Below are 288,358 nucleotides of genomic sequence, written 5' to 3' on the forward strand. Positions count from 1 at the left end.
ACAAAACAAAACAAAACAAAGATCCCTTTGATTTTGTGAGTTCAGTGTGACTTTTTTTTTTGTCCCCTCTGTCATTTTGGTGGCCAGTAAGGAGGTATCTTTTGAGTTAATTAAAAATATGAATGCAGCATCATAAGTTCAGATGGCTTTATAATCAAAGAATCTTATATAGATTTTAGTCAGTCAATAAACATTTTAAGTACCTACTATGTGCCAGGCCCTGGCTAAGTTATGGAGATATAAAAAAAAAAAAGACAGTCCCTGAACTCAAGGCACTAACAATCTAATGTAATGAGACAATACATAAAAAGAAGCAAAAGGGGGAATGGGGAAGATACCCAACTGCGGGTAAGTTGAATCCAAAGGAGTGTAGTTAGGTGGGTAATTATGAGATGGCTACCCTGGCACCTTCCTTAAATGGAGAATTTAAGAAGAGCTCTACACTGTCCTCTCTCCACCTTCTCCAATTAGAAGGAGGGAGAGGCCCCAGGGGCAAGGGTACTCACTATCTTTAGTGATGGAAGAGACCTTGAAGGTCAGCACTTCTAAGCCCCTGATAATTTGTAGATGAGGAAACTGAGGCCCAGGACTGTCAAGTAACTTGCCCAAGATCCCACAAATAATATCTAGCATTTTTTGAAAAACATGAATTTTATTTATTCTATTCATTATATTAAATATTTACTGATTACATGTAAGAAAATTTTTAACATTCATTTTTTAAAAATTTTGAATTTTTTTATTTTTAATTTAATTAAATTATCAAAAAATTGTTTTACTGAGTTAAAAAATAATAGCAAAATTTATTTGGAAGAATAGATTTTGAGTTCTAAATTCTCTCCCACCCCTTGAGAAGGCAAGCAGTATGATATTGATTATACATGTGAAGTCATGTAAAATGTATTTCTATATTAGCCATGTTGCAAAAAAAAAAGCAAGAAAAATGAAGTGAAAAAGGATGCTTCTATATACACTCAGAATGCAGATATCTGAACGCGGATATCATTTTTATCATGACTCCTTTGGAGCTGTCTTGAATCATTGCCCTGATCAGAGCAGCTAAGTCTTTCACAGTTGATACTCATTATAATGTTAGAGTTACTATGTACAGTGTTCTCTTGGTACTGCCCACTTCACTTTTATCCGTTCATAGAAGTCTTTCCAGGTTTTTGTGAAACCATCCTGCTCGTCTTTTCTTATAGTCCAATAGTATTCCTTCACAATCATATAGCACAACTTGCTCAGCCATTCCCCAATTGATGGACATCCCCTCAACTTCCAATTCTTTGCCACCACAAAGAAAGCTGAATAGCTAGCATTTAATAAGTAGTAAAGAGTATTCAAATTCAAACACAAGTTCCTTCCAAATCAAGTGCTATTTCCCCCTCGTCAGAATATTTCTTGATTGACTAAAAAAGACAGGAATTGAAAGAATGAACCAATCAGTTCAACCAGAGAGTTGAAGATGGGATATGGGTATGGGTTGATGAATCTCAAAGCAAGAAGACTGGTTAATTTATACTCTGGAGGCCAGAGGAGATGGATACTCATGCCTGGAAAAGGAGAATCAGGATGGATCATTGGCCATGTTAGTCCTAGGGAACTTTAGATTAGGTTAGAAAGCATAGGTGCCACTCAGTCTACAATTAGTAGATTTATTTTATAAGCACTTCTAATTACCTTACCCTGTTGCATTATTTTTAGATTGCTGTATTCTATTTTCTTCAGCCCTCACAGGAATATCAGGGTTTATTGACAATAATAGAGTGAACAGATTCAGTAGCTAGGTGGCACAGCGCCCATGATTCTGAGCCTGGAATCAGTAAGATTGGAATTCAAATCCAGTCTCAGTTACTTACTAGCTGTATGATCCTGGCAGGTCACTTAATCCGTGCCTTGATTTCACAGTGCTTAGCACATACTAAGCACTATATGGATGTTAGCTATTATTATGAAGATTGAAACAGAATAGGAAGTGGGTACCCTGGTTCAGTGGCAGAAGAAATCAAGTTTGGATATGACAGAGTTCTAAACCCAGGAAGTTCTAAATGAGGAACCCTCATTACAAGAAGCCAGAAAGAACCAAGAGGTTCAGTGGCAGGAACTGATTAAACAGCAAAGTTTAGAAAGTAGAGCTGAGAGTTCCAAGTCTTTTTCAAATGAAGGATCTTGTGCCCCTGAAGAGCCTTTAAAACTGAGGTGTCAAAAATCAGGCTGAAACTGTGACTGGTAATAGTGTGACCTGAACAAAGTTAAAATATAAGGGTGAAATTGAAGAAAAATAAATAACAATTCAACAGAATTTAGATAATGTTAATATATGATTTTCTCAGTCAGGATGCAGGTGGCAAGTGTCTTATGTATGGTTTGGTGGGCCCACTTTCTCATTCAGTTATTTTAACACCACTGCTTTAAGGGATACAAAAACTAAAAACTCCCATTTCCCCAACAGAAATGGAAAAGATTCTGTTAATAACTAACATTTGCACTTCAAAACATGCTGAGCACTTTACATACATCATCTCATTTGAGCCTCACAACAATGTTCACACTGTGTGGCAGGTATGGTGTCTATTTTACAGAAGAGGAAACTGAGGCAAAGTGAAGTTAAGTTACTTGCCCAGGATCACAATAGCTGCTAAGTTTATGAAGCAGAATTTGAACTCAGGTCTTCCTGACTCCAAGGCCAGTGCCCTAATAAGTGTCAGGATCGGGAATATGAATCAATCAATCAGAAAACATTTATGAAGCTCCTAGATTCAGATGGCTCTGAAGGAGAAGCGAGACTGGTGACCTGCACAGCCCTCCCTCTCTCTAAACGAAGTCAAGTGCAAGTCATGTCATCATTTCTCTGATGGCGTGGTCTTCTTTGGCAATGAAGGACGAACACAGTCCTGTGAGTAGATGCAGCTTGCTGAATGGGGACCTAGCTAGCTGGGTAATTCAACTCCTCCTCTCCTGTCTGCCTCCCCCTGCACTTCCTTCTCCTCTCCAAAGGAAGGTAAATTTGGATGGCCAAAAGATGCCCAGTTGACTTGGGTATTACTGGCCCCTTCCCTCCCCTCCCCTTTCCTTCCTTTCTCTTGTCCTGTTCTCTCTCAAAACCTTAAACCTACTGCACTCTGAAACAGGCCCAATATGCCCCTGCCTAAGGGCTCTCTGGACCCTCCTAGCTTTACACTGATTATCAATAGTAAGAGTTGCTGTTTCCCACCCAACCTGATGGCTTTCTTTTTCTTGGCCTCATTAAAGGGGCCATGCCCTGGCTACTTCTTACACAGGCCTATTCAATGAATGGCCATTGCCTCACCCTAAGTGAGTACCTGTGAAGACCTCTGCCTAAAGGGCCCAAGGCCTCCCAGTGCATCCTGGCTCATCTCCAGTCATCCTGATGAATATCTGGTCTCTGGATTCAGATGGTATTGGAGAAGAAGTGAGGCTGGTGACCTGCACAGCCCTCCCTCTCTCTAAACAAAGTCAAGTGCAAGTCATGTCATCATTTCTCTGATGGCATGGTCTTCTTCAGCAATGAAGGACAGGCACAATGAAGCTCCTACTGTGTGCCAGGACCTGTGCTAGACATTGGGAATGTGAAATAATCCTTGCTCTCAAGGAGCCTACATGCTCAAAAAAAAAAAAAGAGGGGTGGGAGTGGTGGGGAAGAACACATGTGCGTAGAGTATATCTTAGGTATGTACCTAATAGAGGCAAGGTAACATGGAGGTGACATTTCAGTCTCTTATTCTGTGATATTATTGTGTGGTAGCTGGAGAGATAACGAAAGAGTTCATGGACAGTTAGGATTGGGAATTGGTAAAAAAATTCTGGAAAATCATTTGGAACTTAAGTCGCAAAGTCGGTATCTCCTCCTTTCACACAGAAATGCCACTACAAAGCATAAACTCCAAAAGGTCCAAGAGAGAAGGCAAGGACTCAAGAATGAAAATGTGTATTGAAGCATTTTGTGTTGCAACCAAGAACTGAGAGGAAAGTAGGCACTCAGGGGCTAGGGGGGACAACGACACAACCAAACAAACAATGCCATGTAAATGTAATGAAATATTGTTGTACGTTAAGAAAAGATGAAAGGAGGGGCAGCTAGGTGGCGCAGTGAGTAGAGAGCACCAGTCCTGAAGTCAGGAGGGCCTGAGCTTAAATTCGGCTTCAGACACTTGACACACTACCTGTGTAACCTTGGACAAGTCACTTAACCTACCACCCTCCAAAATAAATGGAAAAAAAAGAAAACGATGAAAGGAACAGATTCAGAGAAGCCAGGAAAGACTTGATGAACTGCTACAGAGCCAGGAGAACAATTTATACAAATGACTATTATAAAGGGAGGAAAAAACTTCTAAAAGACTTAAGAACATAGTATACAGTAACAGCAATCTTATACAATGATCAACTGTGAATGACTCAGCTGTTCTCAGCAATACAATGATCCAAGACAATCCCAAAGGACACATGATGAAAAATGGTATCCACCTCCTGAGAAAGAATGGATGGAATCTGAATGAACATCAAAGCATACTTTTAAAACTTTATCATTCTTGCTTTTTTTTGGTATACGTTTCCTTTTGCAACATGGTTAATATGGAAATCTATATCAAATTGTCGTTTCAAGGAGGGGGCAGAATTTGGAGCTCAAAATTTTTTTTAAATGAATGTTAAATGTTAAAATTTTAAATGAAAGACTTAAGAACTTAGATCAATATAATAATTCCAAGAAGACACCAGAAAACTGATAATGAATCATTCCTTTCACTTTTGGGATGGGCTAGATCTACAGAATTAAACTTAAGTTCTCAGACATGGCTAATATGTAAATTTGTTTGGCATAAATATACCCATTTCTTATGAGGGTAGTATTTTGTTTTTCAGAAGGGAAGAAAAGTGATGAGACAGGGCAAGATGAAAGAGAGAGGGATAGTAAAAGTGAAAGAAAGGAAAGAAAAGAAAAATAAATGAAACATTAAAAATATAAAGAGTCAATGAAACATTAAAAATATAAAGAGAGCAGAAAGTTCAGAAAGGAACACAGAAAAGCAGGGTGTTGCTGGTACTCTTCAATTAGAGTTACTATGTATTGCATTTTTTAAATTAATTTTTTTCAAACAAAGATCCCCCTTTTCTTCCTCCCACATCTCCCAACCCCCAACTGAGAAAGTAAGGAAAATAAAAGTCCTGTTACCAACATGCATAATCAAGTAAAACAAATCCCCATATTGACCATGTCCAAAAAAAGAAAAAAATATACCTCAGTCTTCTCTCTGAGTTCATTACCCCTCTATATGGAGATGGGTAGCATATTTCATCATGATTCCAATAGAAATGTGGTTGGTCATTGTGGTAATCAAAGCTCCCAAGTCTTTCACATTCTTCTGTCTTTATAATGTTATTATTATTTTATAAATTCTTCTCCTGCTCTTCCAGAGGTAACTGGGTAGCGCAGTGAATAGACCACCTGTCCTTGAGTCAGAAAGACCTGAGTTCAAATCCTACCTCAGACACTAGCAGTATAACCCTGGGAAAGTCCCTTAATCTCTGCAATCCTCAATTTTCCCATTGGAAAATAGAGATAACAGTATCACCTACCTCTAGGGTTATTGTAAAGATCAAATGAGATCATCTGTGTAAAGTGCTTAGTAGAGTGCCTGACACATAGTGGGTGTATATTTCCTTCTTTCTTTCCTGGTTCTGCTCACCTTGTTCTGCATCAATTCATACGAGTCTTCTCAGGTTTCCTTGAAACTGTCCCTTTAACATTTTCTACAGCACAATAATATCTTTATATACTTTAGAAAGCAAGTCACATGTAATATGGCTTCATGGTCTCATATACAGTCATCTTTTTCTGTTCTTTGTTCATGTTCTCTGAAGGTTTGCTAAATAAATAATAATAAATTAATAATAAAATATTCAAATGCTGGATGTAGAAATTGGCACTTGAGCAGTGCTTGAAGGAAGCTAAGGATTCTAAAAGGCATGGGTTTGAGGAGAGAGAGCCTTCCAGACATGGGGGACAGCAGCTGCAAAAGCATAGAGATAAGAAATGGGGTATCATATATGAAGAAAAGTGAGGTCAGATTGACTGGACCATTGGGCATATGAAGGGAAATAATATAAATAAGATTGAAAAGGTAGGTTGGGACCAGGTTAGGAAGGATCAGAGAGAGGAGGTTAAATTTGATTTTAGAGGTAATAAGGAGCCACTGGAGTTTATTGAGTGGGGGAATAACTCATTGCCCTTTTGGAAATTGACTTTGACAGCTGTGTTAAAGGATGGGGATGGATTGGAGTGGAGGTGAGGCTTGAGACAGGAAGACCAATCAAAAGCCTATTTCAATAGTTCAGGAAAGAGGTGATGAAGTACTGAATCAGAGTGATGATTATATAAGTGGAGAGAAGAGCTTAAATGAGTCATGTCATAGAGGTAGAAATAATAAGATTTGACAATTGTTTGAATATGCCAGGGCTTTCAGTTCCCGTGTCTAGAGCCCGATCCGTTAAGCCTTTGTAGCTGATTAGTAAGTGAGGTTCCAAAGAGAGCTGCTTCAGTCACAAGTCCTAATATTAATGGTTTAACATAATTGGTAAGCTTTAAAAGCTGTTTGCTTTTATAACTACCTTGGAAAATGAATGGCCTTGAGCCAATGGCTCTTCTATACTTATGCAATCAAGCAGTTTCCCTTGGGGTTTCAGTGATAAGCAAGATAGCACTCTCACTTACCCTGGGATTTTGGAAAATTGTTAACCAGGTTTCTACTTTTCTCATTTAGAAATACAGTATTCATTCCACTTTAAAGGATAAATCATTATTTATATTAATTCTTTTTAAAAAGGGAATTAGCCATTTAATTATGATATTGATGTTTTCTTTGCCTAATTGGGTAGGTCGAGGCATTCATTTGACTCACAGCTGTGGCAGGTTTCTATAGACTTTGGTGAACTTTAATTGCTATAAATATTGGATTTTGTAACAATGAGCATTCAATGGAATTCTGTTCAGCCCCATCTGCTTTCAAACTTTTGACAATGTGTTGTCCATTTCAGGAGAATCGTTCATTCCAAATAACCCTGAGGGTAAAAAAAGAGAGGAAGATCACATATGGCTCAGGCAGTTGAAATCCATTAACAAATTTTCAGCTGACAGTGTCTAATGAGTTATTGTTAGTGAAAATATTGTAAATAAGTCTTAACTTGGTTAATAATGATAAAATCAAACTACAACAACACACATACACAATTTTATTCTCTGTAGTGTTATTTTGAATATTAGCTCAAATATTAAGAGAATTTGTGATTCCAGGGCTAGTACTCTCTTAATTAAATGAAAATGGTATACTTATCCAGGGTGATAGTTTGGGATATTTGAGGGGTGGGGAGAAAAGGAGGAAAAAATCAACAGAGCTGGCTTGGGAAGGATTTGACCTGCCTCAGATCATCAGATCTCAGAGTTAAGACAGAAATATACATGCACACACATGTTATATACATATGTACACTTACTCCTGTTTATATATATATATAATATATGTATATACCTTTGTACATGTGAGTGCATGCACACATACACACACATACACACACACACACACAGATGCTTGTTGAGTCACTCCCAGAATAAATTTGCCCATTCCCAACGTAAGAGAAGGTATGGTCTTCTGACCTCTCTGGTTTCTCCTCTTGTCCATTTGCAAGGGGCAGGGGCCTTGGGTAATGTCATTTAGCTACAACACAGTTGGGGTGACAAAGGAGAATAATGGGTAATTGGGGCATAGATACACACTAGCTATTTGAGACTGGCCAAGTAAATTTTCTTCAGCCTCAGTTTCTTCATACATCAAATGAGGATAATAATAGTGTTTCTTTCACATGATTGTTGTCAGGATCAAATGAGATTACATCCATAAAGCCCTTTGCAAACATCAGAACATTATATGAATATCAATTGTCATAGAGGTTATAATTATTATTATCAATATTTTCTGTGAACCTAGTCCTTGCAGCTTTAATATAAAAATGTCTTTCTAGGAATGACTCACTAATAGAGCCATAACTAGATTTTTTTTTACTTACCTGTGGCAAAATTGATCATGAATTGTCCTCTGTACCTCATCAGCATCAGAGGTGTAGAAAACAACCAGGGAAAGGGGAAGGTCTGGCCCTCACCTCCACAAGAGTTTGGGAGGAAAAAGTGGCCCTTGGACAACATTGGGACACTAGGAATGGTGACTGTGCCTTAAAGGTATGAATTGGGAGAGGACAATGAGATGAAGTACAGGGGCATTGTTAAACATGAAGAGAAAACATGCTCCCCTCAGATATGGACATCCTGTGGCAAAGCCCTTTTCATCTCATACCAGTTGTGTTTCTGCTTATTAGCCATGTTTTTTATGTACTCTCTGAGCAGCAGCTGTGACCCACCTCAAGGTAGAACCTTTACTTCATTCCATAGATACAGAAGTTGGTAATGCTAACCTTCCCATACTATATAGTTTTCCCTATGCTCATAGCTTGGCAATAGTGTTTTCTTCCATGCCAAAATACTCTTTTCTTGTCATCCCAGTAACAAAGTCCATTGGCATAAGCTGGGTAAAGCAAATTTTCTTTAGCTCATTTTCTCTGTCACCAAAGGTAAGGAGTAAGTAGATCTGTCAAAGGCAAAGTAGGTGGTAGATTGGTAAATGAAAAACACCTAGGGCTTAGCCCAACATAGATCATGATTTTGGAGATTTCTTGATGTAGGTTAAATATAAATGTAATTCAGCAATGAAATTTTTCAGAATCCAGAGAACAAATCTCTCTTTTAGAAGTGATTTGTAAAGGATCTGATTGCCGGGGGGAAGGGGAAGGTGATTTCTCAATGATTGCAATTTGCATGTGTGCTTGTTTTATGTGTCTATATATAGATACCATGTGTCTATTGAAATACATATTACAAACACATATGTACATGTAAATCTTATACATACATATATATTCATGAAAACAAACTGACAAATTTTTTTGTAAACGAATGACATTCTAACAGTTTACTAACTATACATTCATTTTTAAATAAAGACTTTTATCAGTTTCCTTGGACTATGAATCATGGAAGTTGAAATAGTTTATTCTTCTCATGCTGGCAACATGTTGTTTGTTGAAGTCATTTTATTTGTAATATGACTGACCATGAGGAACTCTTAAGTTTTCATTTTCATTTTCCCCATTCTTTCAGAGTTTTTTGAAAACTAGGGTTTTCCCATGAATGGTCAAATTTCCATTATTCATGCTAACGGTGATAAATGATGATGAAACAGAAAATCATTGAAAAACCAAAATAAAGATAATTTTTAAATGTTTGGTTATTAAACACAAAGGATATCTTTTTTCTAACAAGTAGACCTTAGTATTTACTGACATGTTTCTCTTGGGCTATCTCCAAATTACCCCTTCTTGCCAATAACCCTTAGCCACCCAAAAGAGCCCTCTCACTTTGATGACTTACTCATCCACAGTGGAAAAACAAAGTAAATGAAGAATATATACTATCTAGATAATGAAATGCACTTAAATAGGCAATCCATTGATCTATTTCCTTGACACCTCTGTCTTAGACGAGTGCTACAGATAAAAAATTACTCAGGGCCATAACTGAACAGGAAGAGGAGAGCACATTGGATTGCATTTGGGAAACCAAAGCACTTTTGCCAACCCTGAATTGCTCACTGACACAAAAACCTATTTTTTTCAACTCTGCCTTAATAATAGTATTAATAATAATGAGCATTTATATTATATGCCAGGCACTGTGCTAAATGCATTACAAATATTCTCATTTGATCCTCACAACAACTCTGGAAAGATAGGTTTTACTATTATTCTCTTTTTACAGTTCAAAAAACTGAGGCAAAGGGTATTTATGACTTGCCCAGGGTCACACAGCTAATAAGTGTCTGAGGACAATCTGAACTCAGGTTCTCCTGATTCTAGGTCTAGTACTCTATCTACCATGCTACCTACTTCACAGTCTTTAATATTTTCCTATATGGTTTCAAAGCACAAGACGCTATGTTTTCAGAAGTATCATACCTGCAAGACTTAAAAAGCAGCAGGAAGTTAAATGATGGATGTCAATAACTATGATGCCTGTAAGCTGTATGACCTTGAGCTAGCCAGTTAATTCTCTAAAGCCTTAGTTTCTTCTGTTATAGAACAATTGAATTGGACTAGATGACCTCCAAGGTCCCTTCCAGGTCTAAACCTATGATTCTAAGATCCTTTTTTGTTACCAGTAATGACTTGTACATGCAAAGTGACAAGAAAAAGTCTAAGACTCTGTATAGCCATATAAGGAGGAGCCTCGGACACATAGCCAAGACAAATCATAATGGAACACAGCATTGATACCCAGGAAAGAGTTAAAGAAACAGGTGAAGTCTCTACTGCCTGGATAAATTTTCTACAGAGGATAGATAAATGAGAGAAAAGAGACAGACAGACAGACAGACAGATAGATAGATAATGTTGCTTGTTTAAACAAACAACATATTTCTTAAGATGTCAGGGATCAGTTATATAATTTGTGTCCATGAAAGGAATATCTATATGCCATTGAAAATACAAATCCATTGCAGTATTTGAAATTTATGGTTCAAATTAGCTCCTAGTCCTAAACAGTGCACTGCAGAATGAGAGAAGGTAGCTTATGACTGAAAAATTCACAAAGGACTTAGCCACAAAGTATATAAATCTGAATAAGAATTGACAGCTCTCTTGGGAAGGCCAGTGGTGAATATCTTTTATAATATTCATACAATATGTCTCATTTCCAATTATGAAATGCCAGGACTGTAAGGGGTCTCAGAAACTACCTACTCCAGCACCTTCATTTTTCAGCTGAAGTTAATGAGACCCTAGAGAGGTCAACTGATTTGGCTTCAGTTTTCTGATCTCTAGATTAAATGATCTCTAGAGCATTTTCTGACTCTAAATCCTGAATTTGGTTGAATTCCCTACAACATAACCATATAGGTAGAGAAAGGGGCTAGAATCCAGGTTTCTTGATTTCTTAAAATAATTCATCATTTATATAATTTCAATAAAATTATAACATATGTAAGTTAATCATATTAAGTGTGTGCTATGCCTACACACTAGGAACATAAAAACAAAATGGAAAAGCTGTCTTTGTCTTGTAAGAGTGTACAGTCTAGTGGGATATACACAAGTGTGGGGAACCTGTTGCCTTGAAAAAGGGGCGGCACTTGACAACCTAGAGGGCTAGATGTGGCCTGGAGGCTGCAGGTTCCACAATCCTGGGACCCTGGTTATGCAGCTGGGTGGCGCTAGAGTGCACAAAGTGTTGGGACTGGAGTCAGGAAGCTTCATCTTCCTTAGTTCAAATCTGACCTCAGACACTTACTAGCTAACTTCTAAACCACATGCCCACTATGCCATTTTTTTAGGGGCAGTGAAGTGGTGCAGTGGATCTAGCATCAGGTCTGGGGTCAGGAAGATCTGAGTAATCAAACACTTAAAAGCTGTATGAAGTTGATAAAATCACTTAACCTCTGTCTGCCTCAGCTCCTCATCTGTAAAATGGGGACACTGGAAAAGGAAATGGCAAACCACTTTAGCATCTTTGCCAAAAAAGACAAAGTCCATGGGGTCACATAGAGTTGGATGGGATTTCCTGTCATCCTTCAACAAAGAGGATACATGTTTCTATGTATAGGAACAAGTGTTGGAGATGAAGCCTTGCATTGTGGAATATCCTATGGTTTACTTTGGCTGGACTATAGATGATACGACAAGGAGTAATTGTCAGAGGTCCCCTTGCAATATAAAAGGTCCTAGGTATACTTTGGCAAACTCTCGATGCTATGGTTCATTGCATTTACCCAGGTAGAACCTGAAAAAATCAATATCTAGTATTTCCCAAGGATTCCCTTACAGACATATAGATTCATACGGTTTGAAACATAAAATGATTTTATTTAAAAATTAAAGACATGGAAAAGACTTCCATTTATGCTCTCAAAGAATCAAGACACTTCCCTGTCCCCAGGGGACAGCCACCCTGTTCCCCAAAACCTTAAGACTTATGGCTTAAATTGGTGCCCTGAGTTGGGACTTCATTTGAGGGGTTTGTTTTTCCACATTACTTGGTCTCTTTTGTCTTGCATCATGTTGTTTTTCCCTTAGCGAGTCTCACAAGTTATGCTTCCTTCCTTTTCTAATGGGTGGCCAGCTCCCTAGAAGTCAGCCCAATTAGAGATTTGATCATGGAATTTTAGTTCAGTGTGTTACAGCTCAAAAACATACTTCCTAACTAGATGGCTGCCATTTTTTGAAAATGTCTGTTTCTGTATATGATCTTACAGCTTTTGACTTCCTACTTGGAGAGTCTTAGAGAATGATATGCTCATCCTTCTCATTTTCTCTCCTTCAAAATAAAGACAGTGTAACTCATGTCAGCATGTCCCTCTGTGTCTTGGGATTCAGAGAGGAATCCCACTCTCCTCACTTGTCATTTTGTCCCATAATCCTTTAACGCAGTTAAATAGAGTTATTCAAACTGTCCCATGGTTGCTTCCTAAAATGATCTTTAACAAGGAAAGGGAAGGGCAGAATCCATTGATCTCAAAACCTGTGGTGCAAGAAAAGACCCTACCTAGAGAGAAAGGAAGGCTGGAGGGATGGTTTTTTTAAAAAATAGTTTTTGATACATTTACTATATACAAATGACTATATTTCTATTGACAATACAACGTTATGCCGGGTCTCTCTGTGAATTTTTAATACAAAAACTACTAAGGAAATTTTCTGCTTTCATTTCATTAGAAATTCTAGGAAGGAATGAGCATCTTTCAGCATGTCTATCTTGAAATGATCCATAATGTTAAATTAAACAGATAATTTTCCTTTAGAAACCTTATATTTCATATTTTAGTCACATTGGATGAATAGTGCTAATCTTAGGTTTGTCATTAATTAGGGATGTGATCTAAAAGAAGTAACTTCCCTAGGTGTCTTTGTTTATTCATCTGCAAAATAGGAAAAATACCTTCCCTGTCTATTCTACTGAATTCTGAGTGAACAGCAAATGGTGAAAAGTGACATATTATACAAGTAAAATTATATTAACTTTACAAAATTAGCAATTGAAAAATCATTCAAATAGTTGGCCAAAATTTTCTATTATCTATTATACTCTTTTATCACCTATTATTCCATTATTTTCTATTGCCATCTATTTATTGCCTATATTCTTTTTTTCTAATTTGGTAAAAATGGATAGACAACAAAAATGAAAGAAGGCAGCAGAATGGAGAGAGCACTAGATTATGATTCAGGGAATCTGAGTTTGAATACCAGCTCTGCTATTTAAGGTAAGTTATTCAGGGCAAGTCACCTAAACCCTTCTGGCCTCAATTTCCTCATCTGTAAAAGAAAGGAGTTGGACTGAATATTCTTTAATGTCTCATTCATCTCTAAATCCTAGATTAAAGGTAACATAAACAGAATATTTGTCACAGAGAGGGGAATATTGAAATAAAAGTTGAATAATATCCTTTTAGATAGTTCTTTAGGTATGATATATGGGAAATGATTATGATTTCAGTAGACAGACAAAGCTAGAAGTAGGCTGCAAATACAGTTCTGTGGTCACCTGCTGTTTTCTCTCAACATTAGTCAGCTGGACTAAACAAATAGCTGGGGTAGTCTAACCACACTTTGAAAAAAAAATAAAGCATAACCTTGGTGTATGCATGGAATAAAATGTAGCATAAAAAAAATTTAATGATTGCTGAAGCTGATTGATCCATCCCCAGAGCTTACCCACCAAGGAGATAAAACAACAAATTATAGGAGAAATTTTACAAGTTCATTGAAGGTTTATGAGTGAAATTCTGGTGCTACTTAATTCCTAATTTCTTTTTTCTAGCTCTTCTCTGGGTCAGCTAATCCTTTCTTCTCTCTAGGTCATCTGGTTGATCTATTCCAGCTCTGTAGCTAACAGATTCATAATGATAATCTCATATTCAAAAGATCTTTCAGTCTTTATGGAATGTCCTCATCCAACCCTGACCAAAGTCCAGACACCTTGACTTTGTCACATATTTCTGTTCTTATGTGCCCTGCCCAAATGACCTCAAACAGGGAACAACTCCATCTTGATTGTTGGATAACTGGATTTTAGGGAAGAAATGCTTCCCTTTTGGACCCCTGAAAGTTCTACCCTTGGGTTTCAGGCTGTCTTGATTTTGTGCATCCATCTCATCTGCTTTCTTCAATGTTTTGAGGATTTAGCCATCCATTCTTTATTTCCCTTAACCTATTCCATCTTAACTAGTTGGTTTCAGGGACTTCCTCTAGCCATTTGCATGAATGTCAGTACCTTTGGTTTAAAGCTTGCCTTTCTATCTTCTGGTCCTCAGATTGGCATCAAAGCCATTTCTTCAGATCATAGTGTTGCCAACACAAGGGAAGCAGGACAATTGAACTTTGGAGATAGAAAGGCAACAGCTGCTACTCCAAGGCTGAAACTGTCTACATCCTGCATGTGTAAGCAACACATGCTGTAGCAGACTTCTTGTACTGCATTTCTAAAGCCTAATCCCTCATGGAGAAGATTGTGAACCAAAGGAGACTTCTTCACAGTGGGGCAGTGTGGTTTTAAAGGTCTAGTTTTCTCTACATCTTTCTATTTATGCTTCCTGGCATCATGCAGGCTTCAGAGGAAGCATGATCTGTTGAGACCTTTTGAAAGTTGCCTAAAATCTTCATCACATAGGCCAAAGAAGGACTTCATGGTGGTAAATCAGTGACCAGAGGTAGGTTACTTACACCTCCATCTTTGATAACACCTTCCAAGGATTTCCTATTGTATTAAGAAAAACTAATTACTATTTGCCTTTCTCAGAGGGCAAAGGACATTGCCACATGCAAAAAGGAGAATTAAATTGAACAAAAAAGTAAACCTTTCTTTATATTTTCTTTGTAAACTATGAATGGACCCTTCCCAGTTTGAATACTTGTTGATCTATGAATGTCACTCAGTGTAGCCATTCAAAATCAGAAATAGCCTTTGTTCCATATTCTTACATGTGTCAAATAACTATTGTTAAGCCAAGCACTATGTAGAATACTGGAGGAGATGCAAAATTTAGATAAGACATCAGCCTATCCTCATGGAACTTACAATCTAAATAGAAAGCTTAAAAATCATTTGACTTCTGTAGTGTGTTTTTGAGATAGAACTCAGTATGTAGGTAGGGAAATGTGTTTGGAGCCCAGTTTCATGGTTTCCTGGGAGAAATAGAGTGGAGGAGATAGCGTTGTTTTCTTCCTTTCCTAGAAGAGCCTTCAGGACTCTCATGGGAATAATGTGTAGAGACAGGGCAGGGATTTTTAAAATGGAAACAATAACTATGGCAGCCATTGGGGCTGGGGGAGCAGCAGCATGGTGCCTGGAAAGAGAGACACATGGATTGAGGAGGAGCTAGATAGTAATTGTGCTAAGTCTCCACCAGCATGGCTGGTATCCTCATCCTTGGGAAAAATGAGATAGTTGTGATCAGAGTATGGGGAGTGTCCCATCACTGGCAGATGGTCCCCAGGTTGCAAACTTCAGGGCAGCTGGCAAAATATCACTTACACCTTTGTTGCCCCCCCTTTTATTTTTAAAGTTATTTCCTTGGCTGTTATAATTAATATCAAAGTGGGCCCATTTGATATAAAGGATCTGTCCTAATTGCTGTTGAGATATATGTTTTCCTTGTTTGGGAATAAGAGACTACAATAAAGAGGAACTATGTTTGGTCTTAGTACACAGGGATAGAGAAAGGTTTAAGGTTCAAGCCCCGGTCCAAAAGTCCCACTCTCTCTCTGATCTTGGGTAAGAGTAAATCAGAAGAAAACGATGTTAAGTAAAAATATATTGGATCCAGGGTTTGTTTTTATTTTTATTTCCCCTAATGAAAGAAAAAAGCTGAGTTAGAACACCATATTACTTGGCACAAAATACTGTTTCCATGTTCTTTTGATTGAATATAAGTACTGGGGGGAAGTGAGACACCTCTTTTTCCCATTTCAGGGAATCGTACCTGTTCACTCTTCCCCTCCCAATTTACAAAGTGCCTAATCTTTCATCCAGCTAGAAATCAGTTTAACTAATTTTGTGTCCTGGTTAATTGTTTGCTTTTAATTAATTGTTTTTAATGCATAAAAATCTGTCTTCCTCTGCATTCATAGTCCAGTGCCAAAGCTGAGGAGACCTAATCCTGATGTGTTATGTAGGTGGCATGCATTGCTTAAGAAATAGAACCTTTGTTTCCTTAGTCATTTCATCTTTTACCCTCCACAAAAGTCAGCTCCCATTTTCTTGTTCCCTTCCCTTTTCAGTGACTAGGGAAAAAGGAGACTGCCTGGTGAAAGGTGAAAACTTGCAATTGGACCTGGGCAGTAACCCTCACATTCAAAAGTAGGGGCCAGAGGAGGCGAGTAATTCTTCAGCCTCTACATTCAAATCTTTATCCCGATAGGGATAGAAGACTGTGGTTAAAGAGGCTAGCAGTCAATTGAATTTATTCCAATTCTAATAAATGGCATTAAAGGAAATGGACCTAAGCTATAACTCAGGAAATTTAACTTTTAACTTACCAGCTCAAAGAGTCTTTTAGAGACACTCTAACCCAGAATTTAACCTGGAATTCATGAACTTGTTTTCATTCTTACTGTTAAATATTTTGATAACTATATTTCAATATAATTATAATTCTATAATTCAATGTATTTAAAAATATTATTTTGAGGAGTCATAGGTTTCACCAAACTGCCAAAGAGATCCAGAACAACAAAAAGTTAAGAATCCTTTCTCTCACCCAGGCTTCTTTATTGTATAACTCAGGACACTGAGACCCAGAAAAGTGAGGTTAAGAAGTCACAAAAAGCAAGAGGCAAAACCAGGTGATGGACTCCAAGCTCTTTTTCATGAAACCCAACTGATTGTCTAAGTTGCCATGATCTCCTTTTCTGAGTATGATCTACCATTGCTACTACCTACTAGGATGGAAACCTAGGTTTAACAAGAGCTTTTGTTTCAGGTTTTCCTTTGGTGCCACTCATTGGTAAGGTTTTGATAATAGACATGCCCTAGACCCAACCAAAAAAAAACACCTTTCTTTTGGTCATTATTCTTGTTCCAAGCCCAACCTCTGACCCTTAATTCTCTGAGTGATGTCTCAGAACAGTCCTCTGAGGATCAGGAAGTAATATCGCTCTCTAAACTCAGGGGTCACAACAAGGAAAAAATATATAGTACCTACAATACACAATAGGATGCATATTTTATCTTTCCCAAAGAAAAGCAAGGTCAAGTCAGACAGTAATTAGAATGAAGAAAGACTTGCATCTGGGTGGGTAGGGGGCATAAGGATATTGGAGGGAGAAAGAATGAATAAATGGAATAAGAAAGCTATAAGAGCTGGAGAAGGATAAGTAAAGGTTTTAACTTATAACACTGTTATGTTAAAATATTTTCTATCTTTATTTCACCTTGCTTCTTAAAAATAAAAAAGATCAAGGTGATGGACTGAAGCATTCAAGACAGTAAGATAAGTGTAGCCTTCCTTTCCACCCCTCCACCCCTCAGTCAGGCTGTTAGGGGAGAGGAAAACTGATTTCTGCCTCTCATGGGGGACAAAGAGGCAGTCGGATGGCAGAAGTCCTTCACTAGCCTCAGGTTTCCCATGGTTGCATTTCTTAGTCAAGATGTTCACAGTAATGGAATGTTTTCTGCCAGAGTTCCAGCTTTGCAGCCCCCAGGAGTCAAGATACTCAAAACCTTTTCTTAATTGACAAAAGAAGAATCTGGAATGCTCCCAAAGAATTAATGTGTACAACAAATTGCATAGATGATGAAGAGTCCATTTTTGACTGAAGAAGGTATAGTGTGTGTATGTGTGTATCTAAGTGTGTGTGAAAGCCCCAAGGATACATTATTTGATTAATAACTAAATGCCAACCAGATGCTTGGTGATTGGTATCTTAGAAATAGAACAGACACATTTAGAAGAGAGGTAAATAACCCAAATCTAACTGATGTATTTAGATCTTTCTGTCTCCTTCACCCTTGTTTTCAATTTGCATTATGAAATTGACTAAAATATCAAAAAACTTCCAACAAAAAAGCAGTTTTAAAACATATCAGATGCTTCATGTGGAAATCTACAAACAAAGATAAATAAACATGTGACAATCCTAGCAAGGTGCTTTTCTGGTATTCATATCTGTGACTGATGCTGAAAAAGATGCCTGTTGGATTTGGAGTAATGCTAGTTCCCCCTAGTGGTCAGTAATAATTGATGCAGTTTTGTGAAGTCTGTTTCTAATAGGGTCTCTACCTAACATCCAAACCAAGTCTTTTTATTATTGTAAGTTGTTCGTTATTATGATTATTATCACGATAACTACTGATACTACTATTACTATTGTTCAGTTATTTTCATTCACGTCTGACTCTTTGTGACCCCACTTGGGGTTTTCATGGCAAGGATACTGGAGTGGTTTGCCATTTCTTTCTCTAGCTCATTTTACAGCTGAGGAAACTGAGGCCAGAAAAGGGTCACATGAATTGCACAAGGTCACACAGCTAGTAAGTGTCTGAAGCCAAATCTGAACTCAGGAAGATGAGTCTTCATGACTCCAGGCCTGGCACTCTATGCATTGTGGTGCCATCTAGCTATCCCCACTACTACTGGCACTCTAGCTGTAGAACAGGAAAGTATCATGGTACAAGGGAAAGAGCACTGATTGACTCTGGAGTCTAAGGTTTTGGATTCAAATCCTATCTCTCATATTTACTGTCTATAGGATCTTGGCTAAGTCTTACTGGGTTTCAATTTCCTCCTTTTTAAAATGATTATGTTGGTTCTATGATCTCTCTCAGTTCCTTCTAGCTCTAGAGCTATGAGCTTTAAAAAATATAATTTTTAATCCTTCAGGGCTTCTAGAAAGGACCTAGTTTCTAATTCCAAATCATAATGGACTAAAATCCTAGCAATTATCACCAAACTGATCATCATTTTAAAATATTCATTTCAACTCAATTTAACAAGCATTTACAATATTCCTACTGTAAATGACTACTATTATTATAAAATAGCATATTATAGCATATTCATATATTTTAAATATTAGTAACATATTATAACAATGTGATATTTTAACAATAACATGTGATGTGGTTGCATCATTATATGAGGAAAAGGCTCTTTTTCATAATCATCCAGATAAAAGTTTTTCAAGAATCTTATATAATTCTGAGTCTTTTAGAAAGCCTTGTTTAGAGGAAGTAAAGCCAAAATGGCAAAGAAAAGGCAGCAACTCTCCTGAGCTCTCCCCCCAAACTTTCTGAACACCTTTAAATAATAAATAAATAAAACAAATTCTGGAACAGCAGAACCCACCAAAAGGATGGGGTGAAATAATTTTCCAGCCAAAGACAACTTGGAAGGTTGGTAGGAGAGGTCTGTAGCACTGGGGTGAGAGTGGAGCATAGTTCAGCACAGGCCAGGCCAGCACAGATCTGGTACCAGCAAAGCAGGAGCAGGCCTTGAGAGCTATTGAATGAGCAACAGCAGTGGCTGCTTTTAAACTTCTCAGTCAACAGACAATAAGGGGTTGAACAGCCAGTCAGGAAGAGATTACAGGGGTCTCTTTGCTGGCTCTGGGGGTAGGACTCTATTACTTTGCCCATACTCAGATTTGGGGCACAGTCCTGGGTAGCAGTCCAAGAATGAGGAGGAACCCTAGCACACCAGAGCTTGCAACTGCAATGGAGCAGGGACCCTCCTCACAGTTCCAGGGCAGGAAAGAATGCTTGTGATCGCCCAGAGACCAGAGCATGGGCCAGGAGAGTGGTGAACACACCTCTTCTTAGATCGTACCACCTTGAAAGAGCTGAAAACTTACAGGTCCCTAGAAGTTCTCTAAAAACAGCTGACTTTCAAATACAAGATGCGAAAGAAACATGAAAAGGTAAACAGGAAAAGGAAATCCTAAAGGACTTCTAAAACTGTTTACATTTCTACATGGGAAGATAATACTTGTAACTCATAAGGATTTTCTCATTATTAAGGCAATTAGAAGGAGTATATATAGACAGATGGCACAGTAGTGAGTTGAATATAAAGGAATGATGTCTAAAAAGAAAATAAAATTAGGGGTTTAGAGAGGAATGTACTTGGAGAAAAAGAAAGAAAAAAGGTAGGATAGGGTAAATTATATGACATGAAAGAGGCAAGAAAAAGCTTTTGCAGTGGAAGGGAAGAGTAGAGAGGTAAGGGGAGATGAGTGAAACTTACTCTCATCAGAATTGGCTTAAAGAGGGAATAACATACACACTCAATTGGGTGCAAAAATTTATCTTAGGAGGAAAAGGAGATAGAAATTACAGGAAAGTAGGAGAGAAAGGAGATAAGAAGAGGGAAGACTAATATAAGGGAGGGCATATTTGGGGAGAGGGTAATCAGAAGCAAAACACTTTTAAAGAAGGACATGATGAAAAGAAAGAAAAAATAGAATAAACTGGTTGGGGGAAACAGGCTGGAGGGAAATGCAGTTAGCAATACTAATTTCTCAAAAACATAGAGAATTGAGTCAAATTTATAAAAATGAAAGCCATTCCCCAATTGATAAATGATCAAAAGATATGAATAGTTTTCAGATGAAGTAATCAAAACTATCTCATATGAAAAAATTCTCTTGCTTGCTATTGATTAGAGAAATGCAAATTAAATCAATTCTGAAGTACTACCTCATATTTATTAGATAAACTAACAGGACAGAAAAAGAAAATAACAAATGTTGGAGGGGATGTGGGAAAAATGAGATATTAATGCACTATTAGTGGAGTTATGAACTGACTCTACCATTTTACAGAGCAATTTGGAACTATGTCCAAAGGGCTATAAAATCATGCATACCCTTTGACCTAGTAATACTATTATTAGGTCTGTAAACCAAAAGAGATAAAAACCAAAAAGATAAAAGATACATATATATACATATATACATATACACACACACACACAAATATTTATGGCAACTCTTTTCTGGGGGCAAAAAATTGGAAATTGAGGGGATGCCCATCAGTTGGGGAATGACTGAACAAACTGTGGTATGTGATTATGATGGAATACTATTTATTATACTATAAGAAACAATGAGCAGGATGCTCTCAGAAACACCTGGAAAGACTTACATGAGCTGATGCAAAGTGAAATGTAGTGCGTACAAAGTAACAGCAACATTGTAAGATGATCCACTGTGAATGACTTAGCTATTATCAGCAATACAATGATCCAAGACAACTCAGAATGACTTATGATGAAAAATGCTATCCATGCCCAGAGAAAGAACTGGTGGTATCTGAAGACAGATTGAAGCACACTTTTTTTAACTTTATTTATTTTTCTTGGGAGTTTTTTTGCTTATATTTTCTTTCACAACATGATTAATATGGAAATGTTTTGCAGGACTACACATGGATAATCTATACTGAATTGCTTGTCTTCTTAATAGAGTGAGGGGAGGGAAGAAGGAAGAGAATCTAGAACTCAAAGTCTTAAAAATAAATGATAAAAATAGTTTTTACATGTAACTGAGGAAAAATAAAATACTAAAATACATTCCTAGGAAAAAAATGTCTTCCCTCACTGCCACTTACTATCTCTGGGCCTCTATTTCCTCCACTATAAAATGAAGGGGTTTGATTAGACGACCACCAAGGACTTTCCCAACTCTCAATCTATGCTATCTTCTGATGTTTGTTTCCTTTGGAAACAAATAATAATAATGATAAAAAAAATAAAAGTTGAAGTTGTTCCTTCTACGGTTGTTAAATAGAAGGCCTTTGTTTTTATTGGTTATCCCTTTACCTCTTGATATATGACCTCCACAGGCCTCAATTTCCTCACCTGTAGAATGAGGGGGTTGAACTAGATAATTTCTGAGGTCCCTACTAGCTCTAGATATGAATTTGTAAAAGCAAATAACCTTTAAGGTACATTCATTAATAGATTTTACTAAGGGCAGGTAAGTGGCACAGTAGAAAGCCTACTGGGCCTAGAGTCAGGAAGACCTGAGTTCAAATCCAGCCTCAGATACTACACGTGTGATACTGGGTAAGTCACTTAACCTTGTTTGTCTCCATTTCCTCATCTATAAAATGAACTGGAGAAGGAAATGGCAAAGCACTCCAGCTTTTTTGTTAAGAAAACTCCAAATGGAGTCACGGAAAGTTGGAGATAACAACAAAAAATTTACTAAAATATCCTTACATGCAGCAAACAGTTCTATTGTTCTTAAGAATTCTATTCTCTTTAAAATGAGGGGATTGAACTAGATCATTTCTGAGGTCTCTACTATCTCTCAATACATGAGTCTATGAAAACCAATAACCTTTAAAATGTATAGATTGGCATATTTTACTAATGCATACTTCAATGCAGCAAGCAGCCGTATCTTTGTTAGGGTAAGAATTAAACTAGGAATTCCATTCTCTTGAGAAAGAGTTTGGCATTCAATAACTCAACACTGAACTATTGAATTCAATAAATTCAATTAGACAAACATTTGATTAAATAAAAGGACAAGCTGTAGTAAACTTGAAAGTTGGCTCCTAATGAGAATGAAATGGAATAGTGTACCTAAGTCCAAATTCCTTTCTTCAGTCAATTTATATGCATTCACTCTTTATAAACAATTATTTATCACCTTCCCTGGAATCAGGAGAACATGGGTTGAAATTCAGCCTCGGATAATAGCTGTGTGATTCTGGGCCCCATCTGCCTCCAAAACAAATCCCCCAAAACAATTAAGGTATTTTCCATTTCAAGAAAATCAGCTGAATAGCATCTTGGCCTCTCCGGGCTAGAAAGACTTTTCCACTAGAAATGTCAAGGTCCAGAAAAATACAGTATTTATTTAGTACCTACTGAGTACAGAGCACTAAGGAAGAGATGGGGCTGAGGGGGAAAATTGATAGGATGCCATCTTTGTCATCAATTCCTTTATAATGGAATAAGACAGCTGCACACACAAAAAAATCTTAATTGTTGCTGTTGTGTTTGTCCTTCATTCTCAAAGAGGACCATGACATCAGGATGATGACATGACTCACAGTTGGCTTGATTTGAGTGAGGGAGGGCTGCACAAGGTCACCAACCTCACCTTCTTCTAACTCTAAATATGTATTATAGAAGTGTACTACAGAGTTGAGAGGTAGCATGGTATAAAGGATAGTCACCCTTAGCTTCAAGAAGATCTGGAATCCTGCCTCTTACACATATTAGCAACAGTGACAATAAGTAAATCATTTGCAGTATCTAGAACACAATCAGTGCCTGGGGGAAGTAAGAAAGTTCTGTTGTCCACATTCCTAAGTGATAAGAGTTGTGACCTAGCATGGACAAGTTAGAGGTCAGAAATTAATGCACAGGCCCGAGGAGCTGTGTAAGGAAGGGCCTATCAGAGAGGAGAACATGGAGTCATGTGGCCAGGGGACCATGTTGTGGGAGATCCAAAGCCCAGAAAACAGTATAAGAAGCCCCCATCTTCCTGCACGTGTTGTAATGTTCCTGTAACCTTACTGAGGAGGCTACCGGTCCATTCAGGGGGAATGGATGTAAAGATTAATAAAGGCTTTCCTGATTTCACAACAGGCATTGTTCTTTATTTAAGGTGAGCATGTCTCTCACTGTTGGGTGCTTGTTAAACTGACTAACTTCTAACAATTCTTGGGAACTCGTCTCGTTTCTTTAGCATCAGAAAGGTCAGGATGGAATCTTGCTTGTGGGGATGGGGAGCCCACCCATTGATTTTTCAGTGGCCCAGACGCCCACAGGCCGGGTTCCCTTCTTCTGACTGCTAACTTCTCTGGGACTGTTTGGAATTGTTGGAAACTCAGGAACACAGCGAAAACAATGGATTGAATGGCCCAGAGGCAGCGTAAATCAGGGACCAGAGCAAGGGCAGGAAAATCTGTGGCTAAGTACTGCCTTGTCTGCCTCGGGATCTTAGGCAGGACCAGTTCTAAGGGGGCTTTCAGAGTATAAGACCTAAAATGGAGAGGGGGCGCCCTTAAAACAATGGTACAAGGAAGGGGAAGAATAATCCTCTGGATATTTCTTCGGAAGCCCTTTTGAAGGAATGCTGCCTATATTCCTTCCTCTGCTCTGGAGAGAGAGCAGAGAGAAAGAGGGGGAGGGAGAATCTAGATCTGGGAAGGATCCTTTTGAAATTGACTTGGAATCAGTCAGAGTAAATTGACATAAATCGTTGAATTTTGACTGGTCTAATCTAAAATTAGTTTATTTCCTAAAAAGAGAGGAACTGTATTGCACTATCTGTTCTGTGTTTGTCTGTGTATTTGTGAAGCGTTTTATTAAATTGTAAATGCAGCCGTGCAGCCAGTCTGAGTAGCAAGGAGTTGCCTTGGAATTCTGCTTTCTCTTACTCGTCCCCTTTCTGAGTACAGAAGCCTCAGAGGAGTGAGTGGGCTGGAGAGAGAGAAAGAGAAAGATGTTTTACTGTTTCCCTTGATAATAGTGTTAATAGAAAGTTTGAAAACTTTTAAGAAGTTGTTTGGCCAGGTTCCGTGAAAGGGAAAAAGAAAGATTTTTGCTCTTTGCAGAGTATTCAACTTAAAAAACGTGACTCTATTGATAAGCTAAATTGTTAGGCTCTTCTCAGTTTCTTTTTAAGGAACAAAGCTGGAAGAAATGGTGACTATTTGGTTTATTTGAAGAGGAGGATATGGGTAGGATGGTGGTCCATATCTTGGACTTTGTACTTCCTTTCCCCTCCCCCATCCTACTTAAGAAAATATTTAGCCTGACTGGGAAACCAACAGACAAAGTCATAGAAGGTTATTGGATTTAAAAATTTTTTAATTGTTTACTGTGATTTGTAATTATTACTACTAGTTAGTAAGCTCCCAAGCTTCATGCTTGGAAGTCACACTTTGTCATTATTAAATTATTTAGACCCTTTTGCCTGGGCAAGGAGGTTTTTTTTTTTTTAATTAATCTGACTAACAACTTTTTGAATCTGGGAAAGTCTTTCTCCCTCTGTGGAGTGGCAGACCTCACCTAAAGGAGGATCTCCTTTATAATGGAAATTAGCAGAGTAAAAGACAGGAAGTCTGTAGTGAAAAGGTGGGTTTTAATTTGATGAAACCTCAAAGCTAAAATCTGTACTTTAGGTTTGAATTGGGTCAACGTATCTGATACCAAAGACAATGTGTTTAAAATTGAGAATTCGCTTTAGAATTTCTGTGATTTCTTTTAGAAGCATTAACTCTGTCCGTGTGCTCTGATCCTGTGGACAAGGGGGAGGTTGCCTCCTCCCAGCCTGAGTTAATTGGTTAAGCTCCTGGTCTGGTAGACCATGGAAGGGGGAGGGGAGGTAGAAGATGGCTTTTCAGATCTTTAAGGAAGTAGAGTAAAAAGAGATTATGGGAAATTATAAATGAAGTTTTCTTTTAATTAGCAAGAGTATTTTTTTTAAAAAGGAGGGCTAAAATGTTATCATTAGTGATTATAAATCCAGCTTTGATATGATTTCAAGTCAAAATCTGTCCTGAAGGAATACAGAGTGTTGACCTGAAAACTTTGTTAAGAAAAGGCAGCAGGCTGAATGCATACATTTTATGATTTAATTAATTAATTGATCAATTCCCTATTAAAGAAAACGGTAACATAATGCATTATGGAGCCAGAAATATTCTGGCTACCCAGTACAGAAATCTTCTGGCTTATATACATTTTGCCATGAGAAAGGAGTTCTCTTAGATAAACACACTGAAAACAAAGTAGCATCAGTTGGGTTTTATGATCCCAAGCTCTGGGCATCTTCTTTCCCTAGCATGCCTTTGAAGTTGTTTATCTTAACAGAGTTGACAAAACTGAAGTTACAACCCAAGGTATCTGTGTTTTTCTCTTATCACTAGAATACTAGAAGAAGGGTCTGGTAAGGAAGTCCCATTTGCTTGACATCAAAAGGCATCCTCTAAGTTAAACAAAGGGGACTGTTAGGTTCAGGCTCTTCTTAATTCAAACTTTGAACCTTATTAAAGTCTAAAATTTATATTAAATATTATCAAGAGCAACCTCTGAGAATGCTCTTCCTATCAGGATTAAGAAGAAAAAGGTATTGTTATTTAGCACTTATGATTGTAAAATACTTAACACAAGGATGGGTATAAGGGTGGGCATGTTAGATGCAACATTAATCTAGAGAGTCAGTTCACGTGGGACAAAGTAAGATTTCCCAGGGCCCTTTTAGACAAATGAGACTAAAACCCTTTTGGGTAAGGGACAAAGGCCCCAACTTGGAATAAGGTCTTTACATGTTACAAAGACTTGAGTAAATTGAGCAAATACTATTGATTGAATCAAGTTACTGAGACTAAATCAGAGACATCTTTAGTCTGGGGAAAAGAATTTCAGTCTAAGTTTCCTAGAGGCAGGTAACCTCTGGTAAAATTTGGCATTGATGGAAAAGTTAGATGTCTCTGTTTCAATTTGAATTCATTTCATGAACATAAATTGAAGTTAGTGTTTGAACTTATCATATGTGTAACTTGAGCAGGATTTGAAAGGGACAGAGTAGTTTGGGAAAGAGATATAAATCTATTAGAACATAACATGGTTTTAATGGTAAATTTGATTTTATGATTGTTATTTAATCAGGAACTAGAACATGTATAGAAAGGCATGTAAGCTACTTAAGACTTGCTTCAAAAGATGTTCCTTAGCCAATGTGAAGTTATAGTCATATCTGAGACTGATTATTGCGGCTTGTTATTCTAAGATTTTGTAGGCTATTAACTGACTGCTCTTTTCAGTCTAACTTCAGGTATGAACAGCAAGAGAGACTGTCTGAGTCACTGATCCATGATGCCAGGGAGCCTGTGAGATGCTGGTATGAACTTCAAAAAGGTGATCTCAATGGAAGGTTTTCCCCAGACACCTGGCAGACTTTAAGCCTAGCTGAAAGTCAGTTGAAAATCTACTCCTGCCTGGAACTGACATGAAGTTAGGGAGATGTTGTTTCCCTGAAATGTTCCTGCTCTTAGTGGTAATTTCCTATAATCAAAAGTTTTGTAAGCTTAATACCAGATCGATTAAACAATAGATTGTTGGTGGGGAAACATTTCAGTTTAAGTTCAAAAATTAAGCTATTAGGCTTAGGATTTTAGACCAACAACAATAAGTTAGGGTCCTTTAATTCTTAGTAATAGTGTGGAAACAATCAGGTCAAGGAACTGTCAGGTTAGCATACATAATTATTATTTTTGTCTCAGTTGGTAAATGTTAAAAGAAGAAATTTGTGGTCTATATTGCAAATGCTTTAGAAGAAACATCATATGACAAAAAGTTGGAATTGTTTTATGATGTGATATGTACTGTGTTAAAAATGATTATTGTATTTATGTAACTACTGGAGCCTGGTATTGACTCCTTAGTAAAATTTCATCTTCCTGATGTGGGAAATGAATAGTGAATTAATGTAAAATGTAAAAACTGGGTTATAATGTGAATTTCTTAAACATGACAATTGGCCAAAGTTCCAGTTTTTATTTTGTAAGAGTAATAAGAGTATAAAGCTTTTAGTAATCTAAAATTGTATGGAGGGCAGTTTTGTAGAAGAGTGGACATCTGGATTTCTACAAGAATATAATAGGAAGAAGATGCAGAGATGCGGTCCTGAAGATGGCTTGAACAAGCATCCAGACTAGAAAACTGCCTCAGCTGTTGTTCCTCCCCAGACGGCTATATGAGATGGAACCTCTGAATAGACAATTCATTAATCTACCTTTGTATTTGAATCTCTGTATTTGTACTTATGAAAGGGGACTGTCCCCTTGTAATCTGTCAACACATTGGTCAACTTTGCTCCCTTCCCATGCTCATATAAAGGGAAGATAGATAAAGGGAAGAATTCATAGGGGAAGGAAGGTGAGGAGGTATTTATTGGATTTAGGGTGTGGAAACAGAAATTTTAGTGAAGAAAAAAAGGGGAAATTTTGTGGAAAGTAAGAAAGTTCTGTTGTCCACATTCCTAGGTTATAAGGGTTGTGACCTAGAATGGACAGGTTAGAGGTCAGAAACTAATGTACAGGTCCAAGGAGCTGTGTGAGGAGGGGCCTATCAGACAGGAGAACATCGAGTCACATGGCCAGGGGACGGTATGGCTAGGAAAACTGTATAAGAAACTTCATCTTTCTGCACGTGTTATAGTCTTCCTATGGGGAGGCTACCAGGCCATTTAGAGGGAATGGATGTAAAGATTATTAAAGGCTTTCCTGATCTCACAACAGACATTGTTCTTTGTTTAAGGTGAGCATGTTTCTCACTGGTGGGGGCTTGTTAGACAGGCTCACTTCTGATGGTCAAAAGGATACTGAGCCTCTGACAACTGACTTACCCACAGGAGCTCAGATAGAAAGCAGTGAAGGTGGGAGGTGAAGCCAGCTTTTGGATTCCAAGTCCAGAGTTGGAAGTCACAAAATTGTGATGAAGAAAAAAAATCTGCCTAAAAAAATCTACCTAAAATTTTCCTAAAGCAATAAAGGAGTGAACCCAGCAAGAAGGGAGCTTTTATGACCCTAGAGAGAATTACTCTAATCAAAGGATTACTGAATTTTAGAATTGGGAGAGCCATAGAGACATTGCTGTGCTCTGTCAGAAATTCATGCATTTGGATAGGGGAAAAACATACATCATTATTTTCACTGACCTTCTTTTTCTTTTCTTTTATTTTCTCTTATTTTTCTCAATTACATACAAACAAAAAATTTAAACCTTTTAAAAAATATTTTAAACATTTTTTTTCAACTTTTTAAACATTTTTTTTCAGCTTTTGAGTTCCAAATTCTCCCTTTCTCTCACTGCTCTTTTAGAAGGTAAGCAATTGCATATAGACTATAATCAAGTAGTCAATCAAAATATGCCCATATGAGCCACACTACAAAAGAAAAAGCAAATCCAAAAAGAATATAAAAGTTTTTTTTAAAGCATGCTTAAATCTGCTTTAACACTCCATCAGTTCTTTCTCTTTAAATGGATACCATTTTTTATCATAAGTCCTTCAGGATTGTTTTGGATCATTGCTTTGAGCCTCCTCTATTACAGGTTTAACCCTAGGATGTCATTACTCTACAATGGCACTCTGACAGGAGCCAGTGCAGACATCCTTGACATCAGGAGAGCAATAGTACCCTGTTCCATCAAGACAGTAGTTAAGGGAATTCAGATTTAAGGGAATACAGGGTCAACAATTTTCTCATAGCAAAATAGATTTAGGCAGTTTGTAAGCAGCAAGGAGATTAATATTGACCTAACTTTAAGTAGGCAGCCAGGGGGCTCAACGCACAGAGTGCTGGGCTTGGAATCAGAAAGACTCATCTTCTCGAGTTCAAATCTGACCTCAGACACCTAGTAGCTGTGTGACCCTGGGCAAGTCAACCAACCCTGTTTGCCTTAATTTTCTCCTCTGCAAAATGAGCTGGAGAAGGAAAGGGCAAGCATCTTTCCCATGATAATCCCAAATGGAGTTACAAAATGACTGAACCAGCCAAACAATTCTTTAGTAAGGAGGAAGTAAGCTGGCCCCTTTGTTAATTAGGCATTGAAATCACGGGGGATCTGCAGTAAAATCCCACCCTTAAGCAGAATTCCTGGATAATTAATTCAGCAGAGAGATTTGCCATTGTTTTGGTTGCATTCTTGAGTTCACAACAATTCCAAAAAGTCCTGGAGAAGTTAGCAGTCAGAAGAAGGGAACCCTGCCTGTGGGTGTTTGGGCCACTGAAAAATCAGTGAGGTTGTTCCATGCCCCGCAAGCAAGATTCCATCCTAACCTTTCTGATGCTAAAGATCCCGGATGAGCCCCCAAGAATTGTTAGATGTGACACTGTCTAACAAGCCCCCAACAGTGAGAAACATGATCACCTTAAACAAAGAACAATACCTGTTGTGAAATCAGGAGAACTTTTATTCATCTTTATATCCATTCCCCCTGAATGGACGAGTTGTCTCCCCAGTAAGATTACAGGATGACTACAACATGTTGAGAAAGATGGGGCTTCTTATCCTGTTTTCTGAACTTTGGATCTCCTGAGCTACCTTCCCCTGGCCATGTGACTTTATGTTCTCCTCTGACAGGTTTTTCTTCACACAGCTCCTTGAGCCTGTGCATTAGTTTCTGACCTCTAACCTGTCCATATTAGGTCCCAACTTTTAACACCTAGGCCTGTGGAATTTCCTTGTTTCCCATGGAGGCATACCATGAGGTCTCTGAGGGCCTTCTGCCTCTAGAGAGACAAGACATTATCCTAAGAACCAGGGTTTGTTGGTATTTGGTAGCCTCAGGGCACGGGCAGTACAAAGTGGGCATGCTTTGTGTTCAAAATCAAGAGGCTGCCAGAAACACCTTGAATTCATTAGGCATTTTATTTTTAGTTAGTATTTGGTCATTGCCTGTTCAGAAACCTTTTACTGTTGCTAAGTTTTTCCAGATTCCACAAGTGGTCAAGACCTATAGTTGAAGATGCTGCAGATCCCATGACTGAAGTAAACTTCACATTCAGAAAGAAGCTGACTCTGTCCTTTATGGTTTTGGGCTCCTTCATCTAATTTTTCTGTATTAGGATTCTGATAACCTCTTTTCTGAAGGCCAGAAAATCTAAAATACTCCTGATCCCTTTCTTTGGGTGTCTAATTCCTAGGTTGCTTCTAGCTTCCAGTCCCCTTTCTGTCACTCAGTTTCTCCCATTTTGATCCTTTTGTCCAGCATTTCTCTTGCCAATTCCTTTGGCTCTCACCTGAAGGTAAAGGCCCTGAACACAGAGCCACTCTGGGCTTAGTGCTCAATCGTACACGCAGGCTGAGATACTTATTCTCCCATAGATCTCTGCTTTTAAGACGAGCCATTCTCAGATGCTTCTACCCCTCTTGAAGCGAATGTTTTACTTGGATCATAGACTTTAGAACTGGAATAACCTCAAAACTGTTTTACTCAAGGATTCTTTACCCTTTTTGTGTCCTGGTCCCCTTTTGACAGTCCAGTGAAGCCTCTGGACCCCAGATTCAGGTAATGATTTTAAATAATTGAAGGAAATGCAAATATTCTTTTAGCTGTTAGTGTAAATGAAGATGCTTTGAAAAAAACTGAAGGTCACAAAACTGCTGAAATCTATTCATTGACTCCCTGGGGGTCTGGGACTCCAGGTTAAGAACTCCTGGGTTAATCCAGCCCTAGAATTGTAGTAAAATAAAACCAAAGCTCTGACATCTGAGTAACTTGCCCACAGCAGGTCAGACAGAAAGCAGTGAAGGTTAAATGTAAGGCCAGCCTTTTGACTCCAAGTTCAAGTCTGGAAGTCACAAAATTGTGACAAAAATATATACATACTTTACATTTTCCCAAAGGAATAAAAGAGTTTCCCCAACAAGAAGGGGGCTTTCATGACCCTAGTGAGAGTTACTCAGCTCAAGGGATTAAGGAATATTAGAACTGGGAGAGACCCAGTTACATCATGATTAACTATCTCAAGCTGTTCAGAGATTCAGGCATTTGGATAGGGGAAAAAAATACACAATTAGTTTGACTGAGCTCTAATTCAATAACTTCAATTATTTTAAAATTTTATCCTGAAAAAGAATCTACCAAAGGGGTCAATTTCCAGAAGACATTAGGAGCCCCTCCCCAGATCCTACCAAGATCCCACTACTTTTCACTATTCAGCACCCCAGCACTTTCCTTTTTCTATCCTCAGGGACCCCTTCCACTCCTCTTTCCAATCAAAGATCATCATCACTTCTGGATAGAGAAGGATAAAACAGAATAAAATAGCATCATTGACTCCAGAAAGTTTTGCCAGAAACCACCTTAGAGATAGTTTAATGCAGTAGTGGGGAACCTGCAGCCGCCAGAGCACAACAGGTCTTCTAGGTCCTCTGCAGCAGCTTTTTCGGAGTCCAAATTTGACAGAACAAATCCTATTAATGAGGGTACTTGCTGTGTTTAGTTTGGATTCAGTCCAAGGTCTGCACTTGGGGACCTAGATGACTACATGTAGGCTCAAAGGGCCAGGTTTCCCACCTCTGCCCCAGTGCAAAGATTTCATTGAACAGAGAAGTCATTTGTACAAGGTAACACAATCAATAAGCAGGAGAATGTATTCTAATGAAGCTCAACCTCTTTTTTGAACTTGACCTCCCCAGTTCAAAGCTCTTTTGTGCTATGTTGTATGTTATATTTGGGGGTATGCTTTGATGGGATGAAATAATTTTTAGATACTTTGTATAAATAAGATAGACTCTATTCTCATTGTTTTTTATAATCATACATCACTTTGTTGATCAACATGAGTTCCGATAAAGACAAACACTTGCAGTGTCATGTTCAATCACTTGCCATACACAGTCAGCTTAGCCATCAGCATCGTTGACAGCTTCCATGTACCTTAAAATTATTCCCCTGGGCAGATAATGAGTAATCCAAGACTACTTTCTTTACTAGGATGGCAAGGAGAGAAGTAAGGGCAAATAGGCCCTTCAAAGGCTAGGTTGGAGAGACTGCAGACAAGGGATCCATATGTGACATCATAAAATGCTATGTGTCCCTTTTCATATTGTATGATTTTTTTGTATGATCTTTTTAGGATAGAGCCCTAGAAATGCTATCACTGGGTCAAAAATTATGCACATTTTTATGGCCTTTTGAGTATAGTTCTAACTCTCTCTCCAGAATATTTTGATCAGTTCTCAAATCCATCAGTAATGCATTAGTTGTTCCAATTTTCCCACTTCTCCGGCATTTATACTTTCCTGACAGTTGTGATGTGGTAACAAAGAGTTTTTTCTATTTGCTATTAATCAACAGTGATTTGGAACATTTTTTATATGACTACAGATGTCTTTAATTTCTTACTCTGAAAACTGCCTCTTCATAACCTTTGACCATTTATCAAATGGGGAATGACTTGTATTCTTATAAATTTGACTTACTTCCCTACGGTTTAGAAATGAGAGCAATAACAGAGACACTGATTGAAATGATGAGCAGCCTGACTTCCAAAAAATCTGGAAAGACTTTTATGAACTGCTGCTGAGTAAAGTAAGTGGAGCCAAGAGACTATGAAACAATATCCTTACGGCAAGAGGGAGTCACCTGAGATTTTTAGACAGTAAGTAGCCTCTTTTTAATATTCTTTTTTCCATCTTATGTTCATGTCACCTGTGTGACTACAAAATCCATGGATAGGTTTTGAGACATTCACTTCTACACCTCCCATAGCTTCAATATTTGACCACACTTTGGTTAGAGCAGAAAATTAGTGATCTTCTGCTGGCTTGTTTGCTTCTTTTAGAAGGCCACCCCTTGTCCCCTAAACCAATCGTAGCCCTGGGATTTAAAAATATGAGAAGAATAAGAGACCAAGATGGTGTGGTATTTAAAATAACTTTCAAGACAGTAAAAAAAAAGAGTGCTAAATTTGAAGTTAGAAGTCCTTGGTTCCCATTTTGGCTTCATCACTTACTACCTGTGTGACCTTAGACAAATCATTTGTTTCTGGGTCTCAGTTTTCTTATCTGTAAAATTAGGTAGGTTAGATTAGATGCCCTTTAAGGTCCCTTCTGGGCAGAGAGATGATGTGGTGGAGAGGGTGCCAGGCCTGGAGTTGGGAAGATTCATCTTCAGGAGTTCAAATCTATCCTTGGACTCTTACTAGTTTTGTGACCCTGGCCAAGACACTTGATCCTGTTTGCCTCAGTTTCCTCATCTGTAAAATGAGCCGGAGAAGCCAATGGCAAACTACTCCAGTACCTCTGCCAACAAAACCCCAAATGGAGTCAAGAAGAGTCAGACATGACTGAAAAGTATAACTGAACAGCAACAAAGGGTCCCTTCCACCCTTAAATCTAAGATCCTGATACAGCATCCTGATTTATGGGTATTTTCTTTTCTTCTCTTACAACTTGTGGACTTAGCTTCCTAAGACTAATTATGATAATGTATTCCTAAATCAAAACAATTAGAGAGAAAGGTTGAAATGGTGCCACCATTTCAGCTCTAGATATGCATGTCACTGGCAGTTTGGCTAGTCTTAGGCCTTTATCCAAGATGAATGACCTCAAAAGTCCCTTCCGGATCGAAATCCATGATTTAATATGACCTGAAGAAAGAGTAGACATTTCCCTTGGACTAGCCCTCAGGTACCTTTTTTTTTTTTTTAAACAAATTTCATTTATTTTTTCTTGTTACATCACCTAATTTCTCCCTGTATTCTTCCTCTTCTCCTCTTCCAGGCAGCTGTCCAATAAAACAAAGATTCTTAAAAGAAAAAGAAAGAAGGGGAAAAAAATAAGTAAAATTGATCAGCACATCCAAAAAAAATCCAAAAATATCTGCAATATTCCACACATTATAGGCCTGCAACGTAGGAGAAGGAGGTGTTTTCTCATATCTTATTTGGGGTACCTAAGAAAAAAGATGTGGCAAACAATTGAAAAAAAACTCCACTTTATTTGATCAAGTTATTGAGAATGAAAAAATGGGTAATGGAAAGGCGAAAAGGGATCAACACATTATAATCATGTGAATTAGAAATTTTAAGATAGGGAGGGATAGGGACTGCTCCTGTGAGTTCAGTGATTTGAACTCCCAGGCCAGTGACTCCCTCCATTCAGGGCAGCACAATTCTCTGAAATTCATGGACTTAGAAAGTTATCTCAAGCAATGGTTCGGAGATGGGAAGTGAACTCAGATCTTCCTGATTTTAAGATCAGATCTTGATTACATCCCACTGCCTCTCCACAGAAATTAAACTTACATTTAATATAAATAAAAGTTATTTCCCATTAAATTTTGTTCATTTTTATGCATTATTTTCTAATATTGTTTCTACTGCTTTACCGCAGTGAATTTCAACCACATGATCTCCAGGTAAAGCTCAACTCTGACACTTCATCATGGTACAGAGATCTTTAGAACTTGCATTCTTTTTTATATACTTTATAATCACTTTATTATAATAATTATACACTTATAATATGATAATAATTTATGTTAATATAACAAGCTTTGGAGAAGTGTTCTCAGGTTACATATTTAATCCTCATAAAATCCTCATATCCTAGGATAGAGGCAGAAGAGTCATTATTATCCACATTTTAGAAGGAAGAAAACAAGCTAAAGTAAGAGATATGTCATTTCTAGCTATAGCACTAATAATGGATAGGGCTAACATTTACACACGGGATTTGCAATTCTAAATTCTTTACTCGTTATGATACAACAATCACTCCCAACTGTAATGACAAGTTTAAAAAAGCAGATATAAATTTAGGTTTCATTTATTGAGATGCAGTACCAAGAATGAAGGAGGTAAAAGTTCCAGTGAATTTTGTCCTGACTAGACCAAATTGGTATTATTATATTTAGTTCTGGAAATTGTATTTTTGGAGGAACATTAGAAAATTAAAGCTAGCCAATATTTAGCACTGGCATTCAACAGGTTATCCCAGAAAAAAACAATTCTCAGGTAGGTTATGCTAACAATATGGGCCAATGCTAAATTGTGGATATGTTATCTAAAGGCCACTCCTTGTATATGACAGGCAATAAATAAATGCTGAGTCAACCACGCTAAGTTCTGAGAGGCTCATCATTAGATGGTTTGACCACAAGGTGATTATTTTTTTCCCTATCATAGACTGACCACCATGTAATTATTTTTTTCCCTGACACAGATTGACCACTAGGTAATTATTTTTCCCCCACCACGGATCCTGAAGACCATCTACTAAGGCATGAAGGGATTTTAGTCTTTATCAATGGAGGAAATAGCCAAGCAAATAAAACACAGGTGTAACATATTGAAATACACAGACCAAATAAGATTTCATAGACGAGGCTGGGAACAAACGCCATTTACAAAAATGTGCCACTTAAAATACCATCACCCCAGGAAGTCTCTGCTAAGCCTCCAAACAGAAGTGATTTTTGCTTCCTTTTAAGTCTCAAAACAGTTTCTATTTACCATTTTTATTCATTTGTGTTCTGATTTCTATCTATATCTATTTCTGTATGTGTCTTATTATCCCTAGCTAGATTTCAGGCTCCTTGAGGCCAATGACTGTCTAGTTTATCTTTGTATCTCTCTCCAAACCTGACACATAATAGGAGTTTAGAAAATGTTGAAATGAATTTCTCTCTCTCTCTCTCTCTCTCTCTCTCTCTCTCTCTCTCACACACACACACACACACACACACACACACACAAACATTCTCTCCCACTCCAGAAGTGTAACAGTATTTTCTCCACCACAGAAAATGCATGAATACAGAATACATATAACCGTCAACTAGCCTATTCCATTCATTTGACTCAGTTGGTTTGCATTGAACAAGTATTTCCCATTCACCTCAAACCTCTATCATCTGAGCGACACTAGGATGATTAGAAAGGTCACTCACCAACAATAGTTGTTTAAGTATTTACTATGTTCCAAGCGTTGCTCTAGGTTCTGGGTGTCCTGGTCCATATATTCTGCCTCGATAAGGCCAGGCTTTAGTCTGGCAGCTAAGAGAGATGTCATCCTCTCCTCTGAGGAGTACACTGTTAAGGAACCTTAAGTGATTTTTCCAAGTCACTTACCACACTGTGACAGAAAGGTCACAGTCATGTTGGCGATATTTTCTCTGGTAGTCTCTCCCTCCCTCCTCCTTCTTTCCATCTGAGTCTTTTCACATAGTCTCTAGGGAGCTCTTAGGTCTTTTACTACTTACTAAAAGAGATGGGCCAGGAACAGGTCCAACAGTCAAAAAAACCAAAGGGATATGATTTTAAAAAATGCCATAACAAATAAAACCTAGGCCTCTGCACTCTGAATACTTTGCTAAATCCCTGTGAAGCAGCAGTGATAAATCAAATCAACTTTTCTATTAAGGCAGCATTAATAACAACTGAAGACAGTCACAGCTCCCTGCTGGTAGCCCAGCCAACAAAAGGCTCACGTTTATGTAGGTACTTCTGTGGCAAAGCAGTTATAGCACTGGACCTGAAGTCAGGATAGACCTGAGTTCAAATTCAACCTTAGATATTTACTGTGTAACCCCAAGCAAGTCACTTAATTAGACTCAGTTTCCTCTCCTACAAAATAGGAGTGATAATAGCACTTACCTTACAAGGTTGCTGTGAAAATCAAAAAAGATTGTGTGTGTGTGTATGTGTGTGTATATGTGTGTGTGCATACACACATATATGTATGCATATACACACATACATGTATACACATTATCTTTTTGGCATATATAATATATACACACACATACATATACAGTAGTTACATATATATAATTTATATAGTCACACAATATGCAATATTTATATATTTACATATAATATGAATATATGAAACTATATAAATGCTAGTTATGATGATGATGGTGATTATTAGTTACTATTACTATTTTATGAAACAAAACCATTGAGAGCTTTTACACAGAACCCCTAAACTATGTAGGTGAGGCCATGCCTTCGAGCATTGTTGTTGGAGCTATCAAATTCAGCACAAAGGTCTCATCACCATGCTGGCTATTCAAATAAACATATTATCGGAGGTGTTTTGAAATAAGATATGTAAAGTGCTTTGCAAAACTGAAGTATATCAGTGCTAGCTTTTATTGTTATTACTACTGGTTATTATTATTGATCTAGCTATTCTCCTCCTAGTTTTGCTAGGGAATTGGTTTTCGTGTTCGTTTTTGCTGGGGGGGAAATGATTCTTAGTGAGCTAGCCTAAATGAGCTTGTTTCAGATCTTTTCTGCTAAAGAATACAATACCTGCATGGCCTGGTGGCAGGTTCAATCTTCCCTTCACAAGTATGTGTTTTCTTTTGGACCAACATGCTCCGCGCTAGTTCATAGGGCATGTATCTCATCCTTCTTGTTCCTGGGAGGACATGGATGCTGGTGGGAGCCCACTGATCTTCATAAATCTTCCTGGGAACAGGAGCAATTTGAGAGCAAGGATTTTGTTGTACTATTCTCTCTGGACTCACAGAGAGGTACAAGGGATAGAACTGACTGTGGGTTGTGGCCAAATGTCTCCTAGGAGAGAGCCAGGGTAACCTCAGTTGGGCAAGGTCTTCAATAGCACTAATGCTTCTAGTGAAACCAAAACCACAAATGCTCCTGGTGAAACCAAAGGGTCAAATATCCCCAAGCAATAACCAGTTGGAAGATCCAGGGACAGGAATGACAGGTTGAGAACACAACGTTGAAATTCAAAGGTAAAAACCCACAAGTGGAGTCAACAATGTAGGCTCCTACATGGGATGTGAGGTATGATAGGAGAGAGAAGGGTGGTCTAAGGTAGGACAGTAGCAGAAGAAATTAAGTATGCAAATAGTTTTGAGTTGATCCAAATTGGAGATTTCTCCATGTAAACCACTCAGTACAAGGATTAGACCTAAAGCTATAGATCTAAGGACCCTTGAACTTAAAGCTAATCTTCTCCAACCCACCCCTACCCACTCCCATTTTCTATTTGACTTTCAGTGAGGGATAGCCTCCTGTGTTGCTAGCTTTCCAAATTAGAAACTGAGTTTTTATGGTGCTATATATAAGTTAACAAGAGTATTTGCTGATGATTGAAACTGATTTCAATCTAGTCTAAAAGTTCTTAACAATTTTTTGGGGGGGAGAGTCATGGCCTTCTTTTGCAGTCTAATGAAGCCAATAGACCCCTCCTCAGAATAATGTTCTTAAATGCATAAAATAAAATACATAGAATTATTAGGATCACCAATTATGTTGAAATATATTGAATTAAATTGAAAATTCTTTTTAAGTTCCCAGATCCCAGGTTTGACCCAGTCATGGACTCATGCTTAAGAATGTAGTTCTCAGGCTTCACCTATAACTCAATAGTGAAAGATGCCATTGGGGAAAACAGGAACTTCAATCAGATACACATAAAAGATAAAAAAGGAGGAAAGCTGTTATCAGGTATAACCTGCAGAGCAGCAAACTAATTAAACAACTTTTCTGAATCACTTACCATCCTAAGTCATAGAACTAGAATTCGAACTCAGGTCTATTGTGCTTTCATAGTCAGTGTTGTCATATTATCAGTCTACCTCTGCCTGTTGTTTTTCAAAGCTATTATTTTTTTAATTGTTTTAATTTAATTTTTTTTCCAAACTATTCTTAGGAATTTCTTAATTTTGTTAAACTCCTTAAAATGGTCCAAATTACTCCCACATCTGTGTCAGACCTCTACCACAATTATAGATCTGCACTTGTTATTTGATAAGGTGTAGATTACATAACAGTGCCATTTCTAATGGGGGAGCCACATTTGTCTCAGTTGAGTTGAAGGAATTTCTAAATAGGAACTTTGTTCCAACTCAAAGGTGGTACAGCTAGGTGGTGAAGTATACAGAGAGCTGGGCCTGGGATCAAGAAAACCTAAGTTCAAATCCAGCCTCAGTCACTTACTAGCTGTATGACCCTGGGCAAATCACTTAATCCTGTCAAGGGGTGTTATCCAAGGAAGGTACCCAGAGGGAGAAAGGAGATAAAGCAAGAGAAGTACCAAATTAATACAACCAGGTGAGAAATAAGATGTTTTGAGATGATCTGCCTCCTTAAATGGAAGCTTTAGACTTCATGTCTCCACCCTCCAATCAGAGAGAGAGGGTGGTAATGAGGCTGACTATCAAGGTTGATGATGAGATTTTTCCAATAATGAGCTTGTCCAACAGTGTATATATCTAGAATAAACAACAAAAATTATCAATGAACTAGGTCCAAAGCTGAAAAGGAAGAAGAGAATGACTGCATAGCTTTTGGGAAATTGCAAAGTTCTTTCACCAACTACTCCCACCCCCAGCTTCTCATTAAAGTGTAGTGAAATTTGGGGGCATTTAAGACTGTTGGTACTCACCACTCTGGGTTCTTGAGATGAGGATCAGATAATAGCAATAAAGAATCATTTGATAGAGAAGCAAGAAGCCTTTTATTCTGGCCAGCCACAGTAGATACCAAGGTAGAAGGCGTCTACAATGAGCCCAGCATGTGTTCCTAAATAAAAAATTTTAGGGCAGCATTCCTCAGCCAGACATTATTCAGTATATCATTATGTGAAACAAAAGAAATATGGCTATTCAAAAAACATAGGTGGTTATACAAAAAATATAGTATTGTTGAAAAATATGTATTTATAGTTACAGGAAAAAGATAGGAGAATTATGATCTTGGTATAGTTTAGTTTCACTAATTCAAAGAAAACTGCCAGTCAGGTCAGACAGGGAGAAGACCTTTCCCAGGACCCTTTAATTCTCAACTTTTATAAAGTAAGTCTTTTTGTGTCCATAAGCGGTGAAAAGGCAACACTAAAGGTTGCTAACTGTGGCATCTGGTACTGCAAATGTCTGATTCAGAACAAGATGGAGTCAGCTTGCCTTGAAGTAGGGTTGTTTCTAAGAAGGGATAGTCTGTGTTACGTAAACACGTCAGGGAAGTTCATATAAAGGGGGAAGAGAGTTAATAAATGATATTAAAGTGAGGGCCCTGAGAAGACTCACTGGAAGCTGCCCATCTTATGATTGCTAGAGGCCATCTGGGGAGGATAATTTAGTCCACTTCCCTCACAAAAGCAAAGGTCCATCTTTGCATTACAAATATTTTACCAGAAGCACTATATGGCAGCAAAATATGGTGACAACACTGAAAAAAATATAAAGTTTAATGTTTACGAAAACTCTCTCCAGAAACTTGGAGCTCACTTTCCCATAAATACAAATCATGTCCATGTAAAGAGTGGTTAATGAGGGACACATGTAGGATATTTGTGTGGCAAAGGCAACTCATACTTTCTGGTACTGCAAAGCCTAGAAGTTCCCTCTCTGCTAATAGAGTCCTCCCAATTGATTCCCAAACAGCCCACCTATCCATTGTCAGTGATCAAAATCCTTGAAGATATTTCCTCTCTGTCTCAATATTGGACAAAAGTTTGTGGCTCTGCTCGTCAATGGTTCAGTAGTTCCCCATCAAGACCATATGGCCAATGTGGAGGGCCCATCACAAGAATCTCTTCCACAGGCTACATCTTGCATCATCTTCAACTCTTGAACTGCTGCATGACTAAAAAGGGGAGAAAAAGAGAAAAATCTCCTCCTTCCTCTGCACAGAGAAGTCTTCCTGTGCAGCCTTCTAACTTATGGTACAACTGACTGCTAGCTCTTTAGGATTTAGCTACTTAGAGATGTGGCTAAATTGTTTTCTCATCCAATTAGAGTTCCATTGTTGACTCAATCTGAGAGGAGTTCACACCTCCTAAAAGGACTGGGGCAGAGCTACATCTTTTCTAGCTAGTTTAACACTTCAGTAATTCCTTATACTGTAATTATATTCTTCACCCTTTTTGACAAAATAAACTGAATTGGAGGGAGGAAAATCATCTCCTCCTTTCCTTGTATTTACCTTACACAATATTCTAAATTTATTTATAATGACTTACTAATTATCAACATTAAAAAGAGATTTAATGATTTTTAAAATAAGGATGATAGATTTAAATTGTTAATTGATTATATGTCTGTCTTGCCAAACAGAGAAAGATAAGCACTTGTAGTATGTTTTTGTTTTAAGGTTGTTCATTGATTTCTACAATTCAGTATGTGATCCTAGGCATAAGTCGTTAAATTTGTAGACAACAAAGTTTAATCAATTCGAATTGTTGGTGTGGGAGCAACATGGGTACAAGAAAAGCAACATTTGCTATGATTTATCTTCTTTTTTGTGTGTGTGTGTGTAAGACTAACTATATTTCCCTCCATCCTATCCTGCCCCCCATTGCTTCTATTCTCTCTTTTTTTCCTGTCCCTCCCCAAGAGTGTTGACTTCAAATTGCTCCCTCCTCCCATTGCCCTCCCTTCCACCATCCCCCCCACCCTGCTTATCCCCTTCTCCCCCACTTTCCTGTATTGTAAGATAGGTTTTCATACCAAAATGAGTGTGCATTTTATTCCTTCCTTTAGTCGAATGTGATGAGAGTAAACTTCATGTTTTTCTCTTAACTCCCCTCTTTTTCCCTCCACTAAAAAGTCTTTTGCTTGCCTCTTTTATGAGAGATAATTTGCCCCATTCCATTTCTCCCTTTCTCCTCCCAATATATTTCTCTCTCAACATTTAATTTCATCTTTTTAAGATATGATCCCATCCTATTCAATTCACTCTGTGCTGTGTGTGTGTGTGTGTGTGTGTGTGTGTGTGTGTGTGTGTGTGTAATCTCATCCACCACCCAGATACTGAAAAGTTTCAAGAGTTACAAATATTGTCTTTTCATGTAGGAATGTAAACAGTTCAACTTTAGTAAGTCCCTTATGACTTCTCTTTGCTATTTACCTTTTCATGCTTCTCTTCATTCTTGTGTTTGAAGGTCAAATTTTCTTTTCATCTCTGATCTTTTCATCAAGAATGCTTTAAAGTCCTCAATTTCATTGAAGACCATTTTTTTCCCCTGAAGTATTATACTCAGTTTTGCTGGGTAGGTGTGTTGGGATTGGAAGCTCAATTCTGTGTGGACAGTCTCGGGCGGGTAAAGGTGGGAGCTTCTAAATCTTAGAGCTCTCACAAGACCCCCCCAGGAAACGGCTGGGAATCGAGGTGAACCGAGCTATCTCGAATAATTCCGCCTCTTCCCGTGAGAAACGTGATGGGAGAGAGATCTCCCCGCCCTCGAGATTGTCCTGGATCTGGGCACACCTAGTTACCTAACAGCACGGTATTCAGATGCAAACTATGCGGCTGAAGGTTAAGTAGGATTGAGGAAGCCTGAAAGCTCTCTTAGCACGTGAGGAGCCAAGAGGACAGTAGGCTCCGCTTCTCTTCTTTCCTCTCTCCCCTCCCCCTCTCTCCCCGCTTGTACTTCTACTTCCAATCCCTTAAGATCTTAGCCTCCTTAGGAAATCTCCCCCTCTTCCTCCTAAGGAAGACCCCCCTGCACTTGTAACCGAGACCCTGAAATAAAGCTCAACCCTTGTTCGACTCTGGAACGTCCTTTCTCTCATATGAGCATCCGGTTTTGGCCAACCGAAGACCTCGGAGGTGAGGTAAGAAGACTCGGGTAGCCCACACAGGCCTCTAGGCCTGGCATAGGTGATTCTTGGTTTTAGTCCTAGTTCCTTGGACTTCTGGAATATCATATTCCACTCCCTTCGATCCCGTAATGTAGAAGCTGCAAGATCTTGTGTTATCCTGATTGTATTTCCATAGTACTTGAATTGTTTCTTTCTAGCTGCTTGCAATATTTTCTCCTTGACCAGGGAACTCTGGAATTTGGCCACAATGTTCCTAGGAGTTTCTCTTTTTGGATCTCTTTCAGGTGGTGATCTGTGGATTCCTACTTATTTTGCCCTCTGGTTCTAGAATCTCAGGGCAGTTTTCCTTGATAATTTCATGAAAGATGATGTCTAGGCTCTTTTTTTGATCATGGCTTTCAGGTAGTCCCATAATTTTTAAATCTCTCCTGGATCTATTTTCCAGGTCAGTTGTTTTTCCCATGAGATATTTCACATTATCTTCCATTTTTTCATTCCTTTGGTTTTGTTTTGTGATTTCTTGGTTTCTCACAAAGTCATTAGCCTACATCTGTTCCATTCTAATTTTGAAAGAACTATTTTCTTCAGTGAGCTTTTGAAACTCCTTTTCCATTTGGCTAATTCTGCTTTTGAAAGCATTCTTCTCCTCATTGGCTTTTTGAACCTCTTTTGCCAATTGAGTTAGCCTATTTTTCAAGGTGTTATTTTCTTCAGCATTTTTTTGGGTCTCCTTTAGCAAGGTGTTGACCTGCTTTTCATGCTTTTCTTGCATCTCTCTCATTTCTCTTCCCAGTTTTTCTTCCACCTCTCTAATTTGATTTTCAAAATCCTTTTTGAGCTCTTCCATGGCCTGAGTCCATGGAATATTTCTTTTGGATGTTTGGGATACATAAGCCTTGATTTCTACGTCTTTCCCTGATGGTAAACATTGTTCTTCCTCATCAGAAAGGAAAGAAGGAGATATCTGTTCACCAACAAAGTAACCTTCTATGGTCTTATTTTTTTTTCCCCCTTTTCTGGGCATTTTCCCAGCCAGTGACTTGACTTCTGAATATTCTCTTCACACCCACCTCGCCTCCAGATCAGCCCAGCCAGCGTTTGGGGTCTGAGATTCAAATGCTGCTTCCCAGCCTCAGGGCTTTCAGCGGGGGCGGGGCTGCTATTCAGTGTGAGATTAAGTTCAGGTGCTCAGGTTGGGGCAGGGCTGCCACACAAGGGCTCAGTTCCCTCTGGGGATTTATGTGGAGACCTTCAACAATGGATCCAGAGCTCCTGCCTGCTTTGGGAGCCTTTGTCTGCTGCTGCCTCTGCTGCTGCCTCCTGAGGGGGCCTGAGTCATGGGGACACCCCACTCCCCTCTCAGGGAGCCAAAAAGACTCTCTCACCAACCTTTGGCGTCCGTGGGTGGAGGGACCTGCGTGGACGCTGGAGATTCTGTCCCTAAAGCCTGCTTGGATGTGCTCCTCTTGGTGCCTCGTGGCCAAGGCAGGGCTGGGCTCTGCTCTGGTCCGGTGCTTGACTTCAGGTCTCTCTGGAACAGAAATCTCCTCTGCCCTGTTGTTCTGTGGCTTATGCTGCTCCCGAATTTGTTGGGAGTTCTTCTTTACAGGTATTTTATGGGCAGTGGGTTCTGAGCTAGCATATGTATGTCCTTCTATTCTGCCATCTTGGCTCCTCCCCCTATGACTTATCTTCTTAAAACTAAAAAGAATTCTTACTTACATGACATATGACACTTATATGACAATAATAATGTCTCTCAATATAGACCATATATTTATATATCTTTAGCAAAAAAAATACCAAAATTGGTAGTTACATTTTTACCCTTTAACACTCACAAATTTGTTAGCTAAGTATGAGTGGTTAAATGTAATGAAATACAACTAAAGGATAAGTTGAAAATTGAAAGAACTGAAGACAGTACCATTAACAATCCTTTTAAACTTCAGCATTTTTCTGAATGTAGGATCTAAGTCTAATAACATAAGCTATTTTTTCCCTCTTCATAATTATTTCATTAGGATTTAGTCACAGAATATTTTAAATTAGAGTCACAAGAAGAGTATAATGTCTCCATAGAATACTCCATTAAATTTCTGTTTAATCACAATTTAATATAGTCTTAAAAAGATAAGTTGTAGAGAACATGGAATATTGTGCCTTAGACAAGGCAAAGTGGGAAGATTTCTAGATTTGTAGCCAAAGGAAATGACTTCCAGTGTTGCCTAATGCTTACTCTCTACCTGAAAATGCACAAGTAACTTCATCTCTTGTCCTTGATTTCATCATCTGTAAAATGAGCATGTTGGAGTAGATGACTTCTGAAGGCCTTTCCAACTCTAAGTGAATGATCCTCCAAATTTAACAGTGTTAAAAATAACTGCACTTTAGAACCTTTTTGTTGTTTTCTCAGTCCTAAACATGTTTAAATGTTTGCTCACACTAGATTTTTTTTAAATAGCTGAATAGGACATCAAAAAAAATCTCATCTATCCTATAGAGAGGTCATCTTCCAAACAGGTCAATTATTCTATGCAACAATGTAAATATCAAGAAAAACAACCCCAAAAAATTGAAAATAAAGATTGCAAAATTCGTAAGTACAAGTTTGGCTCCAAAGAAGAGATATGAGAAGATACCTCCCTAAACTTTTGAAGAGGCAGGAATCTATGGGTGTGGAATATTGAATAGATAAGAATTTTTTGATGTATTGGTCAACTTTACTGAATTTTTTTCTCTTCTCTAGATATCAAAATGATCTTTTTTAAGGTACAGTTCTGACCATCTCTCTCTCTCTCTCTCTCTCTCTCACTCTTTCTCTCTCTCTCTCTTACACATACATACACACACACACACACACATCCTATTACCTCAAGGATCAAATATAAAATAACTTGTTCAGTTTTCAAAGACCTTTACAAGTTGGCCCTTTCTACATTTCCCACCCTCTTACATTTTACTATCCTCTCTATATTCTATAATCCAGTGACACTGGTCTCCTTGTAATTTTCCCATCTCCTGACTCCAGAGGCATTGTCATTAACCGTCTTCCATGCCTGATGTCCTCTCCCTTTTCATCTATGCTTCCAGACCAGCCTGGCTTCCCTTCAGGTCTCAGGTTCTGCAAGAAGTCTTCTCCCAGGATGTGGGAGAGTTGGAACACTAATTCATTGTTGGTGGAGCTGCGAGCGCATCCAACCATTCTGGAGAGCAATTTGGAACTATGCCCAAAGGGCTACAAAAATGTGCATACCCTTTGACCCAGCAATATCGCTACTAGGACTGTATCCCCAAGAGATCATAAAAATGGGAAAGGGTCCCACATGTACAAAAATATTTATAGCAGCACTCTTTGTAGTTGCCAAAAACTGGAAGTCAAGGGGATGTCCATCAATTGGGGAATGGCTGAATAAATTATGGTATATGAATGTAATGGAGTACTATTGTGCCATAAGAAATGATGAACAAGAAGACTTCAGAGGTGCCTGGAAGGACTTATATGACCTGATGCTGAGTGAAAGGAGCAGAACCAGGAGAACTTTGTGCACAGCAACGACCACAGTGTGCGAGAGTTTTTTCTGGTAGACTTGGAATTTCATAATAACGCAAGAACTTCTTAAAAAAAAAAATCCCAATGGTGCCTCTCAAGGCAAAATGCCTTCCACACTCAGAGAAAGAAATATGGAAGTCATTCGCAAAATGTAGCAGATCATGTTTGTGTATGTGTAAGTTTTTGTGTATCATGTTTTGATTTGTTATATGATTTCTTTCATTTATTTTAGTCTGACTACATAGCATGACTATAATGAAAATACACTCAATAGGAAAGTATATGTAGAACCTATACAGAATTGTATGCAGTAGTGGGGAGGGAGGGGGGTAGTGGGGGGTAGGTGTGGGGGGGATAAAATCTCAATTGTATGGCAGTGATTGTTAAACTTTAAAAAATAAAAAAATAAAAAAAAATAAAAAAAAAAAAGAAGTCCTCTCCCTACTCTCCTTAATTTTAGTGCCTTGCCTTTGGAAATATATATATGTGTGTGTGTGTGTGTGTGTACATATGTATATATGCATATATATAGGTCTTGTTTGTATACAGTTATTTGCATGCTTCCTCCCTGCCCTTTCCCATTACACAGTGTACACCTTTAGAAAAAGAACAGTTTCTGCTTTTCTTTGTATACTAAGCACTGAACACAGTACCTGTCACAAAATGAAGGTGGTACCTCATAAATGTTTCTTGACTTTACTTTTTCCTCTTTTTCATTTAAATATTAAATATATACATATATACATATATATGTACACACACACACACACACACATATGTATTTGTTATAAGAAATGGAGGTGCCAGCTAGATGGAGAAGTGGATAGAGAGCTGGAACTGGAGTCAGGAAGACCTGAGTTCAAATCCAGCTGCAGACACTTCCTAGCGGTGTGACCCTGGGCAAGTCACTTCACCCTCTTTCCCTCAGTTTCCTCATTTGCAAAATGAGCTGGAGAAGGAAATGGCAAACAACTCCAGTACCTTTGCCAAGAAAACTCCCAAATAGGGTCATAAAGAATCAAGCACTACCAAAATAATTAAATAACACCACCACCACCACCACAAGGAGCCTTTCTTCTGCTGCGCACTTTAACAGTCCGTGCAGAATTTTTACTGTTAGCACATCTTTCCTATTATTTCCTTCCTGTTATTTCTCTTCTTATGAGGAAGAAACAGCCTTTTCTACTCTAACCATGAAGCAGAGTGACAGTCCTTTTCCAGCTGAAATGGGTAAGACTTTCCCGCTCTCCTCAGGTATTTGGCCACTAGGTGTTTACAGGTTGATTTCCCCTATCTACGTACACTGCATTTCCTTCCTAAAAGCTTCAGGTTCCCTGAATGAGTTGGTTTTCCCCCTTCTCTCTCCCAAGCCTGACCTCTTCTAGAGAGTTCTTGCTGTTCAAACAACCTTTTCTATACAGCCTTTTCAATCACGTTTATACAAAACACAAGCAGATTTTCAGAAAGGCACATGCTTTCTATCCTCTGGATAAATAAGCCTTAGATCTAGACCTTCATCCCCTAAATTACAAATAGATACATAAATAATATATATAAAATAGATGTGTATATATATAATATATAATTATAGTTTGTTCTATAATCTATAATTTATATGTAAATAAACTATTGGTGAAAACTCTTCATAATAGCACTAATCATAAACTCCACCTACCAACATTATGGGTGGTTCATAGCTAAGATCTGTGGTCAGTCCTCAAGAACTGGTTATGTTCTATAAGTTGTTTTTCTCCGTTGTTTATAACTCAGAACCCATGTTTTTCCTAGAAATATGATATGTAGAGCTGAGATTCTCAAGGAATTCCACAAAGCCTATCTATTTCATAATCTATATAATCCTGTGCTCTGAGTCTTGGAAATGGAAAATCCTGCGGTATAGGAGAGAGAATTTCCTTCTTCCTTACAGACACTGAGCCAGCCCTAGTCAAAATTTTGAAATTAGTGATGCTTTTAGTAACCTCCCATTTCCCTTTCCACAGCCCTCTTGTAACTCTGAGTGCCTCTCTCTCTAGGCACCTGTAACCTCATGAAACTCTTAGACTTCTACTTCATTAACCCTGTCCCCAACTCTGCCATGTTCCCCCCAGGTTTGCCCTGCTCACCAAAAGCTCCATGCTTCAAAATTACCCACTTTTCCCTTCTTCAAGTCCAAATTCAGACCTTTCATTTTGTCAACAAATTTGTCATTTCATCAAGGAATCAGGAGAAAAACAATCAGAACGAACTAATTCATAACCATGTATTGATGAGCGGTAGCCCTCTACCCTTGAAGAAGTATTCACATATTTTAAACGAGTTTGTTTACTTGTATGTGAGATTTCATCAGTGTAGAGAGAGGAAACTTCCTCTGTCTATGCAGTTTGGCAACGTTTATGCAATTGGCAGTCTTTGACGTTGGCCGGGGGCATGGAAAGGATAAGCTAGTGACTTCCCCAGGTTTGCCCCGGTGGTGTATGTCAGAAGTGGAGCTCAGGCCCAGGTAGTCCTGACTCCAAAGTGGATCCTCTATCCATTACTCTTTGTTGCTTATTAAATCAAGTTGATATTTCATCTGAGGCAATCCCATGCAGTAGAACAAATAGTAAAATTTCAGGTACTGTGAGGGCAGACATTTTGGGGTAGGTAGACCACCACTAAACAATCTCTCCAGGGAATCTGTCAACTTTCATAATACCTTTACTCCAACTAAGCTATTTCTGCTTTTCAAAGTTTCCTTCCTTCCCTCACTTCTGAACCCAAATTGAATGAAAATACCTGCCTTTCCCCTTCTCCCCCAAAATAGCTCCTCAGACAAAGGATACGGTAATGTTGACTTCATCTGTGCAGAAAAGAACAGAGGTGGCAGCAATCATGAATGGATCATTTGTAAATTGAGAGTCTGCAAGTAGAAGGCATTCTGTTTATGTGTGCATGTGTATATATATACATATACATACACACATATACATATATATACATACATACACATATATACATATGTGTGTGTATTAAGCCTTTCTGACATTCCTTTAATAAACTCAATAGAGTATCATTGATAATGACATTCCATGGCTTTTCCCTGGTCCTCTCCAACTACTGTTACCCAAGCTGAATAAGTGAGGCATAAGGATCCATTTCTACAAACACTGAGGAATGGTGGTCTCCTTAGTACTGCCCTCAGCGTACATGAAGATGGGAGCCTTTTACAGAGCCAATTACATAATTTTACTCGTGGAGTATCATAAGACCCTCTTGCCCCTAAATGCCTCTCTCATGATCTACAAGAATACCAGCATCTCCTGATATGGGGTCTAAAATTTCCATCTTTATAGTCACTTCTGTGGGTCAGAAAGTAAAGATGGGAGCTGTTGCTCTAAATGTGACATTCTATAAGTAAAAAAGAAAGTAGAAATTGTTGTCAAGTAGCCAATAAAATGAGTTATCAAGACAGATGTTTGTTTAAATAAAACTTTTTCCTGGACAGAGAGTTCCCTACAGCCTTAGTTCATCTGTTTATCAGATTAGGTCCCTACAATTGGCAACTTCTACATAGAGATGGCCAGAGCCAGATGCCATGTAAGATAATTAAATTTCAACTGATATTTGGGACAAACCCTGGGACTCTAGCAGTGAAGTAAAATGATTCTAGGCCATGGGCAAAGTGACCAGACTATATTCCCAGAAAAGGCAACAAAAGTTTAGACAGTCTCCATTTTGGCTGAAACCTGATAATTTCTCTTGCCACTCATTATTTGAGTAGCTCTCCTAGAAAGAGAATCCCTTTCACTTTCCATTGAATATGTCAACATGTAAATAAGAACATGAAAAAAAATAAAACACAAAAGTTAAAAGGTGGCTCTATGCAAACACAAACTCAAAATAAAATATAGACATTTTGACTTTAACATGGCGGTAACCAAATTGTTCATGAGCATTTTAAAACTTTTCTCTGCGTAAAATGAGTTTATTACTCTTATTGTTGTCTGTAATTATATAGCTGTAGTCAGTAAGTCTAGAATTCATTTGATTCTGTTCTCTTATCTCTTAGCACTTCATATGACATCCCCTATTTCTTTTCAGTATTCATATTTCTCATTTCTTATGGCACAATAATATGCTATTGTATTCGTGAACCATGATTTGCTCAGCCATTACTCAATTGTTAACCACCTAGTTTGTTTTGCTTTTTCAAATAGTGTTGCTAGGAATATTTTTATAGCTTGATCTAGTCTCTCCCACCCCCACCCCTGATCTACCCAATAGCTTCTTTCAGTTATGATTCCAGTATTAGGACCACTGGAACAAAGATTATGAACATTTTGTAACTTTTACTATATAATTCTATATTACATTTGTAAAGGGTTGAAGCAATTCATGGCACCACTAGCAAAGTATTAGAATACTTTTTATTATTTCATATTTCTTGACATTATCCTGAATTGATGGTTAAGGACTAAAGAACAATTTCCATGGCTCCCTCGTGGTGGCTTCGGCTATTGGTAATTCATTCCCTGAGAATAACCTTTATTTAACCTGTTGCCTTGGTTGTTTTTTAATAAATATTCAATCTTTTCTTCTTCTTTTTCTTATTCTTTTCCTTCTTATTTTCTTACTCCTCTTTTTTCTTTTCCTTCTCCTTTTCCTTCTCCTCTTCCTCCTTCTCCACCATCTCCTTTTTATTCTTCCAACTTATTGTACAAATATGTTAAAATATTTTTTTCTAAGCAAACTGCTCAGTACCATCTCTTAAACAAAACAATGGTTAATTTAATAGAAATGCTATTCAAAATTAAAAATGTCATAGTTCTGCTGGACTTTGTTCTGGTCAGACATATTTAGAGTATTATATTCAGTTCTGGGAACCATATTTCATTAAAGGCAGTCCATAAGCAAGATGGTGTGAGATGTGAAAACCATGTCATCCAAGAATTCATTGGAGAAGAGATGACAGTTGTTGGGATATGATAAGCATCTTCAAGTATTTGAAGTATGGAAGAAAAACTAAATTTGTTTTACTCAGACCCAGACAAAATACCTAGAAAAAATGGGCAGAAGGTAAAGAAGGGCTGAGCTTGGTTCTCTATATAAGGGAAAATGTCCTAATAAGGCAGTTAACAAATACAATGGGCTACCTTAGGAATCAATGGGTTCCCCATCACTACAAGTATTCAGGTGAAGGCTGGATAAACTGCTTGCTGGGGACAGTCAGGAGAGAAATTTTTCATCAGCAGCAAAAAAATATTGATTGGGTGGCACAGAAGACAGTCCAACAATAAGTTCAATTGCATCAGAAGAAAGGGAATGAAGACCTTAAAAGAAGGACACTATGGTAATGGGACCCCACGGGTAGTTTCTGAGAGCTGACAGGACTATGAAGTGAAGCACAGGGATAATGGTCACCAGGAAGAGGAATTATGTTTTCCCAAAGATGAAGTACACCTTCCGCATATATCAGCCCACTAGGACACAGCCCCATTTATCCTGTGCTCTGATTGGGAACATTGCATAAGAGATTCCTGTTCATTTACAGGGTAGACTGGGTGGTCTTGGTAGTCCTTTCCAATTCTCAGATTCTATCACTACTTGACTCATCCTCCTTTCCTTTAGTTTTGGATACCATTTAGTGATAAAGTTCCTGAAGAGCAAACTGATTCCTTGGTGTACACGCAGGATACTCAGTGAAAACAGGTCCTACAAGTAAGAAGGTATATAGTTTTCTTAGATGTTTTTTGGAAAGCCAACATAAAGGAACCTAAGTCTATTAAGTCTATAAATCTCATAAAACATACATTTTTAAAACTATATCTCCTTACAGCTGATATACTGTGAGTTTTTATGACAACAATTTTGTTATAAATTATATAGATTTTGTTCCCAAATGAATCTTATGCTGTAAAGGTGTTTTGACATCCAGTTTCAATAACCAAGAATAAAGACAAGATACATTTTATAGCATCTAGAATCCGGTATTTAATCTTGTTTCTAAACTAGATTCTTTGTGGAAATGGAGACATGTGACAAATGGCAATTGTATTGCATCTTACAACTGAGCATATCAAGCTCCTTTGCCTCAAGATTTTTCTTTTTCTATTTTTGAAAGGTTATTCATTTTTTGCTCCAAGGAAAACATTCAAGTTTTTTTTTATTATTCCCTTATTGTTTCAAGTGATCCAAAATATTTTTCTTCTGCTATTGATTTTTACATGGAACTCTTCCAGATGTGAGATTGAAGGTTTTACTTTAACCTTGCCTACTGACCTTTTCTTTTCACACACTTATGAAATTGCTTTCAGCTTCTGAAGACATGATGTATTGTTAGGGTTTTATTTTTATGCTGCTTGGAATAAATTTTAAGAATTTATGTTTGGAGATATTCCACATTCACCAAATATTCCATATATACTTAGAATATGTATATGCATATATACATATACCTACTATATATATATACATACAAATATTGTTTTGCTTCTATGGAAAATAATGTGTATATGTGTGTGTATATATGTAAACATATATAAACACATATGTGTATACACACATACAACTTTTTTTTAAAAAAAAGAAATTCAAAGGAAAGGAATTGGGACCTAAAGTTCTTCACATTCTGGCTCCAACCTAAATTTTCAGATGTACTTCACATCTGGAACATGAATATAACCATAATTCAAAGGCAAATGATAAGAATGTTTCTGGCTAAAGATGTCTAACAAGGACTGATATACAAAGGACATTTCTTTCCTGAAAAATACTTATTGACTGACTGACTGACTTCCTTCTCTTAAGAGAGTTTAGTACAGTCAAAGCTGAAGCTTTAAGTACTTTCTGCATTTAAAATTTAATGGAGTCGGAGTAGCAGTTACAAAACATCCCCTTCCCTATATTTAGGATGCACTCTTCCATTAATACATAAGGCTGTAGGTGTTAAGAGTGGGCACAAACTTAAGAGCATAACAATAGAGGGGCATACATGTTAGGAAATGATGTGGCCAAGTCTACTTACTCTTCTTTTACTTCTAGGCTTTTCTCTTTTCTTGAAGTGTTCTCTGCAGCTCAGCTCCTGAATGCCAGGGCTAGTTCTTCCTTAAGCCCAAAGCCAGCTCTCTTCTCTGCTGCCAGAGGTACTATTCCTGAAATTTACTTCTGGCCTCAAGGGACTGCAGCTCTGCTTTCATGTCTGGCTGGAGCTTATTTATTTGAAAAGTCCCTGATCTTTTAACTATGTCTTAAACTCCAAGTCCAGCACTCTCTCTACCTTCCTACAGTGCCCCCTCAGTATCTGAGATAGGACTTGAACCCATGTCTTCTAGAATTGAATCCAATGCACTTTCCACTATCTTACCCTTAATAAACCCATTCTCCATATTTAATGTATAAAGACTGGGTTACCCTGACTTACTGAAGGAGAGGGAAATAAAGAACTTAGAAGAGGGGATATTATTACTATAATCTGGAAGGCAGGGAAGGTGAGCTATAAGGACATGAAGGTAGCATGCTCTAGCAATAGCCCGAATGAGGATTTTACCCTCTCTCCCATCTTGGGGTTTCTGATGGCTAACACGTAAAACCTAGGAGAAGAATGTTTAAAAGCTTGTGTTTAGAAGTAGGCCCAAAATATTCATGCTGCACAGCTAATTATCCTTGGAGGAGGAAGGAAAATGGTCGCATGAATTCTATTTGTCATGACAGAGTACTATGAAAATAGGGATTTGGTGTTTCTAGGGGACTTCTCTTGTGTACATCTGTTTCTGTCCCTTGTGTTGAATATATCAATATTTAATAAACATTTATTAAGTGCTTACTATGTATCAGATGCTGTATTGTGTTGGAGATACAAATACCAAAAGAAAGGCAGTCTAATGGAAGAAGACCATGCACACACACACATATACACACACACACAGAAAACTGAAAAGGAAGGTGATCTGAAAAGTAGGTGATGGGAACTATAATGCAGACTTATAGAGGTCTTCAGCACAAATTAAAGAACATCCAAAGAAAGCTAAAAATCTGTCAAAAGTTTAGAGATAGTTATGTCCTTGATAACATCCTCTAAAACATTCCCCATGCTCCCTTGCCCAGGTTACAAATGTGTAAAAAGTCGCATAACTGGGATCATTTAAGAGGTTGAAGCAAGTGTGACTTTCTAGTAAAACCTCTAATTAAGTGCTAAACTCAATTACTATTTCTATTTGTTGAAGTACCAGAGTCATTAGCACCTCATTCAAGTCTAAACTTATGAATTTCAGTAATTGCATGTGGTAAAGGGAATTGCCTGTACTGACAAAGTTATGATTAAAAAAAAAAATTGCTACAATTCAGTCAACTTGATTTGGAGTCTAAAACTAAGAATTTAGACTTACCTTCATCTTTTTTGGCAGATCGGTACAAGAAAATTCCACTAGAGATTGAAGAGAAGCAGCTTCCGGTCTAAGGTCTACATTTGCCTACTTCGTTTCTACTGGTATGATTTTTTGGCTAAGTCACTAAGTTCCTTGTTCCTCTGTTTCCTCATCTGAAAAAATGAAAAGGTAGAATTAAATAATCTGTTAGGTTCATTACAATTTTACAATTCTATGTTTTATGCTCTTATCTAAGGTGTGATATGAAAATATCCAGGGATTGATTGATAGGTATTGCTTCTAACATGCTTATCAACACTAAGAAACATTTTAATTATGGTTTATTATATGCTCAGCAAAGGTTCATAGTTCCAAATAACCAGTAACCCATGAGTAGAATTTCCAAAACTCTTATATTACTTACATGAGCAGGAAGGATATGGTGAGAATTATTACAGCTACAGTGGGCAAAGGAAAGGGAAAGGTTTGTATATTCAAACGCAGAATGAGAAGATGTACTTTAGGTGAAACTGTAAATTTATCAGTAAATACCAGGATATCTGTTCTGGAATTTGTGACTAGCCAGTGCTCGTCATGAAAAAAATAAACCTGACCCAGAAATTCTTTTTTCAATAACCAGTTAATTACCTGGGTTAAATTTTTGGAGGTCTCAGCTAAATTTAAAAAGCTTCAGTGAAGTACAGGACCTGCTATTTAAGGCAAAATGGTGGCTATACTGAAATTCTCCTTTGACGTACCATTATAACACAAAGATTTTATAAATTCTCTTTTTTTGTTCCATTCTCCCCAACTGGCTCTCCTTTCTGACCCCTGAAATCCTTTCATCTTTTCCTTCCTCTTCATTCTCACTGCCACATCACAGTGGTCTCTTGACCAGTCTTCTGGCTTCTAGTCTTCCTGTCTCCCTGGCCATGCTGAACCTCGCTGTCTCTTTCATCTTCCAAGCTTTGCTTCTGGCTCTCTAGATTTCATCACCATGCCTAAACTGCACATACCCTGGAGCTTCACTCAGTGCTTTGGCCTTCTTGCCTTGGAACATCCTTCTACCACTGCAGCCCCTTCCCCCATTGTTGAGTTCTCGCTGGAACAGTTCTTTTGAGGGAGGGCCCAGGGAACCAGGCCAGCTTCATCACTTTCATAATTCCTCTCCCCAGGCCTCCTCTGCATCCACGTTTGAGCTCTTTTTTTAAAGTATTATCTTTCCCCATTAGACTTTTGATCCAGCAATATCACCGCTGGGTCTTAACTTCAAAGACCTATCTATACCCATGAGATTTATAGGATCATAGATTTATCATAAGATCATAGATATAGAAATGGAAGGAACCTGAGAGATCATCCACTAGAAGCCCTTTTCTTTCAGATAAGGAAATGGAGGCCTAGGGAGGCTAAGTGGTTTGTCCATGGTCACAGAGGAAGGGTTTGACTTTGTTCTGAGTCATCCTTTCTTTCCTTTCTACGCTCATTTTTTTGGTAACCTCAAAACCCCCTGTGAGTTTAAGATCAAAGTGACATCCCTAAATCACAGGCTTGATCATGTCACCTTCCCTCCTCTCCACTGGCTTTCCATCACCCCAGGACTGAATATGGAATCTTCTGTTTGGTTTGTATAAACTCTTTATAACTTGGTTCATTCTTATATATTCAGTCTCTTTACCCTTTTCTCCCCTTCACACACTCTGCAATCCACTAACACTGGCCTCTTCGCTATTCATAGAACAAGACATTCCTTCTCCCCACTAGAGATAACCCTAGGCTTGGAATCCTCTGTTCCTTGGCTTCCTGGCCTCTTCTAAATCTTACAAAGATGCCTTTCTTGGTGCTTCTTAATGCTAGTATCTTCCTGTAGAGTTTACCTCTTTTTATCTCATACATATCTTATCTGTTGTAGTTCTTGTTCATCCTTAGAAAAGGACCGGTGACATCCCCAGGTGATAACTTGACTTTCTCATGAATTGGATATAAGTGAGATAGAGATGAACAGACTCATTCACTCTTACAGAATTATCAAAGTCCAGGGGACAAAAGTCAAGATGATGGTGGTGGCCCAGGATGCAGTGGATGGCCTTGCCATAATGCCATGTCCAACCAAGCTCTAAGCGTTCCACAGTGCCCACTTTGGCTGTCTTTATGACTGTTGGGACAAATTGTTCTAATCCAACCATTCTTCCAAGGGAAGTCTTCACATGTTTGGAGTAGATACCCCCCTAACTCACTGATGGGTTTGAAGCCTGTTGGCTTCAGGTTTATCCCACCTGCTGAGACAGTTACCAGATATGGCTGCAGCACGTGCTACAACAAGAAGCAAGTCTTATTCATATGTAGATGCTTGCATATAATCTCCTCCATTAGACAGTGATCTGCTTGAAGGCAGGGACATGTTTTGCCTTTCTTTGCATTCTTAGTGCTTTAACCTATAGGAAATACTTAATACTTTATTTCATCACTATAGTTTATCACTAGGCAATTTATTTTATCACTATTATTTATCACTATGCAATGTATTTTATCACTATTATTTATCACTAATAATTTATCACTATACAATGTATCACTATTATTTATCACTAATAATTTATCACTATACAATGTATCACTATTACTTATCACTAATAATTTATCACTATACAATGTATCACTATTATTTATCACTAATAATTTATCACTATACAATGTATCACTATTATTTATCACTAATAATTTATCACTATACAATGTATCACTATTATTTATCACTAATAATTTATCACTATGCAGTTTATTTTATCACTATTATTTATCACTCTGTAAAAGATTCTGGCAGGAACCTCCCCTTTTGCCCCCAAGATTGAATGACAGGCCAGTCTCTGGGGCTGGCAGACTCGGGTGCGCCTCCCACCTCTGACCCATCCTCAGCTTCTCAGGGCTCTAGGTCAAAAATCTGAATTCCACTGGCTCAAAGTTACAGAGAAGGTGCCAGCCTTGGTTGGCAGGGGTGCTTGCCCAGCCGGGAGTACCCATCTCAGCATTTTCTCCAGCTGTCTCTCATTCCGAAGTGCTCTCCCTCCCCCGCTCTTACTGCTAACCACTTCTCCGGCTTCCTGCCCTTTCAGTAGCGTCCGACTCTCTGTGACCCCTTTGGGGCTTTCTTGGCAGAGATCCTGGAGAATCTGCCATTGCCTTCTCCAGCTCTTGTTACAGATGAGGAAACTGAGGCAGGCTCACGCAGCGGGCGGGTGCCTGAGGCTGGGCTGGAACTCGGATGAAGCCCCGCTGTGTGCCCCTCACAGAGCGCTGGGCCGGTTCCTTCTCCCCATCTGCATGGAGCCCTTTAACGGGGTGATGACCCCTTCTCAGGGGCGCAGGGACTGTACCCCCAGAGCTCTCTGGCTCAGTGCCTGGCAATGGCTGGCATTTAATAAATACTAAATGAATGAATGAATGAATGAAGGGTTCGCAGCTAGAACACCGACTTAGGGTCGCGGAGTCCCGAGTTCAAATCCTGTTCCAGCCTCCGGCTGCGTGACTGCTCACTGCCAGCCTCAGTTTACTGGTCTGTGACAGGGCGACAGTAACCGTAACAACTACTTCCCTTAACTGGGAGGGTCGAAGCTTTGCCAACTTTAAAGCGCTGTATAAATGCTTTTATTCTTATGAGGGTCACTGTTCACTCTCCCTGGCGCTTGGTGAACTGTATCAGGAAAGATGTAACGATCCTGGGCGTTACAGCCCAGAAGGAAAGTAAGCACCCTTGGAGCGAACTGAACCGAGAGAGGCAGGCGGGAAGGCCCAGGGGCAGGGTCGCTCCTCCCCTCCCCCCCGCCCCGCTACACGCCTGCGCGTCTCGGAGCGGTGCGTGCCCGACCACGTGTCCCAGGCCCGCGGCTCCTCCTCCGCCCCGCTAGCCCCGCCCTTCCGGCTGCTTCTATAACAGCCTGGCAGTAAGTAAGTGACGGGGCTGAGTACCCACGTGGAGAGCTCACGCGCCTCTGACTGCGCTGCGGGGAGGCCCTGACGGAGCGCACGGGCGCCCCCCTGCTGTTGCCTCGCCCCTCGCTTCCTGAGCCCCCGAGAGAGCGCGCGCGCCTCCCGCCCGAGAGGCTCTCCGACGGCTGCCGGCAACATGGCCTCCCGCCAGCTCGGTAATCACCTGCCCGCAGGCCCCCAGCCCGGGGTCCCCCCTGAGCCGGGCGGCGGCCGCGTCCCTCCCCCCACCTGGCCTGGCCGCGCGGACCCTGGAAGGGGGAGAGGCGGGAGGGCGCGGGAACCAGGCCGAGCCTGGGCCCGCTGGGGCTGGGGGAGGGGCGCGCTCCTTAGCGCGAGCTCGGTCCCGTGCCCAGGATCTGTGAGGCCCAGGCGTTGCCGCTGGGGACCGTCCCTCCCCTCCGTGGCGTGTGGGCCCCCCCTCCCCCACCTTAAGCTGGGAGCGTGACCCTTTCTGCCTTTCTCTGGGCCCCGGCATCCAGCAGGCGCTTAATAAATGCTTACTGACTTGGCATAGCCCCAATGTGGCGTCTCTTTAGTCCTGAGATTAAGCTTCTTAGGATAAGATTGTTCTCCACCCTCTCACACGTGGGGAGCCGGCGGCCTTGATCGCCACGTGTGGCCCTTTTACGAAGGGCTTTGTTGTGGGAAGCTTGGATTCAGGCCAAGGGCCTCCCTGGAGGACGTAGAGGGCAGCCTCGAGGCCGCCGGCTCCCCACCCCGGCACTTAGACGCTTGGATGGACGAGGCGATTTGTGTTCCAGATAAGTCTGGGGGGAGGGGGGGATGTTTACAAACAACGTGAACAACAAAACAAAGAAAGCCCTTCTGCTTTGTCAGCCCTGCTGAGTGTCTCGGACAAGACGGGGCTGCTGGACTTCGCCCAGAAACTGCACGCGGTTGGGTTGATGCTGGTGGCTTCTGGAGGGACGGCCAAAGCTCTGAGAGACGCGGGCCTCGCTGTCAGGTAAGACGAGGCTGTCCCTGTCCGAGATACAAGGTGGCAACATTGTAAACTTGCGAGAGATACAGGACAGAGGCTGTGTCTTAATCATCTTCCCCGCTAGTTTACCGTAGGAGACTTTGTAACTTGTGCTTTGGGACACGTTGGGGTATATCCTTGGAATCGACTGAGGCAGGTTTGACAAACCCTCAAGTCACATATAAACTGAAAGCCTCCAGACTGTAGAGTCTACAAGGCCACACGGTCTGCATGGAATAGGAGGATCATAACGAGGGCTAACTCCCCAATTCACCATGTATTTAAGGGGCTGATGTGTGCCAAGTGCTCTTGAGTTTCCAAGGGGAAAAACGACAAAAACCAAAACATTCTGTCCTCAAAGAGCGCTCAGTATAATGGGAGAAAGCTAAGAGCACTGATAACAAGTATAGAATATGTACACAGTAAATACAAGTGCTAAGCACGATGTCTTGTTTGAATAAACAAAATAATTTTGGGGGGAGTTAGAGTAGGGATACACTGACGATGGGGCGCTCAGAAAAAAAGCCTAAAGTTTGCAAAATTGCTCATTAACTTTCCCCCTAAACTCACTCTTTTCCTGAAATTTCTGTTTAGGGCATCACCATCCTGCCACCTAGGTTCACAACCTCAGTGTCATGTGGCACTCCTCATTCTTTATAACATTACATATCCACTCGTTCGGGAAATCTTGCTTTACTCATGTGTTTACCAATATACACTTCAGGCGCTCATTGCACCTCTCCTGAATTAAGACGATAAGCTAACTGATCTTCCTTTCTTAGTTGTCTCCTTTTCAGTCTACCCTCCACATAGTTGCCCAAGTGCTTAAAATGCAGGTCTCCCCAAGTCATGTAATTCGGTTGACTCTAAGTGACCTCTAGGATCTCATAAACACTGTTTAAAGCCCTCTGCAACCTTATACATTACCCCCCTTTCCAGTCCCCTTCTGGTCTAAATCAAATTGCTTTTTACTGTTTCTCCCACATGATACTCTATCTTCTCAGTCCATGCCTTTGCACTTCCTGTCTCCCATGCCTGAGGTACCTTCCTTCCTCACTTGTACTTTTTGGAATCCCTTTTTACTTCAGGACTTAGCTCAGACTCTTCTACATAACCCTTCCCAATTCCCCCAGCATCTAGGGACCTTCCTCGAAAAATTAAGTGCTCTGGGTGTGTGGTCTCTGTGCAGAATATGAGCTTCTTGATGGCAGGAATTCTTTTGTTTCTTCTTTTTCACCCTCATTGCCCAGCATATGGTAGATGCTTCATAGGGACTATTTGATTGAAAAAGCTGTGCCAAAGGAGAGAGAAAGATAGAAGATGGAATGATGTGTAAGGGAACAACAGTAGGCCAGTTTGGCTGGAAAAATACATGAAAACTGAGTGATGAGTCTGGAAAGAATGACTGCAGCCATGTGAAATTTATCCTAAAGGTGGTTGTGAGCCACAGGAGCTTCTTAAGTAAAAGGGCAACATGGTGTATTGCTAAGGCAATATTCACAGTATTGAGGGCCACTATGAATATGCCAGCCTAATTCTGAATTGCACAGTGTAACAAACTCTCCATATGGAAGACAGAAGAAAAACATTTATTCAAACACCAGAAAGCCAGATCAGTCACAGTATCCAGGAAGTCAATATACCTTAGCACCACAGGGGACAAAGGCATTCCCAAACCTCCTTCCCACGCTGGGGCCTACCCACTAGTAAACACTCAAAATCCTTCCAGTGCTTGCACTCACTTCCACCCAGTTATGCTCCACCCTTCCTTCCACCTGTTCAGCTAGCTCCTTCCACCACATGTGACTTAGGCTTCCCTGTAATTTCAGCAGGTCACATGAGCCTATTAATGAATGGGGAAGATCTTCCCATTTAAATTACCATCACACTTGGTCACCTGTATTTTAAGAATATCAGTGGTAGAGTATCTGATCAGAGGTTTAAATGTCCTTCTTAATAACATGATATTGAATACTTTCTAGAAGTTGTATAAAAGAGCAAAGAAAACGACTCTGAAACTCTGCAGTAAAACTTGATGGGGTTAGGTAAAAATGTTTTTTGGTTAATTACATGCAAACACACATAACCAGCCAGAAAAACCCTTTAATAAAGGGCAAGATTATAAAAAATAGACTTCATGAAGATTTTTTTTTCCTTTAACATATAGAAACTCCCTGAAGATTCTAAAGACAATTTCTTAAATAAAAGTTCCATGTGCATCAGCACTCTTCCTTACTATGATGGTTTAGATCAAATCTGATTAAAAGTATAGGAGTAAGTAAAATATTTGCTTTAAAAAGTGTCAGTTTACGTTTCTCTGCCTCAGATTTAAGTTACACATGCAGAAATATTAGCGATGAGGATTGTTAATTCATTGTTTTACAAACCAATATGCTTGCTTAGAATTTAAAATTTTCATGGAACTTTCTAATATGTTGTTGAAAATAGAACATCTTCAGGTGTTTGGTGTGGGAATAGAATCTGGCCTTTAGATCCCTGCCTAGGTGGTGGCATGGCATAACTCAGCTCTAACTCCCCTTGCTCTTTTATCCTTTTAAATGTAGGTCTCCATGTTCTTCTGTTTGGAAGTAGAATCAATTCTAAGAATGAGCTGTTAAATGGGGCAGATAAAACTTTTCCCATCCATATAAACATTCAGTGTTCAGAAGTCTCTGATCACCCATTGTGGGTTGGGAGTTACGCTATGAAAGTGACTACATGTCCATACCCTTCGATTCAAGGATCCCAGTACTAAACGTACACCTCACAAAGGCTAAAGGTAGAGAGGAAAAAGAAGACCCTTATACACCAAACATTCTAATTTTAGGAAAAAAGAAGATACTCATTAATTGGGTAATAGGTGAATATTATGGTACATGAATGTTAGAGAATATTATTGTACCATAAGAAATGATGATTGAAAAGTATAGAAAAGAATAGGGAGATTTTCAAGATGCAAATGAAGTAAGCAGAACCAGAAAAACTTTCAGCCATGTAAATGGAAAGAACAATAACAACCAAAATTACTAATAAATAATAATGAACAGGGTTTGTCCCAAAGAAGAGTTGAGAAGATACCTTTCTCCACTCTCTTTTTTGTACTGGGTGGGGACTATGCATGTGGAACACCACATAGAATGTCATACTTAATCTTTTTCTTTTTTTTTTGTTATTTTTTTTACATGGGATGGGGCAGGGGCCTTAAAGGTTAAAGCTGTATTATAACTTTTGGGATTCCCTGTATCGGGAAATACAAATGATATGATAACAATTTTTAAGGAAAGAGTAATTTCAGCTATTGACAATCTGTTAATACTGTTGAAGTAAACATGATTCAGTGAGAATATTTTAATTAAAAAAAAAACAAAAATTTATAATCTGGTAAAAATTAGATTTAGACCATTCTTAACTTCTATTCCACAATAAAATCAAAATAGATGTGATCTGAATATTAAAAGATTACTGTATACCCTAAAAAAGTGAGAACAGATTTCATATCTATGCAGCTATCAGTAGGATGTGAATTCCTAATTCCAAGAAGGCATAGAAACAGTTACAAAAGATAGGAATATAATTTTGTTTACATGAAATTTTTAAAAGCTTACACACAGGAAAAAAAATTGCATCTAGTGCCTGATAGGGAAAAAGATATTTGTATCAGATATTTCTGAGAAGGATTTGTTATCCAAGACACAGAGAACAAAGGATATGAAAAAACTGTTATCAAAAAGAAGAAATGCGAACTATTAAAAAACCACATTAAAAAATGCTCCAAATCATTAATAATATTTAGGTTTTACCTCAAATCCAACAAATTATTTGGTAAAGATGACCACATTGAGGAATATCGGTGTTTATGGGAAGGGAATGTGAGAAGACAGTCACATGTGTATTGTTAGTGGTTCCAAGCATCTTTGGAAAGCAATTTAAAATTAGTTAAATTAAGTGATTCAAAGGTCTATAATCTTTGGTTCAGAGATTCAAGTAGTAGCCATAAACTTTAAGGAGGTCTGTGGCCAATCAGGTTCCTTATACACCAAAATATTAAATACAAACACTTGGTGATAACAAAGAACTGGAAGCAAAGTACATACACTGTGATTTTGTGCTGTATGAATGTAATTGGATATTACTATGATATAAGAAGTCATGAACATGAATTCAGAATAGGTGAACTGATAAAAAGTGAAGTAAGCCAAACCAGGAAAAATAAATACAAAAGTACTACAGCAGTGTAAATGGAAACAACTGCAAAACAATTGAAAGTAAATATTGTGAAATTGTAAAGAACAAGATTGGTTCCAAAGAAGAAATAAGGGAAGACATACACCATCCTGCAAGGGTGGGGAAGGGATCCATGTGTATGGAAAAGTATGTGTAACATCAGGTTTTTTCCAATGTATTGATAAGTTTTGCTGATTTTTTTTTCTTAAAAAAAGTTTCTTGCTATAAAAAGTGACTGTACAAGGGCAGAAGGGAAGGAGATGCGGGAAATCTAGGAGATGTAAAAACAATGGCTGTCAGTAATAACCTATTTTAAAAGTAATAACCTATTTTTAAAAACCCATTTGTATGTGTTTGTGAACCTGTCAATTGTATGTTTCATTGAGTAGAAGCCATTGTATTGTTCTTTTTACTTCTTTCCAGGGATGTTTCTGAACTGACAGGATTCCCAGAAATGTTAGGAGGACGTGTGAAAACACTGCATCCTGCAGTTCATGCTGGTAAGTACTAACTTGATGGACCTATAACTTGAAATGTACAAGAATGGTTTCCTAGAAAATTCTTGAATGACTTACTTAAAAGCATTAGTGGATAGAATGGTCATCCTCACCTCCTTCATATGGTCACTTTCCTTCTTCTAGCCTCATAACTGCAATATCCTCCTAATTGGTCTTCGGTCACTCAGTGTCTCTCCTTTCACGTTATTGCAAAATTGATAATCCTTAAAATACAGCTTTTTGTCTTTCTGTTCAAGAAGCTTCATTGGTTTCCTGTTGAGTCTGGGGATACAAGCTACTAAGTTTGCCATTTAAAACACTTTATAGTCTTACTTTACATCTCCATCCTCTGCTTAACTGGGCTGCTTCTTTTTTTTCATTTCTTGCCTCCCATATTTTGTACAATCCTAGAGGATACTCCTTCACCTTAACTCCAAACTCAAGTCTGGTGTCTCCTCTTCCTATGGGAAGCCCTTGGGGTGATGACAAAGGACCCTGTAAGCTACCAGAATGTATTTATCTTGCCTACTTGCTATGACTTTATTCCATATTTCCCTGCCCTGTCCCACCCCTGATGAAGGCCAGTTGCTGTAGCTTTCCTTCTCTGTGCACTACCTTATGTTTAGGGTTCTACTGTGATTTCATTTGGACTTAGAGTCCTATCAAGATTCACTTGTAGATTTGTCACTTGAACCAGTAAAATTATATTTTCCACCATTTATCCCTCCCTCTCACCCCCCTTGCTTTGATTGTGACTAAAAGGTGAGGAGTAGAGAAAGTGATAAGAGTGATTGGTAGAGGACTCCTGAAAAGTGGTCAAATACTGTGATACTGATTTTTTTTTTAAAAAAAATAGGCAAAACTGTGAAACAAGTAACTTTTTGTTAATTTTATTTTTTAATTTCTCTGTCATTTTAATAAATTAGGAATCTTGGCTCGTAATTCTCCAGAAGATCAAGCTGACATGACCAGACTTGATTTCAGTCTTATAAGGTAACTTTTTAAGGCACTATAAACTTCACAAGATCAACTAGAAAAGTGATGAATATGAACAGGCCCCTTTCTCATAAAATTTTAGAGCTCAGTTGCTATTGCTTCTTTGTTTAGTGATCACTTAAACATAAGTTTATGTATATATACAGACATAGATACACAACATTTTGCTATGCAGATAATCTAGATTAGAAATTAGAAATTACAGAATTTATAATTGTTCAAAAGGTAATTTTGATTATCATGTTATTATTATCTGAACTGACATTTAATTTTAAAACAGTTTATTGATAAAGTTCATTTTGACAAAACTTTTTTCAAATATACATCCTTATGTTCCCCAGGTAACAATCTATTTGATTAAAGGAAGAGCTGTGTCCTTTGAACTTTGAACTTAAAAGGATTGATGACTCTGGTCTCAGTTTTGTTGCCTTTCTGTGTTTAACTTCATTTATGTTGTTGAAGTAATTACATTTTTCTTTTACCTTGCTTTCTTCCAAGGCAAGTTTTCCTGTACATCTGCTAAGCCATACTTGACATTTCATATGGCATAATAATATTTATATGCCACAACTTATTCAGTCATGTGTCAGTTGGACATTTGTTTTCTTTACAGGTTTTTATTATCCCAAGTAATATGTTGCTTTAGACATTTTTGTGTGTGTGCTTCTTTTCTTGCTGTCAGTAACCTGGACATAGTTGTGGGATTGATGTGACTATAGCACAGGCCATGTCAGCTTCTTAAGAAGTTCTACTGACTCCATCTTGTCTCTAATCCGTGCACCTTTGAATTCCAAGCCCCTTTATCCTTTGATTCCTTGCCTGCTTTTCCATCTGTATTCATCCTCAGCCAAATTAACGTACTTCCTTTGCCTTTGTTTCTGGCCTCCCATGATTTGTGCAAGCTTGGAATACAGGTCTTTGTCTTACCTTTTTTCAGGACTTTATTCAGGTGTTGCCATCTGTGAGAGGAAATGGTATACAGTGAACCAACTCTAGCTTTCTTATATATTGAATAATTCCAAATTGTATTTAAAAAAGTTGAACCAGCTCTGTTAGCAGCCATTTAACAGTTCTTTTATATAGATAAGATATAAAGATACAGATATATATATATATATATGTATATATACATATATATAGATTAGATATAGATATATATATAGATAAGATAGATAAGAGGTGAAAACTCAGGAGTGCTTAATTTGCATTATTTTTTTAATTTTATTTTTCGTTTTTGACACAGTTTATAACAGATGAAACAATTCAAACTTTTGGTCAGGTGATACTTCTTTTTAAAGCATTTACAATATGGACCACAAAAGAATTGTTTTTTAAACATTAACCAACTGAGACACAAATAATATTTATGTTGCTCACTTGACGTAGTTGTCTCCACACTATTACTAAGAATTAAAGGACCCTAACTTATTGTTGTTGGTCTAAAGTCCTAAGCCTAATAGCTTAATTTAGACTTAACCTCAGATGTTCCCCTACCAATATCTGTAATTTAATAGATCTGGTATTAAGCTTACAAACCTTTTGACTATAAGAAATTGCCACCAAGAGTAGGGACATTGCAGGGAAACAATATCTCCCCAACTTCATGTCTATTCCAGGCAGGATTAGATTATCCACTTGCATTCAGTCAGGCTTAAAGTCTGCCAGGTGTCTGTAGGGAAATTGAGTCAGGAGAGTCCTACCTCAGCCCAGGCTGAACAGCCATTCTCCCACTCTTCCCATGAGATCACCTTTTGCAGTTCTTACCAGCATCTCACTGGCTTACTGGCATCATGGATTGGAGGCTCAGACCACCTTTCTTGCTATCCATACCTGGAGTTAGACTCAGAAGAAGTCAGTTAATAGTCCCATAGCATCTTAAAATAGCAGGTTCCAATAACCAGGTTTCAGATATGACTATAATTTCACTTTGGCTAAGGTACATCTTTTGAGGCAAGTCTTTAGTGGCCTACATGCCTTTCTATACGTTTGCTAATTTCATAAGCTCTTGACCTAATTGACCTGATTAAATAGCAATCATAAAATCAAATTTACCATTAAAACCTTAACCTTTCCATCAATGCCAAATTTTACCCAAGGTTACCTTCCTCTAGGAAATTTAGACAAATTCTTTTCCCCAAACTAAAGATGTCATTGATTTATTCTCAGTAATTAATTCAGTCAATTGTTTTAATACTAATTGTTTTTACCTCACTTTGTAACATGTCCAATTTTTCTCCCCATCACTCCCCTCCCCCTGCTTCCTAATACCTTATATTCTGATTACTCCTTCCCTCAATGTACCCTCCCTTCTGTCACACCCCATGTTTCCTATATCCCCATCTTCTCTCTTTTCTTGTAGGGCAAGATTAATTTCTATACCCCATTACCTATGTTTCTTATTTCCCAGTTATATGCAATAAAAATTCTCAACATTTGTTGCTAATACTTTGAATTCCAACTTCTTTCCCTCCCCCCCTCCCTCCCTAACCCCACTGAGAAGGCAAGCAATTCAATACAGACTAAATATGTGTCGTTTTGCAAAAGACTTCCATAATGAACATGTTGTGTAATACTAACTATATTGCCCTCTGTCCTACTCTATCCCCCTAATTTTTTCCCCTTCAACTGACCTTGTCCCTTTTCGAAAGTGTTTATTTCTAATAACTCTCTTATCCCATTTGCCCTCCCTTCTGTCATTCCCCTTACCCCATGTGTCGCCTCCTCCCCTACTTTCCTGTGGTGCAAGATAGATTTTCATATCAAATTTAGTGAGTATGTTATTCCCTCCTTCAGCCATACATGGAGAGAGTAGCTTCACTTTTCCCCTCTCCCCTTCTCTCTTTTATCCTCCATTGAACAAGATTTTTATTATCTCTTTTATAAATTATAGCCTGCCCCATTCCATTTCTCCCTTTCTCCTGGTATTTTCCTCCCTCACCCCTTAATTTTTATTTGATTATTTTTTGTGTGGATATCATCTCTTCTGATTCAACACACCCTGTACTCTCTGTCTATATTTGTGAGTGTATGCGTGTGTGTATGTATGTACAATCTCTCCTTCTACCCAAATACTGAGAAGAGATTCAAGACTTATAAATATTTTCTTTCCATGTAGTAATGTAAACAATTCAGCTTTATGATTTTTCTTTCCTGTTTACCTTTTCATGCTTCTTTTGATTCTTGTATTGGAAAGTCAGATTTTCTATACAGATCTGGTCTTTTCCTCAATATGAATGCGTCAAAGTCCTCTATATCATTGAATGACCATTTATTCCCTTGAAGTATTATACTCAGATTTGCTGGGTAGGTGATTCTTGGTTTCAATCCCAGTTCCTTTGACCTCTGGAATATCTCATTCCAAGCCCTTTGATCCCTTAATGTTGAAGCTGCCAGATCCTGTGTTATCCTGATTGTATTTCCACAGTACTCAAATTGTTTCCTTCTAGCTGTTTGCAGTGTTTTCTCCATGATCTGGGAACTCTGAAATTTGGCCACAGTATTCCTAGGAGTTTCTCTTTTCAGGTCTCTTTCAGGAGGTGATCAGTGAATTCTTTCAATATTTATTTTGCCCTCTAGTTCTAGAATATCAGGTCAGTTTTCATGGAAGATAATTTCTAGGCTCTTTTTTTTTTGATCATGGCTTTCAGGTAGTCCCATAATTTTTAAATTTTCTCTCCTGGATCTATTTTCCAGGTCAGATGTTTTTCCAGTGAGATGTTTCACATTATCTATTTTTTCAAACTTTTGGTTTTGTTTTCTAACTGCTTGGTTTATCTCATAGTCATTTATTTCCCTGAACTCAATTCTCTCTTTCAATGAAATATTTTGTTCAGTGAGCTTTTGAACCTTCTCCTCCATTTGGCTAATTCAGCTTTTTAAAGCCTTCTTATTGGCTTTTTGGATCTCTTTTTTTCAATTGAGTTAGCCTCTTTTTAAAGCTGTTATTTTCCTCAACCTTTTTTTGGTTCTCCTTTAATAAGCTGCTAACTAGCTTTTCAAGCTCTTCTTTTGCCTGAGTCCAGTTTAAGTTCCCTTTGGAGGCTCTGGAGGCAGAGGCCTTGCCTTCCTCTAACAGTATGCCATCCAAAAGGATGGGGGGAGACACCTGTTCTCCAAGAAAGTAACCTTCTGTGGTCTTTTTTTTTTTTTTCAACTGTTTTTGGGCATTTTCCCAGCCAGGTACTTGACTTCTGAGTTTCCTCTCCACAACCACTTGGCCTCTCCAGTTCGACCAAGCCAGCCTGGGGGTCTGAGATTCAGATGAGCTGCTCCAATTCCCTAGGGGCTTTAGGTGGGGGCAAGGCCACTATTCAGTGTGAGATTAAGATCAGCTGCTCAGGTGAGAGCAGGGGAGCCACACAGGGCTCAGTTCCCTCAGGGGCTTTCTGATGAGACCTTCAACAATGGATGTGGGCTGCTGCCTGCCTTGGGAGCCCCTGTGCTGTTGCTGCTGCCTCTGCTGCTGCCACTTGAGGAGGCCTGAGTTATGGGGTCACTCTGCTCCCTTCTTGGCCAGCTGAAAAAAACCCTCTCACTGACCTTTTGCGTGCGGGTGGGTTAAGGAATCTGGGCTGCCACTGGAGATTCTATCTCTGAAGCCTGCTCGATTCTGATCCTCCTGGTGCCATGCGGCCAAGGCTGTACTGGGCCCTTCTCCACCTCTGGTGTGACAGACCTTTCAGGTCACTGTGGGCTAGAAATCTCCACTCCGTTGTTCTGTGGCTTCTGCTGCTCTAGAATTTGTTGAGAGTTCTTCTTTACAGGTATTTTATGGGCTGTGGGGTAAGAGCTAGTGTATGTGCCTCTTTCTACTCTACCATCTTGGCTCTGCCCCCAATTTGCATTCTTTTGATTATTAATAGTTGTGAACCTTTTTTGGGGGGTAGTTATTGACAACTTCATATCCTGTGACCATTTGTCCTTTGAGGGATAACTTTTAATCTCATATATTTTATGTCCTTGTAAATTTTCAATACCAGGTTTTTCATAGGCCTATACAAGATTTCAACCCCAACACATAACTTTTTGTTTTAGCAGCATTGATACTTACTTTGTGCAAAAGAGTCCTGACCAAGGTCATGTGAATGGTACAGGAAGGGCAGACGTGGCGTCCAGTTCCAAGGGCATTTTTTGTGGATCACACTGGCCAAACCCAAGTTACTAAAATATCAAAAAGGAAATTTTTTGATACTTTTTTCCTTCTCACTTTTCTTGTTTTTGTCCTTATCTTCTCAGGCTTTTATACTTTGGGAAGGGACAGACTTTGTAGCATGTAAAGCCCTTAATAATGGTATTTATGTAGTTCCTTAATGTTTGCAGAGGACATGTCATGTTAGCACCTTTTATTCCCCATAGCAACTTTGTGAGATAGGTACTAATTATTACCCCTGTTTTTCAGATGATGAAGCTGAGGCTGGAAAAGGTTAATTGATCTGCTGAGATTCATACTTCTAGTTAGTGCCTGAGGCAGAACTTCACTCCAGGTTCAGGCCTCTTTGTACTACATACTCAGACCCTCCTCAAGGCAGTCATGGGTAGGACCTTTTTGGGAAGGGAAAGAGAACTTGGGATATGGGGCAAGTCCTCCCAGCTTACCCTTCTCCACAGCACCAAATTTGGTTCCCTAAGAGGCAATAACATTAAATGATTATGTCAAATTTTCCCCCAGAAGACCTCAGTGGTTTGTCTTTGGACAGAAACAGCAATTAGGATGTTAGCCCCTTGTTCAGTTTGGGGTATTTGAATTCTTCAGTTTATAAACACTTTTACAGCTGAGGAGAAGACTGAGGCCTAGAGACATGAAGGAGTTTGTTCAATCACATAACAATTGAGTCCTGTTGTAAGAATTGTCAGGGTTGGCTAGGGACAGCCAGAGTAAGGTGGCACAGGATATAGTCGGATAGTAAACTGTGATTCATTTATCCACTCAAGATCACTCCAGGAGTGGATGATGGACATGTGTGTCTCACAGTTCCACAGAGGACACACAGACACTCTCCTGCTGAGCTTTAGGATCCATTTTTTAGGTAGAATCCATTAGGTCTTGTGGACAGGCTTACAAAGAAGTTATGGTTAAGATCCACTTAGGGGATACAGAGAGGGAAAGGTACGTTTCTAGGAAAAGGAGACAGTTATCTTAACTGACAGGGTTGGTTCCTCTAATCAGGGGTACTAACAGGTGGGAGGAGTTCAAGGCAGAGCTTGCCCATAAAGGTAGGCCATGTGTGAAGCAAAAGAGGCCCCATGGGCCTCAATGAGCCAACCCCTTTGGGGGTGGAGGAGGGTGCTCCAAAAGGTCCTCTCTGCCTGGATCGTGAGGCCCCACGATCATCCTTTTCCTCTCTTCACTCAGGCCCAGAAACTCATATCCCTGCCTTCTTCTCTGCCCCTAGTCTTCATCTCTCTCAGCTGCAATGCCATGACTAGAATGACCCTTCTTGTGCCTTGACCTTCTCCTAGTCCACCAACTTTCACTGTGAGACTCAAATTCTACCTGGGCCAAAATACAAGTCTGGTTCCCCTTGAGAGCCCCTCTTCCTTCATCTGTCCATCAACTCTCATTCTCTTTGGGACTCAGACCCATCTCCTTCTAAGTAGAAAGATTGCCACAAGAAGAGTTCAGTTGTATACTGACCCAAAGGAGTGGGTCCTATGTTCTGACATCCTGTTCTCAAATGGAATTACATTTGTCCTAAACTAAATTACAATATGGTCTTCTTTAGTGTCACATATGTTCTCCTCTCAGGATGCTTGTGATGTTTAACCCTTTTTAGGTGGGTTATATCTTAATGAAAAATATTCTTCAAATGTGGCACTGAAACAGTTCCTTTAGAAATTATAAAGATAAGAATTAAGAGCAGTATTGGATCAAAATGACTGTATCCTGGTATCTGAATACCATCAGTCTAGACTGTCAAGTCAGTAAATGGATTAAATGATTTTCTAGGTAAGCAAATTCAGAAATGTTTTCAACTGAATTGATTTGATCCACAATAAGTTTACATTATCTATTTTGTGGCAGCTAGGTGGTGCAGTAGATAGAGCACCAGTGCAGGAGTCAGGAGGACTTGAGTTCAGATCTCACCTCAGACACTTGACACTCACTAGCTGTGTGACCTTGGGCAAGTCACTTAACCTCAATTGGCTCATCCTGGGTCATTTCCAGTCATCCTGATGAATATCTGGTCACTGGATTCAGGTGGCTCTGGAGGAGAAATGAGGCTGGTGACTTGCACAGTCCTCCCTCACTCAAAACAAAGGCAAGGGCAAGTCATAACATCATTTCTCTGGTGGAATGGTCTTCTTCGGCACTGAAGGACGAACACACAGCAGTTGAACCCTCTTGATTCCAAATCCAGCTTTTTGTTGCGCCATGTAGAACTTCATCCAGCCTGAGAAGGCCTGTATTAACTGTGATTTATGCACACTAAATTTAGAGTCTGAGAAGGTAGAATTCATGGCAAAATGCATCAAATACTTTAGAATTGCTGATTTTAGTCTTTTCAATCTATTTATATTGATTAATTTTTTAGACATTGTATTGCTTTTTTTTAGGTTATGAGAAATTTGATAATTTCCGTTTTTAGTGAATTCTAATTTTTCTTCCATCTTCAGAGTTGTGGTTTGTAATCTGTATCCCTTTGTGAACACTGTGACTTCTCCAAATGTAACTGTTGAGGAAGCTGTTGAGCAAATTGATATTGGTAAGTTGAGGAGGATTTTTGGTAGAGCATATAATGAGGATGGTTCTGAGATTTGATTTTGGCATTCGTTATTAATGAATGAAGTTAACTATTTTCTACCCATCTTAGTCTGTTCTTGTAAAGAATCTTCTAATCCTTTAGTGAGTCTTTTTTTTGTAAATAGGATCTAGTCTTCATCCCAAGGGATGAATTGAAGTATATCTTTTCAAATGGCTTAAGATTTTATTTGTTTGATTTGAAAAGATGTTTTTATGGGTAAGTAAAATTGACTTTGGATACTTTATTGCAGGTGGAGTAACCTTACTTAGAGCTGCTGCAAAAAACCATGCTCGAGTGACAGTTGTGTGTGATCCAGGAGATTATGAAGTGGTATCAACTGAGATGCTAAACTCTGATACTAAAGATACTACCATGGAGACTAGACGACAGCTAGCCTTAAAGGTATGAAAGCACTTTAAAAGTCTTTTTGAAAAATAAAGTGGTTATATTATTATACAAATGTCTATCGTGTTGTTTGTAGGCCTTTACTCATACTGCTCAATATGATCAAGCAATATCAGATTATTTCAGGAAGGAATATAGTAAAGGAATATCTCAGCTTCCTTTGAGATATGGAATGAACCCTCACCAAACCCCTGCACAGTTATATACGGTGAAGCCCAGACTTCCTCTTACAGGTAAAGTTCTAATTTTGTGTTTGTCCAGTTTATTTGTTTCTGTGTTTGCAGAAATATCTGAAGTTGTTTTACTTTTTTAAACGATAATGTTTTGGTTTTATTAGTAATGTTTTATGAGAAGAGAAGCCCAAGAGTTTTTCATTTATGATGAGTTTTCATTTTTTAAAGTAAGATTTTCTCATTGTCAGTGTCTTTTGCTTTCTTATATCACATAATGTCCTGCAGCGTTTCTGTCCCTCCCAGAGAGAACAAATAGTATTTTATAAAGTTAAAAAAAAAAATCAGTGTAATTTACCAACATATTGAAAAGCTCTGAAAATTTGTATGATGTACAGTATTTTTGACCCTCTTCCCTCCACAAAGGGGAAGGGTGGGAGTATCTTCTCAGATGTCTTATTCTAAGCCATGGTTGTTCTGTATAATTTTGCAACATTCACTGTTGAGTTTTTTTGGTCTTTTCATTTACATTGCTTAGTTATTAGGTCTCTGGTTTTCTTGGCTCTGCTTACTTCACTCTATTGGTTTATGTAGATCTTTCCATGCTTCTCTGTATTCATCACATTTGTGAGTAGTGTTCCATTAAATTCATGCACCACAATTTATTTAGCCATTCCCCAAATTGATGGGCATCTACTTTGTTTCCAAAGAATTAAAAATATCAGCATTACACTTAAATGGTCCAAATGACTGTTTTTCTCAGTCTTTGTTTTTGTGGCTCCTTTCTCCTTCTGATGAAAAGCTTTTAAAGATAATAGTGAATTTGTAGGGTTTTTTTCTTTTTAAATATTTACAATTTTTCGTTTCTCATGTCAGTGTCTTTCATTTTTCTCTAGCAGAACCATCCAGTATAAAAAAAGTCAAGAACAACAAAACAGATTGTGTGTGAAAGCTTATGTTTAGTTCCACATTTGTAGTGTGCCACTGCAGAGGCGTCATTCACTTTTAGTCCTGTGAAGTCACAGCTGGCCACTACCTTGATCAGAGAGCTAAATGTTTTACTATTTTCTTTTACTCCATTTGTAGTCATTGTGTAAATTTTCATTTCATTCTGCGTCAGTTCCTATGAATCTTTCCTAGTTTCTCTGAATTATCAGTAGTTGTAATTTCTTATAATGCAATAATATTCCATTATGTTGGTATGCCACAGTTTTTTCAGCCATTCCTAGTCAGTGGATACTCAGCTTTTCCAGTTCTTTGCTATTTGGAAAGGTGCCTCTATAAATATTTTCATGTATATGAGGTCTTTTTTTTTTGTCTGTTTCTTACTTCTTTGGGGTATTTGCCTAGTTGTGATAACATTATTTTGTTTTCTTATTGGCTTTGCTATTCTTTTCATGGCTCAGTCAGAGACAAGTATAAAATCTAGTCTAGTTAAAATATTGTAAGATTTCTTCAGTTTTCTTGTTTAGTATGTTAATGCATTTAGACTGTCTCTCCATATGTATATGTACATATACACATATGTATATATATATCCCCCCATTTTCCTTACTAAAAAGTATTTAGTATATATGATCACATAGCCAAAAAATATTTTAACATATTAAATATAGAATTCTATCGCAAGAAGAAGCAAGTTAATTGTACCATGACTAGAAATCAATCCACTTGGGACATGCTTCACCAATAAAAAAGAGGGCAAGGTATTCTTGAAAAGGAAAATTTCTGTTTTTAGTTTATGACAATCGTTTTTGGAAATACAACCTTCTTAATAAATTCTAAATATGGAATTCATGGATTTGTGTTAAATCAATGAAAAGTTGAGTAGAGAACAGTTAATTCCCAATTATCTACAACTGTTCAACAGATTTTCATTCTCATTTAATATTTCTATGACCTGGTATGTGCTGCTCCTCATGTACTACATATAATCCAGAGTGCATTTAATGAAAAGCTAAATTTACTAATATGTAATACTTCTCTTCTCATGCCTCCCCCCCCCATTTAAATTCTAGCACAGTGTAGATCTGTTTCCTTCACCCATCACCCCTAAATTATTTGTAGTTGTGTTTGATTTAATTCAGATTGTCACATTTATTATGCTTATGATCCCTATGTTCATCAAAGATCTGTGATTTCATTTTAGTCACTCCTTCTACTTGATGTGGATTGAAACTCAGGTGTACTTCAGTAGATAGCCCCTAGCTGCTATGGACAAAACAGTTCATCACACTAATGATAAATTTCTCCAGTTTTAGGTAGGCCAGTCCTCAGATAGCAGAAACTTTTATACACATACATGATATGTCACTGACATAGTACTCAGAGGCTTTCCAGCTGCTTGGTAGGTTGTGCTGTCACTTGGGTTATATTGCACTGGTACAGACTGAGAATGCAGAATGCTTCCGTGAATGATGGGGGTAGGACTTGAATGGAAGATTGGAAAGGAAATCAGTTTTTCTATCCATGTTTTATATTTTCAGCTTTTTTTCCTCACTAGCCCTTGGGTGTTGCAGTTAAGGGTATTTCTGCATGATCTCTGGAAACTTGCCTTGGCAGATGTTGTGTCATTAGTTGAAAGAAAAATGTTGTCTTAAGTGCTTCAGGATTTGAACATTAGACTAATTTAGAAGAAAACAAAAAAATCTCATAACCTTTTATGTAACCTAGAAGTTTTGTTCCATGTTTAATTTGTCCACATGTTTCTATAAATAGGGATTTTACCTGAAACCTTTTTCATTCTTTTGCTTCCACTAGTATTTTCTGGGGAACATATTAGTACTTTACAGTTGTTGCTTTCTTTTAAAAATGAAAAAGGAAAGCATCATAATTCTATTGGTCTTGATTTATAAATTTAGTTATCCATCTATATTTGGAAAGATCGACAGAAAGTGTTATTTATTTCTTCAATAATATCCAACCTCTTGTTTTCCTAATTGTTAATTTGGTTCTATATAAGTTCACATGTTTATCTTTGAGCAGTTTATTCCTTGCTTTCAGCACCATTGTCTGTATTCTTCAAATCTTTAATCTGCTGTTTTTTCATATAATGTGCACATAGATGCCACCTTCCCCAATCATTACATTTTATACTACTTACCTCAAAATTGAGAAGGAAAATGTATTTGAAGAGATTTTTGGGGCAGGGAAAAAATTCGGTCTTGTTTTTGTCTCAGTAAACATAAAAATAGTACTTTTATAGTTTGGCAGCGATTTGCGATTTAAGCAACCTTCAATACCTCATTATTCTTACTACACTTGAAGTGGTTGTGAAAATTTTAATTCTCATTAGTAAGGGATAGGGTAGGAATATTAACTCTGCAATCTTTTGGGGCAGTATTATACATCTCTTCCCTATGTCTCCATTTAGCCTTGAAAAGAAATGAGTGAATTTCCTGTCCCTTGTTCATTTTGCATGTTAGGTATGTTTTGTTGTTATTTTTAATTAAGCAAAATGACCTGTAATTTATTTGTAAGATCAGTAATATCTTAAAGTAACACTTCGGCAATGTTCTAGCATAGCTTTAACTTCTACAGCAAAATTATTTTTATATCGATTTGTGCGTGTGCATGTGTGTACACCCAGTAAAGAGGACATCAGAAGAAGTATGCTCCCCATTTGAACTTTGTAGTTTGATGTTTAAAATGTGTCTGTATGTCTCATACGCAGTTCTGAATGGATCCCCTGGGTTTATAAACCTGTGTGATGCCTTGAATGCCTGGCAGCTGGTAAGAGAACTCAGAGAAGCTCTAGGCATTCCAGCAGCTACCTCCTTCAAGCACGTCAGTCCAGCAGGTAATGTGCCACAAATATTTTACCGCAGAGATGCTCAGAATGCTTCATTCTTACTTTAGTTTCTCTCTTTAACATCTTGAGTACTTAGCTGCTGTTAAGGTCGGTGACACCTGACGCTGTATTTGCCGTGTGCTTGTGAGTTATACTATCAGTTTATGTGGTGATTTTGTCCTGAGCCGTACAAAGCACTTCACATGTTATTAGATTTACTGTTAAAGTGCCTCTTTGTCATGGAAAGGGCGGGTGACATAACTTATCTTACAGATCAGGATCCAAGACAGGAAATGGAGAAGAAATGCAACTGAGGTTATAGCAGTTTATTGAAAGTCCAGTTTTTGTTCTGTATTTTTAGAATGACTGAAGATTAACATGTCATAAAACAAATGATAAAGAATGTGATAAAGAAGGGAAACCTGACCTACAGTAGGATAAATGAGGAACTAAGCGACAGATGGACAGAAAAGGAACCCATAGCCTGTATTTCACACAGGTTTCCCTCTCGCCTCTCAGAACCAGCTTGTCAAAAATAAAGGCATATTGGAAGGAGCTGAGCCCACCTCATTCTGCACAACATAGTTAGAGTCTAATGGGAGAACTTTGTTCCTCAGAGGTTAGGAAGGGGAGGCACCTAAATGAGAGATGATTATTTACCACTTACGGAGAATATATGGTAGTGGGTTTAGCCCAGGGACTAAACATTTCTTTAGCACCCAGCCTAGACCCACTAAAACTCCTGTTTTTTTCCCTTGCTATTTACATACTGGTCAGCTGGTGCCTTTTCACTTGGACTAAACGATGGATAGGCCTGAGTATGAATGTTTAGATTTTGTGATGCTCAGTTGAATTTTTGAATGGTTTTGTCCACCAGGTGCTGCTATTGGAATACCACTTAGTGAGGAAGAGGCTAAAGTCTGCATGGTTCATGATCTCTACAAGAGCCTTACTCCATTGTCAACTGCGTATGCAAGAGCAAGAGGTAGAACTGGAAAAGAAAAACTAGTGGATAGTGGTGTGATAAGAAATTAATGGTGCTTTCTTAGAAAAGATTATTTCAGGATGTTATTTTTAAGTTTTTCAGGCATATTGTTTAGGTAAATGTTATTTGTAAATTTATTTCCAAGTATTAAGATCTTGATGAAGCAACGTGGTACAATAGAAAAACTGTTGGCTATGGGCTATGGATTCGGGGGACTTTACTGCCTGAGTGACACTAGGCAAGGTACTGATCTTTCTGGGCTTCAACTGTTAAAAAGGAGAGCAATTGGAATAGATGTTTTCTAGTGTAGATCTAAATATCTGTTTATAAATCCAAATATCTGTTATGTGATCTTGAAACTCTATTAGATATTATCATTTGGTTAATCACCCATTTATAATCTCATTCTTAGATAATCTAATGGTCCCTTGTAATGGTTTATTTAATGTTCTGTTTATAGAATGAATTGATGTTAGGTGTTTTAGTAACTTAGAAGTACTTCTTGAGTACTTTTTTGAGGGTTTTGAATAATTTGAAAAACAACCTTTTATGGGGGTTGGGTAGGAGAATAGATGGTCAGTCATACTTATTGCTTCAGTAATGATTTGTGTTACGTGGAGTCTGCTGTAAACGATTAGAAGGGGAAGTGAGATGGTGAGAACAATGAGTAGAGGTTGAAAAGGATAAGGTTAGCCAAAGGAATACTAAGAAGGAGTCAGAGAACATCTAAGAATGGAAAGGTAGCCATGTTGTGCAGGGCCCTGAAGCCTAATGAGAAGTTTGTACTTTGTGCTGTAGGTAGGACAGGACCAAAGGGGTGGAGGAGACTGGTGAGAAAGCTCTTAGAAGAGTCAGACATGGGGTAAAAAGGGAAGAATGGATGTTAAGCAACATTGTGGAGGTAGAATCACAGACGTGGTCGCACACTTGAATCAGAAGAAACATTCATGGTCATATCCATCCCCTTCACTTTACAGTTGTGGAAACTGAGGCCCAGAAAGATTACATGACTTTGCTAAGGTCACAAAGACAGAAGTGGCAGAATCTGGATCCGGATCTATCTAGAAATCATAGATGCAGGTTGAAATCATGGTGACTGGGATTATGGTGCTGCTGTCCATAGATATTGGTTAGTAAGAAGAGGAGTCAGGTTTGGGGATTTACATTATGAATGTGAACTTTAGAGTAGTTAAGAAAGTTTTTCCTCCCCAAATGATATTTTGTAATTCTTACTTTGACTCCAAGAACTTGTCTTTTCATATTACCTACAGACTTTGTGCCAAAGTAGCGTAGAATAGCTTTTAGCATATATATATATATTTTTTTTAGCATATCTTTAGTATTTTGAAAATGACATAATTTTGTATTTTATTTCCAGGAGCTGATAGAATGTCATCATTTGGTGACTTTATTGCTGTGTCTGATATTTGTGATGTCATTACTGCTAAAATCATCTCCAGAGAGGTGAGGAAAAGATTTTGTCCATTTCTTCAATAGCATTGGCAAATCTTCTTTAAAATAAAATATTTGAAACAGTCTTCTAGAAATTTTACTCAAAGAACAAGCACATACAGACACATATACTCTTCTGCCATTTACAAGTCAATGCTATGTTTTGTCATTTAACATCTTTCACAGTTACCAAAACTTGATTACCAAATTGTTGACTTACTCTAGAAATTAGCAGGTACTTTTGTAGAAGGGTAAATTTGTTTTTCAGAATTATCAAATTCATCAGTAGTCAGTTTTGAAAAATTACTAATGTATCATTTCCCAGTGTTAATAATAATTTAAAAAACTTTTAGTCTGACTTTTCCTAGACTCAATGTATGTTAACCATAGAGCTATTTAATAACCTAGACTTAAAATGCAGAGTAACTCTTTATAATAACCAAACATGTTTGAGAGACAGACCAGTATCAGTCAGAAAGCACTTATTAAGCATCTATTATGTGCCCCACATAGTGTGCTAAGTCTAAGATATAAAGAACCTTATAAAACACTTAAGATTATTAAGAACTTTAAATTCCAAACAGGAGTTTATATTATATTTTGGAGGTGATAGGCCATCAGAATGTATAGCGTAGGAGAGGGGAATGATCAGATCTACAACACAGAAAAAATCATTCTGGCAGCTTAGTCGAGGATAAATTGGAATGGGGTTAGACTTGAGAAAGGTGACGAGTTAGAAAGGTGTTACTGCACAGTACTTGGAGCATAGCACTTACTAAGTGTTTGTGAAATTTAATAATCCTTGTAAGAGGTGATTAGAACCTGAATTCAGCGGTGAGTGTGAATGGAGACATGGGCACATATGTTAGAGATGTTGTGAAGGTAGAAACAATAAGATTTGTCATTGGATTGGATAGATGGGGTGAAAGTGAGGAGTCAAAGATGACATTGAAATTTAAGCCTGGGTGACGGAGAGAGTAACTCAGTGTCACAGACTAATTCCTGTAATTTCTACGAAAAGGAAAAAAATTGACTTGCAGAGAAGAACTGTTATAGGCCTCTTACATTTTCCCTTACGGAAGACCTAGAATAATTCTTGGGCCAGGGGCCTTTAGTGTTTTATAAAAAACCAAAGTTGTGCCTGCCAGTTATCAGCCATAAGGGGGTAGGGCTACTAGAAACTGAAAAGTGAGAGCTAGAACATGGCTGAGGCAGCAAACAGATTTAGATGTCTCAAAATTCCTAGGGCACTTTACTGAGTTACAGCCTAGTACATTAATGTTCCAGCAACTACCATTAAAATAATTGATGTTCGTATTAATAGCCCCAACTTATCAAAAAGTTTAATTATCTTGTTCTTTCTTGATGCCTTATTGAAAGTGGCAGTTACCTGGGTATGGTAGCGCTCTCCAGTAATTGCTGTTGCTGGAGTGGCTGAGGCTGGTAGATTGCTTGGGTGTTCTAATTCATATAGTGGGTTAAGTTGTTCAGGCATCTGCAATAAGTCTACCAGTATGGATGGGGAGGGCCAGGTCACCAGGCAGCCTAAAGAGGGGAGGAACAACTCAGGTTGGAAATAGCCCTAGTGCCAATCATTAGGGGCTAGTAGCCACAAGTAACCCCTGTACTTCCACCCTCACTCCTCTCTAAAAGCTTTTCTTTTTCATTAGGCTTTGCACAGAGCACTCAGTTGTTCTTTGGGGTATAGTTTGTGGAGAGATCTAGGTCCTGCAGGTTTAGAATGATTTTTAGTAATGTGTACTCAATACTTCAGTGGAACTGTGATCTTGCTTCCATTAATGCTTCTTCCACTGGTGCAGATGTAAATTAATCTATGCCATCTTATCCTGAATGATTATTTTATATCCCCATCAATAAATGTTCCATAAAATGTCTAAGCTGCACACATTGGACTTTCATGCAACACAGTGCAGCATTCTGAATGTTTGTTTTCTCTTTACCACCTACTTCCCCTCTTTTTTCCCTTCCTTTTGCTGATCTTAAATATCTTTAGTGCTGTCTTTTATACCATTTTCCTATGCAAGTCATCATTGGTAACATACTCTATACATACTTAAACCTACCATGTAGCTTTCCATTGATTGCCCCCTGATGTTAATTGGTCGTTTTTGGTAGTAGGGAGCAGCTTGAAATCACTGAAAGTGCAGTGTTATGTCCCAAAAGTAGCAATGCCTAATTTTTTCCTCCTGTTCAGTTCTGAGCTCAAGTTCTTTTTTTGGTGGTAACACTCATCATTTTCATTCTTTTTAGAATCTTCTCTTTTGAGAGATCTTGAAAATTGATTCTTGTGTACCTTTAAAATTGTTATTTCTAGCATGAATTGTGATTTTTTTATTAATTAAATTTATTTAATTTTATTGGGCAATTTCAAACCTATTAAAATGCAATAGGATTTCAGAAATGAGTAGGAAAACTATTTTGAGTTATTTCTAAGATACTTAACTGTAAAATATCATCCATGCCAAATTTAAGTTTTAATCAATTCACACACACTAGTTTTTTAAATAAGTTTTGAGGATACTCTGCATCTTTCATGTATGGTCACATTTGGGCTTTCATAGGAACTAAACAGATTAGCTATTTAAGAATTGGAACATAGACTTTGGCTTTTGCTTTTATTGAGGGATATTATACTTAATTTAGAATCAATTGATTTTATGTAGATAAAACACAGATTTAGATTTGACTAGGATTTGGTCTTTGTCCTTTGAGCAAAGAATGATGCTATTTATTTATCCAGTAGCTTTTTGAATATACAGCAGATTCTAAAAGCACATCAAGAATGTTTTTGACATGAAATATCAAAATATTAGGCTTCCAGTTAATGGTCAGCTTTTGTGATTAATATTATTTTGATGCTAATTTAAATATAAAATTTTAGTGTATTAGGTTTTGTCCTTGTTGAGACAGGTAGCTGATTTGCACGTCTTTTTAGGACAAATATCAGATAATTCTTTATACTTGATCTGTTTTATCAACTTCCTATCTGTATTAACTGGAAATAGAGTGGAGAGAGTAGGATTTCTTTTATATACTTATCAAACAATTTAATTCAAAAAACTTGATCAGGTTCCACGTTTGTGCAGAATTCTCTGAACAGCACAAAGAGTATAAATGGGAAACACCAGTGTAAAGTCAGATGGAGGCCTGTGACCTCAGTCCGATAACTGAATGAGGTGATGGACAAAGAAAGCTCACTTTCTTTGGAAACTCGGTGAACTTCATCTAGTAGTTTGAATTTATTGGGACAAGGAAATGTAAGACTTTGAAGAACATTTATAAGCCCACTGTGTTTGGAATGAGAGTTTATGATGAAAGGAGCATTGTGAAATAGGGCTGGAAGGATAGTTCAGAAACATGATAGAAGGCCCTGAGTGCTAGGTTAGCGTCTTTATTTTAGCCTATAGAGACAAGAGAGCAACTGAAGGAGTTCACAGTTCAGAAGATTAATTAACTGTGTGAAGGATGGATTGCAGAGTGGAAAAGGCTTTTGTAGAGATTCAGTGAAGAAGTAATATGGATTGAACTAGGGTGATGTCAGTGTGCTTTGAAAGGGGAGGACAGATCAAAATAGATTCTGGTGTCAGGAACAGTCAGGTTTGACAATGGAATGGGACTGGAGAGGAAAATCATACTTCAAGAGACAGTGTGGTCTAGTGAAAAGCAAACAGTTTAAAGTTTGGTTCTGCCAGGATTTACAGGCTTTGAAACTGTGGGCAAGTCACTTAATCTCTCTGGGCCTCAAGTTCTCACCTCTTAAATAAGGAAACTGGTCTAGATGACCTTAAGGTCCTGTCCCTTCCACCTCTAAATTTACTGTACTCTGACTTGGAGGACCAGTAGAGATGCGGAAGTATTCTGAGGCAGAGCAGGGGGTTTTTTTGGAAGGAGTGGTGGTGAGAGGAAATGCTAGTGAGACATTTCTTAGGGTAAATTGGAGGCATAGGAGTTTGGATGAATGATTAGAATTAGGTTTATCAAGTCAGTGGTTCTCTATATAAAAATGAGCATTCAAACCAGAAAAAAGGAGAATGAGGAAATGTTCCAATGAGAGAAGTTCTTGTAGTACCAAACTGGAAAAAGTAGATCCCTTGCAGGAGAAACATTCAGGGTAGACTTTTCCCCCTTATTTTAAGATTTACATCTGTCTATCTTTATACACAGAAAGTAATTAAGAAGCCATATGGTAAGGTGATTTCTCTTATTTTTCTAAGCAAAGCAATCCCTTTTTCTGTATCTTTACAGGTATCTGATGGTATTATTGCGCCCGGATATGAAGAGGAAGCCTTGAAGATTCTTTCCAAAAAGAAAAATGGGAATTACTGTGTCCTTGAGGTTAGTGCAGATGACAAGGTTAGGGGTGCTGGGACTCCAACGTGTTGGTACAAGGTAGGGTTGACTGGAACGAATTAACCTCTCAAGCCATACTCCAGGCAAGTTGCAGAGTTCATTGTGATACTAATAGAAATGGGCAAGGGTTTTTAAGGAACCTGTAACCTTATAGGAGTGATTTGAAAGCTAATATGGAAGAGGAGTGGTGAGAGGATGCCAAGTAGGTGATGGGGGTGAGGAGGTGAGATTAGGGAGTGGTCATCATATGCAAGTAGTCTAGGTGCTTTGAGATTCTGAAAGCTCCTGTGATCTATGGGTGGGAAAATACTAGGAATCTGCAGAGGTAACTTTGTTGATACCAGACATTGAGGGAGAAAAGACAGGTTGGTTTGTTTGTTTAGCTGTCGGAGGCTGATCCTTGGGGGTCTGGTGCCAAAGAGAGAGTCCTTGGGTCAGTATCCCTGTGTCTTGTACTGATAACCTTTTATCCAAGGAATTACAGGATCAACTTTGTGCCTGCAACAAGGAGAGAATTTTCTGTGGGGGAGGGGCGGGGGGGGGCCGGGCCTGGGCCAGGGTTGCCTCCAGAGACATGGTCTTTGCTCTTGGGGGTCCAGGTCCCACCACCCCATCACAGATATGTATATTTTTTCCTAGCATATTTTGTTACTCTCTCCTTCCCCTTCTCTCGTTAAACTCCAACATACTCCACACACCCCTTATGAATGAATTTTCCCTTTGTATCTATGCCCCTTGGCTCTGTTTTCCTTTTTAAAAAAAAACAAAACCCTGGAGACAGTTGGTCATTGCATTGATTAGAATTCTTAAGTCTTGGAAAGTTATTTTTTCTTTATAATATTATTCATTTCACTTTAGTCAGTTCATACTGCCCAGGATTCTCTGAAAATCTGTTTTGTCATTTTTTATCTTTGAGTAACATTGCACCACCTTCGCATTCCGCAGTTGGTTTTACCTTTTCCCAGTAATCTAAAGAGACAATATAAGGTGTATCCCCTTAGGTTCTGATTCTTTGCTTTTCCCCCTTCAGTTCCCCCCTTCAGTATTATATTCCCTCTTACCCATCTCATCTTATTCCCCAATTATTTTTCTGTTGAATTTGATGTATTTTATACACACACAGTATGTGTGTTTTGAGTCTTCAAACTACTTCAGTTTCATATAAATGACTTTATCTGATGCTCATTTCTCCACCTTTTGTATGTATTTCTCACTGACCCCATTTGTGAGAAATAGCACTTTCTCCTACACTAGTGTATTCCTTTTACCCTTCCTTCCTTTCTTCCTTTTTCTTCTTGAAATCCTTGGAACAGAACCATTTCATTGCTGGAAACTTTGTTTTTCTTATTCAGTTCCCTTTGAAGATAGTGAGGTTCTGAAGGGACACTTGTTTCTTATTTCTGTCTCAGAATATTAGCAGTATATCATCATCTTGTGCCTTCCAGTTGTTAAAATAAATTTATTTTTCTCTTGACCCTTTTGTTTATATTTAATTGTTCCTTTTTAGTTTTAGTCTTTTTATCAGAAGTACTTGTAAACCTTGTATTCCATTAAAAGTCCTTTTTTCCTATCAAGCTAAAATAAACAAGTTCACAGTGAGAAAAATGAGAGCAACTACTAAAAGAATTAAATTTTGCATCCCAAATTGTTAAGGCACGGATAACTAGTCATCATCAAATGTATATTAGACTTCTTGTGCAATTAGGAGGAAAGAAATTTGATTCACATTTTGTCATCTAATTTTGGCTACCAAGTCTAACCTGTTCACTTTCTCTTACAATTACATATTTTCACTTTTCTTCTAATACTTGGCAAGGACTATTGTGTTTACCTTTTCCTTTACAAGTCTTAAGATTTGAAGAAATATAAAGTGCGTTAGCATTGTTTTTGAATAGTAAGGCTCAACTGTCTTGCCTTATACTCCTGCTGAAATGACTTGTCAAGTCCCTTACTGTGATAGGTATGCCAGAAATTTTACATTATTGAATTTATTTTGCTTAGAAAGAATTATTTTGAGAGCTGTGTATTTCCTGTTACTTTCATAAAATTATACAAGAAGAAAATTTTAAATTTTTATTGTTTCTAGATGGACCCATGTTACAAACCAGATGAGGATGAAATTCGGACTCTTTTTGGATTACATCTAAGTCAGAAGAGGAATAATGGTGTTGTTGACAAGTCATTATTTAGCACTATTGTTACAAAGCATAAAAATGTAAGTTTGAAGTATAATTTATTTCAGTTATATTAACATTTTATCCTAGATGTTAAAGGATTAACTGGTATGAATTTTTTGAATGCAAAAGCCAGCCTCTAGTCTATGAAAAAAATGTGTTCCAAGGAGTCAGTTATTTGTTTCTGTGGGGAAAACAGCATTTTCTTGGTTTTTGTGTTCATATAAGTTAAGTTTTCAGACCACACTCCAGAAGTTTGGTGCACTACAGAATCTAACCTCTGTGGCAGTGCTTTTGTTAGAAAAAGTACTTAGTGTTCAAGCTTTAAGAATGCAGGAACAAATCTCCCCTCAGTAGCCATCTACACCGTGGGATCAGGTGCTTCTTCCAGACCATTGAAGGTGGCTTCTTGTAACTTTGAGGCATAGGTGAAAGTGGGAAGACACAGCAGTTGGATGGGACACATATCAGGTATAAGGCACCTGGAATAAAACTCAGGGGCAGATTTTTAGCTGGCCAACTTTCTTCTGCCTCATTAATTTTCTTCTATAGGTCGCAGGCATTCACTAACAAATATTGTTTCCCCCTATAGCCTTTTGTCATAGGTTTAGAATGCTAAAAACAAAAGGGAACATTAACATGGAGTTTTTCCCTTTTTTTCCTCTTTTCATTTGAAGTGTAGAGGGGAAATTATTTTGAATTTTGTTTTAACTTGATCCTCTGTCTACACAAAAACATTTCATTCAGAAATGGGTCCTATGTTTTTTGTGACATTATTCAGTGTTTGCTGCCAGGCCTAGAGGCCTGTATTGGGCTACCCGAGTCTTTCTTACCTCACCTCCAAGGTCTTCGGCTGGCCAAAACCGGATGCACATATGAGAGAAAGGACGTTCCAGAGTCGAACAAGGGTTGAGCTTTATTTCAGGGTCTAGTTACAAGTGCAGGGGGGTCTTCCTTAGGAGGAAGAGGGGGAGATTTCCTAAGGAGGCTAAGCTTAAGGGATTGGAAGTAGAAGTACAAGCGGGGAGAGAGAAAGAAAAGGAGTGGAGCCTACTGTCCTCTTGGCTCCACACTGCTAAGAGAGAGCTTTCAGGCTTCCTCAATCCTACTTAACCTTCAGCCGCACAGTTTGCATCTCAATACCGTGCTGTTAGGTAACTAGGTGTGCTCCAATCCGGGACAATCTCGAGGGCAGGGAGACTCCACCCATCACGTATCTCCCGGGGAGAGGCGGAAATACCGAGCTAGCCGAGCTAGCTCAGTCTGACCTTCTCGAACCCCCGCTGTTCATGGAGGGCCTCGTAAGACACTAAGATTTAGAAGTCCCACTTTTACCTGCCCGAGACCGTCCACACGGAATTGAGCTTCCAATCCCAACAGTTTGCTGTGTCCATTGCTTTACAAGTGTCAAGAAAATATTCATGGTAAGGATGCAGGAATAACCTGAGAACCATCTGAGAAGCTTCTTTGATTTCTTTATCCTGAATGATATTTTTTTGTAGTCCTGACCCTATGCCTTCCATCAGATATGAAGCCATTAATTCTTAGTTCTATGTGTTGACTTGTTTGGGAATATTTTGTCATGGTCTTAGTAGGATTTCTCATTCTCATACTTTGAAATACTTGTTTTGTTTTATTGTTCCCTGTTTTTTCTCATCAAGGGGCAGCTAAGTGGTGCTCTAGAAAGTGATCAGGAAGATCTCAGGTCAGATCCTTTAGACACTGGCCCTGCCCAAGTTACTGACCTCTCTGTTGGCTCGACTATAGTATGGGAATAATAATGGCATCTGCCTTGTAGAGTTGTGAAGGTTAAACAAGATAGCATCTGTAACTTTGTAAACCTTGAAGTCACCATACAAATGCTATTTTATATTATTAATAGTACCGTCACTATGAACACTAAAAGGCCCCACGACCAAATGTACCTCAAATATTTCTTATTTCCATTGGGTGCATGATGAAACCAGTTCTATCAACTTGTTAGCTGTTTACTTGCAATTTCTTTATGTCTTCTAATTTCACTTACTGTTAGAATGTCATTATTGATAGTTTTGGTTTTTTCAAAAGTGTATAATTTCAATCACTTAACATTCGTTTATCAGGCATATAATGTGCTGGGACTGAGAATACAGATAGAATGTGTTAAAATTTGTTTATCTTTGGTCAAAAATTGCACACTTAGAGTTTCAAAATTAAGTTTCTGTTTTTCTTCTACCACCGTTACCAAAAATCAAGTACTTTTATTTTTCTTTTTATTCTTTTTGGGGTACAAAAAGGAGCTTAACAGCAAGGCCAACAAGATTCTAGTGTATGTTCAGGATGATAATGCCTTGACATTTTCAAGCATAATCAAATAAAAAGCTCTGCCATGTACAGGGTTTTCATAGAGTACATTTTCAGTTATTGATGGTCTCATTGTTTCCAGTGACTATCGAATAAGGAAAAGTCTTTGCTTCCTTGTTGACCTTCTAGGTGACTTGACAATTCCCTGAAATTGTTTATGCTCCAGTTTTTGTGAATAAAATGCAGTTAAACTTACTTTTTGCCATGAAAATAGGTTAAAGGTTCTCTTAACTGCTTCTGTGAGTCTGTGATAAAAATATTCATTACACTGATCAATTTTTGAAATTAGAGACAGATTGGTGGTTTGTCTTCCCTTTTCCTCTCCGGCACTCCTGTTATTTTGGCCCTGATTGAGACAAGATGTGAGTTGGTGTGGAAAATATATAGAAAATGATCTCTCTGAAGATGGGATGTAACAAAATCCCAAGAAGACTTTGTTTTTTGGTGTGAATTATAAAATAAACAAATCTGCACAGTATGGTGTCACATAGGACATCACAATATGACATGGATTGTGAGTGTTTTAAGGTTTGCAAACAGGTTCTTTATATTAAGCCACATTTATTGAGTTCCAAAAACAGTATATTTCCTTAAACCAGGTATATATGTACATTCTCAGATCAATTAAAGTGTTTCACAGATACCTGAATAGATAAGGACCCTAATAGCATTCTATTGCTTCAGCAGCAAAAACAACCAAAGTATTCGTGTGTATCATTGATTTCATTTACTTTTATTTGTAGCATTAAATGAGTAAGACACAATGAAGAGCTTGAATGCATTTGTGAAGTGTAAAATGATCATTTTTTTTCAGTTGCCTGAATTTGCTGTCAGAGACCTCATCGTAGCCACAGTTGCTGTCAAATACACTCAGTCGAATTCCGTGTGTTATGCTAAGAATGGTCAGGTAAATTACTTGAAGAATGGCATACATATATTTGCTTTTGTGTCACAGCTCTTTTGGGGGGGACGGTTGCGTAAAAGTCATTTTTCTTCCTAAATAGATAAGATTTATTCTGTACCTTATTTTACCTAGTTATCAGTGTTTGCTTATGGAGTAGTGATGTAAAGTACCAGTCTGCCACCTTTCCTTGTAGCAAGGGTTACGAGCCTATTAACTTAAATCATTCAGTGATCTCTGTGAAACCTCAGACTCAGTGTATTTGGGATTGCATTATGATGTTAAGATATTGACTTCATTCTGAAGTAGATATGGCATACTTTTCTTGAATTTTCAGAAGTAGAACCTTTTTGTGTACCACGAATGTGTGAAAAGCAATTGAATCCCAAAAACTCTTTGCTTCTTTAGTATTTTAATTTCCAAAACCATGAAATGGTGGCACATTTACATACTCATTTTCCTCTCACAATATTATAACTAGCCTTCAATGTATTGTAATTCTTATTTGCCTATAAAGTATCTCAGACATCACAGTGACTCAAAGAGCTGAGATGAATGGTAGATAAGATAGCTACTTAGTTTGTAATTAGAGATTTTAAAATATTTTTAATGTGCATGTTTTTTAAAAAAGTTCTACGATCTGTGGCCTGTGATCATTTGTTTTGTGACAAAACAGTTCCTGTAACTGCTAAAAGTGAAGACTTGAAACCTCTAGTTGATACTAATACTGGAATAGTTTGGAAACATGGAAGTTTTCTCACTTTGTTCAGAAAAATGCATTGTCAGAATTCTCCTGGCCTATGTGTGCAGTAGTTATGTGCATATATGTGTGTGTAAATAAACTTAGTTGGCTTTAAAAATGGAATTAGCTAGAGAAACCTTGGTCTTTATCTTCATAAAACAAGGGGAAAATTAATATTTTCCTAATTCTAAATTGAATGAATGAACATAGTTGTGGACATTAATCACTTAGCTATCATAGTCTTTCATTTAATTAAGGAACATGCTGCATTTTGTTTGATTGTGCTATAAGGTAAACTTAATGAATGAGATTGTATTATTTTGTTGTTTTCCCAGTTTATGGTTTTAACATCTGTTGCTCAGTAGCTTACTTGTAAAATCTGACATTTTTCTGTTCTCAGTGCTGAAGTTAATAAATTTGAGTAACAAGTACTTTTTAAAAAAAGTTATAAATAGTAAATAATGAAGAAAGAATTATTTTTGTGGTTATAGAATTTGTTCTTCAGACTAATTTATCACCCTTGTGTATTTGATGCATTTCTAATTTGTATAGTATTAAAATTACTTTGAAAATTATTTGGAAAAAAAGGATATGAAAGAAAAACCACTGTTTTGTGAAAAAGTGTTGATCATTTTAACCAACTTGTGTATTTCAGGTAATTGGTATTGGAGCAGGTCAGCAATCCAGAATACACTGTACACGCCTTGCAGGAGAGAAGGCAAACAATTGGTGGCTGAGACATCACCCCCGGGTGCTTTCAATGAAATTTAAAGCTGGAGTAAAGAGAGCAGAAATCTCTAATGCTATTGATCAGTATGTTACTGGCACCATTGGTGAGGTATGTGTTGTATAGGGTCTCTCTCCATGGAATTCTTACCATGTTTCTCGATGCTGTTTTGGCTTAAACAAATGAATGGGGCAGTGGATAGAGGTCAGAAAGACCTGAGTTCAAATCTGACCTCAGACACTTACTAGCTGTATGACCCTTAATGCTATTTGCCTCAGTTTCCTCACCTGTAAAATGAACTGGAGAAGGAAGTAGCAAAGCACTTCAGTATCTCTGCCAAGAAAACCCCAAATAGGGTCATGAAGAGTTGGACATGACTGAAACAACAGAATAATAGTGAAAACAAATGAGTAGAAAAGTGAAGAGGAAGTAGGCATTTTGCCAGCAAAATTTTTCTTACCTGGAACACTTTATCAACATGTTCTTATCATTTTTTCACATTCTTTTTTTTCTCTTCCATGGATCACTCATAAGGAAGTACACCTAATAATTGGTAACAGTTGAGACTTTTTCTTTCCTTCTTGGTTTTAACCAGGGATTGATTGTGTTAGGGAGATGTTGTGTTAAATTAGATAAAGTAATAAAAATTTCATTATAGTCTTTAGTTTTATCTGGTCTCCCAAAAAAATCTACTGCTACTAAAAATAGTCATGAGATCCTGTGATTTACATGTCAACTACTTGAGTGCTTTTGTCCTTCTAAGGTATTAGTAGTCATTGGAATGCCAAATGAATGCAGAAAAAAGAAAGGAAGCAAATGTTTACATGATTGATATAGGCATTAGGTGACCCCCTGAATAATTGATTAGGAGTTGTACTCTTGAGCTCACCATTTCTCTATCCCTGTTGAATAAGGACAGTCATTGCATGAGGTTAGAAAATAATGATTCTCTCTTGTCATACATTATATAGTTCACTACAACTGCCAAATGAAAATCTTTGAAGTTGATTTTTTTTCTTTTAACTTTAAGTATTTGCTTGTAATTTGATTTTGCCCATGATAACCCCAATTGACCAGATTCCTGGCGGCTTAGTGACCTTTCAAAGTTGGAAACCATTGTCCAAAACATAAACTTTTATTAAACAATAATGCTGTGAAATAGCGAACCACAATATGAATCATGTCTTGTAAGTGTTTACTTAAAAAGCTGGTAATTAAGTATAGTTCATGAAAAGGAATTGTAATTAGGATACCTGCTTATCAGTTCTGATAGCCCTTGAAAATTCTTTATAGTATTAAATTCTGGTTTATGTACCTATATAATGTCTGTATCACCTAAACAAGCAGGGATTAAAGGACAAAATTTGTGAGTAATATGTGGATTAAAAATAATGTAGTTATGACTATATTTGATAATGACCTGGAGCTCCATTATTAAATGAGAATTTTTCCATGTAGAAATTGGTTTGTGGAAAAAAATGTTCTTTTTCCTATTAGGAATGAAGCAGGATGGAATTGTGGATAGAAGAAGACCTACCTATGTCCACATCCTACCTGTACCATACAGGTGGTCTGATCCTGGGCGAGTCTCAAATTCTCATTTCTGCAATTTAGAATGAGAGTATAAATTGTGAGATAAACTTTTTCTTTCTTTTCGTAGGATGACGATTTGGCCAAATGGGAAGCAATGTTTGAGGAAGTTCCTAAACTTTTAACTGAGGTAGAAAAGAAGGAATGGATTGATTCTTTGAAACAAGTATCTCTCAGCTCTGATGCCTTTTTCCCTTTTAGGGATAATGTTGACAGGGCTAAGAGGGTAAGTTTCATGATTGAGGGAATATTTTTAGAATGTAGGTATTTTCATTATACCTAAATTAATTTACTTATTCAGTGCCATACCAATGAAACTACCAAAAAATTATTTTATAAAGCTAGAAGAAATAATAACAAAAATCATCTGAAACAGGAAAAGGTCCAGAATATCAAGGGAATTAATGAAAAGAAATGCCAGGGAAGGGGATTTAGCCATACCAGATCTTAAATTATAAAGCAGCAATCATCAAACTGCTTGATACTGGCTAAGAAATAGTGGTGGCTCAGTGGAGTAGGTTAGGTACACAAGACACGGCAGTCAGTGACTACAGTAATGTACTGTTTGGTAAACCCAAAGACCCCAACTTCTGGAATAAAAAAATCACTATTTGACTACTGTGAAAAACTGCTGAGAAAACTGAAAAGTAGTATGGCAGAAACAGGGCATAAACCAAAATCTTATACATTATACCAAAATAAAGTTCAAATGGGTACATGATTTAGATATAAAAGCTGATACTATAAGCAAATTAGGAGAGTAAGGAATAGTCTACCTGTCAGATTTATGAAGAAGAAGGAATTTATGACTAAACAAGACATAAAGAATACTATAAAATGCGAAATGGATAATTTTGATTACATTAAATTGAAAAGTTTTTGCACAAAGCCAATGCAACCAAGATTAGGAGAGAAGCAAAACATTGGGAAACAATTTTTACAACATGTGTCTCTAATAAAAGGTCTCATTTCTAAAGTATATAGAGAACTGAGTCAGGTTTATAAGAATACAAGTCATTCCCCATTTGATAAATGGTCAAAGGATATGAACAGGCAGTTTTCAGAGGAAGAAATTTGTTATCTATAGTCATATGAAAAAATGCTCTAAATTAGTATTTATTAGAGAGATGCAAAGTAAAACAACTTTGAGGTACCACTTCACACCTATCAGAGTGGTTAATATGACCAAAAAGGAATTGTGAAGTGATCCATTCTGGAGAACAATTTGAAACTATGTCCAAAGGGTTATAAAAACGTCCATACCCTTTGAACCCAGCAATAATTCTAGGGCTGTATCACCAAGAGATCATAAAAACGGGAAAAGAACCCATGTGTACAAAAATATTTGTAACAGTTGTTTTTGTGGTGGCCCAGAATTGGAAATTGAGGGGATGCCCATCAATTGGGGAATGACTGAACAAATTGTGGTGTATGAATGTAATAGAATACTGTTGTGCTATAAAAAATGAACAGGCATGCTTCAGAAAAACCTGGACTTACATAAACTGATGCTGAGTGAAGTGAGCGGAACCAGGGCACAGTAACAGCCACAGTGTGCGATGACTGACTTTGATAGACTTAGACATTCTCACCAATAGAAGGACCTAAAACAATTCCATTAGATTCATGACAGAAAAATGCCATCCACATCCAGAGAAAGAACTTTGGAGTCTGAATGCAGAGCGAAACAGACTACTTGCTCTCGTTTGTTTTTTTCTTCCTTGTTGTTCTTCCCATTCTTTCTAATTCTTTCTTACTATATAAATAAGAATATATGTGTGTGTGTGTGTGTGTGTCTGTGTGTGTCTGACTGATTGCCCTCTGTCTTGGGGAGGGGGAAAGGGAGGGAAATGAAGATTTACAACTTACGGAAGTGAGTGTTGAAAAGTAAAAATTAATTTATGTGGAAAAAAAGTATAAATGACTTTCTTGATTGAATTGGTAAGAAAATGTATAATTATTTATAAAGTTTTGTTGTAGGGTCAATGACTAATCTGAATTATTGGAGACAATTGAGTTGATTTCTTCAAACAATTTTTTTTTTGTCTTGTAGAGTGGTGTAGAGTTCATCGTGGCCCCCTCAGGTTCAGCTGCTGACCAGATTGTGATTGAGGCCTGTAATGAGCTTGGAATAATACTCATTCATACAAACCTTCGACTGTTTCATCATTGATTCTGTTAGATACTTTTATGGATTATTTAATATATCATGAATAATTATGGACAATAATAATAACATGAAAAATTTTAATGGATATCTTTTAAAAAGATTTTAGTGCTTATCATTTTTTGGTTTTTGAAACTTTGAAAAAATTAAGTTTTATCAAAAGTTAAATGGTGGGTGTAAGTTTCATGTATAAAATTTCATCTTTGAGGATTGAGCAGCTACTGTATATGTTCTCTATTATACATCTTTATGTAAGAATACAGTGTGTTCCAGCTTTTTGGAAAGCTATCTAAGTATATTGATCTGAACACAGTCAAGAAGTAAGCAGAAAAGGACTGAGCAGCAAAAAGACACCACAAAACGCAGTATTTTTCCTTCAGGCCCTTACTCGGAACTTATTTAGTCTTTGTAGCCAAATAGATAATGTTTGCTTTTGTAGATCTAGTAAAGTCAGGAAAATAGAGCGTAAGCTTATCATTTACAGAAAACACCAGTTTGAAACTGAAGATTTTCCCTGGAGAGCGATTGTATGTTGACTGCAAAATAATGTAAAAGCAGTAGTAGCTAAAGAGTGGTATGGTAGTTACGTGTTTAAAGGGAAGGTGGGCCTCATTGGTAGTCCCAGTGCTGTTCCAAGCTTATATATATAGTTAACCTTTTTGGGCCCTCTGCCTATACTTTGTGCTGGGATACGCCTATGAATAGGTGGTAATAAGATATTTTTGTCTTCTTAACCTTAAATTTCTTAGTAGTTTATATTTACACAGATAGTTAAAGTGAACCTCAGCAGTACAGGCAAAAAGATGTGACAACCTGAGATTTTTCACAAAACTAGTGATGGAATTAACAATATTTTAGTTTTGTGTGTTTCTTTTATAGGTGTAGAAAACTCAGGTTGAAGATTGGTGAGAAAGTTCGGCCAGTGCAGAATGGCAATTGCCCTGCAACTTAGAGTATTAGAACTTTTCTGAGATGTTGAAAAAACAAGTGACTTTACTAGGATCATGTACCCAGTGTGCTAGAAATGGGACTTGAATCACTGTCTATGCCTTAGATGTCCTCACCATCTGCAGGACCAGGATGCATTTAATGAATGCTTCCTCATCACTTTCCTTAAGAAATCTCAACTTCATTGATATGAAGAAAAGCCTCAAGTTCTACCAAAGTTGGTATCTTTTTTCCAAATTGATTCAGCTCAAATACACTTTAGGTTGAACTATCTTAGTACTCCTTAAACATCCTCTACAGTGAAGTATGTCATCAACCTTCACTTAGTCTAATTCTAATGAAATTAGAATTTAATGGTCTCTGATCTATTTTTATTTATGTGAAGGGAGTATGAATTTTAACATAGTTTTTCACTTTCTTAAATCTTGTTTCTTTAATTCCCTTATCCCTTTGGTTCTTTTTCATTTTTTTATGTGTGATTTATGAACTTTGGATTAAATGAAATGCTCCTAAGTATATGGTGTGATGTGTTGGTCCATACCAATTTCTGGCAAACTGCAAGCAGGAGTTTCTGTTTTATCCTGGGGAAAATAGTTTGTGCAGGGAAGTCAGGCCTCTCTTTTAGGAATATCAATTTGGCAGCTATGTGAAGAATGAGTTGAAGAGGGAAAGACAATGCAAAGAAATAGAAAGCTACTGCTGTAGTCAAGGCAAAGAGTCATAAAGACCTTCACTACTGTGACAAGGGGTATCCATATGAATGTGGACAGCATGGGATAGATGCAAGTGATTTTATGGAAGTAGAATTACTAAGACTTGGCAGCTGATAGGGCTTAGCTTAGCAAGGGGATGAGTGAGGGAAGGCTTAAGAATTATTCCTAAGCTTCAAACCTTGACTAAAAGCATGTTGGTCCTTTCACCATAAAGAGGAAAGTTAGGAGATAAAAGTGAATTTAAGAAGTAAAAAAATGACTAAGGGTAGCAACATTTTGTGAAGCTCATTTGTCATTAAAGTGATCATGTCAAGCAGTTGGAAATTGTGACTGAAGATTGGAAAAGACTGAATATGTAGATTTGGGAGTCAGAAATGGTAGTTGAATCAACGGAAATTGGTGAGATTACTAAGAATGTAGAGAAGAGGAGCAAGCCAGAGATAGCAGGGCTGGGATATAGGCATGCCATGGGCTGGAGCATGCATGATCCTTCAAAAGAGGCAGAATGAGATTCTAGATATAAAAAATCCAGGAAAGAATACTGAAATAACTGGAGAGAACATCTGGAAAGTGGTCAATATTATCATAAACTTCAGAGAGATCATTAAAGGATGAAGATGTGGAAAAGACCGCTGAATTTGCAATGGACAAATCACTGGTGATGCTGGAGAGGGAGCCAGGTTGCAAAGGGCTGGAAAAAGATTTAATTGATACAGCATATGTGTAATGTAAAGTAACTTCATTATGAAGAGAATACTAATACCTGTGGAGCTCAGGGGAGGCTTACTGAAGTATATCACCTGTACTGATTTTTGAAGGAGGCCAAAGTAAGAAGGGAATGCATTCCGGACATGGCCCAGGGCCAATCTGCCAAAGTCACTGAGAAGGAATAGGATGTCAAGTTTGGGAAACAGTAAGTAGCCCCATCAGCTGGCTGGGCAATAATGAAACCTGGAAAGGTAAGTGGGAGCCATGTTGTGGGAAATGTAAAAGTGCCAGAGTAAGTTTGTTTCTTACTAGGGGCAATGGAAAGATTTTTGATTAGAGGGATTACATGGTTTAGACCTGTTCTGTGACACGATAATTTTGGCTGCTATAGGAAGGATGTATTGGAGAGCAATTAGGAGGCATGTGCAAGGAGAGGTGATGGGAAGTGGCTATATTAATAACCTAAAAAGGTTTGTAAAGCACTTTACAAATATTTCATTTAGTCCTTACAGCCATCAAGTACTAGGAATCAAGTATTATTATCCCCATTTTACGCATGAGGGAAATAAGGCAAACAGGACCAAATAACCTGTGCAAGATCACACAGCTATTAAGAAGGGGAGTGATGTAAAGTGTGACAATGTAGAATAGATAAGATATGCCAACTGATTGCATATTCAGAGTGAGAAAATCAAGAATAAATTCGCAAATTCGGATAACTTGGAGCATTGTGGTGCCTTTAGCAGAAAAAAGTAGTGAAGAAAGGATGGGTTTTAGAGAAAATATTTAATTTGTGCCAATGTTTGTGAACTATATAGATGGAGCTGTCAATTGGCAGAATGGGACTATAGTTTTTTAAAAGTAACTGACTAGGACTAGGTATATAGATTAAGGAGTTAGCTGCTTAAAACGTGATGATTGAGCCTAACCCTGTTGAAATCTGGGGTCTGATCACCAAGTGAAAAGAGGGTCTAGGACAGACATTTAGACAGTGGTAGATGAATAATGGGAATAGCTAACAAACACTGAACTTGGAATCAGGAAGACTCATCTTCATGAATTTAAATCTGACTCAGACACTGCTAGTATGAAAGTCACTTGACCGTTTGCCTCAATTTCCTCAGCTCAGTAAATTGAACTGGAGAAGGAAGTGTTAAACCATTAGGGTTTCTTTGCCAAGAAACCCCCAAATGGGGTCATAAAGGATTGGACATGACTGAAATGACTCAAACAACAGATGAAGCATGACCCAATGTAGGAAACTAAGGAGGAGCAGTCACATAGGAGAATCAAGGCAGAGAACTGTCCTCAAGGCTAAGGGAGACAAGTATTCAGAAGAGGTGGACATAAGCTGCAGATATGTTAAGTATAATAGAGGTTGAGAAAACTGCATCTGGCAGTTAAATCATTTACTATGGATTAAATTATTTGTATGCAGTTAATTACCAAATCTACATATTCAGTCTTCACTTATGTCCGGAGCTCCAGCCCCACTTCATGAAATGGCTACTAAACATTTTGAACTGGGAGTCCCATGGACACTGCAAACTCAAAATGTCCATCGCCTAATTCATCTCTTCCTAAATCCTCCCTATCTCCCAAGCTTCTCTATTACTGTTCAAGGCCCTGCTCTCCTTCCATTTACCCAGGTTCACAAGTTGAGTGGAACCCTGATTTCTCAATCACATCTTTGTATGTCACCAAAGTTTGTCATTGCTATCTTCATAACATCTTTGATATGTCCCCTTTTCTTCACTCACTCAGGCTTACTCACCTCTTGGCTTGGCTATTGTATTACCTCTCTGTCTCAAGCATCTCCCTCTCAAAAACCCATCCACCCTCTGCACAACTGCTAAAGTGATTTTCCTAAAGCACAGGCTTGTTCATGTCACCCTCTCCACCTCCCAATAAATTCTAGTGACTCCCTAATACCTTTAGGATTAAATGTGAACACTCTTCATAACAGCTCATCCTTTCTTCCTGGTCTTCTTACACATTACACCCCTCGGTGCACTCTGGTCTAGCCACACTGGCCAACTTGTCTTCCTCACTGTCTCCTTGCCCTTGTACTAGCTGGCTGTCCACCATGAATGGTGTACTTCCCTCTACTTCTGCTTCTTGGAATCTCTGGCTTCCTTCAAAATTCAACTCAAATATTGCTGCCTTCAGGGTCTCTCCACCCTCAGCTGTAATGCTTTTCTTTCATCATTCCTCTCATTTAAAAGTTATTAACCTATTTTTACAAGCATTTATTCCCTTTACCCCACCCCACTTCAATTGAACAATAAAAAAAGAAAAATGGAACCCTCATATAACAAATACACAAAATCTCTTATTGGCCACGTCCAAAATGTTTGTCTCATTCTGTATTTGAAGACCATCGTCTCTGTTAGAATGTGGGCTGCACGTTTCATCTCAGTTCTTCTGGACTGGTGGTTAAAATTACATTGATTGGGGTCTTTCAGAGTTGTTTTTCTTTATAACGGATTTGAATAAATTGTTTTAGTACTTCTGCTTACCCCTCTGTATCAGTTCATTGAAGTCTTCCTAGAAACTTTATTTTCTTCTGACACAATAACATTCCCTTGTATTCACATATAGTCATTTGTATAACTTTCCCAATAGGTAGAAATCCTCTTAGTTTCCAGTTTTTGGCTTTCACGAAAAGAGTTGCTATAAATGTTTTTGCACATGGGAGTCCTTTTCTTCTTTCTTTGATCTCCTATGAGAATAAGCCTAGTAGTGGTATAGCTGAATAAAAGAATATGTGTCATTTGGCAGAATAGCTCCTTCAATTTACATTACCACGCCTGTTTTCCCACAGATCCTCCAACATTTGTCATTTTCCTCTTTTGTGCTATTGAATTCCTTTATGCTTTGTAGTCTATATTAACTTTGCATATATCTTGTATGTACATGTGCATGTTAGTTAAGCATTTATTAAGGGCTTAGTATGTACCGGGCACTGTTCTAAACACTGGGGGTACAAAGAAAGGCCAAACAGAACCTCCCTTCAAGGTACTGACATTCTAATGGAAGAGAAAGCATATAAATAACCAGGTACATGCAAATACATGAATAGATGTCATTTGTCCTTTGTTTTCGAAGTGGACCAGTGACATCATGGGATGATATCTTGACTTGCATGTGAATTGGATTTAAATGAGGCAGAGTCACACAAAATCATCATCCTCACTCTCTCTGAGTCATCAAAATCTACTGGCAAGACAAGTCAGGACAACTGGTGATGGCCCAGGATGCAGTGGATGACCTTGGAGTCTTCTATGGCTAACCAAGCTCTAAGCTTACTTCAGCTGCCTTCAAAGCTCTTGGAGCAAATTGTTCTCATCCCTCCATTCTCGTAGATTAAAACTTGACAAACTCGGAATAAAAATCCCCCCTAATTCACCGATGGGTTTGAGATCTGTTGATTACCCCCAACCTAGTTTATTTCATCTGCCAAGATGGTTTACCAGAGCGTGGCTGCTTCCCATGCTATAGCTTCTTGGAGCCACGAGTGAGAGTTGGGTGGTAAGGTGGATGAGCAGCCCTGAAAAGGTTTGGAAAGTCCTCATACCAGAGGTGCTCATCCTTCCTAAACACTCTACATACCCATATGAATAGTATTATTCCTGTTTCTTTCTTGAGGGGACCAATGACCTCAAGAGAATGATATCTTGAATTGCAAGTGAATTGTATTTAAGTAAGGCAGGGTTGTGCAAAATCATCAGCCTGTCTCTCTCCTTTAGAGTTATCTGAGGCCAGTGGCAAAACAGAATGAGTGGTCATGACCCTGGATGCAGAGGGAAACCCTGGCTTTTTTAAGCTAAGATCTTTTTGTAGTTCTCCATTTGTTTGAGGCAACATCCATTCAGTGATTAAAGGCTAGGTCAGCATTCAAGTAAAAGATGATCTGGTTTGACTTCACAAAAGAATCAGTCTGGGAAGAGAAGACCCTCAGATTTTTCTCACTAGAACAGAAACAATTGCTATTTACACTCACTCTGAACCATCAAAACCCAAACAATGAGCAAGTGAGGCTTCAGTTGGGACCTATTATTGGCCAATTAGTGAAAGCCAAAGTAATTTGGGTTTAAAGGCATAGGCAAGTAGCTCCATTTGAATCTCAATGGGCTTTATCAAAGCCTGGTTTATCAGAGTAATATTTCAAGAAATCATAAATGAAAACTACATGAGATAAGAGTTACTTGTTCCAGTTTTTTAAGGGGGAAAATCAATGATAGAATAAATCGGGAAGAAAAAAATCTAATCCCCAAAGCCCAAGATATCTTAGGAAGTATAAGCAATCAAACTTTGTATTCCTTTGTACAGAGCACCTGCGTGTCAGGAAGAAAAAGGAAGAAGAGGGCATGAGGAGGGCATGAGGAGATAAAGGTAATCTGAAAGCATTAGCAGCTAGAGGACTGGGAAAACCCACAGCCACTCCTGTGGGTTTTGAAAGAAGCTAAGAAAACTGAGGCAGAGATCAGGAGGGACAGCATTCCAGACAAGGGGGGACTTGTGGTGTAAAGTTCCAGAGATGGAAATAGAATGCTGTTGGTCACTGACATCAGTCAGGCCAATGTATGTAGATTAAGTGTAAGGAAGGGCATAAAGTGTAAGAAGTATGGAAAGGTAGGAACGGGCCAAGAGTTTTAAATGCCAGAGGACTTTATATATATGATTTTGAAAGTAAGAGAGAACCATTCCATTTCCTGGGGAGAAAGAAAATCACCTTTGACAGCTGAGTGGGGGATAGATCAGAGCGAAGAGAGCCTTGAGAAGGAGCCCAGTCAGAAAGCTATTGCACTGGTACAGAGGAGAGGGGATAGGGTCTGAACTAGGATGGTGGCTATGTGAGTGAAGAAAAGGGCACACATACCAGAAACATCATGAAGGTATAAAGGACAAGAATTGGATTGGATAGAGAGGGTGACTTACAGTGAGGAATTGAGGACAATACTTAGTTTCTAAGCCTGAGTTACTGTGAAGATGGCAGCACCTTCAATAATAATAGTGGTGAGATTTAGAAGATGTGAGAGTGGAGAAAGATAATGAGTTAGAGGAGTCCCAAAGCAGAGCCTTAGGGGACATCCATGGTTAATGGGAGGAGATTGAGAATGTGTAGTTGGAAACATAAGAGAAAGGAGAAGTAAGAGAGATGAGTCACAAAAGTCGTGGGAAGAGTACACAGAAAAAAAATTGTGATCAAAAGTGTCAAGTGTTGCAGAGACAATAAGAAAGATGAGGACTGAGAAAACGACAAATTAGCTCATTGCTTTCTTTGGAGAGAGCAGTTCAAGTTGAATGGTGAGGTTAGAAGCCAGACTGAACAGGGTTTAGGACAGAATGAGAGGAGAGAAAGTTGAAGTAGCAGCTGTAGACTGCTTTCTCAAGGAGTTTAGCTGGGAAGGGGAGGATATCTAGGACAACAGTAGAGATGGATCAAGTGAGTCTTTTTGAGTATGGGGCAGATATGAGCATGTCATAGGTAACAGGGAAGGGAAAGAAACAGTAGAAAGGAAAATATTGAAGTCTTCTGGAAAAAATGAGATGGGATGAAGGATATATATATATATGTACACATATGTAAAGAGGTTTTGCTTTGTCAGGGAGAATTACCACTTATTTATGTGAGACAGGGGAGAAGGAGGAAAGAGAGGGGGAAGATATCTTAGTGATGTTAGATGAGGAGGAGGGAAGAAAGTGAAGTTCTTGGCAAAGGCTCTTTATAGTGAAGTATGAAGTGAGGGGGAGGGAGAGAGTCCTTGAGAGGAAGAGAGGCTTGAGGAAAAACAGGAAAGTTTGGAACAACTATTGTGGAGTGCGGGCTGGCAAATCACTTAGGTAGGAACAGAATGCTGCCTTGAAACAGCAAGGACCCAATTGAGACAACATAGCATAAATTTGTGGTAGTGGGCTGTCAGCATGGTTCCATGCTTTTCTCTATCTCTTTTCAGCAATATATCTATAGGAGTGAAAATGGGAGATGGTGGGAGCAATCCAGGGTTGGGACTTGCCAAGGAGTATTGGGCAATAGGACAAGGGTAAGGGTGCAAAGGAATTAGGGGTGGAGGGCAGTGTAAAGTTGAGTTGGTTCACCAAGGGTCTGAGATAGAGTCTTTGGAGGGAATGGAGTATACTGCAATCCAGAAGTGCCGTATTCCACAGACATTGATTGTCTTTGTCTTCTCTTCCAATGATACTAGCTTTAAAGCCAATAGTTAATTATTAATCAGTCCAATAGAATGTAAACTTCTTAATAGTACAGTCTTTTTTTTGCTTGTGTATCCCAAGTACCAGAACAATGCTTGATATTAGTAGAAGAAAGGCTCGTTAAATTGAATTGAGTGACTTCTCATCAAATAGGTGGTCAGCCTGTAGATGATGATTTTTAAAATATCATTTTTTGATGATAATCATTATTTTGTGGTATAATTGAGACTTGTGTGATATAGTGATTTCATATAAGACCCCAAAAGGCAATCTCAAAGGATATTGCATATAAGCCATATAAAAAATAGAAACTAAATGATTAGATTTTATTATATGATGAAAAGAACACTGTTTTAAGTCTAGAAATCATAGGATCATAGGATTTCAGAGTGGAAGGGACCTTAGAGTTAATCTCATTCAATCTGAATCCCTTTCTGGGGTCTGCCACTAACTAGCTGTGAGTCTGACTAGTCACAATCTGAACACCCTTTGTATCTGTTGTCCTAGCTATAAACCCAAGATAATAATGCTTGCATATTTTATGCCGAAGTGTTTTTGTAAGAGTCTGATTAACCAAGCTTGAACAATTTCCCCTTTTGATCTTTGCATTTCTAGCACCTAACACAATGACCCACTTAACAAATATTTATTAAATTTAATATGCTGAGCATTAAGTGCTCATTCAATTATTATTCGTTATATATGGATTCTAGAATTAGTAGCTTTATAAATAACTCTGAATTCTTTCAACTCCTTCTGCTCCAACTCTTCCCCCTTTTTCTACCCCAAAACTTTACTCCAGCAGGCAGAAGGCAGCGAAGTGGTACAAAGGATAGGGGCATAGAGTCAGAAAGATTGGTGTTTAAATCCTATATCCCATAAATACTAGCTATGTGACGTAGGTCACCTTACCTTTCTCAGTCTCAATTTCCTTATCTATCAAATGAGAGAATTGGACTCCTGGGATTTCATTTAGAGGGAGGCCACTTTCAGAGGGACTTCTAAGGTCCCCATCTGGCTCTCTATCTATATTTTGGAAGAGCTAAAGGAGTTGGCCTCCCTCCTACAAATGTTGAATTATATGAATCAGGTTTTGTTTTAATCTTGCTTTTGGCATAGGCCTTGCTTCATTTTGGCCCAAAAGGAGAGTTTCCAAGTAACACTGGGATGGAAAAGGGACATTATAGAAATAATGACTAAAGCATATAGCTTAAGAGGCAGGAAATTTATTATCTCAGCCATGGTGAGACACCGCACTGTTGTTTTTAAGTCATTTCATCTGAGTTCTACTCTGTGACCCCATTTGAGATTTCCATGGCAGAGATACTGGAGGAAACTGAGACAAACAAGGTTAAATGACTTGCCTAGGGTCATGCAGCTAGTAAGTATCTGAGGTCAAGATTTGAACTCAAGTCTTCCTGATTTCAGATTCAGTGCTCTGTTCATTGTGCTACCTAGTTGCCCCTGAGACACCACATGGAATGTTTTCTACAGTCCTGCATGGCTACTCTGAAATATTTTTAGAATTCTTACAACTCCAAAAGGATTGTAATTTGAAGTCTTTTGAAAGTAAAACACGAGGTTTAGTAATGATATCCCAAGTATTACATGGCAACATTACATTCCTTTGACAAATAAGAAAAGAAAAAAATCGTTTAGTCAAACATAGAACATGCCTTCAGATACTGAATTCCTAAGCACACTGAGGAACCTAACAAAGGCATTTCCTGATTGTACCTTTTGGACCCAAACTCATACTCTTTCACCTCTCTTCCTTATCATATTTCCTTCTCCTCATTACTTTGTATGGAATACAGTTTTTGTTGGCAATCCAAAATGAGTCACCTTATTTAAATTAGAACAGGGAGAGGATGTGTCCATGGAAATCCCTTCTTGCATTTGGGGAGTTCTTTATACTTTTCCAAGAGTATATGAATTCTCTCTGAGTAGGTCATCTTTGTGTTTATACTTGATCTTTAAATGTTCCCAAACATAAGAAGTCCCGAGAGGGGGTGTGTGTGTGTGTGTGTGTGTGTGTGTGTGTGTGTGTGTGTGTGTGTGTGTGTGTGTGTGTGTGTGTGTGTGTGTGTGTGTGTGTGTGTGTGTGTGTGTGTGTGTGTGTGTGTGTGTGTGTGTGTGTGTGTGTGTGTGTGTGTGTGTGTGTGTGTGTGTGTGTGTGTGTGTGTGTGTGTGTGTGTTTCCTGAAAATGGGATTTTATAATTGTTGCTTACTTCTTCCCTCAACATAGTAATGGCAACTTACTGAATGAGAAGCAATTTTAGCACTTCAGTGTGCTGATGGGATGTTTCTTAATCACTTTAATGAGTTTCATACAAATAGAAGTAAAATGGAATTTTCAGTGGAAACATAATTAAATAGAAAAGTAATCTCCTATACTTGTAATTTTTACCTGATCATTTCTTTCTTTTTTTAAAACTCTCCTCTGAAAGTGTATACCTTGGGATTCTAGGATATTATTATTATTGAAATTAATTTGCACAGTTCATTGGGGTCATTGCATCAGAGAGACTCATGGGTACCTGCCTACTAAATGAGGAGCTTTAGCATAAATCAAACCTGCACTGTGCAAAAAATGTACTTAGAATTATAAGATTTCTTTTTCTTTTTTTTTTTTTTTTAACCCAGAACCAACCCAGGAAAGCATTGCTTTGCATCAGAAATTTCTTTACATTCTGGAATTCTTTATCTGGCATTAAAGCAGCATTCCAATGGTAAAGTCTTATGTGTCAATGAGGAGCTGTTGCTTTCAGGCTGATTTGCTGATGAAAAAACTCTTCCAAAAAAAGAATTGGTTAGACATGCTGGGAGAAATGTGAAATGATGTGTAGAAATTCATTCTAAGTACTTTTGACTAAAAAGATGATTGCTCCAAGAACCAGTCCATAAAACCAGCTTTTACTATGGTGGGGGTCTCTAAAAGGCCATTTTAATTTGGTCTGTAGCTCTGGTTATTTAAATGGGGTCACTGACCCATTATTGGAGAGCATTCATTTTCAAACTGCACTTCACTCATTAAAAAAGAAGGAAAGAAATAAAGAATATGGATTGGCATTCTGGAAAGACAGCCTGTGTCATTTTCTGAAACAAGGAACAAGTTTGTGGTTGGTGGAGCAGAGAGGCAGACGTCTCTTGTCCTGTTTAATTCATTACAATCCCACCAGCTTTACCCAAAGTACTCTTTAGGGATATTTTTAACTTTGTGGTAAGGCTGTTAGAGAGGAACACAGCCTTAATCCAAAGTTGCTCTTTCATTAAGTTTGTCAAAAAAAAAAAATTTTTTTTAAATAAGGTGGAGTGTATCTTTTCAACACTAAGGGGAATAGATTGCCTCTTCATAGACAGAGTTAAGGCAGATCACTCTTCATCACCCAGATTACAAAACACATTCTTCGAACTGTTTTTGCTAGTTGTAAGAAAAGAGTTCTTGCATAGAGCCAATCTGGTCTCCCTTGTGACCAATGTCATGCTTGTAAACCTGTTGACTGAGTTTAAATGGGATATTTAAGAGAGGAAATCTAACTGGCTTATACACACAAGGAGTGAACACTGGAGCCTGGTTTCCTTCAGATAGCTGAGCCATGGACCTCAAGTTTCAAAGCTTTAGGTCACACCAATTAGTTCTCTGTAATTTTTATGAATCTTCATAACATTTGTGAACCATTTTGAAGAGTCAAGTACAGAGAGACAGCACAGTATAGTGAATAGAAGGTCATGCCATGGAGTCAATGAAGACTTTGGTTCCATTTGGGTCTCTGACATATGCTTGTTGTGTGACTATGACTAAGTCACTTAGTCTAACACTCTCTAGGTACCTACTAGGTAACTCTCTCTATGAATAGTTTTGGAGGACCCATACAACTATATATATGCATCCTTGGAGGATGAAGGATCCTCACCAAATTCCTACACTGATGAAATCACAGGGCCAGATGCCTTCCCCTTCCCTAACAAACTCTCCCCGTCCCATCCAAGGAGTACTTCTATTTGTCGTGACCATCATGCAGTATATGAATAGTTTCTCCATCTACCCTTTGATTATTCTTCTTTAAAGATTCCATGACTGTGTTGGGGGCAGGCATTGTTACATGGTGGTACATACAAAGAAATGTATTGACCAGTGTGTCCCATCAATCTGAGAATATAAATTTATAGATTTGTTCACTTTCTTCTTTTCTTCTGTTTGCTATTTCTGAATGCCAAAGGCCTACCCAACGTTTTAGAAAAAGCCTTCATTGAAGGTATATAAGACTGACAGGTCACCATCTGATGAAACTCTCCTTAATCCTCTCATTTTAGGATCATAATACTGAGAGGGAGCCTCTGAGGCCATCTTGTCCAATCCCCTTATTTTATAATTCAGAAAACTGAGACCCAATGAGATTAAGTGATTTGCCCATGGTCTCATAGGTTGTAAATGTCAGGTGAGATTTGAACTCAGGTCCTCTGATTCCAGAATTTCTATGCCAAACTGCCTCCCAGGCAATAATAAGCCTTCTCTCCTCAGACCTCATATAATGCTTTCTTTGCATCTCTTTCATCTCCTTATCATGTATCATTTTCTATTTTAGTTAATTGCTTATGTATGTTTTTATCACCTTTCTTGAACTGTAAAAAGACAAGGATCTCTTGGCATTGTTCTCTCCCTGGCCTCATTAAAAAAATATTGATGCCTTTTGTTTTTAAACCACAGTAATTTCCTGATATTACTTATCCCACCTCCCCCACACTGAGCCCACCATCATAATAAAAAACAGTTAAGTAAAACCAGTAGACCTAGTGAATGCATCTGAAAGTCTATTGCCTGTTATCTGGGAAGATGGAAGTATCTTATATCTGTGTTCTCCTACACCATGATTGGTCGTTATAGTTGGTAGAATGGTAGCAGCTGAACTGCCTTTTACACTCTGGTTTTTTTTAATGATTAAGAGATTTCATAACCTTTTGAGTGACTCTCTTGTGGTCAAAGTTTAGTAATTATAGGTCTGGTAGTCTAGGTTTAGAGTATATCTTACAGTCACCACTGGACATACGGACATGCTGCCATATTCTAGCCTGTAGTTGGACACCTTCAGAGGACATTTGAGATATCACTTGCCCAATTTTAGAGAAAACATTAATTTCCCTTCAGATTTCTCTAAATATACTTAAAAATGCTCATTTAAAGAGTGGGCATATTAGAAGAAGCACTAGACTGAGATTCAGGATCCAGATTTTAGGACTGTGTCACTAACTAGCTGTGTGACTTTGTTAAGTCACTTCCCATCTCTGGATGCCTATATCTTCATCTGCAAAACAAGAGTGACCAAGGGAGTATGACTAGATCTCCAAAGTCCTTTCTAGTTCTCATATTAAATTTTTTATTCTTGATATTTGGAACATAATTAGCTACTGATAAATATTGCTTAAAGTGGAAGTTATTACAGGTCAGTTTAGTTGTTTCCAGTTGTATTCGACTCTTTGTGACTCTTTTTTGAGATTTTCTTGGCAAAGCTACTAGAGTAGTTTGACACTTTCTTCTCCAGTTCATTTTACAGATAAGAAAATTGAGACAGACAGTATTAAGTCACTTGCCCAGTTACTCAGTTAGTAAGTGTCTAAAGCCAGGTTTGAACTCAGGTCTTCCTGAGTCTAGGCCCCACACTTTATCAACTGCACCACACCGTTGCCTCCAGAAGTCAGTTATCTCATCCTAAAACTTATATGGCAAACTCACTACAGTTTGAGACCAAATGGAAGGAGAATCAAATGCTAACCAGAGGTTTATATTTCTCAGTATAAAACAGCACAAATCTCAGCTGTACTAAGTAAGGCTGCTTTGGGTCAGGTCAAGTCAAGAGGCATTTTTTAAACACTTGCCAGGCACTATGATGAGTGTTGAGGATATAAATAAAATCCTTGCTCTCTAGGTGTTTGTATTCTAATGTAAATAACTAGGTACATACGAGACATATAGAGGAGATAAAAGATCTTTTCAGAGAGAGAAGCACTAGAAGCTGGGGGTAGGGTAGTGGTGGTGGTGGTGGTGGTGGAGGTGGTGGTGTAGACAGAAAAGCTTCCTTGGGAAGGTGGGATTTGAGTTTACATGGAAGTCAGAGAAACCAAGAGGCAGAGCTGAGGGGCCAGAGCATTTCAGATAGAGGGGGATAGCATGTGCACAGAGACAGATGGTGTTGGTGAGATGTCCCAATGCATAGAAAAGACTGAGGAATAAGGAGGCTGGAAAGTTAGGAAAGGCCAAGGTTATGAAGAGCTTTAAATGTCAAACAAAGGATTTTATATTTTATCTGGGGAGTAAGAAGGTTTGAAATTCAGTGAGTAAAGACACATCATTTTATGGTTGTTCAGTCGTTTTAGTTGTGTCTGACTTTTCATGACCCCATTTGGGGTTTTCTTGGCAAAGATAGTAGAGTGGTTTGCCATTTCCTTCTCTTCCTCGTTTTACAGATGGGGAAATGGAGGCCCACAGGATTAAGTGACTTGCCCAGGGTCACACAGCTAGTAAGGGTTCAAGGTTAGATTTGAACTCAGGAATATGAGTCTTCTTCACTCCAGGTCCAATACTTTAACCATTGTGCCACCTTGCTGCCCAACGGTACAGCACTGGTCTTACTATAATGGTTAGATGAAGAAATGTTTCACCTTCCTACCACTAGCCATAAAGAGAATGGGACCATGGTGGAGTGGAAAGAGTCAGAGGTCCTGAGTTGCAATCCTGCTCTGTTACTATTTATGCAACCTTGGAGAAGTCCTTGGAGGAAACTGAGTGATGCAGTGGATAGATTCTTGGGAATTCACATCTGACCTGAGATACATTTCATGTAATCTCTGTTTGCCCTCAGTTTCCTCAACTGTAAAATAGCATCTACCTCCCACAGATGTTGTAAGAATCAAATGAGATATTTGTAAAGCACTTAGCGATGTGCCTAATTCTTGTTTCCTTCCTTAATCTCTCTAGGCTTCAAGGTTCCTCATAAATAAAATAGAATCTCTATTTCTTTCTGGCTCTGATTCCCCATGATCTTAAGTTCTTTACACTTCCAAAGATGGCCCTTGAACTTGGCTTGGTAAATATTTAGATGTCAGTGGCAATTAACATTTTGCAATTATGGTTGATTATAATCAGTATGAAGGTTTGGAGATTATATCATTGAAAAGATATTAAATGACCAAGAGAAAAAAGATCAAGCTAAAAATTTATTTGAAAAAATCTATTTGAATATATTGTAGCCAATAACTCACTTGTCAAACTCAACACTGCTCCTCTTAAAGTTCTTAGTATATAGTTGGCATTCAATAAGTATTAATTTGATTAAAATAATATTCATGAACATTAAGTTTTAGTTTCATGGGGCTGGCAGCATCCTTTAGTAAATAGAGGCAGGCCTTGGAGCCAGAAAATCCTGGGTAAACATATGGCTTCAGATACTTCTCTTACCATTAGATCATAGAAATCTATTATTCTTAAATTCCCTTTGAGGCAATGATGCTAAGTTATTGAAGTTATTTTCAAGGTGTCTTAGTGGAAAGAGAAATACTTATACTTCCCCCTTCATTTCCTTGTAGAAAGGAGAAACTGGGACCACAGGGCTCTGGTTTGTAAATCTTTTATTAAAAGAGTTGTCTTTCCACAGTAGTAAAGCTTTGGCACTTACAGTATAAAAAATAATCACCAACCATCATTATACCAAATTCCTCTTGTCAATTGTGTACTAAGTGTCTCCAATACCATTTTCTTTTTCCATATTAAAAAAAACCCTGGGGGGGAAATTGATAAATAACAGGTAAGATAGAGCTATTGCTAGGAAATTACTAGAATCATTTAGGAAACAAAATTAGGACTGTGCATATTTTAAACATCACAGTGACGGGGAGATGCAGGGCCTCCAGGATCGCAGGCCACACAGTTAAGTGACAGCAGAAGTGTTTGGTGACTTTCCTATTTCTAAATTTCCATATGTCATTTCCGTTCACAGCAGTTTGGTTGGTTCCAGATGCTTCCCTATAATTGACCTACTTATCCTCAACCAAATCAGGAGTCAAAATGAATGCATTTAAAATACTGAGCGGTACGGAACACTACAGGGCAGAGCTGGCAATGCCCTGCTGCCAATGGTGAAGGAGAAAAGTCTTAAAACACTCCCAGGGTGATGCTGGTAGAAGCTGTGAGCTGAGCTTAAGCCGGGAAAGTTGCTCCAGAGCGGAAGGCTTTTGAATGTTTACCCTGAAAGATGGGTTTGCTAGCATCACTCCAGTTTGGACGGTGTCTCAGCGGAAAGTTGCTTGCTCTTCAGGGCTGTAGAATATTACTTTTCTCGGGAATCTCGTGAATTTTCTGTGTCTGCCTGTACATCCAAAGGCATGAAACACTCAATTGGGCAGTTGACATTCTGTGCAAATGGAAAAGGGGGAAAAAAAGAAGGTTAGTAACAAATATTATGAAAGGAAAGAACTACATATCAGGCAACCAGCAACTGAATTGAATTAAAATCTCCTTGAATTTAGATCACAAACTTCAGTACATACGTACACTCCACCCTGACTTACTTCTTTAAAATAAAAATTTATTCATTTATATAGAGAGTGATGGTTATGAGGAAGAATCTTACAAACAAAAACTCCTAGGGGACAATTCTAGGGTCTGCATCCTTACATGGTCATGTAACAGATAACTTACGTTCTATAGCTAATGATTTACAAAGCACTTTCTTTGAGCCACCCTATGAGTTAAGTAATGCAAATATTACCCCATTTCACAGATGGAGAACAAAAATTGAGGGAGAATGAGTGATTTTTCCAAGGTTAGGTAACTAATAAGTTTTATACCCAGGGATTAAACCCAAGACTTCATGCTCTAAAACCTTCCTCTTTCTTCCTTTCTTTACTCTTTCCCCTTTTCAACACTTAGTCCATAATAGTTCTAGTAATAATACAATAATATATATATAGCTATATATAGCATATATAATAATATGATAGCATATGATATATAATAGTTATATAACAATGAATAAATATGTAATAGTAATAATGATAAATATTAGTCATAGGAATTGTATCCTATAGTAATAGGATAATGAACAACATAATAAATAACCTACAATAGTAATATAATAGTAAAGAGTAACAGTAATAAAATGAATAATGAGTAGTGTATATGATAGTAATATAATATAATAAGTAGTATGTTATAAATAATCGTAATTACTAATAGCATATATAATAGTCATAATGAATAAAACAATAGATAGCATGTACAATAATACTAATTCATAGCAACAGTAATAAGGTAGAACCATACAAAAACTCTCGTGGGAGGCTGGAGGACTTATGGATATACTCACAGTATTTGTTCTCTGATGATATCTCTGAGAATACTGACTGTAGGAGTGGCCTGCTGAGCCTTCGGGTGCGGGCTCCACCCCAGGCCTGCGGCAGTTGTCACAGCGCCAGCCCTGTCCAAGCAGAGAGAACAGTGGGGTGAGGGGCTTTTGGATGGTGATGATACCACAATAATGATATGTGATAATAGTAAGTATGCTCCAAGGTCCCATCTGAAATTCAGGGCCAATGGAAAGAAGTGAAGTTTCTAAGGGAACCTCAGTATCAATGTTTCACGGGCACTCTTGTTCCTTTCACAAGGAAGCTTGGTGTGTCAGACATTACAGAACCTCCATGATATCTTTGTGTTCATGTGCTTTTCCCCCTCTGAGAATGATCTCCCTTGTCCTATTCAAATTCTACCCATTTTTTCAGGTTCCAATTCCAGCCTCACTTCCTTCAAGAAACCTCTCACAACTAGGTCACAGAAGAAACTTTTGACACATCGTTTGGGGTGAGTTTTTAATTTTACAAACAAAGAAAGGGAGGCCTAGAAAGGTGATATAACTTACTCAAGAGCACACAGCAAATTCATGGCTGAGTCAAGACTAGAATGAAGATGGGTTAATTCCTCATATGGCACTAATTTTGGCAATTCAACTTAAGTCAATTCAACAAACATTTATTAAGTGCTGTCTATGTTCAAGGCACTGTGCTAGGCATTGAGGATATAAAAGTAAATGTAAAACAGACCCTACCCTCAAGAAGCTTCCCTTCTAACAGAGAAGATGACATATACATATGTAAACAGACATAATAGATATACAAAATTAATAAAGTAGCTTGGGGATCAGGAAAGGTGTCATGTAGAAGGGGAATCTTGAAAAAAATGAGAGTTCACAAAAGGGAAAGGAAAAGGAAGTATATTCTAGTAAGGGGGGATTATCAATCCAAAGGCAACAAGATGGGCCATAGAGCTGGGTATTCAGAATAGTAAATAGTCCAGTAGGGCTGATTGTGAGGAGGGAGTAAGATGTAAGAAGACTGGAAAGACAGGAAGGGAACAGGTTGTAAAGACCTTTAAATGCCTTAAAACTGGAGTTTTCTATTTGATCCTGGAGGGAAGAGAGAGTCACTTGGGCCTATGAAGAAGAGGATGGAGTAACATGACCAGACTTTGGCATTAGGAAAATCACTGGTAGTGGTTTAGAAGATGAAATGGAGTGGGGAGGTAGGGAGGGAGGAGGGAAGACTAAATAGAGAACTATTGTATTAGGGGTAATGAGGGCTTGGAAGAGACTAGTGGTTGTGTGAATAGGGAGGAGGCTGTTTTTGAGAGATGTTGTGGAAACAAAAATAAGATTTGGTAATTATGACTAGACGTGGATATTGGCTATCCAGTTCAATCTAGACTTCTCGCTCCATCTCTGAGCTCTTCTTGTATTTCTAATCAATTCCACAGAGATGATCTCTTACTTTTAAATTTAACCTATTTCCTTCCTTTTTTTGTTCATTATAACTGGATTATAAGCTCCTTGAGGACTGAGCACATCTAATGGATCTTTTGTATTCCCTATAGCTCTTAATACAGGAGTAGACATGTTATTGCTTCTCAACAAATACTTTTTGACTGAGTGAAAGAGCATTTTCTTGCCTCCCTCATCATTTGTCCACAAGCACACTCCCTTCCCTCTAATTTGAGTCGTAAGGACATAATGCTCGCACGTACCTGCTGGCCACCAAAACACGTGCAGGAGCAGATTGCTCCAAGGTACTCCTTTTGCCACTGCTCCCCTACATGGTATGTCTTGCCATCATCATAGCACGTGGCCTCATCTGTTTAAAAAAACAATGCAGAAATATAAGCAAAACCCAGTTGAGAGATTTTCATTTTATCAGTGGCCACTGGACTCTGATTCAGCACTGACTTCTTGCCACCAGAAAATGGGCCTTCCGTGTGGCTAAGCTCCTTTACAGACTACCACATTCCAAAAAAAAAAAAAGAATCATATAATTAAATGGGATTAAATAGATGGGAAGTTGGAAGTCACTGGAAAAGTTGAATACAAAGACCAATTAAACAACATGGCTTCCATAGAACATTGCACTCTGTGTAATGCTAAAATCAGTGCTAAAAAGGGTTAAAGAGTCTCATAATAACCACAAATCATTTTTCATTTCTGAAGCTGGTCTGCTCCTTCTTAAATTACAAGATTAACAAGCATATTAGTTCCTCCCCCAAGGAGACCTAAAGTTCCCAATCTTTTCAATGAATGAGAGAGTGGTGGCAGTTATAGCCCAGCTCTGACAAATGGAAGTGCTTAACATGGCACTAAAAATTATCTGTTACTACGTACGAGGATCGCATTTGAATTCTCCTTTTCCATTTCCAAGACAGGTGCAGCTCATCATCTGTCCATTCTCTCCTTGGCGATCCCACTTGTCGCCAATCTTGTAGTTCACACCATTATCATGGCACCATTCTGAATAGATGCAAGTAACAAAAGGTGAGTATTATTTGCGACTGGTTCTCAGAACAGGAAAAATCACAGGGAGGAAGACAGAGTTAAAAGGAAATCTGTGATTATGGCTTGGTCCCAATTTCTGTGGATAATGAATCCCCTGAAATGCTCTCATTATTTGAAATCACGATGCATATTTCCATTAAACTAGAATCAGTGACCATATCTTACATAATTATAACTTCAAATAGGGTGAATTCAAATATGTGTCACCACTTCAGGGGATTCACTACACTAATCAGGACCTAGCTAAAGTCATCATTTTGTGGGATTTAAAAACATGTAAATTTTTAATTTGATAGGATCCATTTGACTCAGTAATTGACAGTTCAAAAAATGAAACATTAGTCAGTGATTGTCATTTGAGTGCCTACTTGTAGGATTCAAGGGACAGATTATAGACCACTGTTTTTCTAGGAATTCCAGAAATAAGTACAGATTAAAGTTGGATGAAATGACAAACAAAGTTAGATCTGGTATTTTCAGGATTCTGTAAGTTACAATCTATTTCACATAATTAGAAGGAAAGAAAAATATTCAAAACCTATGTAACAGAAACATAAAATCCAATGGTAACACCTGTAAAACATTCTGAAAATTATATGCTTAGAGTACTCTTATATGTGTTTCATTATTACCCATCTATGATGTTCTTTTACTCATAAGGCTCATATTATACCAAGACACAGTTCAAAAGAAGTATAGAACTATAGATTATTTAGGTTTTGTAGGTCTAGTAGGTCTTCCCTGCTGATTCTTAAACTTTTGTTGTTGAGTAGTTTCAGACATGTCTGACTCTGTGACCCCACTTGAGGTTTTCTTGGCAAAGATACTGAAGTGGTTTGCCATTTCCTTCTCCAGTTCATTTTACACATGAGGAAACTGAGACAGCAAACAGGGGTAAGTGACTTGCCCAGGGTCACACAGGTGGTATATGTCTGAGGTCAAATTTGAATGCAGATTCTTCTTGTTGATGCTTAAACTTTTAAGAGGAGGCTATTAAACAGTGAGGGTATTTGATCAAAGAATGTTGAAGGGAAGCTAACAGAGAATTTAAGAATGTGCTATTATTAGACCTAGGGGTTTAGGTAGCAAAACTTAAAAGTAGGACGTTTATAGCATTAAAAAAGCTAAACAAAATCATTAGTTGCTTTCACATTCCTAAGTTTTCCCTGCACCTGCACATCATAAACACTCGTAGCTATGTTACTTTTTTGTTTTTATTAAAGTAAAATATGAAGATTAATTTTAAAAAGTTAGCTGGCTCAAATATGTTTTAGATGTATATGTAGCTAATGGTATATAGTAAGCTTTTAAACAAGTTTTTTTTACAATTATACAGTGAATGATTTCATTCATATATTTTGATTAGTTCACAGAAATTTGCCTACTCTGTATAGTAATGAAAAATTACAAAAAAATAAGCCTATATTATAGTCCCTCTCAAGTGCCTCCATGGAGCAGAGGCACCATTATATGGTAACCCTGGAACCTACAAGACTATGACTGTGGAAAATTAAGTCTGACAGGTACTATGCCAAGCTAGGGAGACTTTGCATAAGAAATCGTGAATAGTTTGTATGATGACTATCTGAGACGAGACTATGCAAGTCTGAAAAGAGCATGACCTGGCTGAATGAAGCTTTTGATAACCGCAACTCTCAAAGACTGTTTATGAAGTCATCAGAGGAATCTTTCAGATATTGAAGCAAGCATAAAAACTAAACACTCATCAGCAGTGATAAGGTCTTCTAAAACTCTAAGTAGCAGTAATGTCCTGGGAACTCCATGCCAGCCTCAAATGGTTCTGATATAATTATCTTGAGTGATAGTTACATCTCCCAACCTCTTTCAACCTTTCCACTTGTACTCCCCCACCTTACAAGGTTATGATGAGAATCAAATGAGCCCCATTCAGTAAAAGACTGTCACAATAAACAACTCGATAAATTATTCTTTCTTCCATTGGTATTCTTAATCAAGATTTGAACTTCTTTAATTGTTTGTGTATCAGGAGGAGAAAAAAATGTTATGATCATTACCACTAATCTCTATTAAATAATGACATCCACATGTGACCTCTTGATTTACTGCAGTATTCAGCAAGCAGTATTTCCCATCATCCTTTAATGATGCAAAATATTGCTTTGAGCTAATTTGTTGGCTCCATGTTTGGAACTGCCAATGTTTGCCAAACATGCTTAGTTGGCCCATTAGTGCTAATGCATGAAATCTGCAGGAATGGATGAATGGATAGATAGATGGATGGATAGATGGACAAAGCAAGCTACTCACTAGATGAATCACATCTGAAATGACCGCTGCCAAAACCTAAGCATTGGCACCAGAGTTTAAAGCCAGAGTCAGATAATCGCTCCCATTCCTCTCCGATGGAATAGTGAGAGACAGTGAATGGATCGAAACATGTGTCATCTGTAGGCTGAGTCAATCCTTCATTAACTGTTCAGGGAGAAAAGGGGAATAAAAAGACATGAGTTATGGGTGTTTTTCAAACTACTAGTGAATAAATATTTAATCAAGCACCACAATCTGAATAGTACCTATTAGTTTTTAATCTTACTTCTAATGAAATATTAACTCCCAATCATGTTCTTTGCATTTGGCATAGATAAGCACTGACAGTTTTTCCAAAGAAGACATAATGTCTTTACATTTCCAGTGGTCACAAATTTGAGTGATCAGGTTAGAAAATGTACAATGTAGAACATATTTTAGTAAAATTACATCCTTAGCATGACATGTCTCCATTTTGAATAAATCATGATAGGAACATTATCAAGAGCTTTAATGCTATGGCAGCTAACAAAAGAAAGTGCCCCAAATAAATGGAAATGGAATCTGAGGGACTCAAGAAAAAGTAATAACATTTGAGTCAGGTTGTTAGCCCAGTCCTGAATCTCCTTAAAAGCTTAAGGTAAAGTGGTGGATGCAAACAGAAACATATTCCAAGTTATTCTTCACTAAGTATCAAACAAACTTTGATTTTAGATTCAAATTGGGGACACCATGGCTCTTTTCACAAGGAATGAGTCAAAAGGCAATTGGTTATTTGAAGTGCCTAGTATTTAAAAAGACATCACCCTGGGAAAAATGAGTTTTTGGAACAAGCTAGAAAGTTGGAAAGTTCTCAAAGCCAGGGAAAGTTGGCTAGAACCCAGGCTGTGGCTACTGGGTTGAAGAATTGGAAAAAAAGAACTGAAGTAATCTGGGACTATCAACAATGACTCCAATTTTCTGAAAATAGCTAGGCGTTAAAATTCCTTCATGTTCGTAGTTGGGGGAACGAATCTCAGAAAATGATAAACCCATCATGGTAGTCAAGAGACCTTTATGTTGCTGGAAACTTCTTTCCAGTGACAATTCTATTGAGAATAAATATTAGGCATTAGATAAGTATTAGACATACTCTTCAGATAAACTATACATACAAAATTTACAATTTGTTTTTCAGAAATTTTCAACAATTTAATTCATAGGGAATATGAATGACTTCTAAAGCAGTGTCCTCATTCATTAGATGAGGAAATGGAGTGGAGGACAGAAACCAAACTGTTGTTTAGTAAACCGTAACTCCTTGAGGGATCTTAATATTCTCAATTGTACAGTACAGAAAATCCTAATGATTAGAAGATTCAGGATTTTTCATTCTGAATATTTCTGGCCTCATATCGAGCATCCTGCTGCCAAGAGAGGCTTAGATATAACCAGTTTGTTAAAAGAGAGATTAAGGGGTAATTCAGAGAAATGCTGAACCCATCAGCAGCTAACTGGGATAGTCTTGCTGATATAATTAGAACAGAAATAAAACTGCCCTAAAAGAAAACAGCACACTTCAGAGGGAAAGGAGTGAGCTGCATTTTGTAGCAGCCACAAACATTTTGTATCTGTTCCATCACAAGAAATTATTAGAACCTCACTTTTAAAAATGAAGGAAGCATCTTACCAGTTACTTAAGATTATCTAAAAGGAAGATATCTTAGAATTAATATTTTATACATTTATGTATTATTAAAGAGGACATTTGCAAGGGAAAAAATCATCAAATTAGGATAAAGTTGATTTATCCATTTGAAAGGTAAAGTTCTTCACCCTAATTCAACCTAATCCATGTGGATATTGATTACTCAAAAGGATTTTTAAAAAAATTTGGAAACATCTCTGGGACTGATGAAAGGAAAGGACTCTGACCATGTGCTGTAAATCTGAACATACCAGAGTTGCCCACTGTGATCATCTCTTCCCGAACTTTGTGTCTCCTCTGGTTTTTCAGTGCCTCCACTATGATGTTGTAGGTAGCCCCTCTGGTAAGGCCGGTCAGTGTGGCACTAGCTGAAGTTCCAGGAACTCTGAACTGTAATTATCAGTAAATTCAAGGTGGGGGAGAAGTGTTATAGTAAGGAATAAACATGGTCTTTCCTGAGGAACCCTCAACCCTCACAACGCAAACAAGAGAAGAAGGGAAATGGAAGGGGTAGAGACGGGGCAATGCTGGAAGGAGGGTGGGATGAGGTCATGGCATCACAGGGGTCTTAAAGGCCAGTTAGTTCAACCCTTCTTATTATACAGAGGAGGAAACTGAGATGCAGGAAAGTTAAGTGACTTGCCCTGGTCATTCAGTAAACATCAGAGGCAGAATTTGAACTGAGGTCTTCTGATACTAAAATTAGTATGATCTCTACTGGAACCTGCTGTCTTTTAGGCTGACCTTCCATCAAGTGTCTTCCTTTTGCCTTACCAGGGTTCTTTGCCAAAAGTCTTTTTCAAGTAGTCAGTCAATCAGTAAACATTTATTAGGTTTCCCAGATACTGTGCTAAGTACTGAGAAAGGTAAAAGATAGTCCCTGTTCTTGAGGAGTTCATAAGTAACAAGGGAAACAGTAAAGAGCTACTTGAAATTAAACCACGGCTCTTCAGAATATTAGAGACAAGAGGACCCATGATCCTGCTGCTAACGCATAATTGAGAAAATGAGAAACAAGGACCAGACTCTTGGGCACAAATTGCGTTACCACAGTCCCATGTATCCCAGCCATATAAGGATAATGGCTCATCAGCTTCTGATATTGAGTGTGGAATGTAACATTTCTGTGCATCCTCTCAAGGATGCACTTCCTTACACACTTAACTTTATCACACAGTGTGAACTTTGGGCAAATAGCCAATAAAACTGAACAAAAACTTCTTAAGCTCCTCCTGTGTTCAAAGCACTGTACTAGGAACTGGGTGAAGCTGGGGCAGGAATACAAAGATAAAAATACCACAGTCCTGCCACAAAGGGCTTACATTCTGTTAGGGAGAAAGGACAAATGCAAAGGAGATAAAGTACTCTAGGAAGATTTGAGGGGGATACAATCCTTTTATATGGGGGGAAGGACAAGAATAAAATATAAATGAATGCCAGAAGGACTAACTATAGGCAAGGGAAGTTTTTGGTACTATGACAGTCATATATAAAACTCCTCTGGCTGCTTTTGTATTATAACCTTGGTAATATAGATGGGAACGATGTCAAGATTTGTTTTTTCTTTCTCACGGACATCTCAATGGAAACCTTCATGGGCTTACTGAAGAGATGGTATTTTACTCATTCTTGAATAACTGTAAATTCAGGCAGAATTATAGGGTTTTAAATGATCTGTTAATCAAGACCCCTAGATGTATGAGAATTACATAAATTTAGCTTCAACTGCTCATTGTGGCTTCATTCCCTTTCTTCATTTAAAACTATTGGTCCAATGTTGGGAAAGCACAATGGAATTAGATTTGGGAGAAGTGCCAGATTCTGATCATGCCATCTTCCCAAAGACTTCTGGGAATGAAGCCATTTGGAATTAGGTCTCATGACAAGGAGTCAACTAAGCTATGGCTAAATCACTTGTTTTATACCTTTTTTAATCTCACAGCGCAAATGACAAGAGAATAAGCAATTACCTGTAAAGGTTCTTCGTCAATGCCAATGGGATGGCATGAAATGATATATTCAGAACTTTCCTGGAGTGGTGTCCAAGAGATGGTAGTCTGAGAGAGAGCTTCTTGTCCTGTAGAGGCATTTGGATTGAGCCCAAGAACATGAGGATATGGAAGATGATCTGCATCCCCTCTGGGGATGTTAGCAATCTGAATCTCCTCATCTACATTCGGTGGGAATGGTCTTGGCCTATGCCTTATGGGGGTTGCTGCTGTGGGTGGTGTAGTCCGCCTAAAGCCATGTTCCTCAAAGATCATTTGTTGCCCAACACTAGGTTGCTGGCCGGAAGTGCCTGGAAGCTGTATACCATTTCCATTGTCATACCCAGGATTTGTGATGAAAGGGGTCTTTTGAACTGTGGAGGGAACATCCAAGATCTCTGGTCCATTAGGGTGTGGAAGGGTTACCAGTTGGGGAAGCTCATCTAGCCAAAGAGAGGTTAGAAGCAAAGCACATCAAGCTTCCGAAAAAAAAGCAGCATTAATCATTATCAAATCAAGCAATAATTATAAACTATTTCCCAACCTGATCAAAGCCACTCATAAATTAGCAACTTGCAGAATTGCAGCACACTTTTCCAGGGAGAAATCTTTATGATTTTTCCAGAAGTTTCTTTATAGCTTAGAAAGATAAAGCGTTAGTATGAATTTTTCATACCACTTGGATGAAGCTATGAGCCCCTGCAGCCCAAAGAAGCTATCTCTTCTCAAATGTAGAAACCTAATGAATGAGACTATAATATGCATCCTATTTTTTCCATTTGAGAAGTACATCTGAAAAGATGTAATTTCAGGTTATTCATGTCAATATATGATGGATGAGAATGCGGGAGGTTTAGCTTATTGAATCACATGGTTTTCCAAGGATTCAAATAGGAAACTAGATAAATATGTTTGTCAATTTAAAAAAGAAAAGAAAACAAGTACTTAGTTAAACAAATGAAACATTTTGTTTATAGAAAACAAAACAGACAATCAAATATCATTCAACACCAGGGCTTCGGAGAGGGATAAAGAATAAAGATTTGGCAGTATCTTTATCCATTTCTTTAACGTTTTAAAATTTGATACTGGGCTTTCAAGAACCCAGCTACTTAAGAGATTTGGTTTGAATTTGCTTTTACAAACTTCGTGCTGTAAAGGGGAAAAAAAAGAGTTGTAATATATGTTGAACAATTGCTGTTACTGAGAGGGAAAAAGAGATCAAAGTTATGCTGTTAAAAAATAGTAAGTTAGATGCGGTCTTTTCATACTGCCAACATGATCATTCACTTTTAGTCCTGGTTAGAATTTCTTTTGACAACCAATGCATTTTTTACCTGTCTTTTTTCTTCCAATCAATGGTTCACTCTTTTGATTATTCTTCAAGGCAATGACATAGATAGTGTACTCAGTACCTGGTTCCAGACCTGGCATAAGAATGAACAAAACAATCAGGTTATCTCTTTCTCAAAAAAAAAAAAAGTTTCATGAAAATAAACCTTTCAGTGTTAAATCTGCTTTACCACAGGAATTTCAAATGAAGTCAGGCAGGTTATGTGCTCAGTAACACACAGTAATGATAAGAACAGTTAACCTTTACTTGGGGGTTAAGTTTGCAAAGTTCTACATTTATTAACCAATTTGATCATGCCATAATGGGGAAACGCTTGATCTCTCTAATTAGATGATAACCTTAACTGGACTGTCAGTTTCTCAGTGACAAGAACTGTAACTCACTTCTTTTGTAAAACACCTGATATAGTGAATGTCCTATAGAACAAAAAAGCTCCTTCCAAAACAAATGTTAGTGAAGCACTCCTTTAATGCTTTCACTTGGAAGAATTTCAAGGCATCTTGGCACATTTCTTTTGCACGGGACATGTTTGCCTCCTTGAATTCAGGGGAAAAGGCAACAGTACTTGTTCAAAAAGATAAACCCGAACTTCACAGATGTTCTTGAATAATTTCTGTAGAAATTAAAAGAATTATAAAGTCATGTAAATGTAAGGGATTCTAATAGGGTCATTAGTTTTTGGTTTGTCAATAATGCATGGTAGAGTTGAAAGAATATTGTATCTTTCACTAGTTCAAACTTGTCTGCTTCCAACTCATCACTTTTGGCACAGTGTAGAAAGGTGACCTCAGTCTCTAGGGCTGTTTTTGCGATTACATGTGAAATATTGTTAGAAGATACTAGAGAGTGACTTCTTTACCCATCAATGTTTCTAACATCAATGTCCTAGAAGAATAATGTCACTAAAGGTCCTCCTTAGCACGTTCGCAAAGAAATGCTTAAAATTTTGCTGTCTACATGAAGGGTCTCAGGGAGTGAGGCAGAAAATTCCCATTGGAGAAGAAACATACCAGTGATAGTGGCCTCTGTGACCCCAGGACGAGGGCGAGGGACCACCTCTCGGGGAGGTGACCCAGGTTTCTCATACTTGATGATGTAGCCGGTGATCTGAGCTCGGGGTGGCTGCCATGAAACCAGCAGTGAGTTAGGTGTGGTGGTGAGGAACCTCAGGTTGGATGGTGCATCCACGGCTGAAAAAAATCAATGTTGGAATAAAAAAAAAATTAAATAGCCATTGAATGAAAATTAAGTCACCTTCCTATATTCACTTACCTAACCATAATCAAAGGACTGATATTGGAGTTTTCCATCAGTAATTAAGGAAATGAAACATATGTAATAATAAAAAATACAAGGAGTTATCTATTCTCTCAGTATTACCACCACTAAAGTTCACATTATTTAGTACATAAAAGCAAATGGGAAAACCATAAAGTTTTGAACCAGAAGAAAACTGAACCAGATGAATAGCTTGCACATTAACTGTGAATATGAAAAGAGAAAATATATTCTCTAGGATAGGGATGAATGCACAGTTAAAGACCAGAAAGGTGTATAGGAGTAACAAGCTGTTATGGACATATTATGGTTAATTAATTATACATGTAGATAACTATAGATATATGCATATATGGCTTCATTGTTTAAAGTTCAATGCAAAATAAGGGATCATTTCATGTTTAAAAAAATGCTTACCAGTTGAAGCATCAATCACTACAGGTGAGCTTCGAGCATTATCATTTAAGGTGTAGAGGTGGATCTTGTAATCAGTGCCTGGTTGTAAACCTAGAAATGGAATGAAAAAAAATGTCTCAGTTCTTACATTATAATGAAAACCAAAAACTTCCTTTGATCATATGGATTCTGTTATTCTTTTTTTCTTAAACAAGTAAGTAATCACATGGCAGATCCAGTTTAAATTGGGTAACCAGGTGGAATTATTGACATAAATTATTAGGGGCAAAGAGATTTTCTGTATCTTGAAAGGAAATTACAAATGCAAAGAAACTCATTGGGGATATAAGTTGATAATCCTTCCCAAGCAGGAAAAATAAAAAACCAAAATTTCACTCTAGGAGATCCTTTTGGTAAGGTTAATATTGAAGTTTTATTTTTTTCACAGAAACAATTAGAATTTCAGAGCTGGAAGTAATCTCACTTTCACAGCTTTCTCTGGACAGATGTTTGCTCTGTCATTTAAGTTTCATATCTTTATTTGCATTGTCAGCTCTATTAATCCTGACCACCAAAGGTAGTGTTAAGAACTACATGCCACCAATTAGCTCATTTATGTTATAATAGTGGCATGCCTCGTGCTTTAGAAGGAAAGGATGAGGTTGGAAAATATCCCAAACGAGTTTTAGTTCCCTTTTTCTGATCAATATTCCAAGAAAACAGTTTCTTGGAGGATGAGCATTTGTTACCAGATGCCCATAATGAAGAAAATAACTCAGTTATGAGCTAATTATTCTAAAGACAATAATGAAATAGAATCAGCTCATGGCAGAATTTTGCTTCTTTTGGTCCAGAACTATGATTTTCATTGTTGCAGGGAAATCCCAGTGAAGGAATTTCTTTTACAAAGCAGGTCATCAATTGCTCTGCAACTCATAGTATTAGAAAGTTATCTATGGCATTTAGAAGTTAAGTGATTTGTAGAGGGTCACAGAGTCAATGCCTCAGGAGAGATATGAATCTATGCCTCTCAGAATAGTATTGGTTAATAAATAATGCCAACGCCTTATGGATCAGAAAAGCCAGAGACTAAAATTGGCTTTCTTTTTCCCCAGTTTGACAAATACTTGACTACCTAGGAAACCCCATCTTGAAAAACATCTTATTGATCAACTTTAGAATCATGGAAAAATACATGAAATCTCTTCCATTTTCCCAAATAAGCTATTTTTTTTTAGTTTATTGTTTTCTTTTAACCAGAGAAAAACAAGAGCCCTCAGTTCTCACCAGTGATGGTATAGCTTCTGATTTCAGGGCTGATGGTTCTCTGAACAGGACTCTGACCATTGGATGGGATAGCATCAACCTGGAAGCCTGTGATAGTCTCTGTTTTGGTTCTCCAGTTGATGGTGATGGTGGTCTCTGTGGCATCTGTCACACGGGCCCTACGTGGAGGACTGACATCTAGATGACATCAAAGTATATGGGTTGTTAGTAGCTGTTGTATTGACAGAAATGGTGATTTGGAGTTGTTTTTCAAAAACATATTATTCCTTTCTATATACAATTAAAAGTATTACAAAGACTAGAATCTTAGGAGTTTAATACTGGCCTCTAGTCATTTTAAAAGAGAAATGATTTGGGAAATTAACACCAGCATTTCTGAGTCTTGTTATTATGACAATATTCCATTATTATTAATGTTATACCCGAGAAAATAATGGAAATAATTATTAATAAATTATAATAATAAATATAATATATAAATATAATAAATACATAATATATAAGAAATGTAATAATAAAGACACACAATCATAAATATAATAAATTATAATAATAAATTATAAAAATTATTAATATTAATAATATCATACATTGGTACACTGTTTTTATTCTTTTCAAAATGCCGCACCTCTTCTAACTCATCTGATTCTCCTAACAATTCCATGAAATAAGTAGTTGAGCCCCTTATACAGATGAAAAAAATGGAGCCATGGGAGTGGTATAATTCCTTGCACCTAAAGTCTCAAAGCTAGTTATTATCAGAGCTATCAAGAGAAACCAAACCCCTTTGTATTTTTGGTTATTCTAGGGATTAAAACATCTCTGTTCCCCATGCCCCATTGTTACCAATGCCACCCCCCCCAACAACCATATTACTAAAACAAAAGTCTTTTAGATTAAACATCCTATCAGATAAGTTCTGGCCTCATCCTGTAGCATTATCAAGAGACTTCACTGTATATGTCAGTGAGTTCTTTATTTGGTGGGGGAGGTAGGATGTTGGGAAAAAATCATCCTCAAAATAATTTTATATTTATGGAAGGCCTGCATCTCCCCACAGTTGAGTATCATGTCCTTGCAGACTTAGGTGCTATTTTTCATCTCTTTCTCCTACTTCCTACATAGCCATGGATATAGGAAAACTTGAATTACTCACTCTCCAAAGTAGTGACTACTCCCTGTGCTGGTCTGCTGGTCAGAGTATCTTTAAGAGCGTAGACACTAACTTCGTATTTAGTTGCCACCTACAAATAAAGAAACCATAGGAACATTAATACTCAGTATTAACAATGTTACCTTTGGAAAACAAACAAACAAAAATCCACAGAGTCTTTGAAGATAATGACTAAATATAGTCTAGGGTTCCAATAAGCAGAGAAATAATGCAACCCTTCACTATGGGCGTTGATTTTAGTTTTATAATGATGGGACAACTTCTTCACTAACATCTCATCTAAAGAAATCATCCCTGGGATTAAGCACAAGTTAGTAGGGATTTCTGCACTCATACCATAATTTTTTTTAACATTTGGGACATACACTTGAAGTGTTGGCCATAGAGACACATGATAATACACAGCTCACTCTTTCATGATCTAGAGGGTACCAGCAGTAGATGCTGCTGGACATGGCAGGGTAGGGAAAAATACCTTTTCCTGCCTATCTTTCCCTGATTCTCTCACTGAAATGATTAAAGTCAGGTTCCAGAAGAACCCCCTTTCTTTGGAGTTCTGTGACTGCTACTCACAAAATATTATCTTTGTGGCAGTTTCTACAGCTAGAGGAAGTTGTAATGGGAGCAGGGTAAAGGGATACAAATGCCAATAGGATGTCACTCACTCTGCCACTGAGGCAGATGTCTACATCTTAGTCATCCCAAAGTCTATTCTTTTTTTGAGGCAAAGTTCTTAAAATTCATCATCAGAATATCTGCATTTAGTCCATTAATATAATTAAAGGCTGGTTCTCCCATCTTTTCAGAGATAATATGTGTGAGAGAATAGGTGGTAAAGAGAATCAGTTGAATTGAAAAGCCAATAATCCAAGATTCTCTATTATCTTTAGCTCAATATCCCAGATATGGTTGGAAAAGCTAATGTTCCCCTGCAGAAATTCTACTAAGTATGAACTGCAGTTAAGAATGTATATAATACTTCCCAACCTGAGTGAAGGACTGGGAGATGAAGCATATGGAATCTTGCATAGTTATAATATAATCTGATTAGAGATCCGTAAGTTTTACTCAAACTGTTTTATGTCATGACGAGGTTCTGAAGTGATTGGTATACTGGGAAATGGCTAGTATAAAAATGTAAGGTATCAGTTAAAAAGAATGAATGCATGTGGGAAACATCCTTCTGCTGAAGATAGTATATAATGCAGTTTTAGCTTTATCATAAAATTTATTCCCTACCTCTTTGGTATGGTCTGAAGTGGGTTAAGAATTGGTCTTAATTTTTTTTTATTCTCCAAAAGAGATAACAACATGCGTTACCATCAGTCCTGATACCACAGCTAAGGTGCTATCTGGAGAAAGGTTGATTTCCTTCATGGGACCTGTCTTCTCCTTGGGTGTCACTCGCACTCTATATCCAGTGAGTTGAACATTGGGTGCTGTCCACTGTACTGTCAAGCTGGTTGGGGTAACCTGAGTGAACTTCAGGTTGGTTGGTGAAGGAATAGCTGTCAAAATGTTCATTAGTTAGAGGTTACCTTGAAGAAAGCAGGGAATGGGTAGTCATAAACATTCAAGCAAGCAAAACAGATTGATCTATTAAAAGTATAAAGCAACCCTGAGGTAACAGGTCATTCTCGTGAAATCGTTGCTGTGTTGTTGTTGTTTTTTTTGTCAGATAAGGATGTGCAAATTTTGTGGATGAGACAGACCATGAGAAAAGGGTATGTTAGAGCACATGACTTTTCCTTCTATCTCTATTGAATCTTAACATCCAGGATAACTGTCAGCTTCCTGAGAAAAAGTCTTGGGTGCTGGTCATTGGATTTTGTTTCTGAAAAAGTGTTTATTCCAAGAGAGACCTGATACATCCTACAATCCATGTATCAAGTCAAATTGATTTAGGGGCTGATGTTCCTCTCCCTTTTTTCATTGGTGTACAAAAATAATAACTCCATATTTGTGGAGTCATTCCCCACACTTCTAAATATATAAAAACATCTAAGGTTTCTGTTTCTTGTGGAGAATTCTCAGCTAACTTTGGAGTATTATCTATGGTACAATCCAAGCAAGTTATATTGACTTCAGACAGAGGGACTCAGGGGCCAATTCAATACAGTTCAAATTTTCACAGCAGACCATACCTACAAGCCTTTTCTGTGTCTATGTTCACAAAACAGAAAGGAACAAGTTGTTGATGGAAAACAATCATGTTTCCAACAACTTCCAGACAATGTTAACTTTATACATTTTCATTTTGTATGTATATAGTCAATGCTCCTTTAAGGAGATTAAGTGATCAAACACCCAGCAAATGACTAATTGAAAAAAACAAAGCCCAAACTTACCCTTGTAGTCTCAGAAAGATGCTGTTGTCAAGTATCATTTTTTAAAAAAGAAAACAGTAAGCAGATATGATGCCAGGCCTTTACAAACACAATGAAGGCAAACCACAAGGAAACATGATTTAGGAGATAATCCACGTATTTTAGCTTGAAGCAAAGCACCACTTTCTAGTCTGTTGCTTTTAGCTCCTGGTCTTGTGCACAAGCCATGCATTTCTGAGATTTCCTTGTATTAGGCCTATTTGTTTTTGACCTCACCTAAGTATCCCAGGAGGCCACTACTTACTTGTCCAAAGAGGAAACATTCAATTTCTGTTCTTGCAGGAGGGTTTTTTAAATTTTAAATTTTATTTTTTAAATCCTGAGATGGGTACCAGTAATTTACGGCAGTATCTTTCAGTTAGCAGGGCATAAAGCCACTGTTCCCATGACCACCTGAGTGGTACAATGAAAGGTATACCTGTGGACTGGGTTCCAATCAGGGGCTGGCTCTCCATATCATCGTGCAAGGCAACAACACTGACTGTGTACTCAGACCCCGGCCTGAGGCCCTGCAGTTCTGCTGTGTCTTCTTCACCATCAGGGGCGGGAAATAGCTCATGGATTCCATCCTCAGGGCTTGAGTAGGTCACCCTATACCTGGAAACTTGCCCCTGTGGGCTTTCCCAAGCAATTTTGATGGAATCAACATCCACATCAGTGAATGCCAGTCCTTTAGGGCGATCAATGTCTGTTAGGCAAATTAATGGTGAGAGGTTATGGGAAAAGCAAGTAGGGAGATAAGCATTTTATAACATGCAAAGCAGTTTTGAAGGTACCATTTCCTCTTACTAATTAACTCCAATCAAACAAATCACTATTAATTAAATGGAATATTACTCAAGAATTTCTGAAAAGATTAAATTCTTCATTTTTCTGACTTAAAGAATAAAAAAAAATTGTTACCCTTTAAAACTAAAACAAAAGCCAGGTGCACAAGGATGAGAAACTCAGACACCCCGCAAAATGGGCCCACAACTGGGATTTTATGTATCTTGTAATTCCAAAGTAATAATTCTTCTTATTTCATTCTTTCTTTTCTGCAGTGTGATGTTAGTTTTACAGACCAACATTTTCCATGCCTTGAGGATGGTAAAGATGATTTCCAGAGTGAGTTTTAGACTCATATATTTCTCCAACACCTGTTCTTTACCCCCCCTCTACTGGATATTTTCAGTGATATCGCCTAAGACATATTTCACCTTTTACTACGAAGTTTACTACATTTTACTGGTAAATGGAGGGAGGAGCACACATACTCAATTTTTACCATCCAGACATAGAAAATGAGGTCCTGGCAAAAACAAAAAAACAAAAAACCATTTTGTAGATTTGCTAAAGCCAAATCACATTCTGCCAAGGCCATCTGAGCAAAAGGAATCTGAAGCATAGCACCTAAGTATGGCGGTTTGGCGAGTTTCCCCCATAAGCATACCGCTATGCCACTGAAAAGGAAAATTGTCTGCTGAGGGATTGGTGCGAAGATGTGAACAGCAGACAGTTGTTCTAGCAGCAGAGATGTTCATGGGACTGTGGGACGCCTAAAGACAGAGTTTTACCTTTGAAAATGAAAAACAAGTAAGATACATACTAGTGACTGCCGTCTGAACCAGAGGCTGACTCTCTCCATTTTGATTCTGAGCATAGACGCTAACCACGTACTCCACTGTGGGCTGCAGTCCCTCAATGGTCATTTCTGTTTCATCTGAAAAGAAAAAGTTAACATAAGACTCATATGTAAGTAAAGTATTATGAGACATAATGTAAATGTCTGCTTTGCCATTAAAAAATTGACAAACACCCTACTCCACAGGGACAGAGCAGGAAAATCTGGCATCAGAGTGAAAAAGAAAAGGGGCAGAGTGGTGGAAAATTGTCCTATGTGATCCCATCATCCAACGGGAGTTTGAACGAGCATTTTCATTTCTTAACCCCATTGACATATGCATATGTTATTGGAGAATTATGTCTAATAGTTCATTGTTAAACCAGTTAAGGAAGGTGAGAACCTAACTAACTTTTGAATAATGAGTACTGATGTAACTTTCCAGATGGTCCTTTCAGGTCCTGATTTAATATAGCACATAAATATGTTGTTGAATTGTGCTGACTTTTCATAACTCCATTTAGGGTATTCCTGGCAGATACTGGAATGATTTGCCATTTCCTTCTCCAGCTCATTTTACAGGTGAGGAAACTGAGGCAAATGGGGTTAAGTGACTTGCCCAGAGTCACACAGCTAGTAAATATCTGAGGCCAGATTTGAGCTCAGGGTCTTCACATCCAGAGCACATAAATATAGGGCTGGGATATTCTGGCCAGGGTCAAGAAGCTGGCTAATCCAATCTAGTCAGCATTAAGTGCTTATGTGCTGGAGGTACAAAGACAAAAGACAAAGATATCTTCCCCCCACAAAAAACATACATTTATATTTTCCTAAGGAATACTTTCCTTTGCTCTTGGTGTGGAGGTCTTGACAATCTATTAAGTGGGTCTTATACTATTAAAAATGTTTATATTCCTAAAATGAATTATCCACGTGGAAAGAGGAATGCACATAGCATCCTCACACCATCACTGTGGCGTAGAATGGTAAGAAGAATGAACTTTTTCCTTATGAATGAACATACTCAGTTATGTGATGACACGCTACAGTGTGAAAGATACTGGATTTCGAGTCTGAAGATCTAGATCCAACCCCAACTCTGCTACCTCCCTACTGTGTGACCTTGGGGATCACTATGTAGGCTACCCATAAAATAAGGAGGTTGAACAGGATAATCCCTAAGGTTCCCTCCAAGTCTAAATCTTATAATTCTATGTATCTAGAGAGAAGAGGCTACATCTTTGTATTCTTCAGGGCTTACCACAGCACTTTGCATATGATAATTGCCCAATAAATGTATGTCCAATTTAATTGAACTAATGACAGTTATTTATTTTAAGAAAATAATAAAGACTGACTCTCCAATCTTTATCTTGTTGAATAAGAAATTGAGACTGCTCTTACCTGGGCCTGTTGTTTTGGTTTTAGATGGTCCGGGGCCGTTTTTGGGAGCAGTGGTCACTCTGTAACCAGTAACTGGGGAATTTGAAGGGAGCCATCTCACACTGATGCTATTATCCTGCACATCAGTCACTTGCATTTGGGACGGTTTATCAATTTCTAGAAAAAAAAAAGCAACAAAGATAAGTCAGGAAAGCCCATAAGAGGACAAGGTGAATTTGCACCTTGGCATCATAACCCTCAAAATGACCTGATTTAACGACACTTGCTCAGCTATGGGCCTTCTCCTTTCCTCAGGCCCCTTGGAGAAAAATATGGCAAGGAGTTCAGATTATTTGTGAACAGATGACCTTGGAGTTCAAGAAATCAAAGCCATTAAATCTGATTTTTTCCTGGTAGAACCATAATCTACACACAAAGCACATTCAAACTAACGGTTCTCCTGCTTTATTTACATTAACTTCAACTTCAAGGTTCTCTTTCCTCCCGTCTCACATGGTCTTATGGATTGGCTTTACTTTTCAAGAAAGTTAACACAGTGGCTCTCAGATTGATGGCTTAGGAGAAAATGAGGTCAAAAGAAAAACTGGGGCTATCCTCTGTAGAAATAAATCTGCAGCAGCCCTAGAACGGTTTGCATCTACCTGTTCGGTATGAAATGGTCACAGGTTTGCTGCTGGCTGGACTGTCTCCACGACCGGTTACTGCATACACAGTGATGGTGTAATCTACTCCAGGCTTAAGGCCAGTGATGGTGGCAGTAGATTTGGTACCAGGCACAGTGAACTCCTGCACAGGGCTATTTCCTCCTGTAGAAACAAAGGACATGTTAGGGGCTAAAATCAGATGGACAAATATTTCAAAGAGAAAACATTGAAGTATACTTTACTCATTCACTTTTAAAGAGTAGGTAATTATTTTTGTGGTTGTTCAGTTGTCTGACTATTCCTGACCCCATTTGGGGTTTTCTTAGCAAAGATACTAAAGGGGTTTGTCATTTTCTTCCACAGCTCATTTTCTAGATGAGGAAACTGAGGCAAACAGACTTTTCCAAGGTCACACAGCTAGTGAGTGTCTGAGGCTGGATTTGAACTCAGATCTTCCTGACTCCAGGTCCAGTGTTCTATCCATTGCACTGCTTAGCTACCCAGCTAATTATAGTTCATTCCATCCAAACTAAGGGAGATGATAAGAATTTTATGTTTTAGAACTCTAGCATTGAGTTTGGATTAGGGAGTGGAAGAACATTGGATCATAATTATTACCATAAGTATGAATGAAATAGATACTATTTTGTTATCTTACCTGTTTCACCATAGGTGATTCTATAATATCTGACTGTAACTGCAGGTGCATCCCAACTAATAAGCAGGCTATTTGGGGTAGTGGCAATAACTTCAAGGTCCCTTGGAACATCAGAAACTGAGAAATAATTGGAAAAAAAGTTCCATTTCCATTAGTTTCAAGTACTACTGAGGTTTATCATTATGTAAGTTTGCAAATACCTTAATGACAATCCCAACATACATTTTTCAGAACTCTTACACATGGATGTATGATTAAAAATGAATTCAGAGTCAAGCAATCTACTAAAAGTGTGATGAAACAAATGTGTAAACTATCACAAAATTTAAATCTATGAGAATTATTCTTAAGGACAACTTAAAAACACAGCAAATTTCCCATTCAGACCTCAATTTTAAATAAAGCTAGATGCTTTGCTTGTGTGCATAAATACCTACATAAAAATTCACTCTACAAACTTCTTGGGATAATCCAAACAGTTTTCCATCTCCACTCCCTACCTCTACCCTTTGTCAAACAGGGTGAGGCATAGAAGACAAAAACCCATCTCACAGAAAACACCACATAATATAGGGCAACCTTCTGAGTTTATCTACAATTCAGGAAGTAGCTTACCTGTTGATTGTTGGCCAACCAAGGGGGCACTTTCCTCTCTGCCATTGACAGATACAATGCTGATCACATATTCTGTGCCTGGATTCAGGTTTGTAAGTGTGATAGAGTTCCGTGATGGTGGAACCCGGTCCTCACGAGGTCTTCCACTAGCATGTTCAGGATGGTGGCGAATCCTGTAGCCAGTGTTGGGGGCTCGTGGAGACATCCAATGGACAGTGAAGGAGTTGGCAGTGATATCAGAAAAGTCAATGCCAGTTGGGGAATCAAGACCTGTTTTTCCACCGAGACAAAGAAAGAATTCAAGAAGGGAGAAAGAGTGCAACCAAGTAACCTCATTAACACAGTAATGATATTCTAGATATGATCAATGGAATGAAAATGATATAAAACTCACTCCATAAATATTTATTAAGTACCTACTAAGTGCCAGGGCCTGGACTAAGTCCTGGAGATACAAAATGAGACTAAAGACTGTCCCTGCCCTTGAGGAGCTTGTAATGTAATGGGTAGACAACATGGAAACAAATACATACAAAGTGAACTAAATACAGGATAAATAGCAACACAGGAAAGGCACTAGAATTAAAAGTGGTTAGGGAAGGTTTCCTGTAGAAGTGGAATTTTAGTTGAGACTTAGAGGAAGCCAGGGAGGACAGTAATCAGAGTGGAGGAGGAAGAGCATTGCAAGCATGGGGGATATCTAAAGAAAATGCCCAGAGCTGAAAGGTGGAGCATCTTGTTCAGGGAACAGTCAGGAGGCCAGTGTCACTGGATTGCAGAGTATGTCTGGGAAGTAAGATATAAGAAGGCAGGAAAGGCAGGAGGGGGTCAGGTTGTGAAGGGCTTTGAATGCCAGTGTATTTTGTATTTGCTCCTGGAGGCAACAGGAAGAGACTGGAGTAAATTAAGAAGGGGAGTCACAGGTGACTTGTGCTTTAGAAGAATCACTTTAATGGATAAGTGGAGAATGGACTAGAGTGGGGAAAGGCTGGAAAAAGGCAGACTCTATCAGCAGCTATTGCAGTAATCCAGTTGTGAAGTGATGAGGGTCTGCACTACAGGGGTGGTAGTATCAAAGGAGAGAAAAGTGTGTGTGTGTGTGTGTGTGTGTGTGTGTGTGTGTGTGTGTGTGGCTATTTAAGAGATTTTGTAAAGGTGAAATCAACAGGCTTGGATATTGGGCAGGGGAGTGAGAGAGATAGTGAAGAATTCAGGATAACATTCAGGTCACAAATCTGGGGGACTAGGAGCATGGTGTTGCCCTCTATAGTAACAGGGAAGGTAGAAGGTTAAAGTCTAGGGAGAAAAATATGTAATAAATAAACTTCAAGGCCTTAACTCATATATAGGCAACCATAAAGTAATCCCATCAATAGATAACTCCAAAATCATTTCCACCTATCTCTGGGATGTATTTATTCATTCACAGTTGAATATGGGTATATCTAATATGCTGGAAATTAACCTCAAAAAGTAAATAGTAAAGTTCTACTAGGAAACACTAATTTAGAAGAAGAAAAGCATTGCCTAAGGTCTTCACCCTGATGTCTATTCTCCTATTCAGTGCAAAAAACTGGTAGAAGAACCATTGTACAGTAGAAAGAACACTGGACTTGGAGACTTGAGTTTTTGTCTTTTTTTCTAGATAGCCTTCTGGTTTCAGTAAGTTTCTTTGCCTTTTAAAAATCTCTTTCCTGAGGGCCAACTCTAAGATCCCTTGTAATTTTAAAATCCTATGATTTTTTGAGTTCAAAACTCAGACTCTTGCAAAGTCTGCCCATTGTTATAAGTCCAAGTCTCCAAAACTCCCTGGACTTCAGTTTTCTATTCTACAAAATCAAGGATTGGGGGAGAAGATCTCAAAAGAACTTTTGTAGCATTTATAATTTGTGATTGTATTGACTTGAAACATTTTACCTATACCAAACCATGTACTGTATTTTGTAACTAAAAGTGATGAAAAAAGAGCTCATGTTTAGGAGAAGACAATATAGTCTTTGAACTTGATCATGACAAATTGAAATAAATCCCACCTGCACACAGTTAAAGGAACATTTAATTTGGTGAAGAGAAGGGTGCTAGATCTTCAGGCAGATGAAGGGAAATAAAGAGCTCATATTTTTACTAAAGAAAGAACAAGAGGGAAAAGATGGAGAATCAGGTTAGTCACCAGAAAGAACTTTCTGATGAAGGGAATTATAAATGCTGATTTGGTCAACAAGAAGGATTATAAAAACTTTTCTCGAGATCTTAAGAGAAAAGATAAATAATTAGCTTTTTGTAATTGCTTATCATTGACAGCCCTCTCAGGAGACAGAACTATTCTGGACTTACTCTGTTAGCCCAAAGGGATTTAAGAATTATTTGGCAAGAAGTCTTTTCTATCCACAGTGGTAATATTGATTACAAAAACAACAACCAAGTAGTAATAGTAACAAATCAATTGATTTTGTTAATGTGACATTGGTGGGAGCCAGCAATCTGCCAAACTCAAGGAGTTCAAACCTTGCCAATATGACCCACCTGTTTTCTGCCTTCCTTTAAGAGGTATACTCTCATGTTGTTCATAAACGCTGGAAACACTGACCAAATACTCAGTACCAGGAAGGAGATCTGAAGAGTAGAAAAAGACCATTTTCAGCTTTGAGTTTGAAAACATAGACATCATAAATATTCCTTGGACCATTTCAGTGGATGAGAGAACAAATCCTTGACCCATTCTCCCATCTAATATAGAGCAGATCAGGTCTTTTTGTACATGACATTGGCTTTGGAAGTATTTGGAAGAGGGGAAGCTTATCTCCCCTGGCACCATTTTGGAGTGTATGTAGCCATGCACCATGGGAAGGGAGATATGCTCCAGCAAAGGCACAGCATCCTTATCACCCAGTAACTAAGCCACATGATCTTTTCCAGAAGAAACCTGACTCTGAAGGAGTTAAGACTAACCCCAGAAGCAACAGACCACTGGGATTCACTTGGTTTTCTCTTTTTTAAGCCATTTTATAGGGAGAGGGGTGGGATGGTAAAGGAGAGATGCCATATTATATTGAAAATAGGAACAGAGTTTCTACCTGTGTTTTCCTTGGTATAGGCAACTTCTAGAGGAAGGCACTCTCTTTACCAATGCAGGTTGACACCTCTCCAACTTATAGTCTTAGACAGCTACATAAGGCAGTGGGAGGTTCAGTGGTTGCCCAGGATCACTTGGCCAGTATGTGTCAGAGATGGGACCTGAATCCAGATCCTACTGTCTTTGAGGCCACTGATGGCACCTTTTCTGGTTTTTGTTTTGAACATATCTAAGTGGGGCCTGAGGAACAGGCCGTGTGATCTCTACTCCATTATGACCTTTCACAACATTCTGGGCTAATGTGTTCCTGGAATAAGGGTCCTGCATGTTATGATAGATACTGTATGAGGAAGCAGGAGTTCCTGACTCTTGTTACTTACTCAAGGCAGCACTTTAGGTAAATTAATTAAATTGATTTCAATGGAACAATTGTTCCATCCATAAAGAATTTATTTAGGGCCTACTATGAGCCAGTCACTGCATTAGACACTATTCATGCAAAGACAAAAATAAAATAATTCCTATCTTCAAGTTTCTACCCTTGCCTTCTACCGAAGAAGACAATACGTTTATATACATGTAGAAAATAAATAGTAGATAATTTTAATGAGGGGCTTAATATCTGAAGAGATCAGGAAAATGTTCACGTAGGAAGTAAAGACTGAGTTGAACTTCTAAGGAAGCTAGTTAGATCTGAAAAAGCCCCATACATGGCTTTTTACCACTTCCCATCCCCAAGACTGGGTTGACCTCCATGATTCCTGAGGTTCCTTCCTTCTTTCAGTCTGATGATTCCATGACTAGCCCTCTTCTATCTACCATTGCCCCATCCCTCTAGCCACATCTAATATCACCAGGCCTCATCAACAAAATGTGGGTTAATAATACCATGTATGCCTAAAAAATGTAAGATATCTTGAAGCTTCACCTACTGCTAAGATCCGTGGTGGGATTCCTATATGTACCTCTCACTTATTCCAGGTGTTTATTCTGAAATATCAGTTAGGAAGAGATTTGGCAGTGATGTGCTGGGTTACAAAGTACTTTCAGAGTATGCTAAAAAAGTGCCACCACTGTGTACCAGTGGGAGAGGAAAAGCCACATATATATATGTAAATGCATTTTCTCTCTTAGACATGGAAAACCTGAGGGTGTTTTTACAACAATACTAAGCAGATTTCCCCAGCATGTTGTTTACCACCATTCATGATATAGAGCTCATTCAGCATTGCATCCCTAGCCTGTGATTAAGTGATACTTCTCAACCATATGAAAACAAATAAGGCTACAGTGCTCTTCAATGATCCTTTCTTCACTAAAACAAAGGCCCCCCCAAAATACCAACTGGTTCTTCAACTCAGCCATTATCAAAGGAATTAATAGGAAAGGACCATGATGGAGAGAAGAAGAGAAAATGTCCATCTCTAACTATACTGGAAATATAAAAGACAGTATTATCTTTGTCACTTGCCTGGAAGTTAAACTTTCTTCAGTTCAAGTGGTAGTTTCAGTTATAATTAGATACACACATACCCCCACGTATAATTAACCCTGTTTGCCTCAGTTCCCCATCTGTAAAATGAGTTGGAGAAGGAAACGGCAAACCACTTCAGTATCTTTGCCAAGAAAACCCCAAATGGGGTCATGAAGAGCTGGATGTGACTGAAATGACTGAACAATAAAATATAATTATATACCAAAACATTATATATAATTATAACCAAAACATACATATATGTGTGTATATATGTGTATATAGGTATATATTTTGTAGCTCTTTAACCTTTATTAACAACCCTTATTAGGGGTTAGTTAATTATTTTTTATAACTTCTCATTTCCTAGCAAGTTATATTTATTTTTATTTTATGAGGGTTTAGACCAGAAAAAACATACTGCCTCTAGAAGTCAGTTTTTCAAAGTGCTACTTTTTTGAGTTCTTACTCTCCTGAAATATCTAGCTAACAGATGCTCACTGAATTTAAATTCACAGTCTGAATTTAAATGACTATTCTTTCTTTAAAATAAGCAAAGAAATGTCTTACTACATCAAGCAATCACTCATTTTGTCCTTCTAAAAAGTTCATTCTGAGTTTTCAAGTGCTAAACATATGGCCCAATGACACATTTTTATCTTAATAAAATGGATGTGATGACAATAGTTTAGATCTTCCGAAAACATTTGGTTCAAATCTTCCATAATTCATTCCAACATTAATTTGAGTTGCACGTGTTTCTTTGGTTTCTATCTTAGGTCCTTACTACCAACGTTATCCACAAAGAAGCTATGCCAATGTAATCAAAGTCATACCAGGAAAGCCATATACACACATAAAGATTCATATAATTATCTGCTTGGATCTGAGAGTTGAATTTGTAAGCATTCTAACAAATTTCTTGCTTTTAATTACAATTATATGGGGATGTTAGTAACATATTCAATATGTTCTGGACCAGGTTTTCTTAGATGGCTCAATTGAATCACTTACTTGTTAGAACCACCATGTTATCTGAAGGGGAAATGGTCAACTCTGCCACATCTTCCTCATTTTTCACAGGTGAATATCGTACCACTAGGTTAGTCAGTTCAATAGATGGTGGTGGAGCCCACGTCACACGCATGGTGTCTGGGCCAACATTGGTGAATCGCAGGTCAGTGGGAGGAGGAACAGCTAAGTTTGGATAAGGAAGAAGAAGTTAAATTGGAGAATGGAATCTAATTGATAAGAAATTACAAAGAAGACGAAAAACCCACTATTTCATGCAAAAAAGGTAAAACAACAGTCAGAGTCATGCAAACGCTTTTTAAATCTACATAATTTCCCACTACTGTTATAACCACACACAGAATACTGTTAGGCTTCTTTAACCTTTCTGCCATCTTTGATATTTAGAACATGACTTTTACCTATTTTACAAAGACAATAACAAATTTCAAGTACATTATCGGTGCCATTGGAGACACAATTGAACCCAAGGCTAAGAGAGGCTTAAGTTGCCACACAGCAAAAAGAGACAGAGCAGGACTTCCAAATACAAATGCATGCACATAGAAAGAAAGAGAAGAGTATACTGTATGTGCCCATGACTGTTCCATCTACAGCTACTGGTACGGCTATATTTTCTGAGTCAGTGGGTTCTACTCATGCAAAGAGGTTCTCAGCATGTGTTTTTTTTAACCATGCATAGCAGAGAACCTTTACAGTGTTGCATGCTTGTCACTAGCCTTTGATTAAAGAGTGGTTTTCTTTCAAAAGAGGCAGTAAATGTGTTCTTTGACTCAGCCAATGTGAAAAGAGACTTCACAGAACCTTTCTGGGGAGCAGAGAGGAGAACAGACCAATATATGCAGAAAACAGTCATCTGGAAGCAGGTTTAGGATTCTCAGCAACGCTCATCTAGGAGCCCAGGACTCAGGTTTATAATGAGCAGTATGAAATATGCAAATATAACTAATTTTCTCCTTCAGGCATAAAAAGCATCAGATATATTTTGTTACTCTACATAGTTCCAAATGGAATCTAACTTAATTCATTTTAAATATACCAAATCTGATACTATCTTCTGCCTCTCCTCTCTTTCTAGTCCACTTTACCAAATACATATTCACCCTTCTTTTCAATTTTGGCAAATGATTTGGTTCTCCTTTGAAACTGCCAAATCTTTGACCAAAGCAGCTGGTACCAGCATGCAACACCATCCATGTCTTAAACACAGAAGTTTTCAAAATTCACCCGTTTGTTGTGTCAGAGTGGTAGGGGCACTCTCTCCGCCATTAATGAGAGTGATAACGCTGATGTCATAGTCAATGCCAGGCTCCAGCCCTGTAACTGTGTAGTATCCTACTGAGGAGTCCACAAAATCTTCAAAAATAGGGATACCTTCTCCTGCCGCAACTACTGTGATGCGGTACCCAATAATGGTGGAGGCGTTTAGTGGGGTCCACCTCAGGCCGATGCTTGAATCGGTTATATCAACAAAGCTTAGGTCAGTGAGTTGGGGTACCTCTATTGGGTTATAAAGCAAAAAGGGCAAAAGGAAAATAGAGGCAAAAAAAGAGGAAAAATAAAGCAGTGTTCATCAGGTGACAAGTAGTAAAATTGATGGAATGCTAAAGCAATGATGGTAATATGCAAACTTCTCTTGTCAAAGTTATCTGAAAATGATTTCTGGATCGACATTTTTTGGGCTTCTTTCCAGCACAAAATATATTATAAACTATTTTAAATTCCTATGGATTTTGAAAATGTTTCCCACCCAGTCTGTACAATTTGAACTACATAAGTTCATAAAACAATAAAACTCTTTAGGAAGCCAAAATTATTCCCAGAATCCCAAAATCACATCTTCAATGTATCAATTACTAAAAAAAGAAAAAAAATATGGAACCCAAATCCAAACTCTTTAGGAATAGTAACATGAAGCTTGCTTGGAAAAGGCTTGTTTTGTTTTTAAGGAGGTTGCTGGATCATAGGTTTTCTATAGAAAACTCTAAGCAACACCATATCCCATAATGCTGCATTTTGCTCATGACACTTGCCATCCAAAGATGAATGTAAGCATAGAACAGTTAGGTCTGGGCTATAATGACCTTCAATACAATTTTGTTTTATCAAATTATACAATTATGCTCAGAATCTGTGATTTCATCACTTTTGGAGAATTCTCATTGTGAGAATTCGCTTCATCAGTATTGCTTTCAATTCCTCTTTGACTCAATAGATAAGTAATAGGAAATTGTCTGAGCTATATAGAGGTTAGATGACTTGTCATACATCTGGACAGCATTAGAAGTGAGAAGTGAACTGAAGTCTTTAGGACCTCAAGCCCAGCACTCTAGCCAGTACCACATGCTGCCTCTATGTTTAATATATTTATCAAAATCAATTATAATTGGTAAGCAATACTCTAAAAACTACAAAAGGCAACATTCCATGCATATCTGTCCAGTGCATGGCACTCTGTAACAACTTCATTTTGGATGGATCAAAGCCAAGGAAAACTAAACAGTACGACTTGAATTTTCCTGTTCACTTCATTGACCAAGAAAGTCTTGTTGGTTTTCATATCACACCCTGAAGGTGTTCTTTTTAACCAGCATGATATTTTAAAGTAAAAAAATACATACATACAAATACATACATACACATATGTATACATATATGTATGTATACATAGGCTAAGAAGTTTGAAGATACTGATTTGTTTAATAACTGAGCTGAAGTTAGGGCTTAGTTTTGGGAGCAATTATCATATTTTTACAAAACATGTGAGAGAAGAGCTATCTGTTAAATAATGTTGTAATAGGATGCATTTACCATATTACTTTTAGTGAATATTGAATATACACAAATAACAACATTTTAGTAAAATTTCCACTTTAGAAAACAGTGCAGGGTTAATGCCAATATTTGCTCTAATTATGCCACTGCATCAGCTATCTGTAGGAGCAAATAGAGTCCCAGGAAAGCACAGACATTTAAAGCTGCATCATCAGCAAGCATTTGTCCAAACAGCTGGTGTGATTTCTTGTTTTGGTGTAGAGAAAAAAAGGTAAAGGCCAAATATACCAAATATATAAACCTTGGGGATTAAGGGATGAATCCCCACTGCTATTGAAACTGCTCATCTGCAATCAATAGCCACAACTACAACTTGTTTTGCCATTACCTGGGATAATGGTATCAGAGATGGGGACACTTTCCTTGTCACCTTTGACTGTGTACACACTGACATTGTACTCCAGACCAGGACTCAGGTTGTCAAAAGTACAGGAACTCTGATCTGCATGAACCACTTCTTCCAGAGAATAGCCCTCTCGGCCATTTGTAGGTGTTGTGGTTATTCTGTACCCAGAGATGTCTAAATACAACCAAAATGGAACAATTAATAATAAGAGTATTTTACTTTCAGAGGCTATACAAGCAGAGTCTAAATTCTGGAGGGTCCTAACAGATTGGAAAGGCATGGGGAGAGATTGCATGCATGTTGTCTCAGAACCAGTCAACCAAAGTTCATCAGCACAAGACTAGCCCCCAGGAAATGGATTTTCTTGGCCATAAGAACTCATGAAACCATCTACTAAACCATGGAATGACCATGGTGTCTTTCAATGAAAAGACCTCCTACATGGATGAAATCATAAATGGATATATATACTGCTCTTGACTCTTACTATCTATATGATGTAAGGCAAGTCATTCAGCCTCTCTGGGGCTCAGTTTCCTCATCTGTAAAATGAGGGAATCAGACAAGATGACTTCTGAGGTTTCTTTCAGTTTTAACTTTTTGATCTTCATACCCTATGAGTATAAGTATATCACTTTGCTCACTTGCAAAATGAACGTCCTAGCCTCTGCCTCAGAGAGTTGTGAGAATCAAATGAGATTGATTTATACAAAGTACTTTGCAGACTTTAAAGTGCAATATGAATCAGTATCATCACTCTTACTATCATATCAGTGAGGCAGGGAACACCATCATTAAGTATGTCAATAATTCCTATGAAAACATCTTTTCTTGTTTTAGCCTTTGTTTTGCCCAACAGTGAAATATTAAGTAACAATATGTGTTTTTTCCTTTTGTGTATGGTAGATGGGATTTGAAATAAAAATATCCATAATTTGATTTTTTTAAAATACATTTTATCATTAACATTAAGACATCATCATTTTTATATATTTTAGAAACAAAATGAACTTTTTAGATTGTTCTTATGTCCTAGGGTTGCTTACTTAGGTAGAAAAGTAAAATTTCTAGGACTATATGGAAGAATAAAAATAATTAACATGAACAACTATCATTGAATTTTTCTTATCTCATATTTTCAAAGAAAAACAAAATATAGCCTTTCCATTGCCTTATTATAGAAGACAAGTCCCTATTATAGAAGTCAATTAAAGGGACATTTTTCAAAATGCTAACAGAGGGTGGACTAGTTAATTCTCAATGGTTTGCGTGTGTGTGTGTGTGTGTGTGTGTGTGTGTGTGTGTGTGTGCACTCTCATTAGGAGACTTGTGAATAAAACTCATTTAAGAAAAAAAGTCACACTTGTGTATCGACTTGACCAAATTTTCAGGGATGAATAAAAAGCTTACATAAATCATTTTGGTTTCAGAAGATTATTTGCAAATTTGCTCTTATCATCCCATGTCAAGTTACATTTCCATTATGCTTGCAATAATACTTAACTTTAAGGCAAAACAGAAAAAGGAGGTTGTCCAGAGCCATTTCATCAAGTATTAGAGAGTGTCAGAGAATAGTTCCTGCCTTTCAGATGGAATTGTATCAAGAAGCTGTGCAAACCACTCATATTAAGGAAAAGTGGAACCTATTCAGCTGTGGAACCCAAAGACACTGGTTTTCCCTAATGTGGATGCCATTAAGCAAAAAGCATGACCCTCCTGACTCTTCTGAGCCCTCAGGAGCACTTTGGATTAAAGACAGATGAAATGAACCTCTGCAGTTCTGATTATGGTTCTCCGTATCTACCCCTGGCACTTTTTTCCAATAGCCTCAGACGATATTCGAAGGGTAACCCCCATTTCTCCTAATAGCCCTCTACTAAAACATAATCATGGATTTAGACCAGAATTATCAAAAAAGTATGCCCTGTTCCTGAGTGCAGCCCGAATCGGACTTAAATGCGACTGGATGATAGTTAACAAAATAAATAAAAGTGCAATAATTCTGGCCCTACCTTCCTATGCAATGAAGGCAGTGAATAAAATTCTTGTCTCAGGAGACTATTTCTTTGACTTCTACTACCATTTCCAGTCTCTTTTTACCTGGGGTGGTGCTTCTTTCCCAGGAGACAGTCAGGATTCCAGTGTCAGGGTTTGCATCCAAGTGGAGGTTGGTTGGTGGAGACAGTGCTATACAAAACAAGAAAATTAATTGTTGTAAATTAACAAATAATTCTGGAGCTTGCACACTGGGGAAAGTTTTAGAAAACTTAATATTCTGTAAAGTATATTTCTTATGAGAAGCAGTTCTCTTGGTATTATTGACTAAAATTCTTTCTAGGAATGAAATGACCATTTCTTGAAGTGATAAGATAGGTAACATGACTTTATCCTGCTGAACATCACTGGGGATAAAGCAAATTTTAATGTCCCATTTGTAAAATGGGATAGTAACATGGAGAGAATCATTTATGATGATAAAACTAGATTCAAAGGGATACATGCTACTTTTGAGAAAAGACAGTACTGAAGAATAAAACCCCTTACGTGTAACCACTTTCTTTACAATTGGAGCGTCTTTCTCTTGACCATCTTGTAGGACTGTAACAGTATACACATATTCCACCCCTGGAGTTAGGCCAGATACAACAATGCTTCCAGACTCTGATGTCACCTCACGGGGAGCTTCTCCACCTTGACTTGGTCGTACACCCAACTGAAAGGAGATAAGCAAGTTGAAAAGAATAGAGTAGTTAGTTTATCTGGCTTTTGATTGACCAGTATCAAGAAATTCCTCTATTGCTCTAGAGTTCTAGTGCTCTAGTTACTGATTAAAGATCTAAAATCATATAACTTCATGTAATATGATTCCAATGGGAAATCCCAGAAAGGTACAGACAATTAGACAAGAAATATAACAACCTTGTTTTATCCGTTATGGCTAGAAATTTGTCTATTTGTTGAGAAGATAATGAGTAGAATGATGAAAATGAGATGAGAGGCAACAGGATATAACTGAAAAAGCACTGAACATTGATTCAGGAAAAGACTTAGTCTGAATGCAACCTCCAATACTTAGTAGCAGCATAAACATAGGAAATCACAACTTCCTCTTAGCTTCAGTTTTCTTATATGTATAATCGGTATGAAGAATACAATCTGCCTCATAAGGTTATTGTAGACTTCAACGAAGAAATAATGTGTGTAAACCATTTTAACTTTTTATAAAAATCTAAATATAAAACTATTAAAACATAATCATGGATTTAGACCAGAATTGTTAAACACATGCCCCTATTCCTGAGTGCATATACAAATACTAAAAAAAATATTTAAAAAGTACATATTGTTATTATAATCCTCTCCTACTGGGAGAGACACATGCCCAAACTCTATGGGCAATGATATAGAGGAGTCTCAGATAAAACCCAGGGCCTAATTTTTTTGGAAAGAGTGCTGTGTTGGGAATCCACTTGGTTTCTTATGCTGGCTCTATCACTTACTGGCTGTGCATCCTTGATCCTCACATGAGGTAATATTTGTAGAGGGTTTAGCACAGTGTCTGGCATATAGTAGGCACTTAACAAATACTTGTCCCCTTCCTTTCCATTTCCCTTTTTTAAATATTTGTTTCTTAATCTGGAAAATGGGGAATAATAATACCTAATTTACAGGAGAGTGCTGAGGATCAAATGTGGTAAAGTGTGTGGAAAAAGGCTTTGTGAATGGTGGTATATGACGTAAATGCAAAATATTTCAATTTCATTATTATTTAATGTGCCAGAAAATCCTTTGGCTCTCTCTGTTTTAATGAGACCTATTCATGAACAGAAGAGTTTTTGGATGCAGTTTAGAGACAGCAGCAGGTGTTGTACCTTGTAGAGAAAAAAAAAAAGCAAAGCCCAAGGATTTTTTAGGGATATAGAATACAGAGACTGGGGGTGGGGTCCTCCTTATCTTGCCTACGCTGAAAGCATAGAGGCTTATCATGGGCCAGTCATATTACTGATTGGTACAGGAGCTTTTCTACCTTGAGCCAGGCCTCCTTCTCCTGGGGGATTACTGTATTGGTGCCAGACTTAGTATGGAAACCCAACTGGCTTAGCCGTTTTCAGCTCAGTACTCCAGAGCTTGAGATCTACAAGCTTTAGCCTTCCTAGTAGCAAGGATTACATGTGTACAGCATCATACCTGGCCTCAAACACTTTGAAGCTGTGATCATTCCTTCCATTACAGAAAGATGTATTACAAGTGAAGAATCCAACATTGTTTTGGACTTTCATGGAATAGCACAAAGTCCTTTTACACATCGAATTCAGCATGAATGCTTTTCTTAGTGTTAATTACAGGCACAGGCTTTTTACATAAAAAGGTTTCTGAAAGCCAGAAAATTATATAGAGAAGAGTCTAAGATGGCACACTGGCAGCCTACTGCAAAGCTTTTTCTTGACACCTAACTAGGCGTAGCATCTGCATGACGATCCATACACTGTCTCAGATGCCTGATGATTTAATAAACAAAGCATCTTTCAAGTCCCAAAATACTACATAGATGTATTCAAGCCCAATTTATAGCCAACTTACAACTATATTCACCATCCCTACTACATTTTGTATTCCAAAGAAGAATTTAATGATGGTGTTAATGATAATGAAGATGATAATGACAGCATTCCTTGGCATTTAACTCTCCCCTCTCCATCTTCATTTAAAAAAAAGCCAAAATGTGAAACCAGCCATTTACACAGAGGATCTTAGTTCTTATGTCATTAACAAGAGTCACCTACTGAACAAAAATCTGTTAGAACGGATAAAATGTTTATTGTGAAAGGAGTCTGACTGTTAAGTGAATTTTTCTTGAACTTATGGATGATATTCATGTTAAATCATTAAAGATGTACTTTTCTATATTTTTCTAAAGGTTTCATTTTCTTGTGAGGATAGAACAAAATATCAGAGTGCCTCAGAGCTCTTTCAGGTTAGAATCCAGTTCAACTTGCCTTAAAACCGATTCTCGGAGCCGGGGTCCAAGTGATGATAATGGTTGTTTCGGTCACCTCTGTGTTGTAATGAGGAATGGAACTGGTTGGTTGCACTGTGGAGTGAAATCAATGAATGAGCTATGTTCAAGTTTAGCCACTTTGGAATTTGAAATCACCTTCCACACGGCACAAGCTGTATAAATATTTTAAACCTTCCTTGGAATTTTACAACCTCACTTTAACATTCCATTTGTCCTGATTTCTTAATGGCCAAGGCAATGGCTCTGGCAATAGTATATCTTCTTAATTAAAATTAAAAAAAATTAATTAAAAAAAAACCCTTTCTAAGTCAAGTCTGCCACAACAAATGGTGACTATCATTTTAGAGTCCACACTTTCAACGAACAACTAAACAATGCTGAGCTTGCTACTTTTTAGATTAGGATTATAAAGAGCAGGTTGGTGGTACACTACTCCATGTGGGCTGGGTTTTTTTAGCCATCTTTTTACTGCTGTTTTGGGTTGGAGAAGGGCCACAAAAGAATCTATGACCCTCTATTACCAAGCTCTTATTGGGTAACATATAAAGTGAGATCAAATGAGATGATATTTATAAAAACACTTAGCATGGTGCCTTGAACAGAAGACGCATTATCTAAATGTTTATTCCCTTTCCCCTGCTATATAAATATCAGTCACGATGATGATGATGATGATGATGATGATGATGATGATGATGATCAGTAGCCACACGTTTTGTAATTTTGTAGGACATTTTCTACTCAGGCCTTGCAAGTATTTGCATCCCTGTTATTATCATCACTTCTCCCTCAGAGACACCATAGTGCTCTTGTTTAAAAATAGCATCTATTTGATGACTTAAAATCAGGGAACAGAGCAAAAGTTTGTTATTTTGAATCTCCTAGAATCTTGACCGCATGCTTATTTCTTTTTGTGGAGACCAGATGTTTACAATAAGAACAGAAAAGAGCCTTGTATAAGTATGGCTTGAAGCAGACATTTCCAACAGCCTTAAAAATATCACCCCACATTTAGAACTTGTGAAAAGATGGATGGAAAGGTAGAAGGTTTTTAATGAAAAGAACAGGCTTTTCAATGACTCATCCTTTCCATCTCAGGCAGAGAAAAGGCAGCTCATCTCTAACCTGGAGAGAACTACTCTTGGAGTTAGTGAGGTAGGTTCTCAGTGGGTGTGGTAGCCAATTTGAAGGATGTCCAATGCGTTAACTGGGCAGACTCAAAGGAAAATTGTTAAGCAGACAAAGCATGTCTTTAGCACTCAGTAGCCTTTTCTCCATCTCATTTGGGGAAACCCCTTAACATTGGCTCAGGTGTTTTTTTTCCTAGGCTCTTACTGTTTCCCATACAAAAATCTACTCTCATGAAAATGTGGTAAATCTATTCCCACTCAAGTAAAAAATGACTATTAAAGACTTTAAATGCTGCCCTTCTTAAAGGTATTTGTATTTTAAATGGGACTAAAGCCACTAGTTAACGGGAAAAACCCACCTCTAATGGCAGAATCGATGCTGCCTCTGAAATCCCATTTCAATAAGTGGTCACATCGTCTGTCTACAGATAAGGACCACTTGGTGTGATACAGAAACTCAGCCAGAAGTGGTGAATTCTTTTTAGTTGCTAGTACCATCTAACATTTGCAAGAGTGATATTTGCAAAAGTATATATCAAGTCAAGAGTGCTTACTTTCTGTTGTGACTTACTCCTCATGTGAACAAGGCTCTAACATTGGGTATCTTTAAAGAACTTTGCTTACTTGCAGACTTTCAAGCTGTAGTTTGAGGAGCATCTTCTGCTAAAAAGATAATTCAGGGCAAAAAAATCCCAAACTACAAACTTACACCATGATGTCAAACAAAGCTTTGACTTGGACTACACATTACAGATTCTAGAAGTTTTACTAGTGCCTAATTAATAATTAATGAGTAATTAATGCTAATTACTGCTAAAGGACATATGTACCTGATTATCCTCCTAGGAGTACAAACTTGGAATCAGAAAGATGTGAGTTCAAACCCTGCCTGTGATCCTAGGCTATGTGGTCCTGAGGAAGTAGTATAACTGCTTCATGCCTTATGTTACTTTCTAGAGTTTATCCACTAAGTCAGAGGAAGTTACAATCCCATGCTAAGGAAATCAGAGCCTATATATATTTGTGTATTCCACCAACAACTTTAACTCAGTATGGAGTAGATTCCACTTACAAAAACATCTCATATCTACCATCTTCTTTCTAGTCCCATTGTCTTTGCCCCATTTCAATTCCTCATTACAATCTGCCTGGACTACTATTATGCTATTATAATAGCCTCCTAAAAAGACTTTCTTACTTCCACTCTCTCCCCACCCTAAATCATTCTTCACAATGACAACAAAATATGATCGACCTACAGTAGAGATGTAGTCATGCCATTCCTTTGTTCAAAACCCTTTAATGGCTTACAGTTCAAAATTTTTAGTCCTCAAAGCCCTTAACAATCTGGGACCACTCTACCTCTCCTAGAGCTCTCCTCCCCTCCAGCTAAACTGGGTCACTCAATACCTCTCAAACATGCCCCAAATTTCTTCAAAGCATCTTTGGTTTTAATGATGCCTTCAGTTTCTGAACAAGTCACTGATACTTCACATTTGTGAGAGGTCTAAAATTTTACTCTATAAATTGAGGTGAACATTTAATTACAAGTCTGATAGACCAGGATGGTGAAAAGGATATTTGAAAGTCTTCTATATTGACATGTCTGTTTTGACATAATTGAAAATAATTTTCCTTTAATAGGGGCTGTGCCTCACAAAGAAGGCCACAGAAATTTCTATTGTATAATAATAGAGCTCTTAGAAATAACCATAATAATCTTCTTGACTCCAGGCCTAGCACATTATCCACTGAACCACCTAGCTTTATCAGTAGAGTGCCCAATACACTTCTCTTATATCATATAATTTTCTCTTTTAAAATTAAATTGAAAATATGTATTGATGAGCCATTGCCTTGAATACCTATCAAGACATCAAACCTTCCCTAGTATCAGTTTCAACAATATATACTACAAGTGATCATGTATTGTTATCTATAGCTCTTTTATAGCCCAACAGCAATTCAAAGTAGAAATGCTGTCAATTAATGAATTGATTACAAAGGCTGTCATATATATAGGCAATTTCCCTTCCCACTATCTCATCTGCAAGGGGAAACACTGGAGGCTACTTTGTATGTAATGTACCCAGCGCTGTTCTAACCCTATTGATTCACAACCAACCAATAAACATTTATTGATTGCCTACAGAAAAGAAATAACTATGATAGTTTTCTGAACATTTTAAAAATTAACTTCTAAAAATCTTTTTAGGAATCAGTGATAACTGTTCCTTCTGTAAAGGAATCTCTGCTCTCTTAATGGTATAGTTCCTATCGGTCATCACAAGAGAGAAATTGATCCTTTGGTGATAAATTATATAAAAGTATGGCTAAGGACACTGAATTATTGATTTTCTCTTACAATAAGGCATCATTCAGCATGATTAAATGGAAATGTCATTTACATTGGGTGAAGGTACAATAATTAGGGGTGGAGGGGAGTTCCTGGACCAACCCTCATTCATCAAATTTAAATGTGGAATAAATTTTGAATTGCGTCAGAAATTCTCAGGGGTGTGTGTGTGTGTGTGTGTGTGTGTGTGTGTGTGTGTGTGTGTGTGTGTGTGTGTGTGTGTGTGTGTGTGTGTGTAAACCAATTCACATTTGAAATGATTTCAAGCAAATTCCAGTCAGGACTTGTACAGTTAATACTCATGTACAAACTTATCTCTAATTCCAGATGTGATCAATAGAAATCAGGGCAACATGGGCTGCAGCTGAAAAACTCAAAGGCCCTTATGCTAGGAAGTCTATTTTCATTATGTCAAAAATGAATGTTATTGACTAAAAACAGTACATGCTTAATGAAGGCTGCTTGTCACCCATCCATTTCATTCCCTTCAATGAGCATGATCTGCTGAAAGCATCTGGAAGACAATGTACATCATTCATGCAGATCAGTGGTTTTCAATTTGCCCTGGAAAAAAAGTGGGTGCCATATTTCAAGATACTCGTCTCAATGAAACACATAGTGTTCAGCTGGAAATAAAAGCTCCCTCTCCCCTTTGTAATGTCAATGGGAAAGCACTTAATAGAAATAACTTTGTGAATAAGGCCTTTTATTATAATGTCGTTGCATTTAGGGTGGTAGACTTAAGACTATTTTCCATAAAACAATTTCAAGAGAAGAGTAGATATGCATATGCTCACTCTTTATTGTCATGTCTTTATTGCTACTGGATTTAAGAGCCTTTAAAAAAAATCTGCTGTGCTCTGTAGAACTACTTTAAACTGCTCCTGATAATGCCACCTTAAATAAAAGAATGAATTGTTTCTTGGTTTGGCTCCTCTGATGTTTGCTTTCTATCCATGGTATTGGAGGGTTGGAGAACCAGCCTGTACCAGTCTTTTAACCTCTCTATGCCTTCATTTCACATCTTTTAAATAAAGATAATGATATTCCTTGTACCACTTATACTATTCTTACAAGGAAAGTGCTTTGTAAACTCTAAAGGCTTTGAAAATGTAAGTTATCATTATTCTTCAATGTAGGTGTTAACCCCTGTCTTATATCCATTGGCTAGCATCCAAAAATATTAATGGAAAAGCATGAATTCTGATTTTTTTTCTTCATTCCTCCATATCCTGGTCTAACTAGTATTTGGGGGCTTGTTTGGTTATAAAGGGATCATAGAATTTGAGAGGTGGGAGGGATCTCAGCAACCATTTAGCTCAAGGCATACATGAAAGAAATTCCCCCTGTCACATACCCCATCAGTGGTCATCTATTTGAGCTGAATTCAATTTTCAATCAGTCACGTAAGCATCTCTGCTATGAATTACATCCCAACAGAGAATGCTTTACTGACAATCTTTTTTTTAAAAAATAACTTTGTATATGGGAGATCTACATATTGAAATTTGACCAATTCAATGTCACTTGTACAGAGAGGTTTGACTTACAGGTAGTGAAGATTCCAGTTTGCTTAGGACTCTGTTGATTGCCTTTGACAGCTACCAAGGACGCAGTGTACTCAGATCCTGGCTGCAGGTTCCTCAATGGGTACTGGGTGGCAGATGGTCCCACGTTATACTGCTTAGGTTGGTTTCCTCTTGTAGGGCTCACAGTTAGTCGATACCCTGCTATCCTGGCACGAGGTGGAGTCCAGGTAACCAAGACTGTGGTGTCAGTCTCATTGACAAATCTTAAGTTAGTAGGGGCATCCAGTTCTAAGGAAGAAGGCAAAAGCATAATAAGGAATAGGGCATTTTTTCAAGCAGTATTTATGTGATCAGTTACTTAAAGATAGCTACATATACCTAGTTTATCTGTCCTTATAGGTTTGAAATTTTGTGGGCAAACCAAAACAGTAAAGAAACGCTAACTTTTTTGTTTATCTAGACAAATATGTGACTTCCTGAACTTGGGGTAAGAAAGAAAGGCTTGAGTTCAAATTTAGCCTCAGGTACTTACTAGTTGGATGATCCTAGACATGTCATTTAACTTTCCTCGGCCTTAGTTTCTTCATCTTTGAAATGGGGGTAATAGAACCTACTTCCCAGTATGATTGTGAAGATAAAATGAGATATTTGCAAACTTAAATCTTCATAAATATTAGATATTATTGCTATCACATTATTATATATTATGTCATAATATGTTATTATTGTTATATTATCTTGTATGTACATTCATCTCCCATGTTCTAATATAAGTTCCATGAAGACAAGGACTATTTTTGCCTTTTCTTTGTATCTTTAGAGCTTAGCCCAGTGTCTGGTGCATAGGAAGAGTTTAATAAGTAGTTGTTCACGCATTGATGGATGCAGAAGCCTTGCTAAATTTTATCTGAGTCCTATAGAATTGCTGACCATCTCTGAATATGATACATCGTATTGCATTAATTTCAGTGTATGATTTTTACATCATTGTATACACAAAATAAAAGTCTATGCTAGAAAATTTCTATTATATTTCTTTCTTTAATAATATTGTTTGGAGAAATTAAATATTTTCTTCATGTGACTCAAGTAAAGATGCTTCCTGCTCTAAAACCAAAACCATCTATAATTACAATACATGCTTACACCTACCGTTTGGTAGTCAGTTTTGTACTATAAGAAGGAATTATAAGAATCGTGGCTTTTCACTTGGAGCAACATAACTCAGCCCCTACCTTCAGGGTTAAAAGCTATTCATGGTGAAATGTATTGATTGCTTTGCTCCATGAGTTAGCCCAATAACTTTAAATTTGTTTTGTGAGTTATAGACCCCCTCTGGCAGTCTGGTGAAACCTAGAGACTCCTCAAAATAATGTCTTCAAATCATAAAATTAAGTACTTAGAATTACAAGGGAAACCACTCATATTGAAATAGTTATCAAAATATTTTTAAAAATCCACAAAGCCCAAGTTAAAACTTCTGGTTTACCAGAAAATGCCCTAACTTTAGAATTCGCAGAAATGGGATTGAATTCCAGATCTACTGATCTATAGGACTGTGGATAAATCTCTTCAATAGATCAATCATACAAATGTTTATTAAGCATCTCTTATGGGTCAGGCACTGTGTTAAGCTTTGGGAATGTAAACAGTGGCAAGGCGGTCCTTCTTCTCAAGGAGCTTACAATATGATGGGAGGGACAACATGCAAACAAATATTTACAAAGCAAGCTGTATACAGAATAAATAAGAAACAATTAGCAGAGGAAAGGCGCTAGAATGAAGAAAGTTTGAGAAAGATTTCTTGTCAAAGCAGGGTGGAAGAGGGAGTGGATTCCTGGAACGGGGACAGCCAGAAAAAGTTCCTAAAGATGGAGATGGAGTGTCTTATTCATGGAACAACTAGGAGGTTGGTGTCACTGGATCGATGAGTACATGTTAAGGAGTAAGGTGTAAGATGACAGGAAAGGGTGGAGGGGCTTTGAATGCCAACCAGAACATTTTGCATATGATCTTGGAGGCAGTAGGGAGCCCCTGGTGTTTATTGAGTTGGGGATGACATGACCAGACTTGTGCTTTGGGAAAATCACTACAATGGCTGAATAGATTGGATTGGGAAAAGACTGGAGGCAAACAGACCCGCCAGCAGGCTATTGCAGTAGTCCAGGTGTGAGGTGGCAAGGGACAACACCAGAGTGGTGGCAGTGTCAGAGGAGAGAAGGTGGGGGATGTATTCTAGAGATGTTACAAAGGTGAAACCAACAGGCCTTGGCATCAGCTTGGATGTAGGGAATGAAAGATAGCAAGGAGTCCAGGATGACTAGGGTTGTGTTTCTGAGGGTTGGGAGGATGATGTTATCCTTGACAACAATATGGAAGGTGTGTGTGGGGGACGATATGGGGAAAGGTAATATGTCCTATTTTGTTCATATTTAATTTAAAATGTCTACTGGACATCCAGTTCAGATGTCTGAAAGGCCACTGAAGATGAAAGGCTGGAAGTCAGAAGAGAGGATATAGGGCAGGATTGATAGATTTAAGAATCACCAGCAGAGAGATGCTAATTAAATCCATAGGAGTGGATGAGATCAACCTCTGTAAGGCTTGTTTTCTCATTTGTAAAATGAGTGGGCTGAATTTTACAAATTTTAAGCTTCCTACCAGCTTTCTGTCCTAGGGCTTTCATTGTCAAATGATTTTAAGCCCTTTATTGCCATTATGATATTCCAAATAACCATTAAAATGTTCAATTAAAAAAAAGGATAAGTGGCAATCAGCCTTCCTGTTTAGTAGTGAGCTGATGCTAAGTCCTGGCTTTATTCAACCACTGGTATAGTTTATATTAAGAGGCTTTGATCAAAGCTTCCTGTAAAAGATAGAATTTTAGCTAAGACTTAAAGGAAGCCAGGGAGGTTGACAAGTAAAGAAGAGGAGGGAGAACATTCAAGGCATAGGGGATATCCCGCATGAAATTCTACCTGATACACAAATATCAGTCTGAATTATTTATTTTAGTTTAAAGTGCTGTGTCTCTTACACAGTTCATCATAAGGCTGATCATCATAGAAATATCATGTATATCATACTTTAAAGTTTGCAAAGAGCTTTAGGTATGGTATCTCATTTGACCCTCACAACAACCTTAGAAGGTAGGTGTTATTATTATTATATTTTACAGATGAGGAAAATGAGACTGAGAGGGGTTAAATGATTTGCCCAAAGTCACCCAACTCATAAATATTTGAGGCGAGATCTGAATTCAGGTCTTTCTTATTATCAGCCAGCCCTCTGTCCCCTGCACCATGTAGCAGCCTAAATCTAATGTACGAAAGGGCATCAAAATTTGCTGATCACGATGAAAACTAGACTGCAGACAGCAACAGAGGATGACAGTTATAATGAATACTTTAAGGTTTGCAAAGTGCTTTACAAATATATTAATACCCAAAAGAGATGCCAGAGAACATTTAGTTCCCTACTCTTACGAGTGACTTGCCCAAGATGAGACACTGGCAAAGGACCACCCAACATGCCGTGCCCATATCAAAGAAGGTTCTGTGCTTTATAGGTGAAGCAGAATTGCAGTAACTCAAAAGAAATGGTAGATGTGCAAACTTAGAAACATCTCCATTCCAAATGTTCATATGGATTATTTGTGCCCAACATGTAGTAGAGCCTTCTGAACTCATATTGATCTGATCAGTCACAGTGGGATAAATTATACTTTGCCCCCATCATAATGATGTCATTTTGATCCTCTTCAAGACTGAAGGACAACAGCCAACCAACCAACCAAGGTCAGATGATGGAGTTGGGAATCCAGTTCAAACTTGACTCTGACTTCAACTCCAACACACTTTCTATTGGACCAAGTGACCTCAAGTGTTTCATATTGTTCTTCAAGAAAGAATTTGGATACAAAATAACTTACTGGTAGTCTGTTCTCCTGTCAATGGCTTGCTTTCCTTTCCATGGTTAATGGCAAAGATCTTGAAGTAATAGGTGACTCCTGGAGAGAGCCCAGTGACCTCAGCAAAGGTACCCCTGCTGACTGGCAGCCTCTGTCCATGCTCCCCAGGGAGATTGACAGGGACAACATCCACTCGGTAGCCAGTCACAGAACTTTCAGGGGGGCTCCACATGATGGTGACTTTGACATCTGTCACTTCCACAAACTGCAGGTCCGTAGGAGGAGGAACCTTGTCTAAAAATATGAAATGAGAGATCAATAAACTGTCATTTAAAATCCCTGGTGAAGTTCATATTTTAAAAAAAAATTATTGAAGGAAAGGGAGAAAGGGAGAAGTGACTACAAGCTTCTTAAAGCTAGGGATTCCATCTTTGTATCCCCAGACCTTGTACATGGCTGGTACTTAGAGTAAAACTTGTTGAATTGAATTGATAATGACATTTTCCATTAAAAAGCTTTTGTAAATGCTTTCTCTGTTTGCTAACATGGCTTATTTTTTAGCCTTTCATACTTTTAATTGGGATATTTGGATAACAATGCAATTCCAGAACATGAAATATATTCTCAGCAATAAAAAAGCCCATCATTATGATGACAAACACTGTGCTTTTTTTCCTTTTCCTGAGCTATGGGTTAACACTTAAGAATTAAATGAACACTTGGTGAACATCTGGCTCACCTTTGGTAAAGCTACATAAAATCCATGTATGGTTCATTTTTTGTCAGTGATAAGTAACAGTACATAAAGTGGCTATTTTAGCTAAAAGGTCACCAAGACTACATGTACATGTGAATTATTGGCAGACAGCTAAAACTTTCCTCCAGGAACAATGCTTTTCTTTCTTTCTCTCTCTCTTTCTTTCAATACAAAAGCTTACAGAATGAATAAAATATGTTCAACAATGTTATCGTGGACAGCATTTTGAATGTACCTGGACGCTGGACTCCTGTGGTTTCTTGTTGAATGAAAACAGGGGTACTCTCTTGATTTTCTTCCACAGCATAAATAGTGATGTTATATTGGACTCCAGGTTGCAAGTCACTAAGAGTTACAGAATTAGCAGTTTCTGGGAGATTAAGTTCTGTGCTGCTTCCTTCAACTGATGGTGTATAGACTATTCTATAACCTGTAAGACCAAAAAAAAGTGAGGCACCTTTTCCTTAAGAAAACACTTATTTGATAACTTTTTCCCAACTGGAGAGGTCATAGCCCTTATCACAGTATAGGCTCTTGGTGGATAGGGATTGTGGTTTTAAAGCCTCAGCGTTTAACACAGGGCTATGCACATAGTAAAGGCTTAAACGGTATTTGTTGAATTGAACTGAATCTATAGAATGGTGTCATTTGCACAAATGACCACCTGCTCCTGCATTTTAACATAGGAATATATCAGAAACCAAAAAGGTTTCTGAATTCTAAAATTCTAAGAATTCTAAAAGAAAGATACTAAAGAATTTAAAAACATACATTTTTTTAGACATGCAATTTCAATGGTATAGAAACTCCCTATATCAATGCAGACAGGCAATTTCTCTGCAGTTTGTAGCCTGAAGATTGGAGCTTGGGGTACTGAGAAGTGAAATTTCTTGCCCAGGGTCAACATGTGTCAGGGTAGGGATGGACCCCAAACCTTCCTGATTCTGAGAGTAATTCCCTATCCTCTACACAGCAATAACTCTCAAAAAATACGCATGTGAACGCAAAGGTTCACATACAATCATAAATGCCTAGAGAAATAGTAGGGTTAAACATTTTGCAGCAAAAAGTTGTATTCACTGAGCTCAAAATAATTTGTTATATGAAGGGATAAGTGACTGTAAGGTTTTTAAAGGCAGGGATTGTTATTATATTCCCAGGCCTTACACACAGTAGGCACTTTAAAAAATGCTTTTGGATCATGGTGGGTTGGAACAGTGAAAAGAAAATCATCTTTTTTATTCTTATTTCACAACTTTCCTTTGAACAAGACCTTAGGGAAATTACTACTTTAAAACAGTCTAAAAAATGCTATAGTGAGGAAAAATCAGAAATGTTTTAAAAAGTCTGTGGAAGGCCCAGTTTAGTAACCAGCAATTTTGCTTTGTCACTATCTGGTTTTTCACACTCAGGTACGTGGTTGCTATGTAAGACCTTACTTTTGGAATATGTATCTGTAGGTAGTATAGGTGAGTGTGTGTGTGTGTGTGTGTGTGTGTGTGTGTGTGTGTGTCTGTGTCTGTGGGTCTGTGTGTGTCTGTGTGTGTGAACTGCAAAAGACATGAGCAAAGTCAGACATTCTAAGACTTACACTTCACATCACATTTTTTCGCTTGCAAATAACCATATTTTCAGCAAAACTCTGAATTGTTAAGTTACCTGCTTGAAGTTTGTTTTGCCCCACCCACCTTTACCCCCCATCTCAGAAGAAACCATTGTAGCCAAAGGCAGAGGATAGTAAGCCAACCTGTGATGGGGGCCTGTGGTCTACTCCAGCGAATGACAATGGAGGTGTCATCTACTCTGTCCACTGCAGGGTCAGGAGGAGCATCAGGTGCTGATAGGTGAAAGGAACAAGGAAGAAATAAGAGGACAGTCCTCAATGTCAGAGATCATGTTTTACAGAAAAGTCTTAGGTGCTGGCGGAGTGTCAACATACCTGTGGTCTGTGAGGTGGACAGGATCAGATTTTGTTCTCCTTCTTCAGAGATCTGATAGACATTTACAATGTACTTGCGTCCCGGAAGCAAGTCAGGGATGTTAACAGAGGTGGCTGTGCTTGGAAGATCTGTGAAAAGAAAAACCAGATTTACTCAGCAGATTCTATTCCAGAGCAAATGCTCCAATGCCAACCTGCCCACCCACAAGACTTGTCAATTTTCATGTATGTTGAAAGTAAGGTGGCAAAATTCCTCTTCCTCCCAATACTAGGATCATTTTTAAAACTACAAAACTGAGTCACAGAGATAGATTACCCAGATAATGCAAACAAGAGCAGAGCTGGAATAGAGCCAGTAATCTCCAACATAGGAAACGATATAATTTTCCTCCTAGAATAGGAGTTTGTAGTGTGTGTGTGTGTGTGTGTGTGTGTGTGTGTGTGTGTGTGTGATTGACTCCTTTGGCTATATGGTGAAACTTTCTCTAGGAATAATGTTTTTAAATGAGTAAAATAAAATATATAGGATTATAAAGTAAACATGATTATCAAGTTATTGAAAAAAACAAGTTCAAGGACCCCAAGTTAAGAATCATTCCTCTAGAATGCTTTGCCATTTCATTTCATCACACAAGCATCCCATGTTCTCTAGAATGTCCTCTTCTAAGTCATGACTAACTCCCCAGTTGGGTTTTTTAGCTCAATGGTTTAGATACTAGTTCTTAAACTAGTTCATGGAACTGGGAAATTCTCCAGATGCTGTGGGTGCACTAACTGTATAAATCCTGTTGAAAGAATAAATGAATGATGAACTAGAGAGGTCTGATCTGGTTGGGAATGAGGCTTTCCAGGATTTTAGTGGGAAAGTGTTATGTATGCGTATGTGTCCTTCTGTCTCTCTTTTGATTGTGAACACCACATTTGTGAAGATCAAGTAAGTCTCATTGTGGATGTATCTGTGGCTTCCACAAGGCAATGATCCCCTTTTCTCAGTTCAGAGACTTACAAGAGGTAGCTCCATCTGTCTAAGGGCCGTAAGTGGATTTGTCAATGAAAGATTGAACTCAGAAAAACATGAGGCAAAACAGCACTTGGAGTAAAGGAGTTATTGAAATAGTTCATAGATCAAAAACGCTTTCAGATTACAAGAACAGGGTGCACCATGGCTCAACCTGTGGGAACAAGTCCCCTAAAATTACAAAAAAGAAGTTCTATGGCTTCTTGTAAATGAGAGTCACTGAACAGAAGGAGAACTAGGAAAATACATGCATGTATCAGAATTGTCAGCGCCACTACAAGAAGAAGCCAATGCCTTCATTTGAGTATGCAAAACTGCAATTGCAAAGGTACACCTGTGACCTCTTCACCTGATGCCCCCTCTCCTAGGCCCTTTAGGGACCAACCCCCAAGTTATAGAATGAGTCAAAAGCAAACTTACCAAGGTATTGTGGTTCATCACCCTCCTCACTCAGTTCATACTCCACCCGGAATCCAGAGACAGTGTCAGAAGCTGAGACCCATGAGACCACAAAGCTGCTGGCTGTAATTTCCGTAACAGATTCCGAAGTCGCAACAACGGGAGAAAATGGTGTTGTCTCTCCTGTGACTGTGTTGGCTAGATAGCACAGAGAGGAAACAGGCTATGCATAAAAGAGTACCTATCCTCAGTTCCCCCAGAATTTTTCCTTCCTCTCTATTCCCAGGGAAAGCAATGCTGAAGAATAACGAGAGGAAGAAAGGAAGGGAGGGAGGGAGGGAGGGAGAAAGGAAGGAAGGAAAGAAAGGAGGAAGAAAGGAAGGAATTTGGGCAGGAAAGGAATGACTATCTTAGTGAGAGCCCATTTCCCAAAGCTTCAGGCAGAAATCATACAGGATGGAGTAACTTACTGGACACAGCAGGGCTGGTGCTGGTGGTAGTGAAGTCAAAGCGAGTGACTTCCTTGTGTCCATACTGTTGTACACTAATAAGCTGTCCCTCGTAAATCACACCAGGCCGTAGACCTTTGATTGTGTAAGAATTTAAGTGGCCAGGAATAGTAGCCTCTTTCCAACGACCTGGAGAATTTTTCTTTAAGACAAAAAAAAGTTTTGCAAATTTGGGTAGTGTTTAGAATCTCATTTCCCTAAAAATTCTGCTAAGGTAATACCTTCTGCATTGTCTTTCCTGATCTCTCCCAGTTGCTAGTGCCCCTCCTTTGAAAAATGTACTTATATTTATCCTAAGTAATCACGGACAAGGTGTCAGTTTTGATAGGAATGTAAGTTTCTCAAGGGCAAAAATAATTTTATTTTCTGTGGTTATCTTTATCTCATTTTTCCATGTTTCAGCCTCCTCCTTCAAGGAGGTACTCCAGCTCCCACCTTGTGGTCCTGGATTTCTGACTGGTGAGAGTTCTAGGCAAGACTCAGACTCATTTTGCCTCTTTCTAACAACCATTAGCCAATGCTGTCAGTGTATATCCTTTATGTATTTGTCCCAATTTAGGATGCTCACTTTTTGTCTTCGTATCTCTAGTACCTTACACACAGCAAACATTAATAAATATGTATCCTTCCTTCCCTCTTTTTTCTTTCCTTCTTTCTTTCCTTCCTTCCTTCCTTCCTTCCTTCCTTCCTTCCTTCCTTCCTTCCTTCCTTCCTTCCTTCCTTCCTTCCTTCCTTTCCTCTCATTAATTCTATTCTTGTTTTTGTATCTTGAGTACCTAGCATAGTACCCAGCACATGATAGGAACTTAATAAATGGTTGTTGATTAACCAACTGAACACATGCAAATACACAAGGATAAAGCCATGAAATACATTCTAAAATTTCCAGTGAAAAACTTCAGACCCATCCCCTTTTACAAAGATTATTATCAAATGATCCTTAGGACAGGAAGAGTGGGTGGGCCACTGCAATGAGAATACTTTCATTTTTGCTAGACTATTTATTTTAATTCAGAAACTTAATATGAACGATCTGTTTTGACTTCACTAATTTTATCTCATGTTTGATATCAACACCACTGAAACAGAAATCTTTTATTTTGAGATTAAAGTGATCAAAACATTCCAATTTATTTTCTTTGAACTTGGCCAGACCCAATGCAGCTCTTTTGCTTTGAAAGGGGAAGGGGTGGGGAAATAGAGGGTCTACCTAGCTTAGAAGAGCAGTTGTCTTTATGAGACATGCTTCTGGGGCCATCATAAACCAGGCTCATTTGAACTAGTTCAAAAGGAATGAATAATCCCAGTAAAAAGTGGTTAGCCAACTTTGGACATGTCTATAGAAGGAAGCAAGTGATTCCTGTTTATTCAATCCTTTGATGCTGTTTACACATCCATATCCTGCCCAACTTCATTCATGTGGTATTGACCATACAAATCAGAGCTGGGAGATACATGTGGAGTGTGGAACCAATCTTACTTAAAACAAGGAGGACATTTGAATACATGCAACTAGACCATCCTTGGCAAGCCAAAAAATTGTTTGAAATGCCGAATATCTGAAGAACTCTGACCAAAGTTGCCAGTATATAAATCCCTCAAATATCCAAATTAGTTGAATAAATGGAAGTAATCACAGCCTTTTTCCATCTTAAAGTTCAGCTCACATTTTCAAAAGCAAAAAAATTTTCTTCAACCAGGCATTTCTATGATTTAACTTCCATCACCTTAAATCCGAACATTTCTCCCATCAATGTTGTACCTTAAATTCAAAGATCTCTCCCATCAATGTTCTGTCTTTGCTGATGAGTTTAAGGAGAAAAAACTAAAAAATGAGCTATCAGTTGGTTCAAGAAGAGAAATGTTGACCTTTTCTTTGTCATTCAAGACTTGTTTGACTTGTTTTAAAATTATTAAAATTGTAGCTCTTTGAAAAGCCTTCCAATTTAAAAAATTGCCCTAGAAGTTTCTAAATTTTATTCCTATTTAATTCAACCTGATTTTAATCTCTGAGAAACTATCAGGGTCAAAAGTCTAAATGTGGAATAAATGGACTAAAACATACAGAAATGGCACGACAAAGAAATTAAACGATAAGCTGGTTAAAGCAAGCTTTAGAAACTTAGGAATTTCTGAAAACAACAACAAATTACTCCAGAGTAGAGTGTGGTAGAATAGGAAACCTGGACTCTAATACCTGCTCTTTCATTACTTAATCATATGATGCCAAACTTCAGTATCCTCAAGTATATAATGAACAGATGGGGTCTAGACAATCTCTAAGGTTCGTTATGGCTCTAATGTCCTATGATCTCTAAAGTTCTCCCAAATTCCAAGAGTCTAGTGACACTGAGATATCTGGATAAGTGAAGAAAAGCTATGTCTCAAACAAATCCTTTTGTTTCCCTAAAATTTTATTTTATGTTTTAATTCCCTAAAAGCATTAGCTAAAATGTGAGGAAAAGCCAAATGTTGTCATTTAAATGTTTTAGGATGTTGGAAACAAAGATAATGTCTTTGGCCTCTATGACTGCCTACCTGCTGACTTAGGGCTACATGTTTGAAATGGAAACACAAGCCTTGGAAGGTACAATAATTAGGGTACTACTAAGAGAGATGTGGAGCCCAGAGTTGACATCTTCTTTTCAGTGGTCTTTATTCCCCCACTATGTCTACGTATTCTTTACAAAACCAGCTGTTGTTACCTTTTCTCCATCATCAAACGTTATTTCCCTTCTCTACTTCACACTTATTCATATTGAGATAGTGAAAAGCTCAGATAAGAATCTGGAGCTCTTCAATGTGGTCTTCCTCAGTCTCCTTCTATCCCAATTCTGACATCATCCCTCTGTTAGTACCTTCCCTGGAGTATCTTCCATTTACAATGTATACCTTTTTGAATGTATGGTTTTTTTTCTTTTTTTTTGCTTATAAGCTCCCCCATGAGGGACTACATTTTTCATCTTTTTTTTCACACCTTCAGCAGTTAGCACATAGCAAGTGCTTAAAAAATTCTGAACAATTGATTATTTAAACAAAGGATGCTTTTTATGGATACATAAGAGTTCAGGATGAAAAAAGTATAGTTGAAAGTCCAGTGGACATTGGGACAGTTAGGTTCACTTCTGCCACAAGCAAGTCAGTTAATATCAATGATCCTCAATTTCATTTTCTATAAAATAAAGGGTGTGACTCATTAACTTAAAGTCTTGCTAGTTCTAAATTCTATGAATCTATGAAAAGTCTTACCTCTCTGCTTATACTAAGGAATAGGTGATTCACTCTGTCTCTTAGCATCACTACTAGTAAGTCCTTTCAAAAAGTCTTACTCCATTTCATGAAGTGCCATAGAGAAAAAAACTACCAGTCTACCATTCTCTATTTTCATGTTAGTCTGACTGCCCATTAATAGGCTGACCACTAAGCAATTAAGTGGATCATAAATGATCAATCCAAGTAGGTTGGCTCAATAACTAAATAACTAGAACACATTAAAATGAATATTGAGTATTCCACAGTTGATTCACTAAACACCTTGATGACAGTGCAAACTCTTAAATGATTCACTGGTGCCAGATAAATATGGTCCCAAGTTCCTGGGTATGTTACTTACAGGCTTCCATCTGAGAATGTACTTGGAAATGTGAGATGGCTCAGGTGCATTCCACTGGATAGGATGGGAGTTGGGCTGATTGGGGCTTTCAGTGATGATTACTTGAACTGGACCAGTTGTGCCTGAGAAATGAACATTTGGCATTTTAGTATCCTCAGAATTCAGAATTCATGCCCTCAAACTTAATAGTCAATAGGTATGACATGATTTCTCTACTAAAGTCCAACTCTGATGCTTCATCAATACTCAGAGTTGACTCTGGGTTCTTTAACATTATAACAGCAGAGTCCAAGCTCTGGCAGCTTCTCCCAAACCAAATAAGACTTCAAGTATGGGCTAAATAATGGATTATGAGCTTCATTTCACCTGAGAAATAGCCTACCTACATTTGGAGAGGCTCATCCACAGGGGGTTGGCCACCAGGCAGCTTTCTGAGGTGCAGTAACTCATGAAATTGTCTGGTCAAGTATGAAAAGGGCTGTGACTTGTCTCAATGAAGTGAGTTTCACATTAATGAAATCACAAATGTCTTAAAGTATATCTTAGTTAAAGGCTAGACTGAATCATTGTCTCTAAAAAGGTATTGTGTGTGGATGTGTTTGAATTTTTAGGGTTTTCTATTTTACGGTAGTTCAGCAAATACTTTAAAAAAATCGTTTTGAGATCAAGGCAGTCTTAATTTAGCCAGCAAAGAATTACTCTTAGCATAAGAAATATAGTGACAATAACCGTCTATCAATTTGCTAATTATTCTTCCCTATAACATTATTACTGTGTTTTTATTCTATAGACATGTAGTTGTTTAGCTAAAAATATCATGAAAAAGCTTGGGAGAAAATGATGACACGTTATTAAAACATTCTAACACAACCTTGATTTTAAAAAAGTATAAATGACACATAAAGGAACATATTTCTACAGGCCAAGAATTAAGGACCTAACCTGACTTCTGAACCTTCCAGGGTAGTCATGTTGGAAGAAGGCCAGATCTCATCTTTCCTCTTAGAAAACACATCCTCAAATTGCACCAGCTCATTGTTCAAATAATGAAAGTACCAGAGATTTCTCCCTCACTCCCCCAGCACAGAAAACAATTACTGATTCAGATTGTAAAATATATGGCAAATGGGACTGCCTCTAAGTCTTGTTAGACATGGCTAGTAAAACAAAGTAGAAAACACTAAGGATTCCATTTGAAAAAATCTGAAATTAAGGGAGGATAAGTCAGCTTTTTAGAGTGCTTACATCCCTACATGGAGAAAGGGATCATCTGGAACAGACATGCTTACAAATCAGAGTACTGTATAACATCTTTTTTCATGTTCCAGCTTTAGTGAACTCATTAAGATAAAACTGAAAAACCCTAATCCCAACCTTTCTCCAGAATGTAGGGTTTTTTTTCCCTTTAGGAAAAGTATGGCTGTTTAATAAAGAACTTCACTGGCTTAATGATAGGTCTAAGCTGTCTAAAAACACCAAAAAAGAGAGTCTTCATTTTCAACCTTAATTGTTATTTTAGCTGTTATGGTCTTTTTATACCCAAAGTTTCCTTTAATTCCCTGTCTGAACAAACATACAACTTGCATACCTGTATGGATTCAGAAATCCACAAAAACAAATCCACCCCTAATTTGGGAAGAGTTCTAAGCTGGTTGAAGACCAAAAGCTACAGTCCTCTCATTTGTATTTTCATAATATTCACATACTTCCTAACCATTCAGCTACCAAAAGCAGGACAGCAAAATCTTTGGTTTCCCAGTGCAAGAGGTACATAGTACCATAACATAGCAAGATGCTTTCTTAAGTCACTTGGAAGAGATCAGTGGAGCCAAGCAGAGTCCCTAAGGGACACCAGACAAAGAACCCTAAGCAGGAATTCAGTGCTACTTCCTTGTCAAAGCAGGTTTATCAAAAATGGCCCGTTACTTAAGGAAGCCAAAACTTTATGCATGCTTGTTGAGTGAAGGAATGTATCTAAAAATGCAAGGAAGCATAGATTCCTCATGTAGTTGTAAGCACTGAAGAGGGCTAGGAATGTTTTTATATTACATTAATATCATTAATATCTGGGAATCAAACACAGTATGTTAACATATTACTTGTGTTTGGCACTCACATTGTTTAAAAGCTAAGAACGTGAACTACTGTTAGTAGAGGTCTGGTCCCTTTCTTGCCACTGAAATTCAGTACAACTGACTTTCTCTTCCAACTATGAATCAAATGGTTGGCATGCCTGCCATGTGTATTTGCTTTGGGATTTAAAAACGGAAAAGTAAAGTAACCAGAATGTTTTCCCCCATGATATTTCCCTTTCTGCTTCCTTGCCCTCAGTCAAGCTTAACCAAGCTATTCAGGACAAATTCAGGGTTTGGCGAGGATGGAAAGGAAAGCAACTGGGAGGAGAAAGAGGACCAAGGATTAGGTTTAGAGTCTAACCTCCTTTAGACTCCTGGTTTCTAGTCTTTTTCCTTTTCAATACCTCCCCTGGATAATTTTCTTAGAACGTAAGCCTGATCATGTCGCTCCCTTACTCCAGGATCTCCAATGGCTCTTTATTCCCTCTAGGACTAAAAAAATAAACCCAACAATTTAGCATTTAAAGCTTTTTTTTTTTTTTGAGGCAATCAGGGTTAGGTGACTTACCTAGGGTCACACAGCAAAGTAAATATCTGAAGTTGGATTTGAACCCAGGATCCCCTGACTCCAGGGCCAATATTCTATCCACTGCACCACCTTCCTAGGGTTATTTTTATTTATTCTCCCTGATACAGCTCCAGCCAAACTGGTTTATTGTTTGCTGAACTGAGTATTCCATATCTCTCCTCTGTACCTTTGCATGTACACTTGGACCTGGAACATATGACCTTCTCAAATCTACTTCTTAACATCCTTTGAATTATCTCATAACCAGGAGAATATTATACACAGGAACAGCACAGCGTGAGAGGACTGTTTCTAAGAGGACTGTTTCTGATAGACTTAACCCTTCACAGAAATGCAACAACCTAAAACATTCCCAAAGGACTCTTGAGGCAAAATGTTATCCACATCCAGAGAAAGAACTATGGAATTGGAACAAAGAATGAAGCAGATTATTTTCTCTTGTGTTATGTTTTGTTTTTTTCCTATGGTTTCTCTCATTCATCTTAATTCTTTTATGCAACATGACTAATGTAACAATGTTTTTAATAAGAATGCATGTGTATAATCGTATAAGATGGCAGGCCGTCTTGGGGACTGAGGTAGGAGGGATGGGGAGAAAATTTACAACTTATGGAAGTGATTGTTGAAAACTGAAAACAAATAAATTAATTAAATTTAAAAAAGAGAATCATTTCATATATCACCTCCTATAGGAAGACTTTCCTGATTGCCCTAGTTTTTACTGATCTCTCCCTTTTCAAATAATCATGTATGTAGCTATGTGTTTACACATTTTATGTCACCAGGAGAATGTAAGCACCTTGAAGGTGGGGATTATTTTTTTGTTTGCTAGATAGTTTTATTTTTGTATTCCTAGCACATAGCATTATTTCCTACATGTAGTATGCCTTTGTTGTATTGGGTTAAATTAGAAAAGGATGGAGGGCCCTCAAAAAATTCATGCCCATTCAAAAGTGAGGGATCAGAACACAGGTACTCCAAGATTTTGGTGTTCTCCCCAGATCATACAGAGGCTTGGATTTTGTTTTATTTTCAATTACATGGGCAAATGTACCTTAGGGTCAGGTGCTATACCTGTAAAATCAGTGGATAGCCATAGGAAATCTATGTTTAAGTCAGATTTTACACATAGCAAATTAGGGAGAAAACAGACCTTCAGTTATCCAAATTACTTATTAACTCTTTCCATTGACCTGCTCCTCTGACGTTCACCATGTCATGGAGACGGCTCTGAATTTCTTCCAGGTTGTGCCAGGAGTACAAGCTTTAATAAGTCTCAGAAGGTAGAAAAGCTCCTACCATAAACCTAATGTATACTACATAACTTTCATGTGAGGACCAGCCCAGATATGCTTAGACAGGCTCATAACCAGAAGGCTAGCCACCAAGGCACAATTTGTTTCTTTAAGCACATTGCTTCATGATGACCATTTACCAAGGTGGACTTAAGGCACAAACTATTTCAATGGAAGCAATATCCACACTGGTGAAACCACAGGTTATCTGAAGTTCAAGTCAACATTTACCCCAAAAGCCAACCAAATTCTCCTAGTAATGCTCTAATTACACTCTAAGATTTATATTGCACAAGATCTAAGGTGCGGGATGCCTGGAGGCATGTGCAGAGCTGAACCGTGTAGGGTTTTATGGTTAGTTTCATGAGATGTGTTATTTGCTATAAAATGTTAGAGGATGAATGCGAGCCTATTGACCTAACCACCAGGCCTTTGTTGTTATCTACCTGCATTCCGCTAAATGACTGGATGTTTTTAATTAGTGAAATCTCTCCATCATAAGCCACATATTAAAAAAAAAACTTCCAATGACTCTCCTGGCCTTCTTTGTCTTGATCTGCAAAACTATTAAGATGTGCGAAATTTGGACCTTTTTACAAATAGTTCAAACAAAAATCCATGGAGATAACCTAGGAGAAGTTAAACATTCATGAGCCTTCTACCCAGGCTTTTTTTTCCCCATTACAAAATCTCCTGCTTTAATTTGTGAACTCTGTGTTTTCCCACTTGCTTATTTACACACCAAATGTCCCTTATCTTCCTTTGGTTTGTTCACACAGAGGGACAAACAGAATTCTTCAAACACAGCAAGTTCAGGGATAATTTTTTACAGAAATTTGTGCTCTGTTTGCTATTCTGTTGCTTCCACAAGCTTAACAGGAACTTTCTGTGAAGAATGAAAGATCCTTGAGGTCATCGTCTATGTCATTGATCTCTGCCCCTACTACGGTGCCCTACATTTAATAGCTACCTAATTTATCTACCTCATTTTTCTCTCTACTTATCTGTCTGTCTGTCCATCCCTCTGTCTGTCCATCCATCCATCCATCCATCCATCCATCCATCCATCCATCCATCCATCCACCCACCCATGTTTTTTCCTATTGACTTAATATATTGGGTTACCTTAAAACAAAGAGATAAATTGACTAGCTATGTGCATGTGTACTCAGCAACACAGATAAGGACAAAAGACAACTTGCCACCCATGTCTCTGTCTTTTATAGTCCATAGGATGTTTGCTGTCATTTTCTAGAAGGGGGAAATGTCATTTTAATGGGTCTCCAGTGTAGTGATTTCTTCCTCATTTGTGATTCCATGTCTTCACCATTTTTACTCCAATCTATGGAAACCTACAAGCAGTTATGAGGAAAAGTCCATTTTCCCCACCTCTGATGGTTTTAGAAAGCCATGACAATAGACTGTAGGATTATACTGTTAACAACATTTTTTTATGTTTTGTGCGATAACACATTTTTTTTTCTGAAATAGAGCATAGTATAGAGGCAAGAGGACTGCTAGAACTCAAGAGAGCTGGGTCTTAATCATGGTCTCTCCCACTACTTCACTGTGTGACCTTAGGTCAATCACCTTACATCCCTGAGCCTCAGTCTCCCCATCTGTAAAATGATGGGTTTGGAAGCAATCTTTGGCAAATTGCTTAACCTCTATGGTCAGTATTGGGGTAGGGGGAGCTGGTCTATCTGATCAATGAGGTCTCATCCAACTTTAAATCTACAATAACATGAATCGATGACCTCTAAGGCACCTTATAAATCTAGCAATTTAAGAGATCATTCTGCAAAAAAAAGGGACCAGAGATTGAAAAGAACCTTGGAGATCATCTAGCCTAATCTTTTTATTTTACAACAACCAAATTAAGGTTCACAGAAGGTTCAATGACTCAACCGAGACAAACAGTAAGTTACAGAGTTGAAAATTTAACCTAGGTCCTGCCAAATCCAGCAGTCTTTTTCTGGCATATATACTTCCAAAGATGTATAAGTGTATTCACATACTTATTCACTATATGCTATATACTTATACACATATGCTTATTCACTATAAGTATATTCACATGTACTTATCAATATACATATTCACTATGAAAAGCATCTATATTTTCCAAGGCCACCTCACCTTTATATTCAGACTCAAAGAAATACTGTGAACCAAATCACTAGTCTGTAGGAAGTCATGGGAAAGCTGTGTTTGTCAGGTTTTACATTTGGCAAATTAAGGAGAGAAGAGACCCTCAATTATCCAAATTACTTATGTGTTGTTATGATTAAACCAGTTCCCTGGAGTGAAGACTGACATTATCCCATGCCGTGCCTTATAAAGCATAAACTGAACAGACTCTGAAGTATTTGGGAGCCCAGGAAAGGAGAAGGTCTTCTTGCCTCACATTGTATAGTAAAGGCAATGGCACAAGGTCACTGTTTAGAATCACAATGTTTTTCATAAAGTTGTGCTTAATGGATGGGTGTTGAATTTTTTAAAAAATGAAGTCATTGAACTTCAGAGCTCGAAGAGATTTTAGAAGTTACTTTGTCTAACCCTTCATTTTCCATGTGAGGAAAATGAGGCAAGGAAACATAAAGCAATTTATTTAAAGGTCACACAGCCAAAACTGAGAGTGGAATATGGCTCTTCTGACTCAATTCCATACTGCCTCCTTCATATCTTACAGAATATTCAATTCATTACAATGGAGGGTTTTTAATTAATTTAATCTCCTTTTCCTCATGCATTTCATCTCTTCCAAAATTTCCTATGACTGTGTTTGCCCAGCATAAGATGCTCAAAAATACTCTTGCTCAAATTCCGCTCTATTAACACCAAAGTGAATTTAAATGGGGATGAGAAATTTTGGTCTTAATACCATAATTCATGAGGTTTTATTAGAATTCAGTATTAATCACTGAGGAGCAAAAGAAAATTTGAATATAATCTCAGAGAAATCAGCCTAAGAAGGCTGGTTGTGCCTTATGTCTCTCTCTCCCGATAAAGACCCAAATTGGCTCTAATAAATCATTTGAGGGCAGATGGAACTGCCCAGGTTAGTCAAACACACTGATCACTGGCACTTTGACCCAGATTTCATCAGGTTAAACTGAAAAATAATTATCTCTCAGAAGACAATTAAGTAGGAACTGAAATCAGAAATGTGGGCTGTCATAGACTGCCTGCTTTATATTTAATTGTAATTAACCCATTTAGAAAACTGTCCCTATTGACTCAGTATGCCATGGGAACTCTTAATTTCTGAGAAATGTTAATTTGTGGAATCTGAGTAGATATTGCTAGAGCAGTAAAGATTCTGCTTTAAAATACAATAGAAATGATTGATTCAAATGGAATTTGCTACATGGCTAAAACCTAAATTATATAGAGACACATTTCTGTACCTTTCAATAACCTTAGCTACCAGGGAAAATCACTCTGGGATTGTGGTGGTTAATAATTAGTTATTTTGTAAAGTAACAATGAATTGTATAGTCTTGTGGAAGGAGCGTTGACTATAAAGTCAGAGGGCCCTGGTTCAGTTAGTCTGTGACCTTGGGTCAGGTCACTGAACCTGTTGGGGGCCCAGTTTCCTGACCTCTAAAATGAAAGGGTTGGACTCTGATGTTCATTATAGCTTTAAACTTATTTTATGATTTTATGATTAAGAAGTTCATTTAAACTCTGAGTGACAGGGATATGGTAGCTGTAGTGTTGGCTTTGGAGTAAGAGTTTCTGGATTTAAATCTTATTTTTACTACCTCTATAACCCTGGGAAAGACCGTAGCTTCTCTGGGTCTCAGTTTCCTCATAAGTAAAATGGGTAGATTATACTACATGACCTCTGAAGTGTTTCAGGCTCTGAATCTATTAAAATATATTTCAGGATAGGTAATTCTCTTTTAATTGAATGTACTGACATCGGTAACAATGTAACTGTTATTAATGAGTCATACCTGGATAGGTCTGCAAAGGCTGGCAATGCCACTCTCCAATGCCCCGGCCATAACAGTAGCACTGATATCTAACAGCATGAACGTATTTCTCCCACGAATCCCCAATCTGGTAGAATGTGCGAGTTTCTGAATCCTGGCATTGGTCTAAAATACATAGAAATAATAGAATCACAACTCCATGTATTTCCTCATAATGTTTTCCAAGACCAAAGATGAATGTTAAACCTTGAGCATACTGCATTTTACATTCAAATTTTGAATTTAAAACTGGTAACTTGTATCTTCATTCAAGTTTTCTTTAAATTAAAAACTGTCTACCTCAAAAAACATAAAAGTCCTCAGTCATGCCAAAAGAAATGTTGCTTGTATTCTTTGGTGGTTGTTTATTATTAAACATAAGCCTCTTAGGGGTAGGTACTGTTTTTATTTTGCCTTTATACGCTCAGGGCCTTCCCAATGAAAATGAATTTTATCTTCCGTTATCACAACATGCTTACAATTTGAAAAATTGAAACTGTAAAATTTTTGCTTAAAAGTAAAAGCTTGCAACAATTTCATTCCATGTCTTTTCTCCACTCTGCCCTCATCCCCAAGGTTGACCTCTCCATAAGGTAAACTGAATGACTTAATTAATTTCATAGTGCTTGCCAAGCAGCTTCCCAGAATACCTTATAAGTTCCTCTTTTGGGTTTAGCAATCTCAGATCAAACAAACTGATCTTATCAGCAGATCAGGGTTTGTTTTGTTAGATAGAAAACATTGAGGGCTGCCTTTTCCACTAAGGAAACATGTGGGCTTCTGATCTAAGAAGCCAATGAATACAATTCTTCTAAGTCACACTCTTCTCTCTGCAAAACATTTTGGGAATAATATATAAAAATAAAAAGCTTCAAGAAAATATTTTTCAAAAACCCTTTAAAGTGCTGTGCAAATCATTACAGTGGACAGCCAAATAAAATAGACTTTTTTTTTCTGAAGGCAAAGGTTGGTTGGAACAATTTTTGCTTTTTTTTCCTTATTTCTTTTTTTTCTTATTCAGGAGACTATAGGATAATCCATCAAGGAAAGAAAACACAATTTTGGGCCACAAGTTTCCATTAATTTCTACTACTCACACAAAAGGGCCTTGATGCGTAAAATTGTATTTAGTTGTAATTACTAATGGCCAATTCAAAACCTTGAGTTCTCAATCATCTACCAATGGCTTCGATCAATTTGAGTTATGTCACATCAAGCAATTCATGTAATCTTTTTAAACTCTTATTTGGAAGTTGGAAAGTATTTTATCACCACAAAGCCTTTCAGTGATTAGATACAAGTTTTATTTTGGTCAGAAAACATAGATGAGGAAATTGGATAGTATTTAACTTACCAACAGGATCACATTTCCATCTTCCACGTCCCTGGCCAAAACACGTGCAATTGAGCATGTGACCTTCTTCATGACGCTTGTGGAATGTATCATTCACATTATAGGTGATGCCATCGACAATACATTGATCTGTTGAGGAAATACCAGGAAGGGTTTGGTCTGGAGTCAGAATGGCCTCATTGGAGTCAGAAGGACTGGGTTCAGGTCCTTCCACTGACACATATCGATTGTGGGACAATGGTTAAGTCACTTAACCTCAGTGCCCCTTAGAAATTTTTGGATTACTTGCTAATCCATGTCTGATTTCACATTGGAACTTGTATCTACTGAAGAAATCACAGGTCTGGAACAGGAAGACTATTATTAAAATAATAATAAAGTTTATACCAAGAGTTCCCCATACTGATGAAATTATGGGTCTGGACCAGGAAGTTTTCACACAGGAACAATAGCTACTCTCTCTTAGAGTAAATAATTCCTCCCTCTTATTTAGGTCCCCAACCTACATGGTGTTTTTGGTTTTGTTTTTTTTTACTGGTATGTGATGAAGTGAAAAGGATAGTAAGTGACCACTTTGTGGTTAAAAAAATATAGAAACCAAAACACCCCTGCGAATATACTTATTTTGTTTTCCTTAGAATCATGCAAAGGTAAGGAGTTAGAGTTAACATAATATGCATATTTGAGAAGCATGAAATAATGTGCACTTTCTTGTGAAAACTTATTCTTTCACAAATACACTACCTATTTTCTGGAAGATATTCCATTTGACTGTTTCCTTTAATTTTCTTCCACAATGATGTGATAGTAAAAAAGACCATATTTAAAAAAAATATGCGAGTGCCTCTATTATATTGAGCTAGCATGAGGTAGGAGACGGAGCTTTGTTGTACAGAGTCAGAACCCATGAGGCTCTGGAAATTCCAAGGTCCGATACTAATGCCATCAGGCACGTACTAACACAAAGGAGTACAGAGAGGAAAGGCATTGCTGAGGCCAAAGCCCCTTTTGCTAGGTGGACGTGGATAAAAACAAAAGAGGCAGTGAAGTAGAGTCACAAAACTGGCACTCCGTCTCAAAGCACTAAAAAGTGAGAGATGTTTTTCTAAGCAAGAGATTCTTCATCTATATTCCTTTCCATTTATCTGTTTGAAACTGGACCCTCATCAGTGCACTCATGGCAATAGCACAGCCTTTTTTTTTCTTCTCTTTTAGCCTTCACAGTAATTCTACCCCTTCTCTAGACATGACTCCAATGGTAAAAACTAGCAGGAGGATGATCAAATGTCTGTATTCTGCCCTTTGAAGTCATTTTTTGGCTCTGCTCAAATGCTCACATGCCAGGGTATCCCAGAATCGCTGAGCCAGCTTTGTCATTGGCTGTCTGCCTTGTTGGGTTCACCCAGCTCCATAGACTAAAAGAATGGCATTTCCATAAAACAGAGGGGCCAAGACCCTATTACATGCTGTCTGCCTGCGTACCTCTGAGCTGTGAGTACGCCACACAGGTCCATTCCCCACGACCATTTCCTACACACGTGCACCTCATCATGTGGCCCATATCATGCTGTTTGTCCCACTGATCTCCGATGCGATACATGACCCCTTCGCTGGTAGTGCAGATCTCCTCATGGGCTATTTGGTAAAGAATAAATGACAATCTGAGAAAGGTTATAATTTAAGAACAAGTACTTTTTGTATTAGAAATAAAAGAGGTTGATTCTTTCTTGTGGATAATATGGAGCAAGTGAGTAACATACGAAGAGCCTTATATAGCTTTCTAAGTACAGACATAGGTTGGGCTAAAGTGAGACTTCTACCTTAGCTCTATAAGTCAATGAATGATCTGGTACAGGTCCCAGAATCCAGTCAGGGTTAAGGCTAGGGGAAGGCAAAAGGATAAAGGAGATGTATAGACCTTCTTACTGCTAGTAGCCTGTATGCTGAGAACACTATCATAGCATTGTTCCTTCTGTATTAGTATTAATTAACCTAATTAATTCAAGTATAAGGGGAAATTTTACTGGATGGCTCATGGTTTCCACATCCAGCAGAACTCATGATTGATACTTTCTTGGGACCTAAGTGGTAGATTGGGGCTGAATTGAGAATTAGCTTTCTTCTTTCAATGAGTGCATACCAAATGACTTATATAATTCTTTCATTTATTCCCATAGTTCATACAGTGTAACTTTAAGCTATGAACCCTAAAAAGTAGAAATAAAATATGTTCTAATGCATTAGGATTGTATGGAAGGGTCCCAATACATGTCGTAGGCCCCTTTCTTCCTTTATATCAACTAAACTTGCCTCTTTCAACTTGCTATTGTAAAAATGAGATATGGGACACTAACAGAGGACATTGCTACAATAAAGGTTGGGTGTGTATTTGACTATAATAATGGTTATATTAATTTAGACATGTGCAAAATATTCAAAGGTACTCTTACAGGAAAAAATACAAAGATCCTACTTCCAGATTTTTATTTCTAAGTATTCTTACTTATTTACCCAGTTCTATGAAAAATTTTTAATCAAATCTTAAAATTATATAAAATAAAAATGACCAGATATGTATTTATACATACATATAGTAATAAAGGACTTTAATATAATGCTTCAAAGTTTCCATGGTATATCTCATATGAATTCTCAGCATCTCAATGATGTAGATATTAAGGGTAGATACCATATCCATCACCAGTTTCTAAGGGGAGAAGTTCATCTTACCAGCCATAGGACAGAACCCAAACTTCTGATCAGCATCATAGTTGATGGTGGTTCCACACCATTTCATGTTGTCTCGCCGTCCCTCTGAGGTACAGTCGGTGTAATTACGGTTGTTGTACAAGAATGGGAAGTGACACAAGGCACCATTGGAGTTGCCACCTCGAGTCTGAACCAAAACTATGGAGAACAATGTAAGAATAGAAAGAAAAAAAAGATTGTAATCTTAGACCACAAAGAACTGCTTTACAAAGGTGCCTCATCCCTAGGCCCCTGCCTCAGCCTCAAAGATGTTTGATGATACAGAGCTTATTTTCTTTACACATTCAAACTTGATTTAAATTTCATTATCACTCACATCTACCAAGCAAAGAAAATTTGAAAATAACAGTTTTGAAGAAAGCTCTAAACTTTCAAGAAAATTCGCCATTATAAGCAGAAAATGAGCCAAGATATGCAGACATTCTATCTTCAACTTTGTGAGATTTTCTATGGATTACACTACAAATATCTTTAACAGCACTGCAATCATAAAGTGCCAAAATAAATGAATTGGAAAGAATTTATCCTGTGGATGCCAGTCTCCCAAGGGAACTGGGGGAATCTCAAAGTACTGCTTGGTCTTCACAGATAGCTCTTTTACATTTTGACTTTAGAGTTGTTAAGCAGGCTAGATGTCTGAATAAAAGTGATACTTCCAGAGTGGCCTAAAAATCAATGCATAGACTGAAAGCAAAAAGGTGAGCATTGCACTTGACTTTAGGTACCCCATTTTAGGTGGAAAGACATCCTTCAGCTGGTGTATGTCCAGACCCTGTGCCTGCCTGGCACATAATAGGTGCTCAAGGACTGATTCATTGACCAGGATGGTAAAAAAGGCTTGAGATCATGGCATCTAAAGACGAGCTGAAGGACCTGGGAATTTTTTAGCCCAGATAAAAGTAGACTTAGGCAGGACATGAGAATCATTTTCAAGTTTTTGAAAATTTGCCCTGTAGAAAGATTTGTTCTGTTTGGGAGTAATAGGTGGAAGCAGAAAAGAGGCATATTTAGGCTTAGTGTTCCTAAAAGTAAAATGGGTTCCCATCTGATTCCTCATCCCCATGAATGTCTCTAATCAGAAGCTTGTCAGGGATATTGCAGAGAAAACATTTATTCATCAAAACAAGGGGATCTCTGAAGTGTCTTCCAACTCTGAGATTCCATAAGTCTATGTATTTGAATTTAAAGTAGTATCAGTTCCATATGAGAAATTGTCAATTCAAAATTTGTTTTTTTAATTATTTCCCACTTTACTTTTTGAGGCACTACTCACCAGTCTGGTCTGTACAGAAGGAATATTTCTGGTCTTGTTCATAATTTGAAGTGGTGCTACACCAGAGATGTCCATCTTGACGACCTTCAGTTGTACAGGAGTAGTAAGTCCTGCCATTGTATGTGAATGGGAGAACACATGGTTCTCCATTGGAATTGCCACCATAGGTTTGAGTCACAGCTGCACACAAAGCAAAAAAAAGGTTGTCTCTTAGCACAGGAAATTTTTAACAAGATACAAGTTACTACTGCCCTTCAGTTTAAAAAACTGAGATACTGAATGTAAGGGATTATCTGCTTATTTTAATAGACAATGTAGAATTTTGCTTCAGATTCTTCTCCTGCCTTGTTATGTTTCCCTTTGTTAAATGAATGCTAATTGCTTCCTGACTGTCCTTCACAAGGCATTTGGAGGATACGTCCTTTTGTCAGCAAAAGTATCCTGCAAAAGACTTTTAGTAGAGAAGGATGCTCTTTTTACATGATTTTTCATTTAAAAACAAAACTATAAAGCACATTTTTAGATATGCTAATAAAAAAGAGAAAAACTAGTAGATTGAAAACTTTAAAATAATAGAATTAAATTGCTTTAGGAGCCAAAAAAAGAAAAAAGAAAAGGTGATACTTTACAGCTTTTCTACATTAGTCTTACAATACCGGGCAAGCCATCGTATTGAACTATACTTCCAATGCATGATCCACAGTGCACTGTAACATCACTAAACTCAAACTGACTGCTAATGCTGGTTTGTCTTTTGTTCTTGAAGAAGATCATGACATCACATATCCCTGCTTACTGCATAAAAGATGTGATGGGAAAGGGCCAGAGAGGCAAATTTTGTAACAATGTTAAGGATGAAAAAAATATATATCTGAGGTAGTCATGCATTCCTCCTCAGTTACCACTGGCTTTTAGATGTAAGGTTGAAACATGCCATGTCCACATAGATGTACAATTTTTGACAAGTTTATGGTATATGTGCTTGTATATAATGACTGAAAAAAAGGCAATTCATGTATACTCAGGGATCTGTAATTTCCTTCATTCAGAGATTTTCTCCAATAATTCAGATCAGAACTCATCTATGTTTACTTATCCTGTGCTTCTCTTGTCCTTAACCTCTCATAGCTGGGCTTCTGCGATGAACTAATGAAAATCACTCTAGCACCTTACAGTTGGGTAATGAGAAGAGTTTACATCATCAGCTATCCTAAATTAGGTATTAGAAAATATGCAAGCTATATATGTCAATATACATGTGTATATGCATATTACTGTTGTGTTCATCCTTCATTGCTGAAGAAGACCATGACCTCCGAAAAGTGATGACATGTCTTGTACTTGACTTTGATTTGAGGGAGGGAGGGCTGTGCAGGCCACCAGCCTCACTTCTGCTCCAGAGCCATCTGAATCCAGTGATTCATCAGGATGACTGGAGATGACCCAGGATAATCAATCATTAGATATTATATAAAGGGAAGTGAGTTCTAATCATTGAATTCTACTTCTACAAATCCAGTGCACAGAGCTAGGACCAGAGTCACACTCACCAATCTCTTGGCAGCTAACTCCATTGCCCAGACATGTGCATAACATTTGGTTGTTTCCTTGGGTCTTGAGCCACTGCATTCCCAGAGAGTAGACCACACCACTATCGGTGATACAGTGACCATATGGAGCAGGCTGGGGCGGAGGCTGGGGCAGATACAGAGCTGTTCGTACATCTGTGATGGAGCCAGCCCCTAAAAGGAAGGTAGATGGAAATTTAATAATGATACTAATGGTGATAGTAGCTAGCATTCACATAGTGGTTTAGGAGTTTGCAAAATATACATTGCCTTATTTAATTATTTAAAATTTATGAAATAAAACATTTTCCATAGCATAGTATAATAAAAAAGATGATTGCACATGAAACTGCAAGTCTATTGTATACAACTTTCTATTCTTCTTAAATATATACATAAAGCTATCACATAAATTTCTTGTTTTCCTTTTTTTCTTTCTTGAGAGAAAAGTTTACTGTACAGTAAAAGGAAGCTGTGGTACAGTTTACTAACAGAATGGAAACTCCCTGCAGGCAGTCTCTGCCAATTTTTATACAAAAAGGGCTGTCAATCCCTTACTTTCTTTGGGCTTTAATTTCCTCAAATCTAAAATGTGGATAATAATTCTCGTAGTACCAGTCTCAGTAGGTTGTGAAGATCAAATGTGATATACCTACATCGTACCTGGAAAGCTTTAAAGTGGCTGATAGATACCAGCAATTACTTAGCACAATAGGGATTTCTCAATAGATTTCTGTCATTCAAAATTCAGAAGAATAAACTGAGTGCAGAATTCTGAAGTAGGACTTATCAGGAAATTGCATGAAAAGATATTTTTTGCATGAGGGATTTCCAGTTTCATTGGAGAGATAAGATGAGCCCTAATGAAACTACTAAAGAATAGTCAATGTATCTCAAAATTGGAGAATTTTAAGAGTTGGCTGGAGACCAAGTCTAGGGCCTCACTTTTTATTAGACTGATTATTAATTAATAAAAATTTATTTTTATTCCCTCTACCCTCAATAAGAAAAAAAAAAGAAAACTTTTGCTACAAATATGAATATAGTCAAGCAAAATAAATTCCAATCCCTTCCTTCGGAGATAAGAATTTTTAAGGTACTTCTTGAGTACCTGAAGTGACTTGCTCAAGGTCATACAATGAGTAAGTAACAACACAGAGCTTAAAATGCAGGTTTCCTGACTAGTACAATGGGCTTTTTTCTATACCATACGTAAGTGAATATGTTCTAAGTAGCTTGAAATATATGTGTTAAAAGGGTGCACTATGTGACAATGAATATATATGCACACATATGTACATACATGTAAATATAAAAATATATATACACATATATAAACACACACATACTTTCCTTCATGTAAGGCAACTTTGTGTTGTGTCAAAGGATTTGAGGAACACATTAGTTTAGAGGAAATGAAAACAATAGAAAGGATTTTCTACTTAGTCAACCTTGATCTGAGCAAGGGTCTCTTCAACAATATCTCTAATCAGCTAACATTTGGAGTTTGCTTGAACTCTTCCAGGGACCATTAGCTCACTACCTTACAAGTCAGCTTATTTCATTTTCAGTATTAATTGTTGGGAAGTTATCATTTTTAAACCAAAACCAACTTTGTTGTAACCAAACTTCCTGTAACTTGTGTGTCCCAGTTCTGTCTTATAATTTCCACCCATTAGTTCTGGTTCTGCCCTCTTGAGCTAAATAGAGCACAATTCATTTCTTTTCCACAGGTCCTTCAAAGTCATCATGTTCACATCATGCACAGCTACCATGTTCTCCTTAAATTTCCAAACTAAATAGCCTAATTTTTTTAAACCAATCTTCATGGGATATTATTTATTTAAAATATAACTCCAAGGTTGGAATGAGATACTTCAGGTATGCACAAAACATGGTGACACTGTTCCCTCCCTTGATCTGGACATTATCTTGATTCTATGAATGAACATGGATTAGGATTTACATCTAAAGTAGTCTTGCTTTTCATAACTGAACTTGCAATCAAGTGAGGCTAGTTTTTCACATGAGCTGCTCTTAAGCTGGTCTCCCTCATTCTGTACTTGGGCTACAGTTGATATTTTGGAATGGATAGTTGCATTTTTAATTGATCTTTTTTTCAATTTTACTGTTAGATTTGACCCAAAGTTCTAGCCATTTATGATTTTTTGGGTACTTATTTCCTCACCCCAAATATCAGCTAGCCCTCTCATTTGTATCTTCCACAAGATTTATAAGCATACTGTTTATAGCTTTATCTAAAGTATCAATAAAGGTGTCAAGCAGATTGAGACTGAGAACAGAGCCCTACTAGATACTAACGGGAACTACCCTTTAGGATGACACTGATGGTCCATTACTCTTGGCAGTAATTCATCCACCTATGAGTCTAACTGTCCACCTATCTCTTCTTCATCCTGAACATATGAATGTTGTGTGGGTTTTGTCAAAAGCTTTACTTTTTAGCATTTCTAGTCATCCTATCAAAAATGATTTGAGTTTACTTAGGAATGTTTTATTCTTAATGAATCTATGATGGCTCCTAGTGATCTCTCCTTCCTTTTTGAAATGTTCACACACCATATGTTTAATAATCATCCCAAGAATATTGTTGGGAACTGAAAGCAAGTTTACTTGTCTATGGTTTCTGAAATTCCTTTTTTTAAAAAAAAATTATATTGGGGACAGTTAGGTGGCATAGCAGATAGAGTGCCTAACCTGGAGTCAGGAAGAAATAAGTTCAAATTTGACCTCAGACACTTTCTAGCTGTGTGACTCTGGGCAAGTCACTTAACCTCATCTATAAATGAACCAGAGAAGGAAAAAGCAAACCATTCCAGAATATTTGCCAAAAAAACCCAAAATGGGGTCACAGAGAGTCAAATACAACTGAAAAATGACAAAGCAATAAAACTGGGGATCCTCTAAATTTATCAAATGACCAATGTCAATACATGAAAACAATGATCTTGAATTTATAAGGGATAAAAAAAGTGCACTGGGGCAACAAAATTCAAAGACTTTTTCACATAGAACAACTAAATATCAAAAGAAGGAAACATATACCCCCCACAAAGAGATTGAAGGATATCTGTATATGCATTTCCTTTATTGTAAGGGAGGCGCTAATAAGACATATAATACAGTAGATCAGAATCCTACTCTTTCATCTCCAAGGAGCGGGGGAGAGAAACATTTTGAAGAGTAAGGCAATTCAGAAAAAAGGGGAAAAAAAGGTTTTGTTGACTTGTTTGCTTATAAAGGTGGATAAATTGTTTTTGTTTACTTGTTTTATAAAGATGAATAAGTTGTTTTGTTTTTTTTCTTATAGAGTAGAGGTGTTGTGATGGAACTCTTCAGAGAGTAAATGTTTTTCTGTTTATTTTTGATTTATGGGCCATAAATTGGGAAGAGAGGAAGAACAGTTTCAAATATCCATCATAGAGTCATTTATTATTATCATCATTATCATCCTTCTCCTTCTCATTTTTATCATCACTTCTAGAGGGACAACGTAGAGTAGGAGAAAAAGTGGTGAACCAGGAGGCTTGATCCCTCAGAGACTTTGGAGTTGGCCAACCATGAAGTCTCTGCCCTTCCTCTATCCTAGCTTTCTCATTCTAGGATAGTTATATGCTTTTATTGGGTGGAGGCCAGAGGGGGAGGTTCAAGCAGGTAAGCACTTTGCAGACCTTAATGCGTCATATAAGTGTAAACCATTACTGTTAGAAATGAAAAATTGATATTTAAAAAATAAACTTAAGCAACTAATCTGCAGATCCACTCAGATGGTCCAACTCACCGTATGGAAAAATAACACTAAAGAACCCATGCAAGCTGGTAAATTCAGTGGAAAGGATAATTTTCATGCATGTTTCCGAAAATGTCTCTATAATTCCAATTTCCGTACGGTGAGAAGGCACCCCTTACCTGTGGCAGTTGTTTGCAAGGATGAATGTCTTTCGCATTTCCATTCTCCCCTCCCATTACCAGTACAGATGCATTGAAGCAAATTTCCCCGATTGTCTTTCTTGCTCCAGGTATCTCCAATTCGGTAGGAAGTTTTAGTGTCCTGATCATTACATCTGTCTGCATATGAAAAGCAAGAGGATATTTCAATGACCAGATCAGCCCCCAACTGGGAAATCAGTATTTCAACGGATACACAGGAAAGTCCCACAATAGCTCAACACTGTGGGACATATTGAAACTCAGCAAGTATTACAGCCCCCAGTTTTAGCCTCCTGAAAGACAGAATCAGTTTGGTGAGGGAGGAGAGCAGAAGGATTTGCATCTCTTCCCTTTTCAGCGGCTGGAAAAAAAAATGCTTTTTTTTCCTGTTCATGTAGTAACTTGTTATCACTGCCACTTTGGTCTTTCTTCCAAACTCTCTCTCTCTCTCTCTATCTATGGCTGATCTTTCAATAAGAACCTTTGTTTGGGGAATTAGAAACAATGAAGACAGCAGGTTTTCCCTAAGCCCAGAAGAAGTAGAGTTAAAGGATGGAAGGGCTTCTTTATCCCATTTTTATGTAGAAACCACAGGGGGCCAACAACCTTGTAGGCACCAGTTGCTTCTCCCTTCATGACAATACCTTCCAAATCTCTCAAAAGCCATCTTCATTCAGTGGCTCAGACTTAAGGAGGGAGGTCAAACATTCTCCCTCCTCAGGGCAAAGAAAGCTAGGAATCATTATTCTATCTTGGTAGCAGATAACAAAGCAAACTTATCTATATGTTGGAAAGGAGGAAGTGACCGAACACCCTGGCTCAGGAGATACAGTTGAAATAGAAAGGAGCAGAGCTTTAATTATGCTACACAATTACTCACACTGCTCTCCCAAATTTTATGGGAAACTGTTGGGTTCAGGAAAAAAATGAGGTCAGCATGTTTAATGCCTGGTGTCCTCATGAACTGAGAGACTAGACCCTGACTTGGAAAAATCCCCAGAATGAGGGTAAAAGGCCTCAAACGTCTTTATCTGTAAAATGAGGGAATTCGATTAGATGGCCTCCAAAATTCCTTCTACCTCTAAATCTATGATCTCATGACTTCCCATAATACCTAGCTGATACTTTTCTTATACCACCATATTCACTTTTATAAGTATATTTTTGTGTCTCATTTCCTCTATTAGACTTGTCTTATTCATCTTCATATCTCCCACACAAAATATTAAATAAAGGCACTTAATATTCACCTAATAGTTTTTCTCTCTCTAAATATCCTTCCCTGCCCCTCATGATTTTAGAAGAATAAATCATTAATAATGAATTTGGTTTTTTTTCTTTCTAGAACATCCCATTTATTTTTCAAGCTGGAACATCACAATTAGGTATGGAAATTCTAATGACTATAATTACAAATGATTAGTATGGTCCAAAACTTTGACATGGTCCAATTTCAATCAAAAGAACTAGAAGATAGCAAATATTGTACAGTCTACAATTTTCCATGGTACTCATAGTGTATCCCTAACACATAGGCTCAAGTCTTGGCATGTAGCAGGCACTAACAAATGCTTTTTGAATTAAATTTAGAACTGGAAAAAACCTTAGAAATCATCTAGTCCAACCTCCTCATTTTATAGTTGAAAAAAGTGAGGCATAAGGAGAGTAAATGCTTTTTCCAAGGTGATACAGATACTATCAGAACCATAATTTTAACCTGTCTTTCTGACTTCAAATGCAATACTCTTTCCTCTACATCATGACATAAAATATAACTTTATTTTATTGACTTATTTTGCTTGTATATATAAAAATATTAGAAGGCCAAAGGCCCTCAAAAGATAACCAAATCACACAAGATTAAAAAAATATATAGGTTAAAACAGTTAACAATGAATTCTTCAATCCAGATTTATATTTACAAGTTGCCCTAAGATCCTTACTTTTGATTCTGCAAAACCTTACATTTTTCATTAGTTCAAAGCTTTGAAAAGACTTGAATCCCTAAGGCAACAAGTGATCTCACATGGGAGTTTTAGAGAAGGTGAATGACAAAGATTCAGGAGCCCAGGTATTTTACAGCTTGTTTTCAAGTCCATGAAAGGCCCCAGAGAAGAGAAGTCATACCTCTCTGAAGTCACCCCCTTCAAACAACATGTTTTGGCTTTCAGGTTAATTTTTCTCCCAGTGATTCAGCCAAGAGATAGGTACCATTCAAAGTTCAAATCCCCACCAAGAAAACTCACATTTCAGAGCTTTGCTTCTATTTGCTAAACCTTAAATGTCCCCAAATTGTAAAAGCAAGGAGCTATCAGATTAAGTAAACCTTTTCTTCCATGGATGTTTTTGTTCTGGATCCTACTTTAACATATTAAAGAGAGGGGGAAGATCATTTATGATTTCCAACTCAAGTTATTAGGACATATGAATATATATTGAGGTCCTCCTTTCTTTGCAGATGATTAATTTCCATGAACTCCCTTTCAACGGATGATTGGCTCATCCTTCTCTGAATACCATGTTTGTTTTGCGTGTACCATTGACACTGCAAACACTAGAACCAGGTGGCAGATGTTTCCTGAAACTAAAACCTGCTTCTGAAAATCTGTGGAAGTCTTTGAATTCTAAGAATTACATCAGATTGCATCTTCTCTTGAAAAATGCAGAGAAGGTCTCTTTACACCACTCATGAGCCACCAAGAGTTTTCATTCTCAGTAAGGGCTAAGTGAAGACATATAGGGCAAGAGTAGGGAAATAGGGTGCTGAGCATATGAAATGAATCTAAAGAAGTCAGCAAGAGGGGAGAGGAAGGAGGCTGGTGATATTGGGTTAAGTTATCCCCATTTTAATAAGGCTTTGACTGCATAACATGGGCTGCCATGTCCAGCTTCTGTTCTGAACCAAATGCACTAAATACCCACACTTTTCTTCCATCTTGCTTGCTGCCTTCCAAAACTGGGGAGATACTGAGTTTGTTGACTGTACAGAATTTAAAAAATTACTCATTTTAAACTACATCCAGGGATTACCAGTTTAACCTGGAAAAACAACCCAATCTGTCTATAAACTAGTTCATTGTTCACTTTTAATTCTGTCATCGTTGGAGTAGGTAAAGTAATTCTGGATGCATTCTTCTCCATGCAGACTTTACCTTAGTGTCTGAACTCTGGGCCAGAGCAAACATCTCAGTATTCTGAGCATTAACCAGATGTCTATCACTACATACGAAGATTCTAGAAATAAATAAACGTACTTCTAGAGGTACATGTGATACGTCCACTGCCTTCTCCTAAACAGGTACAATCCACCATCATCCAGCCTTGATATGGCTTCTCCCAAGTCTCTCCAACAACATAGGAGGTCCCACCAGTGTTGTCATAGCACCTTTCAGCTGTGGAACAAAAAGAAAAGAGGTATTTGGAATTATGCAACCTCCCTATAAATAAAAGTGTAAAGGTCAGCAGAAATCTAGCCACTTTTTTTTAAAGAGGAAATCCACTGCCAAAATTAGGCCTTAGGTGCACAGTATCCAGTAATAAAAGAGGCTGAATGCAAATCAGCAGATATTGTTTTGTTGTTATCAATTAATGGATTATCTGTCTTTTACACACTGGTATTAAGACTTTTTGCCATCATTTTTAAATTAAAGGATATTATTTACATCAGAACTTTGAATTTAAACCATTTTTGGGTAAAAGACTCAAAACAATTTAAAAGAACTAAATTCTAATCTTCATTGGAATGATCATAGACAAAAAGGTATTCAAAACATCCAATTTTTATTTGAAAAATTCCCAGTCTCTTGAATTGTTAACTAGGGATAAAGTGAGTACAGTTTAAATACTTTTATTTTTTCCTTCTAATAGATGAGTGAAGGTTTCCTTTTCTCTTTTAAGTCCCTATACATTTTGACAGTTTCAAGGAAAAGGTTCAGGAATTATATAACACAACATTTTGTATTTTAGTTTGGGACTCATTTTTGTAAAGATGTTTAAAAACCCCCAAAGCTTTCAACTCTTCCCCCTTTATAATGTGTAACACAGACTAAAAGGGTATTCTGAACTCACAGGAATCAGTTACCAGGTGTCAAAAATATTCCCTTCTCCTCAGGGAAATGGCTTCTAACTCTCCCCAATTCTGTCTGTTATTTTTTTTTTGGAGAAATATATAAAATTTTATTATTCTAAGGCAATATGATACATTTTTTTAGGGCAATATTAACACTTTTTCTGGACTCAGGAGCATCTCATCTTCCCATGTTCTTGCCTATAACACTTAGTACCTGCGTGAGACTAGATAAGTCTCCTAACTTCCCTGGGCCTCAATGTCCACTTCTATAAAATGAAATAACGGGATTAGATGGTCTCTGTGGATCCTTTCAATTCTACACACTTATGATCCCAATCACTCTTTTACCAATTTTACCCAGCAAAAGAGGTAATGTAAAATTTGGAGATTGGCTCAATTCCATTTTTTCATCAAGATATGGGCCCTTGTCCTATCAGCTTGGTCCATTTAAATACAATTCCTGCCCATCTCTCCTTGAAAGCCTTCCCTTTTTTTCAGCCTTTAAAAAGCCACATACCTACAGGTTTGCAGGTCCATTCTCCTTTTCCATTACCAAGACAAACGCACTCAAGCATGTAGCCTCCTGTCTCATGTGGTCGGCGCCAGGTGTCACCTATTTTGTAGGACTGACCCCCTTCATGACAGCGATCTGTTTTTTTTGTTTTAAAGGAAATTCAATTAGTTGCTGGTTATCAAGAGGGCAAGAAGAGAAGGGATTTTTTTCCCCCAGGGTCATCCTCCATGAATGTAAACATGTAACTTGAAAACATGTAACATGAAAAAGTGTTAACTTTTGAAGAAAAAAACAGTGTAGTGCTATGGAAACAGATCAGGACTTGAAGGCTGAAGACCTAGGTTCGAATGCCACATTTCCTAGTTATAAGATATTTGATCTTGGGTAAGTCATCTCACTTCTTTGAAATTCAGTTTCTTCACTCTAAATGGAGATAACAAAATTTCTATTCTATTTCACTAGATTGTTATGAAGAAAAACACCTTGTGAGATTAGGAAATACTCCAGAAATGTGAGATATTACTGAAATGTCCAAAATTTCCTTGTTTAGAGATGCCAAAAGGTATAAGCTATTGTTAATTGTTCTTATTTTTTCCAGCCATTTCACAATGGAGTATCTACCAGAAAATGTGAATGGTTGGTGAGGGACCTAGTCACAAAATCTCAAATCTTCTCTTCCTTGGAAGATCACAAAAATCTAATTCCTAAGATCAGATTGAAGTTAAAAAAAAAGAATGAGGAGGATGGGGTGAAGGTGCTTCACCCTCCAACAGCTGTGACACAGCTAGATTAATCCTAACTCTAATTCTGATGTAGACAACATTTCATATCACCTCTCCTTTCTACAGTGGGCAGAAACAACACTAGAGAGTTACTTTCATGCTTATCCAGTCTAGTAAACTTGGGAGTAGATTACAATTTTGGGGAAAGCATCATAAAGGTAAACCTAAGTGTGTACTGTATTTTTATTTTCCCAGAAACATTAAACTCATTGATGCATGGAAAGAGCACCATATTTGGAAACCGGTGACCTGTGTCCAATTCCTGACTCTTGAGCTTATGGCTTATGCTACCTTGGGCAAGTTAATTTATCAGAGACTCAGGTACCTCAACTGTCAAATTAGAGAGGATTAGATTGATGGAATCTTCTGTGCCTAAACTGATGATCCTAAATCAAGAAAGGTAAGCATGAAATATCCTTGAGAGAGAGAGAAATAGAGAGAGACAGAGAGAGGAAGGTGGAGGAGAAATTTTAGAGAAAACCCTAAGCCCTTAAATTTGGATATTTCCAAACTAAAGTATTAAGAGAACTGGTTTGGACTAATCATAAATGAATGCCTGAGTATTGTGTCTCTGACTTTTAAATTGATAAAGACGTAAATAGACACACACACACACACAACCTTCTAGTTTAATCAGCTAATAAGATGTAGCAGATCAAATTTAAATGAATTCCTTGACCCTATTAGAACTACCCTTACTGTTAGATACTTTGGGACATTTGATTGTATTTTCCCTTCAGAAATACAGTTAAGGTCTATTTTCAGAGTAATGTATTAAACAGTAAGAAATTGGAGTGTATCCATGAGCTATAGTAATGAAAACATAAATGACATATGAATGAAATTAGTTGCCCCCCAAATTTAACAGCTTCTGAGGATCATAATCAATTTGGATTGTGAAAAAGAACAAAATGAATGGATCAGTCATACTTATGATCAGGTTAACATGTCACATATGAAGATACCAAAAATATATACTTTTTCTCTTAAATCTATGTCACATCAAACAGCTGGCTTATCTGTTCTAAGTAGAGAATGGGCACCAGATAATTTCTCAATTAATTTATATTCTGAAGTGGAGCTGAAGACACAGACACAGGTACATATGCACGCGCACACACACACACACACACACACACATACTCCAACATACATTCCACTTTGTGTTCAGAAGCTCATATCCTGACTGGACAGCTGTGTAAAAGTAGCCCAGGATGCTCACGGGTAACCACAAATGCTTTTTACCAATAGTAGAAAGTTGTCTGTGATCGGAATTGAGTTCATACTTATAGAGAAGGACACACTTTGTCTTTACTAAGTGAACTTTTCCAGAAGGTACTGGCTAGTACAATGAAAAGAAGTCATACTGAAGTGTTCCTTACTTGCAATGGTACAGCTGATTCTCCCTCGACCAGCCCCAATGCAGGTACAATCCCAAATCATGGAATCTTTTGGGCGCTCATAAGTGTCCCCGACTCGGTAGGTGTTTCCAGTATATTTGTCAAAGCATGTTTCTTCAGCTGAGAGGGAAGATTAGAGGAACAACTTTTACATTCCTAGAATCCCATCTGTACAAAGACCCATTTCCCATTCTAGAGGAGACAGAGCAGAGTGGATGAAGAAAAGCAAAGGACATGGATTGAGGAGATTCACATTTTCCTCTTGGTTCAGATAGTGCCTCTATGGCCTTGGGTCCTCAAGTTGTTTTACAACGTGATTTCCATTGTAAAGAACAGGTGTCATAAAAGCTGCTGTGCTTTTGACACACTCCATGCTATTAGGGAAGAAATTTGAGATATAGATGCTTGCCTCAGGAAGTCAAACTGGAGTGCTATACATAAGTCTACAGTTTATTAATTCCTGCCCCACCCCTTCCCCCATTGGGCAACTAAATTTATTATTTAATACTGTTCCCACAATAGTCATACTAATGCTTCTTTTGGATGAGTTTTGACAGACTTAAGGAGAAAAATATCAATGATTACAAAGGGGGAAAGTCTATTTTAAGAGGTCAGATTTAAAGATACAATTGACATCACTTTTCACATGTAAGGGGATTTGATCCTCCTAATATGGTTTCTAGTCCACAAAAACTGCTTCTCTGCAGTTTAAACACTTACGACGTTAAGAATCTAAGTTGTAGAGAAAAGGTGTAAACCTATGTGATTGAGGGAGTTTCCTCAACTGGGAGGTCCCAATGAATTCACAGATCCAGTCCCTTTTCTTTACATATTTAAAATCTCCTACCACTTTCCAGGGATAACTATGCATTTTATCTTGTGGGCAAATAACACGTATATTTTTCATTAAATTAGGGAATAGAAGAGACTTAGGAAGCAATTTGTTTTATTCTTTTTTAAAAGTAAAATTACTTTGACATTAGCTATCACCTCTAAGACAGAGATGAGTGTACAAAGAACTTACTAAATATTTTTAGAACTTAAAATTGTACATTATGTAGCTCTGAACTGAGGAAAATGCCCTAGAATTTTAATTTGTAATTTCTTTGTCTAGTTAATTAATGATCAGCACTTCTCCATCTAACTCTCTCTCACTTACGTTCAGGCTTGCTCTCACAGTTAAAACCTCGGCTGCCTCCATAGCAGGTACAAACCAGTGCGTTTCCCAAGTAAATGCGCTCCCATTGTTGGTTGATCTGGTAGTGTTTTCCATTGTCATAACAGCCAGCTGCAATGAATTCACAGGGAAAAAAACGTATCATCTATTATTGACTTTCCATTTCATGCCTGGAAACTTTTCTACTTAACTAAATTGACAATAACGAAATAAAGAAACTAAATAGGGTTAATAAGAAACTAACAATGATAGGAAGTGAATTGGAGAAGTGAGCTCTAGCCTTCAAAGCATCATAAAAGCTGAGAGAGCGAGACAGACAGACAGACAGAGACAGACAGAGACAGAGAGAGAGACAGAGACAGAGAGAGACAGAGAGAGAGAGAGAGAGAGGGCGCAGATCATCCAAAAGCAATGAGTTTAAAAAGTTGTCTAGCAATCTTTGGGGCCAACAGAAATCAAGTAGGGGTGAGTTTTGGGTATTGTTACAGAACTAAACGTTACTTAGTGAAACTATTTCCAATTGACCAGAAGTGAAAAAGTTTCTTAAAAAACCAGAAGTTGGAGACTTGACTAAAAAGAAAAAAGAAAAGAAAGTTCCCACAAACCACATTGCCATTGTGGAGGTAAATGGAGCAGTGATTAATGACAGAAACATGTCCCACTCAGCAAGTTTTAGTGGTTTCCATTAGACCATTGAAAAAACGGTTCCCTTTCAAAGCTGGAAAAGAAATTCCCTCTTCCTTACACGGTGAAGTATCTCCAGGGGCTGAAGGCAATTTGAACCAAATGCCCAAGTTTCAGAGCTGGCTAAAGAACAGTAGCAGATTTTGCAGGCACTCCCTCCCTAACTCCCCTACCTATCTTCCTTTCATCTTGAAAACGTTACACCAGTTAAACTTACGGAAAGGACGAAAATGCAGTGTCCATAAAAGTCAACCAAATTTTGAATGGACATTTTGAGAAAACGCCCATTGATCTGATTCTTCCATAAAGTCCTAACTGGATAAAAAGGCATCCGATCTATAGGACTGATGGGCTTTCCAACGAAATACACCGCTCCCACCCCACCCCCCAACAAGCATCCCCAGTGAATTCTTAGATCCTTTAGAGAAGGAACCCAGAATTCCAACAGCAGCAGGCACTCAGGTCCCTGAAATGGCTTTGTTCCTACAACTGGATTCTTTAAGGCATTCATTAACGGACCCAGAAAAGTTTCCTCCAGCAACTTTGGGCGACTTGTCCCGTCCTGGGAGAAAGCCTCCGAGAAAGCTACTCACTTTTGCTTTGGCTGACAGCCACCGGGGACGGAGGCTGAATCATTTGCTGAGTTTGCCTCCGGTTTTTCTTCGACTTTGCGGCTTGCACCGAGGTGCCCAGACATAGCGCAAGGAGCAGCAGCAGCAGCAGCCGCCGCCCTCCCGGGACGGGGTCCCTGGGCATCTTGCAAAGCGGGGACTGAGAGAGGCTCCTGCAGAGACCAACTGCTCCCCACCCTAAGTTTCTGGTTTACTTGGCAAGCCGCGGGAGAGCAAGCTGCATGGAGCGCTGGCCGGCCCTAGACTTCTGCGGGAAGGTAGGGAACCAAGAGTGGGGAAGGGGAGGGAAAAGGGACTGGGGAGAAGCACTGAAGATGGGGCTGCCGTGGGTCCCTCTGCTCTCCAAGGCAGTGCGCCTCTCTCCACACCCCTCGAACCCTGCAGCCTGCCGGAGCCGGAGAGCCCGAGCGCGCTGGGGTTTATATGGGACCCTCTGCTCCCGACCCCCGCCAGGCCACTGGCGAGCCGGGGTAGGTGGGACCCGCCCGATTCCCCAGCCGGGGCCAGCACCTCGCCCATTGGTCCAGGGGCCCCCTGACGTCACGGAGGGAAGGCTGTACCGGACCGCTAACAAAAGAGATGCTGATCGCGGGCCAGGAGGTGGGGAAAAGAGAACTTTTTTGTTTCCTTTAACAGTTGCCCAACTTTTTACTCTCTCTTCCCCCCCCTTTTGTGGTAGTGGGCAGGAGAGAAGCAGGAAAGAGTGGTGGGAGTTGTGTGAAGTGAGGGTATTCCAATTTTTTTCTCCCTTCTCTCCCTCTTTTTTTTCTTTCTTTCTTTTTTTTGCTAGTTTAAGAACATTGCATCACTTCAGCAGAAAAAGTCTACTCACTCCAGTGGTATTTGTGGGAAGACAGACCAAAGTCACCAACCACTTCCCTTCTGCAAAGTCCAGAGGTTGCCCACCGTCCCAGGTCCAGGCTGCCCCATGTTGGCTTCCCTCGTACTCTTCCCTCACTTTGGGCTGTGGTTCTGGATTGGGGATTCTTTCTGTCTTCATTAGGTATCCTTCTTGCTCAGCTCTTTCTCTCTCTCCGTACAAATGCCACACCTGCCAAGCCCTGGGTGAGCTCTGAACAGTTGAAAGGCATGGTCAAATGAGATCTATTGGAGGTCGGGGAATGAAAGCCAATTATTTCTTTTTTAAATATATTGTTAAACATATTGTTTTTTAATTTTTAAATATGTTGTTAAATAAGATATATTGTTAAATAAGATATCGTGTCATCTTCATGGGCTATCAAAAAACAAAAATAAAAATAAAAACCAACCTGAGTGAAGAAGGATAAGCAGAAGCAAATAAACACCTTCCATTTTCAAGACAGAGAAAAGCAGAATGACTCTAAGAGAAAGACAGACATTCTCTGCTTATACAAAAGGTGCACTATACAAAAAGCATGCAGTCTTCTGGACTGTAGAAGAAAGAGCACTGGACTTTGATTAGTCAATCAATACACTGTTATTAAGTACCTAGGTGTGGGGCACTGTCTTAAGTGCTGCACTGATTTGTTTTCTGTTTAGATCTTAGGTCATAGAATTAGAACTGGAAAGGACCTCATAGGCCATTAAGTATAATCCTTCCCCAAATAAGGAAACTGAGGCACAGATAGGTTAGGGTCTTGCCCATCCTTACACACCTGTGTGTGTGTGTGTGTTGATCCTTCATTGCCCAAGAAGACCATGCCATCAGAGAAATAACAACATGACTTGCCCTTGACTTTGTTTTGAGTGAGGGAGGGCTGTGCAGGTCACCAGCCTCACTTCTCCTCCAGAACCATCTGAATTCAGTGACCAGATATTCATCAGGATGACTGGAGATGACCCAGGATGAGGCAATTGGGGTTAAGTGACTTGCCCAAGGTCACACAGCTAGTGAGTGTCAAGTGTCTGAGGTGAGATTTGAACTCAGGTCCTACTGACTCCTGCACTGGTGCTCTATCCACTGCAACACCTAGCTAGTGAGGTGGAATTTGAGTCCAAGTCTTCCTGACTCAAGTCTAGTGTCCTATTCACACCACCATGCTATCTCCCTAGGTGCTTGTAGCTTTGTGATCTTGGGAAACTCATTTAACTCTTAAGGGCCTCAGTTTCTTCATCTCTAAGCCTAATCCTGTCACTTACTATCTGTGTGTCCTTGGACAATTACTTCATTTCTTTAATCTTCAGCTTTCTCTGTGTATCAGAGGAGAAGGTGCTTTCCCACTCTAAATCTCTGATTCTCTGGATGAATACAATATGGATAGATGGAGATTGTTAGCCAAAATGCATTTCTTAGTCTGCTTTCTTTTTTCTGAATGACTTGTGGAGCCATCCACTTGATCAAAGGAAAATAAAAAGGGATTCAACCATTTTCCATCTGAATTACATTTTCTGTGAGAACACCCTCCCACTGAAAAGATTCCTCCTTTTCCCTCTAGAATCATTCACTGGGCAGGAAGGGAACATTGAAAAGTCATGTTGAGAAGCCTCTTACTTCAGATAGGAGCAGGTCTCCCATTCTCTACTTCAAGAACGCATGATTTGGATAGGGTGAATACTCCTTCCTTAAATATTGATCATAAAATCTAGGACTTGGCAAGGTGATTTTTGAAAGTTGCTATACCTAAACATTATTTACCATGCCAATGGCATGTTGGGGAATGTTTGACAACTGGCTCTCTGGGGGAATATACATACTCACAAACATACACACACATATATATATATGCATGTATGTGTGCATATACATACACATACATACACAATATACTTATACACACAGCACATTTTTAAGCTTAATCTGCATTATTAAGATTTTTTCCATCATCAGTTTCTTAATTTTAGGTAAAGAATGAAACAATAAACCAAATCCTGATTTGTAGGCTCTCACAATGAAAATCTAACAGGCTTTCCTGAGTTTGCACAAGCTGGCTCACCACTGCACGTGGCCAACTTTGTGATCAGTCTTTCAAAATTCAGGCAGGCTAGCCCTCAAACAATAAGCATGTGGTCTACATTTAATGCCTCTTAGGCTGGTATGGACCTATCTATCAATGCTTGGACTTCATGGAGATAGCCTTTGAAAACCCAGGGTCACCTAAATGCTCTGATGGAAAATGAGAATAGGACATTAGGCGACTTTCTTGACAACTCAAACTCATTCTTCCTTTAAAGGCTTTCAGAGAAGAGTCTGCAGCCTCCTTCAGTAACCAAGATAGGCCAAAACCCTGGAAGTTCTGCACACTTACAAAAGAAAGGTATGTTAATTATGTTTTCTTCGGGAAAAAAATCAGTTTCACTGGTAGCAAGTAAGCAAGATATTTTTCCTCCCAAAATCCCACATTCAGCTTTTTCCATATTGCAATCCTAATGCTAGTATTTGGAAAATATTTAGCCTGTTAAAATGACAAAGCAAAAGCTTTTTGTCAGTGATAAAACAACAAAAAGGAGAATAGTCCAAAGGGAAATATTCCAAAGGAATATAGGTTTCCTACAAGAAGTACAAAATAATCTCTTGTGGTACCACTGCGACTGACATTTTAAGTTGGAAGAGCATTGTGGATTTTCCCAAACTCAGAGCACTTGGTCACGGTCTGTTTGGTCTGAGTTTTGTGGTTTTTTTGGTTTTTTTTTTTTTAGGTTCTCATCATTACCTGACAAAACAGTGTTTTTCCTTTAAAGGTAAAAAAGACTCATTGTGGAAGTTCTAGCAAGTTTCTGGGAAGCCAGGTATTCCCAAGCAAGGATACCTGGAAATCAGTGTATAAGCACAATAAACATACAGTAGAAAGTTTACTTAAAATACATAGATTCTGGGAGAAGGTAATCAGTGGTTAGGGAAATATTTAGTGAACTAAAAGCATTAGAGTTTGCAATATTTTCTCTTCCCAAAATGCATTAGAATAATATGCATACAAGACCGTAAAAAAAAAACCACCCACTCTAAAACTAAGAAGCTTCTACAACTTCATTCAGATGGATGATTCAAAAGACTGAGAAAAAAATGTCATTAGTAAAAAGGAAGAGATATTTGACTGCACATTATAGGGATGTCAAGATAGTTTTCTCCTTTTATTTATTTGAAAGATTCCCCCTCCCCTCACTTTTAAAAACTATTGGTTATTGAGACATTTCCTTGGTTTAGATAAAAAGCGTTACCACAGTTTTCTTTCATTACAAAATCACTTGTAACTAAGCTAGTCTGTTATCTCGAACTGGAAAGAAAATTAAATCTTAAAAACTACATTGATTCTTGGTTTGCTTGCTGTTCATTCCCAACTGACATGTATAGTCCCTTAAACTGACTTCCTGGGAACTGTGAAGGATATTTTCACAGGGTGGGGTGCACTGTGGTAAATAACCTTCCCTCTCCCCACTCCTTCCATGGAATATCACTGAGTTTCCTTTATTTATTTGAGCTCCAGGCAGAAAAGCATAACAGAATGCAATGGATTTTTAAAAATACTATTTTCTACATTTAATTTTTACCATCTTGATTTTTTTCAAAGCCACTTCTAAGATTAACAGTATAGAAAGGGAGTCCTGACTTTTTTTTTTTTTCATTTTCCTAAGAGAAAGTTTTTCCTTCATCAAGGACTGGCTTTCATCTCCTGTACTGTACATTGAGACAAATGATTTGTTGAACCAATCTTAGGTCTTGTTTCTGGATTTCCCAAAGCAAGCTGAATTTCAATGTCTTTCAGAGAACAGGAAGACTTCTTTGTTTCGAGTAACTGTAAGAAGAAAAGCTGTTTGTGGTTTCATTGTTTTTATTTTTTAGTTGAAAGAAGTTAATGGGAAGGAAGAGTAGTCATGTGCTTCTGAATTTAATTTCCTTGAATTTTCAGTCGAAGATTATGTTTATCATATAGAAGAATTAATATATAGCAAAGACTTGCTACCCCCCATCCCAAGAAAAGTACCAGAGCTCGTTAAGACTTTTTTAAAAGGGTCAAAATAAATTTTAAAATATTGTTGTTTACTTATTTTAGTTGTGATCCACTCTTCAACCTACTTGGAGTTTTCTTGGTAAAGGTACTAGAATGGTTTGCCATTTTCTTCTCTAGTTCATTTTACAGATGAGGAAACTGAGGTAAATAGTGTTAAGTGACTTGACCAGGGTAACACATCTAGTAAGTGTCAGCGGTAACATTTGAACTCAGGTCTTCCTGACTCCAGATCCAATGTTCTATCCAATGTGCCACCTAGTTGCCCAGATTAAGGAATAAATATGCAAAAAAGTAAAATACTAACAATGTAAAGTCCTTGAGAGCAGGGATAGTTTCCTCCTTGCCTTTGCATCTCTAAGCATAAGCAAAGTGCCTGACACATAGTAGGCACTTACTTAATATAGCCTTATTAAATTGAATTGAATTGTTGGACTCTTGCTTTTTTTTCAAATTGAACAATTTTATTTTATTAGAGCAGATATTAATCACAGGCAACTTTCTTGTCTCTGAATCTTTTGTTCGTACAAATTTTAGCTTAGATGATCAATGATTTCCTGATGCCTCTAGAAGGTAGTAAAAAAGGTGGCATTTCTTTCTTGAACATGTTTGCATTCTATCCCATTTTTAATTTGTTGAAGGACAGGTGATAAACAAAATGACCCCTAGAGGCTCCTTCAGTTCAAAGGATCCATGACCTTTTTACGATTCAGGACACAGTGAGTTCTTCCTGTCTTAGGCTGGATGAAGATGAAGGGGGTGATTTTCTTTCCTTATGTTGATTTAAACTAAGTCCACAGATCATCCTATTACCTTTCCTTGAAAATGCCATTCATTAGATGCAGGTGTTGAACCTGACTACTTAAAGAAACCAAGGCTTATCAAGTAACTTTTTGTGTGTGTTAAATACCTGAACAACTTTTCCTACAACTGGCTTGGTGCTCAAAATGATGTGAGAACACACATATAAGAGAATATGATTTTTGCTTTGAAAGTTAATCAATTTTCATTTAATTACCATTCTGTTTATATATTAGGTTAATCGATTTTTAGTTAGCATTAAAAAAAAAGCAAACCCATTCCTTTGTTTCTTAACAGGTGAACCCTTCTGGTTACAGTAGTGTAATTCCCAGGCGACTTTTCAAAATTAACATTAATCTAATAAAGCTAAACTGACAACTGTAAAGTATGTCCCAAAAGTCTTAGTGCAGTTGTATTTTATTAAAGTTGAACTCTACATTGAGACTTTGAGATACTTTTGAGTTCAACTGGTAGATATGCTTCTGTCATGACAACAAACAGGAAAACCAAGTCAAAGATGTTTATTTGCTTCCTGAGAAAAAAAACCCTACATCTTTAAAATTCCTCCCACCTCAAAATATGGTATTTCACTATATTTGACCAATAGGGCTCTTACTCTTATATGGAATTAAGACCAGATTTATATGCATTTTAAAAATGAAATAATAATAGTATTAATGATGACAGTCTGTTTAACAGTGAATAGAGAGCTCACATGGGAATCAAGAAGACCTGAGTTCAAATTCTGCCTGTGATATATATACCAGTATATGTGACCTTAGGCAAGTGATTTGAACTCTGAATATCCAAGGTAAAGTGCTAAGACTGTAAGTTTCAGAGAAGCTGCCCATTTGTATTGGTAGAAGATATTTCCTTACTGGGCAGTTCCCTATACCAATGAAATACTAGACCTGATTTTTAAAAATGATGATGCTAAGCATACCAGGGGTCAGCTGGATGACTCAGTGGAAATAAATTCTGAGCCTAGATTCAGGAAAACTCATCTTTCAGAGTTAAAATCTGGCCTCAGGCACTTACTAGCTGTGTGACCTTGGGCAAGTCACTTAACCCTATTTGCCTTAATTTCTTCATCTGTAAAATGAGCTAGAGAAGCAAATGGTAAACCACTCCAGTATATTTTCTAAGAAAACCCCCAAATATGATCAGGAAGAGTTGAATATGAGTGAAATAACTGAAAAACAACAAGTATATTAAAGATTTACATAGTACCTTCCTTCTAGAGAGTTTAAAGTGATTTCGCATTAATTACTTTACAGTCTTCCTAAGATGTCAATAAAGGATAATGTTATTCCAATTTTGTACATGGAGAAATTAAAAGCAGAGACGGGTTAAGTGGTTTGGCCATGATCTCACAGTCACTAGAGAATCAATCGATCAATCATCGATCAATAAACATTTATTAAGAGCCTACCACATACTATGGTCTAGCAATACAAAAAGGGGCAAAAAGACAGTCCCCAGAAAAGTGACTAGAATTTCTCTTTCTCAGCTTCCAACCTATCAAATGACTGAATAGGCAGTTCTTGTGGTGGGCAGAAAATCCAGTAGAGTCCCACTTTCAACCATCTCAGCCAAAGCTTGAAGTTTTCTTTCTCAGTTCTCATTAGTCTATTTTTTGTAGCAAGAAAAGCAGACTAAGGTGCTACTGTGCCCTTCCTGTAGTGGGTTTTGTTAATCATTTCTCCATCTCATTCTCCCTAGAAGTCTTCCCACAAAAGTTCATCATGATGCAATTTTCATGCAGGGCAGACACACAGTCTCATAGAAAATGGAATTCTGGGAAATTCTAGCATACCCATCCTTGAGTCTTAGAACTTCACTGGAAAGATAGCCCTTCTCTGACATGTCCCTGTAGAGGATGAACTGTGTGTAAGGATACCTATTCATTTTAAAGATACTTCCTGATGACAAAAGGTGATTTTGAGCAGTAGTTTCTTGGACTATTAATTAACTATTGGACTATTAACAAACTGTTTGTTTGGTCAGAAATATACAATAACTGAGACTGTAGGAGAGGAGAGCAAAGTCTGGATTTAATCTTCCACATTGTGACCTTGTGGCTTCTTGGGTCTTAATGTTCTCTGATCTCTTAGTTTGGTGTGTGATTGTAAAGATATGCTACAGGAAATCATTTGCAAAGTTTTGCCTGTACCCATGTCATACTTTCATTAAGATACTCTTAATGCGTGAATAAACCATTTCCACAAAGTTTTTATAGAGGTGAGGAAGCAGGAGCAGTCAATAACTGTGGACATCCCTGTCTTTCGCTTCTCTCTCTCTCTTTTTCTCTCTCTTTCCTTCTCTCCCCCTCTCCTGCTATTCTCACATACTATGGTTGAAAGATTCCAGTTGTGGAGATTTTACGATCATTGCTGATCCAAACCAATCACCATAAACATTGTAGCAATTCTATTCGGTTTTTAAGCTGTTTACTGTTCTTTCAATTCCACTTTCAAATGCTCTCAGATAACCTGGCTTAGCTGGATCTCACACCAAGCTCTCTACAGGTTTGCTTTCTCTCCCACTACCTTTCATTAACTTGTAAGGCAAGTTGGTTCCTAGTTTTCTGTCATCCTCCTCCATAATATTTTGAAAATTAGCTTATAATTCAAGTCAATTTTGCCATAGACTGTCGTCTCTCTGCTTGGCTAGAAGATCCAATGTTCCCTGGCTGAAGCTATTCCCAGGCAATTCTGACCTTCTTACAGTGGCCTTGGTTGAACTTCTCCAAGAAATGGTGATAAAATTACGGTCACTTTCCATTATTCAATTAACAGCTTATTTAAATAGGTCAGGTGGGAGCTTCTGTGATCATACAAAATTTCTCTAGCCCATCTTTGTCCTTTCCTCTAATCTGGTATTTGATTTTGCCTATACACTAATTAGTTGATGACATAGTAGAACATGGATAATTGATTCTGAATTTGTTGCTTCCTGTTAAGTTATAGCTGGTTTTATTTTTTACAGTGTCCAATGTGTGCCATTTTCTCAAATGTTCTAACTCTTTTCTTAATTAGAATATTAATAATAAAGTACTAGCATGAGATTTTTGAATGATCTATAAGACTTTGGCCTCTCATTTCTTGTTGCAGATAATATTTTTCAATTCTTTTTGCCTTTCCCCTACAGGGATTCAATGTGACAATTAGGAGCCCAACAAATATAGACAATGTTTTGCTACTTTACATAACTTTAGGAATCGTAGAAGTTTAATGTCAACTTAAACTTTAAAAATCCCATGAATATTTGGATCTCCTGGGTATTCAAAAAATCTTGTGATAAGCATTCTTATCTAAATCTTATCTTATCTTTGCTAAAGATGCTTTAGCAAAACTTTACCTTTCCAGTGACAAACATTTTGAAGAAGTATTTGTGAGTTTTTCTTCTAGTTTTCCTCCATGGAGGAGGAAATTCCTCATTGTGGTGTGGAGGTGACCCTGTAGGTTGTGCCAGCTGAGTCTAAGCTCTGGGAGGCTCTACCAAGCAGGCAGATTTTGATTATGGGCTTTACAGGGGACTGTCATCTGAGGCTCCCTCTAGCTAAATTGGGAGAGGCTCACCACTGGAGGGTTAACCACCGGATGATGACATTTTTGGCTGTAATAATTTATGAAGGCTGTCTTCTGAAGTGTAGAGAGTCTGTGACTTGTGTGGACAGAGGCAATGCCCAGACCCTGTGAAATCATGGATCTTTTGGTATAGCCGAGTTTCTTCTAATTTTATAGCAGACTGAGCATATTTTGGTTTTTTTCTCTCTTCTAAAAGAATTCTCTGAAAACTTTCTAAATCTCTTAACTATTTTTTTTTCAGAATATGCTCACACAGATCTTAATTGGTCTTTTCACATTCCTTGTACAATCAAATTATGAGGTGTATGAGACAAATACTCTGTAGACTAACTGCTACAAGCTCATATAAATTCTAGTCAATATAAGGTAAATATAGAGGAAAATTATAATTGGCATACTTAATTATAGTTTGTCCTAATACAGATGGCACAGAGGAATTAAATACTTCAATCTGATCCCATAATAAGTCAAATGAAAAACTGTTTCCCTTCTTGCATAAAAATTTTTATCTTTGTTTTTCTTTCTCTTCCCAAACCCATGTCTTAATTATGTCTTAATGAGAATTCCTTAGACAATATTCCAATTCAGAAAACTTGGCCTGAAGTTCTCCAGTATTTCCGTACATTGTGATTTTGAATTTTTAGTTTCAAGTTAAAAGCCCAAAAAGAGGGGAAAATTCATGTAATGAGAGCAAAGGGTAAGAAATGGGCTGTTTACATGCTAAACTGATACACAAGTAAGGCTAAGAGACTAGAAAAAGGTCCCCATCACCAATGTAGCACCCTTGGAATATCTATGGGAGGATAGATAAAAATCATACAAGATGGAAAGACAGAGAAAGGTTGTAATCTGCAGTACTCTGCATGGGAGTAGTCCATGGATATGCTAGAGCCAGCTTGACATAGAGCTTAATTGTTAAATTTTCAGTGTGAGCATTCACATCTCTAAAAATATTACAAAACAGGGTAGCTAGGTAGCAAAATGGATAGAGCACTGAAGTAGGAATCAGGAAGGCTCATCTTCATGAGTTTAAATCTAGCTTTTGACACTTACTAGAAGTGTAATCCTGAGCAAGTCACCGTTTGCCTCAGTTCCTCATCTGTAAAATGAACTAGAGGAGGAAATGGTAAACCCATTCCAGTGTCTTTGACAAGAAAACCCCAACTGGGGCCATGAAGAGTCAGGCATGATTGAAATGACTAATCAACATGAAAGCAGACTGTTGTCTGGATTTGGCCCTTTAGGTCAAAGTTTGCTGAACCCCCCATTGTAGACTTAAGAAAGCAGTGTAGAAAATGTTGATAATGTATTTTAAACTTAAAAGTGTTCCATTCTACTCCCCCTCCCAAGTGGCTGTTAATAATTTACCATTGTACCCCTGGAATAGATAATCCTTTTATTCCTTCCTAATTGATTCCCTATCTCACTGTGCACAAATATTATTCAATTCCTCAGCTTCTCATTCCCTACTCTCTCCACTGAGGATGTCACCTCTTACTTTACTGAGAAAAATGAGGTCATTTGCCATGAGCTTTCTCTCCCTTCCTATCTCAAAACCTTTTCACATAATCTCCTCTCTCTTCCTTTCCCTGAGTCTCTCCAAGAGATTGGTGTTTCTTCCCCTTTCCAAGATTGTACCTTACTGTGTTCTTTAGCAAATTGAAACCTCAATCAACATTGTGTCTAACCTTTACCCTCTTCCTATATACCAGTCCCATCTCTATTGCCATTTTATATGCCCAAAACTCACCGATATCTTCACTAGACCCTATCAAAACCTCAAACTAAAATCTTGTATCTCTGTCTCCCTTTCTCAACCAAACTCCTAAAAAGGCTTTTTACACTCAGTCCTCTCTCCTTTTCCTCACTCCTTTGGAATCTGGATTTCAATCTTATCACTCAGCTGCTCTCTCTGAAGTTAACAAAAATCTCTTAATGGCTAAATGTGATTTTCTTTTCTCAGACCTCATATTTGCTGACCTTTCCACTGAATCTGACTCTACTGACTTCCTCATCTCTTGGATAATCTTTTCTCTCTGAGTTTTCATAACATTAGTCTCCCACTTCTCTTCTTACCCATTTCACTACTTTTCCATCTCCTTTGCTGACTCATCACTGATATCATTATGCCTCCTCTTTACAGATGCTTCCAAAAAACTCCTTTTTTTAAAGTCAATTTATTTTTAGTGTTCAACATTTACTTCCATCAGTTTAAAATTTTCCTCCTCCCTATCTCTGTCCCTCCCCAAGACAGCCTGTAATCTGATATAGGCTTTACATATACCTTCCAATTAAACATATTTTCATATTAGTCATGTTATATAGAAAAATTAGGATGAATGGGAGAAACCATGAGAAAGAAAAAACAAAACAAAACAAAAGAGAGTTTTGCTCTACATTCAGACTCCATAGTTTGTTCTCTGGATGTGGATGGCATTTTCCATCATGAGACCTTTGCATTACTGAGAAGGGCTAAGTCTATCAAAATCAGTCATTGAAGACTGTGGCTGTTACTGTGTATAATGATCTTCTGGTTCTGCTCATTTCACTCAGCATCAGTTCATATAAATCTTTCCAGGTTTTTCTGAAGTCTGCCTGTTCATCATTTCTTATAGCACAGTAGTATTCCATTACATTGATATACCACAACTTGTTCAGTCATTCCCTAACTGATGGGCATCCCCTCAATTTCTGGTTCTTGGCTACCACAAAGAGAGCTGCTATAGATATTTTTGTACATGTGGGTCCTTTCCCCATTTTTATGTTTTCTTTAGGATACAGCCCCAGAAGCAGTATTACTGGGTCAAAGTGTATGCACATTTTTATAGCCCTTTAGACTTAGTTCCAAATTGCTCTCCAGAATGGTTGGATCAGCTTACAGCTCTACCAACAATGAATTAGTGTTCCAACTTTCCCATATCTTCTCCAATATTTATCATTTTCCTGTTTTGTCATGTTAGCCAATCTAATAGACGTGATGTGGCACCTCAGAGTTGTTTTGATTTGCATCTCTCTAATCAATAGTGATTTAGAACATTTTTTTCATATGACTACAGATAGCTTTAATTTCTTCCTCTGAAAAGTGCATGTTCATATGACTTGTATTCTTGTAAATTTCACTCAGTTTTCTATATATTTGAGAACTGAGGCCTTTTCAGAGACACTAGTTGCAAAAGTTCTTTCCCAGTTTTCTGCTTCCCTCCTAATCTTCACTGCATTGGCTAAGACCTTCTTCTGAGCTCTCCTCTCTATATATTCTCTTTCTCTTTCTCACCTCTCTTTCAGTGAATTCATCAGCTATCATAAGTTTAATTTTTAATCCTTATGTGGATGATTCAGATATGCTGCTCTAATATTTTCCCTGAATCCCAGTTCCACATTACAGCTGCTTAATGGACATTTTAAACTCAACATATTCCAACACAGCTCATTACCTCTCCCCCTCCCCCCAAACCCCATCCCCCCAACCTCATCCCTCTTCCAAACTTCCTTATAAATATATATCAAAGACGCTATCATTCTTCTAGCCTTGCATGTTTCATAACCTTGTTATTATCTTGGACTCCTCATTCTCCTTCACCCCATTTATTCATTCAGTTGCCAAATCCCAGTGCTCAGTTCTACCTTCCTATCTCCCACATTTGACCTCTTTCTCAACTCAAACAATCACCACTGTAGCTTAGATTAATACAACAGTCTCCTAATTGACCTCTCTGCCTACTTTATTCTATTCTCCACACAGCTGTCAAAATGATTTTCCTTATGTACCAATGTAATCACATCACTCCCTTACTCAATAAAACCCAGTAAGTCCCTATTGGTTCTAAAATCAAATATAGATTCTTCTCTTTAGCTTTTAAAATCCTTTACAATCTTGCCAACATTGTTTTAGCTTCATTGTATATTAGTCCCCTTTCTGCACTCCAAGATCCAGCCAAATTGATCTCTTCTTAGTTTTACACCCAGGACCCTGAATCTCCCATCTCTGTGCCTTTGTGCTGGTCATCTCCCGTGCCTGAAATGCACTTCTTCCTCATCTCTGCCTTTCTTCTTTTAATACATAGCTCAAGCAAAAACTTCATGAAGTCATTCCTGATTTCTCCAACTGCTAATGCTTTCCCTCTTTCATGACCTTGCAATCATCTACTTTGCATTTATTCATATTTATTCTTTGTATTTGTTCTGTATATAGTTAGTGCTTAATAAATGCTTTTGCATTCATTCATATATATTGCATGGACTTCATCTCTGCCATGAGGATGTAAGCTTCTCAAGAAGAGGGATTGTTTCATTTTTTGTCTCTGTATTCCTAGCACCTGAATAGTACATGGCACATAGTAGGTTCTTTTTTTAATTAAATTTATTTATTTAACTTTTAACATTCATTTTCACAAAATTTTGGGTTACAAATTTTCTCCCCTTTTATCCCCTCCCCCCCCAAACACCAAGCATTCTAATTGCCCCTATGACCAGTCTGCTCTCTCTTCTATCATCCCTCTCTGCCCTTGTCTCCGTCTTCTCTTTTGTCCTATAGGGCCAGATAGCTTTCTATACCCCTTTACCTGTATTTCTTATTTCCTAGTGGCAAGAACATTACTCGACAATTGATCCTAACACTTTGAGTTCCAGCTTCTTTACCTCCCTCCCTCTCCACCCCTTCCCTTTGGAAGGCAAGCAATTCAATATAAGCCAAATCTGTGTAGTTTTGCAAATGACTTCCATAATAGTTGTGTGCTGGGGATGGAAGCTCAATTCCATGTGGACAGTCTCGGGCGGGTAAAGGTGGGAACTTCTAAATCTTAGAGTTCTCACAAGGCCCCCCAGGAAACGACTGGGAATCGAGGTGAACCGAGCTATCTCGTGTATTTCCGCCTCTTCCCATGAGAAACGTGATGGGAGAGAGCTCTCCCCGCCCTCGAGATTGTCCCGGATCTGGGCACACCTAGTTACCTAACAGGCTCGGTATTGACGTGCAAACTATGCGACGGGAGAGCTTAAGTAGGATCAGGAAAGCCTGAAAGTTCTCTTGGGTGGAGGGGCATGGAGCAGACAGGACACAAGGCTCCGCTTTTCCTCTCTCTTCTCTCCCCTCCCCCTCTCTCCCCACTTATACTTCTACTTCCAATCTCTTATTGTAAGATCTTTGCCTCCTTGGGAGATTCTTCGCTCCCTCCTAAGGAAGAATCCCCCTGCACTTGTAACTAGACCCTGAAATAAAGCTCAACCCTTGTTCGACTCTGGAACATCCTTTCTCTCATACGAGCATCCGGTTTGGCCAACCAAAGACCTCCGATAGAGGTAAGGGAAGACTCGGGTAGCCCTCAGGCCTCTAGGCCTGGCAGTTGTGTTGTATAGGACTAACTGTATTTCCCTCCATCCTATCCTGTCCCCCATTACTTCTATTCTCTTTTGATCCTATCCCTCCCCATGAGTGTCGACCTCGAATTGCACTCTCCTCCCCATGCCCTCCCTTCTATCATCCCCCCCACCCTGCTTGTCCCCTTGTCCCCCACTCTCCTGTATTGTGAGATAGGTTTTCATACCCAAATAAGTGTGCATTCTATTCTTTCCTTTAGTGGAATGTGATGAGAGTAGACTTCATGTTTTTCTCTCACCTCCCCTCTTTATCCCTCCACTAATGAGTCTTTTGCTTGTCTCTTTTATGAGAGATAATTTGCCCCATTCAATTTCTCCCTTTCTCCTCCCAATATATTTCTCTCTCACTGCTTGATTTCATTTTTTTTTAAGATATGATCCCATCCTCTTCAATTCACTCTGTGCACTCTGTCTCTATGTATGTGTGCGTGTGTGCATGTGTGTGTGTGTAATCCCACCCAGTACCCAGATACTGAAATGTTTCAAGAGTTACAAATATTGTCTTTCCATGTAGGAATGTAAACAGTTCAACTTTAGTAAGTCCCTTATGACTTCTCTTTGCTGTTCACCTTTTCCTGGTTTTCTTCATTCTTGTGTTTGAAAGTCAAATTTTCTTTTCAGCTCTGGTCTTTTCATCAAGAATGCTTGAAAATCCTCTATTTCATTGAAAGACCAATTTTTCCCCTGAAGTATTATACTCACTTTTGCTGGGTAGGTGATTCTTGGTTTTAGTCCTAGTTCCTTTGACTTCTGGAATATCCTATTCCATGCCCTTCGATCCCTTAATGTAGAGGCTGCTAGATCTTGTGTTATCCTGATTGTATTTCCACAATACTTGAATTGTTTCTTTCTAGCTGCTTGCAATATTTTCTCCTTGACCTGGAAACTCTGGAATTTGGCCACAACGTTCCTAGGAGTTTCTCTTTTTGGATCTCTTTCAGGCGGTGTTCTGTGGATTCCTTGAATATTTATTTTACCCTCTGGTTCTAGAATCTCAGGGCAGTTTTCCTTGATAATTTCATGAAAGATCATGTCTAGGCTCTTCTTTTGATCATGACTTTCAGGTAGTCCCAAAATTTTTAAATTGTCTCTCCTGGATCTATTTTCCAGGTCAGTTGTTTTTCCAATGAGATATTTCACATTATCTTCGATTTTTCCATTCTTCTGGCTTTGTTCTGTGATTTCTTGCTTTCTCGTAAAGTCCTTAGCCTCCATCTGTGCCATTCTAATTTTGAAAGAACTATTTTCTTCAGTGAGCTTTTGAATCTCCTTTTCCGTTTGGCTAATTCTGCTTTTGAAAGCATTCTTCTCCTCATTAGCTTTTTGAACCTCTTTTGCCAATTGAGTTAGGCTAGTTTTCAAGGTGTTATTTTCTTCAACATTTTTTGGGTCTCCTTTAGCAGGGAGCTGATCTGCTGTTCATGCTTTGACTTCATGTCTCTCATTTCTCTTCCCAGCTTTTCCTCTACCTCTCTAACTTGATTTTCAAAATTCTTTTTGAGCTCTTCCATGGCCTGAGCCCATTGGGTGGGCTGGGACACAGAAGCTTTGATTTCTGTGTCTTTGACTGATGGTAAGCATTGTTCTTCCTCATCAGAAAGGAAGGGAGGAAATGCCTGTTCACCAAGAAAGTAACCTTCTATAGTCTTATTTCTTTTCCCTTTTCTGGGCATTTTCCCAGCCAGTGACTTGACCTCTGAATATTCTCCTCACACCCACCTCGCCTCCTGATCCTCCCAGCCAGCGTTTGGGGTCTGAGATTCAAATGCTGCTTCCAGCCTTAGGGCTTTTGGTGGGGGCAGGGCTGCTATTCAGTGTGAGATTAAGTTCAGATGCTGAGGTAGGAGCAGGGCCGCCTCTCAGGCTCAGCTCCCCCAGGGGGTTCATGCACAGACCCTCCACAGTGGATCCAGGCTCCTGCCCCCTTGGGGAGCCCCGGTCTGCAGCCACCCCTCAGCCTCCACCTCCCGGGAGGGCCTGAGCCATGGGGGCACCCCACTCCCCTCTCCACCCGCCAAAGAGACTCTCTCACTGACCCCTGTCACCTGTGGGTGGAGGGACCTGTGCGGCCGCTGGAGATCCTGTCCCTGAAGCCTGCTCGGATCTTTTCCTGTCGGTGCCGTGGCTGCGGCAGGGCTGCACTCAGCTCCCAGTCCCGGCACCCAGTCTGCAGCGCAAAGGACCCCCCGCAAGAGGTCCGCAGGTCTCTCCGGAACAGAAATCCCCCTCGCTCCAATGCTCCGTGGCCTCTGGGTACAGAATTCGTACAGAGTTACTTCCCTGTAGCCGTTCTATTGGTTGTGGGTTCGGAGCTATGTGTATGTGCGTCTTCCTACTCCACCATCTTGGCTCTGCCCCCCATAATAGGTTCTTGATAAATACTTGATTGAATGATTAAGTATTCATATCAATGATATCCCAGATCTATAATGGCATTAAAGTAATGAGAATGGTTTGATGGCTCAGTAGAGTGCAAGACTTGGAGTCAAGAAGACCCAAATTCAAATCCTGCCTCACATACTTGACTGTGTAACCTTGGGCAAATCACCTGAACTCTGTTTGCCCAGGAGGTATCTAGGGGGCTCAGTGTATAAGAGCACTAGGTCTTCATTTAGGAAGACCTGAGTTAAAATCCTGCCTCAGATGGTTACTTTGCTGTGTGGCCTTGGGCAAGTCACTTAATCTGTGTTTGCCTTAATCCACCAGAGAAGGAAATGGCAAACCATCTTGCTATCTTTGCCAAGAAACTTCCATGAACAGTATTAGTGTACTATGATCCACAAAGTCACAAAGAGTTGGATATTACTGAAAAATTATTGTCATTTATTTAAATGAAAGGAGGAACTAAGTAGAACTTTTTTCTCTCAAGTATTCTTTTCAGAGTCTATAAAGATCTGACTGTGCTACATAATGTTAAATTATTTCCAAAAGAACTACCACTGTACAATATTAAATTTACATATTTACTTGTGGTGGGGACTGTGGTATTTTCTGAGGGAGTTTAACACAATCTATCAATTTTCCTTATTTTGTATGTAATAATATTTTCAAGAAGTTTTCATTGCAATAATTTATTTGAGATCTTATTGTTTTAGTATTTTCTTTCAACCTACAATCTCCTTTAACCTCCGTTGCCAGTCAGTTCTTTTCATGTAAACTTGATTCCCCTCGAACTAAATGTCAGACGTCAGAAATTAGGAAGTCAGCTTGGTCAAATCCTAAGGGAGAAAACAACACAGGCAACAAATGCTATAACCAAGGGCTTCTTCTGTGCTAAATTCAATTAGTAATAAGCTAATTAGCAGATAATCAAACGTCACTGTTATAATTTAATTTAATTAGTATACAAATGAAGTAAAATGATTCATTGGGGTTCTTTGTATTCTAAGAATTTACTAATGAGTTGTGTTTGTGCAGTTGAGCTGAAGGGATCATAGCATTGCTTCTAATAGGATGATTATTCCACTTTAGCTTTCTCTGGCTCTTTTTAAAGCCTTCTTTGTGGACTACATACATTGCCTCTTATCTCTGAGGGCTTCTGAGGCCTTCGATCAAAGAGAGTTAACCATTTGTGATTGTTGCATTTAATGTTTGCTGCGGTTATCTTCTAACAATTGACAGCTAATGATCCCTTGTTGTTGCCCAACATCTAGAGCCCTATCTAGGGCAGGACAACTGGGGTTCTGCTCTTGGGTGGCAAAATGGTGGTGGTTGTGGGGAGACAAAGGCCCTTCTTCCTTCTAGTGGTGTTCTGGCCAGTCCATCCTATACCACAGCCCCCCAAGGACCTCTCCTGCCATGATTACCTTCCTGAGGTTCTGTCATCATCATTACCCCTTTCCAGGGCCCACCACCTACCATTTCCAAAATTCTCCTCCTACTTCTTGCCTCAGTTCTATCCAAGTGTTAGGAGTTTGGAGAGTACTGACTATGCTGCAGTTGTGGGCTAGATCCTGTGGGGACTTGGTTAGCCCTCTCTTGGAATGATTGAGCCTAGTTATAATAGACTAACACCCAGCCTTCACTATCTGGATTTTCTTCAAGGAATAGAATTGCTAATCATCAAGTTGATCCCTCCAGCGCCTCCTGGAGTAGCCACGTAGGCACTCTGTTGTGATCCCTTTTCCGTATGACTCACCCAACATGTTGTCATAACCTAGACATCATCAAGGAAAGATGCACCATGTGTCAGGATTTCTGTTTTGAATGTATTCTCATAAGGAAACATATATGATGCTGCTAATGTGCTGCCATCAACTCCAGTTCAAAAAATATGGACCAGAGGCATTCATAAGACATGGGTATGCATTCTAGCACACCCACAATGGTAGTGAAAGAGGTAGGTGTGCCAACATGCTACTCCCAGGCTCTGTGTACTACAACTGTTAAATTCATCATGTTCTCCCTCTAAAGCTGCTTCTAACCTGTGAAACTGGTATAACTTCGAAGAAATTAAGTTAACTTCTGTGCCCAAATTCCCTTCACTGGATAATTCCACCTGGCTTAGCTCCCTCATTAAGATGTTATAGAGGTGAATAAGGTGAAATCTATGAAGCAACTCAAACGCACCAAAGAAATGCCTGTAGCAGGCATTGTTATAACATTAGTTTTCTAATCCTGGCATTGGCACTTACTATTATTTGGCAGCTAGATGGGTATAGTGGATAGAGTGCTGGACCAGGGGCTAAGAAGATTTGAGTTCATATCTGACTTCAAACACTTTCTAGCTACATGACCCTGGGCAAGCCACTTAACCTCTGATTGCCTCAGTTTCCTCTTCTGGAAAATAGAGCTAATAACATCACCTACCAGTTGCTGTGTTATTGTTAATTCACATTAAACTAAATAATATTTGTTAAGTGCTTTGTAAATCTCAGACTATTATAATTATGATTTTAATAATAATTACTATTATCTATGTGCTCTTGAACAAATTGCTTTCTTTCTTTATGCTTCAGCCTCCACATCTAAAAGGTTGCACTGATTCAAGTCTCTTATTACTTCAAGATGTGCCAATCTTTTAAAGAACTATTGTTGATTCATTTTTCTTGTTTTGTATTCCAAAAGGCCTGAATATATAATAGGGATAGTTTTATACCATTTATCCATTCCTGTAGATACTTTCTGGATAAGCCTCAAATATCAGAATAATCTACTTAGTAAAGAATGTTGGTTCACATTCTTAACTGTTGTCTACAACAAATAAGCATCAGAGAAGGATGGAAAGAACTAGAAGTTAATCTCCAGGAAGAAAAACTTTCCTTTACTAAGCACTATTTAAGCAAAGAAGAGGTTTTTTTTTTTGTGTGTTTCTCCATTTCAGCCCACCTCTCTTGTTCCCTGTAATCATATTAAAATAAGGAACTTTTCTGTACAGGTAAACCTTTGTGAATTCATGTCATTTCTTAGCAAAAGCCAAGATAAATCAAGGAAAAGAATTTCCTTTCACTTTTCCAATAGGCATATCTAAAATGAAACAGTCCCTGCTCCTTCATTGACAGATGCTCATTGTAAAGGAACGTATGCATTCACCAACATATTTCTTCTTTGTATGCTCAATGTCACCATCAGGATCATTTATTGTTATCATTTAATTTGACATTTTCATTTAAGAAGGAAGGGGATTTAAACAAAAAAACAACTGGCTTGAAGGGAGCTACAACTCATTTTCACCATCCGAGGTCATTTGGGTATTTTAAAAATACATTTCAAGAGCAGCTTTGAAATGTTCTGAAACAATGCCTTAGAATATATCATTTGGGAATTACAGTCCCCCAAGTGGGATTTGATTTCTATTGAAATATATTTTGGTTTACAATGTAGACTTTAATCTGATTTTATGTGAATGGTAGAACTTTGCATTGTGACCTGATAAAAGTCTGCTACTGAAAAATAGTTGGCCCAGAGATAGATATAAAATAGCCCCCAAATTAAGCCCAGATTTACCACTGGTTCAAGCAGCAAATTGACATCACCAAGCTATCTATCAAACAATCAGTCAATAAGCCTGTATTAAATGCCTACCATTCCGCCGCTAAGTACTGGAGACACAAATACAGAGAATGAAACAATTCCTACTCTCAAGATGCTTTATTAAAATCTTTTTTCAATAAACTACATTTTATCTTTTTTCTTTCCAATTGTCTCCTTTCCCTCCCATGGTGGAAAAAAGAAAAACATTGTAACCCATATGCATTGTCAGACAGAACAAATTCCTACGTTAGACATGTTCAAAAATATCTGTTTCAGTCTTAATCTTGAGTCCAACACCACATCTGAAGCAGGCAGTATCGTTTATTGTTGTTCCTCTAGAAACAAGTTTAGTTATTGTAATGATCAGAGGTTCGTAAAGTAGCAAGAAACTTTAGAAAGGCAAATATATATATATATGTATATATATATGTAATATGTTCTTGTAATAGATAACACAAATATAAATTTGTAACATAACATTACATTACCTAACACTAAAATATATAGTATGATAATATCTATAATAATGCAACATAATATAATGTAATATAATAAGCATAATATAACATAAATGTATACATATTAAAGCTTGGGCATCTAATAGTGATCAGATCTGTTCATGTTGACAGCATGTGAAGGAAAAATTCACTATTTCAATTTAATTTTTAAATGCAAATTTTTAATACCACTCCTTTTCTCATAAGATAAAAAATGGGCCCTTAAAAATGGAACATATCTGATTCTGCTGGACTTCCTATAATTGAGACCAAGATCTAACTTCTTTATATCTTTAAGTCTTAGGAAAATTTTCTCATTATCTTGAAATGTACTTGGGACTTACTATAATTTCTTAATAAATTTGTCTGACTTGAGTGTAGTTCTCAGATTTGCGTATGAGAACCTAAGAGATTGCATAGACTAAGACTTGAAGAACGTTAAATTCAGAGTATGTTTTCAGGGCAAATGGAGGTTGTGAACTGGTTGTGGGGATCACATGGTCACAGTAGATAGTGCCAGACAGAAGGAGCGTAATGATCAGAGGCACATGGGTCATCACAACCAGGTGTTGATAAATTCTCCTTATTTGACCTCTCTGCTGGGCACCAGTTGCAAAGGCTGATTTAGGAATGAATACCACGCTCCCACTGCCAAGTAGAAGGAACTGTTTGCTTTCTGCTCCTTTGTAAGAATGTTTTTGTGGCACAGAAAGCATTGTACCCACCCTTACATGATTTTTTATCACATATTCCATGTCTATATGTGTGTATGGAGGGCAAAGGAAAGGAATATATGTACAATATACACACATAAACATGTATATGTATACACATACATGAATATATCCTCGAATACATATATTTGTACATATATATATATATATATGAAAATTCATCTTACATTTGTCATTGGAAGTTAAGTGCTAAACGTTTACATAATTCATTTCAATTCAGTGGACTTTTATTAAATGTCTACTATGTGCATGGGATTGTATTAAGTACTAATGATATAAAGACAATCCAAAAATAGTCCCTGTTTACTTTCTGATGGAATTATAAGTAAATGCAACATAACTTGAGAAAGAATAGAGAGCTAACATCTGGGAGGATCAGGAAAGTGTCGCAGCTAGAGATGGCACCCAATATGAGCCTTGAAGGAAGGGAAGAGTTCTCAGTAGTAGTGTTGACATGGGAACATATTCTAGGCAAATAGCTAATTAGCACCTGTGTGGTTTTTGGCAATTCATTGACATCTTTAGGTCTCAGTTTCCTTATCTGCAGAATGAAAGGGTTGTACTAGATGGTCTCTGATGTCTCCTCTCCCTCTATATCTATGATCTTATGGACATGTCTTTGATATGTCTTCTTTCCATTCACATAGCCTCACCCCTAGCTCAAGGTGTCACCTCCTCTTATATGGAGTCTTGCAATAGCCTTCAAATTGACCTTTATGCCTCACTAGAGTCCAAGTGATTTTCCTAAAGTGCAGTTCTGGCCGTGTCACTCTCCTACCGAATTACCTCTAATATCTCCCACTGACATCTAAGATCAAATATAAGCTTCTCTGCTTGACATTTAACACTTCACAACCCAGGACCTTTCTATATTGCCAGGCTTCTTCTAATTTACTCTCATCTACGTACTTTACAATTCAACCATACTGGTCTACCTGCCCTTCTTTATACATGATTCTCCATTTCACGTCTCAGAACATTTGCTCTAATCGTCCTCCAAGCCTGGAATGCTCTCCCTCCTCATCTCCCCATCTTAGAATACCTGGCTTCCCTTGAGATGGAGCTCAAGCACCACCTTAATGATACTGATAGCATTTTAAGGTTTACACGTATTATCTCATTTTATCCTCATAACAACCCTGGCAGGTAGATATCATTAACTTCAAGTTATAGATGGGGAAACTGAGGCAGTCAGGGTAAGTAACTTAATTAGGGTCACACAGTTATCTGAGACAGGATTTGAACTCAAGTCTTCCTGACTAGTTCTGGAACTTTATCCACTGTACCACTTAGCTGCTTTCTGTAGGAATCCTTTCCTGGTTCTCCTAGCTGCTACTATCTTATTCTCACAAGAAAAATAAAACTTTCCTTGGAAGCCACTTTCCATCTACTCTGCGTGTACCTCAAACCTATTTATTTACAGGTTTTTCTTCCCTATGAGACTGTAAAGTCCTTCAAGAGAGGAGTGCTATTTGCTTTTTCTTTGTATCTTTAATGCTTACCACAGTACCTAGAACATAGTAAGTACATAAGTTAAGTACATGCCTATTAATCAGTTGGCTGATGCCAGCTCATGGAGGTCAAGAGTCTTCTCCAAAGAGTACATGTGATGTTTGTCACCTAAAATGTTTTGGCTGCTGAATAAGTAATAGTAGCAGTGCATTTCTATCTTGGAGGCATTTCTCTGGGCACATAATAATTGTATGACAAACTCCCAATAACGTTTCCAAGATTGCCAAACAAAAAAACTGAAATATCTTGCAGATTTTTTTTATTCTGTGCACCAGGAGCAGTTCAGTTCTTACAGAGATCTATGTTTTTGTTCTCATCTTAGTTCTTCCCCCAATAATAATAAATACCCTTCATGTTATTTCATGACTCAGTATTTTAAAATGGTTGGAAAATGTTGTGATAAGAGATAAAATGAACATGTTGAGAAAGACTTCAGAGAATAAAATATGTATTTTTTCAGCTAGCTTCACATTTTTTAAAGCGGGGACAAGTTAATAGTCTTGGTTCGTTTTCTGATTTTGAAAAATTTTAATCTCTGTTTTATAGATTTGAGGGACTTTAAAGGATTCTGGTGGTTTCTGAGATGCTGCCAATCTTTGGCCAAGTAACAGATTTAATTCAAGTCTGTCAGTATTTAGTGAGCACCAACAATCTGTTTAACATTACGCTAAAGAGAGATATAGAAGAATATAAGCCACAATTCCCACTCTTAGGGATCATGGCATATAGTTGGAGAAATAAGATGTGCACATCTGAAAGAGATGACAGTATGAGAAAGCATATGATTAAGTACAAATAGGAGTTTCATCCTCTACTGGTGTCTGCTTTCCACGTCCTGTGGCATGGTAGTGACTCCTTGTCCTCAAAAGTTATGCCAATGGAGTGCAAAGTCTGGCAGGTCTTATAAAAATGGGAAGAATTTGATTGTAGTTCTAGCAGGAGGTAATGTATCCATCATCCTGAGAAGAACCCGGCTAAGTTCAGAGGAGCTTATCTTGGATGGTCAGCTACCAGCTGCTGTATTTTCCCCACTAACTCACAAAGATGGCTTACCAAGGGATGAAGAAGGTCGTGCTCATCATCCATGGAGGAGGGGCTTCTCATTTGACTAAAAACAACTCCTGGAACAGCTGCAGTATTGTTAGTTGTACAGACAATAAGTCTATAGTGGCCTATAGAAAGGAAAAGTCAAAATGTTAGCAAAATATAGTGAAGGATTAAGGAAGAGGAAGAATTCATGTTGGAATTGAAGGGATGTGGATATGAAGCATTCCTGGGAGGAGATCTGAAAGTAGGAACGTGTGTGGTATATTTGTGGCATGGAGACAGCTCTAGGTAGAGCAGAACAGAAGGTTTGGGTTGGGGGTAGGAAAGGTAGGATGAGGCCAGAGAGTAAAAAAGTCTCAAAAAAGAGTTTGGTTGTTATCTACCTCAAGAGAAAGAACTGATAAATAGAAGTGTGTATAGAATGGACCTACATATATACATACATATATATGTGTGTGTACACACATACATATATACATCTATATATACACATACATACATATAAATACATGCCTATACACATATATGTTAAGTGGTGGTCTTCTCTAGTGCAGGGTGAGGAGGGAGACAGTTTAGAATTTAAAATGTAACAAAAAAATTAAATTAAAAATAAAAAGGAGTTCAGACTTTGCATTTATGAGAAGTACAAGGATCTTAGAACTCCCTATGAAACCCAACCCTCTGCTCAGGAAATGCTGACACCTGCAGAACTCTGCCTTGCGTTGGTTGCCAGTAGCTGAATCCCTAATGGGGCTTTCCTCTCCAACCCAAGCAGGGACTACAAAAGAAGAAGTCTCCATCCTGGCACAACTGGCATATTTTGATAACACTATTTATGTTCACCTGCTTATCTTTTTCTACACATCCTGATCACCTGACGGACCTTTGCTTATATACTCACTTGATTTATTGTTCTTGTGATTATCTATACTTGAAAAAATGATGGAGAAAAATCTTTAATAATGAAAATTAGACTTAATAGTGTTTCTGGGATACAGTTTATTTTCTTCCTAGACTTGACTGTTAGACATTTCCTGAGCCAAGCTCTTCAACATGCAATTCTGTCAGTTTGCCTCTTCCTTCTCTATGCTGATGTGTTAGACTTATATGTAGCTTCCTCATTTGGTTATGATACTCATGAACTCTTTACTCCCTTCCTTCCTTCCTTCCTTCCTTCCTTCCTTCCTTCCTTCCTTCCTTCCTTCCTTCCTTCCTTCCTTCCTTCCTTCCTTCCTTCCTTCCTTCCTTCCTTCCTTCCTTCCTTCCTCAAACAGTTATTAAGTGTCTACAGTGTGTCAGACATGGTTTGAAAAAATGAGAATACAAAGACAAAAACAACAAAACCTTTTCCTGGCTGAGTAAGTTTATGGGGGAGATAAAGTCAAGTGCAAGTTTTTTTCAAGATAGGAAAAAATAGTATTCTGAATATGTTTGAAGGCAGAGGGGAATAAGTCAAGAGGAAGGAGCTAAAGACTCTGAGGAAGAAGATAAAAGTCACTAAAGACAGAAGAAACGAATTTGTGGCACATGTGGAATGTTAACTTTAGATAGCAAGAAAGGCATCTTTTCTCTTTAATTTGTGGCAGGGGGAGGAGGAAATTAGGAGGCAAGTATAAGAAAACAGATATAGAGACAAAGGGCAGCTGGGTAGTGTGTAAAGAAAGTGCTGACTCTGGAGTCAAAAAGACTCATCTTCCTGAGTTCAAATCCATGCAGACATTTACTTGCTGCATGGTCATTTGGCAAGTTACTTAACCCTGTTTGCCTCACTTTCCTCATTTGTAAAATGAGCTGGAGAAGGAAATGGCAAACCACTCCAGTATCTTTGCCAAGAAAATCCCCAAATCAGGTCCCAAAGAGTTGGACATGACTGAATAACAACAATACGGAGAGAGATATGCTGAGAAGCATATAAAAGCAAGGATGAAAGCAGTTCATAGACTCAGAATTTTAGAACTTAAAGCAATTTTAGAAAGTTTCTAGTCTAACACCTATTTATTGCTACAGAGTTGAAATAGGTTGGTGGTAGAATTTATTCTATAAATAGAATTATATTAGTATATAGCATTTATATAGAACCTTAGGGGTTGCAGACAACTTTATAAATATTATTTAATTTTATCCTCATATCAACCCTTATGTGGATGTTGTTATTATCCCTTTTGTATAATTGAGGAAACTGAGGCAGACAGAGGTTAAGTAGCTTGCCCAGGATCACACAGCTAATATTTGTTTGAGGTCAGGTCTTCTTGACTCCAGGTCCAGTGCTCTATCCATTGTGTCACCTCGCCGCCTTATTGGCTGCATTGACATTCTTGACATCATCCATATTAGTGTCTAGGTCTGAGGTTTGGTAACTACTAGCCTCTTGTTTAGGCTTTAAGGTAAGGATATATGTGATCCATTAGACTTCAGTAACCAGCCAGTCTTTTTTTGAAATCACACCAGAGGACCAAGGTGGACCTTTACCAAGGCAAAGGAGAAAACCTCCTCTTCCCACGTATTATGATTTGTGGGTTATTCACTAAGTTGTGTTACTGCTCCTAACTACTTTCCCAATCGGCCTGTAATCACATGTGAAATTCTCCCTGTTAACTGGTGACTGTTAAAATCCACCTATGTCACTTAGGGGATTGGAGGGTCATATTATCCTCACCTGATTAGTTTATCAAATAGTTATCCATAGATATGTAGCAAGTATTACTACTGGCTCTCTTTTTCCCCCCAGAGAGGAAGAAAATGGGGCACCAAATATGCTGTGTATACAAGCCTCTATTATCTGTCACTTTATAAAGCAGGGTCTTGAGGGATGTGGTCAAAAGACAAAAAAAAATTTTCTTTGGTAAGGTGATATGGGAAGGAAAGATCTAGAGTATGATATACTATCTAGACCAGCACCAAGTTCATGGAGGAGGAGGAGGGAGTGGCTGTGCTGAAGACTGAAATTATTTTACTTCCCAGTTTTGCTAGGGCTAGGTTGAGAAGCTAGCAACGTTAAGACATTGTACCATGATAATTCCTTCTTCCTGGTCATCAGATTTCATAACACGGTCCTTAATCTAATACTTTGCACATCAGAAACCAAAACAGCATTTGAATTTCAACCAACAAGGGATGACTTTTGCAGACATTTGAGTGCATTAGTTCCCTTATGTGAAGAAATAGCTCTTAAAAAGACCAGTTTCTTCTGGTTTTCTATAGAGGAAATAAATATCTATTACTTTTGCTATGAGCTTCTAGGGAGTATTCTCCACATGTCTCCTGAATATGTATTTTTTCAAAAAGCCAAACAGAGTTTTCTTTAATAAAACCCTAATGTTGCTTCCTTTAATAAAATCACTCATGAGTCTTTCCTAGCACAGTTGGGTTCTCTGCTTATCCAGTGGCCACTAGGAAACTTTAGCCAGCATTAACAATGGAAACGCAAGGAAAATAAACATTTGCAGTATCTCCTTTGAAAGAAGAACAATGCATGCCTGTTGAATGATGCACAGATGGTGTAGGGAGAAAGTAAAAAAAATGTGATTTTTCAAAATTTTCATTCTTCTCAGTCTCAGACTGTTCAGTTGTATTCCCAGAACTGGTCATAGACTCCCAGGAGGAGGCCACCTTCTTCAGTTATCTTCCCTGTCCTCTTTCCCTTGTTCAGCTGAAAGTGATCTTACCCTTTTTCGATTTAACAACATTTATTATGTACAGTGTACGAGGCATTCCTCAAGTTCCTCATAAAATTTTTGCCATTGCAGCAAACTTCTCTGTTCACAGATCTTTCCCCCTTAGATTTTAAGTTTAGGATCTGCATCATATCTATCTTTATTTCTCCAGTGCCAAGCACAGTGCCTTTCAAATCAATAAAAAAGTCATCAAGTAGCATTCATTAAATGCCTACTGTATGCCAGAAACTGTCCTAAATGCTGGGGACACATAGAAAGGTAAAAACAATTGCTGCCATCTAATGAGCTCATAATCTATCAAATAGTGGATAAAGAATATTTGTGGAGATGTATTCACTTAAAAATGACTGATCTTGGGAACAAATAAACACCCATATGCTGCCACTCTAAGAGAGGAACGATTTGCATATATCATTAGTGTTCTTTTTAGGAGACTTTGCCACCTTCAATATTCCTATCTGAGGGCTCAGGATTTTTCATTCATTCAATGGCATGGTACTAATGTAAAACTATCTATTTGTTTTATACTTATATGTAAAGATTTATTTTATCCTGTACTTTCTGACCACAAGGTTAATGTTCACACACACACACACACACACACACACATACACACAGCTTTCATAGATTTAAAACATTTTGGGGGGTTCTTGATTTCTATAAGTAGCAAAATACCTCACATCCATTATTCAGGTAATCTGAAAAAGAAATAAATACAATTTAAGCAGCTATCTTGGAAATCATTTCCAGTTTTCTCTGTGCATTTGAGACCTCTCAAATAGGCTCTGCAAAAACCATGAGAGATTGAAATACTTACTGAATGAGAGAACTTTACAAATGATGCATCACATCGGACATTGTTAACAGAAACTAAAATAAACTCTGTCTGGCCTTCGGGTTCATTTTGAATGTTTAAAGTCAGCGTTGCTCACTTTAGGGTACATTTTTCTTCTACCCAGTCATTTCCAAATGAAGCAACATAACCAATGAGCAGAAAAGGTTGTCCATTGGGTCAGATGAGTGTACTATCCTTTATGCTGTTGAAGGATTGATGGAATAAGGTAGGGGGTTTTAAACTTGTAACTATACATCTTCAACTTTTAATTTGTACTTTGAAGATTTATACAAAATTGAGAGACAACATAACTTACTATCGAGTTTAAATTTTCCATCTGGCATATTATTATGGCAGTGCCTGTCTGAATTACACAATGGAAGATTTTGGGAGTGATTCCTCTCCAGCAGTTTGTAATCAGCCCTGTCATATGAATATTGAAGAAAAATCAGTATAACACATGGTTGATACATTTATCTCCCTATATTTCACACGTTTCCTTGACAGACAGTTCACTTGTTCTCAGGTAGCTTTCTTAGTTGTACTGGGAAATAAGAGAAGGAAATGTATAAATCTTCCAAATTTTTTGCAAGATTTTTAAAAATGATTTTCACAATAATGATAGCTGTCATCTCTTTCATGATCTGTTTGTGTATTTAAAAAAACTAATAATCCATTTCTTTTAAGTGATCAGTGTATCCGTATAAACTAATGAACTCTTTGGTAGGTTCTAATAATTCTTTTTATTTCTTCCCTATTGTAGCTTAACTATTATTATTGGTTGTTTTTGTATTTGATTGAATGCTATTTTTGCTAATATGTTGTAGTCTTCTCACTCCAACCAAAGAGCTTTTGTAGAAATACATAAGGGACTAACTCCTTTGTGTACTTATTTTTATTTTTAATTTTAACATACACTCATTTTTAAAAATTTATCAGCATAAACATGAATGATGTTGTAATGGTGATAGTGAAAAGAGGAGAGGCCATTTCTTGGAGGTATCACCCTTCCGCAGAGTTGGGCCACTCAGAACAGGATTCAAACACTGGTTAAGGCACTGCTTACAAGTCAGTACATAGAAGCGAATTTCTCAGACAGATTGCTGTAGCCAAGTTGCCCATCACTGGGCAATCATAATGGATCCAGTGATGTCAAGTGAATGGCAGATGACATGTTGTAACTTTGCAAGTCCAATGTGGCCATCCCTGGCAATGTCAGACTTTTCTAAGATAATCTAAGTTTGCTGCTTCATCCCTGATATGCTGATTCAAATGCCATGACCTTCCCCAGAAAGGCAATTCACCAGTTGATATAATTCTTGTAAAGGAGCAGCTAGGTGGCACAGTGGATAGAGCACCAGTGCAGGAGTCAGGAGGACCTGAGTTCAAATCTCACCTCAAACTCTTGATACTCACTAACTGTGAGACCTTGGGCAAGTCACTTAAACCCAATTGCCTCATCCTGGGTCATCTCCAGTCATCCTGATGAATATCTGGTCACTGGATTTAGATGGCTGTGGAGGAGAAGTGAGGCTGGTGACCTGCACAGCCCTCCCCCACTCAAAACAAAGTCAAGTGCAAGTCACGTCATTATTTCTCTAATGACATGGTCTTCTTTGGGAGCGAAGGATGAACACACATATAATTCTTGAAGGCGCTGGCCTTGAGCTCTGATAATCTTAGGATCTGCTTACAGAATAATCACATGCTCAGAGATTCTATATTCTGAGACTTTAGAAAGAGCAGTTCATTACATCTCATATGCCAGGAAAGTCTCTGTCTTGATCAGAAATATTAACTCCTATACCCCATCAGCAATTCCTTAGAGACTCAAATTAGCTGACCTTCCCATATCTGTCTAGTTTGTCACGGAGTCTTCATCAATATCTTCCAACAATTCTCCCCTTCCCAAGTTTCTTGAAACTTAGGAAATGGAAATTTTTTCAAAAGCAGGCAATATAGGTTCACTGGTGCCAGAATACCTTCTTTTATCCCTCTTGCTATGCTTCAACCCTCACATTCAGGAAACCAGTTAGACCAGTATGGCAGTGATGGCTTAGAAGCCTGGGGATTACTGCTTCTGACCTTTCCAACATAGCCAGGTAACTAATAATGCAAGGCACACTCTTTTGACATGGGGAACTCATTCACAAGTAACAATTTTGAAATGTTTACATGAATAAAAATGAATATATATTTATATATCCAATTTTGAAAATCAACCGTTTTTAAATTTCTTTTTTCTCTAAATATCCAACTGGTAGGATAAATAAGTTGAATCATGATTCCTTTTTACTCATTGTTTGATGCTGACTTGTGCTAGTTCTGGATTAACTGGCAATTATCTACATACTACATTTCATCCACAGCCTAAATGTTTCCTGAATGTTATTAGTAATCCCCAAATTCCCATAGTCATCAAACTAAACTCCTGATCTGAACCCACCAAGAGCTGTTTGGCTCTTCAGTTTTCTCAAGAGATTAAACCATTAGTTCTTATCAGTTCTTATTCTTATTGCTTATGAAACCTTTAAAACAGAAATTTTAAAGACATTTCCCACTAGAGCAAAGAGGGACATCATGCCCCACCATAGCCCTATCAGGCTTGGGTTTCTGTTCTAATTCACGTACGTAGAATGACTCTAAGAGGCACCTGACTTATTAACACCAGTCACCACCACGGCGATAAAAACCAATTCCCCCAAATGAACAGGAAGGAGAACTCATACTTTGTGCCTGGGCTGTACACATTTAGGCCAAGCCTATTCACTTCCCCTTAGGATGAGAGTTCTTGTAAACCTCCCCAGGAAAAGGCAGAAAGAATGAAAGAGGTTCCAGAGAAGTGGTAAAGGGACCAACTACTTCTGATATTGGTAACCATGAGTAGCAAGAACATGAATATGGTGAAAATGTGGAAATCACTTGAGACTTGTGAAAGTGTGGGGACAGTCAGAGAGATTATGTTAAAGTTCAGCACATAAGAGGAGAGATATTATTCATTCTGTTCTCTTCATGTTCCCATCAGTGTATTGAACTGACTCAATTGTTCTAAATTAGATGTAATTTAATTTTTAAAAAAATTAGAAAATTAATTTAATTTAATTAAAATTGAATTTAATTAAAAAATAACAGTCATTTATTCTCTCTCTCACCTATCTCCCCTTGCCCCAGTAGTGAGGAAAAAAGAAAAAGAGAAAAAACACCTTTTTAACACACATGAATAGTTCAACAAATTCCCACATTGGCCATGTCCAAAAAAAAAAAAATGTTGTACACGGTAAATTGAATTGAGAACTGAACATATGCTGTGTCCTTAAATGAAGAAATAGGAAATACTATTCAATTCAACAATTATTTATTTAGCACCAACCATGTGTGCCAGGCATTATGCTAGAATGTGACATCTGTGGCTCTTGAGGATCTCACATTCTACTGGAGATGGGAGAAGAACACATACACATGGAAGTATATTCAACATCCTTATAAAGTGAATACAAAGCAATATAGGAGGAGATGGAAATAGTAACATTAAGGATAGAGATCAGGAGTCTGTATCAGGTGGAATCTAAGTTTTGCTTTGAAGGATTATAAGATCACTCAGTCAAGCAACAAACATTCATGAAGCACCTACTGTGTGCCAGCCATTGTCCTAGGAATGCAAAAGGCAGAAACTGTCCATGCTTTCAAGAAGCTAACAATATAATGCAGAAGACAATATGCAAATAACTATGTACAAATATGATGTACACAGGATGAATTGGGGATAGCCTTAGAGAGAAGGCCCTAGCGCTCATGGGGATCAAGAGAGTTTTCTTGCAGAAGGTGGGATTTTAGCTGGTATTTGAAGGGATCTAGAGAAGCTAGGAAGGGGAGATGAGGAGAGCATTCCAGGCATGGCAGGGGGAGGAAAAAGAAAGAAGGGTTGCAGTTTTATGTGCGATCATCTTTTTTATTTCATAAATAATGTTTTATTTCATAAATTAAAAATTAAAGAAAGAAAAAGGAAGAAAGAAAAGGGGTGGAGCATGATGATGGGGTGTTTTCTGTGATGAACAGCAAGTAAAGCAGAGTCACTAGATCCTATGATATGTTGAGCTGATAAGGAATAAGAAGACTGCCATAGGAAGGGACCAGATTATGAAAGGTTTTAAAAGCCAAATGAGAAATTTTATATTTGACCCTGAAAATAATAGGTAGCCACCAGAGTTGATTGAATAGGCAGATGGTATGATCAGACACATACTTTGTTAGCTGAGTAGGGAGTGGACTGGAGTTGACAGAGAGGCAATGAGGAGAGAAGTAGCCTATTGTATTAGGTGGCTGATGAGGGCTTGCACTTAGGAAATAGCAATGTCAGAACATAGAAGTTGCATCTAAAAGAGCTGCTATAAAAGCATAATGGATAGGCCTTGGCAACAGACTGTATGAAGGAGAGGGGAGCGAAGCATCTAGGATGGCACGGAGCTTGTGGGTCTAGGTGAATGGGACGATGGAGGGTCGTAGATATAGATGAACCGTAGAGGCTACCTAGTCCAAATTCCTCATTTTACAGATGAAGAAATCTAAACAGAGAGGGTAGGCAAGTGGTTTGTCCAGTGCTCCACATCTAGGAAATATATGAGTCTGAATTTGAGCCCATCTTCCTAATTGATTCCACTGTTCCATACACAATATTATGTTACCTCTCTAGCTAGGTTGCCAGATAATCTATGAGGTAGTAATAGGGAGAAATGAAACATTAATGTATATCTCTTAACTCAAACATACATCTCTGTCATTCTTAAAATTAAACTTGCATACAAATAAAAATACAAATTGGATGCATCGCACTAAATAAAAAAAATAAATGCATGGTCCTTATTAAGGAGCATATTTTATTATTAATGGCCAAGTCAGATATCAAAGCTATAACTTTGAATTAATTCAGCAACAAGTTCTACATTCATTAGGAATATTTATTTTTTTCTTTAGGAATGTGAGAGCAGGTATTTAAAGCTCCTGGTTAAAGTTCAACATCAGTAAAAATCAAAAGGTGATCTGTGATAGGTATGACTAAAGAGTACTTACCAAGGGACGCATTTTCCTTGTTGGAGAAAGGATCTAATTCTAGCAGAGTTCTTTCACTTTTTCCTTGTCTTTTTTTTTTCAATAGGCTTATCCATTTGGGAATGAGTCAAGAACTGAGTTTCTTCTCAATTTAGGCAATGTTTCTTTAGGGCATTCCTTGATCTCCAGTTTTGTATAACTGTGAGGACCAAAGATGTTGGGAAGTATCAGGCTGAGAAACTGAAGAAAAAAAATGTAGTGATGCACATAGGCTTTTCACTATTTGGCCCAGTTATGACTGTGGCTGCCAGAGGATGTCAAGACAATTCTACTCAGCAAGCATTTACTAAGCACCTACTGCATGCCAAGCACTGGGTTAAGTGTTGAGGGTGGAAAGAAAGGCAAAACAGCCCCTGTCCTCAAGGAACTCACAGTGGATTAGGAGAGAACACTGCTCTTGGATGTACAAGATATAGAGAGAGTAAGTTGGAAGCGACTTTGAGATTAATACTAGCATTAAGGGGGACTGGGAAAGACTTCTTGAAGAAGGTTGTATTTGAGAAAAATCCTGCAAGGGAGTGGAGAAATCAGGACGTGAGGAGGAAGAGCATTCAAGGCATGAGGGACAGCTAGTGAAAAGGCTCACGTGGGAAAAACCACAAGAAAACCAGTGCTGCATCATCACAGGATACACAGGGGGCAGTAAGTTGTAGGAAGACTACGAAGGCAGAGAGGGACCAGCTTGTGAAGAGCTTTAAAAACTCAAAAGAGAATTTTATTTTATTTCATTTTATACTTTACCCTAGGTGTAGCAGAAGTAGGGAGATGCTGGAGTGTATTAACTAGAGGAATGACTTGGCAAGAATTCTACTTCAGGAAGCTTACTTTTGCAATTGAACAAAGAGTAGATTGGGAGTGTATGGAAAAGGGGAGGGGAGGGACCAAGCATTTATACAGTGCCTACTGTGTATTAGACATTGTGCTATTTATTTTTATACAAATATTATCTTACTCGTTCCTCACAGCAACCTTGCCAGGTTACTGTTATTAGACCCATTTTACAGTTGAGGAAACTGAGGCAAATAGGTTAAGTAACTTGTTCAGCATTACACAGATAGTAAGTGTCTGAAGTTGGATTCGAATTCTGGTCTTCCTGACTCCAAGGTCAATGCTTTATTCATTGTATAGCCAACTGGCAGGAAGACCAACCAGAAAGGTATCGCAACAGTCTGTTTATGAGGTGATGAAGGCTTGCAACAAGATAGTGAAGAAATGTTGCAAAGGTAGAAATGACAAGGTCTGGCAACAGATTGAATACTATGGGAGATGGAGGGATGAATGAAGAAGAGGACTCCAGGATGTCACTTGTGAGCCTTGGTAACTTGGAAAATAATGATGCTCTTGAAAATAAAAAGGAAATTTGGAAAAGGGGAGAGATTTGGGGGAAAGAAAATGAATTCTGTTTTGGCTATAATGAGTTTAAGATGTCTGTGGGACATCCATTTGAAGACGTCTCATAGGCAGTTGGTGATATAAGATTGGAGGTAAAGAGATAAGTTAGGGCTGAATAAATAGATCAAAGATTCATTTGTATAAAGAGAAGTGAATCCATGGGAGCTGATGAGACCACCAAGTGAAGTAATACAGAGGGAGTAGAGAAGAGGGTGCAGGACAGAGCCTTAGGAGACTTAGGTGATTTGATCAATGACTTTTTAACAAGCAAAAAGGTTACACAGATGATGAACTCCAGGAGATAGTTTTTGAATTTTTACACAATTTCTTTGCATAGATTAAGCCTTAAACATAATGAATTGATCATTCCTCCATTTTTGTATGTGCGTTCACACGTAGTTGTTTGTGTATTTAGTCTCCCTGTACCAATCATGGTGAAGTCAATTGCAGTGTTAACTCAACTGGTCATTGTGGTTCAAGGGAGAATCAGGGGATCTGAGTTTGAATTTTGGTTCTGATAATTAGAAGCAAGGGTAATTTTATTTCAGAGTCTTAGTTTCCTTCTCTATAAAAAAGACAATAAATGCTGTATGCATTCCCTATCTTACAGCGTCATTGTGATGAAAAGACATTGTCTACCCTAAACGCTATATAAATGTTAGCTGTTACTATTACCCACAAACATATCTCATGTAATATAAACTCCTATCGGCCCTCTCCCTCAAAACTGCCAAATCACAGGACAGCATGTAGCCCATTTGAAAGAAATAGTTTAGTTACTCTGACCCCAGGTGAAAATTTGATTTTTAGAATTTCCATCCTCCATTATTTCAAATTGTTTTCTATTCCCCAAGAGGAATTTTTTTTTTCTGGTTTTCCATAAGAATCTTGATGAATGAGCTTGAGACATATTAGGAAACTGTAATCTTAGGAAAGATATTTTTGTGCTAGCCAAAACACAAGTATAAGGTGGTGTATGTATGGTTACAGTGGATTTATCAATTAACGTTATTAAGTGAATTGTGCTTCAGAGGTTGAAATGTGTTTTTTCCCCTGAAGTAATCCAGTTTATTTTCATAAAACCACAGGAGGTATAACCATTTCTAAAATACCTAAGGTGAGCCAAAAGATCAAAGTTTTTTTGTATGATAAATGTTAGCTGAATTTTCATATTTAAAATGGATCTGAACTGGTTTATTGACAAAAGCACAATAAACAGCTTGCAGTGTAGACAGAGCCTATTCTGGATTTGGGATGCCCTGAAAAGACAACTCCCTTTCCAGTGTATGATGAGGTTATTTCTCAGTTCATTAGGTAGATGGATAACTTACCTGGGAGGCTGGAATTTAAGCTGATACCATCAATGCATCTACTTCCCAGGGTTGTTGTGAGAATAAAATGAGATAATACTTCTAAAATGCTTTACCATCCTTAAAGCTTTATATAAATTATAATTATTATATTAATTGTTGTATTCATTTAAAAACACAATTCTGAGGAGTCCATAGGCATCACCAGACTTCCAAAGGAGTCTATGACACAAAAAGGTTAAGAACTCTTGCTATTGCTCTTTTGACATTTTGTAACAATCAGTGTCGCATATCAATCTCTTATTTATTATCACAAATCTATCTTATTTCTCATTTCTGATACATAACTGGCTTTCCTCCTCTTCTAATCACACATCTTCTAGATATTTAATACCACATTTTGCTTGTCAATCAACAACTATTTATTGAACACCTACTATAGATGCCAGGGATTGGTAATTTGCTGTCCATGATGTGCTGGTAAATATTTGACAATTGATTCTTTGACAACATGTCATGTTTTAAAGCTTAATCTTCATTATTAACATTTCCCCATCAGTTTACTAAAACTAGAAATCAACTGTACCCTTCAGGTTTCTATCTCACGTTTTCATCAAGGATGCCTTTGAAAATGTCAATAATTTTCATAACAATTTTATAGACTTGCTGAAGTAGGAGTCAGTAGTTTGTAATGCCCTCTTAACTGCTTTTCTTTGGTAGTGTTGCCAATAGTTTTCCCAACTGTTTGTTTTCTTTTAAAATTTTTTATTTATTTTGAACTTAACAGTTAACAAACAAAAACATTCCATTATAAAAAGAACAACAAAGAAGATTGTGAACTTCTGTTATGTAGCTTATTTCAAAAGAATACGTATTAAACTTAACAAGATAGTAACAAAAGCCCCCAGTTTGTATCCTTTAGGAACTTTTTTTTTGTTTTTGTGTATTTAAAAATATTTTATTGATGCTCTTATCTTTCTTTTTTTTTACACTTGTTACTTTCTACTAACTCCATGCTCTCTCAGTAGAATCCTATTCTTGATTTAAAAAAAAATACATGTAGTCCTGGCGGGGGGGGGGGGAAGATTCCATCAGCCATGTCTGAAAACGTCTATTTCCTCCTGAACCCCTACACCATCACCTCTCTGCCAAAAACATTTGATAGCTTTCCTGCTTTTATATTTCTTGAGAAATAATTTCTCACCATTCTCAACAGTCTGTCACTTCAGGCATGAATTTCCTCTGTAAATTTGGAGTGGTCCAGTTGCCTTAGTGCCGTTTCTGTTTCATCATATAACATGTATAACGCAGGGGATTGAGCTTAAAATCCAAATGTGGTGTTTCTACTGACACTAATGAGAAAAATGGAAATGCTACGCTGTCCATTTCATTTCCATCTATTTATTGTCCTCTGGTCAGTTTCATCGTTAAGTGATCTTGAGATGATTTGGCTTAATTGAATCTTACTCTATGCTGTCCACAGGCTTATTTTCCATTTCAGTTTATTTATTGCTCAGGCACTTTATTTATTCAATTATTTATTTATTTATTTATTTTATTTGCTCAGGCACTTTATAAGCAAAGCATTTCCTTTATAAGTAAGACTATTATTCATAGCATTCCACCATCTTTCTCTATAACATATTACAAAATGGTAAGACTTCAGGGGAGCAGCCACCAGAATTATATTCAGTGTCTTCTAAATTCAGAGCGCTAATCACCCTGACCTAGTTAAGGCTCTGAGTCAGATGACAGCACATTGTAAGAACCTCAAAATCTTTACAGTTTGGTGAAATGTTCCAGAGTTCATACTCCTTTGGTATAGCTATCAAGAGCTTAGATTTTGGTGCTTTTGTCTTGTTGAAAGATGAGAATTTTAGCTAAATCTGAAGGCTTCTTTGAGGTCAAGGTCCAAATGTGTAATAAAATGTTGGGGTAGGATGAATTCAAGAGGCAGTGTGGAGTAGTGGGTAGAGAGTTAGCTAGAATCAGGAAGCTGTGGATTCAGATCCTACCTCTGACACATACTGGCAAATGATTTAATCTCTTAATGCCTTAGAAAACTCTCTAAAACTATACATAGCACAAAAGTTGCTGATCTTCACTGGCAGCCAGAGTTTCTTACTGTGAGTACCATACGTTGATATCATAGGTTCCTCCAAAATAAAGGCATTAAATAAAAGGTCCCCCAAGTTGAGATAATTTTAATTTCTTAACATAACAGATATTTTTATTCCAGTGTGAATAAACTAATGATTAAGAGGAGTTACTTTTTGTGCCATCTCACAGTTGATATTAAAGAGGATGAAATCTTCTAAATCTTTTTGTCTCGGAGTTGAAGCACGAGTTTTTTGCTAAATTTAAGGGTCTTTTTAAGTTCATGGTCCAAACCCAATGTTCTTGCTGCTTCCCTCTTGCTCTTTCATTGATCTTGATTAGTGATAGCCTCCAACCAGTGGAGAAGCAGCCTCTTGTTCAGTATATGACACTGTTCTGCTTTGTTCTCTGATTAGAATAGCACATGGATGTTTTGGAGCTGGTGGCTGTGTAGTCTACCAGATATGGGACAAAAAAGGAAGCTTTTTGATTGGTTAGGGAGCTTACATTTCACAGCACAGGTAGGAGAGCTGAACTCTCTCTCTCTATTTCTTTAGATCAAACTTATTTGGCCTACCACTCCTTTTTTAAAAAGAAAATTACTCAGTGCCTCCTGGAAAATGAATTTTTTAACCCTATAATAGTTTTTTAAGATTTATATTATTTCAAAAATTTATAAAATGTTTTTAAATGATTCATCCTTAATAATTTATTGTAAATTTGTGAGTTTTCTCCTTGATTGAAGTTTGATGACACAATATTGTGTCATATAACCATATAGTATGGTATTATAAACAAGTCATTACACACTCATATTCCTGCTGATGATTGTCGGACTTTCTTGACAACGCATGCCACACTGATCTGTTAATACTTGCTTATTAAGACCTGTCGATGGACTTGGATTGGTTATAGCTCACATTTTGTGTGTTTATTTGGAAAATCATGTAATCACTACAACTCTAGCTGTTACAGAACAGATGATACACGTATGGATGGTTTTTCAAAATTTTCTTTTCTTTTTTCCTTTTGCTTCTCTGCCCCTTGTTTTTGATTTGTTTTATTGACTTTCCAGACTTAAGAAAGTGATGGAGAAAATGTGCATGATTTAGATCAAACTCAAAAATGTGTTGTGCATACATTTCTCCACCCCTCCCCCCAGCTGCTTGTTAAACATTCACCAGAAGACCCTTGAGAGGACCCAGACTTTTCAAAGGGTATTTAAGCAGAGTGTAAGTTCTGCCAAATCTTATTAGACCACAAAGCTTAGAGAGTCTCATCACTTGAAGATCTGCCATCAGATGATGAACTGTTTTGGCCACAGAAACTCATAAAGTCACTCACTGCAAGCAAGAAGGGTTGTGATTTCAATTGGCTCATACTCCATGAGTCTGCCTCAATGAACTCATATATCACATGGAGTTATGAATAAGTATACAATATGTGGGCTGTGGTTATTTTATTTTGTCATGACAGTAACAGATTTTCTTCCACTTTTTTGCTTTCTACCACACTGGATTGCTATGGAATTGCAGTGAATGCTCAGTAATTAGCCATATATTTGTGTGCATGTGTATGAATGCTTAGCATGATGAATTCTCAATTCCAGGAGGAGAGCATGCATTTAAGTAATTTGAAAGTTTGATGAATCAATGCCTATATTCCTGAAAATATTTCTGACATCCAAAATAAATTTTCATGTTTCTGTTCCCCACTCCCCTTTTGTGGTCTTTGTTTCGGAATAGTTTAGTTTAGTTGCTTAGGTACAGTTGATTGGATACAGTTGGAACAACTAATAAAAACCTGGTATAAGTTAGCTGAACTTTATATTGGGGCACTGTTAGCTCCAGTGTGAGAGGCCTCATTTTAAACTTATTTGCATTTAGCACCTGTGAAAACTCTCTGCCTTAAGCTTACTGTCCTGGACACATAGCAAGAGAAAGGAAAAGGTACCAATCAATCATTTTTGATATGCAGAATGTTTTTTACAAAAATAAAAAGTCATCTTTTTAGAAATATGCTTTGTGTGTGTGTTTATACACACACACACATACACACACATATATACATATATATATATATATATATATACATTGTAAGTATGTGTATATTCATGTATCAAGGAGAGAGAGAAAGAAAGAGAGAGAAAAGAGAAAGAGAGAAAGTTAGTTGGAAGGAAATTTGTTGAAGGTTGAGGGAAGGCTGAAGGTCTGAAAGTGGAAGTGAGGAGCAAGATGTCTGCCAACTCCTATTGTGCCAGTGCCTCAAGGATCAGGATAGGAGACTATTCAATAATCTGATGAATAGGTAATGAGGGTCTGAGGAGGAATACATTTTAAAAGATATTCCAGCGTTGGAAATGGTAGCACTTTACTTTACAATGCTAAAATGAATTTAATTATAATACACAACACCCTATGGTATCTGCAGGTCTCCCTTATCCCTATGCCAATCAGTAACGTTCAAGAAGGCTTTATTTACAGTTTTTCCAAAAGAGACAGAACTTAGCTAATTTAATTGTTCCAGGTGAAATTCTTCTTTTCCACATTTTGTAGACATGAAACTAAAACATCAATATTTAAGGGTAATCATTTATTTAAGGTAATATTTAAAGGTAATAATTTTAAAGGCAATTGATTTATTTAAAGGTAATAATCTACAACAACAGTTCCCAAGTTCTTGGAATAAGGGAATCCTTTTCAATGTTAAAACAAAATTAAAGACTTTCTTCCCACCCTTAAACTCCCTCCAATATACATACAACAGCAGTTAGTAATATCAGTGATATACTGATAAATGTTTAACAACCGGTTCTCCCCATACCAGAATGTTCATAAAATATATTTTTACTGTATCACTTCGTCAAAGCCCATCCTTTGCCTTTATCATATTCTACCTCGTATCAAACTCATATATGTACATATCTCTACTCTCGTTTTGAGGAAAGAGATTGTTATTTTTCATGTGGTAATCTTAGTTTGGGACAGCTAGGTGGTTCAGTGGATAGAAGGCTGGGCTTGGAATCAGGAAGATCTGAATTCAAATCTAGCCTCAGACACTTACTTGCTATGTGACCCTGGGCAAGTTATTTTATCTCTGTTTGCTTTAATCCACTGAAGAAGGAAATGACAAGCCATTCTAATATTCTTGCCAGGAAAACCTCATGGATAGCGTTGGTGTGCAAAAGTCCACAGGGTCATAAAGAGTTAGATATGACTGAATAATTTTTAGTTTAATATGTATTTGTGTAATTGAAGTAAATTGCACAGAGGAGAATTCATCCAGTTTTTCAGACCTTCGTGTAGAGAACTAATTCTTTTCATTTTTTTAAAGCTTAGTATTCAATTCAACAAACATTTACTAAACACTGTATTTTCTCAAAAATTATTTGGAAAGTAATATATAGAAGAAATATGTCCTCATTAAAGTTGTAGCTTTTCTAGAGAGAAAGTTATAAAGTCTTCAATATATTCCATTTAAGTAAAACTTTGCAAGACTGCGAGTTTCATTCTCCCCATTGATGTCTAAGAGATGCTATACATCTAGACAGAAGGGAAACTAAGCATCTCTGCATTATCAGCTGTAACTTGTAGGGTAGAGGGTCTATTACAGGCTTGTTTTGTTAAGTTGATAATCACTCTCCAGAAAGCTGAATGGGTATAAGAAAATGTCCATATAGAGGAGCCATGATTCCAAGCACAGGAGAGCAAGAAAGCTGCTTCTCCATTAGACCAAACCTGTAAGTGGAAGGTTCAGCTCATCTCTTCCACACTGAGGAGAACTACTGTCTGTAGATTTATGAAAACCTCTTTTCTCATGAGTAGGTTAGGAAACAGGTTAACGCATCTATCTAGGTTAATAAAGAACATTTGTGAACATTGAGGCAGTAGATAGATTGCTGGATCAAGAAGACTTGAGTTAAAATCTGACCTCAGACACTTATAGGGATGTGACTCTGGCAAGTCACTTAACCTTTGTCTGACTTAGTTTCCTCGTCTCTAAAATGGGGATAAGTGGCACTTGCCCCGCCCCAGTTTTGTTGTGAGGATAAAATTGTACATATGAGTAAAGCACTTTATAAAACTTAAGATGTAGATACTATTATTATTATCATTATTGTTAGCTTGGCAGGGTGTCCAAGTTGCCCATTTTGTGTAATAAAATGTGGCGTAAGAGTCATAACTAGTATTTTAAGCAAAAGCCATAGGCAAAAGGCATAGGAAATGTCCAGGGTAAGAAGCGCAAACTTCAATGTCAATTCAGCGGGGGGAAGCATCAGAGACCTTGGGCCACTTTGAGTCATTGCCGGGGGAACTACAGGAGGCAGACACAGAGACACTGGGACAACCTCAGTCCCTCATCAGAAGACTCAGCTAGCTCTACTGGGAGATGGTTTTTGGGAGAGCATGGGAAGATGGGATAGGAACTGGATTTGTTCTCTGGGCTATTATAGTTATCGTGCTCAGAGAGATTCCTTCTCCTTCCCCTTAGCTAGTCGTACTAGTGACATATACCTGGTAGCTTGAAATAACAATATAAAAATATGAAATAAAAATATGAAAAGAAAAGTTTCAAGTAGGAGCAGAGGAAAGTTGTCAAAGGTCTTTTCTTGAGCTCCAGCTGCCGGCAAGTCATTTCCTCAAGTTCACGATGTGGTGATTACAAAAGTAAAAGTTGTATTTTATGTCCTTTTAATTATTCAGTGGTGTACCTCTAATGTTTAATGACTAAAGTAATTTTTAATTGGATTTGATGATTCATGAATGCCTGTTGCATTTAACAACAACAAACCTTGGAATGGAAGATCTGAGCTCCATTTAGGTTTTCCCTATCATAGAGGAAGAAGTTATCATCTAGTATTTTCCTATTTTAACTAATTATTTTCACTAATTAGGCACTGAGCTGCTAAATTTTGGAAAGTACTGTCAGCATCCTTCAAATATTGTTGCCTGAGGTAAAGCCTTAGAGATCCTGCCCTAGTTGAAAGTTTGGTCTACCCTATTAAGATCAAAAAGAAGACATGAAGCTGAGCTGCATGAGCCTATAGCAGCCTTATCAATCTTAGGTCAGTTTATTTTATTTCTTTCCAGTTGGCCAGGTTGAGAAATAGTCCTTTTTACTATATGACTGGGTAAATCATTAAATTTTCTTTCCACGTAAGTTTTCCTGCCCATAACATATAACAAGATAACATGAGTGAAATGTTTGGTGATCAAAGTAATTCTCATTATTACCAACATTCCATTTCCAATAAAGAGGAAAATTCCATCACAAGATTTCTTCTGAAGTTTCACTTAGAAAGTTTAACTCTTTAATGTGGTAGAATCCTGTCTGTTCTCTTCTTTGACCCCACTACCTTTCCTTCTTAGCTTCCGCTATCTATGTTATTATTCTGCCTACGCAGTCAATAAAAATGTGAATTCATCCAGTTAATTTGGGACTATCCTATTGACCAAGTCAGTTTATATTTGGTTCAGATGAGTAGGATACATCAGATCAGGGGGCCGTTAATTTGTGGTCTGGGAACCTGATTTTTAAAAATTATTTTGATAACTTTATTTCAACATAATTGGTTTCCTTTATAATTCTATTTATTTAATGCATTGAAAAAACGGTATTCTCAGAATAGGACCGTAAGCTTCAGCAAAGAGCCAAAGGGGCCATTCATGACACAAGAAGGGTTAAGAATCTTTGATGTAAATGATCCAGTTGTAAATTCCCTGGGCATCCATGTAGCCAGCTACTTAGCACTGTACAGAAAACAACACTTAACCCCTAATCTAAATTTATCACTGGCACTTAGGCACAAACTGAAATAATTGCCATTATATTAAAACATAATTGTTATTGTATACCCAAAAGGAAATAAAGGTTTCCTTTTCAGTCAGTACTTCCTGTGGCAAAATAAATGAATAAATCAATGAGTGATGTCATCCTCTGTGGAGAGAGTAATGAAAGATTCCTCAGGAGCAGCGAAGCATTTTTGTAATTCAGGCAAGCTCATTTTAAGTGCCCAAGGAGCTTTGCTTTCTATGGAGGAAGGGAAAATAAAGCTGGACAGATTTTATCTGATGAATCTATCTGACAATGTTGAGTTGACTGAAAACTAATAGTTTTATGATCCCTTTGTAGCAGACTAGCTCTACTTTTCATTGTTGTTTTCTCCTAACAAAGGGGTCTATATGTAAACTATTCAGGAAATTTGGTCACAGTGTGACCAACCACAAAGCATTATGGGAATTGTGTGACTGAGAAGTCAATAATGTTTATGGATTTTTTTTTTTTTTTTGGTCTAGACTGGTGATTTCATTTGTGTGGGGAAATCCTGGTGTGGAAAGGCCTTTAACCATTGCAAAACAGTAGCTTGTTAATAAATTGATCATCTTGAAGATGTGCCTGGAGACACTAGGAGATTATCTAAGTACCAAGCAGTCACCTGGTTGGTATGTATCAGAAGGAAAATTGGAACCCAGATTTTCTCCTTTTCAAGGCCAGTCATGGTATAGGAGAAGGAATACTGACTCTGGAGGTAAATGATTTGGGTTCTAGCCTTACTTCTGATGTTTACTACTTCTATTACATTAGATACTTCGCTTAAATTCTTAGGGTCTCATTTTCCCCTTCTGTCAAAGTGAGGGGATTGATCCAGATTGAGGATTTTTAAACTTTTTGAGTGTCCTTTTTGACAGCCTGGTGAAGTCCAGGGCGGGGGTGGGCAACCTGCAGACTCAGTTACATGTGGCTCTCTAGATCCTCAAGTGTGGTCCTTTGACTGAATCCAAACTTCAGAGAACAAATCCCCTTAATAAAAGGATTTGTTCTCTAAAACTTGGACTCAAAAGACTGCACCCAAGGACCTAGAAGGCCACATGTAACCTTGAGTCTGCCTTGAGGCCGCAGGTTCTCCACCCTGGTCTAGGGAATCCTTTCTCAGAATAATATTTTTTTTTAAATGTAGAAAAAAATGTGAAGGATTGTAAAGGAAACCAATTATATTGAAATTTATCAAACTGTTTTTTAAGCAGCCAAATTCATGGGCCCCAGGGTAAGTACCCCTGAAATAGATGGACTCAAACATCTTCTCTACCTTTAATCCTACAATCTTTTCTATCCACTTAACCAAAATGCTTCTCAAACATGATAGAATAGCATGGATTAAAGAGAAATGTTAGCCAGAGTATTGGTTTTCTAGATTGTTCCCTCCTCCTCAAAGGGCTTACTTATGAGAAAACCCAGATAAAACTTAAGCTTGATCCCTCCATTTTATCTTTGGGTGGTGATTGTGTGAGTGGGTTTTAATGTATTCACATTTCCATTTAAAACCAAGCTGGCTTACTTTGGCTAATGTTTGTGTTTGCCTGCTCCCCTCCCTCTATGCCTGTTTTTCCTTTTCCTCCTCTTCTGAGTCATGTGTTGACATAACTCCATGCGAGACCTGAGGTGGTGAGCAGTCTTGGACACAGCGTCCAGGTACAGAGAGATATTTGTCTGATAACACCACAAATGCTCTGCTGTCAGACTTCCTAAACTTGGGGCATAATATTTTCAGTTTACCAAACAAACTGGTTAGCACCAGCCCAGCGCTTGGAATGCGTATTAGAGCCAAAAAGCCTTTCCTGACTTCTTTTGATTGATTCATCTTGGGTCCAATTCTCTAGATTCCCAATACTAAGTATGCCTTCCTTTTGAGGTTCATAATCATCTAGGGGCAGGTGGCAGATTGTAGAGACAGTTAATAAGGAGACTGCTTCATCCCAGCTTCAGTTCGTGATTAAGAAAAGTGACAATTTCTCCGGGAAGCAAAGGCTTTGCAAGCTCACATTGGGAACTAAGGAAAGCCAAGGTGCCAGGTGCTGTATCATCTTAATGATCACTCAGAATTTCCATTTATTTCCCCATTCTGTAGCTTTACAACAGGGGAAATTACATATATTCAATTCTGCTCCATTAGGTCTTTTTTGATGTCTCCACACTTTAGTAGTAGTAACATTTCTTTCCTTAATTAAATCTCTCTATCTCTCTCTAACTCTCTGTCTCTGTCTCTCTGTCTCTGCCTCTCTCTCACTGTCTGTCTCTCTCTGTCTCTGTCTGTCTCTGTCTATCTCTGTCTCTCTTTCTTGTAGTAAGGATTGTTCTAGTATCAATCCTTCTATACAGGGACAGACACCAAGGAACAAAGAATACTAGAGAGGAGATAAGAGAAAGAGATAGGGGCGGGGAGAAGAGATAATCAAAAGGAGATGAGGAGATCAGAGAAAGGTGGTGGAAAAAAACAAGAGGGAAGCAAAGGAAAAGGTTCCTGTTTTTAAAATTGGAAAATTTCACTTGGTCTGTCTAGTCAGTTTGGCTGCTTTCACTTAATTGAAAATAACACTGTAAAATTCCAGCAGAATTGATCATTCTTTTTAAAAAGTATATTTTTGCCGATATTCTGACCATCAAATGGTCCCTTTTGGTTCCTCTTTGATACTTCATTATGGCTCAGAGAACCCTGGGTCCCTGGTGCTGTGCCAGCAGAACACAGAATATGGGAGTGTCCTGCCAGGCTGGCAAGTTTTCAGGTATGGACCCAGGGATGGATGACACGTTTGTTGTCAGAGGACCAGCCTAGCTCTCTCTCATTCTCTAGTCAAATAAAACTTGTGAGTAAAGGTTTGCACTTTAATTCCATCCTCTTTGTTAGAAAGCTCATATATCTGTATCTTTAGAATTACTAGAAATTATATTCTAAATTTTAAAATCATTTCATATTAATTCACATACTTATATGAGGGAAGACATTTTCTAGGGAATCCACATGCTTGTATATCTTCATTAAACACCCTTTATCTCTATTCAAGAAAATAACTGATTCCTTTGACTATCAGTCTCTATCTAGTAACCTTCTACTCATGTTGACAATCCCTCCACCCAAGGTTATGCTGGTAAATGTTCAACAATCAGCTCTCTGGAGGAAAAAAAGGGAAGCAGGACACACTAAAAAGTTTAGCTTCTATTATTACCATTTTCTCTATCATTTTATTAAGTGTAGACGATAAGCAAAACAATAAACCAACTCCTGATTTATGACTTCTGAAATGAAAATTCTCATATTGAAAAATTTAACAATCAACTCTCCTGAGGGTTTTAGCTGGCTCCAACGTTGTCTTCACCCATATGCCTTTTTCCTCTTCTTGATGAGTTCCTTCCCAACCTCCATTTAAGGAAGCACCCAAGCTAGCCATGTTTTCTTCAAGCTATGAACCAACCCATGGTTCCCTAGAGCATTTCTTCATCTTGCCTTATGGGATATCCTTTTTTCAGCTCTCTTTTATGTGTCTTTCCTTACTAGAATATAAACTCCTTGCAGGCAGGGACTATCTTTTTGCTTAGTAGCACTTAGCACAGTACTTGGTATATAGTAAGTGCTTGGTAAATGCTTAAGCTAAATATCTGTCTATAAATGTATGCATGTATGAATCTGTCTATCCATCCATCCATCCATCCATCCGTCCGTCCATCCGTTCATCCATCTATCTAATCTCTCTCTCTCTGTCTCTCTCTCTCTTTCTATCTATCTATCTATCTATCTGTTTTACTGAGTGAGATGGTCAATAGAGAATTGACCATTTGCTTGAGATCTCAGAAGCTATTGGTTTAGAATCTCTTCCTGGAAGCAGTAGCAGATTAATAGTCCTGGACGATAGAAATCCAGCTGGGTCTACACTCAAAGCTTTCTCAACTTGGTAGGTCCTATAGGGCTGATACTCCATTGACATAGCCTTTGAGAACTCAGTCACCTCCTTACCATAGTAAGGCATGGAAATAGTATTAAACTGAAATGGGAACGGGCCTTAGAGGCCACTGAGTTCAAACTTTTCATTTTATAGATGAGGAAACTGTGAACCCATGCCTTTCCAACTTCCACATTAGCAAACTAACCACTATACCTCCCAGTTGCTTCTTCTAGGAGGATTTCAGTGGAGTTTGTCATTAACAACATGTCCAAAATTTAATTCAATATTTTCCTCTCCAAACCTACCCCAACTTCTGATTTACTTATTTAATCAATGGTGTTGTATGTTGAAGTTTCAGATTCATCACTGACTGAGGAGTCATTACTTCTCACATCTCATGTTGCCAAGCTGTGTAACCTGACATATACTGGGTGCTATATAAATGCTCACTCTGTTTGCCTCAGTTTCCTCATCTGTAAAATGACCTAGTGAGGGAAATGGCAAACCACTCCATTATCTTTGCCAAGAAAACCTCAAATGGAATCACAGAGTCAGACATGACTGAAGCAAATGAACAACAATTCCCCATTAAATTGTGAGCTTCTCAAGGGTAGAGGCCACATCTCTTTGTACCTCACCCCCGAAAGGTGGCACAGTGGATAAGGTACTGGGTCTGGAATCAGAAATAGATCTGAATTCAAATCTAGCTTCACACATCTCCTTGTTGTGGGACTCTGGGCAAGTCACTTCACATTTTTCTGCCTTAGTTTCCTCATCTGGAAAATTGGAATTATAATAGCACTTACCTTCCAGGATTGTTGTAAGGATCAAATGAGAGTAATTTCAAAGTGCAGTGCTATGTAAGGGTTAGTTAATATGATTGTCATTATCACAGACATTGCTTGGTACATAGTAAATGCTTTTTGATTGCTGCTCCCCAATTCCTGTGCTTGAGAGGTGCTTTAAAGTCCCTTGGACTTTAAAAATGTTCATTTCACATTACATATAGTTATTTCTAAATGGATTATAAACTTCTCTTCAATCCTCTACTAACTTCACAGAGGCAAAGAGCACATCTTATCTGTTTTTTAATACTTAATACCTAACACAGAGCTGCATCCATAGTAGAATTATTAGCAATAATAATAACTGACATTTTATGTAACACTTTAAGGTTTGTAAAGTCCTTCACATATAGCAAGCTTGGTGGTATAGAGTCAGAAAGACCTGAGTTTGAATCTGGCCTCAGACACCAGATGTGTGGCCTTTGGCAAGATGTTTTACTTCTGCCTGCCTCAGTTTCCCCATCTGCTAAATGGAGAAAATAATAACACCTACCTCCTAGGTTGTTGTGTGGATAAAATGAGACAATAATTTTTAGTGAAAGTTTTATTACTTATTCCCAGACAGCAGGAGTAAGTTTGACGACTTAGCATGACTGACTCCATTTTGTTTGGTGATTGAGTTGTTATGAGTAAGTTGAATGCGTATGTTCTTTTTCAATAGTAAGATAAGCCCTTGTGTGGAATGGTGCCATAAGCATGTGTTCTGAAATAAGTGATAAACATATGTGTTCCGTCTGATAAGAAAGTCCACCAGTGAAAATAATATCATAAACAACTTTGTCGGTGATTTATGGAGTAAACTACCAATTCATTTATATAGTAAACAACTCAGGAACAGCCCCAAGCAGGACTGTAAGAAAGCCACAGGAGGCCCCAGAGCAGGGGCTAACTCCTAGGTCACGCCTGGGACTGGTTCTTCTCTCTCCCACACTTGGGACTGGACCAGCTGGTGCTCGCTGGAGGGCAGTGCTGATTGGTTAATTTTCAGAGACTTGCCAGATGACGATGATCTCAGAAGGAGACACACAGCCTCCGTGGACCAGAGAGGAAGCCTTGGTGTGAATCTGGTATGAAAAAACCTCTGACTCAGAGTGGTAGTTTACTCTTAGAGTGGGGCATTGGTTATGCTATTGGCATGCACTGATTAATGAAGTTTGATTGGATTCTTTGAAAAGGCTAAGTCTAATTAGTATTTTTGTCACCAGTTAGCATGTGTCATGGTAAACTGGTTATTAGTGTGCATGCGCGTTACATATTTGGCAAGTGTTTTGCAAGCCTGAAAGACCTACATAAATGTTAGAACTATCATTATTATATGCCTTGTTGTTGTTTAGTAGTTCCAGTCATGCCCAACTCTTCATGACCTCATTGGGGATTTTCTTGGTACAAAGAAACTTGAGTGGTTTGCCATTTTCTTCTCCATCTCATTTTACAGATGAGGAAACTGAGGCAAACAGGGTTAAGTGACTTGCCCGTGGTCACACAGCTAGTAAATGTCTCAGACTGGATTTGAACTCAGGTCTTCCTGAGTCCAGATGTGATGCTCTACGCACTGTACCACCTAGCTCCATTACATTGCTGCACCGTTACAACAATGGTGAATACCATGTGTATTAGGATTGTTGTTCTTATTTTTCAAATGTGGAAGCTGAGGCTCAGAGGAGTTAAGTGATTTGATCAAAGTAACACAGGATAAGCATCAGAGACAGGATGTAAACCCAGATCTGCTGATTCTTATGGCCTTTCCACTAAGCCACATTGTTTCCCAAATTGCCCATTGACACACACCTATTGTCACCTAATTTGAAAGCTGAAAGGGACCTCCACAGCCATCTAGTCTAACCCATATGCAAATAAATGGTTGATCAACCTTTGCTTGAAGTCCTTCAAGGAGGAGAAACTCATTGACTCTCTAGATAATCCTTTCTACTTTTGGAGAGAACTAATTTATAGGAAAGTTTTCCTGATATCAAATCTATTCTAGACAGCTACCAAGTCCTTCTTCCCTTTACTTCTCCTCCTTCCAATTTTCTCCAGGATAAAAATACCCAATTCTTTCTATCACTCTTCATATAATTGAGTTGAATTGACCCATTTCCCAGACTTTCCTACATTAAATCATTTAAGAATCAGAGAGAAGGCTCTCTTTAGATTTTAGAGCATAGGAACTCTCCCCCTTTGTCACTGAGCAGTGCTATTTCTCAGTTTGAGACACATCTTGAAAAGCTTGTATGGACTTTTTTAGGTGTAGTCTTACAAAGCTGTAAGTTTAAGACAAAAAGGATATGCTTCCTCTACTTTGATGTGTATGCTATTTTAGCATCAAACTCCATAGATTGTTGAGGGCTTATGCTGATGCCTTCTACAAAAATAGACAGCCATTAATAAATGGCCTTTTCTTCAATTCAGCATTAGACAGATAGATTCACACCAGAGTATACTCTCCAGTTCAGGATTTCACATCTTAGGAGATATATCTAGACTTTGGAGAGAGTTCAGAAGAGATCATGGAAGATGATTAGGGGGTTGGAAAACAGGACCTATGAAGAAAGGTTAGAATTTAGAATAGAATTGCTAAGAGGGGTGACCTAATAACAATCTTCAACTAAGAAGCTATATTATATACAGGATGGTGACCAGCTGTTCTCCTGGTCTACCAAAGAGAGAACAGGAGGAAAGGGGTTTAAATTGCTGCAGGAAGGATTTAGATCTGATAAAAAGAAGGATTTCCTGATAAAGATTATTACACATGGGAACAGGTTACTGAGACGGGTTGGGAAATCTCTTTCCTGGAGGACTGAAGTCTATATAGGACAGATAAGGTGCTTTCAGCACAGGCCTGCCTGGGGAGAGGAAGATACAACAACACTGAGCATTGTAGTGATATAGCCCTGTGACTCAGAAAAATTACTTTCCACTAATCCATGTAGACAATAGCCAAGATGTCCTTAAAGGCAGGCTGGTTGTTTTTTGTATTTCTAGCACATAGCACAGTACCTGGCATGTAGTAAACCTTTAATAAATGTTTGTTGATCTAAAGGAATACAGATCAGGGAGATATAGTTACATGCAAACTGAGTGTTTAAAAAGTTATTCATTCAGTCAGTCATTTTCAATTGTGTCTGACTGGGGATTTCTTGGCAGATTTACTGGAGTGATTTTGCCATTTCCTTCTCTAGCTCATTTTACAGATGAGGAACTAAGGCAAACAGGGTTAAGTGACTTGCCCAGAATCACACAGCTAGAAAGTGTCTGAGACTGAGTTTGAACTCACAAAAATGAGTCTTCCTCACTCTAGCCTGGTGCTCTATCCATTCAATCACCTAGCTATACTTTCGAAAGTTATTAACTTTAAACACCTTTGACATGAATGAACCAAACTAAAAGATAAATTTACTTTTTACCTTTTGCTGTCAGATACTCTTTGCTAGAAAAAAAATACTATTGTAGACCAAAAGAGAAGTAAAGTAAGAGATTGTGGAGTTCAGGCAGGATCATTGCACTTTTGGATCAATCACTCTATCATTCTAGTTGATCACCAACCAGTTCTCTTGTTTTTTGGAGCATCTCCTTTGTAAACCCCAGTATCGAAGACTTGATTGTCTATTGATGGATGAGTCAACATGATTGAATGTTCTTCCTCTTCTTTGAAACACAACCTGAATCAGTTTAGCCAACTGAAACAGATGTATCCAGTTAACTAATCTTATCATATGGGGGTAGGAATGAGAAAAAATGGGATAAACTATCTGATTCTTTGGCTGTATTTGAAAATTTTCAGCTGTTCATCATGTAACATCATGAAGACACAGACTTCTTGCTTATTGGACAGAGTAGCATATGATTTAAATGAAATATTGATTGTCAAATATTTTTGGTCTAGAGTGTGATAAACATTGTTGTTACTGAAAGTAACATGCTGGTGCTTTTTTGACATATGGCCATATTTACATATACTTGATGTCTTTGCCTCAAGCTATTTGCCATAGTCTAGTTTTCCCAATTTTGCTATTGTCAATGGAGCATTCTTTTATGCTTAGTAGCACTGAAATGTTCACATAATTCTCTGTGAGGAGGAACAGAATGCCTTCTTTTGCAAATTTAAACTGAAAACAACTTGAGTTATGAAAATATGGTATTAATAAGATTGAGTGGAAATATACTAACACCAAAAGATTTTCTGATTATATCATAACAGGAAATATTTGCCTTTTTTTGTCTTTCTCACTTTATTTTAAAGAAGAATTAGGTCATGTTCTTTTTACTTGCTTTTGAACAAAGAGTTTATAAAAGAGACCACTAATGATATTTGGCTGAATAACTTTAAAAAAAACAGTCAATGGAAGCTTTCCCCTTTTTTTGCACATCTGACCCACATTTTTGCATGACAAATCCTTCAAATGTCCCTCAAGAATGAGTCTTTGTCATTTCCTACAACTTACAGTATCTTTATTAATTTTCTCCCTGTTTACATAAGGATAAAGTTTCTGCATTGTATCTGGCTCTCAGGAACGTGGTAGATTGCCTCACAGAGATACATTCAACTTCATTATTTTAGATATATTCAAGGGGTATTTTGATAAGTGTTTAATGATTGACTTTCCAAAAAAAAGTGTACATGGGATATATACTCTTAAGTTTAATTTGCATTATTAACATTTTTCTACATCACTTTCTTGAGTCTAGACAACAAAACAATAAAGCAAGCTTCAATGTGTAGTATTTGCTGATTTCTGACGTATAAACTCTCACACTGAAATCTGACAATTGGTTCTAGTGAGTTGGTGCAAGGTGGTACCAACTCACTCCTGGATGTTGCATGGGCTTAACAGAAAATTACCAGACTTAGAGGCATTACCAAGAAAACATTTTGCCAGACCACTGAGCTGCTCCTATGTCTAATCTTATACTGTGTTCAGTGTCCAAAGAATGAACATAGTAATAACTTCAGACCCAAATATCTTAGGATATTCGCATACCTTTTCAGAATAGAGTAAAAATAAATGTTTTGGAGGTAGACTACAGATTTAATACTGATAAAATGTCTGACAGATGAATTAATGGTTACTGACCTGAAAACTTGACCTTCTGACCTGCCAGATGTATTTATTGTAATATATCTGGACTCTGCTGGTCCCAAGAGATTTTAGAGAGCTGCACATAACTTTTTCCAGTTTGTTCTTTATAGATTTTCCTCTGTGCCCCAATCCTATGCTCTAGATCCCCATTTTTCTTCAATTGGTCTGAATACTCAGAATTCAGGGCCTGGAGTGGTACTTGTGATATCACCATTGCCGTTACATTACAGATGCAACTAGAAAGGCTACAGATGTGAAACAGATGTGGATAATGAAAAAAATCTTACTACGAAGGGGTCTCACAAAATTGTCTATAACAAACATACACAAGGTGCTTATGATTTTGTTCCAAATCACCCTATTTATATTTTTCAGTCAATTAGCAAGCACTTATAAACTATGTGCCAGGTTCTTTGTATACGCAGACAAGAATGACATAGTCCCTAACCTCAAGAAGCTTATAGTCTATGAGGAGAGACAACAGATACATAAATAAGAATATACAAAACTAAAATAAACATAGTACACTTCTTTTGGAGTGAGGAGGACTAGATTGTCACCTGAGCTGAGTTTTGAAGGAAACAAATAATTTTAACAGTTGGTTCCAGGCATGGGAGTTAATCAGTGCAAAGATGGAAGACAGAAAAGCCAGAAGAATAGTTACACTGGACTGAAAAATATGGGAAGAGGAATAATGTGGAATAAGTTTGGAAAGGTGGATTGTTGGCAGGTTGTGAAGGGCTTTAAAAGTTAAGATAAAGAGTTTATATTCCATCCTAGGAGCAATAAGAAACCATTGAAATTTGTTGAGTAAAGATGTGACATGGTCAGGCTTGCCCTTTAGGAATAAAAACCAAAACTGTGGCAGCTGAATTGGGGATGGATTTGGAGTGTTGAGGGATTGGAGGCAAGGACTCTACGGCTACTGCAGTAGCCTAGCTAAGAGGTGATTCTTCATAATCTATGACACTTTGGTTCACTTCTGATCTTCTAAGCTGGAGTCATGGCTTCTTGGAAAGCTTTTGGTCTGCCTGAACTGAGAGAATATCCTTCTCTCTTGTCATCAACACAACAATGTTATAGTGATCTGTCTTCTTGCCATTTTCCCTGTCTTCATCTGATACAGTGTAATCTTAGGGAATTCACTTAACTTTCCTGAATCTCAGTTTCCTCATCTGTAAAATGAAGGGCATGGATTAGATGGCTTTTGAGGTCTCTTTTAGCTCTAGATCTGATTCTAGCACACCATGGTGATGGAATATGAAAATGTCCTTCATATCCTCAAACACTTGATGACCCAATGTCATTGATAGGTGTAACATGTATACGGAGAGAGAACAGGGCTGAATGAATCTGCTTCTGAGCATTTACTTAAAAAATATGTGTGTGTGTGTAAGTCTATGTATGTGTGTATATGTATATATGTATGTGTATGTTATATGTATACGTATATAAATATAAATATATAAATACACACACACACACACACACATACATACATATACACCCTGAAGAGGATACAATCTAAGAAAAGCGAGTAGATGAAACAGGTGCTAGAGTAGGATACTGTTCTGAGACAACAATCATTTGATGAGAATGACACTAGTTCTAAATTCTAGAGTTGCTGTGGAGGGATAGAAAAATTCAATTAACATTTATTAATTGTCTTCTATATGAAAGACAGTTTCAGGGGCTAGAAATACAAAGACAACAATGAAGTCATCCCTGTCCCAAAGGTGTTTACATTCTAGAGGAGCGGCTTAATATGTACAAAAGGTAATCCAAAGGCACTTCAAAAGGTAAACAGTGATGATGGCTAGAGGTGAGGGGAAGGGTATAAGCAAAGTCCTTGGATATACATGTGATGACGAGTACATTCCAGAGGTCAATTTCTGCAAAGACAGTGAGTAACTTCCCTACAGAGGTGGGGAATCAAATGTATTTGGGGAAGATACAGCAGGCCAGTTTGACTACAAAGGAGATATAATGGGGAGTATTATGAAATGATGTTGGAAAGGGAGGAAAAGAGAATGTTCTATGAACTGGAGGTAATAGGAGTTAAGGATTGATTATGGAGTCTGTAGAGTTGTTTTTATGAAAGTACAAAAATAGGGAAAATTCCTGTTGATTCCATGGGGGAAATAGTACAGGCAGGTTTTTTCTTATCTAGTGTCTTATCTATACGAATTCCTGTCCCATTTCTCATTCCTTTACAGAAGGAGTTCAATGAGAAGAGCATGGAAAGAGGAATTCACCAGATACACCAAAGGATGATTAATTCATTGAGAAGACATTTTTCTTTTTTCTGTAATGATGTTAGGAACTTTACCAGTTCAGCCATAAAATGAAATGGTAAAGAAGGCAGTGGATAGAAGGATGCTCAATGGCAAAGAGGCAAGTCCAAGAGAAAGCCTATCAAGACCCAGAAAACAGAAATGTAGTGGAGCCAGCTACATAAAATAACTAGGGAAGAGGGTTATTTAGAGATTGCTAGTTGTGTGACTTTGAGCAAGTCATTTGGTTTCTCTGGATTGAAATAAATTCATATGTAATATGAAGCTAATTCTTTATCCAGACTTGAGCTGGATCAGGTGACCTCTTGTGGTCTATTCTGTTTCTGGCTGATCTATGATCCCATGATTCTATGAGGAGATTGTGGTGTGCACCCATCAGTAAAGAACCAGAAGGGTGGGTTAGGATTCCACTTGGTGTTTGAATAAATAGGGGAAAAATGGGAGAGGCTCACTTTCATAAAGGCAGTCTGGCCACAATTTGTGGATCAAGCAAATTTTCAAAAGCAAGGATTTTGAAAGACTACAAAAGAGGAAACTGCAATAGTCAAGGGAGAAAGTGATTAAAGTATTTCACAAGGATTTCAGAAGAACTGTGGTCAGCATGGAAACACATTTTGACAGCATTTGAGAGGAGGTGGGAGGGAGACATATGGATAAAAGTTGTGGAATGAGAGACAGGTCAAAGTGTGAGACTTTGTCTAAGTCTCAGACTTCTGTCTATGTCAACAAACTTTCCTGAGTAGAAAAAATGTTGCAGGGGGTGCTCTGGGATAAAAATGATTTTAGCTTAGGATATCTTCTCTTTCTTAAAATGTCAGTTCTTACAGATTTATTATTGAGATAATAGATCTATCTATGTATAATAGTCTAGATATAAGAAAGCAATATTCTTATTTTAAACCCTAATTATGATAATTGCAGAATATTAAATTTAGATAGCATTTTAATTTAGGAAAATGCTTTACATCTATTATTTCGAATTTAATACAAATTTATTAAATGGCTATGCTGTACAATTGTGGCAAGCATCAGATATTGAATCTGATATGATCTCTGCCCTCAGGGAATTTATAGTTTCATATATAGTATACATTAGGCACTTACTAAATTATTGATTCATTGATTAAAAAGTAGGCTAAATAGATAATAGTAATATAAAAATAACATATGATAAATTCTAAGCAAAGTACTTTGTAAGCTCTGAAAAAGGAAAGGTCAAAACCAGCTGGGGAGATTGGGGAAGGTTTCATGGAAAAGGTAATATTTGAAATGAACTTTAAAATATACTTAATTCCCCTTCTCCCCTCTCCATGTTCATATAGGTTACGAGTCAGACAATAAGCTTAGAGACAGTAAATAACTTCTTACTTTGGGGTCTGTAGTAGTTTAAGATGTGAGGTTGATTGTCTACAATGTGGTGTAGGAACATGAAGGAATTGGTACCAGAGGTGGGAAGGAGAGGTAAGACATGATTGGGTAACTAGATTGTTTCCTAAATCCCATTAATCTAGGGCTTTATTTTTTGTTTAAGATGGTTTTCATTCCCCAGATGTCCAATTACACCTGCGTCGATGTGTAAAATCAAAGCATATAGCAGTGATTTTTGGATATTCTTCTGGCTACAATCATTGCAGACCCCTGAGTTTACAGTAAAATATGGGGAAAGAAATGTTTGAGCAAATTATATGAATGTAATGAAATGCTATCGTCTGATAAGAAAAGGAACTGTTTCAGAGAGAACTGGGAAGATTTGCATAAACTGATGCAGAGTAAAGTGAGAAGAACCAGGAGAACAATTTATAAAATAACTACATTGTACGCTAAACATAGGCAACTTTGGAAGATAGAACTCTGACCAACTAACTGTCATTCCAGAGGACTAATAATGGAGTATGCTATCCACATCTTAACAGGGAAGGAATAGACTTAGGGTACAGATTGAGACATGGCTAATGTAGAAATTTGTTTTGTTTCACTATATATATTTGTTAAAAGAGTTTATTTTTCTTCCCCCCCTAATGGAAAGGGGAGTGGGAAGGAGAGAAAATAGATTTTTAATTTAAAAATGAAATCTAAAATAGGGAAATGTCTTAAAGCATTGGAAGTACTATTGTTGAAGCAGAGTGTGAATATATTTCCTTGGTGAGTATCTCTGAAAGGAGTCTCCAGTGTAAATCAGTTGCTTATTTCTTCTTCTTTTTTAAAGGAATAACCCAATTATCATTTGTTCTCACCTATTCTTAAAAGCTTAAGTACTTTTCTACTGACTACCAAATTGGAAGTTTGAAGAAAAGAAATCTTACAGTACAAGAAACTTTTAAAAATCTAAAATATTGAATATTTCAGTACACAGAGTGAACCAAAAAATGCAGAATACTGTGACAGGCTCTTCCAGTGGTAGATTTCACTCAGCTTCTAGTAGCATGTAAACTCCTGGAGGGTAAGGAATCTTTTTATTTTTGTTGGATTCTCAGAGCCTAAAGTAGTACCAAGTACGTTGCAAGCATTTAGTTAACTGAATTGAATCAAACTGAACTGAATGTGTTTCAAGTGTTATAGAGCAGCTGCTTTTCGTCCATTTAATCATTCATTTATCTATCTGTCTGCTTATTAATTATTAATTAGTTCATATCAGAGCCATGCTGTGTTTTTTGTGACTTTGAACTGATTGATCATCTAATTGCCTTGTCACATATATCACTTTGTGTCTCTCTGGAATGATCAAAATAAGGAATTCAGGGGGCAACCTGAGGACTGTCTTTTGTTTAGTTTTGTATCATACGCATTAGTATGTAATTTAAAAGTAGAATAAGAAGAATTATAAGGTTTCCTATCCATGCTTCCTATCCTACTATAAAATGACTATTTCAAGGTAAAATGGTGAACTAAGGTAAGAGATAGAGGTTGCTAGGTGGTGCAGTGGATAGAGTGCCATCCCTTGAGTCAGGAAGTCTGATCTTCCTGAGTTCAAATCCAACCTTAGACACTTACTAGCTGTGTGATCCTGGGCAAGTGACTGTAGCCTGTTTGCCTAAGTTTCCTCATCTGTAAAATGAGCTGGAGAGGGAAATGGCAAACCACTCCAGTATCTTTTGCCAAGAAAATCCAAATTGGGTCATGAAGAGTCAGACAGGACTGAAACAACAGTGAGAAGAGAGGCAAGAAGACTCAGAAACAGAATAGAATTGGGACTGAGTCCTACCTCTGACACACCCAGGCTGTATGACTTGGGGCCACTCATTTTGCTGCTCAATATTCTAGGCAACTCTCTAAGACTATACATTTTTGAGAAGGTGCTAAACTGTAGCAGTAGAGGAAGCTTTCTCATCTACAAATTTCTTATACCAGTGAGATCACAGATCTAGTACATATCCCTAAGTTAAGTTTATCATTGGCATCTTTTTCCCTGCTTATCTCTTTCTGGCATTCCACACTCCAAGGTGTGATGCACTCCAATGCCCCCATATTTATACCCAACTCAGAATTGTCATCTCCTAAGGGAGTAGCACAATTTTCTCCTCCCTTTATCTTATCAAAGCTTACTTTAGGATCATAGATTTTGGAGATCATTGAGTCCAACTCCATTTTATAGATTAGGGAATTGAAACTCAAACAGAAAATGACTTATTCAAGGTCAAAGAGGCATTCAGTGACAGAGACAAGATTAGAACCCAGGTCCTTTGACTCTAATTTGAGTGCTCTTTCCAACATGCTGTATTACTTTGAGTCCAGGCCTTCAAATCTTCTCAGGGACTAGCTTGTTGAAGTAAAGAAAAATTCACAAAAGCAAGGATTTGGATGTTAAATTAGTTAATTACCTTGCAAGGTTTAAAGAGCACAAAATGCTGGGGGGGTGGAGGTGGAGAGCCACCACAATCCATTCCCATTTCTTCTATTTCCCAAATCAACACAACCAAATAACTCCAGCAGCAGCTATTTCCCCAGAACAATAATAGATACTCAGTCTAGTCAAAGAGAATAATGACCCAAGGGAAACTGGAATACATACTGTCTCCCACATATAATGAAAGTGTCCATTCACCAGAAGCTTTGTATCAATAAAACAGAGGGAGAGGAGGGCAAACAATAGTGAGAGCCTACCTTTATGTGACAGTTTACAGACTGCTTTCACTATATTTCTCATTGGAAATGTCAGTTTTAAGGAACTATTTCCTGAGAAAGTGTCATTAGGCTACACCACCCACAATTATTAGCCAGACTGAAGCCCTAGTTCGTGGGCAAGCATTCTGAAGCCTTGTTGAAAGACTTTTACCAGAAAGTACCCTATTTACTTACTGTGTTGGCATTTCAATGTGAGAGTGTTCCAGCACACCAAGATGAATTAGTCTCTGGTATTCAGTATTAAATCCCAAGGGACCTAAGGGAACTGAAAGTTCCAAAGTAGGAGCTCTTGGTATGTCAGACTGGAAGAGAACTTGGAGATTGTCTAGTTGAAATCTGCTCATTTTGCAGATGAGGAAACTGAAGGTTTGGGAAGTTTTGACTTCCTAGGGTCACATAGCCAATTAATGGAAGAGCTACTACTTAAATTCAAGATTTTTTCCCCAGCTGGACCATAGGGTCTTATACTAAACCTGGGTATCATCAAAAATAAGAACAATCCACTTAAAAAATATTCCAAATGAGCCAAATAGATGCTGAGACAGTTTAATGATCAGCAACATTCTGAATAGCATCTTTCATCAAAACCAGTAAAACTATTAGATTATGGCCTAGACCATAATCTGACTGAGGAAAAAGCTAATTAAAAAAATCCTTGAGAAAGAATATTTGTTGCTTACAACTAAATTTTAAAGACATTTCATATAACTTTTAAAGACAGCATTTTTAAAGTCCTGCTTTTGTAAAAAAAAAAAAAAGATGAACATATAACATTGAAAGCATATATTTTCCAAGTGGTATGGTATGAATTTAAGGAGGGAAAAGGAGCAACGATTTTGGAATGCCTCTTTTTTTTTCCAGAGAAAATCTTAGAGCAAAATAAACATTAGACTGACATAAAAACTAAGTAGTCTGAACACCTGCCATAGAGAGAGAAATACTGACACCTACTAGTTTTATTACCAACAGACAGAATTTTCTTTTAAGTATTGGATTCTTATACCCTCCTCTATTTCAACAAAAAACCAGTTTTCTTTGTTATTAATTCCTGGAGCAGTAGTGCTATTTTTAAAATCCCAAACATCCCTTTCTCAGGCACATTAACACTCTCTTGAAGTAGAACTGAAGAAGTATTTCTGTCTCTTGTTCTTCATGGAGACAGTTAAATGAAGATTCTACCTGTTTCTAGATTTAGAAGATTAATCAAGATGGGGAAATTGTGAAAAGGGAAGAGTGTAATCCAGCTCACATATCATCTCTCTGACTTTTATTTTCCTTTTCTGGAGAATAATTGTAGGAAACAAGGTAATCTCCAAGTTGGTTTGCCACTAATTTCAATTAAAAACAATTTGCTTAGTGCCTATTCTGTGTTAGGCACTGGGGATACAAAATGGAATGTAACATTCTCAATTGTAATTGCAAAAAATTATACATATACTGAAATAATTGTTAGAAAATTCAATTGAACAAGGTAAAATTATAGATGTGAAATAAGACACTTTAGGAATCAGTAAGTCCACTTTCTCATTTTACAAATGAATATATTGAGACTTGTCCAAGGTCATACAGATTGGAACTTAGACCTGAGTTCTATAATAATAAATACAGTACTCTTTCCATTTTGTTGCTGTTGAGTCATTTTCAGTTATGTCCAACTCTTCATGATCCCATTTGGGGTTTCCTTGGCAAAGATACTGCAGTGGTTTGCCATTTCCTTCTCTATTACATTGCGCCTATCTTGCTGGAAAGAAGGCTTCATGAAATGTTAATGATGTCAATAGGTACAGATTGGGGATATTGAGGGATAATCAATTTCAGGTTTGAAAAAGTCTATGTTGTCACTGAGTTGGGAAAGAACAGGATGACACAGGAAAAAAACCAAATAGTACAATTTGCTTGGAAAATAGGGGAGAGTACCACAAAAGTTCATTTGAAGCCAAACCACAGAGTACCTTGACTGCCTGGTCAAGGAGTTTGTATATTATCTTATATGCAATGAGTAGTTATGGAAATGAAGTGAACTGATCAGATCTATTCATTGGAGATTAATTCATTACTGTTTCCCAGCAGTATTATCAACTGATTAGATATAGCGATCGTGAATTAGGAAGAGTACACTAACTCTAAATCTTTGAACCCGAGTTGCTAGAAAAAAAGGTAGAAAGAGGGAAGTTGAGAGGAGGGGAAAATTTTCATGGAAAAAATGAAGAATTCTATTTGAGATATGTTGAGTTTGAGGTATAACTGATCTATCAATGGAGCTATCCAAAAGGTAAATGAAGATGTGACATTGAAGCTCAGGGGAGAATTTCAGACTAAAATATAAATTTAGGAATAATCTACACAGATTATAGATTTATAGATGGGGGAAGGGAAACAGACAGCAATTAGGTGATTTGTCCAGAGTTGTGTAGTTTGTTAGCGTCTAAGGTCATATTTGAACTCAGGTCATCCTGACTCTAATACTCTCCACTGTGACATAAAACCATCATGTATTCATTTTGGAGAAAGCTTTTGGTTTATAATCTTCCAGCTACTAACTTGCCCTATTTGCTCTTACAAATTCTCTAGAATGTGAGTTTCTTCACTGCAGTAATTGTATTTTATTTCAACTTTGTGTCCCTCTTCGTGCCTAGCACAGTGTTTTGACCATAGTAGATGCTTGATAAATGTTTGTTGAGGCAACTAGATAGCACATGGGGTAGAGCGTTGGGCCTACAGTTAAGACCTGAGTACAACTGCCTCAGAAACTTACTTGGATTACTGTCTGACCATGAATGTCACTTAAATCTATTTGCCTCGGTTTCCTCATCTTTTAGAAACTCCTTTCCCACTTCTGCTGCCCTTGACATTTTCTAGTCATGTGTCCCCAATTATCACATGGTCTCTTTACAACGATAATAACTAGGATTAATATAGCATTTTATCATTTGCAAAGTATTTTACATATGTTGTTTTATTTGAACTCACTACCATCCCCTTTAAGTATTAACTGAGATGGGAATTAGGAGAAAAATCTGGGGGCCACCGCCAAATCATGCCTAACAATCTAACACCTACTTCACCTATTTATAAGGTCAGCCTTCAAAAATATATAGAAGCTTTAGATTCTTGAATTCTTGCCCACACGTCAGTTAGACTCAAAATCCCAACATCTGGTTTATTGTGTGACTGATCATCCAATTGCCTGCCCTGTAAAAAGAAACAATTGGAAAATGAGTTCTAGTATTAGAACTGCAGAAAGCATTACTGAACTAACCACCTGAGATGAATTAGCTGGTTTGACAAGTGTGCCCAAGTTCTGGGCTCAATTAACATAATTGCTTTCTTTTCCCCCCTGACTTTGAAATGAGTCCTGCATTCAGAAGCAATATATAGGATGACAGAGGAAGCTGAAGCAGAAAATCATGCCTAGCTAAGATTGTACGGCAGTTGCCATCATCACTGTCCTGGTAAATCAGGGTAATTTGATGGGCTGTCCAACCTGACTGGTGTGTCTGACCTTTGCATTTCAGTTTATTTTTCTGTCTTTCACCACACTGACGTGACATTTTGAGTTCTCCATTTTCAATTTGTGTTCATTTTTAAAATCATTTTCCTCCAAAGCTGAACTTTTAGGAACTTCCAAAGGCTTTTGAAAAATCAATTTAGATTAGAACCACAACATACATGATTTATTGAATACAATAGCTCTTCCTTTAATATTAGCTTTGTTTTTTTTATTAGAGATGACTGGAGTAAAAGGAATGAATTCAGAGCACTTGTATAGAGAGACCTTGCCTGAGAAGGAAGAGGGGAAGAGTCTTGGGGGTTCTTTTGATCTCATTTTATTGGATTGCAATTTCCATGCTTTGAGACACTTAACAGGAGACAGTTAAGTGGTACAGTGGATAGAGTGTTCACCTTGAAATAGGGAAGGCTTGAGTTCGAATCTTATCTTACACATATATTAACTGCTTGATTCTGGGCAAGTCATTTAATTTCAGTTTCAGTTTGCTTAACTCTGGGGTCAAATAGAAAAAGTCCAGTCCCTCTGTATATAAGCCCTTCAAATACCTGAAGACAGCTATCATGTCCTCACCAAATCTTCTCTTTGCCAGGATAAGGAAACTCTCTGAACTTTAATAGGCTAATATCAGGAGTAGGGAACCTGCAGCCTCAAGACCACATGTGTCCCTCTAGGTCCTCACATGAAGCCCTTTGACTGATTGACTTTATTAATCCCCTTAATAAAAGGATTTGTTCTGTAAAACTTGGACTCAGTCAAAAGGCCACACCGAAGGACCTAGAAGGCCATATGTGACCTTGAGGCCACAAGTTCCCCAACCTTGATCTAATCCAATAAACTTTTCTTAAGTTCTTGTAAATGTCAGTACTGTCCTATATTCTAGCAAGGGGATCTTAGCTGGGAACTTGGGCTTTTAAAAAAATCGATAGTTATATTTCAATATAACTGACTTTCTTTTTAATCCTATGCTCTTTATTTTATACGTTTAAAATCATGATTCTGAGAAGGGGTCCATAGCACTATCATACTGCCAAAAGATTTCATGGCACCAAAAAGTTAAGAAGCCCTATTCTAGACAAAACAAAATACAGTTGATGCCCTTAAAGAGCTTACGTTTTACTGAGGGATGAAGTGTATCTTCTGATGCCAGACATACAGTCTATTTCCTGGCACAAAGATAAAGCTTTCCTAGTTGGTAGACCCTCCCAGAGCTGCCATTCCATCATCACCATCTTTGAGAGTCTAGATTTGCCTCCACATCACAAGGAGGTTTAAAGTAAATGATCTCCCCAGAAATTCATTCAAATTAGCACAGTACCATAAGATTAAAGTTTTTAAACATGCTCTGAGAAAATATTTTTTAACAAGAATCTAAATTATGTTACAGCATTAACACTGCATTTCATTAGGTGATATACATATATATGTAAGTATATATGTATGTATACATGTATATACACACATATATGTATGTATACATATATACATACATATGATGAGTGTGATGGCAATCAAATTAGAATCTTTTGCTGTATTTGTTTTACTAAAAGTGCCTCTGATTAAATAATGTGATTAAAGATCTTCCCCACTCATTGATGGGCCTGCGCTTTGAGGCAAGCTTGATTAGGGGAGGTGTTTTGTAGGAGGGTCCCAAGTATCTTTCGTTTTTTCTATTGAGGCACTGGGTCAGAGGGCTATGTCCTCTGGCTCTGAAAAGTGTATAAAGACTCTGACTGTGAGGTTTTACTTTGGAGCTTACTGAAAGTGTTTGTTTGGCCAGATGGGGACTCTGAAAAGCCGCTAAGGAGCCCCCCAGCTTGGAAAACCCAAATGTCAGTGCTTCCCTCTCAGTAACTATGATCAGACAGTTGGACCTGTCTGTTGATGGTCAGGCAAAGGAAGCCATGTCTGTTGTTCTTTGATTTCTCTGTATTGTCTTTGAAGTTCAGGGTTCTGACTCCCCTGAATTAGGTGAATGACATATTGCTTGGCTAAAGGAATGACACATGTGCTTGATTAAAGTGATTGTTAACCCCTCAAAAGTTGCCTTTCCTTTTATGAATGCTGATCTAAGAATCTGTGGTAGCAGGTCCCCTTGTGTATGTGGAGTGCTTACTGTTACAACCAGAAGTCATGGATGCATGTAACATTTATATTATCATAGACAAAATGCCCGCATATATAAGACAATCATACTTATAAAGTTTCAAACTGGCAAATGTCAGCATTTATTGGCAGTCTTCACGAGTTTGTTATGAAGTGAAAATGTGATAATAAGAAAGTAGAATACAGAGAAAAAGGTCTAGAAACATAAGGGCATTATTTTAATTTTGTCATTAGCTCTCTAATTTTGAAACCGACAAAAACAAATATCTGTTTAAATTTATATGGGGAAAGATCTACACTAAACTCCAAGTCTAAGGCTGATTCTGACGTACATCAAATTCAGAATCCAAATTTTCATTCTAACCTTAACCAAACCTAAACTTTAAGAGTAACCCAAATATTAAATGTAAAATAAATGCAATAAAATATAGTTTCTAAACAGAGTTGGTTTATTTCATCATGTTATATCAAGTAAAGAAAGTGTAAATGATCATAATAGATAAAAACATGAGTGATGAATTTGAGTATCTTATGGCAAGTCTGAGTCAAGGGAATAGGAGACGAGGAATTTTTCAAAGAGGGCATTTATTGTCCCTTTCTTGTGGGGTGTGGCAAGGAGCGCAGCTTTGCTGTAGTTTATAGGAATGCATTCAAGTTTTCAGTCTGATTCTTTTTTTCTAACTTAACAGTCACAAGATGGTTCTTTCTAACTTGTGGTTTTTATGTGTCTATGGGCATTTGTCCAGAGCATGGCAATGATTTCAACATGAAATAAATAGCTTACAAAAGAAGTGAATTAGAAAAAAATCCAGTGTTTTTGTCCTTATATAGAATGTTAGAAAATGAAATGTACTTTATGGATCAGCACAAATATACACATGCATGCACGTTCCATGGACTTTTTTGTTTGGAAACTTAAAAATGCCTCACAAATAGATGATGTCTGCTTTTCATTGTTACTAATATAATCCTTCAGGGTCTATCTATGCAAATAGGGAAAAGTGAAAGAAACTAGCTGGGCAACTGAGGCAAAATCCTGCCATTGAGCAAAGCAATTTCTTTTGGTCGTTATATGAGCCCAGGATTATCAGTGATTAATTTCCTCAAATAATGGTCAAGTCTGTGCTATGCTTCATTATTCTAATGTTCATATATTTCTTGTTTCTAAGTTTCTTTTCTTTTGAATTTAGCATGGCAATAAGATAGGGATTTGAGAACTGACTGGTATTCTGGGATTTGTAGTTCAGAGGGATGAGCATTTTCCTTCTGCCCTAAGAGTGGTTTGAACCATTGTGATTTTTGAACAAGATGACAGACTCTGGTCATGTCTGGGAATTTTGAATAAATAAAGTATATGGTTTATGGGAGAATGGACTGAAGAGGAGAGGTGACTACATGAGCTAAGCAGCAATGATAAGCCAAGGTAGAAAGAAGTGGTAGCCTGGCAGGGTGGGAGATGAGAATGGGGGGAGAGATACAGAAAGAGACAGAGAGAGAGAGGCAGACAGACAGACAGACAGACAGACAGACAGAGACAGAGAGAGAGACAGAGAGACACAGAGAGAGACAGACAGAGACAGAGAGAGAGAGAGAGAGAGAGAGAGAGAGAGAGAGAGAGAGAGAGAGACACTGAGACAGGGACAGAGACAGAGACACAGAGAGACAGACAGAAGGAAAGACACACACACAGAGACAGAGAGACAGGGAAAGACACACACACACACACACACACACACACACACACACACACACACACACATACACCCATGGGGGGAGTGGGGAGGGAGGAACAAGAATGAAATACTACAGAGGAGGGATATATTGAGGTAGACTCTTGGATCCTTATAGTCATCTCAGTACAAAAACTAAAGTGCTTCTGGTTATAATGCCTCTTCAAAGACTGAGGGAATTTCCAAAAGGTCTATTCTTTCCCCAGCTTCCCCTGAAGCTATCCAATGATGGGTACTGTTATACAATCTCCTCCTTTCTCTTGTCTAAGTATTTTTTGTATCTTAATTTTGCTTCATATATATGACAGAGAACAACCAAATTGCTTTTTGAATGTTAGGCATTTTCCTGAGTGCTTTGAACTATTATTATAAAATGAATAATTTTTAGTTTGATATAAACTCCATAGCAAAGAAGAAGGGACCGCATTGTTGTAAGGGTCATATTATTTCTACTAGGATAAAAGTGAAAAAATTGTTGAAAAAATGGAACAATTGATTAAATCTCCAGAGAGGATGGGGGCAAGGAGCAAATGGTTATAATCAAAGAAAAGATTACCCTCTGATCCAACTCCCAAGGAGGAGACAAAGAAAGGTTGAGAAGGACTAGTAGTGGACACCTGATTACATCATCCAAAGCAATATGCTTGGTATTATAAAAGGTAATTGTTTTTGGAAATCAACTTGAAAACAAGGGACGTTGGCTAGTTAGACTAAATTCGCCACTCTACAAAGTGATAGTCAACTGTTCAGCATGCTCTAAAATAAGGATCCGAAGTTTCTTTGTTAACATGTAAATATAGGTCATAAATATTTTTATATGAATGACAACACTGTAAAGGGAGAAATGACAGCTTAGGCTGGGGGAAGGAGATGTACAGATAGAGCAGATGGATAGATTATATTTGGAAGTGTAGTTTTGAATGAGGAAGGGGGATTTTGGGAAATTTATGGGTGGTAGAAGAAGAAAAAAGGATTAAGAAAATAGAATGCTCTAATTCAGAATATAGTAAATACAAATAACAACCTAGGAATTATAAGAACAGAGCCTGGAGAAAAGAAGTGGAAAATATGATTCCTAGTGAGGCAGGAAGAGGCTCAGTCAATAAACATTTATTAAATGCTCATGATGTGCCAGGGCAACTGGGTGGCACCCTGTATAAGTGAGTCAGGAAGAATAATCCTCCTGAATGCAAATCTGGCCTCATACTTACTAGCTATAGGATTCTGGGCAAGTCACTTAACCCTGTTTGCCTCAGTTTGCTCATCAATAAGATGACCCGGAGAAGTAAATGGCAAACTACTCTAGCATTTTTGAGAAGAAAACCCCAAATGGGATCAAGAACAATGGGATACTAATGAAAAATGACTCAACGACAACAACTATATGCCAGGCCCTGTGCTAAGTACTGGGGATGCAAAAAGAGGCAAAAGATGGTTCCTGTCCTCAAGGAATTCACAGTCCAATGGAGAGAACAACAAGCAAATAAATACGCACAAGCAAGCTATGCACAGGATAAACAGTACCAACTTAAGGGAGGGAAAGCACTAGAATTTGGAGCTGGGAAAGATTTCCTGTAGAAGATAGTATTTTAGTTGCAACATAAAGGAAGCCATGGTTGATGATGGAGGTGATTGGGTAGGTGGTACTTTTAATCAGAAGCTAGAAAAGGGAGTAACCCTTGGGGTCAGCCAGAAAAGAGAACCCAAAGGAAGAAAATCACAACAACTTGACCTAAATGTGTATGTGTGTGTGTGTGTGCGTGTGTGTGTGTGTGTGTGTATTATATAAGTTGGGTGGCCTTGCTAGGAAAGCCATAAGCTTAAAGCTCACAGCCTAAAGGAGGGTCTAGAACTTGAAGGGGAGTGACAACAGGAAACACCTGGAAGGTAATGTTTATAACTATGAACCTCTGCCAAGAACGCTAAGCAATGTCAAAGTATAAATACCATTTTCCTGGAAAAAATAAGTATACATCTATCTTTTTGTGTCTCTGAATCTATTTCTGTACGTATGCATCTGTCTAACCTATCTATCCTTCTATCTACCATCTATCCATCTATCTGTATATCTCATGCCACCAAACTGTTTATGTGGGAGCTTAGTTGAGTACTTAGACTGTGTGTTCTGGACTGAAGTAGACAGGGTAGAACAAAAGAAATATTGATGGAGAAGAGAAAAAAGAAGAAGACTAGGATTTAATGGAGAGATGACTCCATGTTTTTATTCTTGAATTGTGAAAACAAAGCAAGAGCTCTGTGTACCATTTTGGGGATGAGAATCTCATTTTGTCATGGCTATTCAAGGTAAATTCTTAAGGTAAAATTAAGGTAACCAAGGTATCTATGCAGATCAACTAGTAAAGTCTTGTTCCAATGCTTAATCATGATGATCTTATATTCTTGAAAGCCAGTGGAATGCCATCTTTAGGAAGTCCTGCCAAGTGGGAAGGGCTTCAAATTTAAAATAGAAAATTATAACCTGTTGGTCTATTGTCTGGGGATCAATCCCACTAAGGTCTGAGGCTCATCAGAAGGTTGGCCACTGGCACCTATGAAGATTCCTATCTCTCCTACCAGGGAGATGCAAAGAGGTTGTAATCTGTATCAGTAAAGGGAACATCCACACCCAACAAAATCACAAAAATCTTAAGGCATAGAAATCATACAAAAATGTAGACCATCTTATTTGATTACTGAAATTTTCAATAGTTTCTCTACCTTATCATGTTCAAGGCTTTATTTAGTACTTAATCTAGCACAGCCTCAAATTCAGCAGTAAATTGATGTAAATAAATCTTTCTTTCAGGAACTTATATTGTAAAAAAGAAAAAACAGTTACCTGAAAACTTTCATCTTAGTATCTTAAATGTAGCTTTACAAATATGTACACAGTATGGATTGATGTGGAGTCAAGAGAGCAGGACTCTATCAGTCATTCTCAGAATATCTTTATACCTTATGAAACTACTTAATCTCTTGCATCTCACACAGTTGCTTCCTTTGTAAAAGGGGGTTGGGGAACAGTTGGGCTAGATGACCCCTAAGGATTCTCAGCTTCTAACAGTTTGTGATTCTAGGCTTCCATGTTTTTTCTGTATTTTTTTTCTCCTTGTTTTATAGCTGGAGAACTAAAATCACAGAAAAATGCAAGAGTTTTCCAGATATACTCTGATGAGTTCTCTCCTTTGGAAACAAAAGAGTTTCCCTTCCTAAGCTGAGAAAAGAAGTAGACTGGAGTCCAGGCTGAAATCAGCTTACCTAGCAGCAGCCCTCCTCTCACACTTTGGGGTTGTGCAGAGAAGGTAAATGATACTCCCTTTCCAGCCAGGGTGTCCTATTTCCACTCTTGGGGGGATAAGAAAGGGAGCTGGAGCCAAGAGGGAGGATCCTTGTTCTACCCTCCTAGGGTGGTCTGCTCTGATGTACTCTGACTTCCCTCTTTGGTGCCAAACAGCATGGAGACAGGACATGAGAGTGGACATACTGTATATTCAGTATATAGAAAAAGATACTGTGGGCAAACTCAATGCCCACAGACAGCCCACTCTGGAAGGGAAGTGGTGACTGATTTGGAAAGCAACTAAGAATTTCTGATTTTTGATCAATGATTATGTTGGGGTGCAAATAAGCCTCACAATGACTTTCTCCCTGACCCATAATGGAAACTAAGGATATAATTCATTAAAAAATAAAGCCAAGATCCCAATGTACCATTTGAGTAATTTGATTAAAATATTTGTATAGATCAAGTATACATTTAGTAAATTTCCCCTTTTTACATGTTAATATATATGTATATGCAATCACATTTAAATGTTCTCATAAACATATATTTCCTACCAAAACAAAAGATAACTTGGGCCAGATTTGTATAGCATAAAAGTAAGGTATAGGGCTGGTAGAATATCACATGATTTGGATTACTCTGGCCTAATCTCAGTCCTTTCATTCCAACACCACCCTTAAAAAAAGTCTTCTCCATCACACTAATTGAATCCTCTGGATGAATGGATGCTCTTTGTTTCAATCTGTTAAGAGCTGACATAAGCTAAAATGTAGAATACCAATCCCACGTTCACACTTGAAGGCAAGATGTCAGCAAGACACATTTATATTACATTTTTAAAAAATCATCTAAAGATTCAATATTCATATCTTTCTCAGGGGCCTGATTAATTTTTTTTAAACAGAAAAATGACTTCTTTGAGGGTTTGACTCATTTAAGAATCAAGTTAGTTCAAAAGCATCAGCAAGGGATTTAAATTAAAAAAAACTAATTTGGAACAGCAGCAATCAAATGAGGCTTTTTATCTAAACCTCTTACAGATGCTTTTGAACTAATGCAATAGAGGTTAGCTATCTTCTAGATGTTTAATGGGATAACTTCTTTGGTCCTGAAAATGTCTTTTTTCTCTCTTTTTTCTTCATCTCCTCTGACTAGAGATTTGATCTGGTTAGGTGTCTGTCCACATTGCAATAATCTGCTTTTCTGGTGTAGATATGTACCCACTTTATTTCCCTGATTTTAGCAAATTTATCCCAACGGCAGCTGGGATCCCTAGGGTAAAAGGAAAAAGGATCCAATTTATATTCTGCTGATCCCATTTTAAGAGAACAGGTGTTAAGGAAATCTTGATGACAAACCACCATCCTCAAAATACTAGTAGTTTATGGTTGAACTCTTATGAGAACTTCACTGGGAGTCTTGGACCAAGGCACACAAGACTTCTTCCTTAAGACTACCAGATATTGATGAGCCAGTTCCCATTCTCCTGATAGGCTACCTCTGGTCTGATTCTTTCTTCTCTCCACTCCAGCATGGTGATTACAAATCACAGGCAGAATATTAAAAATATGGGTTTCTGTTTTCAAAAGACTTTTAAGTTCACTTTTATTTCTTTGCAATGTACAAAAGGTAATCAGCGCACTCCTCCTTGGTTCTTTCATAGGTAATATATAACTATATAGTCTATAATATTACTGCCTTGAATCCTGTAGCACCCAGGACAATTGACAGGAACTGCCATCAGGGAATAGCTACTCAACCCCTCTTCCCTCAGCAAGAATATAGAGAGAATGCTGGAAAGAAAGGATGTGAGAAAGGACTTATAGGAAGGGAGGACTTTGAGGGACACCACAATTTGTAGAAAAGTCCACAAGTTTAGTCATTCATCACATAGCACAAGAAAATTTATTGTGATTGTTAAATCTGGCATTTATTTTTGGTCAGAATAATTTTTTCATAAGTTTTTCTTGGTTACAAGAGTAAACAGATAGTAGCTTATATCTGCATGGTACTTCAAGGTTGTAAAGAACTTTTGTTGCAACAGTTTTGTGAGGTAGGATATACTAGTCTTTACCCCATTTTCCAGAAGAAGAAAGGAAAGAAATTGACATGCTCCTGCTCAAGTCTGGGAGAATTAAGCCTCAGGTCTTGTGTGCTACTTACTGCACCCCACTGCCTATTCTACATATGAGCAGTCTTTCGAGCTTAGTGCTCAGGAAGTAGAGTGATTTTCTTCCCATCCTAAAGCTAGAGGGAACACCATTCTCATGGAGGGCAGTCTTAGTAGTCCAAGTTCTGGCTAAGTTGGCTAACATTTTCCATATTGGAAAAAATATGCAGACTGACTGACCTGTGCTTTACCATGCCTTAGGAGAAGCATACCAATGAGAAGACTCAGATGTCTCTTATTGGGCTATGATGATCACAGCAGATAAGCCTTTATTATAAGTAGTTAAGAGTGATAACAGTATTCCATTCTTCGGGACACATGCATTCTCATACTGATACTTTCTTATACTTTGTTTCTTATAAAGTTTAACTCCTGTCCTGCCTGTTCCAGGCTAAGTGGGATACGGCTGGCTTTTCGGTCTCTTCAGCATACTGCCCTACCTCAGCATGAGACAAAGAATGTCCTGTTTATAAATCTTTATTGACCGAACGCTAAGATAGCAGCTGCAAGCAGTTAAGTGTTAGAAGATTCTTTCCTTTCCTACCTCCTCCCCCTGGTCATTTAAATCTCCCATTGATGAGTTTGCAAACAACCCAAATGATAAGGATTTGGAACTTTTTCCAAGTCCTACTCTGTGGACTTTAATCTTATAGAAAAATATAAACAGCTTATTTGAGTATTACATGATTACTGTTTGCTTAGTTGATTTGCATGTTAGACTTTGCATTTTCTTTATAGGTTTGCTTATTAAATGGATAAAAGAACCAATGATCATAACTCAAAGTTCTTCATCATCCATGTTCTTTAAGAAATATTTTGAAAGAGTAACTGGAAAAGGTATTTTTTTTTTGTTTTTTTGTTTTTTTAATCATGTGAACAAGGTAGCTGAGGGGAGTGAATAGATAACCAAAGTCAGGAAGACCACAGTTCAAATCTTGCCTCTTATGTTTTCTGGCTATGAGTTCCTAGGCAAGGTATTTAATCGCTCAATGCCTTAGACTACTCTTTAAAAATATGAGCTATGGACATCTGGCATTCTCTCAACTCAAGTATGGAAAGGCAGCTGTTATTTCATCCATCTGGATTTTCCTCTAATGATGGAGCTTAAATCCACCCCTGTCCATCCACCTTCTCTTTCTTGTCTTCTATGAGTTCACTACAGAAAGTCTACCCAATGTATCACGTGGTTCCACACAGATATTCCATTGGTTATTCGCTGCTCTCACCAATAGACAAGTTCATCTTTTTGAGGATCATTTCTTTGATGCTACAATAATTTCTTCATAGCACTTTTATATACTCATGAGTATGAAAATATATGTTACAATCAATACCTAAGCCTCTCCATTACTATCTGAGATGCTCATTTTTAATTCTTTTGCAATGATAGCATTCTACAATTTATGGTCATATAAATCATAGGTAAAATATTTTTTAAAAATGTAAGTTTCTGTTTTAAGAAGACTTTTAGGATCATCAATAATGCTTTGCTCTGTCCCAAAGGCGATCAGCCCACTCATTCCTTCCTACTTAATTTTAAATTTAACTCCTCCTTTTCCAGTGTCTGTCTAAGATATAGAAAGTATGGACTGATGGACAGATCTTTAGGTTGTCCATCTAATTGTAGTAATCTGGACAATAGGTATCCTTCATCTACTTGATTTTTCCTGTATGAATTATTAGGTCAAACTCTTGAGTATATAGACCTCATCCAGAAGGCTTTTGCTTTACTGGGGTTTGATGCAACCAGCACAATGTCATGCATAAAAGAAAAGAATCACCATCTGCAGAAAAACCTAGTTCAAGTTTGATTGCGCACTTAGTATGTTCACTGACAGCAGTAAATGACTTTGGCAAGCATTCATCTCCATGTTTTATGCCTTGTCTTATACTGATGACCAGAGGGTTGTCAGAGTTACATCTGGTGTTACATCATTTAAGGAATCCTGGATAATTTAGTGTTTACATAGTACATGTGTACATATATTTGCATACTTACCTCATGTGGGAATAGATCCTTTGAAGGAATATTTTACTCTACAGAATCAAATGTTTTCTTATTCTCAGTGAATTGTAAGGACATCTCTATGAACTGTAAGGGATCTTAGAGTCCCTACGTCTTTCAATCATCCCCATACAGATGAAATTCCAGGTCCAGATTGGGGGGAAAAGGACAATAGATAAAGTCTGGTAGTTAAAACAGTACTGCTTATTATCTCCTTCCTAACTCCTTCAGTTGGGAAGGACTAGCAGGAGATGGTATAGAACTTCGAGCAAGTTCTGAATGAAAGAAGAGACGTGATTTGGCACATGTAGACAAAGCTCTTTTTCCAGATGTCTGGCTTGGCAAGCTCTAGTACAGAGGATCTGGGAGACAGGCAGAGGGAAACCAAAAGGACCTGAAGACATTTAACTGATTAACTGGGTTGTTTTCTTGTAGATTTCACTTGTCATAAATTGGTTAGAGAGGTTCTTAAAGGCATAAAATATTGGCATTCCTGTTTGAGGGCAAAACATAAAGAATGCTAACATTTCTGCTTATTTCTCACTTTGTTCTTGTAAAAATGATCCTTGGTATAGTGAGAATCACAAACTTTCTGGATGTTCTGTTCAGGCAAGTGACTAAAAAGCTTAAAGTATCTTACAAATCATATCCTGTTAATACTCAAACCTGCATGTGTGAGCAGTAATGCCAAGAAAAGTGATATGATCTGGGAGTCCTGACTACTAGAAATAACTATAAATTTTCAGGCCTAAACTTACAGACCTGAAACTTTCTAAAAGTTTAATTGTATATTACTTGGAATGTATTTCTCCCATAGAAATAATGTAATAAAGGAGTGGTTAATCTCTCAAATCAACAAAAATATCTCCAAATAATCCAGAATATAGCTACATTATAATTATGTTGGGGCACCTAGGTGGCAGAGTGGTTAGAGCACTGGGTTTGGAGCCAGGAGAACCTGAGTTCAAATCTGACCTTAGATACTTACTAGCTGTGTGACTGTGGGCAAGTCACCTAATCCTGTTTGACTCGGTTCTTCATCTGTAAAATAATCAGGAGAAGGAAATAGTAAACCAGTATCTTTACCAAGAAAACTCCCAATAGAGTCATGAAGAGTCAAATATAACTGAAAAATGACTAAACAACCACAAAAGAGCTAAATTATAGTTTTAACAATACCACAGTCTCTAAGTACCCTTTATAGTACTCTCACTACAGGGAAAATGTGTCCTAAGTTCTACCTAAGGATGGCAAGAACATAGTCTGCCTACACTCTTTACAATCTTGCACATGAGGCACTGTTCCTCCCAATGCTCAGAGGCTGAGCTTCTAAGGGAGTTAGGGTGAGGACAGAGTTGCACATATGTATGTGAAAGATGGGATGATGGGTAGTGGGAGGACAGGTTAAAGTCAGTGGTTTCTAATTTATAGGAGAGCAGCAGCCAAGACTGGTAGAAGTTGGGTAGCCTATCACAGTTGGATGTAGCTGTGACTACTAGCTCCTGCAACAAGAGAAATAAATTAATAGACTCCTGTTGTATCAACCTATTCCATCAAGTTTCATGTCCCTCCTAGATGGTCCCCTTAGTATCCTATCATTAAAAGCTTATTCATAGGGCTTTCAATCAGCACTGAAAGCCTCTCACCATCTGGAGAGGTGAATTTTCCCAGTTTTACCCTTGATCTATTACCAATCCACCTGGAACTTCAGAAAGAATTTATTTCATTAGTCTACTCAACAAACATTTATCAGATACCTTCCATGTACAGATCACTGTGCTATGTAGTATCCAGACTTTAGAAAAGACATGGTCTGTAACCTTTTGCAGCTTATAAGCTAGTAGGGAGTTATGCCACACACACACACACACACACACACACACACACACACACACAAATAACTATAGTCCACACTAATACATAGCTGTAACAGAGAGGCACAAGAAAAGTGACTGTAGGAGATTTATGGGGCAGATGAAGGATGTGGAAGATAGAGAAGATCTTCCTTTACAGGAGATAAGGATCATGAGCTACACCCTAGATGAGGGGGAATTTGAGTTGGGCTTTAAAAGATGGATAAAAATTCAAGAGGTCCAGGGGAGGCATGCTATTCATAGGGAAGATTCTGAACAAAGGCTTAGAGGTAGGATAGCATGAACAATGTATCAAAAAAAGGATAGCAAGGAGTGCAATTTGGTTGGAACATTGAGTATATATAGAAGAGTCATCTTAGATAAGACCAGAGGGGAAAAGGATGGTCTCTGATTGTGGGAAGAGTTGAATGCCAGGTTAACATTTTGAAAACACCTTTGGAAAGTTTTGAGCAGAGTGACATGGTCAGTTCTGTGCATAGGGAAGATAAGTCTAGCAGTGACATGAAGGATGTATTGGAGGACCTATGAAATGTGGAATATTTCTTATGGACTCATCATTGCTGTACCACTCCTGTTTTTTCCTCCTTTGGAATCCCCACATGTTCAGGCTCATCCTGAATCCATTCACTTTGACTTGCAGACCCAATAGGAGAGTGTGCATTGGGATTCCAAGGAAATAGCATCAATAAGCATTCTTTTATTTTTTAAATACATAATTAATTTTTCAGTTCTCAACATTCACTTCCACCAGAATGTGAATTCAAAACTTTCTCCCCATCTCTCCCCACCCCCACTCCAGGACAGCAAGCACCCCATGCACCCCTTCCTCCAGTCCGTCCTTCCTTCTGTTACCCACCTTTCTTCCATCCCCCTTGCGCTCTATTTTCCTGTAGGGCAAAATAGATTTCTATACTCCATTGCCTGTATACTTTAATTTCCATTTGCATGCAAAACAATTTTTAACTTTCATTCTTAAAGCTTTGAGTTTCGTATTCTCTCCTTCCCTCTCCACTTACCCGCACTGAGAAAACAAGCAATTCCATATAGATCATACGTGTGTAACAATGCAAAACACTTCCATAATAGTTATGTTGTAAAAGACTAACCACATTTCCTTCTTTCCTATCCTGCCCCCCATTTATTCCATTTTGTCCCTTGATCTGTCCTCCCACAATAGTGTTTGCGTCTGATTGTCTCTTTCCCCAATTTGCTGTGATTTCTATTATCTTTCCTCTCCTATCCCCTTTCCCCTTGCCTTCCTGCAGGATGAAATCTATTTCCATATCCAGTGGAGTGTGTGTTATCCCCCCCTTAAGCCAAACTCCTTGAGAGTAAGCCTCAATTATTTCCTTTCATCTCCCCGCCTCTTCCCCTCCATTGTAAAAGCTCTTTCTTCCCTCTTTTATGTGAGATGATTTGCTACATTCCACCTTTCCATTTCTCTTCCTCCTAGTACATTCTATTCAACAGTAAATTTTATTTTTTAGGTATTCTTCCTTCATATTCAGCTCACCCTGTGTCCTCTCTCTCTCTCTCTCTGTCTCTCTCTCTTCCTTTTTCTCTCTATACATATATACATATACACCCACCCATATATATACATATATATACACACACATACATATATACCAATACACATATATACACACACATGAATATATACATACCTATACATATATAATATACACATACATACATACCCATACATTCTACATATATATATTCCCTCTAACTACCCTAATACTAAAAAAGATCTCATGAGTTAAAAATAACATCTTTCCATGTAGGAATGTGAACAGTTCAGCTTTGATGAGTTCCTTAAGGCTTCTCTTTCCCGTTTACTTTTTCATGTTTCTCTTGATTCTTGTTTTTGAAAGTAAAATTTTATAGTCAGCTTTGATCTTTTCAACAAGAATGCTTGGAAGTTCTCTATTTCATTGAAATCCCATTTTTTTCCCCTGAAGTATTATACTCAGTTTTGCTGGATAGGTGCTTCTTGGTTTTAATCTTATCTCCTTTGACCTCTGGAATATCACATTTCAAGCCCTTCATTCCCTTAGAGTAGAAGCTGCTAAATCCTGTGTTATCCTGATTGTATTTTCACAATACTTGAATCATTTCTCTCTGGCTACTTGTAATATTTCCTCCTTGACCTGGGAATTCTGGAATTTGGCTACAATATTCCTATGAGTTTTCTTTTTGGGATCTCTTTCAGGAAGTTATTGGTGAATTCTTTCCATTTCTATTTTATCCTCTGAATCTAGAATATCAGGGCAGTTTTCCTTGATAATTTCTTGGAATATGATATCTAGGCTCTTTTTTGATTATGGTTTTCAGGTAGACCAATGATTTTTAAATTATCTCTCCTAGATCTATTTTCCAGGTCAGTTGTTTTTTTCAATGAGATATTTCACATTGTCTTCTACTTTTTCATTATTTTGTTTTATAATTTCTTGATTTCTCACAAAGTCATTAATTTCCATCTGCTCCATTCTAATTTTTAAAGAACTATTTTCTTCAGTGAACTTTTGATCCTGCATTTCCATCTGGCCAATTCTGCTTTTTAAAGCATTCTTCTACTCATTGACTTTTTGGACCGTTTTTTGCCATTTGAGTTAGTCTATTTTTAAAGGTGTTATTTTCTTCAGAATTTTTGGGTTCTCTTTTAACAAACTGTTGACTCACTTTTCATAATTCTTCCACTTCTCTTACTTGATTTTCAAAATCCTTTTTGAGCTCTTCCATGACCTGAGACCATTGCATATTTTTTTGGAGGTTTTGGATGTAGAATCCTTGACTTTTATGTCTTCCTCTGATGGTATACTTTGTTCTGCCTTATCCAAAAGATCACCAAGAAAGTAACCTTCTATAGTCTACAGTCTTATTTTTTCCCTTTTGGGGCATTTTCTCAGACAGTTACTTGATTTCTGAGTCCTTTGTCAAGGATATACTCTAGAGACCTGTAAGTTCTCAATTCCTCCAAGGTGGTACAATCAAGTGAGATGAGTTTACTCCTCTCCTGGCCTGGACTCTGGTCTGTGAGCAACCTCAAGCACTCTTCTCTGCCCTGGAACTGCAAGTAACATTCCCTCTCCACAGCCAACACTAGCTTCACCATGCCAGAGCTCCTCTTCACCCAAGGCCTGCCACTCAGAGCTGAGACTCAGATCAGCTGTTTGGTTCCCCCAGTCTTTAGGCCAGGGCTCCAAAAGTGGAAGCTGCTGCAGTAGTGGTTGTAGCCCTGGGGCTGGGGCTAGGGCCTGACCCAGTTCCCCTCTCATTCAGGTGAAAGAGCTTTCTTACTGACTTTTGAAGCTGTCTTTGGTATTTGTGGCTTGGGAAATCTGAGAACTGCAGCAGCTACTTGTGATTCCATACCCTGAAGTTTGCTCTGGTCCTGTCTGTGCTACTTGGTCAAGGCTGGGCTGTGCTCTGCTCTGAGCCTGGTGTGTTAGACCTTTCCTGTCAGCTGTCCAGGCTTTCTTGGGCTGGAAATCTCTTTCACTCTGTCATTTTGTGGCTCCTGCTACTCTATAATTTGTTAGAGTAATTTTAACAGGTATATTATGGGCTACGGAGGAAGAACTAAAGCAGGTCAGTCCTTCTACTCTGTCATCTTGACTCTGCCCCCATCAATAAGCATTTATCAAGCATTCTCTATGAGGCAGGCACTGTGCTAAATGCTGGGGATACAAAGAAGAAGCCAAGACAGTCTCTGACTCAAGGAGCTTATGTTCTGTTCAGTTATATGTATTGTCTAAATCAGTACATATAAAGTACATATAGAGGGAGAGGAAGACACTAGCAGCTGAGGGGAAGGTGTCCTGTAGTAAATAGAGCTGACCAGTCAAGTTTTTGTTCATCCTTTGTTCTCAAAGAGGACTAATGGCATGATGAGGGTGATATCTTGACTTGCCTTTGAATTGGATTTAAGTGAGACAGAGCTGCAAAAAGTCAACTCTGTAGGAAACTAGGGATTATAAGAGCCAGATATTAGAAGGGAGAACATTATAAGCAAGGGATGTGGATTGGGGGGAGGGAGGACAGCCAGTGAAAAGGAGCAAGAGAAACAAGATGGAGCAGTGTGTGTGTGTGTGTGTGTGTGTGTGTGTGTGTGTGTGTGTGTGTAAAATAGAAAAAATCAGTAAGGTTCAACTATAGATTTGTGTAAAGGAGAGAATTGTGTAAGAATACAAGAAAGATGATACAGGTCAGGTTGGGAAGAGTTTTAAATGCTAAATAGCAGTTTATATTTGATTTTAGAGGTAATAGGGAGCCACTGGAGTTTATTGTGTAGAAGATGATGTGGTCAGACCTAACCTTTAGGAAAATCACTTCGACAGTAGTGAGCATGATGGATAGGGAGAGATGTGACCCAGGGAATATTATTAGAAACCTCTAGCAGCAAAGGGTCAATATGGCTGTGTAAATGGAGTGAAGGGGATGTAGCTGCTATGGAAAAATGAAATGGGAGATTTGACAACTGTATATGTGAGTGAGAATAAGGAATTGACGATAATATTGAGATTAAGAGCCTAGGTGACTGCAGGGTTGGTGGAACCTCTGAGGGAAATTCAAAAGAGAGGTGGGTTTGAGGGGAAGGAAAGTCACACTTTAGAAAAGTTCAGTTAGGCATGACAATGGGATTTTCCACTCAAAATATCTAACTGGCAACTGATGATGTGGGTCTAGTAGTCAGTAAAGTGACTAGAGCTGGATGCAGAGATTTGGGAATGATCTTCATGGAGATAATCATCGAGCCCAAAGGAGCTGATGAGATCACTAAATGAAAGAGTATGGAGAGAAAAGAGAGGGGACCCTAGGACAGGTCTTTGGGTTGGGTATATTCACGGTTAATGAGTGTGATACGGAGGAAGGTGTAACAAAGAGACTAAGAAAATAATCAAAAAAAACAGTCACAAAAACCTAGTGAAGAAAGACTAGAAGAAAAGGGTTGTCATCAGTGCCAAAGCGATTGAGAAGAATGAAGACTGAGAAAAGAAGCCATGTGGTTGGACAATTAAGAGAGCACAAGTAAATGCAAAAAGAGTTTCAGTTGAATGATGAGGTTAGAAGCCAAATTTGCAGAAGATTTAGAAGATAATGAGAGAAAAGAAATTAGAAATTAGAGGCACCAAATGTTTAAGGAGTTAGTTGAAAATGCACTATTCCAATGCCCCTAATGCTATTAGTGAACTGCAGGGGTTGCATGAGAAAATGACTCATTTTCAAGAGTAGTCAGAGATGCAGCATTATGTAGAGATAGTTAGATTTCCATCAAGACTACAAGATGGAAGGAAAAAGAGAAATAGCAATGTGTTAATTATGGATCAGGAGCTCCAGAGGCAGGCAGATTTGGAGTGGGGCACTGGGGGAGTTAGGTTGAGAAGGTGGGAATGAGGGGGCAGATATCTGGGACTGAGAAGAGAAATTTGTTCTTTGGGAGTGGATAAGTATCCTAGGAATGGGGAGAGTAAGTAAGAAAGAAAGAGTATGCACTAACCATGGGAATGAAACCAAAGTCAGTCAACAGGTATTCATTAAGTGCACTCTGGGAGCCTGGGACTGCTAATCACAGGGCTGCAAAAGAAAGACAGCTCCTTGCTTTCATGGAGCTCACATTTTGGTGGGTGAAAGTAGCAGTGAGATTCACTGATTAGAAAGTTTAAGGCTGAAACCCTCTAAGCTGCAATGCCTCTTCAAGTGCCCATCCTATAGAGTATCTTTAGAGGCTTCTAGAAGTCAGATTTCTGGTAGGTATGAGTAGGAGGCAGCATGTTCTTGCCCAGGAGGTCAGTTACCGTGTCCCTGTCTAACTTGGGCAAGCCTGACGAAAAGAAGATGACATTTCTCATCCCATTTGGTCCCAGCCCCAAGCAGGTTCTGACAGTATTATTGCCCTCAGGGAATAGAAAAACTTAGTGTGGAAATGGTCGGTGGTACACCCTTAACTGATTCAGAAGCCTATGGAGAAGATTATGGAGGTCATGGTATTTCCAGCATTTTCTCCAGTCTGCTTGGAGCAGGGCCTGATCAAATTCATCTGGAAGCCTAACGAGGAGAGATAATGTTTCCCTACCCTCTTGTTCTGGTCCAGATTTCTCCCCTAAAGCCAAGAGGAGGCAGAAGATATTTTGTCTCAGTTCCACCTAGAGGCAAACTGGTTTCCTTAGCACTGAATCATGGGATAGACATGCTAATGGATAAAGGATCAATAGTGGGCAACTGGGAAAATATATGCTAAAGGCTGTTCTCTATAAGAATTTTGTGCAGAGCCAACATCATGCCAGAGAAGAACATGTCGACTTTATGTTCAACAATAACTGTTGGCAGCATATGGAAGCATGTATCCCTAGACACTGATGTGATCAGACCCAGTGCTGTAAAAAGATCCACTGACCCACGCATTGAAAAGAGAAAGATATATTGTTCCTGTCTCATGTAAAAATAAATTCTATTCCAAAAAAGAATAATAAGATTTGTATGGTGAAATAACTTCCAGATTTAGAGTCAAAGAGCCTGAATTCAAGTCTCATTTCTGGGGCATGCTGTCTGTGAGACTTTGTGCAGATTGCTTAATTCCATGGGTCTGAATTACCTCATCTTTAAAATGATCAGGTTTTACTAGATGACCTGGAAGGTCCCTTCCAGTGCTAAATCTACTATCCTATCATTAATCGATTGACAAGCATCAATTAATTGCTTAATATGTGCCCATCAGTTAAAGGTTTTCTAACTAAGCATGAAAAGATCTCAATCAATTTAAATGTCTCTGGTGAACCATTCAGTGAACTATATAAGGGATGATGTAGTGGAAGAGTATTTAGATTACCTGAGGAAACTTGGTCATGCCCTAGATGTCTTCTATAAAATATAAAGTCATTTTAGGAGGAAAGGGATTGAGAATCAAGTGAGTACTTGGCAGTGGAGTGAGATGCCTTTGGCCTTGGCCTCAACATTCTGGTCCCCATATTGGAAGGTCTAAAGCACTTGTTATCATCCAATCAGTGTTCTACAGGGTTCTTTAGACCAGTTCAGAGCAGTGCATTAGGAACCAAGGACAAAACAGTTCAAGAAAAGACTTGGATGCAGATTCAAGACTCCATGAGGAACCCAATAAAGAAGCTACACCATGCTTAATGAAAACTTCTTGAGCTGCTACCCACCCATCCCCTCATGTAGGGGAGAAAAGGATTTATGGCAACCAATAGTTCTGAGTTCACTCTTTGCCATATATACTTTCTAAGCTTGAGTCCACTTTCCCCTGGAATCTATATGTACTTGAAGGAGAGTGTCACCTCCCCCCTTTTTAGAGTAGAATGTTTTGTGACAATTGTTACTACTCTACTACCTTCATAAGTAATCTTTTTAAAAAGTCAGCCATGGCTAATTGATTGATAATTCAACCCAGAATCTTGGATGGTAGTATATCATCTATACAGTCCTAGAAAAGACTCATAGAGCCCTAAGGTTACTTAGCAAACACACTGTGTGAACCTACCCTTTTTGTAAGAGTAGGAGTTGGGCAGTTTTTTACAGGGCATGTGTAATATCTTAACGTGGCTGCCGTGTTAAGTTAGGGTCTCATATTGGGCTGGCCATCTTTGAAAACCACCAGATAAACTGCTACCCCAGATTGCCTTTCTCTTTGAAATTCCTGCCTTTTGATGGGTGGCAGTGCTTAAAATATCAGCCAAGTCCTGAAGGTCTTCAGTTTCCTCTTCATTTTTTAAAAAGAATTCCTTCTAGATTTACAGGAGTGTCATTTGTGCCTATCTATCATGACCAGTCTTCTGCATCTCTGTTACCTCTGGGATATATGCTTAGAGATCAAAACAATCCTCTATTATTTTAGACCAACACATAGTTGCTTCTGTACTTCTTAGTACGAAAACATCAAGCACCGCTACTTGTCCAGAAAAACTGACCAATAAAGTGAGTATATCTAACAGAACATGCAACATTCAATGTTCACAGAGGACAAAAGTACATTTAAAACCATGTTCTTCTGGACCAAGACTGGTTATCGTGACTAATCTGAGTAAGTTGTCTTTCAGTGTTTGTTGTTTTTCTTTGTATAATTGTAGTCATATGTATTTTACTTTTGGTTCTTCTTTTTTTGGTTTGTATCCTATTTTAAAATAATGAATTCCTCATATTCATAATTTAAGTACAGTATTTCATTATATTCATGTGTCAGAACTTCTTTAACCATTCCATAATCAATGGACATCTACTTTATTTCCAGTTTTCGATGCTCCAAACATTGCTGCTATGAATATTTTGCCACATATGAAAACTTCAGTTCTTCGTTATCTCCTTGAGGTATACGAACAGCCTTCATAGCACATGAATAAATTTTTCTCGTAATTTCAAATTTTCTTCTAGAATGGATAGACCAATTCATAGTAATTTCAACAGTACATTAGTTTGCCTTATCTTTCTACTGCCACTCCAATATTGGCTATTTCCATCTTTTATCATATTTGTAAATTTGGTAGGTAGGAATTGAAAAAAACAGTCATTCTAAGTTGCATTTCTCTTATTATTAATAATTTGATACTTTTTTCATAGAGCTTTTCAGCATTTTCATTTCTTCTTCTAAAAATGATTTATTCATCTCATTTAATGTTACCTATTGGGAAATGAGGAACATTTTAGTCATATATTTGTGTCAACTCCTGACATGTCTTGGATACCAATCATTTATAAGGCTTTTTGGATTTATTATTATTATTGTTTTTGATGCAAGTACTTTCCCCCAAGTAACAGCTTCTCTTTTGCTACAATACAAAACCTTTAAAATTTTACATAATCAGAACTATCTTTTCTATATTTTTTATTCTTTCTATTCCTTGCTTGGTTAAAAATATTATTCCTAAATATAAATCTGATAGTTAACTCTTACTGTTCTATGGTATTTTAAAATGATATAATCTTTTATATTTGTCATCTATCTATTTGACTTTTACTGTGGTATTTGTTATAAGATGCTGCTCTCAGGTAAATTTATGCCAAACTATTTTCAGTTTTTCCAACAAATGTCAATTAGGGAGACTTTCAACCAATAGCTTGTGTTATTCAGATCATCAAACTCTAGACTATTGTTTGATTGCATTTGAGTCTCGTTTGTTTCATATTTTCTATCAACATTTGATTTAATGGGTGTTCTCTCTCCCAATATCACCCATGGTTCCATAACATTATTCCTTGGAGGTCTGTTTCCCCCGAGAGAACTCAGCTCTCTCCTTTTTGTGAAGAGTCCCATATCTGTTGCTTAGTCCCAGATGTTAAACCTTTTTTCTTCCCTTTCTTTGTGACATTCTTTTACCCTCTAACCTCCTGACATTGGTCAAGACTCCCTTCTCTCTTGTACATGGTGACCAGCTTCTGTCTCTTCATATTTTTCTTCTTCTTTCTCTTCTATTAGCATGCAAAATCCTCTATTTGACTTTCATTGCCCTTTCTAACCCGGCTCCTTCCTACATTTCCAAGAGTCTTATTTTATACCCCTCCATGTGTGTTAGAATTCGGTTGACACTGGCCTCCATCCTGTTCCTCAAACAAAATAACCATCCACTGTAAATGGAATGTTCTTCTTCCTTTCCTCTGCTTCTTGACTTCTTTCAACTCTCGTCTCAAATCCTGCTTTCTGCAAGAAGTCTCTCTCTGAGTGCCCCACAATGCCTTCCCTCTGAGATTCTCTCAAAATCACCCTCTCTATATGTTGTCTTGCCCATTAGAAAATCAGCCCCTTGAGGACAGGGTCATTATGTTTGTCTTTCTGTGTATTCTCAGCACTTAACACAGGGCCTGGCATATAGTATTGTGTTGTTGATATAATTTATTGTTTTCAGTTATGTCCAACTTTCCGTGACATCATTTAGGGTTTTTTAGCAGAGATTCTGGAGAATTTGCCATTTCCTTCTCCAGTTCATTTTACAGATGAGGAAACTGAGGCTGACAGGATTAAGTGACTTGTCAAGGGTCACACAGCTAGTAAGTGTCTGAGGTAAGATTTGAACTCAGAAAGATGAGTCTTCCTGACTTCAGACCCAGCACTCTATCTACTGTGCCACCAGTGCTTATCTACTTGACTTGATAGTGTCATACCTCAACTTTGTGTACCCCTGGTGCAGTACTTTGTACATAGTAGGTGCTTCATAGATGTTTGTTGGAGTGGACTGAATAGCATAGTTCTGATTATTGTCTTTTCAGGATGATCATCCAGGATGAATCCTGGATAGACAAACCAGTCTCTATTTAGTCATCAGAGAAAGAAACAGAAAAAAATTATTCCTCCAATTTATGCAGTTAAAAGTAGCACAGCAAAGATAGAAGCCCACATGTCTGAAATCTCTGCATTTGTTACCCCATGCATGGTAAGGATTATCTGGAATGGAAATGATTTGTCTTATTATATGACCTCAAGAAAAGAAGAGGGCACATCTGGAAAAAGTCTTGATCTCATTTAGAACTATCACTTCAAGCAGATTCTTCTTTGATGGAGTCTGTATTCCCAGTTATAGCAACTATCATTCTATTTATTGGTGACCAGGTATAGCACCCCCCCTGTTTCTCAAGTCACTTAAAAAACAGAAGTGTTAACTTATATGGTAGGGACCAAATGCTCAGCAGCAAAACTGCTTTACACTTGCTAACTAGCTTACCAGGAGATGATTCAGTTCAGAAACATTTGAAAGGTGAAGTAAGCCCAGCCTTTCACAGTTTCTTCCTTTGCCCTGCTCCCAGATCTCTGAGTCATCATTTTATGTGGAAAAGTTTTCATGGTAAAGATTATTCCCTGGATAGTAATGTTATTGGGCAAGCTGCTTTATCTCTCTGTGTGTCTCTCCGTTTCTGTCTCTGTTTCTCTGTCTCTTTCTCTCTCTGTCCCTTTCTGTCTCTCTGTTTCTCTATGTCTCTTCTCTGTCTATCTGTCTGTCTGTCTGTCTCTCTCTCTCTTTCTCTCTCTGTTTCTGTCTATCTGTCTACCTCTCTGTGTGTGCATGCATGTGTGGTGGTCTATATCTTCTTTGGTGAGATCTAAGGCATTTTATTAAAACACTCCCTGATGACTGGGAAAATTGGATCATGAAGTTGGGAACTATTTGAGTAAATACCATTTCTTTCAAAGAAGAGGCCTTCAGGGCTCCCTTCCCCATGAACTATACACTTACAATCATTAGCGTGAGTATCGGCATACTCTAATGTATAGGATGCTGACCTTGGAGTCAGGAAGACCAGCATTCAAGTACCATCTACACATGTTGATTGTATGTCTATAGACAAGTCCTTTATTTAATCCCCCAAATGACCCAAGTGACTCTCTAGCCTCATAAATTGTAAACAATCTGTCTCTCTGCATCCACAGAACTGTCACTTCAAACAGATTCTTCTTTGATGTAGTCCATATTTCTAGCTATAGTAATTACCATTCTATTTATTAGGGACCAGGTATAGCACTCCCACCTCTTTCTCAAGTCACTCCAGGGAAGTGGAGCCAGGAGTTCCCTTCCTTAGATCCAGACCAATAACAATGACAACGAAGTGTCAGTTCAAGTTGGCATGTAAAGAATTTTACTTAACGTTGGTTTTCAAAGAAAACTTAAGTAATAATTCCCGAAATAGCTCACATTTATTTAGCACTTTGATGTTTGCACAGCTCTTTCTAAGCAATGTTTCATTCTCAGCCCTGTGATGTCTCACTATTCCCATTTTACGGATGAAAAATTTGAGATTTGGAGAGGTAAAGCAGCTACCTCGGGACACTCAGTAAGTGACGCAAGATTTGAATCCATGTCTTTGAGTCCAAGTCCAACACTCTATCCAATATACCACATTGTTTCCTGAGAAGTATTAACTAAAAAGGTAATCCATATACTATTTTTTGTTTATTTTATTTTTTTGCTAATGAAGACAGGTATAAGAAATTGTTACTATATCCTTGACCTGTTCAGAAAGCAAAAATTTGGTTAATATGAATGCTTAACTGCCTCTCTGACAATGGAAAAGTAATGGATTTTCTAAGAAAATTATTAGAAAATGGTTTTGCAATGAACGATCTTGGTCCTGGAAAGCAAGTGATGAAAGAGAGAGAGTTGGGAGAAGTTAGGCTTGTAAATCATTACCTACGTTGTCTTTTGTGTGTCTGTTTTGCTCAGTTATTTTTCTTTGTAACAACAGAGAATACCATATAGAGCAAAAAGTGAGTCTGGTATAAAAAATGGATGACAGCTATAAAACTTTTTAAAACAAGCTTTTGATTTCTCCTCTCTCCTTCCTCTCTCCCCACCACCTCCAGGGCTCAGTGTTGGCCTATTGTGACACTGGTGGGCTCAGTATCAGAAGTTAAAGATGCTGATTTGATTTTTTTAAAATTAGCATGATATCTTGTATCATGATATTTGGCTATATTATTACCAGCACCGTCATTTCTCCATTTTTCCCGTATTCAGTGCAAGAAAATTAGAACTTTCTCCTTTTGCTCAGAATTTAATTTTAATCTACAGTGAGGTGAAGTTCAGTTTCTCTCAACCTCTTCTTTACATAGAGGGCATTTTTGATTGACCCCTTGAAGCACATTTGAATCCAGTTCCTGGCTATCCTTGCTAACATTGTAAGACATGTTAGTAACATACCTCTAGAGTTCTGCTTGATTTTCATCCTGTTCCCAAAACACATTTAAGGCCAAATGATTAATAATAAAATAATGATTATGTATAACTTTGACATTGGATAGAAATGATTTTCTTTGATATTTCTTTTCATCCAACTTGACTTGGACCCCACCAATTGGATGTGATGATTAGTTAACAAGGAGATAAGATACAACAAGTAGCTGTAGCCTGGTGATTGGCATGAGACAAAGTGTCAGATTTTTCAGGAGGGTGGAGTGCCTATTTAAGACGCAAAAATGTTTTTACGATGTTTTCTTTTCCACATCTATTATAATCAAGTCCTCTACCTTTCCCCACCCCCAACAAAAATGCTGTGAAATTTGGAAGTGTCATTTTTTTGACTTTTAAAAGGTCTATTTTTGTTCAGATGTTCAAAACATTACTTTGATTGTTTTTGAAGTTTAAAAAAAAATCATCCCCCAAAGCACATTTCTTAGAGACTGACTTGCATACAGCATGTTGGAATTTCTTTTAGGGAGGAAAATAATTGCGTATACTATTTAGATGCAAGTTTTTACTAGCATTTTTACTATGTAGCAATAGTACTTAATTGATTTTTGAATAAATAATAGCATCTGTTTTATCATTTGGACCTCTTGAATTTCAGCCTAAATGTTTCAAGTCATCATGAAAAGTTTACAAATCCAACACTAAAACAACAAAGTAAAGCAAAAACCTAACCAGCTCTTTCATTGAGAATTTGCAGTTAGTTCCCCAAAAAAGCCCCCTTAAATAGGATTTCACATTCCATTGCCAGCTGATCATTCATTGGACATCAGGGAGATCCATAAATTGCCTCTGGATGACACAGAATAGTCTGAAAATTCTTCAAATTGCTTGAAAGGACACAATCACAGACATGCCAAAAGACAGATATGGAGATGCAGGCAGAAAGGCATGGTCTGACATAGTCTCTGAGTTTTGAGGTATTGAGTTCTGAGGTCATCATGTCTGACCAAGAAAGCTGCTCCAGCACACCTTCATGTCTTTCTGTCGATTTTCCAAGTGTTGTTCCCTCATCTTTTTTCATGGTACTCTTCTAATACTTTTAATTAGCCAAACAGATGGACAGTTCATATTTCAGGAGGGTAAAAGATTTCCTTACATCTTAAAAACCAGATGGCTCATTATGACCTTTGTTTGTATTCATTTGAATGTGATGTTGATTTTTATAAAGTTCTTTTTTACTGAATTTTTCATTTATAATAATGATGAAAATGCTTTGAATAACTGAACTACCTTCTCCCAGATCAGTACCTTTCTCCTGCAGAATGTTCTCTCTCCTCATCTCATCCTCACCTTAGCTTTCTTCAAGATTCAAGTTGCTCCTCTTCCTATAGGAAGTCATTCCTGGTTCCTCTGAGTGTAAAACCTCTTCCTCTCCTCAAATTCTTTTTCTACTTCCTGATCTGAATCAATTTTATCCCCTTTCCCCATCCAGTAGAAAGTGCTATTTCACCTCTAAAATCAACCAACACACAAAGAAACTCTTAGAGGTTTGGGACTTTTGTCTTTATATCCCTCAGAGTATAACACAGTGTCTAGCTAGGCAAAAGAGTTGATTCTCAGAGGTAAAAAGTTTCACATGTTGGCTTATGTATCTTTTAATTGTCATTTCTATTGTTTGGAAATCATGTTGTTAGTAGCTTTGTACCTTACGCCACTGGGTTCTTTTAGAGGTGAACCAAGAGGGAAGACCATCTATAAGTTGTGTTTCCTTCATCAATAAACATTTATTAAGTACCTACTATGTGCCAAGAGCTGTACTAAGCTCTGGTGATAAAAAAAGAGGCAGATACTTATCAGCAACTGTCTAGTAAAGAACCCCAGGCTTAGACCACATCAGATCTAAAACAAGAAATTAGGGCCCAAAAATATTTGAAAAGGTGACTAATTCAGAGATAGAGTGATTATATCTAGAAAGTGAGCAGTAGTTTATGGGCAGAAGAGAGACTTTCATGTGATTTCCTCCCTGCCCCCCCCCCCAGGTCTAATAGTAGTAAACCCCTAACTTATCTGTACCTAAGTCTGCTCTCTAGCAGCAATCATTGTGGGAAAAAGCAATGTAATATTACCTGACATTTATCTAACACGTAACGTAGCAAGACATTTTACACAAATTATCTCATTTGATCAGGAATTACTATTCTAATTTTACAGATATAGAAACTGAAACTCAGAAAGGCCAATTAATTTGACTATGGTCACAAAGGAAGTAAATACTGGATGTGGGATTCAAATTGACCCCAGATTTAGTGCTCTTTCCATGATGCTGTAATGACAAACTATATTTATTTTGTGCCCAAGCTTACAAAATGCTTAATATCAATTAATCTCATTTAATCTTCACATCAATCCCTTACGGTAGGTACAATTATTAACCTCAATTTTACAGATGAGGAAATGGAGGCTGAGTTTGGTGCTGGAAAGGGGAAGGAAGGGTGATAATATTTAAGCAGACAAGGAAGTGCGAGATAATTTGAAGAAAGAAGAGAACTTCCAACCAGAAGGATGAAGAATACCTTCCTGTAAGAGGTGGCCTGAATTGAGCCTTGAAGGTCACACATCTAGTACATGTCAGATTCTGGATGTGAACCAAGATCTCTGGATTATAAGCCAAGCACTCCAATCACTATACCATGATTCCTCTTAACATACTATAGCATATAATGATAATAATATTAACTCACATTACCAAAATTTCCTGGAATCATTTTCTTATAATCCCCTTGGGTGAGGTCAAAGATGCTGATCAAGATAAAATAAGATACCAAAACATATTTTAAAATCAGACCGGTTATTTCACTTTGAGTAGATACAAAAAAAGTGAGTTGTTTGCATTCTACACTGTTCCATGTATAAATGAGCCCAAGCGGTCAGAAAACCAAAAATGGTTGCAGGGTAGGATTAAGTTCTAAAAATTAGCTTATATTTATTGTTTGAAACCCACTCTGAAAATAAGATGACCTTGTGGGTCAATGAGCATAGTGGGGTGAATGTCAATCATCCAAAATTTGTCATTTCTAATAGGAATCCAAAACTTATCATTTTAAATCTAAGGCTTGAAAGGAAAATGACGTTTTCCTTCCAGTTCAAAATGGTCAAAACACATTATGTTTGTGTGACTAGAATGGTGATTTTAATAGAATTGGTGCCCAAGTCTGCTTTTTATAACAACATCACAATTATTATAAAATATTAGCAGACAAGATTAGAAAAGGCACTTAACTACTCACCACAGAAAATGGAATCCAAGAAAATGTACCATGTACTCCAAGTTGTTATTTTTAAAGTTCAATTTTATTTTGAATCCTGACTTCTTTCCCTCCTATCTTCCCCTTGAGAAGGTGAGAAAAACATCACCCTTTACAAGTAAGTATAGTAAAACAAACAAATTCCCACATTAGTCATGATATGCACACATATACATACATACACATATACATACATACATACACATACACACATATCCTTTACGTCCTTGTCTGGAGGTAAGCAGCAGTAGATATTTGTGTTGAACAGAGTTCCTAAGTCTTTCAAAGTTGTTTGTCTTTACAATATTGTTTTAATTGTATAAACTGTTCTCTTGATTCTACTGATTTCACTTGGCATTACTTCATATGTCTTCCCAGATTTCCCTGAAACTATCCCCTTCATTATTTCTCATATAGCACAATAGTGTTCCATCACATACTTATACCACAAAATTGTTCTCCAATTTCCCATTGTTGGGCACCCCCTCAGTTGCCACCATGAAAAAAGAGAGCCTATAGATATTTTTGTACATATAGTCCATTACTATTAATACAGTCACACTTCATTTTTGTCCTTCAGCATGTCAGAGCAACATGTTTAAATGTCTAGTCTGATTTGTACACAACCAAAGTCCCCCTGATCAGTACATGGTGTTGACTAATATCCTCCATTATGTAATGTGATTGATTCAAATCATAAATTTTTACAACTGGATGGAACCATAGAGATTTAACTCAACCTCCTCATTTTACAGATAAGGAAACTGAGGCCCAGAGAGGGAAAGAGGTCACCAAGACGATAGAGTGGTAGAGTCAGGATCCAAAGACACCCTCCACCCAAAGAAACTCCTCTACCACCTACCCCTCTGTGAGAAACCTCCACAATTAGAGATTGGATTAAGGTGTCATGTATCCAGGAGTCTGTTGTTAAAATACATGTCACATGTAGTGACATGGCTGAGGCCATGGATCTCTGGAACTTGGGAATTCTGAGCTAAAATTGGCAGTGCTAATTGGGTATTCAAACTAAGTTCCTTTAGCTTATATATAACGAGTGGTTTGAAGCAAGAAGTCACCAGATTATCTGAGGGGGCAAACCAGCTCAGGTCAGAAAAAGGACAAGTCTTAGATCCTTCCCCGATTGGCAGTGGAGTTGGGCCTTTGAGTAATACCTATTCTTCCAATCTGGATAAGATAGACAGACCCAGTCATTAAAAAAGAATACAAATGTACCGT

The 288,358-nt window shown here is 37.8% G+C and overlaps 2 protein-coding genes and 1 long non-coding RNA gene across 14 annotated transcripts; 1 reads left to right on the plus strand and 2 right to left on the minus strand.

Annotated features, from left to right (window-relative positions):
- Positions 1-51,149: 51,149 nt before the first annotated feature.
- On the minus strand, positions 51,150-59,653 carry LOC140509713 (uncharacterized). Its single transcript, XR_011968890.1, has 3 exons — positions 59,567-59,653; positions 55,096-55,247; positions 51,150-52,423 (listed from the first exon to the last, which is right to left on the minus strand). It is a non-coding gene; the product is annotated as an uncharacterized lncRNA (long non-coding RNA).
- On the plus strand, positions 58,901-96,780 carry ATIC (5-aminoimidazole-4-carboxamide ribonucleotide formyltransferase/IMP cyclohydrolase). Its single transcript, XM_072617504.1, has 16 exons — positions 58,901-59,216; positions 59,899-60,025; positions 64,688-64,764; positions 65,688-65,754; positions 73,372-73,460; positions 73,750-73,901; positions 73,981-74,137; positions 77,748-77,873; positions 78,742-78,849; positions 80,228-80,313; positions 84,568-84,657; positions 86,759-86,887; positions 90,004-90,096; positions 91,488-91,670; positions 93,220-93,375; positions 95,203-96,780. Exons 1-16 carry the CDS (start codon positions 59,198-59,200, stop codon positions 95,320-95,322), a joined length of 1,779 nt encoding a protein of 592 aa, XP_072473605.1. The 5' UTR covers positions 58,901-59,197; the 3' UTR covers positions 95,323-96,780.
- A 14,731-nt stretch (positions 96,781-111,511) lies between these two features.
- Positions 111,512-194,041, minus strand: FN1 (fibronectin 1). Of its 12 annotated transcripts, none has more exons than XM_072617512.1 (46): positions 193,547-194,041; positions 192,252-192,380; positions 191,075-191,212; positions 188,914-189,045; positions 187,582-187,719; positions 184,307-184,465; positions 180,359-180,550; positions 178,809-178,988; positions 177,497-177,673; positions 176,249-176,401; positions 174,767-174,895; positions 173,395-173,538; positions 165,474-165,595; positions 161,822-162,002; positions 161,373-161,549; positions 159,935-160,063; positions 159,743-159,832; positions 158,231-158,425; positions 157,260-157,532; positions 153,350-153,616; positions 148,291-148,385; positions 145,838-146,006; positions 145,394-145,480; positions 143,276-143,467; positions 141,340-141,612; positions 140,095-140,277; positions 137,057-137,146; positions 134,534-134,803; positions 133,919-134,035; positions 133,258-133,422; positions 132,617-132,772; positions 131,198-131,311; positions 130,028-130,297; positions 128,543-128,730; positions 127,205-127,292; positions 126,049-126,225; positions 124,783-124,872; positions 124,098-124,277; positions 123,071-123,160; positions 121,716-121,822; positions 119,997-120,135; positions 118,059-118,223; positions 115,599-115,724; positions 114,971-115,077; positions 113,265-113,375; positions 111,512-112,310 (listed from the first exon to the last, which is right to left on the minus strand). In XM_072617512.1, the coding sequence occupies exons 1-46, from the start codon at positions 193,707-193,709 to the stop codon at positions 112,227-112,229; spliced, it is 7,101 nt and encodes a 2,366-aa protein (XP_072473613.1). In that variant the 5' UTR covers positions 193,710-194,041; the 3' UTR covers positions 111,512-112,226. The 12 variants fall into 12 exon arrangements, with proteins under 12 accessions (XP_072473613.1, XP_072473608.1, XP_072473606.1 ...); XM_072617507.1 differs by having other exon boundaries at positions 121,716-122,107; XM_072617505.1 differs by having other exon boundaries at positions 121,716-122,176.
- Positions 194,042-288,358: the final 94,317 nt, after the last annotated feature.

This window comes from Notamacropus eugenii, chromosome 6 (assembly GCF_028372415.1).
Source record: "Notamacropus eugenii isolate mMacEug1 chromosome 6, mMacEug1.pri_v2, whole genome shotgun sequence".
Classification (NCBI taxonomy): Eukaryota; Metazoa; Chordata; class Mammalia; order Diprotodontia; family Macropodidae; genus Notamacropus; species Notamacropus eugenii.

Excerpts from the sequence above, each read along its gene's own strand:
- FN1 (XM_072617505.1), bottom strand. The coding sequence starts at position 193,709 with ATGCCCAGGGACCCCGTCCCGGGAGGGCGGCGGCTGCTGCTGCTGCTG. Across the intron at positions 178,989-180,358 it reads AGTTAGCTGCCAAGAGATTG|CTGTGACTCAAACCTATGGT; the intron begins GTGAGTGTGACT and ends CTTTGTGTGCAG. Across the intron at positions 162,003-165,473 it reads ACATTCTCAGATGGAAGCCT|AAAAATTCTCCAGGTCGTTG; the intron begins GTAAGTAACATA and ends TTTGTCTTAAAG.
- ATIC (XM_072617504.1), top strand. Across the intron at positions 77,874-78,741 it reads CAAGCACGTCAGTCCAGCAG|GTGCTGCTATTGGAATACCA; the intron begins GTAATGTGCCAC and ends TTTGTCCACCAG. Across the intron at positions 80,314-84,567 it reads CTAAAATCATCTCCAGAGAG|GTATCTGATGGTATTATTGC; the intron begins GTGAGGAAAAGA and ends GTATCTTTACAG.